Source organism: Bufo gargarizans, chromosome 3, assembly GCF_014858855.1.
Source record: "Bufo gargarizans isolate SCDJY-AF-19 chromosome 3, ASM1485885v1, whole genome shotgun sequence".
In the NCBI taxonomy this organism is placed as follows: Eukaryota; Metazoa; Chordata; class Amphibia; order Anura; family Bufonidae; genus Bufo; species Bufo gargarizans.
The window spans coordinates 190,580,574-190,868,931 of record NC_058082.1 but is presented as its reverse complement, the minus strand read 5'-3'; the positions used below and the strand labels follow the sequence as shown (position 1 = coordinate 190,868,931).

Genomic DNA, 288,358 nt, shown 5'->3' with positions numbered 1-288,358 from the left:
TCTCTGAGAGTCTGAGAAAAGGACACATACGACCCTCGAAGTCACCTGTTGCCGCTGGTTTTTTTCTTTGTTAAGAAAAAAGATGGTTCTTTAAGACCTTGTCTGGATTTCAGGGAGCTGAACAGTATCACAATTCGTGACCCTTATCCGCTTCCTCTGATCCCGGACCTGTTTAACCAGATTGTTGGGGCTAAAGTTTTTTCCAAATTAGATCTAAGAGGGGCATACAACCTGGTCAGGGTCAGAGAAGGAGACGAATGGAGGACGGCCTTCAATACCCCTGAGGGCCATTTTGAGAATTTGGTTATGCCTTTTGGTTTGATGAATGCTCCAGCCGTCTTTCAGCATTTTGTGAACAGCATTTTTTATAATTTAATGGGGAAATTTGTATTAGTGTATTTGGATGACATTTTGATTTTTTTCTCCTGATTTCAAAACTCATAAGGAACACTTACGTCAGGTCTTGCTCATCCTGCGGGAGAATAAATTGTACGCGAAACTGGAAAAATGTGTGTTTGCGGTTCCAGAAATTCAATTTCTGGGGTTTCTTCTCTCCGCTTCTGGTTTTCGCATGGACCCCGAGAAGGTCCGCGCTGTGCTTGAGTAGGAGCTTCCTGAAAATCAGAAGGCGCTGATGCGTTTTTTGGGCTTTGCCAATTATTACAGGAAGTTTATTTTGAATTATTCCTCTGTTGTTAAACCACTCACTGATATGACTAGAAAGGGGGTAGATTTTTCTTCCTGGTCGGTAGAGGCGCGTAAGGCCTTTTCTAATATCAAGGAGAGTTTTGCTTCCGCTCCCATCTTGGTACAACCTGATATTTCTCTACCCTTCATAGTTGAGGTTGATGCTTCTGAGGTGGGTGTGGGTGCGGTCTTGTCTCAAGTTTCCTCTCCTGCCAAATGGCGACTGTGTGCCTTTTTCTCGAAGAAACTCTCCTCCGCAGAGAGAAATTACGATGTGGGAGATAGGGAGTTGTTGGCCATCAAGTTGGCTTTTGAGGAATGGCTAGAGGGAGCCAGACACCCTATTACCGTGTTTACTGACCATAAAAATCTAGCCTACTTGGAGTCAGCCAAGCGTATGAACCCGAGACAGGCCAGATGGTCTTTGTTCTTTTCAAGGTTTAATTTTGTTGTCATGTTCCGCCCTGGGGTTAAGAATGTGAAGGCAGATGCCCTGTCACATTGTCTTCCGGGAGGTGGGAATTTTGAAGACCCGGGTCCCATTTTGGCTGAAGGTGTGGTGGTCTCTGCTCTTTTTCCTGAATTGGAGGCAGAGGTGCAGGCAGCCCAGTCAGAGGCTCCTGATCTTTGTCCTCCTGGGAGGTTGTTTGTGCCTCTCGCTTTAAGACACAAGATTTTTAAGGAACACCACAATACGGTCCTTGCTGGGCACCCGGGGGCAAGAGCCACACTGGATCTCATCGCTCGGAGATTCTGGTGGCCAGCGCTTCGTAAGTCGGCTGAGGGTTTTGTGGCAGCCAGCGAGACCTGCGCTCGTGCCAAAGTCCCTCATTCACGGCCATCAGGTCCTCTCCTTCCCTTACCCATTCCTTCCCGTCCTTGGACACATCTGTCCATGGACTTCATTACGGACCTGCCTCGTTCCTCGGGGAAGACTGTGATTCTGGTGGTGGTGGACCGTTTTAGCAAAATGGTGCATTTCATCCCTTTTCCTGGCTTGCCCAATGCTAAGACGCTGGCGCAGGCATTTATTGATCACATTGTCAAATTGCATGGTATTCCTTCAGACATAGTCTCTGATAGGGGCACGCAGTTTGTTTCCAGATTCTGGAAGGCTTTCTGTTCTCGCTTGGGGGTTTGGTTGTCATTCTCTTCTGCTTTCCACCCGCAGTCGAATGGCCAGACAGAGCGCGTCAATCAGAATCTGGAGACATATCTGCGCTGTTTTGTGGCGGAGAATCAGGAGGATTGGTGTTCTTTTTTGTCCCTTGCTGAGTTTTCTTTAAATAACCGTTGTCAGGAGTCCTCTGATAAATCACCATTTTTTGGTGCATATGGGTTTCATCCGCAGTTTGGGACATTCTCGGGAGAGGGGTCTTTTGGTTTACCTGATGAGGACAGATTCTCCTCGTCTTTGTCATCTATTTGGCAAAAGATTCAGGATAATCTAAAGAGCATGAGTGAGAGAAATAAGCGTCTGGCGGATAAGAGACGTGTGCCTGGTCCGGACCTGAATGTTGGTGATCTGGTGTGATTGTCTACTAAGAATATCAAATTGAAGGTTCCCTCCTGGAAGTTGGGTCCTAAGTTTATTGGGCCTTACAAAATCTTGTCTGTCATCAATCCTGTTGCCTACCATCTTGATCTTCCTCAGACTTGGAAGATCCATAATGTTTTTCATAAGTCCTTATTAAAACCTTATGTCCAACCCATTGTACCCTCGTCTTTGCCTCCTCCTCCGATTATGGTTGATGGTAATCTTGAATTTCAGGTCTCTAGGATTGTGGATTCTCGTGTTGTCCGCGGTTCTCTCCAGTACCTTGTTTATTGGGAGGGTTATGGTCCTGAGGAGAGGATGTGGGTCCCAGTGACGGACATTAAGGCCACTCGTCTCATCAGGGCTTTCCATAGGTCCTATCCTGAGAAGGTGGGCTCTGAGTGTCCGGAGTCCACTCGTAGAAGGAGGGGTACTGTCACCACCAGACATCTGAGAAGCTCTGACAGATGCCTTTCAGAACCTCCTCCTTGAGCTTCCTTTGTTTTGCTTTCAGTTCCTCATCTCGTTAGCCTCTCTCAGCTGTCATGTAGTTGTACTGATTGCATACCTTTAAATCCCTCCCCATAGTGAATCAGTTTGCGGTTTATATTACTTCCTGGAGTGTGTGTGCATGCTGATCCTACTTCTCAGTCTTCTACAAGATAAGTGTTGTGCATTCATTTGTGTTTTTCTGTTTGCTGGATCCCAGGTGACCCGGACTCCCTCCGTATCTAGTGTAGGGAGCCGGTGGTCGTGTCCCCTCGCTATTATAGGGTGTTCAGGTGTTATACAGTCGAGGTACGAGGATATGCGATCATCTACCATTGGGATTTTCGCATAGGCTGAGCAGTAAAGGAGAGAGCCAGGTCTGATGCAGGGGTCTCCCTTTTTGTTCCTTTGTTTTGGATCCAGTGAGTCGTATATTCATTTTGTGTTGTCTTTCCTGTACACCTTCCGTGACTTTAAATCACAAATTAACCAAATTATAACATATTTAGTGTTGGTGTTAAAACACCGTAATTAGCCTAAAAAATGTTAGAAAGTCTGAGGCCAAGGTCCTCTGGATTGGTCATTTTAGTGGAGTAGCAAAAATGTTTTATGTCAACCTTTGATAGTGGTTAAGATATTATAACAATGCAGTGAACAACTGAAATATTTAATGGACTCAATTTATATGTGTATGATATGCATTGTAGCACAGACTCAGCCTTTTTGAGGGAATGTGGTAACATCTGGGATCGTTTGAAAAAGCGAGGCTACCCACATTGGATGTTACACGGGGGTCTAAAAATAGCGAAAAATAAATCTAGAACAGATCTACTAGGACTCACAACTAATTATAACCAAAAAAGATCTTTTAACAGATATAATTATCCTCTACAGGATAGAAAGAAAAAAGATGACTCTGGTGATACATGTAGTTTGTCTGCAAAAGTTCGGACAAATGAATTTATACCAACACTAGTCCTAACTTATAGCAGACAATTTCCTGAAATTAAGAAAGTTATCCAAAAATGTATTCCAATCCTGTATGAGGATAAAATTCTGAGAGAAGTCCTACAAAACGGATGCCGTATATAATATATATTGGCTGCACAAGCAGAAAATTTAAAGATAGATTACGGGAGCATTTAAATTATATCTGTAATCCATCAGCAACAGGTATAATCAAATGCGGCCAAACACTTTATAAATGTGCATGGGCGTAGTGTAGACAATCTCAGTACATTTGCTTTTGAAAGAGTGACACTACCAAAAAGGGGTGGAAACCTAAAACAAAAAAATTCTCCTCAGAGAGGCATTTTGGATCTGGAGATTGAGCACAAGATATCCTTTGGGGCTCAATCTCAAAAGGGAACTAATGTATTTATATTGAAAGGGATTTGCAGCATATGTCCGGTTTTGCTATTGTTTTTAGCCCAACATATATACTAATATATGTTCATTTTAATTTTAAAGGTTTATCATCCTCTTCCCTTTTGCAATGGTTTGTTCTCTCCTCACTAAAATACCATCATAAAAACAATACCAAAACTAGTAGGTTCTGGCGCTAGAACTGAAGCCGCATGTGCGTCTGACGATATTCACATCATCTGATCATGCAGTGGGTTTTGCAGGGGGATGAGAATTCATTCTCTCCTGTCTGCATACCCCTGCATATCAGATGAACAAGAAATATTTAAACATCATAGGCTGAACTAGAGCGCTGATGTGGACACACATGCGGTTTTGGTCGTTTGTATTTGTTGGTTTGTACTTTTTAAAAAAAAGCCTTGGGTATAAATGGTTCATGTCCTAGAAATGAAAAAATGATGATATGAATAATATATAGGACTTTATACAACAACTTATTATATGTCAGAAAAATATGGATAATCTGTATATCAGTCTATACAGTCTAATAACTCGTCCGTGATGTACATGTACAAAATGGATAAATATACAGAACTACATAAAGGGATTTTTTCCTTTTTAAAATAATATATGCTGGCCAATGATAATTGCAAATCTATCTTATTGTTATAACAATCTTATTGCTATACTAGATTGACCAAAGAAATTGGGAATACAAAGGCCAAATCTTTGGAAATAAAAACTCAAATGAGATGGAATTGGTAATGACATCTGACCAGCCTATATAGTTATAGTTAGGTATATGTTAATTTTTAATCTAAATTTTTTAATATATATAATTGGGTGTTTTTACACCTATCAAATCATCCATTACATGATATGGTGCACCACGGACTTGTTATATGGATCAGGTACTGAATGTATTATGTCTGATAAATGCAGTCCCCCTTTTTTTCAGTCTAAAGATTGACCCCGGCTCACACAATGCGTTTTCCAAGCATAAGGAAGAAAATCAAATACTCTAATATATTGGATGAACGAAAGAGAGGAGAAAAATTAAAAGAACAATGTATGGAACCAAACCAAGATGTGACACACATGTGATAAAAATGGGACAATACAATACGATAAAATTCTTACTTTCGTGCGCTGACTGTGATCCGGAGATTTTGTATCTATTTGTATCTCTGTCTTTTGAATATTAGATCTATTTATTCATGACTCATATGGAATCAGAATAGAATCTTATGTTAAATATGTCTGGAGAGACGACCTACAGAGGATTTTATATCAGTTTGTTTTATTTATGTATATATTACTTTTTTCATGGAATACTATAGGGATTTGGATTGTTAACATGTGATTGGGTTTACACAGGTGTCTCCCATGGGCCCAGCTGATTCTGCTGCCGGCCCTGTTCCACTATGCCCCTCCCTTACTAGGAGGGGATAGTGGCGGGCGGATAGTATTTGAGGCTTGGAGCATGGGAGACACCTAGGATCATGACTAAGAACTCAATAGTTCGAAACGCGTAGATCCGGGGTACCGGGGACCACCAGTGTTTGTCTTCGATTGCTGTATACACCTGAATTTTCTGTGGTGTTAATAAAGACCGGGATTTTCATACTATCCACTGCGGTGCTGGAGCATTTTTTCCTATCTTCTTCCGCTTACAAGGGACTGGCTTGAGTCCGCCCCGTGCACCGCCGTGCAGGACGATGAGGTGAGCTGGCTACAACCTTTCTCTATAATGCATTGTGGTTGTAAGTTGCTGATGTTTCTTCTTTTGTGTTAATAAAAGAGTTAAAAAAATTATTCAATTTTAAAGGTAACCAAGGTATATTGATGCAGCATTTGTTTATAAATGGGAACTGAATGGATAATGAAAATAACTGGTTAGACATCAATTACGATCAAGTGGGATAAAGTAATAGAAATGGACAATGTTTCTACTTCACTTTTTAAAACTGTTGGTCACTTCTGGCACCCACTAATACTGGCCCACATTTACTGAGACTGGCATTTTTATGCCAATCTCAGTAAAGGAAGTAGTTGTGGTGTTTTAATGTATTAAAAGGTTCACACCTCAATAAATTTGGAATATTAACTGCCCTAACCATGAGGTATAGATTTGTTTCATAATTTTGCAAAATATATGTGGACTAAACTACTTTTCCTTTGGAGATCACATCCACTTTTCTTAACTCTTGTCAAATCTGGTAAACATCAGCAAATGTCACCAATTTTACCAGTAAAATATTGAATGCCATACCCTGCAACATTTTTTAAACAGGTTAAAGGAGTTATCCTGCAAAAATGATTTATCACCTAATCATACAATATAAATAACAGATCGAGTGGGGTCTGACTACTGGGACCCCCTGTGATACTGAGAACGAGGAGGCAACAAGTCTAGCTTCTTTATGGAGCAGTAGTATACATGTTAGTCCACCACCCATTTATTTATTTTATACAAATATAGACAGTACTCAGTCAGTCCCATAGTTCATGTTGAGGCTACTCTTAATTGCTGTAGAATGCTGCCCAAAGAAAGAGCTGCATGAAGCTATAAAGCTGAACTGGAATCCTAGTATTGACATAATGGATAAAAACATTGTTGTTTTTTTTTGCCTTAAATCCAGTTAACATGTAACTTAAAATGGTTGTACTACCGTAATAACTTGTCCCTTATCCACTCTAAAGGAAATAAGTGTCTGATCACTGGAGGTCTAACCACTGAGTACCCACAGATCACAGGAATTAAGTGTCATGAGTGACAACTGGTCCATACCTTCCAATGACTCCAGGACTTCATGCCTGTGATCAGTGGTAGGTTCCAGCAGTCGGACCTCCAGAGTTCAGATATTCAGCCTCTATCCTGCGGATAGGTGATACATTCTTATAGTGGGACTATCCAGTTAATCAACCTTAACAAATCAAACTGTGAGTGAGATCAACACATTTGGGTGTCCTGAAAACCTTACCAAACCAATTGTCTTTTCTAAAAAAGAGGACTGAACAAATATCACTATAAAAAAGAAAAACATTTTTAGCAGTTTTTTAGGCAACAAACACTTCCCACTTTTATATTTTTGTATTCATATCATATGATACACTCGATTTGCAGATCGATTCATAAATTTATCCAAAAGCAAGTATATCTACTTGGGCTAAGTGAATGTCTTATATCCTGTCTTGTGAAACCAGGAGAGACATAAAGAAATTTTGTGCACAGATCTTTAACTTAATGTTTGTATTTCTACTAGAATACACAAAGAGGTATCTTCCAGAGGAGCAGAACCATCTCATTAGTACCACTTATTGGAAGTGGCTCCCTATAAGTCAATGTTTGACTTTTCAATAAGCCTTAGAACACTACTAAAGAAAACTCCCAAGCCACATACTATATCCAGGTCAATTGCATTCATTTTTTTTTTTTATCAATATTCTGCCTAGTGTCAGAAAGCTTGGTCTCAGTTGCAGGGCATGGGTCCTCTCAGTATAATTGACCAAAACACATAGCTAAAAATATTCAAGAATGGCAAAACATTGGGCTAGAGTGGGCCAGAACACCTGTGGACAGGTGCAGAAGTCTCATTGAGAGTTACAGAAATCACTTGATTGCAGTGATTGCCTCATAAGGTTGTGCAACAAAATATGAAGTTAAGGGTACCATCATTTTTGTCCAGGCCAGTTTCAATAGTTGTTTTTTTAAAAAATTCTGTTGAACCACAATTCAAAAGAAATGTCTGATTTTTATTTGCAAATTTTTAGTACATTTTTATTTATTATTATTTTTGTCAGTTTCAAGTTATTTCAGTGACCATTGTGGGCTTTTCATTCTTTAATGGAAGAGTACTGACAATTTTGCTTGGTGTATTGAAAATTCAATTTATGTTTTCTTGGTCCTCTCATTATTCCCTTCACCATGCTCCTGCATAAAATGTGATCACAACCCACTTTTCTTCATAATAGTCCTGGTTTATGAGTATAATGTTGTGCTTATACAACTACCACAACTACTGTGACACACAGCAGTTTCAAACAGCAGAGACCTGCGGCTAATTACCACAACCAGCGATAATGCTGAATTAAAGGCTTTAGATGCCATGATCAAGTGAGATCATGGAATCTAAATGTGCAAAAAACCCTGCGGCCAATGGGGATGCTGGTAATTGATTTGAATGGTCTCAGCCTCGCTGAAGAGACAGAGACCATTCAAACTGCAATTCTTATTTTGGCCACCAGATGAGCAATTCTCAATTCTCAATTATAAGTACAGTTTAAAAATACATGATTGTTAAATTTAAAAAAATTGATTTTGTAGGCTCATATTTGAGCTTCAAAATCATTACCGGTACAATTATCATTTTTTTTACTGCAAAAAAAACTATAAAAGTTCAAATCACCTCCCCCCCCCCCCCCCCCTCTATATAATAAAAAAATAAATACCTAAATGACAAAAAGTATAAACATTATGGGTATCACTGTGACCAAAAACACCTGTACTATTAAAATATAAAAATATTTTTCCAATATAGCGAATGGCGTAATGGGAAAAAGGGTAAAAATGGCCAATTTGTTTTATTGCTTGTGATAAAAAAAACTCATACACACTCCAAAATGGTATCAATAAAAACTACAGATTGTCCCACAAAAAATGAGCCCCCACACAGCTCAGTAGATATAACTATAAAAAAAAGTTATGGTGGTCAGAATATGGTGATGTAAAAAAAAGGTTTACATTTATTTTTACACTATTTATACATAAAAACCCTATACATAAGTGGTATCGTTATAATCATACTGACCCAGAGAATAAAGGGCATGCATCCATTTTTCCACAAACGGAACACTGTGCGAACAAAACCCGTAAAACGGTGGAGGAATAGCATTTTGTTTTCCAATTCCACCCCATTTGGGATTGTTTTACCGCTTCCGTCATAATTAATGGTGGCATTAGAAAGTATAACTTGTCCTGCAAAAAATAAGCCCTGATACAGCTATGTGAACGGAAATATAAAAAAGTTATGTCTCAAGGAAGATAGGGAAGAAAAATACAAATGCAAAAATGAAAAAACCTCCGGTATCCTAAGGGTTAAGTTGTGAAAAACTTACATATACCACAATCATAAACATCAAAAGCCTGTGCTCTAAAGAAAACTGGAACAGAGGCCATGTAATATATGGTCATCATCTATATATGGGTTAAAAATGTATACTGTACATAGCAAACTGCTTCCATGTTACCAAAATCTATTTTTTCTGAGAGCATAAAACATACTTTTTTTTTTTAAGTATAAAGGAATAATTAATACACACAATCACCTTCATGTAACTTTGTAGCAGTGATTCAAATTCAATTTTGCAACTAAAATGTGTGCTCTACCGAAGTTCTTATACAAATAAAATAGTCTGCAAAAAACTATAAGATATGAGTTCATCCATACCACATGTGTCTATATTCAGTACTGCATGCATTAAAGAAATACAAAAACTACAGGAAGGCACCAACCAACTTTTGCATTCAAATATTGGCGATTATGTAGTATATAATATCTATCCCTGTACACAAACTGTAACTCTAATTAAAAATGAAACATTTATAAACCTAATACAATGCATTAACTAAGGCCACTTTTAGACAGGTATAAAATGGGTACTTTATTACTTGCGTATTATGGACAGATTAGCTGAATATCTTGTAGTTCATCGGAGAATGAGAGCCCCATAACACTGGTTCTAATGAACCATGGAAGTTCCATGCCTTGAACCCATGATATGGGTACAAAAAGCCCCTGTATTACACCTGTGTGAAAAGTAGCTGAATACAGTTGTTTTTTGGTTTTTTTAAACCTATGGTAATTGAAAATTATTGTTTATGGCAGAAGTCAATGAGAAAAAATGAGAAGAATGATTAGATGAGCAAGCACCCATCTTCATATTTTTTTGGCAAAAAATAAAGCAAGTATACTTGATAATTGACGAGTGAAGGGAGTAGATAACATGCACAGAAGTCCCTTATGACATGTACTGTTACACAGGCAGAGGCAGTCTGGTATGTCCCCCATTACCCCCTCTCCTCCTCTGCTGGCTGATATCTCTGCCAGCTGAAAGGTGAGGGCTGCTTTCTTCTGGCATATCTTTGGCTATAAAACAAGACATTCTCAGTTTTAAAACAAGAGCAAGGGTGCCAGGCTAGCCACGATAAATCATGAGTTAGAGAACTTAGAATGCAGGTATATGCAGCTTTTACTGAATCCTTTCTAAGGACGACCCTGGTCTTGTTTTAAAGCTGAGATTGTTACACAGTCATCCGTACCAAAGACATATGAGATACGTCCTTGGCTACCGAAGTCCCACCGTCCAAGGACATATGCTAATGTGAATATGCTAATTTGGTATTTGGTACAATAATGGCATCAGGCATTGGCAAAACAGTGAAGGTAGGGCAGGCACCATAAAGGTATGGAGCTTGGGTGCAATGAAAGCAAAATAACTCAGGAACACATAACTCAGCCTTGGATCAATAAAAGAAAAACAGTGCTTTAATCAGGTGAACCACATCTATTTGTCAGATTGTTGGTGAAAGACTTCCTTTTATTAAAGATCTGAACTATACAAAGTGTGACTGAATTAATACACAGAAACTTTCATAAAACTTCAGTCTCATTGGTGGTTTAGCATGCTGCTTTGCCTCCTACATTATTTTATACTGCAACTCTTTTTGCTCACATTGGCTGCTGTACATGCAGTGAAAGCCTTGTGAAAGTATTCACCCCACTTGTTGTTTTCCCTGTTTTGCTGCATTAGATCCTGGAATTAAAATAAATTTTAATTTAGATTGACAACATACTCCTGCTTCTTACAGTGGACTGAAAAAAAAAATTTGTTTAAGAGTCTTGAGTAGAAATATACATGTTCTTTAAGGTGTATACAACACTACTAAGCAAGCAACATGAAGACCAAAGGGCTCTCTAAACAGTTCAAAGACAAAGTTGTGGAGGAGTATAAATCAGGGTTGAACTTTGAAGATACCACAGAGCACCATTAAAACTATTATAACAAAATGGAAAGAACTACATACATGACAACTACATACATGACAAGGGAAGACTGCCCATCAAAACTCACAGACAGGGCATTAATTAGAAATGCACCAAAGACACCAATGATAACACTGAAGGAGTTATGGAGATGGAATTATTTGTCCATAGGACCTCTATAAGTTGTGCACTCCACAGAGTAGGGCTTTCTGGAAGAGTGGCCAAAAGAAAAAGCCATTGCTTACAAAAGAAAGCAATGGCACAAAATCAGCAAAAGAAAAGACACTTAGGGTTCGCCAAACACCATGTGTCAGACTCTCTAAGGGAATCTAGATGAAGGTTCTCTAGTCATCCCCAAATGTTTTGGTCACCATGGGAAACACCATTCATGGCACAAAATCAGCACTTCCGATCACCTCAAGAAAACCATTCCCACAATGAAACATAGAGAAGCATGATGGTGACAGCCTGGTGATAATGCTTTTCATTGACAGGGGCTAGAAAACTAGTCAGGATTGAAGTAATGATGGAAGGCATTAAATGCAAGGTAATTCTTGAGGAAAACCTGTTTGTCTGCCAGAGATTTGAGACTGAGATGGAGGTTCAATTTCCAAGAGGACAGTGACCTTAAACATACTATAGTACTTAAAGGGGTTTTCTCACTTCAGCAAATGGCATTTATCATGTAGACAAAGTTAATACAAGGTACTTACTAATGTATTGTGATTGTCCATATTGTCTTCTTTGCTGTCTTGATTCATTCTTCCATTACAATATAAATGACTTGTTTCCAAGGGTTACAACCACCCTGTAATCCAGCAGCTGTGGTTATGCCTGCACTAGAGGAAAAAGCACCAGCCTATGCATGTTCCCACATTCTCGGCCACCTTTTTCGTATAGTTTGTGAGCACAGCCACCTCTGCTGGATTCCACAAATGCAACAAAAAATAAAAAATACTAAGAGGGGGTAAATACTTTTTAAAGGCACTGTAAGCACAAGCCCAACTCAAGATTATTTCCAGCAAAGCCAGTGTATATGAACAGAGTAAAATCACAAGCAGGGGAGCCAAACAACCAGTGAGATAAAGATGATTATCAGGTAATGTAAGTACAGTACTTTCTATGCTTATTTTATATACTAAGAATATAGAACCTCTGTAACGGTAAGCCTAGAATTTCACTTTAAATCTCCAACATTTCCTCAGGTGCCATAAATTGGGGAACCTACCACCTGGATACTGAGAAAGCCAATGCACCACAAGATGTTTTAAAAGACTGGTTGAAAATCTAATGAGATGGAGTATGGTGCTTTGATGAAAACAGACATACCAGACTACCAACCCGTTGCATATTGCAATATACAAACTACTTTGACCATAATACTTCCAATCATTCACTTCCCAAACTGTGAAAAAAAAGAAATATTAACATATGAAGCTGTCTATAGCAACTGTAGCTTGAAAAGGTTGTAGGTCGTGCCGATTGTGGTATTTTTGTGACATTTGGTGATCCTTGCCACTTTTCAAAGAGGTCTATGTTTAAGGGCTAAAAGTGAGATTAGACCTGGATTACGGCTCATTTACTTTGTTTTACTTCTGCAAAAGTCGCAACTCCATATTAGACAACTCTCTGGTGTACTTTACAACATATTCAATAGGTGCACATTGCACTCATGCTACATATCTTATTAAGGTGCACCATTTCATGAATTTGGCACAGCCACACAAAGCAAAGTTAGACTTAAAACTGACACAAAAACAACCGCAAATGATCAATGTCTCCATTATTTCCTATATACAATATGTTGCCTAACGAACACAGAAGCATTATCATTTATGTGGCCTAGCATTTTACTCAAACTGCCTGATAATATTGCGTTTAGCATAGAATTGAATATGCATTCAAAATTTAAAGGACACAAATAATCCATTATACTTTATGCAAAAGAAAAGATTTCTATAAACATAATTCACCAGCTTTCTTTTCTCATCTTGCACAATTCATTTATATAACCATGTGACTGTTTCCTGTATTATTTCCCAACCAAATATTAAACTCATTTCAACTACATATAACTATATCTAACAACCCAATAATACTAGGGAATTAATAAGTGGGGCATAAAACGAACAAAAAAAATGGGCAACAATGTTTGTGATATTTGAAGACTCAATAAAGTAATGTTTTCAGGTGTCAATAACTACCACAATTTAGGGAGACAAGGGTGTTATAGCATGATTGATCCACATAGGTTACAAGTTCAATGGAGCCTTAGTATTGCTCTTTTTTTTACTTTTGCTGTTTAATAATAATCAAAAAAGCAATCTAAACAAAAGTTCTTAACCAAAGTGGACAATCATCTTGGTCTAATCTCTTGTGTTACATATAAAAGACAGAAACATTTTGTAAAACAGTTTTCAAAATGAATTGCAACAAATGTAATAAACAGACATTAATACATTATAATGTGAAGAGCACTGAATACATTCTCAAATACCAAGTAGGCATTTATCTGTGTACAGACAGCGTGCAACAGATCACTGGCAACACAACTACAATCACATTGTAATCCATAATGTTGATCGTAAGCGTCACTCCTGAATTGACTAAGGTATTATCCATAGAACAACAAGATCAGCATGTGTCTTTTCCACATGAGCAAAATATTTTAATGGCTTGCAAAAAACCATTAACATTTATCCTGGTCGGTTCTGTTAACTGAACACAGTAATTGCATCACCATCTCAACAAAGTTAAGGCACTTAGGAAAACTTGGATTACAATACATAGCCAACATTACTTCAACCATCATTTATTATTATATATTTTTTATGTAACACGTAGCATTTCAGCATTGTAGCCAATCATACAATATATATTAATACCATTGATTACAAAATATGCTTTGGTATGTACTTGAAATGAAAAGAAAGGAGGCACTTCAACTACATAATGCATATTCTCTCATATAAGGTATAGGCAAGCAAACACTGAACAGTACTTCATCAGTGTTGGGACCGTGTACTCTGACCCTTAAATAGTTCCACAACAGAATTCAGCAGCTTGGCCAAAGATCAGTTAAAGGGGTATTCCTGTAATTTTCAGTTATCCACTATACATCGGATAGGGAATAACTTAGATCGGTGATGTCCTAAGGCTGGGACCACCACCAATCACAAGAATGGTGGCCCTGTAGCCTGCAGGACTCCCAAAATGAATGATATCTCCAGAAGTCCCTTGACTGAAGTGGTACTGTGCATGCTCAACTTGCCACTCTGTTCATTTCAGAGGGCACCAGGGGTGCCACCATTCCTGCGGATACGGGATAACTTGAAATAACTGGAATACTTTTTTAACCATGATACTTAAAAAGTTGCCCTGAAAATACACATTGCTGAATGGATTGACTGCATTAACAGTCATAATAGATAGCTGGATAGATGGATAGATAGATAGATAGATAGATAGATAGATAGATAGATAGATAGATAGATAGATAGATAGATAGATATGAACTAGGTATTAAATAAATAGATGTGAGCTAGATAGATAGATACTTACATAAATATATGTATATAAACATGGTAGATTTGTAGGCTAGTCTAGACATAGAGACGGGTATAAATGATTTAACTTACCAATAGGTCGCCCATTGTATATCCTATAAATCCAAAGCTCTGCCATGTGGTAGGTTGTTATGTTGTATTTCCCCAGGATCAATTACAGTAGAAGTAAAGTAATATTCTCCAGTTTGTTATCTGGATTGCTCCTCCATGCGCTCTTCTGTCCAGTGGTTTGCAGGGAGCACTGTGCTCTCAAGCTGTTCTCCTACAGAAGAAGCATGTCGCATCAGCCCATTTCCAGCAGCTGGCAGTAGTCCTTCCACACACAGTGAGGAGCACAGCTTGAGATCTTCACTAATTAACCAAATATTGTACGGCTACAACACATCAACAACTAAACCCCAAGCTTCTACTAGAAGAAAAGTACAATTTCATCAGGAAAGAGAAAGCCCATGTAGGATTGTTCTAGCAGAGCGCCTTCCTCCAGTTCTTCACTGTACCACAATGCCATAGGACTGGCTTTTTACCCTGTTGAAAGAACATGAATATATTATTATCCGCACAATAGAGCAGGTTATTGTTTATGAATTACCAGCCTTCCCCGCAACAAAGGCTATTTTCATAAGAAAACTCAATTTCATTTCAGCTCCAATTTGATTACTAGCTAAAGAAAAGAAGTCTGTGCAGAAACCTCAAAGGATTTTTATTCATACTGTTCAATGGGCTTTATTGCTTCCTTTTCAAACCTGACGCAGGAAGCACTTGGAGTAAAAAACACTGACAAAAAATATTGCTCTCCTATTTTGTACCATAACAGAACTGAAGAGGGCCAATGATTTTTCAGTCATTCTCCACTGTACTTCAGAACAGTAAAGGCTGGAATTAATGATAGGCCCGTTACAGGAGCCAAGCTTAGATTTCACAATGCATGTCAAATCTAAATGATCACTATACATTGAAAAGAACCAAAAGGGCCTGCAGCTGATTGATTCATGGCTTTGAAAAGAAAGACAGGTCTGAGGAGTTTATTGCACCACAATTTACTGGGAATTATCATAAAAAATGACTGTCAGTGGCTCAATATCACAGTGGCATGCCTCCAAAATAACACTCCGAGCTGCAGCCAAGGTTAATGTATCACAGGTGCTTCAGGACTTGGTTAACATAACTTCTATTAAGTGATATCATTCCAGATTTTCATTCCCTACTAATATAAATAATACAGATTTTGGTGCCCATATGCTAAGATGTAACCCTCCGACTCTGAAACCCCAAAACTGAATATTTTTTAATCTGGGGTTCTACTGTCTAAGTAGGAGTTCCAGATAAAATAAAATAAAAACATACACAGTGGTGATTCACAAATCAAGTCAGCCTGCTATCAATGTACAGTCAATTCTGCACAATTTCTGTTTTCTGTACCACCTGCTCAATAATGCCTAATTCACATACATTTCATACCATGGGTAAAGAGGTCGCCCCATGATAAAATGTTCCTTTATTCTTTCAGATCACAAAAGACATAGCGGGTCAATTATTAAGACCGGTGTCTCAATACCCCGTCGCACTAGCGGTGGCTGTGCCTAAGTTATGTAGAGGCGTTGGCCTCTACATAACTTCGGCGTATCCACCGCCTGTCTAAATATACACATGCCACCTCCCTTGCTGGCGTAGATTGAGACCATTTTCTATGCCTAAAACAGGCTGCCCTCGCCACACCCCCTTTTTAAACCTGGTGTCAGCAGGGAAAAGTCACAGATTGCAGTGCAGTTAACCTTTACGCCAGATATATACGGCATAAATTGGCATATATCTGATAATAAATGACCCCCATAATTTTAACAATTAAAATAATTTAAATGTTCTTGTGTTTAAAATTGCTGTTACACACTAGTTACAGCTCCACCTATTGTTCTTTTGATTCCCTTCTCAGAATGTCTAACTTATGTTTGTTCATATATTCGCTGGACTAAAGAATAGTTGCAATAATGCCCCATCCTTGTACTAATGGATGTACTGACGGGGAATCAATAGACCAAGGAGCACCATAATAAGCATGTAACTGCAAGAGCTAGACACATGGGCCTTCTTTTCATTGATTTAATTTAAAACATTATTTTATGTTTGATCTAAAGCTCTGTTCACATTGTAAGCCAATGGAGTCTGTCAGGGATCAGTGATGGCCATTCATAATGCAATCCATGATTTAGATTCGAGCAAAGACGAACAATCATTAATAATTAACAATATTTAATCATGGGACAATCTTTATAATTCTGAAGGCTACAGGACTAAAAACTGGTTTCAGTCCTGAGAAGATGGTGAGGAGAAGACTATTAATTATGAGCATAGGTAGACAACCTTTAAATTACAATCTCCTGCAAGGCTAGGTTCACACAGTGTATTTCTCATCTGGCTAGCACCTAAGTTTCTGCTGCAGTTTTGCTTTAGGAGCATGCCGAATCCACTCATGGCTTCAGACCCATTCAATGGGGCTAATACACATGCAGGCAGCAGATCCTCACAGAAACTGTGCCATGAAAGGATGCTGTTTATTGTCAGATTCGGGAAATTACGTAATTAATTCACATGGATGGTAGTACGCCTTCCCATTGGCGACAAAATCCACTTATCAACGAGGGCTTACATCTGTGACAGATCCTGAGCAGTTTGGCAATGTGGATGTTTTAGTCCACAGACTTTAATTCAAAGTTCAACCTAAGGGATTGGAGTAAAGCACCAACTGTTAAAATGGTTTTTCACTCTCTAGATATTGATGACCTATCCTCAGGATAGATTATCAATTTTAGATTGGTGGGAGCCAACACCCCAACCAATCGGCTGTTTTGGACAGCTACTGGCTGACTCCGTCCACTGTATTATCTCCAATGCTGGGGGCTGCCAAAACAGCTGATTATAGAGGTGCCAGGTGTTGGACCCCTATTGAAATTATATTGATGACCTATTCTGAGAAAAAGTCATCACTATCTAGGGAGACTTTAATATCGCAGTCTTATGGGGAGTACTGTTTTGTGTCTTCACCCAGTTTGGAGAAAACATTGCAAGCTTACACTGTGTATACAGATGAGCGAATCGAAGCTGATGAAGTGAAATTTGATCCGAATTTAGGGAAAAATTAGATTTGCAATTAATGCGAATTTCCTCATGCTTCGTGGTAACGAATCACAATTTTTCCTAAAATGGCAGCTAAAATGGTGGCTACACGTGTGAGGACATAAAGCAAGGAACTCTGGTAAGGTAGGATGATCCATAATGCCATGCATGCAGCCAATCAGCAGCCAGCCAGCCTTGTGATGTCACAGCCCTATAAATATGGCAGACATTTTCCAGTATTCAGCGTGCAGGGAGAGACATCAGAAGGCGCTAGGGACAGTGCTAGAAAAGCAATTTACAAGTGCAGGGAAAGATTATTTGGGGATCCAAATAGCTATTATACAGCTGTGTCATTCCAGCAATTTGTTCTTGGGCTGCAAGTGCGATGTTGAAAAGCCTTTAGTGGGGGGAAAAATTTCACCAGTTATATGTGGTGAAAGCGTTTGGTGGCGTATTTCATTACAAAAAGAAAAATATATTCTCAGTTTACTTCTGCAGCTATATGTGGTAAAAGCGTTTAGTGGTGTATTTTATTACAAAAAGAAAAATATATACACAGTTCCCTTCTGCAGTTATACAGTCCTGATCAAAAGTTTAAGACCACTTGAAAAATGGCAAAATCATATTTTACATTGTTGGATCTTAACAAGGTTCCAAGTAGAGCTTCAACATGCAACAAGAAGAAATGAGAGTGAGACAAAACATTTTTTGAGCATTCAATTAATTGAAAATAACGATTAAACTGAAACAGGCTGTTTTTCAGCTGATCAAAATTTTAGGATCACATGCCTTTAAAAGGCCAAATCTGTGCAAAGATGTGGATTCATTGTCATTTTCTGTCAGGTAGTCACACGTTGGCAAAAAAAACCTCCCTTTTTATCGTGGTCGGGTTGTTGAACTGCATAAGCAGGGTCTCTCACAGCGCGCCATTGCTGCTGAGGTGGGACGCAGTAAGACAGTCATTTGGAATTTCTTAAATGATCCTGAGGGTTATGGAACAAAAAAAGTGGAAGACCCAAAAGAATTTCATCAGTACATGTCCTTTACAGCCCACTGGGTGAATGTGGTTCCTGCACAGCCACACCAGCAACTTGGCCAGGTCATGCCGATTCCGTCTCCACGTTGTCACGTCGTTGGTCCTGCGACAATGTCCGCCTCTGCCTCCTCATCCTCCACCATGTCCTCAGCCTCCACTGCAGGGACAAGTCCCAGTGCCCCTCCAGCATACCACATGTGCAGGGCACAGCGGTGTCACGCTGTTCTGCACCTTGTTTCCCTAGGTCAACGGAGTCACGCGGGGGAGGAACTGCTCCGTGTCCTTCATCAAGAAAATAGAATCCTGGTTTCTCCCTGACAACTCAAAATCGTAACCATGGTGACCAACAACGGGAAGAACATTGTGTCATTGCTGCATCAAGGAGGGCTGAGCCATGCGCCCTGCATGGCACACGTGTTCAATCTGTTTGTCAAGCGGTTCCTGAAGTCTTCCACCCATCTGCAAGACATCCTAAAATGGCCAGGAAACTTTGCATGCACTTCAGTCACTTGTACACCGCAAAGCACACTCTCCTTTAGCTGCAGCGGCAGAATGGCATCCCCCAACATAGGCTGATATGCGATGTTTCCACCCGTTGGAATTCCACCCTCCATATATTGGACCGACTATACGAACAAAGAAAGGCCATCAATGATTTCTAGATGATACAAGCAGATAGGAGTACTCCCCTGTGTAACTTCGATGTCAGCCAGTGGCAGACACCTGCCGTTTGCTCAGGCCCTTTGACGAGGCCAAGTTATTTGTCAATCGCCAGGACTACGGGATGAACAATGTCCTTCCACTGCTTCATGTCCTGGAACAGATGGTGGTAACCATGGCTGGTCAGGGGACAGGAGACATGGCACCTAGATCTCACAGGCACATGAGCCCTGTGGGGGCTGAACTGGAAGATGGGGAGGAGGACATTGGAGCATAGGAAATGTGTAGCGAAATGGGTGGTTTTTCTACTCAGCTGACAGGAGAGGAGGAGCAGGAGCAGCCAGAAGAGCTACATGGCGATAAGGAAGACAAGACAGAGGACCCAGACACACCGTGGCAGTATGCAGTGGAGATGGAGGCAGGGAGTCCCTCCAAGTCATTAGCACAAATGGCCCGATGCATGCTCAGTTGCTCGCGTAGTGACAGACGAATTCTCACCATTCGGCAGAGGGATGACTTTTGGCTCTTCACCTTGTTGGACCCTCGCTACTGGTCCAAAATGGGGGCCTGTTTTACACCCACTAAGAGGCAAGACAAACTGAACTACTACAGAGACATCCTATGTAGTCAGTTGGCCGCTGCCTATCTGCAACATCGTACATCCTCTCGCAGGTCTGACCGGGGGGGCCCTCTGTGCTCACATTCCACTGCCATCGCTGCTGGGGAGGGGTGGGGTGGCAGGAGCAGTATCAGCTCTATCAGCAGCAGCCTGAGTCTACAGTCGCTAATGAGTAGCTTTCTTCACCCGCATAGTGAAGAAACTACTCACCAGCAGCAGGTAGACCTGGAGCAAGACCTGAAGCAGCAGGTGATGGCATAGTTGGACAGCACCCTGCCAATCCACACTAAAGATCCGCTGGACTACTGGGCAGCCAAACTGTATTTGTGGCCACAACTAGCAGTTTGTCCTTGAAAAGCTGTCCTGCCCGGCCAGTAGTATGGCATCAGAGCGGGTGTTTAGTGCGGCGGGGCCATAGTTACCCCAAGGAGAACTCGCATATCCACCCAAAATGTGGTGAGACTGACCTTTGTCATGATGAATCAGGTGTGGACCAGCCAGGATTTTCACCCACCAATGCCTGATGCATCTGATTAGATCATCTATGCCGCCTCACCAAAAACTTGAAAAAGAGACTGTTTTTTTCTGGCTATTTGCCCCAGCTACTACTCTGATACTGCCACCCACCTGATGCCACACATCAGATGCCAAGTGCTCCTTCTTTCACCCACCTTCATCAGCGGGTACTGGTATTGCCACCCACCGCCCCACTCTGTCACCGGGTCACTTTGTGGTCTCCTGATAATGCTGCTGCCATCTCTACACTATGTCACCTTGACACTCTGTGGTCTCCTGATGCTCCTGCCATCTCCACACTATGTCACCTTGCCACTCTATGGTATCCTAATGCTGCTGCTGCCATCTCCATACTGTCACCTTGCCACTCGGTGGTATCCTGATGCTGCTGCCATATCCACACTATGCCACCTTGCCACTCTGTGGAATCCTGATGCTGCTGCTGCCCTCTCCACACTATGTCACCTTTCCACTCTGTGGTATCCTGATGCTGCTGCTGCCATATCCACACTATGTCACCTTGCCACTCGGTGGTATCCTGATGCTGCTGCCATCTCCATACTATGTCACCTTGCCATTCTGTGGTATCCTCCAGATGCTGCTGCTGTCATCACCTCCAGACTCGGTCATTGTGCCACTCTGTAGCCTCCTGATGCTGCTGCTACTGCTGCCGCCACCTCCACACTCTGTCATTGGGCCACTCTGTGGTCTCTTCATGCTGCCACCACCTCCAGACTAGGTCACCTTGCCACTCGGTGGCCTCCTCATACTGCCGTCACCTCCAGACTCTGTTATTGTGCCACTCGGTGGCCTTCTCCTGATGCTGCCAACTCCACACTCTGTCATTGGGCCACTCTGTGGTCTCCTCATGCTACCACCACCTCCAGACTAGGTCACTTTGCCACTCGGTAGCCTCATCATACTGCCGTCACCTCCAGGCTCAGTCATTGTGCCACTCGGTGGCCTTCTAATGATGCTGCCAACTCCAGACTCTGCCATTGGGCCACTCTGTGGTCTCCTCATGCTGCCGCCACCTCCAGACTCAGTCATTGTGCCACTCGGTGGCCTCCTCATACTGCTGCCAACTCCAGACTGTGTCATTGTGCCACTCGGTGGCCTTCTCCCGATGCTGCTAACTCCAGACTCTTTCATTGTGTCACTCGGGGGCCTTCTCCTTTTGATGCCAACTCCAGACTGTGTCATTGTGCCACTCGTGGCCTTCTCCTGATGCTGCCAACTCCAGACTGTCTCATTGTGCCACTTGGTGGCCTTCTCATGATGCTGCTAACTCCAGACTTTGTTATTGTGCCACTAGGTGGCCTCCTCATACTGCTGCCACCTCCAGACTCTGTCATTGTGCCACTCAGTGGCCTTCTCCTAATGCTGCTAACTCCAGACAATTTTTTTTTTGGGCACAAGTTAGCATAAAATGTTTTTTTTTTTTTTCTCTTACAAAATCATTTTCTGCTAACTTGTGCCCCCCAAAAAATATTCTAGGAACTCGCCATGCCCCTTACGGAATACCTTGGGGTGTCTTATTTCCAAAATGGGGTCACATGTGGGGTATTTATACTGCCCTGGTATTTTAGGGGCCCTAAAGCGTGAAAAGAAGTCTGGAATGCCTAAAAATGCCCTCCTAAAAGGTACTCATTGGAATTTGGGCCCCTTTGCGCACCTAGGCTGCAAAAAAGTGTCACACATGTGGTATCACCGTACTCAGGATAAGTAGGGCAATGTGTTTTGGGGTGTATTTTTACATATATCCATACTGTGTGTGAGAAATATCTCTGTAAAATGACAACTTTGTATAAAAAAAATGGGAAAAGTTGTCTTTTACAGAGATATTTATCTCACCCAGCATGGGTATATGTAAAAATACACCCCAAAACACATTGCCCTACTTCTTCTGAGTACGGCAATACCACATGTGTGACACTTTTTTGCAGCCTAGGTGCGCAAAGGGGCCCAAATTCTAAAGAGCACCTTTAGGATTTCACAGGGCATTTTTTACGCATTTGGATTCCAAACTACTTCTCACGCTTTAGGTCCCCTAAAATGCCCAGGCAGTATAAATACCCCACAACTTGTGACAAAAAATAAAAGCTTCCATGAACTCACTATGCCCATCAGCGAATACCTTAGGGTATCTTCTTTCTGAAATGGGGTAATTTGTGGAGTGTTTCTACTGTCTGGGCATTGTAGAACCTCAGGAAACATGACAGATGCTCAGAAAGTCAAAGTGTGTAAATTCACATTTTTGCACCATAGTTTGTAAACGCTATAACTTTTACCCAAACCAATAAATATACACTTATTGCATTTTTTTAAATCAAAGACATGTAGAACAATAAATTTAGAGAAAAATGTATATAGAAATGTAGTTTTAATTGAAAAATTTTACAACAGTAAGTGAAAAATGTCTTTTTTTTGCAAAAATTTCAGTCAATTTCGATTAATATAAAAAAAAGCAAAAACGGCAGCAGCAATGAAATACCACCAAATGAAAGCTCTATTAGTGGGAAGAAAAGGAGGCAAAATTCATTTGGGTGGTAAGTTGTATGACTGAGCAATAAACCGTGAAAGTATTGTAGTGCAGAATTGTAAAAAGTGGTCTGGTCATTAAGGGGGTTTAAGCTAGGGGGGCTGAAGTGGTTAAAAACTGGCGAGGGCCCCACTCCTACCCCCTCCTATCTTCCCCCCCCCCCCCCCCTCTATCTCCCTCTCCTTCCCTCATTCTCCCTGTTTGTATGTAATTGGTTTATATTATTTATTAATCGCCCTGAATCGTACCTTAGGATGACGCAAGGGAATAGGAGGGCGGGCATAGGCAGAGGCTGGGACGGGGGAGCAATGAAAAAAGGCAGGGCAGCCTGGGCACCAACACAGTGAACGCCGCCCCTGGGCACTTGCAAGTGCTCATTTGCATATCAATCAAAGTTAATTTTTTCCAGCTTCTGCAAGTCTAAAGACAAAGACAAAGGCACCATTGCATTCATGTATAGGTGTGCTATAGGGCAATGTAAGCACTCTATATGGCCATATGGAGGTGACAGACTCCCTTTAAGCACTCCCGCTTTGTCTAAAACACATGAGAACATTGCGCAAAATATGAAGCGTGTGATGCTAGCTGCGAGTACCACTTACATATCCTTAATCAGGGCGATTAATAAATAATATAAACCAATTACATACAAACAGGGAGAATGAGGGAAGGAGAGGGACATAGAGGGGGGGATAGGAGGGGGTAGGAGTGGGGCCCTCGCCGGATATAAGTGAGAGAAATGAACATGTGGAGTCACTGTGGGCAGAAATACATGAGGACAAAAACAATAATAAAATACTGATATGAGTTTGTTATAAGTCACCTAATATATCAGAGTCCACAGAAAATCTACTACTAAAAGAGATGAGGCAGCAAATCATAATTAGGTCGTTATTATGGGGGAATTCAACTACCCAGATATAGACTGGGAAACTGAAACCTGTAGATCTCATAAGGGAAACTGGTTCTTGGCAATAACCAAAGACAATTACCTTTCGCAACTGGTTCCAGACCCGACTAGAGGGATGGCCATACTGGACTTAGTACTAACCAATAGACCCGACAGAGCAACAGATGAGCAGGTTGGGGACACCTGGGAAATAGTGATCATAAAATAATAACCTTCCAATTGTCATTCAAAAGAGTGTTTCTTCGGGGAGGAACAAAAATACCAAACTTTAAAAAATCTAAGTTTGGCCTAACTACCTGGGACAAAATGGGATATTTTTAAAAGCATCCTAAACTCTAATTGTTAGAGGTACATACCTTATGGGAATAAAAGGGTGAGGAACAAGAAAAAAAAAACTATGTAGCTAAATAGAAATGTAAAGGAAGCAAAGAACAAAAAGAAAGCATTTAAGCACTAAAACAGGAGGGTAGTGAGGAAGCATTGAAAAAAAGCTGAATATGTAAAAGACAAATAAAAGCAGCAAAACTGGAGACAGTTTTCATTGCCAAAGATCATAAAAATAAGGGTTTATTTAGAGGAGATCTAATAACTATGTATAAATATTTCAGGGGTCAGTACAGAGATCTCTCCCATAATCTATTTACGTATATCCAAGACTGTGACTATAATGAAGGGGCATCATCTGCCTCTAGAGGAAAGAAGGTTTTCTACACAAACATAGAAGAGGATTATTTACGGTAAGAGCATTGAGACTATAGAACTCTCTGCCTTAAGAAGTGGTGATGGGTAATTCACTAAAAGAGTTCAAGAGGGGCCCGGATGTATTTCTGGAGTGTAATATTACAAGTTACAGTAATTCTATTTCTGGAGAGGTAGTTGATCCAGGGAGTTTATTCAGAATGGAGTTGGGAAGGAATTTTTTACCTAAAATCTCACAGGTTTTTTTTTTACCTTATTCTGGATCAACTTGCAGGATAACAGGTCAAATTGGATGGACAGATTTTCCAAAATATGTTGCTATGTTGTCTAGAGAAGGGTAAAAAAAAAATCTGCTCCACTGAAAATTCCCAAGAGCACAGTGGCCTCAATAATTATTAAACAGAAGAAGCTTAGAACAACACCAAACAAAGTAATCAGGGAAAAAAGGTACAGGGGGGGGGGGGGGGGGTTGGTGACCAATAACCCAATGTTCACTCTGGTTAAGTTTCAAAGATCCTGTGTATAGATGGGAGAAAATTTCAGATTACTCATCACTGCAGCATTCCACCTATTTAGGCTTTATGGCAAAGTGGCTAGAAAGAAGCCTTTCTTCAGTAAAAGCTACATTAACATTTGGGGAAAAAAGCACCTAAAGGACTCTCAGATTGTGAGAAACAAGATTCTCTGGTCTGATGAAACCAAGATTGAACTTTTTGGCTTCAACTTTAAGGCTGGTTCCACACCTGCATTAAAGCTATCTGGCAGGTTGTCCTGGCATAGGAACAGCTTGCTGGAGTTCACTATATCCAGCCTAGCCAGATACTGCCGTTCAACAGCAGACACTATTAACTATAATAGGACCCAGTGGGCATCTGGTTAATTTCTAGCATATGACCCTGGTTTTGGCACGTATTGGTATTTGTCCAGCCAAAACCTGGCGTTCATGCTGGAAACTGGCCGAATGCCCACAAGATTCCATTATACTCAATGCGGTCGATCAGCACTGAAAAGCATTGACAGCATAATCTATCTAGGCCAGATATGGTGAACTTCAGCAGGCTGCCAGCACTGCCCAATACCATCCCTACAGGGAAGCAAGGTGGTGGCAACATCATGCAATGGGGGTGTTTAATGTGCATGGAACATGGAAACTAGTCAGAGTTGAGGGAAAACTGGATGGAGAATAGAACAGAGATATTCTTAACGAAAACCTGATCAAGAGTGCTCTGGACCTCAAACGGGGCAAAAGATTTACCTTCCAACAATACATTGACTCTAACCACATAGCCAGGACAACACAAGAGTGGCATAGTGAAAACTTTGTAAATGTCCTCGAGTGGTCAATCCAGAGCCCTGACTTGAATTTAATGAAATATCACTGGAGAGACCTGAAAATGGTTGTCTACTGATGGTCCCCATTAGTGATGAGCGAGCACCAAAGTATTCGGGTGCTCGGCCGAGCATAATGGAAGTCAATGGGAGACAACCAGGCAGCCCCTGCTCGGAAAAGAGAAGAGGGTGTCTGGTTCATAAAAAAAGGTTAGAAATTGATGGAAAACCCCATCAATATGGTTTGGAAACAGAATTAAGAGGATAGCTGGATGCGTCTTAGACTCCTATTATGTACGACATACAATAGACAACCACACAAAGGCTGTATGCCAAAAAATGAATATATAGCAATATAGCGAATATTATGTAATAATTATGTAGTAAGTCAGTGATAATATCTGGGGTTTCCATCAATTTCTAACTTTTTTTTATGAACCACACATCCTCTTCTCTTCCGAGCAGGGGGTGTCTGGGGTTCTTCCATTGTATTAAATTGTATTCGAGCACCTAAATTATTCGGCCAAGCACTCGGATCTGCCGAGCATAGTGAAGCTCGAGTTGAACAGCAGTTCGGCCGAGCATGCTCGCTCATCACTAGTCCCCGTCCAACCTGACAGAGCTTGAGAGGATCTGCAGAGAAAATCCCCAAATCTAGTTGTGCAAACCTTGTGGCCAGGGCGTAACTAGAAGTGACTGGGCCCCACAGCAAATATTTGTAAGGGCCCCCTCAGCGCGCTTCGCATCTCCCTCCTCCTGTGTAAACCCCACTCCTTTGGCACAGTGTAGCGGTATACTGTATATTGTGTGGCACAGTGTAGCGATATACTGTATATTGTGTGGCACAGTGTAGAGGTATATTGTGAGGCACAGTGTAGAGGTATACTGTATATTGTGAGGCATAGTGTAGAGGTATACTGTATATTGTGTGGCACAGTGTAGAGGTATATTGTGAGGCACAGTGTAGAGGTATACTGTATATTGTGTGGCACAGTGTAGCGGTATACTGTATATTGTGTGGCACAGTGTAGCGGTATACTGTATATTGTGGGGCACAGTGTAGAGGTATACTGTATATTGTGTGGCACAGTGTAGCGGTATACTGTATATTGTGTGGCACAGTGTAGCGGTATACTGTATATTGTGTGGCACAGTGTAGAGGTATATTGTGAGGCACAGTGTAGAGGTATACTGTATATTGTGAGGCATAGTGTAGAGGTATACTGTATATTGTGTGGCACAGTGTAGAGGTATATTGTGAGGCACAGTGTAGAGGTATACTGTATATTGTGTGGCACAGTGTAGCGGTATACTGTATAGTGTGGGGCACAGTGTAGAGGTATACTGTATATTGTGTGGCACAGTGTAGCGGTATACTGTATATTGTGGGGCACAGTATAGCAGTATACTGTACATTGTGGGGCACAATATAGAGGTATACTGTACATTGTGGGGCACAGTGTAGGCTATATGTGTATAACATAAACATATTTCATATGAACACTTACAATTTCTTGGCTTGGCCCTTGGGGATCTCGGACACCACTTCCACACTTGGGCCGGGGGCTCGGCGGAGCTGATGTTGTGTTTTATCCTAATGAGAAAGATTTCATAATAAGGATTTGGAGAAGGGGCAGAGGGGTCACAGAGCAGGGAGAGGCTGGTGCTGCTACTAGGGGGTCATACCATGGGGGAGTAATAAAGCCCACCATAATGCCCACCCAGTTGTAATAATTCTCCTTATAATGTGACAGTGCAAAAATACCCCCTTGTAATGCCCCCAGTTGAGCTAATGTCCCCATAGTGCCCCCATAATGTGCCAGTATAAAATACCCCTATATAGTGCCCCCAGTAAATTCCCCCATAGTGCTCCTCTCCCCCTTCCTGCTAGTGCCCCCCATAATGTACCAGTATAAAATGCCCCATATATAGTGCCCCAGTAGATGCCCCTCAGTGTCCGGCCTCTGATAGGCTGCCGGCCTAGTGTCCCCCATAATGCCCCCCAATAATGTGCCAGTAAGTGTCCCCATAGATGCCCCCCCATCATGTGCCAGTATCAAGTGCCTCTCCCCCACATGTCCCAGTATTATAGTGCTATCTCCCCCCATGTGCCAGTATCAAGTGCCTCTCTCCTTCCCACCCCCCATGTGCCAGTATCATAGTGCCAAACCCCCCCATGTGCCAGTATCAAGTGCCTCTCTCTTCCCCCCATGTCCCATTATCATAGTGCCATCTCCCCCCCAAAAAAGTGCCAGTATTAAGTGCCTCTCCCCCCCATGTGCCAGTATCATAGTGCCAACCCCCCCCCCCACATGCCAGTATCATAGTGCCAACCCCCCCCTCCACATGCCAGTATCAAGTGCCTCTCTCCTCCCCCCCATGTCCCAGTATCATAGTGCCATCTCCTCCCCCCCCCCACACAAAAAAAGTGCCAATATCAAGTGCCTCTCTCCCTCCCCCTCCCCATGTGCCAGTATCAGGTTCCTCTCTTCCCCCCCATGTGCCAGTATCAAGTGCCAACCCCCCCTCTCCCCTCCAGGTGCCAGTATCAGGTGCCTCTCCCCCCCCCATGTCCCAGTATCATAGTGCCATCTCCCCCCCCCCACAAAAAAGTGCCAGTATCAAGTGCCTCTCTCCCTCCCCCCCCCACCCCATATGCCAGTATCAGGTGCCAACCCCTCTCCCCCCCATGTGCCAGTATCAGGTGCCAACCCCCCTCCCCCCAGGTGCCAGTATCAGGTGCCACTCTCCCTCCCCCCATATGCCAGTATCAGGTGCCACTCTCCCTCCCCCCCCATATGCCAGTATCAGGTGCCAACCCCTCTCCCCCCCATGTGCCAGTATCAGGTGCCTCTTCCCCCCCCCATGTGCCAGTATCAGGTGCCAACCCCCCTCCCCCCCAGGTGCCAGTATCAGGTGCCAACCCCCCTCCCTCCATGTGCCAGTATCAGGTGCCACTGCCAGTATCAGGTGCCTCCCGCTCCCCCATGGCAGTAACAGTCGGGTATTAAAAAAAATAATAATAAACACTTCTACTTACCTCCATGTCAGCGATGCGATGCAGCCTCTTCCTGTGTCCCGCCCTGTATGTCCTTATATGGAGTCAGTGCTTGTATTTGAGAAAAGATTCTGCTGGGATTCGAACCCACGACCTTCTGCTTCAGAGGCAAAGCAGCTAACCACTAGACCATACCAGCTGCCTTGCGGCTGACTGAAAAAATATGAGACTTCTACTGTTATAGCTGGCTAAGTGTACATCTTTACACATGACAGCTGCTCATATATAGAGATATAGCAGAGCTGAATGTGCTGAGACAGCTGTCATATACAGATATAGCAGTATCTCAGATATATCTCTATATGACAGCTGTTCCAGCACACTCAGCTCTGCTATATCTCTATATATGATAGCTGCCCCAGCAAACCCAGCTCTGCTACATCTATGCATATGACAGCTGCCCAAACACACCCAGCACTGCTATATCTCTATATGACAGCTGTCCCAGCACACTTAGCTCTGCTATATCTTTAGATATGATAGCTGCTCCAGCACACCCAGCTCTGCTACATCTATATCTCTAAGTATTGCTATACAGTAGATAGATATATAGAGATATAGCAGAGCTGAGTGTGCTGGGGCAGCTGTCATGTGTATAGATGTAGCAGAGCTGGCTGTGTTTCGGCAGCTGTCATGTGTATAGATGTAGTAGAGCTGGGTTTGCTGGGGCAGTTGTCATATATAGAGATATAGTAGAGCTGAGTGTGCTGGTGCAGCTGTCATGTGTATAGATGTAGCAGAGCTGGGTGTGTTTGGGCATCTGTCATGTATAGATGTAGTAGAGCTGGGTTTGCTGGGGCAGCTGTCATATATAGAGATATAGCAGAGCTGAGTGTGCTGGGACAGCTGTCATATAGAGATATAGCAGTGCTGGTGTGTTGGGGCAGCTGTCATGTGTATAGATGTAGCAGAGCTGGCTGTGTTTCGGCAGCTGTCATGTGTATAGATGTAGTAGAGCTGGGTTTGCTGGGGCAGCTGTCATATATAGAGATATAGCAGAGCTGAGTGTGCTGGGACAGTTGTCATATAGAGATATAGCAGTGCTGGGTGTGTTGGGGGCAGCTGTCATGTGTATAGATGTAGCAGAGCTGACTGTGTTTCGGCAGCTGTCATGTGTATAGATGTAGTAGAGCTGGGTTTGCTGGGGCAGCTGTCATATATAGAGATATAGCAGAGCTGAGTGTGCAGGGACAGCTGTCATATACAGATATAGCAGTGCTAGGTGTGTTTGGGCAGCTGTCATGTGTATAGATGTAGTTTTTTTTTTCCAATCAGGTGTAATGCAGCATTTATGGCTGTGAGGGTAAATGCTTTGCCACTGATAGAATGGAGGTTGTGGGTTCGAATCCCAGACCAGGAGACTTTAGCAGACAGTAAGATTAGATCACACTAGCGGCTGCTGTGAAGGGGCCCTGAACACGATATTTAAGTAACTTGAAAATAAACTGTCACACGCTGCTGGGGCGCCGGGCCCCGAAGCAGCTGCTTCCCCGGTAGTTACGCCACTGCTTGTGGCATCATACTCTAGAAGACTGGAGGGTATTATTGCTGCCAACTATGTACTGAGTAAAGGGTCTGAATACTTTTGTTAAATCAAGATTTTAGTTTTTCCTTTTCAATAAATTAGCAATGATTTAAAACATTCTGTTTTCACTTTCTTAGGCCTCTTTCACACGACCGTTTTTTTTTTCCGTTTTGCGGGCCGTTTTTTGCGGTCCGTATACGGTCCGTATACGGAACCATTCATTTCAATGGTTCCGCAAAAAAAACGGAATGTACTCCGTGTGCATTCCGTTTCCGTATTTCCGTTTTTCCGTTCCGTTTAAAGATAGAACATGTCCTATATTTGGCCGCAAATCACGTTCCGTGGCTCCATTAAAGTCTATGGGTCCGCAAAAAAACGGAATGCATACGGAAATGCATCCGTATGTCTTCCGTATCCGTTCCGTTTTTTGCGGAACCATCTATTGAAAATGTTATGCCCAGCCCAATTTTTTATATGAAATTACTGTATACTGTATTTGCCATACGGAAAAACGGAACGGAACAACGGAACGGAAACGGAACCACAACGGAAGCAAAAAACGGAACAACGGATCCGTGAAAAACGGACCGCAAAACACTGAAATGGACATACTGTCGTGTGAAAGAGGCCTTATTATGAGGTATTGAGTGCAGAATGATGGGGGGGAAAGTTGAACATTTTATTTTAGCACAAAGCTACAACCTAACAAAATGTAAAAAAAAGTAAAAGGGTCTGAAGACTTTCTGAATGCATTGTATTCCTAGTCTGAGCTTATTGTTTTTATATTATTTTTATTTAGCGTATTATCTTTTTATTGTGTAAGCCCCCTACAAGGCAGTTCATAAATATATTGAAATAATTGCATCTGAATACTGACCTACGTGTATGTGCTAACAGTGACCCATTCTGAATAAATAACAACCATATTCTTTCTATTTTGTAGGCAGCTATTTGTCCATTAACCCGTAGGATACCAGCCCCGTAGCTGTACGGCTCTGGGAACCGGGTTTAAAATACCAGCGCCATAGAGCTACGCACTGGGTTCACCTGATCCCTGAGCGAAATAGCTCGGTGACCGGGTGATGATGGCTGCTCAGAACGGCAGGCAGCCATCTTCCTAAGGGGCAGAGGGATGTTTATCCACCCCGCTGCAACATGGATCGCTGCAATTGGCCGATTTCTGCAGACCGGCCAATCGCAGCTCCGGATGATTTTTCATTTATCCAGGAAGCTGCAGGGGGGTGGAACACGGTTTGTACAGGGACGACTGGTGCTGAATTGGTCAGCACCAGTTTCCCCTGGGTCAAGCAGGGGACACCATTGTTTGGTGTCCCCTGCCAGCGCTGCTATTGGCTGGAACAACGCTCCAGCCAATGGCAGCGCTACAGCTGCACAGGAAAGGGCAGATCCTCCCTGCATGCAGCCATTCTAGCTGGTGACTGCATGCAGAATTGACCTGTGCCTCTCTGTACTGTATCTGACCTGCTGGGCTTTGTGGTTCCACATCACTGCGCTTTTACTGAGATTTTACCTGCTGAAAGAAGAAGAAAGAAAATAAGAAGAACATCTGGAACTGCTGCAGTGATTTTTTTCCCATTTGCATCAGTTCCAGATCCCTAAACCACCCTCCGTCCCTGGAGTGTTTTGTTTTGTTTGTTTTTTCTGTGAAAAAAGACCTGCAGTTAGTAGTAGGTAGTTAGTTTTATATATATAAATCAATTTCAGTTAGTGTTAGTTTAGTGTCATTTTGCATGAACGCAGCATCTGCATGCATGCATTTTAAAACCACTGAGCACCGATCAGTAGTGTCCATTACTGATCGCGTCTGCTCATTTTTTTTTCCTTTTCTCCTTCTCCCTTTTTTCTCCTAAATTTAATTTCCAATTTATTACAAGCTCCTTCACGTGTGAAAGCACCTCATACACACCCCACTCTAAATAAAGTTTTACATATTTCACACGTTACACCTCAATAAAATAAAAATGGCCCATCCATCCCAACGAGTTTACTCAGCTGAAGAGGCATATGCCATGCTTTCCTCTGATACTGAGTCGGCCAGTGAGGGAGAAGAGGATGCCACTTTCCTCTACTCCTCTACCCCCCTCATCATCATCATCCGGTGATAAAGGGGACCCTCTAGAAGGTGCCCCAGGGGAGCAGCAGAGACAGACCCCTAGAGTGACCCCATATGGACCCCACCCCCTGAGGATTATCAGCCCCAAATTCCTGAGTTTGTGGGCAGCTCAGGAATTCAGATAGATTGTTCAGAATTCACAGAAATTGAATTTTTTTTAAATCTTTTTCTCTGAAGATTTTATAAATTTGATGGTAACCCAAACAAATTTCTACGCCCCGCAATTTATTTCCCAGAACCCCACAACACCATATGCTAGACCCCAAGGTTGGACTTCAGTAAATGCAGCAGAGATTATGACCTTTTGGGGGCTCTTGCTGCATATGGGCTTAGTGGAAAAAACAAAAAGGATTAATCAGTATTGGAGTGCGGATGTCTTGTACCACACTCTAATTTACAGTAATGCCTTGGCCCGTAATCGATTCCAAGCAAAACTGAAATTTTTGCATTACAACAATAATGCACAGTGACCACCCTAGAATGACCCTGCATTTGACCATATGTTCAAAATTAGGCCCATCCTTGACCACTTCAACTTCAATTCTCAGAAGTGTACACCCCAGAACAAAATGTCTGTGTAGACGAATCCCTATTACTTTTCAAAGGGAGGGTAAGATTCTGCTAGTAGGTGCCCAGCAAGTGGGCAAGGTACGGCATAAAAATGTATAAAGTCTCTGAGAGTAGCTCTGGATACACTCACAAGTTCTGGGTTTACGAAGGAAGGGACACCCAGATTGAACCCCCAGAATGCCCCCCTGTCCTAGAAGTTAGTGGGAAGATAGTGTGGGACTTACTGCACCCACTGCTGGATAAGGCTTACCATCTCTACGTGAATAATTAATATACCAGTCTACCACTGTTCCAGTCCCTAGCTTCCAGAGGTACTGTGGCATGAGGAACAGTAGACAAAATTCAGAGAGGCCTCCCTAGATCCCTGGTAGGGCAACCACTAAGAAAAGGAGAAAGCCGTGCTCTCCTCAATCAGAACACGTTGGTTAAGTACAAGGACAAGAGGGATGTCCTTTTACTGACCACCATTCACAGTAACACCAGATGCCCTGCCGCTGTATGAGGTACCACAACCACTGTCCCCAAGCCAGACTGCATCCTGGACTACAATAAACACATCGGGGGGTTGATCTTTCAGATCAAATTCTGAAGCCCTACAATGCCACACGAAAAACAAAAGTGTGGTACAAAAAGCTGTCCGTACACATTGTACAGATTGTACTGTACAATGCGTTTGTACTATTTAGATCTAGAGGCCATCCAAAAACATTCCTACAATTTCAAGAGTTGGTGATAAAGGCCCTAATTTTTTCAAACCAAGCAATGAAGGGTCCCAGTACTTCTGTAAGTTACCCTGCCCGAGTTGTACGAGGGCAAAATTTCCCTGGTGAAGTCACCCAAACAGCGAGAAAGGGAAGGATCCAAAAAAGATGCAGGGTGTGTTCCAAAAGGGGGATAAGGAAAGACACCATTCACCATTGCCAAACCTGCCCTGAAAAACCTGGCCTGTGCATCAAGGATTGTTTCAGAATCTATCACTCATCCATGGAATAATTTCATCCTTGATGTACCCTGTAATTTTAAAACCTTATAACTGATTTTGTCCACAGAGCTTACATATCCACTTTTCACCAACCATTACATTTCTGTAATACACCTGTTTGGTCAAAGGTGCCCTTTCCCCCACTTAAAATGTTCGTACAGTGGGGCTCTTTCCAAAATGGGGTCACTTCTTGGGGTTTTTAATTTCCTGAGTGGGGAGAAAATGGGGAACACATACTGGGGTGCATTTTCTCCTTTAACCACTTGTGAAAGTGAAAAATTGGGGTCTGCTAGTAATTTATCATTTTCACAAATGTGTGCTTTGAAATCCTTTAACAAGTGTTTCTGCCTTCTGTGAGACACCTGTTTGCTGAAAAGTACCCTTTCCACCGCTTAAAATGTTCGGACAGGGGTGCTCTTTCCAAAATGGGGTCACTTCTTGGGGTTTTAAATTTCTGGTGACCTCAGGAATTTTTTAACATGCGACATGGCACCTAAAATCCATGTCTATTTATTCAGGCCTGCCAAATCCATATTTTGCGGTTTGCCTCTACAGCCCTGCTTTGCGCCCATACAGCAGGGTACAAGCACATATGGGGTGTTTCCTGAATGGGGAGAAAATGGGGGACACAAACTGGGGTGCATTTTCTGCTTTAACCCTTTGTGAAAGTAAAAATTGGAGTCTGCTAGTAATTTTTCATTTTCACAAATATGTGCTTTGAAATCCTTTAACAAGTTTTTCTGCCTTCTGTGAGATACCTGTTTGCTGAAAAGTACCCTTTCCACCACTTAAAATGTTCATACGGGGGTGCTCTTTCCAAAATGGGGTCACTTATTGTTTTTTTTAATTTCTTGGGACCTCAGGAATTATTATAATGCGACATGTCACCTAAAATCAATGTCCACCAATTCAGGCCTGCCAGCAAAATACATATTTAGCTATTTGCCTGGTGTGCACCCATACAGCAGGGTACAAGCACATATGGGGTGTTTCCTGAATGGGGAGAAAATGGGGAACACATACTGGGGTGCATTTTCTCCTTTAACCCTTTGTGAAAGTAAAAATTGGGGTCTGCTAGAAATTTTTCATTTTCACAAATATGTGCTTCTGCCTTCTGTGAGACACCTGTTTGCTGAAAAGTACCCTTTCCACCACATAAAATGTTCGTACAGGGGTGCTCTGTCCAAAATGGTGTCACTTCTTGGGGTTTTTAATTTCTGGGGACCTCAAGAATTTTTTTACATGCGACATGGCACCTAAAATCCATGTCTGTTTATTCAAGCCTGCAAAATCCATATTTTGCACTATGCTTCTAGAGCCCTGCTATGCGCCCATACGGCAGGCTACAAGCACATATGGGGTGTTGCCGTATTCAGGGGGAAATGGGTAACAAAATGTGGGGTGCATTTTGTCCTGTTACCCCTTGTGAAAGTGAAAAATGTGGGTGTAAAGAAACTTTTGCTGGAAAAAATTGTAATTTTTTATTTTCACAGCCAATCATTTCCTAATTTCCGATGGGTCAAAGTGCTCACTACACACCTTGAAATACTCCTTGAGGGGTCTAGTTTCCAGAATGGGGTCACTTTTTGTGGGTTTCCACTGTAGGGGTACCTCAGGGTGTCTTTAAATACAAAATGGCACATAAAAACCATTCTAGCAAAATCTGCCTCCAAAATCCATATGGCGCTGCTTTCCTTATGAACACTACTGGCACATGCCCATAGAGCAGTTTACCGCCACATATGGGGTATTTCTGTAAACTGCAGAATCAGTGTAATACATATTGAGGTTTATTTTGCTGTGTTGCAAGAAAAAAATGATTAACATAAAAAATCTACCAAAAAAGTGAAATTTAGAAATGTAACCTCCATTTTCATTTCATTCTTGTGGAACACATCAAGGGTTAACAAAATTTGTAACATCAGTTTTGAATAATTTGAGGGGTGTAGTTTCTAAAATAGGGTCAATTATGGGGGGTTTCCATTACATAGGCCCATCAAAATCACTTTATAACTGAATTGGTGCTTAAAAAAATGGTTTTGGAAATTTTGGTGAAAATGTGAAAATTGCTTCTAAAATTGAAAGCCTTCTAACGTCCTAAAAAATAAAATGACATTTACAAAAGGATGCCAACATAAAGTAGACATATGGGGAATGTTGATTGATAACTATTTTATGAGGTATTACTATCTTTTAAAAGTAGAGAAATAAAAATTTTGAAAATTGTGAATTTTTCCCAATTTTTTGTAAATTTGGGATTTTTTCATAAATAAAGGTGTAATATATTGACTCAAATTTATGTCTGTCATAAAGTACAATGTGTCACAAAAAAACAATCTCAGAACGGCTTGGATAAGTAAATGTGTTCCAAAGTTATTAGAACATAAAGTGCCGCATGTCAGATTTGCAAAAATCGGCCTGGGATTTAAGGTGAAAAGTGGCTTGGTACTAAAAGGGTTAACCAACTATTTCTGCAAGTCTTATTGTGTGTTTTTTTTTATTTTATGTATTAACCTGGGGATACGTGGACACTTTTAGTGGCAGATCATTACTGTCTACTGACAATTACAGTCCAGAACAGAAATTGCATTTTATTTCTTAATACGCTTCCTGCCACTGTACAAATAAAATATAATCCTAATAAAATGACAATAAAACATAATAGCACAAGGTAATGCACCTAGTAAATTATAGTGTGTCATAAATAATGTCATTTCTATGTTGCATTGGAATAAAATAAGCCAGGATCAAATAAGCCTGAAGTTTTAATAGACCTGAGAAGTCCATAGTAGGATGAAAAAAAAGCCAGTGTAGATGAATATCGCTTCACAGAGTCCACATATATTTCTGTCCATTTTCCAACCATTCAGAACAATATTAATCTAAATTGGCATATGTCAATAACTGGTGTCAGAAAGGAGTTCCTTGGGCCTACTGGAGAGAATAATTTTGAGGGCCCACCATCAGTCTATAGAGAACACACGCATATCCCCTTTCTAATTTTATAGCATTAGAAATAGACAGTAGGCAAAGTGATTGACTGTAAAATCAACTCAAAGTTGAATAGTTTACCGCTGGACTATAGAAGCCCTAGTGTAAGGGGTACATTGTTATATGAGAGTCTTGGTCTATCAGAGGATCCTCTGGTACTGTGGTGGGCTAATTTAACACTGTAAAGGGCCAATTGGTGGTGGCCTTTGTTTTTGTGGTGCTGTTCTGGTGGGTTGGTGGGACCCAGTGCCGTGGGTGGCATTGTCAGACAGCAGGGTTGCTGTTTTGACTCCTGGGTCCCGCCACCTACCAGGGCAGTTGCGCTTTGTCAAAGCACTGCGCTGCGCCTTTTTGTCAGAGTAAGTCCCACTCAAAGAGGCGACCTTGGCGTGGTGAGTGGGCTTATGCCTTTTGATCAAAATGTACACTAATGCCTCTGGTACAGCATGCAGTATGGGGGGCTGTACACTTTAATATAGTGCTGATAAGCGAGTTAGATCAAAGCATAGCACTGTGGATGTGCGATCCGGTTCTGTTCTCCCCCCCCCATGGTACTGTAAAGGGCCAATTGATCTTATTAAAATGTGTTTCATCTGCCAGAAAAGTGATTTGATCTTATATGAATAAAACAAGTCTACCAATCTCTATGATTTCATACTTAATATTAAAACAATGATTACAATTAAAGCGTCAAATGCAGGGTATGAGAATGACAAATATTTGTCACCCACCAATTTGTTTGTTTTACTTTGCATTAGGTGCTTTCATTGTAATGACTGATTTAATATTATGTGTGAAATAAAGTCTATATTTCCGTTTGGCTCCGCATCGTCAGGTGGACATCAATACGCTGCAAGCAGCGTTTTGGTGTCGGCCTCCAGAGCAGAATGGAGGCTGAACGGAGGCAAACTGATGCATTCTGAGCGGATCCTTATTCATTCAGAAAGCATTGGGGCTAAACTGATCCATTTTGGGCCGCTTGTGAGAGCCCTGAAACGGATGTCACAAGCGGACCCAGAAACACCAGTGTGAAAGTAGCCTAAGTCTGATTGGTCAAAAGTTTTAGTTGTAACAATACACAGTTATCAATGGTATTTATAAGCACTTTATCGAACACTAACATGACAGTTCCTTAATTATCCAGTAGTCACTTCTTGTAGACCAGTACAAGTGCCAGCCTTTGGTCTGAAGCATACAAAAGAATAACACATTAAAGTACACATTTTATAATATAGGATAAGTTTTCAAACATTTGTGTATTCATGGACTAGAACTTGACTTTGAGCAAATAACCAACCAGTCTTCTGACAGATTGGCAAAATATTACTGAAAATAAAGATAATATGAATCATCTCATGTATTATCTGCTATTTTCATTGCATTATCAAATTCTATAATGCAATACAGAGAACGCTTAATTCACTGTACCTAGTAGCACATAAGATATCTGTCCATATCAAACACACCTGCATAGTTCATAACCTGAAGCTGGTCATAGATATTAGATGTTTGTCAGCCAACCATCAAACCATGTTTGAAGTCAACCACCTCTCACATTTACACCAACAGATTATCTGACCAATAGTTGGTGTGTATAACAAAAGATCTGTGTGTAGGCGGCCATCTGACCATTGCCTGGTCAGAAAATCTGTCAGATAATCTGGTGGTGTAAATTTACCCTAATTGGGTAGATGGATGGAGGAGATAAGGACTGAGCAGTTGGATTTCAACATGAGTTATCCTTTTAGGCTAGGTCTACAAGACGACATTTGTCACGCGACATTCGAGATGGATTTTTCTGCGACTGTTGCGTCGCAGTCGCAGCATGTTGCATGTTACAGTGCGACACCATAGACTGCCATTATAAAAATTGTCACGCGACATTGGTGCAACAAAATGTTGCGCGACAAATGTTGCGCCCTATCTGTCGTGCAACTTTTTGTCGTGCAACAAATGTCGTCGTGTAGACTTAGCCTAATTCTCCGGGAGATAATCCACCACCAGAGGTGTCAACCAGCAGCTTACACCCCTATAGAGACAAGCAGGCATGTGGAGCAGTCAAAGTGATATCTTTGGCCAAATGCTAATGGGTATCTCTCTAGCTATCTCAAATGTACTGCTAACGTTTGTGTCTTTAAATAAGTGAATAAGTGATAATGTAAGGGTACTTTTACACTTGCGAGAGAGGATTCCGGCAGGCATTTCTGTCGCCGGAACTGCCTGCCGGATCCGTCAAAACGTATGCAAACTGATGCCATTTGTCAGACAGATCAGGATCCTGATCCATATGACAAATGCATTAAAATGCCGGATCTGTCTCTTCGGTGTCATCCGGAAAAACGGATCCAGCATTAATTTTTTTTCACATTTTTTGCAGTCTGAGCATGCGCATACCGCAATGCCGGATCTGTTTTGCCAGAACACTCGGGGCATGATCCGGCATTAATGCATTTCAATGGCATTCCAGCAAGTGTTCTGGAATTTTGTACGGAGATAAAACCGTAGCATGCTGCGGTATTATCTATGTCCTGATAAGTCATAAAGACTTCCCGATGCATCCTGAACAGATTACTCTCCATTCAGAAGGCATTAGGATAAAACTGATCATCAGTTCTTTTCCTGTATTGAGCCCCTAGGACGGAACTCAATGCCGGAAAAGAATAACGCTAGTGCGAACGTACCCTTAAGCCAGTGACTTTACTAATACATTCTCAAGGTTGTTTGTCCAGTGCCCCAGGAACTATCATCCTGTTTAATTATATCTTCATCTTCCTACTTTACTAGTTCTCCATGTCTCTTCAGAGTTTATTAAACACCATATACCAAGCACCATACTCATCTGAGTGAAAAACATAGCTCTGCATACAAAGGATTTTTATAACAGGTCTGATTGAGTAAATTGAAAACCCACCTTTTCAGGAAAGCCTACCATCTGCAATGAGCACGTTGCCACCACGCAGCCTATCCCCTCAGCTACTGTGTTACTGTGTTCTCCCCTTCCCTGATAGATTGTAAGCTCTTGAGGGCAGGGTCCTCTACCCCTCTGTACCAGTCTGTTAATAGTTTCTTGTTTACAGTGTTTTTTATTTTTGTGTAACCCCAGTTGGATGGACAGCGCCATGGAACTAATAGCGCTTTAAAATAAGTAATAATAATGATTGATGGTTTAAGACTTTTCTAGCTTTAGAAATGCTACTAACTAAAATCAAGAAATTCAGTTTTCACTATATTTTCTTAGCATGAGCAGGAAGCTTCCAGGTCTCATAAAAAGTCTCCCAAAAATTTAAAAAGGGGGAGTCTGAGTGACAATATCAACCTGTTATTTTAAATTTTTTGCTGCAGATCATGAAGGTTAAAGGGGTTTTCTCACTTCAGCAAATAGCATTTATCATGTAGAGGAAGTTAATACGAGGCACTTACTAATGTATTATGATTGTCCATATTGTCTCCTTTGCTGGCTGGATTCATTTTTCAGTCACATTATACCCTGCTCATTTCCATGGTTATGACCACCCTGCAATCCAGCAGTGGTGACTGTGCTTGAAGACTATAGGCTGGCCGGGACCATAGGCGTGTGCATAGACATGCATTTGCAGCCGCTCCCGTCTCTGCCTCCTCATATCTGCTCTGCTGTGGTGGTCGTAACCCCTGGAAACAAGTAAGTGCCTTGTAATAACTTGATAAATGCCATTTGCTGAAGGGAAACAATCCCTTTAACATTCATGATCTGCAGCAAAACGGGAGACGTGTACCCAAGAATAGCAGATGTTGGTAACCTCACTCAAACCCCCCTACTTACCCAATGAAGAAGAAAAGACAACCCCTTTAAGAAAAAAACACATGAAAATGGAGGCACATTGTGGCTGTTATCTATCATGGCTGGTATGTATTGTAGTAGGTTCACATGACAGAAAAGTGAAGCTACGGGGTAAAGAAGGCAAATGTGTATAAGTATACTTTTTCAATCTCCCATTGTAGGCAATGAAAGAAGTGATGATGCATTTTCAATAGAAATATGTTCATTTTACTGCAAACTTAATGATACCCCCTTTTTGTGAACCAAGAATAATGGAGAAACTTGTGTCACATCTCTGATAGTATAGTTCAGCATTAGATACATTCATCTGAGCGGTACATACCTGTATTCTTTCATTTAGTTAAGATTATATTCATTTGCTTAACAACTGGTTTTCCTCTGCTCCGCAATATTATTAATATGCGCTGTTGATTAAAGAGTTATTCAATTACCCGCGGAGTCATATTACTTTTCTGAAAGCATTTATCACCATGTTGATCTTAATTTTAAATATAAGTCAGACAATCATTTCTGCCTCCTATGTTCTTTGTGTTTATTCAAGAATATTTAACAGTAGACAAAGGGTGACTTATTCATTATTCATCCCAAACAAGGCAAGTGTGGCAATCTGAAAAGCCTGACATTTGAGCTTTTTGCCAACACTAGCAAAATGATATCCTTCCTATTGTAAATCAATGAAGTAGAATCATTCTGTACAATAGAAATAAATTGCCTTGTCACTTTAATAAGGCCACCTTATATACAACCTTCAACCAATGCCATTGTGCAGAGAAAGGGTGCATCCTCTTCTACAGCTGCTTTAGATCTCAGTTGGCTTGCCAATTAAATGTCTACCTCTTCCCCTTCAGTTCCTTTTTGTTGAGCGCCACATGTCAGAATGTCACTGGCTTTACTTACTTCTATACATGCATCAGAGTGGATTAAGTCACCTTAAAGGGGTTTTTCAGGATTACATTTTGATGGTCATCACATCTGATCAGTAGGAGTCCAGTAACTACGCCAATCAGCTATTCTGCAGTAGTTTCGCTGCCTTAAGATAGCACCAGAAGTCATGGACAGAGCTGGTAACTGCAGCACTGCTCCCACTGAGCTGCAATACCAAGCACAGACGCTATACAATGTACGGTGCTGTGCATCATGAGCAGGAAGAAGGCCATGGTGCTCACAGATGTCCCAGTGCGTTCTCAAACAGCTGAGTGGTGGGGCACCCAGATGTCGTACTCTCCACCCATCAGATACTGGTGGATAGGTCATAAGTATCAAAATCTTGGAAAACCCCTTTAAGACAAAATAGCAACATATCGTCCAATATTTAACATGGTCAATTGGTCATATCGGCACAGCTTGGCATAAACTTCGACGGCCAATTGTCAGATTTGGCACTCTCTCTGTTACAGGATGGACCTTATGCATAAAACTGTTAGATCAAAAAGCGTCTGTTATACATAGCAACCAATAAAAATATGTTGGAAATAGTACAATTGGAATCTGATTGGCTGCAAGAGGCAATACTGACATTTATTGTTAGAACATTGTTTTATTCACAAGGTGTAATGTGAAGCAGCTGGGCCTGAATGCAAAAATGTGTGACTGGCCCCCACCTACCATGTGCTGTTTATAGTATTAGTACTATATATTGATAGTATAGTACTCCTCACTGAAGCATAATTGCCTTCACTATCTCCTTCATTTTGTCTGTGTGAGTAGAAATTAAATCAGGCATTTATTGTACAGCCAATAGAACACCATGGGACCTGTGGGGGCAAAGACCCCTTACTCTAATTTATGCTGAGTTCCAAATCATCATTGCCCATGGATTTAGTAATGGGTACCCATCTGGAGCACTGATTGACCGACACTCACTGATCAAACAAGTCTCTGTTTATTCAAACAAAATGCATATCATATTATACTGTCTTGGCAGTCATGACCATATTTGTACATATATGTGCTTATAGAAACAGAAAATGTAAATGTCAATTAACCGCAGACGCATACAATTCAGAATACAGGAAATAAGTTTTATAGCTAGCAGTTTCCATCTATCGAAAATAGCAAAGGTGGGGGCTAAGTTACTTCCTGCAGAGACTTTTGCATGTCAAAGATTCGGAGCTATTAACTTCAAAGAGGTCATACAATGTAAAATGGCTGCTGCAGACACCAAGATGGAGTCTCATCCCTCAGAGACAACCTCTGTACATGTATGTCTACAGTCTTTTCATATGCAATTACTGGGCTGAGGACTTGGTCTTGGTGAGTTAGCTCTTCTGATGATGAGATGTAATCAGTACCAATAAATGATTACCCAATATGTTAAGAAAATTCCAGTGCTGGTGATACAGCTGACACATTGTACATCTAAAGCTGGCATTACACCTTCAATATCTGACGGTCGGTCGCACACTTGTTCAGCCAGCCAAAAAGATGTTCCTTTTAACTCCGGACAGTGGACAGGATAAAGCCTCTGGAGGCCGGACATCTGCCAGAACAAAAGTATTGGATGATGAAATTTCCTCTTACATAATATGTCAGGGTAGAGGCTCCACATACACAGTAGTTAGTCAGCCCTCACAATAGCAACAGGTTCAGCCAACTATAAACAAATGTGTATGGGTGCCTCTAAGGTTCGTCCGACAATCTTGTGGATGAAGGGGAGCTCCCGACTCTCCCCTGACAGATGATGACGGAAAGAGAAAGATCAAGGGAAATTAAGAAAAAGAAGCCTTCTCATGGGCGCTGTCTGCCCAAGAAACCTTCAACTTCGTGGTCTTGGTATATCCATTTATTTGTGTAAAATAGCAACACTTTTCAGGTTTGGACCAGCCCCTTACTCATGCATCACATGATGAACGTTTGTTTGTCCGACAGCTATTGAATGTGTATGCTTTAGAACAGTGGTCCTCAACTCCAGTCCTCAGGGGCCACCTGCCAGTCATGTTTTCAGGGTTTTCTTAGTATAATTAGTGTACACCCATCAGGATTTACCACAGGTATTCATTCTGTGGGATACTCCTAAATCCTGACTGGCAAGTGGGCCCTGAGTACTGGAGTTGGGGAACCCTGCTTTAGACAACTCATCAACCATCTTTAGGCATTTCACTGTCTACTGTTTATTTTTAAAGGGAATAAAACATACATAACGCATTTATACCTACATAAATGTATAATAAAATTATAGGCCACACATTAGTATTTCATTCAGTTGCAAGTCTTCCGCTTGCATTTATTTGGATTTATAATTTGTATGTAGTTGTACACCTAGAGCCTTTAAATATTGGAAGCGGCATTTTATTTACTCCTTTCCTTGGTAACTAGTGAGCAGAGGAGTTATGGACTTGAGCACTGCTTTGCTGGGAATCCAAACCCGCTTTAGATAATCAGGGCCGCCATCAGGGGGGTACAGCCGATACCCCAGTAAGGGGCCCGGACCCGGAGGCGGCCCGGCCAGTTCCAATTTTTTATTTTATTTTTTCTCCCATTTGTCAGTGACTTGAACTTTATTGCGTCGCTAGAGGGGGGCAATTGATTATTCCTTGCCCTCCCCCCGCTGATTCCCGTATACCTGGTATACCGGCTGCATTCCGCTTTAAAAGGCTCTGAGCCGCTGCGAAGAGGAACGCAGCTTGCCAGGTGACATCAGACGCTTCCCGCTGTCTGCTACCTCACGCCGTGACGCCGCCTTTAGATTAGCGCGCCTCCGCCTGCCTGCCACTGCCAGACAGTCAATTCTGGTTTGCAGGCTTGCAGCCAGGCGCGGCGGCGGGAACTTCTGTTCTGGGAGTGGGACTGGAAAGAATTGTGGAAGCCTGCCCAGCTGTCCTAGTGCTCTCGCCCAGGGGCGTAGCGTGGGGGGGCCAGGGGGGCCGTTGCCCCGGGCGCCAAACTGCAGGGGGGGGCGCTCCGGCGCCGGCTGAAAGTTTATATTGTACGTTTTTTTCAGGACGCGCAATGGCCAGAGTTAGAGTCTGAGGCAGAGAGCTGTTTAGTGCGTGCGCCCGCCCGGCCCTGATGATTCATTTGTGCGGTCGTGGCGGGCGCAGTGTGCACTACTGTGTTGGTTAGTTAACTGTTAACAACTAGACTAATTAACATACATGGTTGGCGCCGCCTCCTGCTCCTAGTGGCAATCATTAGGCTGGCCGCTGGCCTGGCTCCCTCCGGCTCCGCCCACTTTCCAGGCGGGAAACACAGTGCGGAGCGCGGGAGCCAGAGCCAGCAGAAGATTGCCAGGAGCAGGAGGCGGCGCCGCGGCAGAAGACCGAGTCCAGTAGTCAGTGTGCACTGTGTCACTTCAGACTCCAGACAGAGAACTGTTGAGTCAGAGTACTGACCAGGCCCTGAGTCTGAGTGAGCCCTGAGCCAGTGAGCCGCGCTAGAAGAGTGCAGAGTGACAGAGTCCAGTCCAGACTGAGACTACTACAGAGCAGAGGTAGAAAGGGAGTTAGTGGCACTAGTAGTGATTAAGTTGGGTGGCCATGTCAGATGTCACAATGATGACCTCCCTCCCTCCCTGTCCCTGAGTCTGTGTGTGGGGGATGGTCGCTCAGCTAGTGGGTTTACAGTGTGCACCACTGTCTGAGCCAGACTGAGCATGCAATAATAATGGTAATAAATCAATGAGTGAAGTGCCAGATCTCTGCCAGGCCAAATAGGTGGCGTGGCAGTCTGGCATTCATGGTTCTGATGTGGCAGGATAACTGTAGAGAGGCACTGAGACAGTACTGCCTCTGGGATGCCATCTGCCCATCTCTATACCAGGCCTACGCTGGAGCTGGGCTGCTATGGACAGCAGAGATGGGCGGAAGATGGCATCCTAGAGTCACTACCGTCTCTGGTCACCCTTCACCAGCACCCTGACTGCCACCTGCTTGACCTGCCTGGCTCTCATGGCACTTCACTGCCTCGTGCTTGGCTATCAGCGCTGAGTGACTCAGTCACACTGCAACATTGACTGAGTCACTCAGTGCTGATAGCCGAGCACCAGGCAGTAAAGTGCCATGAGAGCCAGGCCAAGCAGGACCGTGGCAGTCAGGGTGCTGGTGAAGGATGACCAGAGAGACAGTACTGCCCAGAGGATGCCATCTGCCCATCTCTGCTGTCCATATACCAGGTCTACCAGCATTAGCCCTTGATATACCACCTGCCCGCCTGGTCACCCCACCTAACACTCAGGGAGACAAGTGACTCAGACTGTTAGGTGTGGGGTGACCAGGCGGCAGGGGAGGACTGGCAGCCTTAGTCCTGGGGGGCAAATCTAGTCAAGTGGCCCATTTTTAGCCCCGCCCATCATTAAAAGCCCCTCCTACATATAATAGGCCACTCCCAACACACACTGTACAGCTGACATTCTATAGTTGCGGCCTGTCTCTACACATCATACGGAGAGGGGAGGCCGTCCTGGCTGCACTGCCTGCTTATATAACAAGCTACAGCCAGGAAGCTCCTCCGCTCTCCTCCCTACCCTGATCCTGCTCAAGGCCTGTGGTTCCCCCCACCATCTGTCACCCGCCCGTGGCCTGCTGCCCCCTTTCGTCATCCTCACCCAGTTCTGAATCCTCCTTCTGCAAATGGCAGGAGGAGGAGCCGGAGCATCTCCTCTCCTACATAGCGCCACATACCTCTTACATCCCGTGATGTCACCTTTGTTGTAGACGTTCTCTTTCCTCATCTTCTCCATTCAGACCAGACCGCCATGATGATTCTTCTGCCATCTCCCTTCTCTGCAGAGATTGAGAAACAGACATTAGTTTCCTGCCACCCCCAATACTATACTGCAGAAACAGTCCCCCTGGAAATACAAACTACCACACAGATAGTGCCCCCAATACTGTACCCGCTATGCCCCCAATACTATACTGCAGAAACAGTCCGCCTGGAAATACTACTACCACACAGATAGTGCCCCCTTAAACAATTATTGGCACACAGTGCTCTAAAAAAATAACTGCGCCCAGACACTAATAGTATAAAGATAATGTCCCCCAAAAATAATTGTGCTAAGCTGATACTATGCCAGGGTGCCCCCAAAGTAACAGTGCTCCCCAAAATCCCACCAATAGAAATAATTCTCTGCCAGAGCACACTTAGTAGTAATAATGCCCCTATAGTGCCCTAGTAATCATGTTCTTCATAGCCCCTAGTAGTAGTAAAGCTCCCCATAATACCCCCTAGTAGTACTAATTTTCCCTATAATATGACAGTACATGAAATACCCCGCTTAGTGCCCGCAGTTGAGCTAATGTCCCCATAATGTATGCCAGTATAAAATACCCCTATATAGTGCCCCAGTAAATGCCCTCATACTGCTCCTCTCCCCCTTCCCCATAGTGTCCCCATAATATGCCAGTAAAAAAATGCCCCTTAGTGCCCCCAGCAGATGCCCCTATAGCTCTCCTCTCCCCCACAATGTACCAGTAAAAAAATGCCCCTTCTTAGTGCCACCATATGCCCCAATAGTTCTCCACTCCCCCATAGTGCCTTCCATAATGTGCCAGTAAAAAATGCCCCCTTAGTGCCACCAAATGCCATAGTGCCGCCCATAATGTTCCAATACAAAAGGCCCCTTTAGAGCCCCCACTTCCCCATAGTACCCCCAAATAATGCCCCTATAGTAGCACCAGATGCCCCATAGTGCTGCTATCCCCTATAGTGCCCCCCAGAATGTGCCAATAATAAAAAAAAAGCCCCTTTAGAGCCCCCAGTTACCCCCATAGTGCTCCTCTCCCCCATGGTGCCCCCCCATAATGTGCCAGTAAGAAATGCCCCCACAGTGCCAGCTCCTCCAATAGTGCCAGCCCTCCCCTCATAGTGCCAGCCCTCCCCCCATAGTGCCAGCCCCTATATAATGCCAGCTCCCCCCCATAGTGCCAGCTCCCCCCCCATAGTGCCAGCCCCCTTATAGTGTCAGCTCCCCCTATAGTCCCCCCCATAGTGCCAGCTCCCCCTATAGTCCCCCCCATAGTGCCAGCTCCCCCTATAGTCCTGCCCCATAGTGCCAGCTCCCCCTATAGTCCCCCCCATAGTGCCAGCTCCCCCTATAGTCCCCCCCATAGTGCCAGCTCCCCCTATAGTCCCCTCCATAGTGCCAGCTCCCCCTATAGTCCCCCCCCCATAGTGCCAGCTCCCCCTATAGTCCCCCCCCCATAGTGCCAGCTCCCCCTATAGTCCCCCCCATAGTGCCAGCTCCCCCTATAGTCCCCCCCATAGTGCCAGCTCCCCTTATAGTCCCCCCCATAGTGCCAGCTCCCCCTATAGTCCCCCCATAGTGCCAGCTCCCCCTATAGTGCCAGCTCCCCCATAGTGCCCCCCCCATAGTGCCAGCTCCCCCTATAGTCCTGCCCCATAGTGCCAGCTCCCCCTATAGTCCCCCCCATAGTGCCAGCTCCCCCTATAGTCCCCCCCATAGTGCCAGCTCCCCCTATAGTCCCCTCCATAGTGCCAGCTCCCCCTATAGTTCCCCCCCCCATAGTGCCAGCTCCCCCTATAGTCCCCCCCCCATAGTGCCAGCTCCCCCTATAGTCCCCCCCATAGTGCCAGCTCCCCCTATAGTCCCCCCCATAGTGCCAGCTCCCCTTATAGTCCCCCCCATAGTGCCAGCTCCCCCTATAGTCCCCCCATAGTGCCAGCTCCCCCTATAGTGCCAGCTCCCCCTATAGTGCCCCCCCATAGTGCCAGCTCCCCCTATAGTCCTGCCCCATAGTGCCAGCTCCCCCTATAGTCCCCCCCATAGTGCCAGCTCCCCCTATAGTCCCCCCATAGTGCCAGCTCCCCCTATAGTCCCCTCCATAGTGCCAGCTCCCCCTATAGTTCCCCCCCCATAGTGCCAGCTCCCCCTATAGTCCCCCCCCATAGTGCCAGCTCCCCCTATAGTCCCCCCCCATAGTGCCAGCTCCCCCTATAGTCCCCCCCCATAGTGCCAGCTCCCCTTATAGTCCCCCCCATAGTGCCAGCTCCCCCTATAGTCCCCCCATAGTGCCAGCTCCCCCTATAGTGCCAGCTCCCCCATAGTGCCCCCATAGTGCCAGCTCCCCCTATAGTGCCCTCATAGTGCCAGCTCCCCCTATAGTGCCCCCATAGTGCCAGCTCCCCCTATAGTGCCCCCATAGTGCCAGCTCCCCCTATAGTGCCCCCATAGTGCCAGCTCCCCCTATAGTGCCCCCATAGTGCCAGCTCCCCCTATAGTGCCCCTATAGTGCCAGCTCCCCCTATAGTGCCCCCCATAGTGCCAGATCTCCCCCCCATAGTGCCAGATCCCCCCCATAGGGCCAGATCTCCCCCCATAGTGCCAGATCTCCCCCCCATAGTGCCAGATCTCCCCCCATAGTGCCAGATCTCCCCCCCCCCATAGTGCCAGATCTCCCCCCCCCATAAGGCCAGATCTCCCCCCCATAGTGCCAGATCTCCCCCCCCATAGTGCCAGATCTCCCCCCCCATAGTGCCAGATCTCCCCCCCCCATAGTGCCAGATCTCCCCCCCCCATAGTGCCAGATCTCCCCCCCCCATAGTGCCAGATCTCCCCCCCATAGTGCCAGATCTCCCCCCCATAGTGCCAGATCTCCCCCCCCCCATAGTGCCAGATCTCCCCCCCATAGTGCCAGCCCCCCGCAAAGAAGAAGAAAAAAAAAATACTTACCTCCATCAGCAGCGATGCAAGCCTCTTCTGGCCTGTGTCCCTGCTGTGTGTGTGTGCGCTGCCGGCTCAGGCGTCGCGATGATAATGACGTCATCGCGCTGCCTGAGCCGGCCTCTGATAGGCTGCAGGCATTAGTGCCTGTGGCCTATCAGAAGAACAGGGGAGGGACACGCCTCTCCCTCCCCTGCCCCACAGGACGGCCGCAATTACATTCAGGGCCGCGCCGCCTGTGGTGATCGGCGGTGCGGCCCTGAAGAATAAAAAAAAAAAAAAAAAAAAAATAAATTTTTTTTTTTAGACGGGCGGCCCAGTGGCCGTTTATTTAGGGCGGCCTGGGGGGCAATTGCCTCCCTGCCCCCCGGCCCAGCCCGCCCCTGCCAGGCGGTATTTGAAGGGGTAATACTGGTAGGCCTGGTATATGGACAGGAGAGATGGGCAGATGGCATCCTCTGGGGGTTGTATCTTACATGGGACTGTATGCTGGAGGAGCTGAAGGGAGAGTGATGTATTTTACATGGGACTGTTTGCAAGAAGGACTAAAGGCAGGGGGAGTGTTGTATCTTACACGGGACTGTATGCTGGAGGGGCTGAAGGGGGCCATAATTATTGCTATAATACTACAGAGGTGGTCATTATAATAATAATACATTATATATTATAATTATACAGAGAGCATTATACTTATAGGCACTACAGGAGAAAGGGAGGTCTGTTATCTGAGGATGATAGTAAAGTGAGGAATCTAAAACATTTTCTGCGAAACTTTTCAGAGACGAGACGCGGCTGAAAGAAGGTGTCATGATGGTCCTATCTCCGAATGAGGACGTTGAGGAAAGTCTACATGACAGGAGATGTCACTGGATGTAACAGGTATGGTGCTGTATTCTCCTGTATATTTCATAGCAATGTATGTAATGTCCATCCAAATATCTGTTTCACGGTAGGGTAGGGGGTATATAGAATTTGTCCCACACTGCCTCAGCCTGGCCCCAGACTTCAGGTCGCACTGTGTGTGTTCTGAATTCTGAGGCCTCACACCCATCTACTACATTATCTGTTCTCAGAGTTATCACTGTGTTATCTGTGGTGTTACATAGGACTGCAGGTGACATCTATTACATTATTTTGAAAAAAAAAGAAAAAAAAGGGCGTGGTCACAGGTTGAGGGGCGCAATACTTGGCTTGCCCCGGGTGCTGGCTACCCACGCTACGCCACTGCTCTCGCCCCACTTAGCCAGCCCAGGAAGGAGTCAGTGCCGGCTCCATGCTCCAGCCTCCACTCCATCACACGCATGTTGGACCACTTGGACGGACCCCAATGATTCATTAAGGTCCATTAGGTTATTACTTGTTTCCATAAGGGGCTGGGTGGGCTTGCAAGGGAGGGGTTAATAACAATAAGTGATGGAGGATCATGGCCCTGTGGGATAATGTTGTGTGGTCTTTGCTCGGGGGTAAAATGCAAAGCTGTTTTCTGGATTATTCCACAGGGCCATGATCCTCCATCACTTATTGTTATTAACCCCTCCCTTGCCAGCCCACCCAGCCCCATTTAGCTGTGTGTTCTGCTTTGAAAAAAAAAAAATGTTTAGGCCATGAAGGGGTTAATTAAGTGTTGGAGGGGGTGGGGGTGTTAATATTGTGCATATTGTGTTTGGTGTCTATTTAACAAGTTTGAACAGTTGGGTTTGAGAGTGGTTGAGTGTCATCCACAGATCCTCCATAAAAGTGTCATCCACAGATCCCCCATAACAGTGTGTCATCCACAGATCCCCTATAACAGTGTGTCATCCACAGATCCCCTATAACAGTGTGTCATCCACAGATCCCCCATAACAGTGTGTCATCCACAGATCTCCCATAACAGTGTGTCATCCACAGATCTCCCATAACAGTGTGTCATCCACAGATCCCCCATAACAGTGTGTCATCCACAGATCTCCCATAACAGTGTGTCATCCACAGATCTCCCATAACAGTGTGTCATCCACAGATCCCCATAACAGTGCGTCATCCACAGATCCCCATAACAGTGTGTCATCCACAGGTCCCCCATAACAGTGTGTCATCCACAGGTCCCCCATAACAGTGCGTCATCCACAGATCCCCCATAACAGTGTGTCATCCACAGATCCCCTATAACAGTGTGTCATCCACAGATCTACCATAACAGTGTGTCATCCACAGATCCCCATAACAGTGTGTCATCCACAGATCCCCATAATAGTGTGTCATCCACAGATCCTCCATAACAGTGTGTCATCCACAGATCTCCCATAACAGTGTGTCATCCACAGATCTCCCATAACAGTGTGTCATCCACAGGTCCCCCATAACAGTAAGTCCTCCACAGATCCTCCATAACAGTGCGTCACCCACAGATCCCCTATAACAGTGTGTCATCCACAGATCCCCCATAACACTGCGCCTGCGCACTGAAGAAGAGAAAGAAAGGAGGGGAAAGAATCCGCAAAAGCAAGCAGAGGACGGCACAGCAGACGACTGAATAGCTTCTTTTGTAAGTAATTGCTTTATTATAAATGCAGTTTAATGTCTGTTTTTGTCTTTAATTATATTCTGGCTTTTGCTTAAAGGGACAGCAAAAAAGTTTTTTTTTTAGTTATGTATGATGCTTTTTGATAATAAATAAATGTAAATGTAGTGGTGCTATAATGTGGCATCCCTGCATAGTGCCCCCCACCTTTTTCACTGTGGTATCTTATGTGCCCTCCCTATATATTGTTCCTAGAGTCGCTACTGACCTGACTGACTGATTGCAATTTGTACTCAGTGCAGTCAATCGATCAGTCACACTCACTCACACTGACATCATACACTTTCATGCAGCACCCCGTCATATCTCTGGGTCCGGCGGCCGCTGCCACTTTAAAACAGCAGTGGCCGCCGGGAGGTACGTCCACTGTGCTATGACGTCCCTCGTTACCTGTAGTTGTAAAAAAATAATGAAATTGGGGGTGGGTCCTTGGGGGTGGAGCGGGGCCGGGAGGCAGAGTCAGGACAGATTCTAAAGGGGCGGGGTAGGAGGGAGGGCCCAGGCCTTGAGCTGTGTAAGGGGCCCCAACATTTCTGATGGCAGCCCTGTAGATAATTATTCCCATATTGTGTATATTTAAGCCATACAGCACCTAGAAACACAGTGCAACACCGCATAAATATTGTATACAGCATCAAATAAATCAGGGCAACCCATGGAATTCCTATAAACCCAGGTTGATAATAATTGCCTACCTATGAAAGTTTATAAGTAATGGTAATATTGCTGGTTGTTTAGAGTAAACAAAGAGTTACGTACATAGATGTTTAGGTTGAAAGAAAGACACAGGTCTGCTAAATCCAAGTTATAATCCTACTGAGCAGATACAGAGGAAGACCAAACCCCAATGAGATAGTCACCAATTACCCCATATTAGAGGAAAAGTTCTTTCCCAACTCCAAATATGGCATTCAGATTAAATCGCTATACAAATGTCCCTTCAGCAGAAATATAGTACCCACAGTTTGTCATATTATTACTTTTATGAAAGGTATCTAAGCCCCTTTTAGCGTAATCTCATTTATCTTACATAATGCCAACATCCCTGGTGGTCTAGGTTACAAAGGTTTAAGTTCTAACATCCCAGTTAGTCTAGGGTGTTCAAGGCTTTCATTTCAACATTCCTAGAAGTCTAGAGCAGAGAACAGATTAATGTGATATCCCTGGTGTTCCCTAAAGTTTACCCCTCTTGGCTCCAGTTTCATAGCTGTGACAGGAAGATACACCCTCTCCGGGGATAGAGAATGCACGGTTGTCTCAAGGACTGGGCAGAACAGGTGAGCACCCTCCTGAATCAGAAGGCAGGCTGAGGAAGCCATTGCCACTGAACCTTAAGTCCACAGGTTTTAAAGATGCTGTTCATAAGAGATGCTATTATCACCTACAGATATTAATGTAGATATTTAGATGATCAGTTTGCTAGCAAATTTTTCTGTTAACCCCATGCTCATACCATTGAGGTCTGTGCTGCAGGCTGCCATTAAGAAGACCTGTTCTGCTTCCCAGGCTAAAATTTCGGTGAGGATGCTAAAACCATTGGATCCTACTGTACTGGATCTTGCACTGTAGACAGTAGTCTCGCAGTCAGAACAAGATGCTGGTCTAGTTAAGTGCAGTCTGCAGCACAGACTTCGCCACCTCATTAAAGGAAAACTTATCTTGGTATTATTCAAACACCTAGGATAAAATGGCTGCTTTAAAGGGAACCTGTCATCAACTTTATCCTGACCTCACTGAGGGCAGCATAAAATAGTGACAGAAATGCTGTTTTCAGCGGTGTGTCACTCATGAGCTAAAAGTAAGTGTTTGCTGAGAACCAGCATCATAATCATTGTAGCACAGGCCTTGAAAAGAGTCACATCTACCTGAGAAGAGTCCTGGTTATTCCTAATCTCCTGCCCTCTCACCCACCTGCTGATGGTTGGCAGTTCTCTCCTAGAGAGAAAGGGAGAAAACTAGGTAGAAGACTGTCAGTCATCAGCAGATGGGCGGGAGAGCAGGAGATCATGAATAACCAGGACTCTTCTCAGGTGGCTGGGGCTCTTTTCCAGGCCCAGTCTGCAATGATTGTGATGTTGGTTCTCGGCAACCACTTACTATTAACTTTTAAATGACCGACCACTGAAATCAACTCACCTGTCTCTACTTTATGCTGCCGTTAGTATGGGCAGCACAAAGTTTATGACAGGTTCCCTTTAAGGGAACCAGGAAACAATAGACTAAGTTAAGTTGTGTAACAAGGATGTAATACAACATCTAGTTCTACAGAACACTGATGGCCTCTCACAATACACATACATACACTGTCTGAGCTCTAGTTTATACAGTTTTTTTTTTCTCCTTTTGTATACCTTCTGTGATATTTTAATACCAATATTGTAGTTGCTCGGCATGTTTCCTCAAAGGGAATTTACCTGGATCCCCTGTTGTTACTAAGAAGGTGACAATTTATGTTTATTTTCGCTTTCTGTTGACTAAAATTAAGAGGAAATTGCCTAAATCCAAATCTAAGTGAGATACTTTTAACAGAAAATTGTTACAGAAATTTCTGTAAAGATTAATGTGACCACATGTACAATATAGCGGGCTGGGAAAGTTAAATTTCATCAAGCAAACGGAAATAAAATATATCTATCAATTATTTTCTTCAACTGTTTCATAGCCAGGGAGTAACTAAAGTCTGTTTGTAAGAAGGTTGAAAATAGCCTTGTCCATCTTATAAAAAAAAGTTGTATTCTTTACAGTTAAATTGATTTTCTGAGGTCTTTTTTGGGATGACAGGTCCGCTGTTTAGGTCATCGGTATCTGATTGGTGGAGGTCTTCCACCTGGGACCCCCACCAATGTTTAGGAAGGCACCGGCGCTGGCAATTGTGCTGCTGCCTTCTCCCTACTCACCAAGCAGTGCCGTTCCTTTGAAAGCGGCTGTGCTTGGTATCATAACTCAGCCTAGGCCACGTGACCAATAAACGTGACGTCACATGTCAAAGGGAAGGCCACAGTGCTACTACAAGAGCCAATGCCTTCTTAAACAGCTGATCGGCCAGGGTCCCAGGTTTTTAACCAGCACGATCAGATACTGATGACTTATCCAGAGAATAGGATATCAGTAAAATATCTCAGAAAACCCTTTGAAACCAGTTTCTATAGGTGTTGCACTTCACCTAAGTTGAACTGTTGCACTGTTATGTGACTGCTGTGAATATGCCAGCTTTGTATTACCGTATATGATTATGATTGTAATTATATCTTCCAACACTTTAGTGTGCCATGTAACCAGCAACACAGACTTCAGTTTGCCAGAAAATCTTTCTGGCTTATTCACCATGTGTCCATGATACTTTTTAGCTCAACACTGAGCCATTCTCAAACTTGAAAAAGTCTCAGTGTTGATCTGAAACGTCGTCTGGACACATGTAATGAATAAACCAGGAGGATTTTCTTGCAAAATGAAGTCGGTTTGCTGTTGCTCTTACTAACTTGCTGTAAATTGATGTGTGCTGAGATCATAGGTAGCCTGTTATGGTTGTCATATATAGCAACTTGGGCAGCAAGTTGATGGACGCTGTGTACTGCGTATTGGGTAAAACTCACTGTTGGTTGGGAGAAATGCACCGTAACTGTAGGAGCAACCCTTTGTACAATGGAGGCAGTGAAGGGTTAACTGCCTGGTTGTGCAGCAGGACCTATCTGAGTCTGAGGTCAACAAGAGTGTCACAAAGGATTTAGTATTCTTGCTAACCAGAGGTTATATGGAGGGGTGGACTGGACATAGACGCACTTGACATAGGTGACTGGGGACTGTGTGGGGGACATTACTGGGGGCAGTGTAGGGGGTATTCCTTTGGGTCAGTAGGGGGAATGTTACTGGGGCAGTGAGGGGGACATTAGTGAGGCATGGTGGAGGTCATTACTGGAGCAGTGGGGGACATAGCTGGGGCAATGTGGGGGACATTACTGAGGACACCAAGGGGGGGCATTTCTGGAGGTCTTAGGGGACATTACTGGGAGCACTGTGGGGGCATTATTATTACTGGAGGCAGGCTCAGACTGGCCCACCGGGGAGGTGATGGATTTAGGAGGCGAGCATTTCTATTTTATTTTAACACATATTTTGGGCCATATTTTTATTTATTTATTTTTGCACCTGAACAAACCCTTTAAGGATAGGGAATGTCAAAAGGTACATACAGTGTTGTCCCACCATAACAACAGCTATGTTGTCTGCTGTCCGCATCCATATTTACGTTTCGTGGCCCAACAAAAAGGATAGCACATTTCCTATTCTTGTTCGCAATTGTGGACAAGAATAGGCATTTCTATCATAGGTTTGGCCATTCCGTTCCACAAAATGCGGAAGGCACACAGCCTGGATCTGTATTTTGCGGATATTGCGGACCTCAAAACAGATACGGCCGTTTGAATGAGCCCTTAGTGTGTATGTGTTAGTGTGTGTGTCTTAGCTTATTTGTGTGTGTGTATCTGTGTCAACATCTGCTTATTCTGTATATAGGAGATAGCACCAATATCCTAAATACCTGGATATAATAGTGTGTATGTGTCTGAGGGGCCACAAGGCTTTGAATAGCCTGAAGTTTGGGGGACCTAGCGACGCCTAGAGAACAAGGGTTGCTCGGCCAGAGTCAGGAGGACTACTGGGCCACACTCCCCCCAAAAGATACTGGAATTGCCACAGCCTGGAGGCTGCTGTATTGATGTTGGCTGAGAGGTGCTGGGGAAGGTTGATACCAGCACAGAGTGTTGTTCAAACAGAAAGGCGCATCCTCAATCTCCCTGCTCCAAAAAACTTTAAAAGACATGCCACATAAGGAGGGTGGTGCAGATGCTAAACTGGTCTGAACCTGCACTGAAGCAGCCATGAAGAAACAACCAGAAATGGTTCTGCACCAGTGATGGCCACTTGGTTCCCCCATTGATGTGACACAGCGGGTGCGCAGATATACTTTCCAAGTTTAGGGGGTCCATCCCATTAGAAATGGGTCAGACAGGTTGTGTGTTTTGCACTTGCCAAATACTCTGCGGTAGTATTCCAAATCTGCACAAAAGTGCCTTTTCTGGACCCCGCACCCTGTGAACAGGTGCCCTAACCTGTTGATCTGCATGGTTCCACACTTCACTAATAAATGAAGCATCATGGCTGCTGCCAGGGAGGTAATCAGCCAGGGCCCATTGTGATGTCATCATCCAAGAATTTAGAGGGGATCTAATATGATCCTCTTAGTGTTTCATCTACTGAAATTTTGATGCAGGCTGCCTTGCTGATTTTCTGAGGCTGACACTTTCCGATGAATAATGAATAACAGCAGAATCCAGTAAGGAAAAACCCTGGCCTCTGTGCACAATTGCTTGCAGCTGCACTGGAGAGCTTGGTTGGGTTCTGCTCTCGCATTTCTGGAGAAGGTAGGGTAGGTGCACATGTGCTGAGGAAGTTAGGTACCAGAAAAGTATATTGATCAAATAGACAGATGTATTCTCAATCTCCCAGCTCGAAAAATTATTAAAAGGTATTATAGTGCAGATGCCAATAAGCAACAACCAGAAATAGCTCTGCACCAGTGTTGGCTCTTCCATTGATGCAACAGCAGGTGCACAGGTTTGCTTTCAAAGTTCAGAGGGCCATCCCATCAGAAACAAGTAATGCAGCTTGTGTGTTCTGGCCTTGCTAAAATACGCTGAAGCTTTTGGACCACGGCCCACCACTTGAAAATATGCACCTTGACCGACATAGGCACATAAATATACCCTCACCTATTGATATACATGGTTCCTCACCTGACTGAAGAATGAAGCGTAATAGCTCCTTCCAGGAAGGTATTCATCCAGGGCTCATTGTGATGTCATTGGGACACGCTCATGGAAATTTTCTAGAGGGCTGTTATACTGATTTTGTGAGTCTGCCACTTTGACTTGCAGTTGGACAGACCTGTCAATCCAAAGAATGAGCACTTCCGTTAATAGTTTGTGTTGCAACAGTCGAATTCAGGAAAAAAAAAAACCTGGCCTCTGTGCACAATTGCTTTCAGCTGTACTGGAGCACTTGGTTGGGTCCTGCGCTTGCATTCCTGGACTAGGTAGGGCCGGTGCACAGGTTCTGGGGAAGTTAGATACCAGAAGAGTGCCTTGATTGAACAGACAGTCTCCCAGCTTCAAAAATCCTTAAAGGTATGATATCCCATGTAAGGGATCTGAACCTGCACTGCAGCAGCCAAGAAGAAACAACCAGAAACAGCTTTGCAATGATGTAGGCCACTTGGCTCATCCCTTGATGCAACAGCGGGTGCGCAGGTTTACTTTCAAAGTTCCGAAGGCCATCCCATCAGAAATGGGTAATGCGGCCCGTGAGTTCTGTGCTTGCTAAAATACGCTGAAACAATAATACAATCTGCACAAAAGCACCGTTTTGGACCACACCCTGTCTTTTGAAAACACACACCTTAGCCGACACACAAAAAAATTCACCCTCACCTTATGATGTGCAGTTTTCCTTTACACCAGTTTTTATAAATCTCCCTCCATAGCTTCTGCCAGACCAGTATTCAGCCAGGGTTCATTGTGATGTCATCGTCCATGAATGATGAGGAGCTCCATTGTGACACGCTCAGTGTTCCCTCTATGGAAATTGTGATCGGGACTGCTATACTGATTTTGTGAGGCTGCCACTTTGATTTGCAGTTGGACAGACCTGTCGGTTCAATTAATTAGCGCTGTCAAGAATGGTCTAGGTTACAACTAGAGATGAGCGAATTTCATATTTTGAAATTCATTCACGCTTCGTTTGGTGGTAAAAGCAGAATTGCGTTATGGATTCCCTTACCACAGACCATAACACAATTCTATAATGGAATGCCTTTAGAGGCATTCCGTTATTCATTCCATCATAATAGAAGTCTATGAGCTGCACAACGGATCTGTCCTGTTTTAGTTATGCAGGGGAGTCCTCTCCTGCATAACGGAAACGGGAATGATCCGTTATGCAGGCCACAGACTTCTATTATGACGGAATGAATAACTGAATGCCTCTAAAGGCATTCCGTTATGCATTCCGTCATAGAGTTGTATTATGGTCCGTGGTAACGGAATCCATAACGCAATTCTGCTTTTACCACCAAACGAAGCGTGAACGAATTTCATAACAAGAAATTCGCTCATCTTTAGTTACAACAGAAGAAGTCAGTAAGGAAGTAACGTAGTCACGATTGCTTGCCGCTGCAGTGGAGCTCTGGGCTGGATCCTGCTCTCGGAATCCAGGACCACGTAAGTCAGGATGCATGAAATCAATAATACACTTTATTTGCAAAATTCATATAGGAGGAGGCAAATTTCCTGCACTTGTACTTTATTCAGGATCTCATTTTGTTGGATTAGTATGAATTATTGCCATTGTGTCCTCTTCCGGTTGATGCCGCCATTTCCCTGCACTTGTTTTTAATACGTGTATTTTACCTATATAAATTTTTCAAATAAAGTGTATTATTTATTTAATGCGGTCTGGCAGTCCTCTCATATGTATTATATTGTTTTTTTTGCCATAGGCATGTGCTTTCTTGAGCAATATATGGTAGTCGATTAGTATGAGATATTTTTCTCATCTTTTGCTTTTTATTTTTGGTTTGCACATAGGTTTATTTTTGGTTTGCACATAGGTTTATTTTTGGTTTGCACATAGGTTTATTTTTGGTTTGCACATAGGTCAGGGGCAGAAGTGCTGGGGAAGTCTGATTGCGGCACAGAACATTGATTAAACAGAAAGGGCCAGAGGGGGAGAATGCACACACCCTAAAGGCAGCATGACAGAGGCCTGGCCAGCAAGTAGCAGGCCGCAACCTATGGCCAGATCAACCGTGAAGAAGGGGAGGGGGAAGCAGAACCACACCGCCATGAACCAGAGTGTTGGAGCAGGTGAAAAGAGCAGTGGTGGCTACAAGCCGCTACTGTAATAAAGATGTGGCTGTATATTTTTGCAAAAAAAATCCACTTTTGTCTCATCTGTCCATAGAACATCCCAGCAGAATTGTGCAATACATACTGTGGGTGGTAAGTGCATTCACCAGAACTGACCCTATCTGGGTTAGGTATATTTACACAACACACAAATAAGCCCAAAGGGCTAAATACCAACTTGACCCAGAAAATAATATCTCAATAAAATATAACTTTTAATCATCACTGTTTAAAACCTGATTATGTGAGACTAAGGGGACTTTCACACTAGCGTTATTCTTTTCCGGCATTGAGTTACATCCTAGGGGTTCAATACTGATCAGTTTTATCCTAATGCCTTCTGAATGGAGCGCAATCCGTTCAGGATGCATCAGGATGTCTTCAGTTCAGTCACTCTTATGTTTTTTGGCCGGAGAAAATTACGCAGCATGCTGCAGTATTTTCTCTGTCCAAAATTCCGGAACACTTGCAGGAATGCCGGATCCGGCATTAATTTCCATTGAAATGCATGAATGCCTTATCCAGCCCCAAGTGTTTCGGTAAAAAGGATCCGTTCTTTCCGTCCGCGCATGTGCAGACTATTAAATTTGTGAAAATAAATAAATACTGGATCCGTTTTTCCAGATGACAACCGGAAAGATGGATCTGGTATTGCAATGCATTTGTGAGACGGATCCGCATCCAGATCCGTCTCACAAATGCATCCATTTGCGTCCAGATTGCCGGCCGGCAGGCAGTTCCAGCGACTGAATCCTCTGCCGCAAGTGTGAAAGTACCCTTACAATAAGGTATTAAAAATAAACTGTTCCCTGGTATACACATGTTTTATTTACCCTTACAGGGGTGTGCACTTTCCCTGCTGGGGTCAACAACTTGCTAATAACATATCCCTCGTTTCCAGTTGTCTCACTGGTTGCTGTATTAGACTGAATCTACCTCTTAGTTATGTTCTAATCCAGATTGTTGGTGGAAGTGGGTTTAAGAAACACCTCGGTCAGGATGCAACCACCAGAATCCACGGAGATCCTTAGGTCCAAAAAGGTCAACATATGGTCATCTATTTCTGAGGGAAACTTCATACCTATGTCATACTGGTTTAGAAGCATAACAAAATCATTGAAAAGTGCAGTGTTGCCATCCCAAAATATTAAAACATCATCTATATACCTACCCCAAAATAAGATGTGACTAGTGAATGTTTGAAATTGTTCAGAGAATACTAAAGTGTTCTCCCACCACCCCAAAAACAAACTAGCACAGTTACTCCTCATTTACTCCTCATCGCGGTACCGTTTATTTGTAAATAATAGTGACCATTAAAAAAAAAAAAATTTGTGAGTTTATAAAAATCATAAAAGTGTGGGAACAAATTCATTGTGTGGGTGAAATTGTGTGCCTTTTGTGGATAAGAATGAAGAAGTCGCCAAAATCCCCAAATCATGTCCGATATTTGTATACTATATAACGCTTCCATGTCTAAACTGACCAATTTAGTGTTGGCTGTGACCAGGATTTCCTGGAGTCTGGTGACTAAAGATGGCAAACTGGGGACAAACGGAGATATAAACTCATCTACATATTGACCAATATTTTCTGTGAGGCTGTTATTGCCAGAAAGAATCGGTCTACCAGGGATCGGTCATCTTTGTTTATGCACCTTTGGAATAGCATACAACGTTGCAATCGTGGAATACGAATTGAAGAGATATTTGAATTCATCTTTGGAAATTAAACGATCATCTTTGGCTTTGGTAAGTATCTTTTTGAGGTCCAAAAGAAACCTTCTGCGGGCTTTCCGTTTCTATTGTAGTGTGCCCCCCACTCCACTCTTTTTAAAACCCTAAATATAGCCTCAGCCATCTTGGATTCTGCCATTTTCCAGTGTTCTTAGTGCAGGGAGAGACATCAGCAGGCAATAGGGACAGTGTTAGGAAATACTTCATTGTGCTAAAAAAAGATTTGCAAGTGCAGGGAAGGGTTGTTCAAGGTATAGGGAAAGGATAGAGAGGAATCATTCCACAGTATTTATGTAGAGCAGGGTTCAGTAGGGGAGTTTACAGCCTGGGTAATAGGAACAATCCTATTACACCTTGCTGCACTGACTGGGGACCTAAATTGCCATTATACAGCTCTGTAATTCCAGCAAACCTTTCTTGTTATTGGGGTGTTACAGCCATTAACAGGGTTTATTATAAGGAAATATTTCTAAGTATTATTTGCCCTTGTGCGGTGCAGTTATATGTTCTAAAGCATTTCTTGGCTTGTATTAGTGGGAAAAAAAGGGCTTATTAGCCGTTGTGTGGTGAAGTGCGAAAATTACAGCCCTTTTTGTTGTGTATTAGTGGCAAAAGTAAAATATATTTGCCGTTCAGTGGTGTAGTTATATATTCCACAGCCTTTTGTGGTGTGGATTACTGACCAAATGCTGACCGAGTGCCGGAAGGGCAAAATAGTCAGTGACGTCAACACAAACTTCCTGCTGACACCCTCTCCCCTCTGTCCGGGGGCTCTACTTGTATAAGCGTTTAATAGAACAGGTTCTGTAGACATCTATGTGGAATCAGCTGATGACAGTGTAAAAGGAGTGCTCTTCTTCTTGGCGCTAATATCGACCTGTAAGGCTGAGGTCATACTTGAGTTATTTGGTCAGTTTTGCCCCCGGGACTGCCCAAATAAGTGAAGGGGTGCATGGTGCATGTCTGTGGTGGGAAATTCCTTTTCGGTCAGTATAATACCTATGATTACGACTCATTTTCATTTAGTGTTGTGATTTATTTACATATTATCTGTGTACTCAGCCTGGTGAACCTCTGTTTGCCATTTAATAGTCTTTGTGGAGATTCCACTATATGGTTTTGATGTATCTAGCCCCGCTATTTATCAATTGTACACTGGTATTACTATGGATGTATGTAGTCTGGGAATTTATTAGGCACTTTATTTGGCTGTAGTTACCAAATCTCACAGCACTTTTTGAGCCAGCTGTATATTTTGCACTGAACAGTGTATTTACTGACCATTTGCATTAGCACTTTATTATTCTGCTAAGAGTCATGTACCATCAGTCATTTGTGTTTTAATATTTTAATTGTTGTGAATTGTCATTTATGTGAAGTGATATATTTTTTGATATGCACATGGTGTTGATATAGTTTTTTACATGGAGACTCGTATATTTTTTGTAGGCTTTTGTAGTTGACTGATATACGTGTCGTTTAGTATATAACTCTTTTTGGGAATTTTTTATTATTTTTTTCATGTTTTTTAGTTTCCACACTGGAGACCTATTTTCTCATAGGCTGTAACTGTCATGGAACCATGAACCAGACGTACAACAAGAGATAAGTGGAAAATAAGAAGGTTTTATTGAAGAGCAAGCCGTAGCAAAGTCCGAACGGATGGCTAAACCGAAGCAGGGTCTTGCGGAGACAGAGGTCAGGAACCAGAAGGGTAGTCAGACGAAGCCAGGAACAGGAACCAACGGGGTAGTCAGACGAAGCCGGAATCAGGAACCAACGGGGTAGTCAGACGAAGCCGGAATCAGGAACCAACGGGGTAGTCAGACGAGGCCAGGATCAGGAACCAGAAGCAGCAGCAGTCTTGGAAGCATGTGAACACAGGAGGACCAAGCAAGGAACTGAAGCCACAGACCTCCTATATATATGAGCTAGGCATCCAGCTCCTCCCAGTGGGAAGGAGGAGCCGCAGGGTGGGAGGCTACAAGAAAACCCAGAAACCAAGATGGCCGCCAGCACATGTCAAACGAAGGGAACAGCAAGGAGGTAAGACCATGACAGTACCTCCCCCTCAAGGGCCCCTCCTCCGCGGAGTACGGAACGGTTTCTGAGGGAAGCGTGCGTGGAAGGCTCGGAGCAAGACAGGAGCATGGACATCTGCGGAGGGAACCCAGGAACGCTCCTCTGGACCATAACCACGCCAATGGACCAAAAACTGCACCCGGCCGCGGACCAGGCGTGAGTCCAGGATATTGCTCACCTCATACTCCTCACGATTGCCCACTTGGACCGGACGAGGCCGAGGAATCGAGGAAGTGAAACGATTACACACCAGTGGCTTCAACAGGGAGACATGAAACACGTTGGAGATCCGCATGCCAGGAGGAAGCGCAAGGGCATAGGCTACCGGGTTTACCCTGCGAAGCACTCGGAAGGGACCAACAAAGCGAGGCGCCAGCTTGGGAGTGGGCACTCGAAGGTTGAGGTTGCGGGTGGACAACCATACGCGGTCTCCGACCTGGTAGGAAGGAGCGGGCGCTCGTCTGCGATCAGCCTGGAGTTTCTGGCGCTGCGCAGAGACCTCAAGGGACCTCTGGATCTGTACCCAAGAAGCACGTAGGACGGAAAGGTGATCCTCCACAGCCGGAATATCCTGGGGAGAGAATACCTCCGGTAACACGGCAGGTTGGAACCCATAATTGGCCATGAAGGGAGACGTCCCAGAGGAAGAGTTCACCGCCGTGTTCCTGGCAAACTCAGCCCAAGGCAGGAGGTCAACCCAATTGTCTTGGTGATCGGAGACATAGCAACGAAGGAATTGCTCCAAGGCCTGATTGGATCGTTCTGCGGCCCCATTGGACTGAGGGTGGTAGGCCGAGGAGAAAGAGAGATGAATCCCCAACTGGGAGCAAAAGGCGCGCCAGAACCTGGACACAAACTGACTCCCCCGATCCGACACAATCTCCTTGGGCAAACCGTGCAACCGGAAGACCTCCCTGGCAAAAATCGAGGCCAACTCTTGTGCAGAGGGTAACTTCTTGAGAGGAACACAGTGGCACATTTTGGAAAACCGATCCACAATCATGAGAATGACCGTATGGCCTCGGGATGCAGGGAGGTCCACAATGAAATCCATCCCCAGGTGTGACCATGGACGCTCCCCGGTGGCTATGGGTTGCAAAAGGCCCAACGGAAGGTGCCGAGGGGACTTACTCTGGGCACAAACGGAGCATGCCGCTACATATGCGGCGATGTCGGAACGTAGAGAAGGCCACCAGAACAGACGTGAAACCGCCCAGGACAGCTGATTCTTTCCAGGGTGCCCCGCGGCCTTGGAGTTATGGTAGGTTCGCAACAACCGAGTGCGCAACTCCTCAGGCACAAAACATCTGCCGTTGGGTCTCCCAGAGGGAGCACCAGATTGAGCCGCCAAAATCTGCTCACCCAGAGGAGAAGTCAGGCTGGTGCGAATAGCGGCCAGGATCTGATTCGGGGGTATGACCGTAGTCGGAATCGACTCCTCCCCGGACAGCTCGGAGTACTGCCGTGATAAGGCATCCGCTCTGATGTTCTTGGAGCCGGGTAGGTAGGAGACCACGTAATTAAAACGTGACAAGAACAGAGCCCATCTGGCCTGACGTGGTGTCAATCTCTTGGCCTCAGAGAGGTAGGTCAGATTCTTGTGGTCCGTCAGGATGAGAACCGGAACCACCGAGCCCTCGAGCAAGTGCCTCCATTCTTTAAGGGCCTGCACGATGGCCAATAACTCCCTGTCACCAATCTGATAGTTGCACTCCGCAGAAGACAGTTTCCGGGAGTAAAACCCACAAGGAAGCAGAGGACCCTCTGGTGTTCTACGCTGAGACAGGAGGGCGCCTACTCCCGTCTCAGACGCGTCCACCTCGAGGACAAAAGGCAACCCAGGGTTGGGATGCGACAGAATCGGAGCCGACACAAAGGCGGACTTTAGAGCCTCAAAAGCTCGGATGGCCTCGAGCGGCCAGACCTGAGGATTACTGCCCTTCCTGGTCAGATCCGTGAGAGGCTTGGCTAGCATGGAAAAGTCCCTGATGAACTTCCGATAATAATTGGCGAAGCCCAAAAAGCGCTGCAGGGCACGAAGCCCACTGGGCTGGGGCCACTGTAAGACAGCCGAAACCCTCTCAGGATCCATGGAGAACCCCTCAGCGGAAATGATGTAACCTAAGAAGGTTACCTGGGATCGGTGAAATTCGCATTTCTCAAGCTTACCGAACAGCTTGTTCTCTCGTAAGCGTTGCAACACTCGTCTGACATCCAGAATGTGGGCCTCCATGGATGCAGAATATACCAAGATGTCATCCAAATAGACCACCACACACTGCTGCAACAGGTCACGGAAAACATCGTTGATGAATTCCTGGAAGACTGCGGGCGCATTGCACAACCCAAAGGGCATAACCAAGGATTCATAATGACCGGTCCTGGTGTCAAACGCGGTCTTCCACTCATCGCCCGCCTTGATCCTTACCAGGTTATATGCCGCCCTCAGGTCGAGTTTGGTAAAGACCGTGGCCCCTTTGAGGCGATCGAACAGCTCGGAAATCAAGGTTATCGGGTAAGCGTTCTTGATCGTGATGCGATTGAGACCCCTGTAATCGATGCAAGGCCTCAACTCGCCGCCCTTCTTTTTCACAAAGAAAAATCCAGCCCCTGCCGGGGACGAGGATTTGCGAATGTGTCCGCGTGAAAGCGCCTCCCTCACGTACTCCTCCATGGCCTCATTCTCCGCTACCGACAGTGGATAGACTTTGCCACGAGGAGGAACGGCACCGGATTGTAACTCTATGGCACAATCGTATGGGCGGTGCGGAGGTAGGGCAACCGCGCGCACCTTATCGAATACATCCCGGTACTCTTCGTATTCAGGAGGCAACAGAGAGTCCGAGGAAGTACACAGCAACTTGACAGGCCCATGGATGCAACTAGCCCCACACTGCGGTGACCACGAGAGGATCTCGACCGATCTCCAATCGAAAGTCGGATTATGCTTCTGGAGCCAGGGGTACCCCAAGACCACCGAGTAGTGTGGAGACGAAATAACCTGGAGACAGACCGACTCTCTGTGAACGGCACCAATGACCATCCCCACTGGAAGGGTCTCATGAGTCACGTGTGGCGGCAGAAGGGGTCTGCTGTCTATCGCCTCAAGAGCCAGTGGGGAACCTCGAGGCTGCAGAGGAATGGAATTGGCGGCAACGAACACTCTATCAATGAACAAACCACCAGCACCAGAGTCCACCAACGCCTGGGTCGTCACCGAGCCCCCGACCCAGGAGAGGACAACCGTGATCAGTGGTTTGTCAACACGGGAAACCGGGGACGAGGAGACTCCACCCAAGATCTGCCCCCGACAGGACCTCAGGTGCGAGCGTTCTCCCGGACGGTTCGGACATGCCAACCGAAAATGCCCACCGAGACCACAGTACATGCATCGGCCCTCGCGTCTCCGGAGTACCCTCTCTCCCTCAGACAGGCGAGCAAACCCCCGCTGCATGGGTTCACCCCCAGACAAGTCATCCCCAGGAGGCGTGGGAGGAGAGGGAGGCACGGGTGGGACAGCAAACGTAGGCGCCAATCTGTTAGGAGACCTCCGCAGGCTCTCCTTAAAGGAAGGTCTCTCCCTGAGTCTGGTGTCAATCAAAATCAGGAAAGAAATAAGAGACTCGAGCTCCACTGGTAGGTCCTTAGCTGCAACCTCATCCTTCAAGGCATCCGAGAGACCATGAGAGAAAGCAGCGACCAGAGCCTCATTATTCCAGCCCACCTCTGCTGCCAGGGTACGAAACTCAATGGCGTATTCAGCTACGGATCGTGAACCCTGTCTGATGGACATAAGGAGCTTCGCAGCAGAGGCAGCACGAGCCGGCACATCGAATACCTTCCGAAGAGAAGCAACAAAACCGGAAAACTCGGCAACCACCGGATTGTTGTTCTCCCATAAAGGGCTGGCCCAGGCCAAGGCCTTGTCCGAGAGCAGCGAGATCAAGAAGCCCACCCTTGATCTCTCAGTAGGAAAGGCATGTGGCAGCAACTCGAAGTAAATGCCCACCTGGTTAAGGAAACCTCGGCACTGAGTTGGCTCTCCCCCAAAGCGCTGTGGAAGGGGGGCAGAACCGGTCATACCCTGAAACACCACAGGCGCAGCAACAGGTGTCAGGGTAGACTCTGGCGCAACAACCGGAGCGGCAGTAGGAGCGGGCCCAGGAGCGACAACCGACCCATCGGCAACGGAAGCTAAATGAGCTGTGCGTTCAAGCAGGGTTTGCAACGCCACAGCGAACCGACCCAACAGGTGATCCTGCTGATCAAGTCTGGCAACCAGCGTAGGTAGCGAGGGTGGCCCAGTACCGTCAGAATTCATGGCTTGGTCCTAATGTCATGGAACCATGAACCAGACGTACAACAAGAGATAAGTGGAAAATAAGAAGGTTTTATTGAAGAGCAAGCCGTAGCAAAGTCCGAACGGATGGCTAAACCGAAGCAGGGTCTTGCGGAGACAGAGGTCAGGAACCAGAAGGGTAGTCAGACGAAGCCAGGAACAGGAACCAACGGGGTAGTCAGACGAAGCCGGAATCAGGAACCAACGGGGTAGTCAGACGAAGCCGGAATCAGGAACCAACGGGGTAGTCAGACGAGGCCAGGATCAGGAACCAGAAGCAGCAGCAGTCTTGGAAGCATGTGAACACAGGAGGACCAAGCAAGGAACTGAAGCCACAGACCTCCTATATATATGAGCTAGGCATCCAGCTCCTCCCAGTGGGAAGGAGGAGCCGCAGGGTGGGAGGCTACAAGAAAACCCAGAAACCAAGATGGCCGCCAGCACATGTCAAACGAAGGGAACAGCAAGGAGGTAAGACCATGACAGTAACCCTAAAGTGGTCTGTGGCCTATGAGGATGTCAGACTGGATATGGCACAATGGCTCCTGAGCTTCGCAGCAGTTTTTAATTTCATCTACATTGAGGATTCGGATAAAGTTGAAAGCGGCACTTGGCCCAATTTACGTGGGACTCGGTGACTGACCTGTTGATCACAGTTGATGGGCTACTCACCCCTGGTGTAAAGTGTCAAGTCTCTTAACACACTCAAGTATGTTCAATTTCTTTTTTTTTTGTTTTACTGTTCAGGAGATTTAACTAAATTAATAGACTTGTTCATGTACGTTTTTTCTTTCAATGTGAATAGATTGAAAATAAAATAATGGAAGGAAAACTCATATACTATAACTGGAAATCAAATACTGGAATATCAGAATGATTACTTTATTTAGTATGGTTGACAGTTTCAGTCGCTTATTCAGTTCTTTTCCTTGTGCAGTAATCCTGTGTACAAGAAAAGAAGAAAATTACAGTCTGATCTTCTGCCATATAAACTTTCATTAAAGCAACACAGTTTATACAGCCAGGCCCTGTCAATCAAAGTGCAGAGGGTGCCACAGTTTCAGAGAGAGCTGAGCCTCTGGGAGTAAAGGCAACGCCTCCAGTGCGCCTAGGGGCTCATTTGCATATATTAAAACATCATTCTTCCCAGCAATGAGGGCAACACAGATGCCTTCAGCTGCCAAGCACACATGCAACAGGTCAGCCAGTTTTATGGGTACAAATCTGCTGACAGATGCACTTTAAAACAAGAGGAATGAGGGCCCTGCTCACAAGAATTTACAATCTACAGTTGCAAGAAAAAGTATGTGAACCCTTTGGAATGATATGGATTTCTGCACAAATTGGTCATAAAATGTGATCTGATCTTCATCTAAGTCACAACAATAGACAATCACAGTCTGCTTAAACTAATAACACACAAAGAATTAAATGTTACCATATTTTTATTGAACACACCATGTAAACATTCACAGTGCAGGTGGAAAAAGTATGTGAACCCTTGGATTTAAAGTATAACTGTCATCTTTTTTATTTTTTTTGAGTATTGGATTGTGGTGATTAATATCACCTTGGTGGCCCTATTTCAACTTTTCACTGTGTATTCAATTACCCCTTAATTCCACATTTTTGTTCCCTGTACTGCCTACTTTTACCTGTGCTTAAAATAGGGTTGCTAGGCAGGGTCCGTCTATGTGTTGAAGGGCGGAGGACGCAGAAGCACGCAGCGTGCAAGGTCAGATTACAGACAGCCAGGGACTGTAAGTAAATGATTAAAGCCAGGTCCTCCCCAGCAGCTGATAACAGTGCCTGGGCTGTGTGCACTTCTCCCCGTCCCTACACTTGGCAGACGCTTCCTCACTCAGCACAGCTGGAGAATGCAGAGTTGGTGCAGCGCAGACCAGGGAAGGGAGATCTGCCGTCTGCTCAGTGTATAAATGAAAGCAACATGTGGTAAGAGGACCCCTTTGTGCTACAGGAGATTAACCCTTGGGGGGGGGGGGGCTCTGGTTACTGACACTTTTGGGGGGCTATTGTTACTGGCTAGTGAGGGCAGGCGGGATTAGCCTCAGGGTGAGTGGCGGGCATCTTAACTGAATAGTGAAATTGCAGTTTTATGCAGACTGGTTGCTAAGGGCTGAATCTTATTAAATATGGGGTAAGTCAGTCTAATAGTAACTGATCCTGGAATATCATGTTATTAGTAACTACATATATGAAAATTGAACTTAGGGTCTAAGTTTGACAGTTATCCTTTAATAACTGGTTGAACCTCCTTTGACAGCAATAACTTCAACCAAACGTTTCCTGTAGTTGCAGATCAGACATGCACAACGGTCAGGAGTAATTGGTGTCTGGTGTGAATCGCTTTCTTGAGGTCATGCCACAGCATCTCAATCGGGTTGAGGTCAGGACTCTGACTGGGCCACTCCAGAAGGCGTATTTTCTTCTGTTTAAAGGGAACCTGTCACCGGGATTTTGTGTATAGAGCTGAGGACATGGGTTGCTAGATGGCCGCTAGCACATCCGCAATACTCAGTCCCCATAGCTCTGTGTGCTTTTATTGTGTAAAAAAAAAAAATTTGATACATATGCAAATTAACCTGAGATGAGTCCTATCCCTGACTCATCTCACGTACAGGACTCGTCTCAGGCTAATTTGCATATGTATAAAATCAGGTTTTTTTTACACAATAAAAGCACACAGAGCTATGGGGACTGGGTATTGCTGATGTGCTAGCGGCCATCTAGCAACCCATGTCCTCAGCTCTATACACAAAATCCCGGTGACAGGTTCCCTTTAAGCCATTCTGTTGTTGATTTACTTCTATGCTTTGGGTCGATGTCCTGTTGCAAAACCCATCTTCTGTTGAGCTTCAGCTGGTGGACAGATGGCCTTAAGTTCTCCTGCAAAATGTCTTGATAAACTTGGGAATTCATTTTTCCTTCGATGATAGCAATCCGTCCAGGCCCTGACGCAGCAAAGCAGCCCCAAACCATGATGCCCCCACCACCATACTTCACAGGTGAGGTTTTGATGTTGGTGTGCTGTGCCTCTTTTTCTCCACACATAGTGTTGCGTGTTTCTTCCACACAACTCAACTTTGGTTTCATCTGTCCACAGAATATTTTGCCAGTACTGCTGTGGAACATCCAGGTGCTCTTGTGCAAACTGTAAACGTGCAGCAATGATTTTTTTGGACAGCAGTGGCTTCATCTGTGGTATCCTCCCATGAAATCCATTCTTGTTTAGTGTTTTACGTATCGTAGATTCGCTAACAGGGATGTTAGCATATTGCAGAGACTTTTGTAAGTCTTTAGCTGACACTCTAGGATTCTTCTTCACCTCATTGAGCAGTCTGCGCTGTGCTCTTGCAGTCATCTTTACAGGACAGCCACTCCTAGGGAGAGTAGCAGCAGTTCTGAACTTTCTCCATTTATAGACAATTTGTCTTACCGTGGACTGATGAACAGTAAGGCTTTTGGAGATACTTTTATAACCCTTTCCAGCTTTATGCAAGTCAACAATTCTTAATCGTAGGTCTTCTGAGAACTCTTTTGTGTGAGGCATCATTCACATCAGGCAATGCTTCTTGTAAAAAGCAAACCCAGAACTGGTGTGTGTTTTTTATAGGGCAGGGCAGCTGTAACCAACACCTCCAATTTCATCTCATTGATTGGACTCCAGTTGGCTGACACCTCACTCCAATTAGCTCTTGGAGATGTCATTAGTCTAGGGGTTAACATACTTTTTCCACCTGCACTGTGAATGTTTACATGGTGTGTACAATAAAAACATGGTAACATTTAATTCTTTGTGTGTTATTAGTTTAAGCAGACTGTGATTGTCTATTGTTGTGACTTAGATGAAGATCAGATCACATTTTATGGCCAATTTGTGCAGAAATCCATATAATTCCAAAGGGTTCACATACTTTTTTCTTGCAACTGTATAAGGAGACAAGGATGACATAAATGGTACAATGTTTTGTACAATGATACGACCATCTTAATAAAATTGGGGATTAGGCATAAAGCTGTATGAGCCAGTCACCAGCCAATATCTGTGGTTCTGAGTGCATGGGGTTTGATGATGGATCAGGTTTATAAAAATGATGTTGAAGGGTGGTGAATGGAGATAAGTTAGATGTGTTTTTAGGGAACGCTTAAACTGTGGATTTTAGGAATTAACCTAATAATTTAGAGTAGGGAATTCCAGAGAAATGGTGCTGCTCAAGATAAGTCTTGAAGACGGGAGTGAAAGGTTCATATTATGGTGGATGTTAGTCTTTGATCATTGCATATCATAGGGCATGGGTAGGGTAAGTAGACAGAGATGATGGAGGAGATGTAGGGGTGCAGCACTGTGGAGAGATTTGTGGGTAAGAACGAGCAGTTTAAATTAAATTCTACACTGTACGGGCAACCAGTGCAATGACTGGCACAGGGTGGAGGCATTTGAGTAGCGATTAGACAGATACATTAGCCTAACTAATGTATTAAGGATAGATTGGAGGGGGAAAGTTTAGTGAAGGGGAGACAAATTAGTAATGAGTTATAGTAATCAAAGACAGGAATTGATCAGGGCTTCTACAGTAAGAAAGGGGCATTTTCTAGAGTTGTTTTTGAGATGTAGGTGGCATGATCGGGCAAGTGATTGAATATAGGGGTGAAGGAAAGATCAGTATCAAACATAACACAGAGAAAGCGGGTGTTCTGCCCAGGAGTTATGGTAGTGATTGACACTGACAGGGAGATATTGCGTATAGGTAGGATAGTAGATGGTGAAAATACAAGTAGTTCAGTTTTTGAAAGGTTTAGTTTAAGGCGGAGAGAAGACATGATGTTGGAGACAGCAGACAGACAATCACTGATGTTTTGTAGTAATGCAGGGGTGAGGTCACGGGATGAGGTATATAGTTTGGTGTTGTTAGCATAGAGATGGTACTGAAAACCAAATCTACTCATAGTCTATCCGATAGGTGCTGTGTAATGAGAAAAAAGGAGAGGACCTAGGACAGAACCCTTAAGAATCCCAACATCAACAGGAAGAGATGAAGAAGTACAGCCAGCAAATCATACGCTGAAAGAGTGGTCATCCTTAAAACCAATAGTTTGGAGTATACTGAGGAGGAGTTGGTGGTCTACAGTGTCAAATGCTACAGAGAAATCCAGAAGTAACATCATTCTCCTGGAGCAACATCATTATTGTTAGGCTACATTCACACCTGCGTTAGATCCGTATCCGTCTGGTATCTGCCCAGATGGATCCACACCTATAATGCAAACGCTTGTATCTGTTCAGAACGGATCCGTTTGCATTACCATGAACAAAAAGAAAAAAACGGATCCGTTTTGACTTACACTGAAAGTCAATGGGAGGCGGATCAGTTTTCACCATATTGTGTCAGTGAAAACGGATCCGTCCCCATTGACTTACATTGTAAGTCAGGACGGATCCGTTTGGCTCCGCATCGTCAGGCGGACATCAAAACGCTGCAAGCAGCGTTTTGGTCTCCGCTTCCAGAGCGGAATGGAGGCTGAACGGAAGCAAACTGATGCATTCTGAACGGATCCTTATCCATTCAGAATGCATTGGGGCTAAACTGATCCGTTTTGGGCCGCTTGTGAGAGCCTTGAAACGGATCTCACAATCGGACCCAGAAACGCCAGTGTGAAAGTAGCCTTATTGCTGCAATTATTGTTGCATAGATTGTTTTATATTGCCCTGTTGGGAGGTGTTCTCATAGTTTTAAGACCTATGAAGTGAGGGTGAGTACATTTACAGAGGAGCAGAAGAAAAGAGGCTACACAAATCATCTGTTGTCCTGTTTGTATCCGCTACACTGTCCAGATAATAGTGGAGTGAAGAAATAAAGTTTATATTTTAGAAGTGGTGAGTGCTGCGGACTTCTTTCTATGTAAAGCTGTTTCAAGTACTTCAGTCGGCATGCTGAGTATTTAATCGCTGCTGGAGGTTTCCCTAATATAGAATAAATTGTGACCGTCTGAGAGCTGGTGAGCTGTTCTGTGGTTTATTGAAAGTAGAAGAGATGCTCATGAGTACCAAACAAATTAACATAGTAGTGGCGTAACTACCGCCCTAGCAGCCGCTGCCCACACCAGCAGGGGGCCCGGGTGCTAGGCTTTTCTAATGGCTGATAACAGAGGGAACAAGAAAGAGAGCTCCAAACCCAACAACAGTAACTACCGACCAGGATTTGCTACACTTCAAGAGCTGAAGGACCTGTGATGATATCACCACCCATCTGATTAACTCAGCAGTGGAGAGAAGTGGTGGTGAAGGATGTGTATTGACATTACTGCCATGTGAGCAGTGCAAGAGGAGATAGGGTCCAGCTGTGTGAAGAAGACCTGGGATGATGTCATGTGACATGAGGGGAGCTTTGTATGGAGGAAAAGTGGAGAAGAGATGGATTCAATGTAAGACAGAGAAATTCTGGGAGTTGTAGTTCTCTCATCTTATACCATCTCTCTGTAATGTCCTCTATTACATAATAACAGCATGAGCATGCTGGGAGTTGTAGTTCTCTCTCCCTATACCTTCTCATTCTGTATGAAGAATACTTTTCTCAAGATGCACCTTCATCAGTCATGGGATGTGTATAAACTAATGAGAAAATGTTCTCATTTTGCATAGAAGAGGGCCGTTCTGAGTTCTTACCTGTTTTACCAGTGTTCTCTTCTGTAACGTTGACATCATCAAGCTTTTCTTCCACCTTCGATGTATTGTCAGTTACAACAACAGCTAATATAGAAAATAAAAGCATGCTAAAACTTATATTTCACAGAAAAATTTAAAATCTACATTTTCTAATCATGCAAAACAATTATGAAAGTCATGAAAGAGGTACTCTCACTCCAATCTAATGTCTCTGGGATCCACACCTATTTGTAGAAAAAAGGTCCACCAAGCCTGTCCCAGTAGAGGCTGGCGGCCACATCCATCCTATAATTATGGAAAAAGCAGAGCTTTCTGTGTGTTTTCGTGTTTCCGTAATTCACATAGAAGTGAGTAAGTGTTACTGAAACAGTGTGGCATAGCGAGCTTGGCAATTTCTGTAATCTCAGCCACATGCAAAGAAAAAAAATTGGGGTTTAGTCAGCACATCCCAGTGCACAGGTGCACGCAGCTATGGCTGAAAGTGCAAAAGCAAAAAAAAAAAACAATGCAACAGCAATCAAGCTATACTCACTATAGAAAGAATTTTCTATGGTCAGTATGGCACTATTGTATTGCCTTTATTATTTGTGTTTGCAGAGTGCTGTTGTATTGTTTGTTTTTGCTTTTGCAATCTCAGCCATATACATGATGGATCCAATGGGCAGCAATGTAGAGAAATTCAGTCAATGGTGTTTTTTTTTTAGTAGTTAGGCAGCATACATAGCGATGTTTCTACCCTCAGGACTTTATTATTTCTCTACATTGCTGTTTCTACTGGGATTCTGAGCCAAGACCCCTCACCCCGTGCACCGCATTGCCCTGGATGCATACCAGGTGACTATGGATTTATCCTACTAAGGGGCTTGGAGTACTGCTTATCTTTCTTTTGGATCAAATGGGCAGCCACTTTCTGGACAGGGTTGGAGGACTGCCATTCTCTAGATAGGTGCAGATTCCAGAGGTAGGACCATCAACAGGCATTTTTGGCATATCCTGTAAAACGTGCAAAATATGTCTACGTTGAAGGAGTTATCCCATGATTAATGTAAAAAATAAAATAAAAACTGATATAGCACATGACGATCCCTTCTAACAAAACTAGAACCAGCCCTATAACTCCCATGGATCCAGAATTCTCCCCTTTCATTTATATTTCAAGCTGGCAGCTCAGGAGGTGTGTCCTTTCTACTGAAGTTGGTGCAAGTTGAAGAAAGGATGGAACTGAGCATGAGCGTCCACCTCAGTGAAGTGGACAGAGGAATGTAAACAGCAGGTGGTGATATACAGAAAGATTTCACTGAATAACTATGTGACTATACTAAAATTTTTATTACATACACTTACAAAAGTATTCAGATTCAGGTGCTGGTTTGAAAACTGTAGAATATTTTTTTGTTGGATCAACTACTTTAAAGTAATGATGCCACAGGAGTACAACTAACCAGTGAAACAACCTTTCTGTTGAATTATGAAAAAATATGAACATTCCGTACAGTATGCATACTTGCAAGGTAAGGCCACTGTACAACCAAGACTGTTCTGTATCCTTACCTGTTTCACAAGTGTTCTCTTCTGTACCTTCGACATCATCCTGATTTGTTTCTATCTCGGATGTACTATCAGTTCCAACAACAGCTAATATATAAAATATATGAAAACATATATATTGTTGTAAAATGAAAAGGCAAAAATCCAGATTTTCTACTGAAAAACAATTGATAAAAAGTAATTAAGAAACTATGGGATATACTTTAAAGTATTAATCCCAAACCAGTAAAACAAGCATGGTTACACAAAGCATCTGTAGACAGGTAAGGCCACACGTAGAGGCCCATGCTTGCTACCAATCAGGAGATAGCAGCAGCCAAAGCAGCCCCCTCTTCCACTTCTACCTGAGCCCAGCTCAGGCAGGACAGTTAAAGACTGTGTACCCCTACACAGGAAAAAAAAAAATATATGATTGCATTGTACTAATTTGGGGCTAAAAATCCTTTTTTTCATTTGGTCTTTATTAAAAATATTGAGTCCTTCTATTATAAAGGGTTAATTGTTTGTCTAGCTGTGTGAATCGTACTTTTTACTTTTTTTTAGTGCCGGTCATCTAATAACTATTATCTGTAATTTACTAAGAGAAATAAACACTTATTTAAACCACATTCTCATCAGTAAGATAAGAACTGAGCTATAATGAGTGTTTATAATGTCAGAGAGCAGAGATAAAGAGCCCGTCAGATTAGCTGGCTGACGGAGCAGAGAGAAAATTCAGATTCCTCTATTGGAGCATCTCAGCCATGTACAGAAAATAGGACTCCATATTTGTAATTAAAAAAAGCTATCTAGCTTAAAATGAGTACAATGCAATAATAATGAAAAAATTCTCCCCAAAAGTGTACATAGCCTTTAAGTACTTTTCCCACAGCCCAAGCTGAGCTCGGGCAAAACAGTTAGGTGGTTAAACCAGTCTGACATGCATTTTTACACAGTAATTTTTAGCAACAATGGCTGGATCTAAAACTCTACTATTTGCATATTAGTTTTATAGCTGTAAAGCATAAAAGATCTGGTTCACCCAGCACAGAATAAAATAGCATACCAATATATTTAGTTTTTTATAGCTGTGAAACTAAGATGCTAATTTAGGATATCCACCCATTCTTAGGCCTCATGCACATGACTATATTTCTGGTCCACGTCCTGTCCAAATTTTTTGGGGGTTCAGAAGTGGACCCATTAATTTCTATGGAGCCACAAAAAATATGGACTGCAGACAGATGACATCAATTATACAACATTGTTAGATTAGTTATAACTCTGTATGCCATTTGCTATTAGATAAATGTCTTTAAGATAAATGTCTTTTAGATAAAATACTTTTTTAGATGTTGTCATTGTCATTATGTAGTGTCCCACTAGGTAGGGGTGGGCACTACACAAGGGTCAATTGGTGTGCGCGTTACTCCTACTCACAAGGAACAGAAATGTTATATTTAATTGTGCATTTAATGTATGTTCTAATGTGTTTTTATATGCCATGTTCCCCTGTATGATGCAATAGCAGGCCTAGTTGGGTGTAGTTAGACATCCCAGACACTAGAGAGAGATAGGGAGCCCCTAGTATAAATGTCCAGGCCTAGACAGGGAGAGTTAGTGCAGAGTCAGGAGTCTGAGAAGACAGAAGTTAGAGGGCCTCCTCCTGACATGCAGCTTGATAGCCCTGGCTGCTAGCTATGACCAGGAGGCTAGTGAGGAGACCTAGCCTGCCTGAAGCCAAGAGAGCCTTAGTTAGCTCTGAAGTCACCCCAGTAGAAGGACAGAACCTCCTGGGAGAAACCCACAGTCATTCACCGGACAAGTAAGGACATCACAGGGAAAGATAAGTAACCCTGATGGGCAGATGCAGTAGAAAGTAAAGCAAGGATTTAATTAATACCAGAGGAAGATATAGTTACCAAGGATTTAAGCCACCATTTAGGCATCCGGGCCTTGGGATAGAAAGCCAGACAGGAGTTCTAGAAGGAACAGTGTACGCTGTTTCTGAGGAAAGGTACAACCTGATTCTGAGTGCATTGTGGATTTACCCTCTGAGTATCTTGCATTATCAATACCTGCCATCTTGTGAATAAGCCTACTTGTGAAGCTGTGATTTAAGAGACTGTGTACCACCTGCATGTACAAAGTTGGACTGTTTAGTAAAGCAACGTTTGGTTCACTATACTACCTGTGTACCTCAATTATTCCAACTATCAACCGGTGTGCCACCGTCAAAGGCACTGGCGTCACAAATCCAAAAGGGACCTTGCCCCAGGCACTCAAAATACCCGTAACATCCAGGGCACCTCATCCACCATCAGGCCTGGTCCCTACATACAGAGTGTGCCCCAGAGGAACCGTGTCTACCTCTCCTTCACTGCCACGCGCCTGCCCAGGGTTCTCCAATACAGTGAGCAACCCTCGATTGCCCATAACCGTGACCTCACTTCGCTATACCCTGCAGGTCTGGCGTGCTGCAATTACTACCTCTTGGGGTAAGGCATTAAATAGTTTGGCTACTCTAACTGCAAATAATCCTTTCCTGTATTGATGTCTAAATTGGCTGTGCTACGCATACCGTATTATAAATGTCCATAGTTTTGTGTGAAGTCTGCAGAAAGAATAAATCATGTAATCAAAGGTGTTGTTTTGTATTCAACACACATATATTAATGCATGTAAATGAAATCACCTAGCCTCTCAATACATTCCATTCCTTTAACAATTTAGTCGCCTACCTTTGAACTATCTCCAGCTATCCTACTGTCAGGGCCGTTGCAACCATAAGGCAGACCAAGCGGCTGCCTTAGGGAGCATCCTGGGGGAGGGCGGAAAAATGTGACATGGAGGGGGAGAAATGTGACATGGAGGGCTGATGTAACATAGGGGGGTGATTTGACATGGAGGGGGAGAAATGTGACATTGGGGGGCATGATGGCTTACATGGGGGCTAATTGCTGACATGGGGGGGCTGATGTCTGACATGGGGGTCTGATCTGAGGTCTGATTAACATTGGGGGTCTGATTGGGGCTTTGAGCTGAGTTCTGATTAACATTGGGGTCTGATTGCTGGTCTGACCTGAGGTGTAATGGAAAATATTTTTTTCTTATTATCCTCCTCTAAAACCATGGTGCGTCTTAGAGGGCGAAAAATACGGTCCTCACACCAGCGATTGTCTGAAGCAGAGAGAAGATACCAGGACCACACAGAAGAGAAGCCAGCTGCTGCAGGTGAGCTGCGAGGGGGGCGCCAAAATGTAGCTTCGCTTGTGTTGGCAAAAATCCTTGCACCGGCCCTGCCTACTGTAGATCCTCTTTATGATATGAACCCCAAAAATAAATCCTGTACTGAATAAAGGCATACGATCACAATTTCAAGTACAAAATTCTGTTTGGGGTACAACAAGTTCTTTGAAAATTCACAACCAGTGATGGTCAGTTCGCAGTGTTCGCCGACGAACACATGCAATCTGCCATCTTCACTCACAAGTCCGGCGATGCAGAGGTAAGTCCTTACCTGTGCCTGTGCCGCGAGCCGGTCTGAAACACATGCGGTCACCGGGAGCAGGCAGTTTCGAGAAATTATCTAAAAATATTTGCCCATATAGATCACTGTTTCATTTGGTTGTTGAAAATTAACGCGGAGGAAAAATTTTTGTCAATAGTTTTACAAAGCAAAATCTCTATAGGGGCCTTTTATTAATCTGAAATCTGCCTAAATTATGCGTATTTCTGGTGCAGATGGTGGCGCAACGCTCAGTTGCACCGCTATATGCGACTTTTCCCTGCTCACGCCAAGTCTAAATATGTGGCCGTTGCATGTGCAGGGAAAGAGACTGTCCGGCAGGCATTTATCATTTTCCATGCCTATTTTAGGAGTAGAAAATGGTCTAACTGTAAGACAGCTTGGAAGCTGTCTTACAGTTAGAACTGGCGCTGGATGCTGTTGTGCAAGTGTAAGTGTAAACAGTTATATCTACTTATTTTAGTTTTAATGGGTATTCAATGCCTTTAAGGGCAATGTTGATTTATATTCACTGTTTTGTATGAAGTTTCATGTAGGCCAAAGTAATTCCATGAGAAAATTACTGTGCCGTTCAAAAGCTAGTGTTATTGTAACAATATATTATACATTTAGAAAGTTAGAAGATACACTGCACCTGCAGATTCTGAGGCTTCATTGTTTTTCCTATCTGAACATGAATTCCACAGTGTGAGAATGGTCTAGATGTTCCTCAAAGTATATATTCATGTATCAATGTTTGTCCCTCAGCCCTGAGACAAGGCCTCTAGATGTCAGAGGTGTGAAGTAGTGAAAATATTAGGCATGTATGAGTTAACCCTTAATGGTATGATGCTTATTGCTTATACAACAGTGCCACCTAGATATAAGCGGTTAATACTACATCAGTAGCAAAAGTGCATTCTGGGTGGTATTATGACGTCATGCTCCTTATCAATGCACACACCCATCCAACAATGATTGGAAAGTTCCAAACTTGGAGGGCGTGTTCATCTGATAAGTTTTGGGTTAAGAAACCAGTTACCAGAAAGAAAAAAAAAAGGGAGAAAAAGAGAAAGAGAAAACAAACATTTGGATTATAGATATCGGGAGAATCATTTGGATTATCGGAAAAACTCTTGGGAGCTGGCTGCCCCAAGACTCTGCACATCACTTGGCCCTTGGGTAATGTATATTTTTGTTTTATGTAGTATTAATCTAAATTAATTGGCTTGATACTTAGCCAGATACCCGTTCATTTGCGGACGTGTTACGTTAGTTGCTACATCAGTATTTTCTCTGATTTCAGTTACGATGCATATAACTGAAACAAGGGGATAATATTGGAGAAACTTTTTGTTGGGAATCTTTGAATTCCCTAGTTTGATATCAAGCAAATAATTTATAAGTTTTGTTGCAATACTACCATTATCTGAAAGATTGGTCATTATTTTTGGGCGGAGCAAGGGCTCGTATCTGTCATCTTCTTGATTGAGTTTTCCGCATAATCCATTGATTGTATATCTCTCACAAATTTAAAGCTCTATTGCATCATATTCTTGTGTTGGTTGAGTAGTGTTTTGTTGGTATCATATAATGGTGAATTCTGGGTACTGCATATCATTGTATATTACTGAAATTTGTGTTGATTAATTTTTGATTGTATTTTAAACTATTGTATAATAAACCATTTATATTTTTGCATAGACGCTTGTACCCTGTTTTACTGATTGCACAAAATAATCAGGTTCTCGATTGAACTCTTTGAGATGTTTATGTCCATCTCACGGGTCAATATAGTTTGCATAATTTTTCTTTTGACCCGATAATTTTTTTTATATTTATATAAAGCATTTGCTTTATATACCCGACAATGCGCCAAAGTTATGGAGAGGCCTGCGCCTCGTGATAACTCCAGCAGATCCTCCGCCAGCTATGGGGCTTTATTAAGACCAGCGTCTAAAACGTTGGTCTTAATAAATGTGCCCCTATGTCTTTAGTGTTGTGGCTCAGTGGTCTACCTAGAACATTGGTTAATAGAGGAGACCATTCATTCAGGATCTACATTTATTACCTATCTTTTTCTGCCATGCCTATGCATTAAATGTGCAGTTAACTGTGTCAAACCAGTGCAAACAACAATTTTACCTAGAACAGGGAGAAATTGTCAATCCACTTCCACGAAAAAAAACAAAATTGGAGCGTTTCACTAATAACAAACACTAGATACTAGAATCTGGATTGAGAAACATCAATAAATGTTACTACAATTTCTAGGGCTGCCTACAAAAAACCTAGAATTGTTTTACTAGTTTGATTTCTGGATTCATCCCCATCACTGCAGTTCTAGATCTGCAAAATGATCATCATTTTTTAGCATTTCTTTTTTCAAAATTCCATTACTTTGAAGGTTTGAGTTTTCTTCATCTCTTACCTGTTTCATTATATTCTTCCACCTGACTAGTACCAGTGTGCTCTTCTTGTTCTTGAGGTATACCATTGATATCTATGAAAATATATTTGCATATATATTTAAAGGGAATAAAAGAGAATTAAAGGGAGTGTTTCATGTGTCTGCTCTTTTTTAAAATGTTGTCATTGTATCTACCATTACTACCTCTTGGGTAGGGTGTTCCATATTTTGACTGCTCTGATAGTAACCCTGTACCTGTAACCATGTGCTAAAAGACTGTCAGTGCTGGGTTAAGGCTACTTTCACACTTGCGGCAGAGTGATCCGGCAAGCAGTTCCGTAAAAATGTATGCCAACTTATGGCATTTGTAAGACTGATCAGTATCATCCGGAAAAACGGATCTGGCATTTATTTTTATTTTCCCCTTTTTTCTTTGGTCTGCGCATGCGCAGACTGGAAGGACAGATCCGGCAATCAGGTATTTTAAATGCACTAATACAGATGCTTCTCTCTGGGGCGTGGCCTGAGCGCAACATGGACGGACGTGTTTAGCTGAGCTCCGTCTCTGAAGCCCTGACTTTGTCATCATCCTGAACCTACCGACCGCAATCATATCATCCACGGAGGAGAGGAGATCGGGACGTTCCCGTAAAGCAGGGATGGCACGCAATAAGGTGCAGTCGGCGACCGAAATGCTCAGAGAGTTTGCCAGGTCTGATCCCCAAGATGGCGCCAGCTCTGGACCGCGTGTACAAGCGGTTCCCTCTCGGAGTGCATCTCCTGCTCCTAGTGAGGACGATACACCAGACGCTGAACCCTCACTCAAGCAAGTGACCGATCAGTTACTCCAGGCGATAGCTACTTGCCACTCTTCTCTGTCTGGGAAGATTGAGGAGGTGAAGATAGATATCGGCCTCCTGAGACATGACATGCAGAACATGCGTGATCGTATTGCGGAGGTGGAGAATCGTGTATCCACGGTAGAAGATCAGCTGAACCCATTACCAGCTCGTTTAACCAAATTGGAGAAAAAGGTGGATTATTGGCAGCAAAAATGTGACGACTACGAAAATTGTTTGCGTTGCAACAATTTGCGCATAGTGGGACTCCCTGAACGTGCGGAGGGTAATAACCCATGCGATTTTGTGGCAACATGGCTGCGAGCCACCTTCCCTGATGCCGTCTTCTCCACTGCCTTTATTATAGAGAGAGCGCATAGGGTGCCTGCTAGACCTCTGACGCCTGGAGCACCACTGCGGCCATTGTTGGCGCGTCTCCTGACATCGGCGGATCGTGACCACATTCTGAAGTTGGCTCGCCGCAAGCAGGAGAATGCAACGATTATGCTCTTTCCGGACTTCTCCGCAGAGCGACGTTTACGGTGATCAAGAGGCGCCTCCGTGACCTAAATATTCCGTATTCTATGGTCTACCCAGACAGGCTACGGGTAGTGGATGGGGACTCCATTAAGTTCTTCAACAATCCTGCTGAAGCCGCGGCCTGGTTAGATGGACAACCGCGCCCTGCAAGACCACAGAGATGAACACTCTATGCTCCTTTTCGGTGCTATCACTTGCTCAGGTTTTTCTTATGCATCGCTTATGTGCCTTACCCATTTTATAGTATAATACTATTCCTGTTAGAGTTTTCCACCACTTGATATGTGGTCCCTTTGCTATGGAGGAGAGGTGGTGTGATTGTTGGTACAAGATTGAGGGACCTTCCCCTCAGATAGTTGTGCTTATATAATGCAAAGTTGGGGCGCAAGCTCCTTTCCTTCTTTATCTACTTACAGTGCAAAAGGTTAAGTTAACCAGTAGCACACCCGTATACTATTGTGCCACACAGGATTTACTGCCGAACATCTCACTGCATACTCGCAATGCCCTGGATGTTTGGCGCTAGATCCATTTCTAGGATGTCCTTTCTGGAACTAATGTTTATTGTTTGTTTTTCACTTGTTCTTAGCTACTTTCACATGCTCATCTATGTACCATCATACTGTGTGAATGATCTGCAGGGATATGGAATATATTTATTTCACCACGTCACAATGGCAGAAATACGGTTGATGTCTTGGAATGTCAGGGGCCTTGGGAGTGTTAGGAAGCGTACTATGGTGTTTTCAGCGATCGGGAGGTTTAATCCCCATATTTTGTGCTTACAAGAGACCCATCTACTCCATGATAAGACTAGGAGATTGTGTAGACCATGGGTCCAATGGTCTAGTCACTCATGCTACTCCAACTTAGACAGAGGAGTGTCTCTCATGGTTCATAAATCTCTAAGGTGGGAGGTAGAGAGACTACAGGTAGACAGTGCGGGAAGGTTCATTTTTGTAGCAGCATACATTAACTGCGTGTTATATTGGGAATTTATGTTCCTCCCCCCTCTTCCCTCCAAGTGATACACCAAGCGATATGTTTTGCTGCCTCATTTCCCACAGCGAGGGTGATCTGTATGGGGGACCTCAACATGACCCTCAACATCCCCAGCTGGATAGATTTCAAGGGGTGGGACAATCCCAGGACATGTCTTAGACAGAGTCACCCCTGTCCAGATTGATGGCGGAAGTGGGGTGGGAGGACTTGTGGCGCCTTAAGCACCCAGATGTTAGGGCCTACTCGTGCCAGTCAGCGAGTCATCATTCCTTGTCCCGCATTGACTATGTCTTTGGTAGCTCCACAGTGAGTTCACTCTCCTATCAGGTGGAGTATGGTGCTAGAGGGGTATCAGACCATAGCCCTATCCTGTTGTCCCTACTAATGTCCGCTAGGGGTGTGGGCCGTTCCATGAGGGTGCATCCCTTCTGGCTTACACTGTTTCCGCCCTCAGACCGTATCTCGGACCAATTATCTATGTTTTTGTCTGACCATGCCGCTTATACAGATAGGTCAATAGTATGGGAGACGTTGAAGGCCTATCTGAGAGGGTGTCTGAGATCGTCTATTTCGTTTATTAAACGGAATTCCAGCCAAACAAGAAAAAGACTTGGCTGAGGAATGCGCTGAGAAGGAGAGGCTGTATGTTGCGGACCCAACATCTCAGAATAGGGAGGAGTGGCTACAAGTTGGGAGGTGTTACCTTACGTTGTTACAGGAAAAGGCTCAGCGCAAAATGTTTTTCACTAAACAATCTTTTTTTGAATTGGGCAATCAGTCTAGTACGTTGCTGGCGCATATCGTTCACCAGAACCAAGCGTCTCCTGCTATCCTGCGTATTAGAGATGGGGAGGGCACTATAGTTGTGGAACCAGAGGCTATTGCTTTCGGGAATTCTATCAAGATCTGTATGAGGCTCGTGCTGATTATACTACAGAGTCGGTTAATACTTACCTGCAGGAGTTAGATTTTCCCAACCTTTCGCAGGAGCTAGCTCATTCTTTGGAAGGTCCAATATCCGAACGAGAGATAGTGGACGCCATCAAATCCTTAGCGAGAGGAAAATCCCCTGGCCCAGATGGGCTACCATTAGAAATATACTCTAGATATGCTGATCAGCTAGTAAGTCCCTTATTGCAGATGTACCATGACTCCTTCTCAAAGGGTGTCCTACCGCCTTCATTGTATGAGGCTACTGGATCATATACACCCATATCACTATTGAATTTAGACTACAAGATCTTGACTAAGATTCTGGCACAGAGGCTGAATGGGGTCATAGGGAATCTTATACACCTGGATCAGTCTGGTTTCTTGCCTGGTAGATCTACGACAGATAATATTCGTAGGGTACAGGTTGTCACACAGATTGGCCTTCAATGGAAAAAGCATTGGGACCTTGCTTCTTTAGACACAGCTAAGGCCTTCGATTCAGTGGAATGGCCCTACTTACTGGCAACTCTGGAATGTTTTGGGATAGGTCCCGCATTTATTAAATGGATTTCAGTGCTGTATAAACACCCCTAGGCTGGTATTCTGGTGAACGGTATGTGCTCTGCAAACTTTGATTTGAGTCGTGGGACCAGACAGGGATGCCCCTTGTCGCCATTATTATTCACCTTAGCGATTGAGCCTTTAGCTATTCGAATCAGATCTGATGAGCTATACCGGGGAATATATATAGGAGATCAAGAGGACACAGTGGGACTATACGCGGACGATATGATACTGTTCATGTCAGAGGTGGAATGTACACTGCCTCGAGCTACTCATCTCATTGAAACATTTAGTCGGTTTTCTGGTCTCAAGATTAACTGGACTAAATCTGTTCTATTTCCGCTGTACTCCTTACTCTCATCCTCTCTGAACACAGAGTTACCTATAGTGTCTGAGTTCAAGTATCTGGGAATTCATATTACCAAAGACGCAGCATCTTTCCACTCCCTCAACATACAGCCTCTCTTGAATTATAGTGCAGACAAATTCAGGGTTTGGAGTGGGCTCCCCCTGTCAGTCTCGGGGCAAATTAATTTGATTAAACTGATTATTTTGCCTAAGTGGTTATATGTTTTAGAGCATGCTCCCTTCATAGTGGCTAAAAAAATATTTCAACGTTTTAGATCTCTTCTTTCTCCATTCATATGGGTCAATAATAGACGTAAATTGTCCCATGACGTGCTGTGCAGACCTAGGGGTGAAGGTGGTATGTCCCTGCCTGATCTATATCTGTATTATCTGTCGGGGCAGTTGAGACAGTTAAAGTCATGGATCTCCTCGGACGGTACTCTACTTAGAGCGGAAAAGCAGTTAGCGGTGTTCTTAGATATCCCATCATTGTGGCCAGTGCTGGAACAACCAAAACTGTTTGGCCAACTGCTTCTGCCCGTACACAAGCTAGCTGTCCAAGTTTGGGAGGCTGGCAAGAAACTGCATTCTCACACAGGACTGACACCTGAGGTGCCTTTATGGGATAATCTTATGTTTCCTTCTCTTCGCACAGGGATAGATGGGCGGTTCTGGGGGAATCATGGGATTGGTGTTCTGGGAGACTTATATTCCAGCAATGAATTTAACTCCTTTGAGCAACTGAAGGAACGCCATGATCTCCCTAGAACATCCTTTTTCAAATATCTCCAGGTACGGCATGCAATGAGCACCCACTTTGGAAATACTGTAGTATCTATCTCTGATTATCCACTGATCGGCGTCATACGCTCCCAAGGCCCCAAGGGATTCATCTCTGCTCTCTATACCCACCTGCTGAGTACTAAAATGCATGGTGCCCCCCTCTTGGTATTATCTAAATGGGAAACACTGATGCCAGGTATTACTAATGAGGAAATTATTGATATATTGGAATCCTCTGTATTGGTTTCCCCATCTATCAATAATAAATTTATTCAGCTATGTATTGTTCACCAAAGTTATCTATCACCCATGCGGCTACAAAGGATAGGCAAGTTGACACACTCTGATGTGACGCAGAAGGGGCACATTTTTGGCACCCTATATGGGAATGCCCATACATACAAACCTTCTGGTCTGGAATTGTAAGTTTCATTAATACACTCACGCATCCTTCGGTGGCATTGACTCCGCAGGTATGTCTATTTGGTATATTGGATGAGGAAGTATACCCCCATCATTGCAGAATTTTCTTGAGAGAAACACAATTCCTTGCACGAAAGGCTATTGCGATTCGCTGGATGGAAGATAGACGACCTTCTATTAACCAATGGAAAGTGCTTGTGAACAATGTGGTGTCCTATGAGAATATTGTATTTAAGAACCGGGGTTGCCCTCAGAAGTTCAAAAAGGTGTGGGGGTCTTGGTGTTCATCCATGCATACGATGTATTCAGCTCCTAGATTTTCAGACAACCTTAATGCAGTGTTAAGGTAAAATGCTTATGTTCATACCACAATCACATGTCCTGCCCGTCATGATTGTTCTGTACATGCATTACAACTGTGAAATGTAGCTTTGTTGCAACTGTTGTTAGTATGAATATGGTGATGTTCTTGCTTTACTTTGCATTTGAATGTCTCATTGACCTTCATGTATACCAATGTCACCTGTACTTTTCTAATGATTCGTTCAATAAAATGAGTTAAAAAAAAATGCACTAATACATTCCTATGGAAAAAAAATGCTGAATACGGCATTCATGCAAGTCTTCAGTTTTTTTGGCCGGAGATAAAACCGTAGGATACTACGGTTTTATCTCTGTCCTGATCAGTCAAAAAGACTGAACTGAAGACATCCTGAACGGATTGCTCTCCAATCAGAATGCATGGGGACTAAACTGATCAGTTCTTTTCCGGTATTGAGCCCCTAGGACAGAACTCTATGCCGGAAAAGAAAAACGCAAGTGTGAAAGTACCCTTAGCAAGGTTCCGGGTGTGGACTTGTATTTGCTACAGGTGGCTGAAGTGCTTCATATTATACACGAATTCTGTACTATGCCGTACCCACAGAATCATTTGCGTACAGGAGACCCATAGTCAGCCTGAAACTCTCAGCATCATAAACCCTTACGATGCAATGAGATCAGATACGGTCAGCCAAGCCATCGCCAGTCCAAAAAATGCAGCTATCACATGGGCCATTTTTTTCCGATCCACATTCACCCATGTGAAATTAGCCTAATGGATATTTGCTGCTCATTTTGGAAACATGGTATGGGCAAGAGATGCTCTGTTTTTCCCTCACCTTTTTCAGCTGGATTTTCTTTCTCCCCATTCATATCAGCTAGCTTTTTCTTTTGCCTTCTGTACTCGTACACCCTATGTAAAGGAGAGGTATTAAATATATGTGTAGATAGCTAGCTAGATAGATAGATAGATAGATCAAACCAAATAATCAGATTTAAAAAAAATATGCGTTACTTTATCATTTAAGGAAGGACATGACATATGTATCGTTTTCTGGTACTTACAAAAATCCTAGAACTCCCCAAAACAAGATTAGTAGTATAAGAATCAAGCTGTAAAATGCTTTTAAGTAACCTAAAAAGGGAAATATGTATCAGAACCAGGAAAAACTTGGAGTCTTTTTGTCAGGGTAAACTTAGCAAATTGGATGTTGAAATGAACTATTATAATTACATTACCATAATTAAGAAAAAACCTAATCTTTGAGATGTATGATGAGGGTTCTCACTCATATTCAAGTTGAGGATCACAGTGTAGATATACTGTACATTGACCCAGGACTTATACCCATTTCAAACAGGAAGGCCCTACAACCCTTGATAGAAGTATTGTCTCACCACAATATAACCACTGGATGCATTTTTAAGACATATATTCATTGATTAATTAAACTCTCCCTTAAACTCCTACATACCGTCAGGTCCATAAATATTGGGACATCGACACATATTGGGATCTCGGCGAAACAAGAAGTAGATGGGCGGTCAGAGGGAAAGAATGGGCGGGAGGAAGTGACGATAAGGCTAAGCTAGCTGGGCACCTACGATGGTAACGCCGCCCCTGGTCACTTGCTAGCCATCATTTGCATATGCTACTAAGTTGTTTTTTGCCGGTTTTATAAGTCCAGGATTGCTCATAAAGGTAACGTTTTTATTAACTGTAAGGCTGCTAGAAAGCTATGGGATGGGTTAAAAAGGTGAAACTTTGATGACAGACTCCCTTTAAGGAAAATTAGTGGAATGTTATGCAATGGCCAAGTCAATCACCTGACCTGAATCCGATTGAGCATGCATTTCACTTGCTGAAGACAAAACTGAAGGGAACATGCCCCAAGAACAAGCAGGAACTGAAGACAGTTGCAGTAGAGGCCTGGCAGAGCATTGCCAGGGATGAAACCCAGCGTCTGGTGATGTCTATGCATTCCAGACTTCAGGCTGTAATTGTACTGCAAAGGATTTGTAACCAAGTATTAAAAAGTGAAAGTTTGATTTATGATTATTCTGTCCCATTACTTTTGGTCCCTTAACAAGTGGGAGGCACATATGCAAACTGTTGTAATTCCTGTACCGTTCACCTGATTTGGATGTAAATACCCTCAAATTAAAGCTGACGGTCTGCAGTTAAAGCATATCTTGTTTGTTTCATTTCAAATCCATTGTGGTGGTGTATAGAGCCAGAAATGTTAGAATTGTGTCCATGTCCCAATATTTATGGACCTGGCTGTATATGTTCTCATCTTTGAGCTTCCATTTGGCATAAAAGTGCCAAATGCCATCCAACAATGCCATTCTGGGAGCAGGCAATGGGGACTTTTACGTTCCACAAAGTGTGTCACCTCTTTACCTGGAACAGTCTTTTTATAGCAGGTGTCCATGAAGAAACAGCAGTCTTGCAGGACGCATCCTATTCTTGTCTTGTTGGCATCGCAGGGTTCGTTTAGAGGCTGCTCACAGACTAACAAGGAAACCATAATAACACATACTAATACGAGTATAATATATAAGAATCTATTTCTGAAATATAAGTTATGAATAACTTATGTTGCCAAATATCCTGAATTAGCCCATATACTTAACTGTACTGTATTTTGTTGATGGTAACACATATCCTTTTTTTCTAATCAGTTTTTATTTTCTTATTGTAGATTTTATTCTATTTCCTGAACATAATTATAAGGGCGGCCATCTTGCCTGAGCTGTTTTTCACAGCACTTAGAAAGTTTTAAGAAAATTGCTTTACGGCAGCCACATGGGCCATAGACCCAATGGTCAGGAGCTGACTCATTGACTTCTATGGGAGAGTTTTCTAGGCATTCTCTGTGACCTGTGCAGAGGACATTGTAGAAGAACAACCAATATTAGCAAAACACCAATAACTTAATATGTGTGGCAATATGCAATATCTCACCTAAAACCGAAACACACACATATAATATAAATTCATTCTTTAGTGTTTAAAAAATATACATATACATAAGATACATATAATGGCAGCAATGCAGGACAATACTGTGACAAGAATGAATCCCCCCCTAAACTCCCACTGTCAGCATTTCAGCGTCTGAAAACCTGTGCAAAATCTATGCATCATCACTGTACACGACAGGTGTTAAATAAATGCCGATTGCACATAGTGTATTATGCTATTGCAAGAACGGTTATCTCACTAACATAATGCAAATGCTCCCAGTTATTAGCTTGTACTAAACATCACTCATGTGTACAACTAATCCCTAGGATAAAAAGTAAGGCAGTGCCGCATTAAACAATTGTGCAAAGTAGCATAACAGGACAAATATAGACCAGGAGTCAGAAAGGGATACCAACTCCGATGTGCGTTTCGCCTCGCTTCCTCTTGGGGGTGTATCCCTCCACTCAAAAACGATGCTATATATACCCACACTAATAGGGCTAAATCCCAATGGTGACGCCTCTGATAGTAGTCACCTGTGATCTGTAAATTGACCTGAGATCCAGGCTCCGAGAGGAAGCGAGGCGAAACGCACGTCGGAGTTGGTATCCCTTTCTGACTCCTGGTCTGTATTTGTCCCGTTATGCTACTTTGCACAATTGTTTAATGTGGCACTGCCTTACTTTTTATTTTGGGGATTAGTTGTACACATATGAGTGATGTTTAGTACAGTCGTGGCCAAAAGTTTTGAGAATGACACAAATCTTAGTTTTCACAAAGTTTGCTGCTAAACTGCTTTTAGATCTTTGTTTCAGTTGTTTCTGTGATGTAGTGAAATATAATTACACGCACTTCATACGTTTCAAAGGCATTTATCGACAATTACATGACATTTATGCAAAGAGTCAGTATTTGCAGTGTTGGCCCTTCCTTTTCAGGACCTCTGCAATTCGACTGGGCATGCTCTCAATCAACTTCTGAGCCAATTCCTGACTGATAGCAACCCATTCTTTCATAATCACTTCTTGGAGTTTGTCAGAATTAGTGGGTTTTTGTTTGTCCACCCGCCTCTTGAGGATTGACCACAAGTTCTCAATGGGATTAAGATCTGGGGAGTTTCCAGGCCATTGACCCAAAATGTCAATGTTTTGGTCCCCGAGCCACTTAGTTATCACTTTTGCCTTATGGTGCTCCATCGTGATGGAAAATGCATTGTTCTTCGCCAAAGTGTTCTTGGATTGTTGGAAGAAGTTGCTGTTGGAGGGTGTTTTGGTACCATTCTTTATTCATGGCTGTGTTTTTAGGCAAAATTGTGAGTGAGCCCACTCCCTTGGATGAGAAGCAACCCCACACATGAATGGTCTCAGGATGCTTTACTGTTGGCATGACACAGGACTGATCGTAGCGCTCACCTTTTCTACTCCGGACAAGACTTTTTCCTGATGCCCCAAACAATCGGAAAGAGGCTTCATCGGAGAATATGACTTTGCCCCAGTCCTCAGCAGTCCATTCACCATATTTTCTGCAGAAGATCAATCTGTCCCTGATGTTTTTTTTTTGGAGAGAAGTGGCTTCTTTGCTGCCCTTCTTGACACCAGGCCATCTTCCAAAAGTATTTGCCTCACTGTGCGTGCAGATGCGCTCACACCTGCCTGCTGCCATTCCTGAGCAAGCTCTGCACTGGTGGCACTCCGATCCCGCAGCTGAATCCTCTTTAGGAGACGATCCTGGCGCTTGCTGGACTTTCTTGGACACCCTGAAGCCTTCTTAACAAGAATTGAACCTCTTTCCTTGAAGTTCTTGATGATCCTATAAATTGTTGATTGAGGTGCAATCTTAGTAGCCACAATATCCTTGCCTGTGAAGCCATTTTTATGCAACGCAATGATGGCTGCACGCGTTTCTTTGCAGGTCACCATGGTTAACAATGGAAGAACAATGATTTCAAGCATCACCCTCCTTTTAACAGGTCAAGTCTGCCATTTTAACCCAATCAGCCTGACATAATGATCTCCAGCCTTGTGCTCGTCAACATTCTCACCTGAGTTAACAAGACGATTAGTGAAATGATCTCAGCAGATCCTTTAATGACAGCAATGAAATGCAGTGGAAAGTTTTTTTTGGGATTAGGTTAATTTTCATGGCAAAGAAGGACTATGCAATTCATCTGATAACTCTTCATAACATTCTGGAGTATATGCAAATTGCTATTATAAAAACTTAAGCAGCAACTTTTCCAATTTCCAATATTGATGTAATTCTCAAAACTTTTGGCCACGACTGTACAAGCTAATAACCAGGAGCATTTGCATTATGTTAGTGAGAGAACCGCTGTTGCAATAGCATAATACACTATGTGCAATCTGCATTTATTTAACACCTGTCGTGTACAGTGATGATGCATAGATTTTGCACAGGTTTTCAGACGCTGAAATGCTGACAGTGGGAGTTTGGGTGGGGGGGGGGGGGGATTCATTCTTGTCACAGTATTGTCCTGCATTGCTGCCATTATATGTATCTTGTCATATATTATGTATTTATATTTTTTAAACAATAAAGAATGAATTTATATGTGTGTGTTTAGATTTTTGGTGGGACATTGTAGAATGAAGAAGTAGGTAGACTGGGATTATCATCTATTCTGAATGGTGGATATCTATCTAAAGCAAAAAATCTGGCAGCACTACGTCCAAAAAGGGTGCACGCCCGAAGGGACTAGACTATAGCCCAATACACAATGTAGCAAAAAGGCAGCTCTCCAAAATCAGTAAAAAAAAATGAAGAAAATGCTTTTATTCACACATGTGGATACGCGATGTTTCAGCTCAATGCTCAGCCGAAACGTTGCATATCCACATGGGTGAATAACAGCATTTTCTTGATTTTTTTACTAATTTTGGAGAGCTGCCTTTTTGCTACTTTATCTATCTATCTATATCTATCTGATCTCTCATTCTAATCCTGCCAGTGATGATAATGATGAAAAGTGATCTGTATGGACGAAGAAGTGATGGCTATTATTAGGCTTAGTGTGAAAACTGCAGGGTTTTAGTATTAATATAGATAATGGCATGGAATGCTAAAAGTTACATCAAGTTTAAAAAAAATATATATGTTTAACAGAAAAAGCTGATTTAAACAATAGGTCATTTATTTTCTGATGGTACTTTCCCTTGCGAATTGTGAAGAGAAAAGTATATAGCTAAGTATCCCGTCTAGCAGAGCTAGTCAAACACATTAAAGTGGCAACACAAGAAGGCAGGTCAAATGGTCCAAGTGCCGTTGAGAACACATTTGTATTAGTGCAGTAATTCTGTGACACAGAAAAATGAATCATTCTTCATCTAGAATGACACCTATTCTGCCTGATAATATTATTGCTTATCTTGTATTGAAGCTTCTCATATAGATAGAATTTGCAGTAACTTTAACACAGTTCTCCTCCAAATGAAAGAAAAGTGTCTCCTAAAGATGAGTGCCATGAAAGTCAACGCCCAACCACCCGACTTCATCTTGTAGCTGCTGTGAATGGAGAATGCTTCATGCACCTATTGGACATTTATGGTTTATTCTGTGGATATGCAATAAATCTCAAAATGGAAATAACCCTTTGTAGAAGGTTTGGGGCTATTTCTTCTCATAGAGAAGGGGTCTAGTTCTGCATTGTTCTTGTAGAGATCCAGTCGGTTGGAATTCTTTTGGGCGATGCTCCCTGGGAAAGGGTGTGCAAAATAGCACCCCTCCAGAAGGAAGAAAAGCAGATCATGTCTCCATGGGTATATATTTACATGTGGGGAGATTTTTGTTGAATACTTTCCATACATGTGAATGGGGTTGTTGAAGCAGCAATGACAAAGATTGTTCAAGCCCCTTTCAGAGTAATTGGACAGTCTCAGAAATGTCTGCAATATCTCAGATTTTTATCTGAACATCCTTGTCCTTTTACCAAGTAGTGATGTTTTTCTTGACCATTTTAGCATATTTTATAGCATATTTATTTAAAGTGGTAATGTACCTTCGGTAAACTTTTGATATGTCATCGTATATATCAAAAGTTTTGATTGCTGCTGGTCTAAGCACTGAAAACCCCCCTCTATTGATATCTAGAATAAAGGGAGAAAGACAATCGCTAAGCGAACACTTCTCTTTCTTCAATCTGGCGATCAGTGGGGTCTCAGACCCACACCAATCTAAACTTTTGATATGTCCCTATGAAAATACAGTGGCACTCTAAGGCTCGAGTAACCTTATAATGTTTGAGCTGTAGCATGACGCAAGGCACAAGTTGCACTTTCTGCATGATTGTAGAGATCAGGTATCCAGATAAGTATGCCTGAACATATGATATGTAAACATACCTCTCAATGGGTCAAACAATCCTCTTCTGAATAAGTGGTTTAAATTTGGATTCAATTTGCTCATATTGAATACATGGTGTTTTTCTGCAAAATGACAAACTCTACATTAGATTTTACTGCTATTATTTACATTCTCAACTAATGCAAGAAAAAAGTGGAGGAGTTGCCACAACAAACAATAAAGGAACCTTTAGTATATGCTTATATACTGAGAGACCTGTCAATCAAGCAGAGCAAAAAGGGCAGAAGCTGGAGGCGAGACACTCAGTGGACACTTCTCCCCTTGTTCATCTCCAAGGGCATCTGTCAGCAGATTTGTACCTATGACACTGGCTGACCTGTTGGATGTACACTGAGCAGGTGAAGGCATCTGTGTTGGTCCCATATTCATATGTGCCCACATTGCTGAGAAAAATGGCATTTTAATAAATGCAAATGAGCGGCTAGGAGCAACGAGGGCGTTACCGTTAAACACACAGGCTATGCTCTGTCTGCAACTGCCACGCCCTCTTCACTTTGATTGACAGGACGAGGAGTAATGACATTTTCACTGCCTGGCCCTGTCAAAGTGCAGAGGGTGCGGCAGAGAGAGCAGAGCCTCTAGGTGTAAATGCAATGCTCCCATTGCTCCTAGTGGCTCATTTAAATATATTAAAACATCATTTTTTGTCAGCAATGCGGGCACATATGATCATGGGGCCAACACAGATTCCTTCAGCTGCCAAGCGCACATGTTACAGGTCAGCCAGTTTCATAGGTAAAATCTGCTGACAGATGTCCTTTAAGCATAGAGGAAATTTATGAACACTCACATTTCTTTGCCAGTTTAAGGCTCCATTCACACATCCGTTATTTGGTTCCGCATTTTGAGGAACGGAATTGCGGACCCATTAATTCCTATGGGGAAGCACGATGTGCTGCCTGGACAAGGATTTGCGGGTCCGCACTTCCGTTCCGCAAAAAAAAAAAAGAACATGTCCTATTCTTGTCCGCAATTGCTGACAAGAACAAGCATATTCTATTAGTGCCAGCAATGTGCAGTCCGCAAAATTCGGAACGCACATTGCCACTTTCCGTGTTTTGTGGATCCGTTGATCCGCAAAACACGTTGCGGACGTGTGAATGGAGCCTTAAACTGATGGGACTTGGAGTGCAACATGCCAAATCTATAAAAAGAGGTGCATCACTGTCTGCGGGACAGAAATTTAATATACGTCTTTGATGTGCATGCGTAGATTTGCATCAGTTTCTAATGCAGGTGATCTGTTCTGAGAAAAACCCGCACACTTTTCTTGCCACTTGTGAAAACGGGTTAGAGACTTATGGCTAGGCTACAAATGTCGCCGTGTAGCCCAAGCCTAAAAAGTCACAAACTGTGTCACAAATATTGCATGCTCCAAAATTTGCTACTTTTTTACGCTATAAAACTGCCACAAATGGCTTAATAAATTCTCCTACATTCACTGCAGTCATTCACTATAAAACATACTTCTTTGTAATCAGAGCCCATGTTTAGGGCAGCATGAACTGGACAGGGATACTTTGGTTGTAGTCAGTTATTCCCAGTTATTAGATTGGTGGGGGATCAAGTTCTCATCTTATTTTAGTTGCGAAACGCAAAGTACATTTGCGCCTGCGCGAGTTTTCTGGCCGCCGACAGGAAGAAGGACGGGGCATTTCTAGAAGGTAGACTATGAAGTGGGGAGGGGGTGGAACCGTTTGCCGGGGCTGTGGGAGGTTATTTAAGGATCAGGAGGCGTTCTTGGGCACTGCTTTACTGGGCACCGGAGAAGGAAAAAAACGCCCCTCTGGGCACCTTGGAGCCTCATTAGCATAACATAAAAAGCGCTTTTATATCAAAAGGACAAAACGAAATAAAGTAAGAAGAAGACTGCTGGAAATAAGGTACTTTAGTGAACATAGCGATGGTGCCAGCTTAAAATGGTAAAAGCAGGTGACAGATTTCCTTTAAACCTAAGACAGCTTTGCTCTTTTTTTCCATCGATTCCAAAGAAATTTGCACATCTTATTTATTACATAATTGCAGCAGCTCACAAATTAATACCCACATACTAGAAACCCAGGCACAACCCTTCCATTATACACTGGCTAAATGAAGTAGACCAATTGGCAAGATTCAAGCTGTCACACTGGGAATCATGCTCCCATCAAGTCTACTGTACACAGAAATTTGGTCTGCCTAGACATCTCATGGAACACAACTTTACATTACGTGTATCTCCTATAACCCACTATTCAATCAACCACCCGGTTCTTGCTAGTACACGGTTATCACGCACAAGATCTGAATTTAATAAAGACCTACCCATATTAAAGGGGTTCTCCAGGAATGATTTCAAATGACCACCAAGCAACCTGTCCTAGCATTTCAGGAGGACTGGTTGCTTCCATGTACAGAGACCACACTGGGCCTCACTATACTTCTCTAAACTAGATGGTAATGAGTAATTATGTGACCCTGCCTATGATATGCCATCATGGCTGAGCAGCCTGACAGGAAAGGTCAGCAATGTGTAGTATATGCAAGTGCCAGAGTGTAGTGTGCAGTGAGGCTCCAATCCTTCACCCTCCTAGACAGCTCTTATTACTGGTGGCCATTTTACATCATTCCCGGAGAACCGCTTTAAGGACAGCAAATTCCCTCTCTCTCCTTCTTTGTTTCCTCATTTTACATTCCTCCCTCTTTTTTAACTGGTTTACTGTTTTATTAGAGACCTCTTTGGTGATAAAATACAAATGCTAATTTCTTACAAGATACCTTAAGAGCTTTACATACATGTTTAACCATTGGAACCTTTCTTTACTGACAATATCACCATTAAATACAATACTTGTATTAACTTTTCTTGTTATAAAACTAATAAATTTAAAAGGAAGGAAGTTGACTACACTGGTTTTACAGTATCGGATGCCGTCCTATCTAGGCCACTGCCATAAACTCATTTGATATCTGCTTAGCAAGCTCAAGGCCTGTCTTCATTGGGTCTTATTATGAAAAGTGGTAATGATATACTACAATAGGCTTTAGTATCAAAGGTACTCATGTTAAATAGCATTATTTTTCTAATGAAGGTTTGAAGAAATGATCCTCACACCTTATAATCTGAATGTGTAGTCCTGTACATGTCTATTCACTCACGAGCAGGAAGCGTGTACTAAACTTGATATCGCATAGGACAGTAATTCTTGGTCTCAGGCTCCTACTTTACTATTGAAAAGTCATCTTGATAACGGTCTCTTATAGTATGTCCGTTTTTGGGTACACACATTGCCTCACCTAATCTACTGTAATCAATGAGCGCTTATTAGGAATGAAGACAGGGTCCTGTTTGATCTCGACACTGGTGAAGGATGCAACTGCCGGACCGCCACTGAAATGATGTCTGTGACAAGTCCATTGGAAACTATTGAAACCTCTGTAACTATTACATCCCCTTTAACGCAAACATCTTTTCAATAGCTTTTATGAGCAAGTCATAATCAGATAAAACTGGAAATACCTTTGTAACAGAGTGGTTTAGTCTTTTTTTCCTATTAACCACCGATGTAGAAATTTAAACTGACACCAAGCAGACGGCAGTTTGAATTTTCCATGTCTCCAGTCCTTGTAATGTGGCCTGTATGCACTGGTATGTCCTGTGCCGTTTGTAGATGATTGGAGCCTGGCTTTAGATGGCAGATACAAAAGTTTGCAGACAATAGGATGTCAAACTATTTTCTAATTTACATCTATTTAAAATTTTGCCCGCAGACCTTTATTATATCCATGCATTTGCGGCTCCTAAAAAAAAAAAAAAAAATGGTATAGTCCATTTTAATTCTCTAAATGCATTTGTAGGAGAGGAAGATAGGACTAAACATGGCGTCAGTCATGCGAGTTAGCTTCCAGGTAAAGGGGTTCTCCGGGAATTATGAAAATACTTAAATATTACTTTGTTATAAATTACTTTGTTATAAATATATTCCCAAATACCTTTTATTAGTTATAATGGCTCGTTTTGTCTGGGGAGCAATCACTAGGAGAAAAAAAAAATTTGCATCGTCTTTTCCAAAGACCCATAACTTTTTATATTTTTTCTTTATATGGAGTTGTGTGAGGGCTTGATTTTTGGGGGACGACTTTTATTTGTATCATTTTGGAGCAAATGGCGCTTTTCGATCGCGTGTTATTACGCTTTTTTGGTGGCAACTAAGTATAAATGAGCAATTGTCTTTTTACAGAGTTCACCATAGGGGATAATTTACATGATATTTATGTAGTCCGAGTCTTTACGGACGCGGCAATGTCAAACATATGGGAAGGAGTTTTTTTTTCAGTTTTTTTAATTGAAAAGCGTATTTTCAATGGAAAAAAAAGCCTTTTTTTTTAGGGGATTTTTTTTATCCAATAAAAGTTTTTTTTACCACTTAATAATCGCACACTAAATTTTATCAACATCACTTAGAGACAGGCAGCCATTTACAAATCATTACAGAAGGCACATAATGACAGTTACTGTAATAACTAGCCCCAAAAATAATGATTCCACCACTAGTCCTATTTACTTATCACATGAATGTGTCCCGTGTGCAGACCCAGCACGTGTGTGTCATGTAACACCGCTTACTGAATGTCGGGGTGTAAAGTTTGTCATATGACATCCAGTTAAGCAATGGATGCATTACATAGGACTGATACGCGGGCTATACCATTCCTCTGCAAATAGGGGTCAACTGTCTAATCAGAGTGCAGAGTGATCCAGCAAGCAGTTCCGTCGCTGGCAAAACGTATGCCAACTGATGGCATAAGTAAGACTGATCAGGATCCTGATCAGTCTTAAAAATGCCTGATCAGTCAGAAAAATGCATTGAAATACCAGATCAGTCTTTCCGGTGTCACCCGGCAAAACGGATCCGGCTTTTATTTATTTCACCTTTATTTCGGTCTGTGCATGCGCAGACCAGAAGGACGGATCCAGCATTCCGGTATTTTGAATGCCGGATGTGGCACTAATACATACCTATGGAAAACAATTCCGGATCCGGCATTCAGGCAAGTCTTCATTTTTTTTTTTTGACGGAGATAAAACCTTAGCATGCTGTGATTTTATCTTTTGCCTGATCAGTAAAAATTACTGAACTGAAGACATCCTGAACGGATTGCTCTCCATTCAGAATGCATGGGGATATACCTCCGGCATGGAGCCCTTTTGACGAAACTCCGTGCCGGAAAAGAAAAACGCTAGTGTGAAAGTACCCTGAGAAAAGTTTGTATGCATAATTTTAAATACATGTACAGTACAGACCAAAAGTTTGGACACACCTTCTCATTCAAAGAATTTTCTTTATTTTCAGGACTATGAAAATTGTAGATTCACACTGAAGGCATCAAAACTATGAATTAACACATGTGGAATTATATACATAACAAAAAAGTGTGAAACAACTGAAAAAATGTAATATTCTAGGTCTTTTTGCGTTGATTACTGCTTTGCACACTCTTGGCATTCTCTTGATGAGCTTCAAGAGGTAGTCACCCGAAATGGTTTTCACTTCACAGGTGTGCCCTGTCAGGTTTAATAAGTGGGATTTCTTGCCTTATAAATGGGGTTGGGGCCATCAGTTGTGTTGTGGAGAAGTCATGTGGATACACAGCTGATAGTCCTAGCAGCAGACACATCTCTAGAACAACTGTTAAGAGGAGACTGTGTGAATCAGGCCTTAATGGTAGAATATCTGCTAGGAAACCACTGCTAAGGACAGGCAACAAGCAGAAGAGACTTGTTTGGGCTAAAGAACACAAGGAATGGACATTAGACCAGTGGAAATCTGTGCTTTGGTCTGATGAGTCCAAATTTGAGATCTTTGGTTTCAACCACCGTGTCTTTGTGCGACGCAGAAAAGGTGATCGGATGGACTCTACATGCCTGGTTCCCACCGTGAAGCATGGAGGAGGAGGTGTGATGGTGCTTTGCTGGTGACACTGTTGGGGATTTATTCAAAATTGAAGGCATACTGAACCAGCATGGCTACCACAGCAGCTTGCTATTCCATCCGGTTTGCGTTTAGTTGGACCATAATTTATTTTTCAACAGGACAATGACCCCAAACACACCTCCAGGGTGTGTAAGGGCTATTTGACCATGAAGGAGAGTGATGGGGTGCTGCGCCAGATGACCTGGCCTCCACAGTCACCGGACCTGAACCTAATCGAGATGGTTTGGGGTGAGCTGGACCGCAGAGTGAAGGCAAAAAGGGCCAACAAGTGCTAAGCATCTCTGGGAACTCCTTCAAGACTGTTGGAAGACCATTTCAGGTGACTACCTCTTGAAGCTCATCAAAAGAATGCCAAGATTGTGCAAAGCAGTAATCAAAGCAAAAGGACCTAGAATATGACTTTTTCAGTTGTTTCACACTTTTTTGTTATGTACAGTACAGACCAAAAGTTTGGACACACCTTCTCAAAGAGTTTTCTTTATTTTCATGACTATGAAAATTGTAGATTCACACTGAAGGCATCAAAACTATGAATTAACACATGTGGAATTATATACATAACAAAAAAGTGTGAAACAACTGAAAATATGTCATATTCTAGGTTCTTCAAAGTAGCCACCTTTTGCTTTGATTACTGCTTTGCACACTCTTGGCATTCTCTTGATGAGCTTCAAGAGGTAGTCACCTGAAATGGTCTTCCAACAGTCTTGAAGGAGTTCCCAGAGATGCTTAGCACTTGTTGGCCCTTTTGCCTTCACTCTGCGGTCCAGCTCACCCCAAACCATCTTGATTGGGTTCAGGTCTTGTGACTGTGGAGGCCAAGTCATCTGGTGCAGCACCCCATCACTCTCCTTAATGGTCAAATAGCCCTTACACAGCCTGGAGGTGTGTTTGGGGTCATTGTCCTGTTGAAAAATAAATGATGGTCCAACTAAACGCAAACCGGATGGAAGAGCATGCCGCTGCAAGCTGCTGTGGTAGCCATGCTGGTTCAGTATGCCTTCAATTTTGAATAAATCCCCAACAGTGTCACCAGCAAAGCACCCCCACACCATCACACCTCCTCCTCCATGCTTCACGGTGGGAACCAGGCATGTAGAGTCCATCCGTTCACCTTTTCTGAGTCGCACAAAGACACGGTGGTTGGAACCAAAGATCTCAAATTTGGACTCATCAGACCAAAGCACAGATTTTCACTGGTCTAATGTCCATTTCTTGTGTTCTTTAGCCCAAACAAGTCTCTTCTGCTTGTTGCCTGTCCTTAGCAGTGGTTTCCTAGCAGATATTCTACCATGAAGGCCTGATTCACACAGTCTCCTCTTAACAGTTGTTCTAGAGATGTGTCTGCTGCTAGAACTCTGTGTGGCATAGACCTGGTCTCTAATCTGAGCTGCTGTTAACCTGCGATTTCTGAGGCCGGTGACTCGGATGAACTAATCCTCCGCAGCAGAGGTGACTCTTGGTCTTCCTTTCCTGGGGCGGTCCGCATTTGAGCCAGTTTCTTTGTAGCACTTGATGGTTTTTGTGACTGCACTTGGGGACACTTTCAAAGTTTGCCCAATTTTTCGGATTGACTGACCTTCATTTCTTAAAGTAATGATGGCCACTCGTTTTTCTTTACTTAGCTGCTTTTTTCTTGCCATAATACAAATTCTAACAGTCTATTCAGTAGGACTATCAGATGTGTATCCACCTGACTTCTCCACAACGCAACTGATGGTCCCAACCCCATTTATAAGGCAAGAAATCCCACTTATTAAACCTGACAGGGCACACCTGTGAAGTGAAAACCATTTCAGGTGACTACCTCTCGAAGCTCATCAAGAGAATGCCAAGAGTGTGCAAAGCAGTAATCAAAGCAAAAGGTGGCTGCTTTGAACAACCTAGAATATGACATATTTTCAGTTGTTTCACACTTTTTTGTTATGTATATAATTCCACATGTGTTAATTCATAGTTTTGATGCCTTCAGTGTGAATCTACAATTTTCATAGTCATGAAAATAAAGAAAACTCTTTGAATGAGAAGGTGTGTCCAAACTTTTGGTCTGTACTGTATATTAGAAGATTGTATGATTTCCTATTACATAAACAAATACTGGTAAATAAAAATAAAAATAAATTAAAAAACTGGAATACCCCTATAAAAGCTTTGCGCACCATCAGGGCAATTTTTTCTCTGTTGTAAAAATACAAAGTCATGATGGTAGAAAAACCTTTTCACAATACAGGTTTCCTTTTTCAAAAGAAAATTGTGCATATGGTTTACACCTCAAGGCCCAGATTTACTACAGTGCCTGAACCTGTACATAAAGTGCCGCCAATTTGCACAACAAGGGCTTCTCAGATTTTTTTATACTCACTTGAAAAGTGGAAGGGCTTAGCAGGAAGAGATATGGCTAAAGTAGGAAGGGGCATGCAACATTTTGCACCAAAAAGTCTCAAAGTAAGCCGACCAATAGTTGGTATAGAGTCAGAGAAAAGTGTGATCCCTGCACCAGAGGTATCCTCCGGCCTGAGACCCTGTGATAAATGTGGTGCAGGTCTAGACAGCCTGTCTAAGTTTACACCATCTACAAGATTAGTAATCCTGCTTTACACCTAGCAAACAAACCAAGTGTAAAAGCGAAAAAAAAAGGGACTGAAACCATGTACATTGTCTGAGTGTAGAAAATGATGGACATCGGTGCAACTTACGGTTTCCTACAATATTCTTCATAGTCATAGACATAGTCAAAGGCAACATTTTTATATATTTTAAACCAGCTTTTTGAATCCCTGCTTTCTTGAGATTATGAACCGATTCATAAAAAAGACAATAATAATGAAATGACACAGATTTTATTTTATACAGAACATATTTGTATACAGCAATGGAATACAAATCAGGTAGTGGTCAGTAGGGAGCATTATGAAGCCTGTGAGCACTCTCCCCACAGTAAAAGACACGCAGTACAGGAAGCACGTCACATATCGTTGGCAATCTACATTGCACTTAATGAAGCGATTTGTGTATTGTACCCAACTTATGAAGCAGAATTTTGATTGCGCAAATGTGAATAATATAAGCAAAGATGATCTCTAAGGGTGGATGGGTACAGGAATGTAATACATTCATTCCATTTCCTACATGGCAGGTAAAAGGACTCCCATTTGTAAAAATCACATAGACCCACAAACCATGCTAATATAGCCCAAAAACTATGGCTTAAAATCCTTAACATGCCACCGACATACAAAAGACTAGTCGAATTCAGATCTCCTAGTATCAAATAATATACACAGAAATAGAAAAGGTTTATAAATCTGAGCGGATAGGATCAGGTCTCTGAGGGCTAGCTGCATATACTATGATAAACAGATGGTGTTCTCCTTTAGAAAACATAGTATAGAAATCTTTAGGTTAGCACTACGTGAGAGATCATTTGTAAGTGTTTTGCAAACTACAAGACAACCTGGAGTGCTACGCCAATGACATAGCTGAAATTCTGGGAAGACGCAAAACCGCTGGCCATCATGTTACCCACCAATGTAACATCACTGGTGAACTGAAAAATTGTATCTGAACTGAAGGATGCACCTAATTTATGAGGAGGTGCACTACGCGACCGCAAAACTTTGAAAGGGACCATGCTTCCTGTACTATTCACAGTGCTAGTTCCAACGCCGGAGTGGGGGTGTGGAGTGTTCACGCTCATCACTTGGCCATTAACAAGCTATCCTTGGTATATGGTAGCCTTTATAATACACTGTGACAATGTTTTCCCCTACATCAGATTCCTTTACCGTGTCTGGTGTTAACATTCCATATTCACCAGAATGGAGACCACTAGTGTAAAGGCCCATTTACATTTGCCAATGATCAGGCAAAAAAAATGTTAATTCCAGATCATTGTCCCATGTAAACATGCTCAGCGATCAGCTGATAAACGAGCAAAGGCCGCTTTGTCATTGATTGCATAAGTTATGTATAAAACAGGGGATGTGCTAATGGCAATTTCTAAACTGTATGGGAATTCCTTTACCCCCATACGGTACAATGATTGCCCCATTTAAAGGTAATCTGTCAGCAGATTTGTACCTATGACACTGGCTGGCCTGTTGTATGTGCTCTTGGCAGCTGAAGGCATCTGTGTTGGTCCCGTGTTCATATGTGTCCACCTTGCTGAGAAAAATTATGTTTTAATAAATGCAAATAAGATCCTAGGAGCAACGGGGCATTGCAGTTACACCTAGAGGCTCCAAGTTTCTGCAACTGGCGCGCCCAATGCACTTAGATCGATAGGGCTATAAAAACATTATCACATCTGGCCCCGTCTATCACAGTGGAGAGGGTCTGGCAGCTGCAGAGAAGGCAAAGCCTCTACATTTAAAACGGCAACGCCCCCATTCCTCCTAGAAGGTTTCATAGGTACAAATCTGCTGACCGATGCCCTTTAAACATACTAAATGAGCACAGGTTACCTGCCCATGTACTCAGCCGCTAAACTCTGTGCAGGTGCTTAAACAGTGAAGTGTACTGGGAGATTCAAACTGAATTATGAATGCAGCTCTGGATTATAATACAAGATCTCTAAAGGATTTACAAATCCGCTCACTTTCTTATGTACGTAGATTTTATCATTAAGCATGGTGTTCACTGGTAAATGTATGGTTCATAGAGCCTGTTCTAGCCAACTGATTTTGCGGTTCCATGCTTTTTCCATGGTTTCAAGCATATCTGATGCTCCTCTTTAACAGGTGTCTAACAAATGAAAGTTGCGTTTAGAATTGATATCAGCAACTAATTTCATTTTTATTCCACTACGGTTTTAATTTCTGCTGTTTTGGTCCAATGAAAGAGTTGTTACTTATATTTTTATCATGCAACTTTCTCATTGATAGCAAAAAAAAAAAAAAAAAAAAAAAAAAAAGACGCATGCATTCTATAATTCAGAAAACACTCTGAAATACAAGCGATGATTATATTCCCTGAAATAGTCTTAATCACAACTTTACTACAGACCTCACCAACAAATAGGTATCTTCTCCACTGGATGACTTATTTCAAAAGCTGCATCTAATACGTACCTGGATAGAAATACCTGAGAAACACAAGTTCTCAAATACCGCAAATATGGAACATTTGGACTCCTAGCTGCATAGTTCAGGGATGGGCAAACAGCGGCTCTCCAGCTGTTGTAAAACTACAACTCCCAGTAGGCCCAGTCTGCCTACAGAAAGGCATGATGGGATTGGTAGTTTTACAACAGCTGGAGAGCCGCAGTTTGCCCATCCCTGGCATAGTTCATTGGTGGAAGTGCCAATGTAATAAAAACTTTCCTGGCATGAACAGTTTAAAAACTACTTTAAAGAAAACCCTGAATTCCTCAAAGTACAGACACTAGCAGTTCAGCAGACTCCAATTATGAAATTATGGATTTCACCTACTGTCAGAAAGAAAGGTACAGTATTTTTCGGACTATAAGACCTGACTATAGATCACAACCAGGTTTGAAATAACTGAAAATAAAATAAAAATCCAATTGATTAAAACTTCCCTGGTGTTCTTAAGGAGCGGGCATTTTACACTGGGATGATAATCGGCTGAATGAGCGCTCATAACACTACTGGTTTCGACCACTGCCCTGTGTAAACATGGCATTTGTAGGCTGATCACATAAAAATCCCTGTTGTCAGCAGCCCATCTCCCGATGCAAACTAGAGGATGAACAATTTGGCCATCCCCATACAGTCTGCAGTGTAAACGGTGATAATCTACTTGTAATATGGTTTATTGGCATTCATTTTAGTGCTAAAATCCATCCATGTGAAAGGACTCACATGGTTAAGATCCTGTTATACAGTATAAGTATACAAATGATACACTGAATAGCTTTTCATACATATCATCCTTACTCCCCTTCAAGTCTTAAAGGGGTTTTCTGGGCTCCTGACATTAATGATCTATCCTCAGGAGATGTCCTCAATAGCCAATCAGTCCAACACCCTACAACCCCAGGATAGGTCATCAATAGCAGAAGTCTGGAAACTCCCTTTACATACAGTTGCAGCTAGTCACAATTTTCTGACCTTCTGGCATCATAAACCACCGTCTATGACCATCATTCCCCAGGATGATAATGTTCTAACATGCTGCTGGGTTACTCTGAGTGGCTGAGACTACCGACGAGGAAAAGACATTACTGCACTCAGCAAATCAGCTCTTCTTTACCATAAGTCACTCTCACTAACCTGTAGAACTGAGTGCTATAATAGATCTTCCTTTGTAGCAGTCTAAGCGGCACGGAGTAAAACACAGCAGCATCTAAACCATTGCTGGTCACAATGGCCTCCTTCACATATAAGCCCCTTCCTCCCTCTGTTTTGTGAGTGTTGTAAACTCCATGCCTCACTGCTTCAGCACCAATAACAGCCCAAACACAGAACCGATCGGCGAGAAGTCAGTACAGGCAGGGGGAGTGGAGTGCAGAGCAGTCTGGAGCTTGCGAGTAGGGATGAGCAAATTGACTTCGGATGAAACACCCAAAGTCGATTCGCATAAAACTTCGTTCCAATACTGTACGGAGCAGTCGCGTAATAACTTCATAAATTAGTTTGTACTGTAAGGCCTCATGCACACGACAGTGAATAATGGCCGTGTGACGGCCGTCTAAGTAACAGAATGTTAATGCAAATGAAAGTCTATGGGGCTATTTACATGGCCATTCTTTTAACGGCCAGTGAATAGCATCAGTCCAAAAATAGGACATGTCCTTCTTTTGGCCATTTCCACGGCCAGACGGACCCCATTGAAATCACGGCCGAATGAAAGGAGTGCACCGTCTAAAGGCCATCAAACATTGGTACCCTTTATCTATATGGCCTTTTAGGGGGTTAAAAAACAAAACAACCCCACCTCATCCACTTGCTTGCGCTGCGACAGTCTCTTCTCTCTTCCTTGTGAAGGACCTGCGTTATGAGTGGTTATGTAACCACGTGGGAGCGCTCAGTGACGTGTCAAACCCCCCCCCCCGGGCAGGTTCCATTCTGTGAAGAGAGAAGAGACTGCTGCAGCGCGAGGGAGTGGATAAGGAGAGGTTGTTTTTGTAAAATAAAAATAAAAAATGCGGTGGGCCATTATTTAAATCATGGGGGACATCATTTAAGATGGGGTCCTAGATTGGGGTCATTAAAAAAATAATTTCTATACTATGGGGGACATTATTTAAGATGGGGCTTACATTGGTGGCATTATTAAAGCTGGGAGCAGCAAAAAATAAATAATAACTTTCATCAGAGACCTTAACCAATTTCCGAATTCAGTCTGACAGAATGCCAGTATTAAAATTCCTAACTGACTATTCTCCAAAGAGAATTGGCCAAATCACATTCTGAATGTCACCATCATTATGTCTCACAATGGACCGCATATTTCAAATTCTTTCGGGCTTGGGTGCTGCCTTTTCCAGTGCGAACTGAAGCTACACTTTGCTATGATTAGTCAAGGGGAAGGGGAGAAGGGGATGCGATTGGTCTAAGCCCTCAGCCAGGAGAATTAGTCAATGACATTTACAGTTTTACTGCTATTGTACAAATAAACAAGTCTATATTACAAAATCTAACAATTCTCTATATGGCTTTGAATGTACTGATCTTATTGTCAGAGGACACTGAGCAGCATTACTGCCTTCAAAGTTGGTCGCATATGGAACAGGTACTAGAAAATACAAAAGTAGTTCAGATTTTATGTCCTGAGCATATACTAAGCTTAAAGTCTTATAAAATGATCTCTTCATTAGACAATTAATATAGCATCTTTTTCATCAAGACAGACAGAGCCATTACAGGACAATGGAGTGGAATGGAGAGGCAGACATGCACGTGTATCTGGAGCTCCACACAAACGGGGAGCATGATCGGTGGGGGTCCCAGCAATACGACCACCGTCGATCAGACACTTATTCCCTATCCAGTGAATAGGGGATAAGATGTCTTAATGGGACAACCTCCTTAAGCTTTCCAATCTAAGTAGTAGGTAAGCAATGGATTATTTAGTAGCACTGCCAACTAAAGCTACTCATACATGTACATATAAGATAAACATAGGCCAAAATGGCCTACAAATGTTTAGAAAGTATATGCCTAAGATCTTCCTGATGGCCAAAAACTGTTGCCTGATAGTGTTGGGCGAACTTGTGGTTTTAAGTTCGGCGCACAAGGTTCGGGTTATCTAAGTATTCCGTTATGGATTCCGCTACAACGGAACATAACTTATTTATTTGAATAGGCACAATGTACTGTTTAATTTCTCCTGTGGGGGCACTGCAGGAAACTGAACACTTCCAGGTTTCTACATAGTTTACAGCCGGTTGCTAAGGGTTCCTGCAACTGTGATGAGCTTATTGTCAAGAAACCCTTCTTATTAGAAGGGATTGTCCATAACAGACTCTTTTAACCGAGTTTTAGGCAAATAGCACTTCTTCGCAGTGTAATGAAAAATTCTTCAAATTTCTAACTTGGTATATTAAGATCTCTACTTGACGTCAATGGAGACATATATTAACATGTAGCGAATGGAAAACAGTTCTGACCTCGTTGAATCAGTTTAGTCTTGCAATCCATTTTTCTCCGTTTTTTTCCCTGTCCACCAAGAGTTTCATAGCAACCATCTGTGAAAAAGGACCACATGCAGATGGTGTACATGTGCTGCCCACTGCTTTCATGGACTCACTGAATTCAATGGGCGAGCCTAGCATGAAAATCAAACCAAAATAGTGCATGCTGAGATTTTCTTTACATGGACCGATTTTCAGTGAAGAATACTGGAAATGCTAATTGGCCTATTGGCTTTAATGTGTAAGTCTGTGTCCCGTCTGTTCTACACTTGTACAGCTTGGGGGGTGGGAGAAATCGCTCATCTGAATGAGACCTTAGAAGAGAACTTGGATATAATTAATAGGCCATTCACTTCTGTGACCAAGACTAGGTCAGGGGAGCATTTTAGGATCAAGATGTTAACAGAAACATTTCCTTTCATTAACAGGATGCAGAGGTCTTGAAAAAATGAGGATCTGGTGCGCAAAGCAAATTAGAAGTTTGAGTAACTTTTCATCATACGGTGATGGATCATGTATATAATACAAGACAAACCTTTTATATTTTAGAACATGGCTCTAAGTAAAGCAAATTGTCTTAAACAGGTTGTTTTATCGCGCATTTGGACAAAACTTAAGCATTCGCTGCTTTACGGTTTTTTTTTGGTCATGCATCATTTTCACATTATTGAGTTGCTACATTGGTTATAAGGCAATCCGCAATTCAGCTGAAATTAAAGTCAGTTCATATCCAATATTTAATTGGTTGCAGTGAAAAAAGGTAAAATGCATACGCTTTTCCATAAAGTCATCAGTAAAGAAAGATTTTATATGTATATATAGAAAGTTAAACAGTAAAAATTGAAAGAAAAAAAATGCATGTAGATATATACATCTTTAAATGCCCCCCATGTCACGTTAGAAGAGAAACAATATAATAAATATATATATATCTGTATAAACACAGGTGGCAAACTGTTAGTGAATAGTTTAACATTGAAAAGGTTTTTGTTTCTCTTGCTTGGTTTAGGCCGATATAAAACACTCTAGTTTGCTCAAATGAACATAAATAACGCAATTAAATTATTTTAACACATGGCCGACTCTCTCAAGCATGTAAATGGCACACAGCCAGTAATTTTTTTCTCTCCCCTCAATGCGTAGGTAGGCAGTTTTAAAATATGTACAAGTGACCAGTATTTAGATCCAGAAAAAAAAAAAAAAAAAAAAAAGTATAAAGAGGTTTTAGTGCCCTTCACATATGCATTCAAAACGCTATATACATATCTATATACCAGCTGGAAAAAAATCCTGGTTAAAAAAAAAAAAAAAAAAAAAGTAATCAGACTCTTAGCAACTGCTCCTTCTGCAAAATGAGGTAATTAACATGTGAAGTCAGAAGGGCATCCAATTGGTATTGTTCAGATCTCTAAACTTCACATTTGCAACTGCTGAAAGATGTGTCTGCAGGCAGGCAGCAACGTATGGATTCAATACAGTACAACTGAGAGTCTCATTACAATCCAGTTAAATCTCATCTAGCAGTGCTTCGGTTTTCACAAAGACACAAACAAAACACAAGGTCCAAGTGTTTGATCCCTTGAGCAGAATAAGGAAGACTCTGGACGCACTGTTATAAATTGGTTTCATCCCAAGAAGGATCATTCATGTTCTTGAGGACTTTCCTAATGAGCTTCTCAAGTTCCTTACGTGCTCTTTGTTCTTCTTCTAAAGATTTCTTCATCTTTTTACTATCCTGATGACGACAGTGTAAGTGCAAGTTAGAAAAACATTTTAAAAAAATTGAATTTTACTATGGAAAAACGATACTGTAGTTCTTTTTTTTTATATGACATGCCAGAGGCCAACACCTAAAATTAAAGTGAACTTTAAAGGGGTTCTCCTAGATTTTGATACCTCAGCATAGGTCATCAGTATCTGATCAGTAGGGGTCCGACACCAGGGACCCCGCCGATCAGCTGTTTGAGAAGGCACCGGCGCTCCTGTGATCACCGCTGCCTTCTTGCAGCTTACCAAACACAGCGTCATACATTATATAGCAGCTGTGCTTAAACAAACAGAATACAAGAGCACTCTGCAAACACAAATAATAAAGTAAATACATAGTGCCATACTCACTATAGAAAATGTAGCATTAGCATTAGTACATTTTCTATGGTACTATTGCATTTACTTTATTGTATTTGTTTTCATGCTTTCAGCCATGGCGACGTGCACCTGAGCATTGGGATGTGCTGACTAAAGCCTCATGTACACGACCGTTGTTGTGGTCTACATCAGAGTCAAATTTTTTGCGGCTCGGGTGCGGACCTATTCACTTCAATGAGGCCGCAAAAGATGTGGACAGCACTCCGTGTGCTGTCTGCATCCGTTGGTCTGTTCCGTGGCCCTGCAAAAAAAATATATAGCATGTCCTATTCCTGGCCGTTTTGCGGACAAGAATAGGCATTTCTACAATGGGCCGCCTGTTCCTGTTCCGCAAATAGCGAAAGGTACACGACAGTTCCGTTTTTTGCGGATCCGCGGGCCCCAAAGAAAAACGGAACGGTCGTGTGCATGAGACCTAACCCCTATTTTTTTTTTCTTTGCAGTGGCTGCGCTTGGTATCGTGCTCAGTCCCATTCACTTCTTTGGGGCTGAGCACGATACCAAGCACAGCCGCTACAGGACATGGTGCTCACAGGAGCGCTGGTGCTTTCTCAAACTGCTGATTGGCAGGGGTCCTGGGTGTCAGACCCCCTACCGATCAGATACTGATGACCTTTCCTGAGGACAGATCATCAGTATCAAACTATATATATATCTATATCTATCTCCATTCATACAAATCTTTTCATCTCATCAAGAGTTCTCCAGAAGTGGAAACAGAGGCTCTGCGCTTGCGCCACTATTTGAAGCAGCTGCACAAGTGTGAGATTCTCAGGACTGGGCAGGATATCCAGGCATGTCAATTAAGAGGGGGAGGGTGGGACACAAACTCAGTAGAGAGACTCTCGCAGGTAAAGAACTGATAAGACAAATCGAGTCACTCTTCTCTATAGAGAGCCTATCCTTAGGGCAAGTCATTAATATTAGATGGGTAGGGGTCCAACTCCTGAAAATCCATCTGATCAGTTGACCACAGGGGCCACGATGATCAGGAACATGGGCCACAACTTAACAGCTCTGTACATTTATGAGCATAAAACAGACTTAAGGAGTTGGCTACTAGTCACATATGTGTATGTAAGATGACTATATGGCACCGACTAATATACTGTAGCTTTTGGTGAGATTCTGTGCAGTATGCTGTATTTCATAAGCCATGCACTTGTTAGGAAAATCATCTGTGCTGTCCGCATAGAGGTCCTATCCATAAAATGGCTGCTGAAGGAGGGTCATGTCATCAGCCATTTTATAGACAAGACTACTGTGTGGATAGCGCAAAAGATTTGGCAAACAAGGGGGCATACCTTATGAAATATCGAATTGACAGAACCTTTTAGTAATTGGCTTCTTACATTTATAAATACTTCTAAAACCATTCAAAGGGGTTGTATAGTGCTACAATATTGATCACCTATCCTTAGAAAAGTTTATCTATATTAGATCGGTTGGGGTCTATCTTCCTATTGATCCGCTGTCTGCTTCTGCTTCAAAAAGACATGCTTGTCGAGCTGGCACATTGTAATTACAACTGCTTGTCTCATTCATGTGAAAAGGACGAGCAGTTGTAATCGCACTGTGCCGCCAATGCAAAAAAAGACAGCACAAGGTAATTTTGAAGCGGAAGCAACCGCTTTAAGTTTATGCCATCTATAGGATTACTAAATCTGACCCATTAGACCTCTGTCCCAGCAGACTATCTAATGTGTATGGGGCCTCCCAGGCACTGATGTCAGGGTAGATGAGGATCTATCACGTTTGATTTCAACTGCCCGTTCCTTTTGTTCTCAGGAGACAAGCCACTTCAGTGGCCTTCTCTCCTCATTTCATGATCGGAAGGAGACAGCTGTTGGCCGAAAGAGCATTCAGCCGACAGTTATCTCAGATGTACAGCCAACTTTAGAAAGAAAAGCAATAGTACAAACACAGGTATATTATCTCTACACTGCAACAGAGGGTTTTCTGGGGCTTAGATATTCATAACCCATCTCTTAGATAGGTCATCAATATCAAATCCATGGAGGTCCAACACCCCAATCAAATAGCTGCAGCTGCATCTGTACAGTGAATGGAGATAGAAGCATTCGGTGGAGCCGAGATGCATTACTACAGCAAGGCCACTAAACAGTGGACTGAGCCTTCTGCTTCCGACAATGTCCACTGTATAGTCCCCGATCCTGGCTGCTGATCGATGAAGGTACCGCTACACTGCAACATGTGTCGCGTAACATTTCATGTTATGTATTTCAATGCAATATGCTGTCACTGCGACACAACAGTATCAGAAAATCGTTGGATATTTCTGTGACTGTCAAGTCCCAGTTGCAGCATGTCTCACAACCACACCATTGAAATATATTATATGAGTTGTGACCATACCCTTTTGTTTCGCACAGTAGCCATACCCTGATAGTGCTGGACCCCCACTGATATGAGACTAATGACCTTTTCAGAGGATAGGTCATCAATATCTAAGTGCCAGAAAAAAAACTTTAATATAGTCTCTAAGAAAAAGAAAAGTTGTAAAAATTATGTTGAGTCTGTATACAGAAATACCATGGATTGCTGAATGTCATTTATTTTGTACTAAAGAACACTGATCAAAGTATACAGACCTGCTTTAGCTCTTGGACCTCATCTTTCAATGCATAAACCGTATCAACAAGACTCCTAAAAGGAAATAAAAAGGATCAGTGCTTAAAAAAAAAGCTGAGGTTTGGCAAAAAAGTGCAATAAAAAAGTTAAAACCATTACAAAAGGGCTATCGCTGATGGAGAAATGCCTACTCTGTACAATGTCACAAGCCTAATCCACATGATATTCAACTAGGAATGTTCTTAGAAAGAGGGTCACAAGAAAAGCTAAAAGATGCCCAAACACCCTGACTGCTAGCTGAGAAAGATATTCTTCCTGACGTTCCCCATAACACATGGATGCTTGACTCAGTATGCATGTTTTCTCAAAGCGGAAAGGGGAGGTGGCTTATATTTCTTGAGAACAAAAAGATAAGAGCACTGAAATTCAACATGCCTGATCCTTATTTCCTCTATCATCATCTTTTCAGGAAGAAATTCACCACTGCACATGTAACATGGTTGTCTGGCCCAGCCGACTTTACTTGGGGGCCCCTTTACATTAGCAACCTTACACATGGTACTTTGTATCCACTGCCACATATTCTAATAATACGCAGCCAATAACATATACTCACTTTTCCTCTATAACAGTCTGGCCATTGCTTCTGGTTTCTTCTACAATAATTTTCTCCTCTTCGGGAAGTAAAACCTGAGGAGCAGATTCTTTGCGTGAACCTGAATGCAGCAAGAGGAAGAAGAGTTAAAAAGAGCTCAAAACATTCATATTTTATGCTAAACATCTACGTTTCAAGCTCAAATGGTGTTCCACAGGTTCAAAAGTGAAAACTATAACTATGAAGCCTATTGATTGATATAATGCAAAAGCAAGATATCTATATTACCTTATAGGCAGAGGAAAAGAACAGAGAGTGCGTAAAGAATTCCGAACATTTCATGGAGGTTTTCAGAGGTATACACAATGTAGTGGTAAGGCTGTGAAGCCCCATTGTACATAACACATTATGAAAAAATGCAACATCAGGGACTAGATTGCACACTGTACATACTATTACAACATAGATACAATGAAAACTTACCTAAAAACAGGCAATAAGAAAAGGGAACACATTAAAACAAATCATTACAGGTAGAACATTCATTGACAAGGAGAAGCATATTATACAGGGCACACATGAAGCAGGAGGACGTAGTATAACCTATTCAGTGCTGGATAGCACAGCTTGAGAAGGAGCTTTTTGTTAGTGTTTAAAAAAAAAAAATCCATAAAAACATTGAAGCTGAATGTCTTGTGTTTCTCCCCCCCCCCCCCCCAAAAAAAATCTGCCTTTATTATCTAAAGGCTGTAACTCAACCTTGAATACAGAGTCACATGATCTACACAAAAGCAACAGCAGACATCTCCGAGAAGACAATAACCTCTTATAAACTTCCATATGCACCTACTGCAGCACATCCATTCAAAGGTATGTCTGCTGGCTTGTGCGGAAATCAAATTAGTAGACAAGAATTGCAAAGCAGCTGCACTTCAAAGGGTTTTGGACACCATTCCAGCAATTATTTTTATTATTGACTTGCATGTATTTTGTGTAAGAAAATAAAAAGCACGCTTAGGGGGCTTAATTAAACATTCTGCTTTCCTTTGGCGTCTACGACTGACATGTATATACACCCCACAGGCACCTGCAGAAAACCATTTCTGTGATATATCCATAAGACTGGCTGTCTGACAGCTTGAGTTCCAGCTCCTCTCTCTCCTCTCCTGAACAGTCTTCTTGATTCGGGCATCAATCATCTAAGATCGTTTAGGAGAGGTAAGAAAGGTGCTGAAGACCAGAGAGGTCATACAGCCAGTCTGACGAATGTATCCAGAATTACTTTCTGCAGCTCACTGTGTAGTGTGTATACATGTTAGCTGTAAAAGCCTAATGAGAAGGGCAAAGGGTTTACTCTCTGTAAAGCCGGCCATGTCCAGAGATTTTCCACATGCCCATTGACTGAAGTGGGTGAGTGAACCTGCAGCAGGCCACACCAAAGCTGTTCTATTTGCCCTTGCCATAAAACAAATTACAAACAATTAAAAAATTAAAAATAAATTCTGCAAAGGTGTCTACAGCTTTAAAGGCTATGTATACCTTCAGGAGGCAAATTATTTTTACAATTGCATTTTACTCATTTTAGACAGTCTTTTTTTTAGTTGCTTTTTATAAAAAAAAAAAAATAAAATAAAAATTATTTATATATATATATATATATATATATATATATATATATATACATACATATATATACATATATATACATATATACAGTATATATAAATAATCATAAATTTGTCAAAGGGTTAACTTCTGCCTAGTTCTGAGAATCCTACTGTCATCTAATAAATCTTATCTCTAAATTACTAATGGCTCAAAAACACTTATTTAAGCCACATGAGGGTTTATAATATCAGAGATCAGGAGCCATCAGCTGGGCTGCCTGACAGAACAGAGTAAAAACACAGAGCATGCTACTAGAGAATTTTTCATTAAAACCAACCCAAAAAATAATTTGGAGCTCAAAATGAGTACAATGCAGTAACAAAAAATGCCCCCAGAAAGGTGTTCATAGGCTTTAAATGAAAGGCAAAAATCGTATAGTATCTTGTACTGTTGGTAAAAGAAGCATGGAGAAGAAACAAACTAAAACAGTATGGAACCATCAAAAGCTTTGGGGAGCTGCATGGAATATCAACATACTGTAGTAAATGAAATGCTTACTGAAAAAATAAAAATAAAATAGCACTATTGTTATAGTGACTTTAAGCACAATCAAAGGAAGGAAAAGATCTAAGTAGTTGAACACCCCCAGCCCACTCCACATGTAATGTACAGAACACAACTATACAAACATTTGGGACTTTTACAATAAGCACTGGTGGGCAATGAAGAGAACTTTATTTCCCAATATGTGTTCAATGTAGCAGTGTGATATAGATTCTTTCACAATAAGTTAGAGAACTTTTTACAGAAATGTGGTCAAAGTGTGTTGCATCTGCCAAGTCTACTTGACAGCACATGGTCCCTTAGGATTATCAACATTTTATTTGTTTGTCCAAGACCACACCAATCGGCTCTCCAAGCCTGAACCTATGCATTGTAAACCATCAGCACACAGATTTGTGTGTGGATCATAAAAAGGAGAGAAACTATTTATTAAAGGGGTTGTCCGGGTACTGAGCTGAACCCGGACATACCCATATTTTCACCCAGGCAGCCCCCCTGACAAGAGCATGGGAGCCAGGCGGAGGCTTCTGACCAGCAGTGAGCCCAGTGACATCACCGGCACTGATCGGCAGGCTTTAGCGCTGACCTAGACTGTAAAACGGCTAGGGCAGCGCTAAAGCCAGCCCATCAGAGCCAGTGACGTCACTGAATACACTGCTAGGCGGAAGCCTCCGTCTGGCAGTGTGTTATTGCAAATAAAAAAGCCCTTGCCCTGCGCGATCTTGCGCAGGGCAAGGGAGAGCATTGGAGCTTAAAATGCTCCTGTCAGGGGTGCTGCCTGGGTGAAAATATGGGTATGTCCGGGTTCAGCTCTGAACCCGGACAAACCATTTAAAGACACATAACTGCTTCTTATCTTTTTTTTAATACACTCCTGGTTTTGACTTCAAAAACTGCATAAACAACCTGAACAAAACTTCATATGTGAATTTACACTAAATGTTCCTATGGTAATGCTGTGATTTCCACTGGGTAAACTTATACAGTGGTCGCTCAAGTTACAATATTCATTGGTTCCAGGACAACTATTGTATGTTGAAACCATTAACTTGAATAATCGGTTCCAAAGCCCCAAAATGTCATCCAAGAAGAGAGAAAATAAAGATAAGCAGATAACTAAGACAGATAAAGCAAGTCCTTCCATATAACAGTCGGGAATATCTGCTAGCTTGCAACTAATACAGCCATTTTACCAGAGAAGTGTCCTTGATTGGTTGGATCTGAGTCACTGTATGTTGAGTAGTGTTGAACGAACTTGTGTTTCAAGTTCGGCATACAAGGTTCGGGTTATCAAAGAATTCCGTTATGGATTCTGTTACCACGGACCATAAGTTATGGTCTGTGGTAGCGGAATCCATAATGGAATTCTTAGATAACCCGAACCTTGTACGCCAAACTTGAAACACAAGTTCACTTATCCCTAATGTTGAGTCTGGTTTCAACTTACGATGGGTCAGAAAAGATCATTGTATATTGAAAATATTGTATCCTGAGGCCATTGTATCTTGAGGGAGCACTGAATTTACCATGAAGACATCATCGTGCTATTTAGTTTTCCGGGCTATGATATTTTATGGTATTTTTATATGAATGAAGCAAGTTTTATATCTCGTAAGTACAATAAAAGTAATTAATTGTATTAAAAGCACGGTGAGCACTATCAGCATTTCTCTTTCCAGGACCTTTTTGCTGAAGTGAGAAGAGATATCGAAACACTCGGCATTGAGGAAAAAGTTTTTAACATTCTGGATCTGAAGTACCCTGTGGGCTACAGGAATACCGTGTAATCGCACAGACATATAAGGTTACTTTCACACTCGCGTTTGGTGTGGATCCGTCATGGATCTGCACAGATAATAAAACCGCATGCATCCGTTCAGAACGAAATCAGTTTGTATTATCTTTAACATTGCCAAAACGGATCCATCTTTAACACCATTGAAAGTCAATAGGGGACAGATCTTTTTTCTATTGTGCCATATTGTGTCAGTGAAAACGGATCCGTCCCCATTGACTTACATTGTGTGTCAGGACGGATCCGTCTGCCTCCGCATAGTCAGGCAGTGTTTTAGTGTCCTCCTCCAGAGCGGAATGCAGACTGATCGGAGGCAAACTGATGCATTCTGAGCGGATCCTTATTCATTCAGAATACATTAGGGCAAAACTGATCCGTTTTGGACCGCTTGTGATAGCCCTGACGTATCTCACAAACGGAAAAAATGCCAGTGTGAAAGTAGCCTAAGAGGAAGGACGTTTGTGGGATTATACATCGCATGCAAGTACTAACTAACCATAATTAAAACTGCGCGGAACTACTCTATCTTTTAGTTTTCCGGCACTGTAATGACGATCATGTTATCATAACTGATGAATATTGATTATTAAAGATTAACTGAGGTTTAAAGAGGACCTTTCATCGGTCCAAACATTGTGAACTAAGTATCATGATCTGTACAGCGGCGCCCCGGGATCTCACTGCATTTACTATTATGCCTGGGCGCCGCTCCGTTCTCCTGCTATGCCCTCCAGTATGTTCGGGGACTTGGTTGTAGTAGGAGGAGACTGCCCTTGTTCTCCTGGGCGTCTCCTTCTCCTAGGCTGTAGCGGTGGCCAATCGCAGCGCAGAGTTTACAGCCTGGGAGAAAAAAACTCAGAGTCTGTGAGCGCTGCGTTGCGATTGGCTAGCGCTACAGCCTGGGAGAAGACGACGCCCAGGAGAACAAGGGCAGACTCCGCCTACTATAACCAAGTCCCCGAACATACTGGAGGGCATAGCAGGAGAACGGAGCGGCGCCCAGGGATAATAGTAAGTGCAGTGAGATCCCTGGGCACCGCTGTATATATCATGATACTTAGTTCACAATGTTTGGACCGATGAAAGGTCCTCTTTAACTACATTGGTTGTAGAAACTGGAAGAGTAGGATGAATACCATGGTATTAGGTCAGTGCGCCTGAATTCCTTCTGCTGTGTCCATCATATCAAGTTTAAAAAAAAGTCACTGTTGAAGGCACGGACTAGCAAAGGCAAAATTTATTTCAACTGTACATAACAAATGCATTCTCTCCGACTTTGCTTTTTTAAATTTTTTTGAGAAAGCAAATACTTCAATGTCATACTGAACCACAATGTATATTTATACTGTACAATACAACATTCAGAAATCTGTATTTTAGTTTGTAGTCTTAAGAAGGCAATGTCCACCAGACATGGCTTTTCTCTTCTGTAGATGAGATGCACAGGGAATTTCTCACACCACTGAACACTGGATAATGTGCTTGGCCGCAGACACATAAACACTGAACATAGAGATGGGCACTATATAATGGTGAGAAATACAGTGCGACAGTTCATGTCATTGAGGTGGAAAGGACATTCACTAACCTCTAGATTTGGATCCAATGCCCTTGTTCATCATATATAGTTATGTACATGGATATATGTATATTTATATATGTATATATGTTACAGAATTGCATAAACAAAGTGTTCACGTGACTCACAAAAATAGAAACATTGACTATTTTGAAATAATTGTTATTTTACGTTATTGACGAAAAAAAAAAAAAAGGAAAAAAAACACTTCAGAACAGTTTAGAATACTTGATAATGCATTGATAATGGCAGAGAGGATAAAGGATGAGTTGAATCGGATACATATTCTTCAGGTACTTAAAAACAAAGCTGTTTAGACCTGAAATAAAGTTATTTTTTCAAAGCTCCATATCGAGCCAACAATGCACACAATGGTTGCCATGGCTATATCATGGGACATTTTATTTTATGCCTAAACAGCTCTATTGAGAGAATAAAGAAAAAAAGAACAGAAATACTCTTATAAAACAACGAAAACATAACTCAAATGTACCTTTTGACTCTGTTCACATCTGTGCTGCAAGCCTCTAATGGGGAATCCGTAGAGGGTTTGCTAACTTTATTCAAAATAGCATTTCATGCTGGTCTCCAAACAATGGACACCTTGATGGTCCACATTATTGGCCAATAGGACCTCCGATGAGAAATCTACACCATGGCTTTCATTATAAAACAAAGCCATAACACAGATATGAACAGAGTTTACATGGGCACCCTGTCCATACACCTAGGGCTACGACAGCATGGCAGAATTTGAGGCAGTAAAGTCCGTAGGGCATCTGTGGTGGCAGTAAAGTGATGGATATGGCTCTTTGTCATTTTTGGTTTTGTGCATCTGTTACAGAACAGAAACATAGGAATTTTAGAGCATTTGTGAACCTTCGTTATCTGCTGACCGAACTGGCTGACCCCTTCTCCCATCCCTATATGCAGACTTGACTTGGCTGAGAATTTGTGTGTTTGCATAAGGGAGAGGAGAAGAGGGTGCTGCCAGACATCTCCGGCAGTGCCTTAAATCCCATAAGAATAAAAGATCAGTCATGTTGAAATCGAAAACACCTGAAACCTCTTTCTGCCGTCAGGGGTAAGGGCCCCTTTACATTGCTCAATTGAGCAGAAGATTGCCAGGAAGGAAATGTTCCTTCCTGACAATCGCCTGTTCGTCAGTGAAGGAGACAGCTGCATTTACATGCAGCGATCTCCTCCACAGTATGGGAAGAAATGATCTCTAATGCCATTGCTCGTCCACATACAGAATCATGGTTTGCTGGCAGCAGAGTGCTTTAAACAGGATGATCTATTGCTATAAAGTGATGATTTAGGTGACCGCACATACCATCCTATTACCTGATGAAGAAACGACACCTTTACACTGGCAGATTATCATTAACGAGCATTCCTACAAACGCTTGTTAGCGCTAATCTGCCCGATGTTCAGGCAGTGTAAAGGGGCCTTCAGTCGGAACACCACCATACACATTAGGTGGTCAGATGATGTTCCTATAATATGTATGGCCTCCTTTAGGGTGGAATCTCCGTGCCCTTCCAGTTGTTTTCATGGCAGTCAGTCTGTTTTTTTTTGGGCCACAGCCAGGAGTGGATTCAAAAAGAATTGGAAATACACTCACTGACAAAAATACATCATTACATTTGATTCCAATAACTCCTTCATGGTGCATTATTTTTTCTCAATAAATGTACAAAAGGAAGTATTTATAGGTCTCCATTTATGGATTTGGCTAAAAAAAAAAAAAAATGCTTGTGCATTTAGAGTATAATTCTACAGGCAATTTTAAAAGTTGCATTTGATTCTCCTCCAGATCAGAGGTCTGGTTGACATTTTCAATGTGCTCTTTCAATCAAGAAAAAAAGCTAAGTGAATAAGGTTACAAAAAATACTACTCACATGCCATAGTAATATACTCTGCAGTACCTGAGGCATACTGGTTTATAACCACAGCAGGTATCAATAGGTCACATTTTAGTCTCAGTCAAGACTTGACCACAAGTTAGTGGTTTTTAAGGCTGAAGATGAAGGTTTCTATAGAAGCAGTTGCTAAAACTAATTGCGGTATTTGAAATAAAAGCCCCAACTTTAGTGTTTTATTGTGGCAGCCTTGCCAAGATGTTGCCACTGTAACAACGTGTAAAATCCCTGAGGAAGACAATGAGGACAGGGAGACCTCAGGCATGGTTATCTGGAAAACATATGGAAATGGCTCTTCTCCGAAAAGAAGAAAGCAGTCTCAATTGTGCAGTTTACATAAGTGGTTTTTTTTTTTTTTGTTAGGCAACTGTCTTCCTTCACAAGTCATCTTGGTCAAGAAGGTTAACAAATATCATCCATACAGTATGGACATTTTCTGAAAGGAAATTGTGAATTACATGGTACCTATTTATATGGCAGAAACCTTGGAAGAGAACTATATGTATATTTGTCACCAAGCTAGATTAAATAATTTTTTTTAACTAATCCAAGTGTATCTGAAATCTAACATTTAGGCAAGTTTCACAGAGGAGGGACCTGCACCTATCAGACATTTATGGCATATGGTGCCATAAGAGTTTGAGATGGGAAAAGCAGTTTGAAGAGGACTTGTCAGCTCTCCTGAGCTGTCCCCCATGAAACAACAATTTTAGTTATTTCTTGGTATCTCATGGGCCATACAAGTATTTGTTAAACCAGACATCAAAGGTGATTGGCATGGGTTTATAATGCTTAATACTGTGTGAAGATCTGATACCACAAGGTATAGGCAAACACCATGCATCTGGAAAGGAGTAGGAGCCCATTAAATATACTATATATCATATACAGAGAGGAACAGAAGTATTTGAACACCCTGCGATTTTGCAAGTTCTCCCACTTAGAAATCATGGAGGGGTCTGAAATACACATTGTAGGTGCGTTCCCACTCAGACAGAATTATTATTTTTTTAAATCAGGAAATCACATTGTATGATTTTTAAAGAATGTATTTGTCTTGCACTGCTGAACATAAGTATTTGAACACCTGAGAAAATCGGTGTTAATATTTGGTACAGAAGCCTCGGTTTGCAATTAGAGGTCAAACGTTTCCTGTAGTTCCTGACCAGGTTTTCACACACTGCAACAGGGATTTTGGCCCACTCCTCCACACAGATCTCCTCTAGATCTGTCAGGTTTCGGGGCTGTCGCTGAGCAACACAGAGTTTCAGCTCCCTCCAAAAATGTTTTATTGGATTTAGGTCTGGAGACTGGCTAGGCCACTCCAGAACCTTGATCAGCTTCTTACGAAGCCACTCCTTGGTTATCCTGGCTGTGTGCTTTGGGTCGTTGTCATGTTGGAAGACCCATCCACGAACCATCTTCAATGCTCTGACTGAGGGAAGAAGGTTGTTCCTCAAAATCTCACAATAAATGGCCCAATTCATCCTCTCCCTAAAGGGAACCTGTCAGCAGGATTTTGTGTATAGAGCAGTGGACATGGGCTGCTAGATGGCCGCTAGCATATCTGCAATACCCAATCCCCATAGCTCTGTGTGTTTTTTTTGTGTGGAGAAAAATCCAAATTTGATACATATGCAAAGTAACCACAGAAGAGTCCTGTCCCCGAGATGAGTCATGGACAGGACTCATCTCAAGTTAATTTGCATATGTATCAAATCAGTTTTTTTACACAATAAAAGCACACAGAGCTATGGGGACTGGGTATCGTGGATGTGCTAGCGGCCATCTAGCAACCCATGTCCTCAGCTCTATACACAAAATCCCGGTGACAGGTTCCCTTTAATACAGTGCAGTCGTCCTGTCCCCTTTGCAGAAAAGAACCCCAAAAGCATGAGGTTAACACCCCCATGCTTCAAAGTAGGGATGGTATTCTTGGGATGCAATTCATCCTTCTTTTTCCTCCAAACATGACAAGTGAAGTTTAGACCAAATAGTTCTACTTTGGTCTCCTCTGACCACATGACTTTCTCCCATGCCTCCTCTGGATCAGCCAGATGGTCATTGGCAAACTTTAGACGGGCCTGGACATGTGACGACTTGAGCAGGGAACCCTTCCGTGCAATGCATGATTTGAAACCATGATGGCGTAGTGTTCTACCGACAGTGACCTTTGAAACTGGGGTCCCAGATTCTTCATGTCATTGACCAGCTCCTCCCTTGTAGTTCTGGGCTGATTCCTCACCTTTCTTATCATCAGTGATACCCCACGAGGTGAGATCTTGCATGGAGCCCCAGTCCGAGGGAGACTGGCAGTCGTCTTTAGCCTCTTCCATTTTCTAACAATTGCTCCAACAGTTGATCTATTTTCACCAAGCTGCTTGGTAATTGTCCCGTAGCCCTTTCCAGCTTTGTGGAGGTCCACAATTTTGTCTCTGGTGTCTTTTGACAGATCTTTGGCCCATGGTAGTAGTTGGCGTCTGACGGACTGACTGACTGGGGTGGACAGGTGTCTTTAAAGAGCTCAGACAGGTGATACCAAGTTAGATTAATGAGTGGAGTAGAGGTGGACTTTTTAAAAGGCACAGTAACAGGTCTTTGAGAGCCAGAATTCTGTTTCTCAGGTGTTCAAATACTTATGTTCAGCAGTGCAAGACAAATAAATTCTTTAAAAAATCATACAATGTGATTTCCTAATTTTTATTTATTTATTCTGTCTCTGAGTGGGAACGCACCTACAATGCGAGTTTCAGACCCCTCCATGATTTCTAAGTGGGAGAACTTGCAAAATCGCAGGGTGTTCAAATACTTCTGTTCCCCACTGTAAATACAGCTTATTGAAGAGTGTGATGTTAACTGACTGCATTTTTAAATACTTACAAGCCTCATGAACATAATTCTCCACACAGTTAGTTACTTGTGGACCTGACCTCTCATAAGATCATTCTCTAGACAAAGACTGAGAATATTTATAGAGCAGACGAGAAATCACAGGTGCCTGATGCAGCTCAGCATGGTGGTTCAGGCAAAGGAGGCATTATGTGACAATGGCGTTATCACCTACCTGGTTTATAGGAAATTAGTGGACTAATAATTTAACTGTCAGGAAAAGGCGTGGAGAAAATCTCCACACCGATCCAATTAAAAGGTGCTACAAAAAGACATTTGCCAAGACATTTTTAGGCTGACAAAAGAAGAGTGGCTCATTAAATGGCACATTATACAGCTGGGGTGCACAACCGGGGGCCACATACGGCCATGCACACCATTCTGTGCTGCCCCCAACCATCTGTTAGCAGACATGTATGTTTATGTCTTGAGGCTGTTCACATGTATCTTTCATGTATTTCTCCCATGAGATGGGAGTACTATAAGTATAACTAGACATTTAAAATATATACTGTATGTTCAATATGCCATAAATACAGTATTTCAGTTAGTAATACCTCTAAGTTTTAATTTCAGACCTTGAAATTGGTTCAGGCTGACAATGTGGCCCCCAACCAAAAAAGGTTGTGCACCCCTGTTATACTGTGTACAGATTGCCAAATTAAATACCCTCATCAGCCTCAAGGGTGATGTGTCATTCTTCCACACATGACCAATGAGGCCACCGTTTGCCTGCAGTGTTCTCATACCCAAGAACCACCACATACGAGAACAACCCACTACTTTTGATCCGATGGGAGCTGCAGCACTGGAACAAAGGGTGTTTTAAAAGATGAGTGGGTGATATTTTTTCACCCAGTCCTGCGGTTGTCATTTATACCTTTAAGTGTTGATAATGCCATTGGGTGTGGGGCAAAAATAATTCTAATATGCTTTGTAAACGAGATTATGTGGGGGCGCAATTTCAGAACTTGTGGAAATCACATTCGTGTTAAAAGTCGTATATACAGAACACTAAAACAATACAAATAAGGAAAAATGGTGCACTCCTTAAGAGCCATTGATTAGGATTTGCTATGGAACGTCCATTTTTGCAACTATTTAAAATTCTGCAAGAATTTTGGTAACAAGGATATTATTAATCAGGACTGCGCAAAATTAAAGTTTTATGTACTGAACAATCAAAAAAAATTGCAAGGGTGCACAAAGCCTTTAAGAGAAGACTAAATGTTGAAATAAGGAATGCAAGGGAACAGTAGATAATGTTGCCCATTCTGTCGGTCTACAGGATTTTTTTTTCACGCTCCTAAAAAACCCTTACAAAAATCCTGCAGCACAAACAGCAGTAAATTTCCTGCTGCTTTGTCCCATTTTCAGCGAGAGGCCTTACAAACGGAGGGTGGGCTAAATATTTGTGTACTACTGCAGAGAGAGCAGAAGAGGTAGGTTTCTGCTGCAGTTATCTTACAGCCAGACATAGGACAGTGAGGAGGGGGTAATGGTTGACAGTAGAAGTCAACATGTAGCTACATTGCCATCTTTTACTGATACTCCAATCTCATCAGGAGCTAGATCCACAAATTCTGCTGGCTGCTTGTTTAATGGGTTCTGCAGTATTTTTTAAACTGATGATCTATCCTCTGGACACCCGGGTCCTCTGCCGATCAGCTGTTTGAGAAGGCAGCTACGCTGGCAGTAGTGCCGCGGCCTTCTCACTGTTTACTGCAGGCCCAGTGATGTCACGACTAGTATCACTGGCCTGGGCGGGGCTAAGCTCTATTCACTTGAATGGAGATTAGCCCCGCCCAGGCAATTGATACTAGTCGTGATGTCACTGGGCCCGCTGCCTTGTCAAACAGCTGATCGGCAGGGGTACCGGGTGTCGGACCCCTGCCAATCAGATGCTGATGATCTATCCAAAGGATAGATCATCAGTAAAAAAAAAAAACTGCAGAACCCCTTTAACTCTTGGGCTGCTAAAGTGACAATTCACTGCAGTTTCTTGCCGTATCAGCATCAGTACAGAAAATCCTAGCTACTGTGAATTCAAGGAGTTGTACAGTAGGATATAACTACATGAGACAGGTGTATTGCCTAGTGTAAAGACTACATTTTCTACTTACCGTAACTACAGCAGGAATATCGGACTGGTACTAGAAAATAGGGAACCGCATCAAATATTGCCTTGAACTATCAAGGTGTGCTATTCCAAATATGTTTCTCCTATAAGAAGCCAGCCAACAACACCGAAGTGTTGTAGACTGAACTGCATATCACATCATAGAAAAGAGCCCAAAAATAAGTTGGCCAATTCCCCACAGCATTTCTCAAAATGCTATATACAGTCCCAGACTCCATACAATCATACATGGCTGTATAGTGTCCCCCAGCCGTCACCTGTCATGCTGCACATGGTGGTGCTGCATCCTTTGGCTGTTCCTGGGTACCTGTAATTCTATGCAGGCGCTGAAAAGCAAGTGGATGCGTCTAATGAATGCACAGATACAGGGAATTGCTGCCTATGTCTGCGTATGCACCGGATTGATCCACTTGCTGTCCGGCGCCTGCACAGAATTACAGGTACAGAGGAATAGCCAAAGGAAGTGTCGGCACCGTCTTGCAGCCCGTGGACACGAAGAATGACAAGCAAGTATGTTTTCTCCACTGACATCAGGGCAGCTGGGGGCCTTCATTAGGACAACTGGGGGGACAGTATACAGTCAGGTATTCATGACTGTACATGGCATTTTGGGAAATGCCATGGGAAATTGGCCGACCCCTTTAATCATGAGTTATGGTATTAAAGGGGAGACAATGCACTGCATTTCACACTATACGGAGTGTATGCATATAAAGCCATTCACAGGTCCTACTAATTCTTGTATGTACCAGAAGTTCTCACCATTTGTAGCTCGGTCAAATACAACAAGTGGCATTGAGCCGCATTAAGAAATTTCAGTGTTAAAAATGTTAAGTGGCAGTGGTGTTGCGCAAGGTACAGTTTAATAGCGCTTGCTTTAGCGCGAAATGCCCGTTAAATATATGAACCTAACCCAGGAGCTGGCTCCCGTGACATACTTGCTAGGCTGGCGCCAACTGAACCTGGTGTCACTGGTGCACAACAGTAGCTGGCAACATCTAAGAAGTCACATGAAAGGGGCCAGAGAGCACCGATAGGTAACACTGATCTGTACAGTAGGAAGAATAAATTCTGTAATATAGATGAGTAGCAGCTTCTGTATGATACTATATGGAAAAAAATATTCCACCCCATCACATTTCATATCGATAGAATATGCCATAAACGTACAAGGTGGGAAGGCCTCTTTGATAACGTTATATGTATGATGAACAATAAAGTAATAGCCTTAAGAACATAACACAAAAGAAAATAATTTAAATACTGTAAAATACATACAGGCACATTAAAATAGAACACAAACAAACAGTGACCATAGCAAATGCTGGCAAGTTGGGCATCGAGTTCTTCAATTACCATCAAGTTTCATGTGCTACATTGCCTTCCACATGTGGGTTGTGCAAATGCCCTTTCTGCCAGTCATGTGCTATGCTGCAGAGACTTCCCTCACAGCTATCTCACTTCAATAACTAACTTAAGAGTTATTTCTATACAAAATTATATATTCACAAAGTTCCTCACAAATCTGTTTCAGATTAAATTACAAAAAAAAAAACACATAAAATTATCACTTTAAAAGAAACATCAAAGACAGAATACTGCCAAAGTTTAAAAAAAAAAATCCTCACAATCTCTTACATAAAACTAAGCTAGGAACTTACTGCAAGCATTTCAAGAATGTGAGGTATATTACCAATATACATTTCACCTTCATGAATAGTTGGTTTTTTTCCACCCCCGGCAAACTACCTCAATTCTTATAATAATCACATTAAAGACAGAGAACACAAGTAAACATCTAAGAAAAAGTAGGTTGTGGTACAAGCATTTTGTTAAGAAAAAAAGTTTAGAAGTGCATTAGTTCTGGTGAGAGATATATGAGCAACAGCTCTTACGAGAAGTAGACCCCATTCTGTAACTATGGGCTGTCCATATACTGTCATAGTCAGAGTCTTCGGAGAGGTCTGAAGGCTCCAAACGTGAAAGACTACTGCGACGACCCAAGGAGTCTAGACTTGATTGGTCATCATCAGCCAAGACGTGATTATGCATCAGGTCAGTGCCTTGCCATGCTAAGGATGATGTATGAAATGAAATGGCAATGGTGGGAGGCAAAGATGGAAGGAATGAACAAAGGGAGGAGAAGGAAAAGAACAGGAAAAGCCACAACCAAAATCATAACATGAAACAAAACAAAAAGCAAAAAAAGGGTGATGGGAAGAGAGGGAAAAAAAAATATTGTTAAAAAGGAGACCAAAGCTTTGCAGATTTCATTAGTTACTCGTTCAAGAGATAAGACTGTTCAGCCAAAAGTAGATACAACTACTGTTAGGTGCATCTGCATCTAGCGGGCCTACAGTAACTACTTATGAAATGCATTCTGTCTAGGGACCGGTCTACTGGACTGCAAGGATTTAAAGCACAATACAGTGATGGATAGAACAAATTAGAAATGGCACAGGGTTATAAAAGAGAGCAGAAGATCGATCAACAAAGTGTTAAGGTGTTCAAAAAGGATTCTAGTGTATTAACGTGTCCATTTAGATTTTATACCCTTAACTGGTTGACTTAATTACAGAAATTTTAAAGGGTATTCACATAACATTAAGAGTGGTGGGGGCCTGACTACTGGGACCTTTGTTGGTCTGAAGCACAAAGGAACACAGTGCCAACTGGCATTTCTCCAGCACAGAGGAACTCACTGGCAACGCAATAAACCTCCATTCAAGTCAACAGAACTGTGTAGTTCCCGACACAATGCATAGCGGGGGAAACCATAGAAGATGCTACAGCACTTAAAAGGGTAGCCCAGACATACTTTCTTGCAAATGCATGTTGGGTAGTTCCCCTCTGACCATTGCGTGGTTGCCTCAGCAACAGTCTCCGCATGCTCAAGGTCAGATCGGGTACGAAAGTCTGACTGGATAACCCCTTCACTCAAGGATCAGTGTGAGTACATGGTGTAGCATTCCCATTGATCAGTAAGTGATAGCATACCATAATGATATGCCAGTACTTTTCTTAAGTAGAACCCTTTTTTGTGCTTGATCGTATACCTATGTTGTGGATCTAGCGTCATCATTGACATAGGACACAGTAACTAAGTAGGTTTAGCGATAGCATAGCTAACTCCAATGTATAGGCAAATCTCTAAAAAATATTTCTGTATTGTGGGTTAAAAAGTGAGATATAGGTCAGTGCACACTACATGGGGGAAAAAGTTATTTCGTATACAACTACTGTGTAACCATATCAGAGGCAATGTAACAGGCTGGAAGAAATAATTAAGCCGTTAAGGAAGGTGCAGAGGCATAACACATGAAGATAGATAGCAAAATGGAAAGGCTTGATATAAACATGATTGCTTTAGATTTGGCCTTGATAAAATTGTTTCAGAAAAAATTATATATCATCTGCAAAGCATATGGGAAAAGCTGCTTGGTTGTGATATATAAGCAAATCAGCAGGAAATAGTAACAGAAAAGAGAGTTTTCTGTTAACTGCAAAGTCATGAAGAACGTGGCTGGAAATCTGTTGATCCTTAAGACAGATATCCCTGCTTACCTGCTGCATAACAGTACAGAAAAGCAAACACATCCAACCTACCAGCCATGAAAAATAAAAACATGCCTTTAAAATACTGACTGAAGAATGTAGGGCTATAATTTACCACGGCGGTAGCAAAGAAAAATCACAGAGAAGATTAGTAGACTACTAGTCAGCGGCTACCTCGCATGCTGTGAGAGCATTTAAAGGGTAATACAGCTGTAACTAGTCTAATGCTGAAAATCTAACAGGTTGTGTTCACACATTTGGTCATACCACATTTTCGACAAAGCTGCGTAAAATATGTGATTACACTTACCGGTAATCTTTTTTTCCCTGAGCCTATGACCGCACCCTTGGATAGTGTCTGCCCCCTCCTCAGGACAGGAAACAGAAACCACAACCACTTTAAAAAGAGGGACCAACCCACTACATGCCAGTACTATTACAAGAACTAAGGATACACAAACATCTTATAACAATAACAACTTTGCTATACACTTATTTATAATTTTTTTAAATATATTTATTTTTATTAGGAAAGGGAATTAAGTGAGTGCCGTCATAGGCTCAAGGAAAAAAGATTACCGGTAAGTGTAAACACATATTTCCCCCCTCACCTATGACAGCACCCTTGGATCTATAGGCAAGATTAGATTAGGGCAGGACAACTGCCTGAAGGACTTTTCGTCCAAATACTAGACCCTCATTAGAGAGTTACTGAAGCCTGTAATGTTTGAAAAACGTGCGAGGAGAACTCCAGGTGGCAGCTCTACAAATTTGGGCCCCAAATCCCGTAGGCGGGAGAACTCCCTTGGAGGAATACACTAAATGAATAGCCTGTTTTATCCACCTGGCTATAGTCTGGGAGGAAGCGGCCAAACCCCTTCTCTTGCCCTGAAAGAGAGGAAGATCTCCAAGGTTGAGTGATCTCTAGGTACTGTAATATAGACACCTCCTAACATCTAGACAGTGGAATTCTGACTCCTTCCTATTTTTTGAAGAGGCACAGAATGAAGGCAAGATGATGTCCTGAGAACAATGATAGGAAGAAGACACCTTTGGTAAAAATGAAGGATTTGGCGAAATTATCACTCGAGCCTCCAAAATATTTGAGATTTCGGCCTTTTCTATTGAAAAGCCGTATTTACTCACTCTCCTAGCTGATTTTTAGTGTTATAGCCTTTATGGAGATCTCCTTAATGGGTTCAAAGGGATCTGACGTAAGGGCAGAAAGTACCAGATTTAGATCCCATGGTGGAATTTTTACTCTATGGACTGGAACTTTTAAACTGCCGTTATAAATCTTTTTATCCAAGGGTGCTCAGCCAGCTTGAACTCAAAAAGAGCACTTAAGGCCAAAATCTGTACCTTTAAAGTACTAGGCCGAAGCTTCCTCCTCCAGCCTTCTTGTAGAAAATCTAACACTATAGGTAAACCTGGTGCTTCAAGTACATTTATCGGTTTACTTGCGAATATACAAAAGGCCCTCCAAACACGCAAGTAGATCTTGGACGTGACTCTCTTGCGACTTGCCAATAGTGTTGACTACCTCCTTCGATAAACCTTTCTTCCTTAAAATCTGCCTTTCAAAAGCCAGGCAGTCAAATGAAGATTCTCTACCTCTGGGTGAAGGATGGCACCCTGGAAAACTGGAAGAACCCAAGGGGAGGCAACTGACATTCTGCAGAGCCAGGAAAACCAAACCCTCCACTCCTCCTTTATATTCTTTAGGACTCTTGGCAATAACTTCAATTGCGGAAATGCATAAAGGAGTCCCTCTCTCCAGGATTGAGCTAGAGCATCCACAGCTGTTTGATGCTCTTCTGGAAAAAGAGAGAAGAACCTCTTTACCTTCCTGTTGACCCTGGTGGCAAAGAGGTCTATCACTGGAAGACCCCATAAGGCAACTATCTTGCTGAATATCTGCTGGTTTAAAGACCATTCTCCTTGACAAAGATGACGGCGACTTAAGAAGTCTGCTACATTGTCCCTTTCTCTCAGATGTACTGCAGAAATTGACAAAAAAAGAGAATCCTCTGCCAGACAAAAAAAAAAAATCTTTTGACGGAGGGACATTAGAATCAGGGATCTGGTACCTCCCTGTCTGTTGATGTACGGTATGCCACGGCAGTCATGTTGTCTGAATACATTTTTACATTCCTTATTATTTGAAGACTCTCCTTCAAGGCTATCCAGATGGTGATTAGCTCCCTGAAATTGTGAGATTGGGACTGAATCTCTTGATCCCATGATGCCTGAAGAAGGAGAGATTCTATATGGGCCCCCCAACCGTAAGGACCTGCATCTGTGATCAGGAGTAAGACATCTTGTCTCTGCCATGGAACTCCCCCCTGCAGGTTCGATAGATTAATCCACCACTCCAGCGAGGAGAGTGTCTGGGGTGATAAACGAATCTCTGAGTCCGGAGACAAAGGCCTCCTGTCCCAGACTTCCAGAATCTGCAGTTAGAGGGTTCTCGAGTGGAAATGGGCCCACTCCACCCCCGGAATGGCAGCTGTCAGGAGCCCCCAAACTGACATGGCTTCTCTTAGGGAAACAGACTGATGAGAAAACAGGTACTGAGCTCTGGATCTGATCAAACAGGCTTTGTGAAGGGGAAGTAGGCACATCTGTGACATGGAGTCTAGGATCATCCCTAGAAAGGTGCACACCTGACTTGGAATTAAACTGGACTTTTCTATGTTTAGATCCCACCCTAACTTGTCCAATACTTCCCTGATCAAATCTGCTCCTCTAGCTGCGTGAATGTCAGAGAGAAGGAGAAAGTCATCCAGATATGGAATAACTACTAAATCCTTTTCTCTCAAATGGGCCATCATCTCTGCTATAATCTTTGTAAATACCCTGTGGGCCTGCGACAACCCAAAGAGGAGCGCCCGAAATTACACATGTAGGATCCTGTCCGCCAACTGAATTGCTATCCTTAGGTACTTTGATGACTGTGATGTATAGGGACATGGTAGTAGGCATCCCTGAGATCTAGGGACGCCATAAAACAGTTTGGAAACAGATTTAAAATCACTGACTTGATTGTTTCCATATGAACTCTTTCGTACACTAGATACTGGTTCAGAAGTTTAAAATGTATTAATGTACAGTAGGAGCCGTCGGCTTTTTTTTTTTTTTTTTTTTTTTTTTTTACAAAAAAGAGAGTTGACTAAAACCCTTTTGTTCTTTCTTGTACTGGGACTTCCAACAGAACATTCTTTTCTAATAGGGAAGATGCCTCTGAAACTATGGCCGCCTTTTTCTGGTGGCAAAAAAAAAGGCGGCCATCTCTAAGGATGGAGATTATCCATGGGCTGTTTGATATCTCTTGCCAATGTTCTGCGAAGTGAGAAAGCCGACCTCCCACCGGGGCACTGGCATCATTATGGCTGCTTTTTTGAGGCCTCTGCTCCGGAAAAAAGATATCCTTTGGACCTTCTGGTAGTACCTGAAGTTTGCCCAGACACCTCCTTTCTCCTATAACTACCCCTATTAGGCTGAGAACGGAAAGGTTTTTTAGGAGGTTACCGACTAGTGGAAGGGAACCCTTTCTTTCTGTTTGAGGACTTCTCAAGCAAATCGTCCAAGAAAGGCCCAAACTTCAAATTCACCCTGACATGGAATGGCGCATAGTTTGGCCTTGGAGGTATAATCTCACTTCCAATCCTTCAACCAAAGGGCTCTACGTGCTGAGTTAGATAGGGCGGAAGCTCTAGCAGAAAATTTTAACGAGTCAGCCAACGCCAGGAAATCAATGGCATAAAAAATAGTGGGAAAAGAAGAAAGCAGTTGCTCTCTAGGGGTTCCCTCCTTTATATGATTCTCTAAATCCTTCACCCACATTTTTAGGGATCTAGCCACAGAAGTGTCCGCAATGGCAGGTCTAAAAGCTCCCGCTGTAGCTTCCCAGCTCTTTTTTAAAATAAATTTCCGCCCTTCTATCCATGGGATCCTTTAGGGAACCTGTGTCTTCAAAGGGAAGAGCCGCTTTCTTGGAAATTTTGGCAACTGGGGCACCCAGTTTTCGGGCCCTATCCCAACAAGCATATACTTCCTCATCAAATGGGTATTTATGTTTAATGGAAGAGGGAATGATTTTTTTTTTTATCTGGCTTACTCCATTCCCTATTGATAACAGCAGCAATATTTTCATGCACATCAAAGCCCTTCATCTTTCTTGGACCCAGGCCTTCAAACATGGAGTCTCGTACAGATTGTCTAACCCCATGGTGGCTCTGACATTGTTGAGCAGAGAGCTAATATTCTCGGCCTGAAAAAGCGGTCTTCCCGCTACATGATCAAAGGATACATCGGATGACAGTCTTTCTCCAATCCTGACAGTAATTCTTGATTGCTGGAGGGGGAACAGGGGCGGCTGCAGAGGTGCTGGGGCGACCCTCCAAGAGGCTGTTAACCGACTCCTTCACTGACTCCTTAACTTCATACCGGATCATCTGTTTTAGACTGGTCATGAGAGACTGGGCCTCATCATCTAATAACTTGCTTACACAGGCTTGACAGATAGGCTTCCCCCAGCCAGAGGGTAACTTTTTCTTACACATAGCACACCCTCCATCTTTAGATCTGCAGACCCTTCTATTCACCACTCTTACCCCACCATAGTACTGAAGATTCATTGGTGGTTTCAGTGGGATCTGCGCGCCGTGTCTGCTCCATGGTCACACACTGTAGCAGCAGAAATGGAGAAACAGACTGCTAGCTTCCTCTCCCACTAGCAATATGAGCTGGCTGTACTTAAACTCTGCCGGGCGCACGCCAGCTCCCCCCACTTCCGGTCTGCAGCATCACGCTTCCTCCTACTGCCGAAACCGGAAGTGCGTCAAACGCTGGCAGCCGAACATGCAAACCTCCCGAACCGAGAAGGGACCAGAGCGGGAGGAAGAGCCAGAGGTTCAGGCTCTGCAGCGGCTCCCTCATAAAACTTACGCCGCCGGGTAGGCCCTCCTCATAATTCTATAAACGGGGCGCCCGCAACTCTCTTGCTCATCGTGGCTGTGCTATCCAACCCTGTCCCTTAGGACAGGAAACAGAACTGGCGTGTAGGGGGTTGGTCCCTCCTTTTAAAGTGGTTGTGGTTCCTGTTTCCTGTCCTGAGTGCTGTCATAGGTGAGGGGGGGGGGGGAAATGGTAATACCACAATGTATGAACATAGTGTTACATGGTTTCAGTAGTAGAAATGGACCAAATTTTTCACTTTGCAGAAAAACGTTGCATCAAAATATAAACTAATCACTGCTATAAAATCTGACAAAAAAAAATCTAAAATAGCCCAAAAAAGTATAACCCTTAAGAGAGGAGTTTAGTTGGCACTTACTCATTTATATTCCTAACAATGGCAACAGGCATTATAGTTAAACAAAAAAAAAAAACACAAAAAAAAAACAAACAGCACCTTGTGCTTAGAAAAATTATATATAGGCACTCCAACAAGTATACTTACAGTTATTCATCTTCATTCAGTGGACAGTAACAAATACAACAAACCAATAGGAACATTCAGTAATTGGCATTTACAAAAATAACAAAAAAAAAAACAAACAAAAAAAGCTTTAAATCAAGATAACAAAATTACAACAAAACGGTACATGACAGAAAAAACAGCACTTACTGGAATTTAATGTTTGACGCGTTTTGGCACTTGTACAGTAGGCCTCAATAACTTTTAAAATCTGTGCATCTTCTTCTAGTGCTGCTGTGCCTGAAAAATAAAAAAAATATATGTTTTAAAGAGAAATGTAACATTGGTTTAGAGTAAAATTAGTTCTATGGGTAACTGCCTTGTCCAAGACAGTTGTGCTTAAAAGAATCATCAGCTTGGTTCGCACATCTTTAGGGCAATCCTCCTCCAAAACAGAAAATAAGCATTAACATGTATTACTATGCATTCCATGACTAATAACCAATTTATATGCCGGGGTATACATGTAATACCGCCTGCCAATAATAATAAGAAAAAAATTCAACTAGTAAAAATCATGTGTCAGCTTTTTCCCAAAACATACTTTTTCTCAGTGCAAACTCTTCATCTGATGGTTTTCTTTCTGGCTTGCGCTTGGGAAGTAATTTTTTCATAGTTTTGGGGCTCTTACTAAGATCCTGTTAACCAAAAATATAAAAATTTGGTTACTCGCAAGAAAGTGAATTTATTAAAGACTAACAATCCCATTCAATAGACATTAACTTTTCTGGTAAACACACAAAGGAAAAAACTCATAAAACTGGTGTCTGTGTTTGTCAGTAGATTGCGGTAATTTGACAGAAGGTTGAAGTTTTAGGTCCATGATTGTGGAACTAAAGTGGCGGCCAGAATCTTAAATAATGGTAAGAGGCATGGAAAGGTATTAAATCTAATAAAAGTTATACTCCCTGTTCTAAACCTCCTGTCATCTTTTTAACTGCTGCAATGACACCCTGTATACCACATGTGACTGCTGCGGCCAATAATTGGCCTCAGCTGTATATGGCATGGGATCTCGGAGGTAGGCTGCAGTGGCGTTGTGTGGTTTGCAGGCGCATCATGGCTGCAGTCATGTAAACAAACCCCAGCCATAAGGATCAGAGAGGTGGTGTTGAAACGGAGGAGGTTTTGATCGGTGAGAATACTGTAAATTATTTTAATATCTTCCCTGTCTTATCTTTTTTTAATCTCTGCCAACCTCTGTAACTGGAATATTAACCCTTTAAAACATAAAGATAACCTGTCAATTCTCCTGACTTGTCTGTTTTAGCAAATACTTGTATTCCCTATGAAATAAGTATTTGGGATCATCTTTTCTTTCATCTGATTTGTGCTGTTATTTTATTATTCCTCCTGCAAGTTTATTAATTAACTTATTAAAAAAAGCAAGTCAAAGGGGTGTGTGTCCTTGCCAGCACTGATTGAGAGATTACGTAAAGACCCGTCCCCTTGTGAATTTACTCATAAATCTCAGGGAGAAATAAAAGAGGAAAGGCACAATGCAGAATTCTAAGAAAATGTCTCCAGAATTAATATATTATAAAGCGGAGAATAAGATTATTGAATAAACCCTAAATGTCAGAGGAGTTGACAGGTCCTCCCCTTCTGGCTTAGTGAATCCCTCTCCAGTGATATGCCGTCGTGACCAATTCAAGAGTTGGCTAAAGGAAGAAAGTGTGAGAACCCAACTTATGCTGCAGCAATCCCTTTCCAAGCAGAGACTGCATATTTACAAGTGATGGCTTCACACAGCTTACTGAGCACAACGCTGTCAATTGTACAGTATAGCAGCTTTTTTTTTGGTATTGCAGCCCAGGCACATTCACTTCAATGGGATTGAGCTGCACCTAGGTCATGTGACCGATGAATGAGACTGGCCTAGGAAGAGGCTGCAGCGATCACCTGAGCACTGCAATCTCTTCAAACAGCTGATTGGCAGGGATAGGCCATCAATATCAAAACCCTTTTAAAGGCCATACATAAAACATATTAATAGGTCTGTCTCATGCGTTCTTAGGCAAGTGAAGACTCCAAGTGGTAGACGAGCACAAAAGGTAGTGTGTCTAATATGGAACAAATACATTAAATTACAGCTATTTAGGAATAAAGGCAGGAGACATGTGGAGTGAGGATCCTAAAGGGGAGGGGACTTGACACCTTTTGTTTACCATATATGGAAAACAATTTGTCATAGAGGGAACAGACCACTAATAAGGTGCTAAAGCATAGTGTGCAGATCTGCTCTACATGCCATGCTAAGAGGACACAGAGGGGCCTACCCCTTACCTTAAGAATACAAGACATCCTCTAATAAAGAGTGAAAAAAAAGCAAAAACAAAGTAATGAGCAATATGCTGGCCAGGCAGAATTAAAAGCAGTTCCTGAAAGGAAATGTTCTTTATATCACATATTTGACTTGCATTCAATCATGATGAATTATCTGAATATCTAAAAGAGCTTATAAAAAAGGTCGATGTTTACAATGGACTCACTAAAACATAAAAAAGGTGCCATGTCCTTACAGTACAAACTCAACATTTCCTTTACCTCTTTGTAACACAGTGCTGCAGAAGGTCGAAGAGGAGGAGCAGGACGCAAGCAACTCAAGCTCCATGGCTTTGACGTTTTAGGTGGCTCTAATGGGCTCCAATTGATGCTGTGTGGTGCCCCGTGGTGTGAAAGGTGCGGTAGTGTGTGATATGCAGGTGTGTGAGGTGCTGGCTTGCAGTCCGAATGCTTGCTTGAAGGCGTCACCGGGTGTGAAGGAAGCTGGAGACAAAATAAAACATATATTATATGCCACCAACAATGTTAAGGCCGTTTACCACAGGAATGTTCTCGAAGGCAAAAACATTGCTATAGGCAACAAAGGCAGTTTTTATTTTAGACAATATTAATAAATCTGCCACAGACAATCACAGCACAGTTTTCATTTTACCAGATCAGTTTAAAAAATGAAACCTTAGCTCTGATTAGTTGCCTACAATAAAAAAAAGGCCCTTCTTCTACGGAAATTATTTAGTTGACAATTTGCTTGTACAGATGTTTAAAAGGATTCTCCGGGAATGATTTAAAACGGCCACCAGCAACACATTGCTCTACAATAGATGGTAATGATGTGATCCTGCCTATAATAGGCCATAATTGCTGAGCAGCCTGACAGGAAAACTCTCCAACATGTAGTATATGCATAAGGCAGAGCATACTGTGGAGTAAGGACCCACCTCCTCACCCCCATTGGCAGCTCTGCAAGTGGAGGCAATAAGTCCTGCTCAATTTCTAGGACAGGCTACTGATGGAGGGGGTGTGGGGCCTCATTACACAACGCATTGCTCTACAATAGATAGTAATGATGTGATCCTGCCTATAATATGCCACACTGGCTGAGCAGCCTGACAGGAAAACTCTTCAACATGTAGTATATGCAAGTGCCAGAGTGTAGTGTATAGAGAGGGCTCACCCCCCTAGGCAGATCTGCAAGTGGAGGCAACCAATCCTGCTCATATTCTAGGACAGGTTGCAGGCAGCCATTTTAAATCATTTCCGGAGAAGCCCTTTAATCCACTGGTATTTTATGATATTTCTTAAGATTTCACACTTATTTACTGAATCCATCACGTCACAATAACGTCTACATTAAATAATAAGCTCCAATCAGCTTCACACTATGAAATGCATTCACCGTCAGAACTTTAACTATTATGAAAATCAACTTTTATTGACAGGATATGTAAATGTAACCTTTACCTATGAATTAACATTCTTTTCAGACAATAATGTAAAATGTTGACGTTTGGCCAGAAATGTATTAACTGAAGGAAAATAAAAGTATTTGTAAAGCTGTGGAATGCAATTCAAGGAAACCACAAGCCGCACTTTTTGCAGGGAATATTAATTTAAAGCTCATAGAATTCATCCAAAATAACACTAGCAGGACTATAATGCTTTGTTTAAGCAGAAACTAGATACAGCATGTGGAAATTATTAAACAGTTTAAAAAGGCAACCTGCTTGCAAATTGGATGGTTAGAATCATAGAATCAGAAGTTTGCCTTAAAAACGAGATTTTTGTATAACTTACCAGTAAAATCTCTTTCTCGCTCTTTCCTTGGGGGACACAGAAGACCTTGGGGTATAGCTCATCTCCATAGGAGGCGTGACACTAAGTGAAAGCTGTTAAGCCCCTCCTCCATCAGCTATACCCTCAGCCTGGAGAGTGAGACTGCCAGTTGCGTGTCCAAGCAGTGAGAAAAGGCAAAGTCCAACAAGGAACCAACAAGCCAACTACCCAACGGGTAACAAAAACTCGGAAACTGTACAGAGAAAAACAATGAATGGGTGGGTGCTGTGTCCCCCAAGGAAAGAGCGAGAAAGAGATTTTACTGGTAAGTTATACAAAAATCTCGTTTTCTCGCCCAGTTTCCTTGGGGGACACAGAAGACCTTGGGACGTTCAAAAGCAGTCCAAAAGGGGGAGGGACCACAGCACCAAGGTGAAGCACCCGAAAGGCATCAATGAACCGCCGCCCGCAAACCCAGGCGGGGCAGGCAGCATCTGCCAAAGTCAGAGTATGCACCCTGTAGAACTTGTCAAGGCGTGCAAGGTAGACCCGTGGCCGCCTTGCCCAAATGCATGGCCGAAGCCCAATGCCTCCGGCCCAGGAGGCACCGACCGCTCTGGTGAAATGAACGGTGACACCAAGACAGAATCCTGCCCTAGGTGCGGAAACCTCAGCAATAGCCAATCTGAGCAAGCGGAGGACAACCACCCTGGAGTCCGTCAACCCTATGCACAGACCTCCTGGAAACCCAAGAGGCCGAACATCTACAAGAGTCGGAGATCTCCAAGTAAAAAAAAAAAAAAAAAACGGCAAGGCCCAAACAACGTCCAAATAGGTGAGGTGTTGAAGCGAAAGGCAAACACCACCTTCAGAAGGAAGGAAGGAAGGAACGAAGAAAAACGGGATGTAGAACAGCCCTGTCCTGGAAAAGACAGAAGGCTCGTAACAAAAAAAGGGCCATTCCGGCACCCATCAGAGACACGACTGATACAGAAACCAACTGTACCGGACAGAAGGGGTAGAGAGAACCTCTGTAACGGCCCCAAGGACAAGATTGGAGCGCCGAGAGCTCAGTATATAGTCCCAGGGCGGTACCGAAGGACAGTACAGAGGAACCAAAGAGCCACTCCGAGGAAGAAGGTCTTGGCAGGCCCAGAGGGCCGGGAACGCTGGAAGAGGAAGAACAGCGCCGACACTTGACACCCCAAGTAAACGACAGAACCATGGGGAGAGAAATTCAGAGTGGGGAATGCACAGCTTCCCACAGAACCCCATACAAAAAACCCTAAGCCTTACGACAGATCCTGGACGAAACACAGCCAGGAGTGGACAGTAGCGAACCCGCTGGAGTCGCCTGGCAAGCGGGCGAAAACCCAATGTGATCAGGCGCAGACCAGTAACACGGGCAGAAGGGTCGACAAAACTAGCCCCGTCGGCCCTCGAACAACGTTGTCCCGTATCCACCCGAGTGGGGGAGCAGAGGACAGATGGAAAGAACCCAAAGGATCCGCCAGATACCAGGAGAAGACAGGCAAAAGTCCATGCTGATGTAACCACGTTGTACAGCCCCGGTGTGGGAGATCAAAGGACAATCTGGATCGAAAAAGGTAGTCCCCCCAAGTTATCAAGAAGGCAAGTCTACAGCAGGACCATGCAATCTGCACTCAGCGGGAGGACAGCACGCGGTAGACTCGGTAAATAGGCACACAGCTAATACAGCCAGTGTGAACCAGGGAGACAGCACGAGGCCAAAAGGAACACCGGAACCATCCACATGAACAACCATGCTCTCCCCAGAGGGGAGGACAGTGAAAGAACAGCCTCTGAAGTCCGGCGGGAAGCCACATCGGAGTGATCCGTACCGAGCGGGAGCCAAACAAAGCCGGCGAGATAAGGCAGTGGAGACAGAGGCCGGCATAACACCCTCCAACCGAAAGGAGGAGGGGTGGGCAACAGGGAAGCCATAGGCCAGCTGAAAAGCAGAACCCGCTACACTGAGAGACGCCCGGTCCACCGCCTCGCAGAAGGCGAATACCTTGGAGAACCCAAGGCGGAGGTCCTCCGGACCTGGGTAATCGAGCACCCAAGAGAAGTTGGGTGACCTTCCAGAGAATAGCAGCCCGAACCTGGCAGCAGATCAGACAGAAGCGCAGAGGCGCCAAGAGGAAGGACGCATACCACACTGCATCCGAAGAGGAGGAAATTGCAGCAGGCAAGGGAATCGCAGTCCTGCACGAGCCAACGAAGAATTCGAGAGGCGCTGCAGACAACAGCACTCTCGAGCATGTGACCACTAGCGCAGGGGAACAATGCCGCGGGAGGACGAATGGGTACGTATCTAGGGACCACGAACACACCCCGGGCGGAAGGGCCACGAAAGGAATGAGTACCACCCAGCTAGGTGCAGTAGCGAACAAGTAGAGCCCGTCTACTTATAAAAAAGGTATATACCTTGAATACATTGGGCATTCATCTGCTGTTTGTTGGACACCACCTCAGGCCCACACAGTTGGACCGAATGAGCTCTTTAGAGAATAGTGCAAGGCTTGCTGGAAGCACCATATCCCAAGAGAAAAAAGTACATCTCAGGATAAAGGGGGGCATACGGACGAGTAGCCCCGTAAGCAGTGAGAAGGCCAACCCACCTATGGGAGGAGAAGGCATACACGGCCCAAACAACGGATAGAGCGCACAAGAAAGTCCGCCCACTGCAAAAAATAGTCACTCAGCGAAGAATCAGCCAGAGTCCAACCGTAACAATGGAAGTGCAAAGTGCAACCCGAAAGGTAGTCATGCACAAGACTAGTACGGCATGCGATGGAACGCAAACAGTCCGCCCAGAAAAGGGGGAAAATGTACCTGGCAACCACTGCAGAGGCCTGCCCAAAAAAAGGGGGGGATGCCAAGGCCAGTACCTACTCCGGAAAGGTAGGGCATACCATACTCCGCCCAGAAGGGGGCCATGACCATGGCCGCACATATCCAGCAGAACGCAGGAAGGTCCACTTTAGTGAAAGGGGGCATGCACAGGTTATTCTATCATTAAGTGATTGTGCAAAAATCCACCCAACACCGAATGTCGTGAGAGTGCACCACTCCGCCAATGAAGGGGGACGTGTACCAGTCCAGCACAGCATAAACAAGGACAGCCGTGGATCGTGTGAGCGTGCAAAATGCCGCCCATGGAATAATGGGGGGTCATGCACAAGACCAGCACCGTATCCAATGGAAGTGCCAGCATTCCACCCAAGTTAGAGGGCATGCTCATGACCGGCAACACATCCAGTGAGTGCAGTATTCCGCCCAGAAATGGGGGTCATGCACATGGCCAGCCACGCATCCAGTGAGAGCGCCGCCATGGATGAGAGTGCACGTATGTCGCCTGAGGAAAGGAGACATGTCCATGGCCGGCAGCGAATCCAGTGAGAGTGCGGCACACCGCCCACGGAAGGGGGGGGGGGGTGGTCATGCAGATGGCCTGCAACGGATCCAGTGAGAGTGCAGTGTACCTATGAAAGGGGTTCACGCACACGGCCGGCACCGTATCCGGTGAAAATGCAGTATTCCGCCTATGGAAGGTTTCATGCACATGGCCGGCAGCGAATCCAGTGTTCCGCCTATGGAAGGGGAACGTGCACATGGCCGGCACCGTAACCGGGGAAAGTGCAGTATACCTCCTTATCCGGGGAGAGTGCAGTATACCTCTCATGGAAGGGGTTCATGCACATGGCCAGCACCGTATCCGGTAAGAGTGCAATATTCCACCTATGGAAGGGTTCATGCACATAGCCGGAAGCGAATCCAGTGAGTGCAGCGTCCCGCCTGTGGAAGGGGGTCGTGCATATGGCCAACACAGCATCCGGCGAGAGTGCAGCAGTCCGCCTAGAAAAGGGGGATCATGCACGAGGCCAGGCCGCAGCCAGGGAGAGTGCAGTATTCCGCCTAGGAAGGAGGGTCATGCACCTGCAGCCACCAGAACTGGAGTGGGTGACGAAGTCTGGTCAGAAAAAAATAAAAAATCTGCATGCACTTGGCCAGCGCCGAATCCCGGGAGAGGGCAAGAAAAAACGCCTGGGAGGCGCCGCGGCCGGGGAACACGACACACCGCCTAAGAGAGGGGGGCATGCATACAGACAGCAGTACTGAATGATGAGGCTGCCGCGTCCTGCGCAGCCCACAAGTCCAGTTATTTAAAACAAAATAATAGTATTTTTTTTTTTTTTTTATTATTATTTTTATTATCATTATTATTTATTTATTAATATTACAGCCTCCCTGAGGCAGAAAGGGGGCCACCATACAGGGGCACAGGCCCTCAGGAGCCGGCCAGTACCCAAAGGGTTAACAGGCATCTGGCCTGGGGGCGGCGCAGCGAACCCCTGGGGGTGGGGGAACCTCCAGGCGGGAAGAATCCGCGCCTGGAGAGTTCCCGCCCCCCCCCAGAGGCCAGAATGTTGCGGCCTAGTAGGCCGTGAAGCCGGGGCCTAAATTTTAGCGTCGCCCGGCTGACCGGGGCCGCAAGTATTTAAAGTATCGGCCGGGCCTAAGCCGGCCGCGGGAGCCCCCGTACCGGTCGCGGGTGCCCAACCCGAGCGCCGGAAGTGCGCAGCAGGCCGCGAAGCCTGAACAAACTATGCAGCGCCCCGGCCGGCCGGAATGCACCGACGGCCGGCCGGGACCTGTTGGAACACAGCGCTATCCAATGCCGGCTGCGGGAGCTCACCCGGCAGCCGGGAGAATCAGGGACCCGAGAGGAGCGTGGAGGTGCGGCCCAGTAGGCCGCGATGTCTGGGCCCAAAGTTGCGGCGTCCGGCCAACCGGACGGATGGTCGGCCGGCCTAGTTAGAGCATAGTGCGCACATGCAATGCAGACCGCGGGTGCCCACCCCGCGGCCCGGAAGAGTCAGGGGCCCGAGGAAGGAGCACTGGATGGTGCGGGCCAGCAGGCCGCGAAGCCTGGACTAAATTTTGGCGGCGCCCAGGATTACCCATGCCGTCAGGAGCGGCAGCAGGTCCTGAGCAGCGCACCGGTAAGCGCCCCCTCTTTGCGCGCGTCCTGCACCAGTGGTATGATCTATGGCGGGGAAGAGAGGGAGCAGATTGCCGCCTTGCGGCACCCCAGAGACCACCCTAGGTCCAGCAGGGCCACCCTATAGCCACTCTGCTATAAGAGACAAACATTTTAAATCTGTCTTTGGTAAAGCAATGGGTAATGCCTAAACCTTGCACCTCTCCGCTCTCGGATAGGCTACCAGTATCAGTCACGCAGGAGACCGGGGAGGGAGGGGACGTAGGGCTGGAGAAGCCACTCTCTCACCACAGATGTCTTCACCCTCGGTCCGTTCCAGCAGGGTCGCCCCTTCAGCTACTGGCACCGTAGTGGCAGGACGCTGGAAGAGGGGCTTGGCGTGCGGGCGACCCTTGCGCTGGCGGGATGCAGGGGAGCTGGGCTGCCCTGGTCCACCTTGCCTTCTGTGGGGGAGGCAGCAGTGCGGATGACCGGCACTGGCGCAGCTCAACCCCGGGAGAAACAGAGAGGTCTAGTGCGTCTCTGTTGTCCCGTATTCTGGAACAAAAAGAAAAGAAAAAGTAAAAATCAAAAATTTTAAAACAACAAAGGAGAAAACAGCCCTGCAGTAGCAGGGAGTGTCTTGCCTCCTTGGACACTAAGCAAAAAACTGGCAGTCTCACTCTCCAGGCTGAGGGTATAGCTGATGGAGGAGGGGCTTAACAGCTTTCACTTAGTGTCACGCCTCCTATGGAGATGAGCTATACCCCAAGGTCTTCTGTGTCCCCCAAGGAAACTGGGCGAGAAATGGGAAATTGTGACCAGCAAAGACAGGTCTGCTATAATCTTGCGGGTGGTAATCTGGTATAACTGGTATCTGTCAGTAGTGATAGTGCACTCTCTCAGTGCGCACCATGTTCCCTCAGCAGCACAGGGGAGAAGGAAGCAGTCCCTCCCTACCCCCCTATGCTGCCGCAGCCACCATTGAGAGGAGAGAAGGGGAGGGACTGTGGCCACTGTGCCACCAATGAAAATAATTAACGTTTAATACAGATACAGGAGGCGGGTACCGGCGGCAGAATCACATAGCTGGCACCAGGCCTCTATGACAGGGAGCTGCGATCAGCGACAGGTAAACCCTCTGATCGCAGCTCCCCATCATAGAGGCCAGCCTCCTGTATCTGTATTAAACATTAATTATCTTCATTGGTGGCGCAGTGGCAGTTCCAATTGGAGCCGCAGCAGTGTAATTGCGGGGATCCGATCGGTTACCATGGGAGCCAGGACGCTACTGAAGTGTGCACAAAGCCCAGGGCAGCAGGGAGAGTGTAAAGTCCTATTCACCCTAATAGAGCCCCTAAGAGGAAAATAGTTATTAAATAAAAAGCAAATAAAACAAAAAAAAACAAACAAAATATTAAGTATAAATCACCCCCTTTCCCGATTTTACATATAAAATATATAAACAATAAACATATTACATATCGCCACGTCTGAAAAGTCCAAACTATAAAAATAAATAAAAACTGCGTGATGCACCATTTTTTTTTGTCACCTTGTCCCCCCCAAAAATAGGATAGGACTGTTTAATTATGGGCCGGACGTTCCATAAAATGCTGAATGCACGCAGCTTTTTGGGGGTTTTATTTTTTCCGTGTGGTATCGAAATCGAATCAAAATTTTGGTATCGTGACCACCCTAGAAGGGAATGCTCCAAAATGCATTCTGTTCAGTTTGGTTGTGTTCCAATACTGGAGAGCAAACCGCCGCAAACCGCGATTTTCTATCCGGCATAGGATGTGGAGCAAAACGTATCCGGCACCATTAACTTGCATTGTGTGTCATGCCGGATCCATTTTCTCAGACACAATAGAAAACGGATATGGCACCCATTGAGTTTTAACGGTGTTCATGCTGGATATTTAAAAGATAATACAACCAGATCTGTTCATACCGGATGCAGCCGGTTGTATTATAAAAAACGAAAGCGTTTTTGCTGATCCCTGCCTGATCAAGCAAAAATGCAAGTGTGAAAGTAGCCTTACCTAGCTCCAGGCATGTTAAAATTCTAAATGCTTGATCATTCTTTTCCCCCCCTGTCAGGGAGAACTGGAACATCTCCATACACGTTAGATGGCCGTCCAGTCTCACCACAATCAGAGAACATTCATCTAATGTGTATGAGCCCTTTTAGAACATATAAAACAGGCATTTTAACCGGACCCAGCAGGTGATCATGACAGCGGTCCCTTACTCGCTGCTTGTCCAACACATTAGAAGCAGATCTGTTCATTATATGCAGCATTACATGACCTTAGCACAACAGGACATTAACCTATGTACCAAAGTGATCAAAGGTTCCAAAAGGTTACTCTTACTTGTTATCCTGTCTGTGATGATAAACACGGCAACCAGAAGAATACATACATATAAAATGTAGCACATGGGTAAAAAAACCATGTAATAAAAGCACATCATTGAGAGTATTCAGAATTATAGACACTGATCTGACACATTTTGTTGTAACGTGATGATTCACACCAGGTAATGGAGATCACTGCAGGTGATAAAAAAATAAAAAATAAAAAAATATTGCAGCTGGAAAGTTACTATTACACAGCTCTGAGTGTACTAGTACCCTTTATATGGCCTGCGTGCGGGAGCGTGGAAGAAATGTATAATGCTGTGCATCTCTACCCAACCTCAACTGTAATGATTTGTACTGATGGAATTATAGGAGTACAATTCATTCCAGTTGAGGTCAGGCAGAGACACAAGGCATTGTAAATCATTATAATGATGTGCGGTAAGGTTAAAGGAGCAGAATTCGCGCTCCCAATCGAAGCATGTTTTGTGCAGTGAACACACTCGGATGAAACTGGTCTATCAGTAGTTTATCTTTTTAGATGGGGTGCGTACAAATCTAAACCTATATTTCTTACAGTGTGACAGGGCACAGAGTGAGGCTTTATTGTAGGGGTGGTCATAGAGGTGAACTTGGTCTGTTTATGGAGATGGTCGACCCATTCACGTAGATCTTGTTGGTTATTACATGACACAGTTATCCGTTCAATCATGTTACCTAGACAGAAGATGAAAAAACATAACGTTAGCAGGCTCAGTTATGTAAAATACAAGAACGGACAAACGTGGAATATCGTATACATACACAAGGGGTTCGTCAGGATTAACATTTTGATGACCTATCTTCAGGATAGATCATCAATATAAGATCGGTGGGGGTCTGACTTCTGGGACCCCTGCCAATCAGCAGTATAAGGACGACGCAGCGCTCCGTCCTCTTCCTAGGTCAGGTGACGTTACGTTCATCAGTCATATGGCCTAGGTGCAGCTCAGCCTCATTCAAGTGAAACAAAATCCTTACCACATTGTTCTGTACATAGCGGCGATGTGCCTAACAAAATAGTATAGTATGATATACCACAAGCATCTGCTGAGGTTTAGATTTTCTTATGTCAGGTTTCCATTGTTCCCATGTGTAATACCGTGCATTTTTTTACATGGCAAAAGAGAAAAATAAGAAGCAAAAAAACAGGAAAGTCTTGGAAGGGGGTCCAAAAGGATGGACTGCCTAACCCTCAGGGTATATTACACATTGATTTTCTGTGGATTTGCATGTGGGATATCTGCAGTGTAATACAGTACCAGATAAGTAGAGATGATTTTCAAACTCCTATGTACACTGTGAGGATATTTTATGCACACAAATTGACCTCCGGTGCAGATTTTGAAATCCGCAGCATGTCCAGAACAGATTTTACCCTTTGCACTGCAAATGGTGAGACCTATGGCACATCTGCGTCAGAATCTGCAAGTATCACATGCAGATTTTGGGGCAGATTTCACACGGAAACGTCGCGAGAACCACATGAACTACAATGCCGTGTGAAAATATACCCTTAAAGGGGTTGTCCGCTTTTTTAAAAAAAATATATTGATGACTTATCCTCAGGATAGGTCATCAATATTAGATCAGTAGTGTGCCTACTGCCAGCACCCCCACGGTCAACTGTTTGAAGAGACTGGAATTGTAGATACATAGATCGAAATAAAGAAAATTCAGGATATACTCCGTATTTCCACACAACTATATATCAATCTGCCCAGCTCCACCAGATCAGACACAGATTTATTTTAACATAACAGACAATTTTTTTCTCAACTGCATAGGTAAAGTTAAGGCTACTTTCACACTCACGTTTTGGACGGATCCATCATGAATCTGCAAAAATGGATCTGTTACAATAATACAACCGCATGCATCCGTCATGAACGGATCCGTTTGTATTATCTGTAACATAGCCAAGACGGTTCCATCGTGAACTCCATTTAAAGTCAATGGGAGACTGATCCGTTTTCTATTGTGCCAGAAAACGGATCCGTCCCCATTGACTTACATTGTTTGTCAGGATGGATCCGTTTGGCTCAGTTTCGTCAAGAGGACAGCAAAACGCTGCAGGCAGCGTTTTGGTGTCCGCCTCCAGAGCGGAATAGAGACTGATCGGAGGCAAACTGGTACATTCTGAGCGGATCCTTTTCCATTCAGAATGCATTAGGGCAAAACTGAACGGATCTCACCAATGGAAAGCCAAAACGCCAGTGTGAAAGTAGCCTTAAATGTGAGGATATTCAAGTTTACCCGAAATTTCATAGGCATTCTTGTGATTTTCATTGTCTTCTAGCTTTGTAATGCAAGTTCCAGTAAGCGGAAGTTTCCCCTGAGAAAAATAAATAAAAAAAGACAATAGTGATAAAGTGTGAGCGCACTGTGCATAACATGAATGGGATTTTAAATGACAGCAATTTCCAAGTATAAAATTCAGACCATTCTAGGAATGGGGTTGGCAGCATGGAAGACCCTTCGATCTCCTCTACAGAACTCCAAGCACTGGCCATGCACTATTTCACAGAAAACTGAATCCAAAGCCTATTTGCTGAATGCCCAATAAACCCTGGGAAAAGAGACTGAGTGGTCCAGTCTCACACATTGAACATATAGGGCTGTGCACAGAAGCGGGCAAGAAGATTCTGGTCTTAAAGTGCCACTTGAGATAGGGGAAAGCATTTCGAAGCGAAACCCGGGTCGGGTGTATGCAATTTTATACTGCTTGTATTCTATTCACTTTTGCGAGTATAATAAATACGGTTATTCCGTTTATGTGATGGTATTTCACTATTGTGGTTATCCTTTGGTGTCTGACAGAGGCGAATGAGTGGAGACTCTGCTGTTTTCTGGGGTCTTTTGCTTCACTATATCCACGGATTATTGGAAGGAGTCTAAAGTGGTGTTTTTCCTGCATTCTGGAGCAGCGCGGTCCAACTGGAAAAACGCCCTAAGTTTTGATCAGTGAAGGTCTCAGACACACCGACCAATCTCCAGAATGAGGCAAGAGAAGAGCTCACGCTCTCCTCAGGGGCAGGCTCAGGAGAAAGTCTAGGAGCCCGTCCTGATTCAGTCTCCTGCATCAGGGGGAGAGGGCACTTCTCTCCTTGTACTAGTGTTCGTGGGGGTTTCAGCACCTGTGGAAATGTCAGGATTAGGGATTCCGCTAATTCTAACGGCATCTAAAAGGAAATTCTTGAGATAACCCGAACCTTGTAAACACAAGTTCGCTCAACACTAGTCGGGATGGAACAAGTTATACAAATTCTATGGGGCTGCTGCAGATAGAGTGCTGTATTTTGCTATATTCGGCAATCCCATAGAGATGAATGGAGCAAGGGTGCAAATGGTCTAGCAGGGCTCCATTCAAACAAGGGGCAAGGGTTCAATGATTGATGGAGGTCCCAGTGATGAAACCCTCACAGATCTAACAGTTACTCCTCTGTGGATAGAGGATAATTTGTTCTAATTGGAATACCTCTTTAAATTGAAAAAGGAACAACAGAACAGGAGGTAGCAAATAAATCAGATTATATATATATACCAATGGATTTACCTGATAAATAAAGCCACTCATCCTTGGACTGGCAGAAAGCATTAATAATGCATTGGGAAAGAGCAGCAGATATCTCTCATTCTTTTCCTTTGGAGAAGAAAGCACATTGACCATGAATATAACATCACAACAGGTGTCAGCAGTAAGATACACAACAGGCTACTACTAATTCAACGGGTTATTAAAGGGAGTCTGTCACCACATTTCAGCATATTAGACCGATCAAATAGGGTTATATGATCCACCCAGAACGCCCGCTACGATTTGGACCGCACAGCCGCAGTGGAAAAGGACAGGGGAGGGGAGTAAACGGGCGGGCAGAGGCGCACTGAGGGCAGGGTTATGAGCCGTTTAGGAGGTGCCGCCTGGGGCTCCGAGATTTGAGAGACCGCCCTGGGCTCATAACATAATCTTATAAGGGTCTATTCACACGTCCGTTTTTTCTTTCCTGATCTGTTCCGTTTTTTGCTGAACAGATCTGGACCAGATCTGGACCCATTCATTTTCAATGGGTCCTGAAAAAAAATCAGACATTGTGCTGTCCGTTTTTTTTCCAGGACCCATTGAAAATGAATGGGTCCAGATCTGTTCAGCAAAAAACGGAACAGATCAGGAAAGAAAAAACGGACGTGTGAATAGACCCTAAGTTCATTTTCGGCAAAAAGAAAAGTCCGTTTTCTACAACAAAGGTACCGTTTTTAAGTTCTGGGTGGATCATATAACCCTATTTGATCGGTCTAATATGCTGAAATGTGGTGACAGACTCCCTTTAAAGCAATTTATCTTATGACCCTCGAAAGCGCTTAGCTATCTAGGGTACTTTCACACTTGCGTTGTTGGATTCCGGCAGGCAGTTCCATCGCCGGAACTGCCTGCCAGATCCGGAAATCCGTATGCAAAGGATAGCATTTGTAGACTGATCTGGGTGCGGTTCAGTCTCACAAATGCATTGCAATACCGGATCAGTCTCTTTGGTGTCATCCGGAAATACGGATCCACTATTTATTTTATTCTGCGCATAGGCAAACCAGAAAACTTGGCACCAGATCCGGCATTAATGCATTTCAACAGAATTTTGTCCGGAGAAAAGCATGCTGCAGTATTTTCTCTGGCCAAAAACCATAAGAGTGACTGAACAGAAGACATCCTGATGCATCCTGAACGGATTGCTCTCCATTCAGAATGCATTAGGATAAAACTGATCAGTTTTTTTCCCTGTATTTAGCCCGCTAGTGTGAAAGTACCCTTACCTATGCACTTGAACTCCATTCCAGCACAGCGTCTATTCACCGCTGCTTCCAGTAAGCTGTGGACCAGAAGTGTGACATTCATCCATTGTCACGTGCGTCACTGCAGCCATTCACTGAGGCCAGTGACTGTCTGCAGCAATGCACGTGACCACAGATGGGACTTCATAGTACCAATTCACAGGGACTGGAAGTAGCAGGGGCGCTCCCTTCGGAACTGGAACAGAGTGCCAGTGAATAGTAAGTGGCTTTTTTATTCTTTATGCTAAGCACTTTTGGGGGCCGGATAACCGCTTTAATATGCGCCTTCATCAAACACCTTTCATGGGCTACAATACAGGTTTACAGTATTTAATAAAAAGAGCCAGAAGCGCTGTCAGCGTGCTCTTTAGCTTTCATCGGCTGCGCTCTGCTTTTCAAGCGTATGGGGTAAGGATGCTTCTGAAGGATTTCATACTCCATACACGCAAAAAAACAAAGCTAATGAAAGCCAAAGTGGCAGAGTAAAGGTTTCAAAGGTTTAGTTGACCTTTATACCATATTGCAGTCCATTTCCATAAACACTTGTGTGTCACAGGATCCTCCCCTAGCAGCAATGCTTCAATGAAAAATATATTGTCTATAACACAAACCAATTATTTCACTTTATAAAAATAATAAAACCAGGAGAAGATAAGTGCATGGAAATTTGCTCCACTGGTCCTAACAGACTGAAGACTTGCGGTAATATTTTCCTCCATGAGAAGTACCTTAATGTTATGATGACAGTGGTCAAGCGGCTAGTATGAGGAGTTATACTGTAGATGCAACAATACAAAAACAACATTTGGAAAACAGAGAACTTGTCACTTTGAATATGGTGTCTGAGCTGAACACAGCATGCTAGAGAGCAGGTTATAGTTTTATGGGGAAAAATTCCGTATAAATTGTAATTTACACATTTATATCTGTGCTCCCTCTGGGCTTTGACGTGAAGGAGACGGTCCTATCCGTGATTGACAGCCTGCCCTCTAGGACTGTGTATACAGAGATACCCGTCAATCACTGATAGGACCGCCTCCTGGACTTCAAAGCCCAGAACGAGCAGGAAATCAAATGAATGAAATATAAGTTTTACTAAATCTTTTACCACAAAACTATATATCAGTGTGCTCAGCTCCTCCTGCTCTATAACACGCTGCCTGCAGATTATTTAGCATCTTTATGGTGACAGGTTCCCATTAAACATGGAAAGACATTTTGATCACTGCAGATCTACCGAAATGTATGACCCTCCAACAAGCAGGATAGTGAAAAACACTGAATGCTGGTTATCTTGTAGCAAACCCGAGTAAGACCAGCTGAACACGTGGGACGCCCACAAGCAAAGAGGTGAGACGTCACACATCCAATTCTCAGAAGAACAACAGTCAAGAAGTCAAGCCCTTATCCAAATGATCCGGGATGAAAAGCACTTGCCTCACTTCCCGCACACTGTATCATTACTTGGGACATATATATAACTGAACCCAGTGTCTTAATGTCGTCGCCTTCCCAGCCACGGATGGCCTCATTTAGAATCTGCAATTCCAATTCCTTTCGTTTTCTCACTTCTTGACATTGAGCCTACAAACAAAATACAAAATTGAAAAAAACATTTTTGATTAGATTTTAATGGCAACAACCATATATTTTTACGTGAGAAACATAATCCATGTTGCACTTCAGGCTTGAGCACCAAGAGGTTTCTGAATTATAGGATCCATTTTAACCAAACTCTATTGCTTCCCATAGCAGTGCTCATCGTAGGAGTGTTTCCATCCTCCTGTGTCACTGTGACTGAAGAGTCCACCTGGGGTTTTGTCTGGACTATTTCCTAAAATAAATCTCAGTACATTAAGGCTGGGTTCACACCTGAGCGTATTCAATAAGCGCTGTTTACAAGCGTTTTAATATGGTGTTTTTGAGGCGTATTTTGGGGCGTTTTTGTATTCTGGAAACGCGCGTTTTTGCTATTGACCACAGAGGCGTACAATGAAAAACAGAGGTGTTACGCGCGACAATACGCCTCAAAGAACCTCCTGTACTTCTTGGGGCGTAGGGCGTTTTACAGCGCGTTCGTACGCGCTGCAAAACGCTCAGGTGAGAACCATGCCCATAGGGAAACATTGGTTTTTGCCTGTTGAGCGTTTTAAAGCGCGTAGGAACGTGCTGTAAAACGCTCAGGTGTGAAACTAGCCTTAAAGGGGTTGTCCAGGTTCAGAGCTGAACCTGGACATCCCTCCATTTTCACCCCGGCAGCCCCCCTGACATGAGCATCGGAGCAGTTCATGCTCCGATGCTCTCCTTTGCCCTGCGCTAAATCGCGCAGGGCAAAGGCATTTTTCTGAGTTCCGGTGACATACCGGGCTCTCTATGGGGCTGACAGGCAGCCCGGTGACGTCACCGGCACTGATGGGCGGGATTTGGCTCTGCCCTAGCCAGTAAAACGGCTAGGGCAGAGCTAAAGCCCGCCCCTCAGAGCCGGTGACGTCACCGAACACACTGCTGGGCGGAAGTTACCGCCCGGCAGTGTGTTATTGAAAACACAAGAGCCTGTGCCCTGCGCGATCTAGCGCAGGGCACGGGAGCGCATCGGAGCATGAGATGCTCCGATGCTAGGCTCAGGGGGGCTGCCGGGGTGAAAATAAGGGTATGTCCGGGTTCAGCTCTGAACCCAGACAACCCCTTTAATGGATGCCCCCCAAAGTGGCATCCGTAACAGATCAGCACCCATGTAAAAAAAAATAAAAAAGCACACATACATAAAAGAAGGTCTTAAAAACATGATTACCGAAAGGTTCTTGAAAGCAGTCATGGACTTCTGGATATCTGGCCTATCTGGATGATAGTCCTGTAAAAACAAACAATCTGCTAAAAGAAAGCGCATATATTTTTTGCCTTATGTACTGTATAGAATAGTGCTGCATGTCAAAGAGTAACAGAAAGTTAAGGCTACCTGCACAGCTGTCATGCTGAAATTCCACACAATTCTGTGCGTTTTCGCACCAAATCTGGACAAAAGCTGCACGTGTTACTTGCTGTTCTTTGGTGCGGATTTGACAAGATTTAGCTGCAGATCTCACCCTTGCATTGAAAAGGGTGAAATCTGCACTAAAGGAGCACAGAAAGAATTGACAAGCTGCGGATTTCAAATTTCCGCATGGACTGATAAAGCAAAGTGTACATGAGAATCTCATACACTTTGCCGTATTAAGCTGTGTTTTTTTCACATGAGAATCCATGCGGAAAAACAGTGAGTGATCCGCACCTGCTGGTCCTATCTGTATGTAGGAGCACAGTAACGCGTCATCCACAGTGATTGATCTGCCGCAGCAGGAAACTGTAGTCCCTGTTGTGATATCAGCATGGCTAAAAGATCACTGCGACAGGAAACTATTTGTCTTCGTAGTTACGTGACACTGAGATGACACATCACTATGGCCCAGTGTGAACACCGGTAAAGATAACGGAAAGGGTTTCGGTCACCAGAATTAACCCTATTAAACTAGCTGACATTAGCACATGGCTAATGTCAGCTGAACCCAACTAGCCTATTCCTACTTTTATCTATGCCCCCGTTACTGTAGAGATATAACTTTTATAATATGCTAATTAGGCTCTAGCTGCAGGGAGGGCGTTGTTCCTACCTTTGGCCACACCCTGCTACACTAGATTGATAGGGCCAGGCAGCCTTCACCTTCAACTGCCGGCCCTGGGCGCTGGGGAAATCTCGCACCATTAAGTGCAGGCCCAGTGAGGAAGCCGGCAAGCGCCCTTCACTCACTGCGCCAAATACTGAACGGGACGGCGCAGGATTTACGCGGTAGATAGGGCTGGCAGTAGGAGACCAACGCTGCCTGGCCCTGTCAATCTAGTGTAGCAGGGAGTGGCCAGAGGTGGGAGAACGGAGCCTCTAGGAGCAGAGGTAATGCGCGCCCCCCCAAGGGGGGGGGGGCCCCTTGCGCCTAGAGGCTAATTAGCATATTACAAGTTATATTTTTGCACTAACGGGGGCATAGATAAAAGTAGGAATAGGCTAGTTAGGTTTAGCTGACATTAGCACATCGCTAATGTCAGCTAGTTTAATAGGGTTAATTCTGGTGACAGAAAGCCTTAAAACAAAGCCTGCAAATCACAGCTCTAGAAATGATCAAAACCCATCACAATTCTTGCTATAAATGTCAGGACTCCAAATAGACAACTTGTTTCCCCATACCTTAACAGAAACCAACCTTACTGTATTTATATGGATATGGGTAACTTGATATCAACATTTTTGCAATTTGCTTTAATTAAAAATTCTTAACCATTTATTTTCTGCAGCTTGTATGTGTTCTCATACATTGCAGGCTGCTCAGTCTCATTCAGAGAAGTTCTGTCAGATGACCTCTATGAAGGATCTTTTAATCTTACATAAAAAGAGATGTCAGCTTAAAGGTCATGTACACCTTTGGAGGCAGTTTTTGTTTATGATTGCATTGTACTCCTTCTGTCACAAAGCGTTAACAGTTTTTCTAACTGTGTGACTGGTACTTTCACTTTGTGCTGGTCATCTAATGACCCTTATTAACGCACACCAGCCAAATGCTAGGTCTGTCATCACCACCGAAGAATAGATAACTTAGACATGAAAGTCTATAGCTTATTTAATCACTTGGCTGCACAGTACATCCCTTACTTGTATTCATAGACAGGGAAAAGCCTCATTTACACGCCAGTGTTCGGTCAGTGAGCAAAAACCAGGAGTAGAGCTACACAGGTATAAGGCTACATACACAGGACCGTACGTGTTTTGCGGTCCGCAAATTGCGTATCCGAAAAAATAAAAATAAAAGAATGATATCCGTATGCCATCTGTTTTTTTGGGCAGATCCATTGTAACAATGCCTAAAACGGACAAGAATAGGACATCTTCTATTTTATTCTATTTTTTTGCGGTGCTACGGAACAGACATACTGATGCAGACTGCACACGGTGTGCTGTCCGCATTGTTTGCGGACCCATTGAAATGAATGGGTCTGCATCCTATCAGCAAAAAAAAACAAACAAAAAAAAACGGAATGGACACTGAAACAAACAACATTTGTGTGCATGTAGCCTAAGGCCTCAAGCACACGACCGTATTTTGTTTCCTTGTCCGTTCCGTTTTTTTATGTTGATAGGATGCAAAAAATGTGGACAGCACGCCGTGAGCTGTCGGCATCAGTATGTCCGTTCCGTAGCCCCGCCAAAAAAATAGTGTATGTCCTATATTTTTCTAGTTTGCAGACAAGGATAGGCATTATTACAAAGGATCCGCAAAAAGAAAAACAGATGCCGTACGGACGTCATCCTTTTTTTTTTTTGGGGCGGATCGCAAAACACATATGGTCGTGTGCATGAGGCCTAAGGGAAAGATCTGTACCTGTTCTGTGTCAAGACCCACTCCTGACGTGTGAATGAGGCTTAAGCATGGTGCATCCCAGATGCGGTCAAAAGCCTACAGTCTGTTCCATTTCCAAATAAATTGTTAACAACTGTGCAGTTTTAGGCAAACTGCAGGTCTGTAAGCAATGAGCAACCCAATAACACATTATGCATTTGCAAACTACACGGACTTCGGGCTTTTGGACGGTGACTCGGCCGTACGGTGGGACAATTTACAGACTTTCTGCAAAGTGCCCAGAAATAGCAATATGTTCACTTGTGGAGCCTAGACCCCTCCTCAAACATCCTGCTTTGTACACACTGCATTTAAAAGTGTTGTCTCATGTCAGTAAATGGCATTTTTTGTGCACAGAAAGTGAATACCACACACTAATGTATTGTGAGTCTCCGTATTGCCTCCTTTGCTGGCTTGATTCATTTTTCCATCACATTATACATTTCTCGTTTCCATGGTTATGACCACCCTGAAATCAAGCAGCAGTGGCCGTGCTTGCACATTACATGAAAAAGTACCACCATACGCGCACTCCCACAATCCTGGTCACCAAAGAGGCCGGCGCCTTTTCCTACAGTGTACAAGCACAACCACCGCTGCTGGATTTCAGGGTGGTCATAACCCCCGGATATGAGCAATTTATAATGGGATAGAAAAATTAATCAAGCCAGCAAAGGAAGCAATATGGACAATTCACAATGCATTAGTAAGCGCCTTGTATTAACTCATTCTACATGATAAATGCCATTTGCTGAAGTTAGACAACCCCATTAAATAGCTTTACCCAATACAACAATCATTTTTACAACTATTAATATTAAAGAATAGACCGTGACTACAAGTAGTTAAATCACATTCTGGCAGAAGCATGCTCACAGCCTTCATCATCCCGTGACACCTCTCGCAATGGCTCTGAATGAACACGCGGGCTCAGCGTCACAGGGACTTCTGCCCAAACCAACAGCCAATATAAATAAACCAAGAAAGGTGTGAGCAATTCCAGGGATTTTCAGAAAAAAATTTGGAAACTGTTTATTATATCTGGACTCTTGCGAGGTGTGCTAAACCATGAAGAGTTATTTAACCTCTTAAGGACATAGGGCGTACAGGTACGCCCTTGTGCCCTGGTACTTAAGGACACAGGGCGTACATGTACGCCCTGTGTATTTCTGATCACTGCCGTGCGGCTGGCAGTGATCGGAACCCGGTGCCTGCTCAAATCATTGAGCAGGCACCTAGGCTAAATGCGCGGGGGGGTCCCGTGACCCCCCCATGTCGGCGATCGCGGCAAACCGCAGGTCAATTCAGACCTGCGGTTTGCTGCGATTTCTGCAGTTTCTGATCCCCGCGGTCCCTGACCGCGGGGATCAGAAACTTTAGGATTCCAAAAATGTTCCTGCATCCCTCCCCCCTGCACCCCTAAGTTATTTGAGCACGGTGGGAGGTGCAGGGGGAGGGTTGCGGGCGGTGCGGGAGGCGGGCGGTGCGGTAGGCGGGATCGCGATCCCCCGCCCGCCTCCCCTTGAATAATCGTTGGTTTCGAGTGGGTATACCAGGGTGCCAGCACATTGCTGGCACCTGGTATAAACGGCTGACATCTGTGCTGCGATGTCAGCCGTTTAACCCTTTCCATACCGCGGTCCGTACGGACCGCTGTATGGAAAAGGTTAACAGCGCAGGGAGCTCCCTCCCTCTCCCATCGGGGGGCTGCTGTGCCTTTGCAGCCCCCCGAATGGAGAGGGAGAGAGCTCCCAGGCAGCCCCCCCAGAGCCCCGTCCTTACCCTTCCCCGTCTGCGCAGTTCTGACCATAACTGAGCAGACGGGGAAGGTTCCCATGGCAACAGGACGCCTCTCAGGCGTCCTGCTGTCCATGGTGCTGAACAGATCTGTGCTGAAAGGCATAGATCTGTTCAGACAAAGTGTAAAATACAGTAAAGTACTATATATTGTACTGTACTGTATTATACAGACATCAGACCCACTGGATCTTCAAGAACCAAGTGGGTCTGGGTCAAAAAGAAAGTGAAAAAAAGTGAAAATAAAGTAAAAAATCAAAAAACACATTTATCACTGATTAAAAATAAAAAAAATTAAATTCCCTACACATGTTTGGTATCGCCGCGTCCGTAACGACCTGATCTATAAAACGGTCATGTTACTTTACCCAAACGGTGAACGCCATAAAAATAAAAAATTAAAAACTATGATGAAATTGAAATTTTGCCCACCTTACTTCCCAAAAAAGTTAATAAAAGTGATCAAAAAAGTTGTATGTACTCCAAAATTGTAACAATCAAACCGTCATCTCATCCCGCAAAAATCATACCCTACCCAAGATAATCGCCCCAAAACTGAAAAAACTATGGCTCTTAGACTATGGAAACACTAAAACATGATTTTTTTTGTTTCAAAAATGAAATCATTGTGTAAAACTTACATAAATAAAAAAAAGTATACGTATTAGGTATCGCCGCGTCCGTATCGACCGGCTCTATAAAAATATCACATGATCTAACCCCTCAGGTGACCACCGTAAAAAAAAAAAAAAAAAAAAAAAAACGGTGTAAAAAAAGCAATTTTTTGTCATCTTACTTCACAAAAAGTGTAACAGCAAGCGATCAAAAAGTCATATGCACCCCAAAATAGTGCCAATAAAACCGTAATCTCATCCCGCAAAAAATGAGACCCTACTTGAGATAATCGCCCAAAAACTGAAAAAACTATGGCTCTTAGACTATGGAGACACTAAAACTTTTTTTTGTTTTAAAAATTAATTCATATATGTAAAACTTACATAAATAAAAAAATTTGTATACATATTAGGTATCGCCGCATCCGTGACAACCTGCTCTATAAAATTACCACATGATCTAACCGGTCAGATGAATGTTGTAAATAACAAAAAAAAAAAAACGGTGCCAAAAAAGCTATTTCTTGTTACCTTGCCGCACAAAAAGTGTAATATAGAGCAACCAAAAATCATATGTACCCTAAACTAGTACCAACAAAACTGCCACCTTATCCCGTAGTTTCTAAAATGGGGTCACTTTTTTGGAGTTTCTACTCTAGGGGTGCATCAGGGGGGCTTCAAATGGGACATGGTGTCAATAAAACCAGTCCAGCAAAATCTGCCTTCCAAAAAACGTATGGCATTCCTTTCCTTCTGCGCCCTGCCGTGTGCCCGTACAGCAGTTTACGACCACATATGGGGTGTTTCTGTAAACTACAGAATCAGGGCCATAAATAATGAGTTTTGTTTTGCTGTTAACCCTTGCTTTGTAACTGGAAAAAAAATATTAAAATGGAAAATCTGCCAAAAAAGTGAAATTTTGAAATTGTATCTCTATTTTCCATTAAATCTTGTGCAACACCTAAAGGGTTAACAAACTTTGTAAAATCAGTTTTGAATACCTTGAGGGGTGTAGTTTCTTAGATGGGGTCACTTTTATGGAGTTTCTACTCTAGGGTTGCATCAGGGGGCTTCAAATGGGACATGGTGTAAAAAAAACAGTCCAGCAAAATCTGCCTTCCAAAAACCGTATGGCATTCCTTTCCTTCTGCGCCCTGCCGTGTGCCCGTACAGCAGTTTACGACCACATATGGGGTGTTTCTGTAAACTACAGAATCAGGGCCATAAATAATGAGTTTTGTTTTGCTGTTAACCCTTGCTTTGTAACTGGAAAAAAAATATTAAAATGGAAAATCTGCCAAAAAAGTGAAATTTTGAAATTGTATCTCTATTTTCCATTAAATCTTGTGCAACACCTAAAGGGTTAACAAACTTTGTAAAATCAGTTTTGAATACCTTGAGGGGTGTAGTTTCTTAGATGGGGTCACTTTTATGGAGTTTCTACTCTAGGGGTGCATCAGGGGGCTTCAAATGGGACATGGTGTCAAAAAAACAGTCCAGCAAAACCTGCCTTCCAAAAACCATATGGCGCACCTTTCACTCTACGCCCCGCTGTGTGGCCGTACAGTAGTTTACGGCCACATATAGGGTGTTTCTGTAAACGGCAGAGTCAGGGCAATAAAGATACAGTCTTGTTTGGCTGTTAACCCTTGCTTTGTTAGTGGAAAAAATGGGTTAAAATGGAAAATTAGCCAAAAAAATGAAATTCTCAAATTTCATCCCCATTTGCCAATAACTCTTGTGCAACACCTAAAGGGTTAACGAAGTTTGTAAAATCAGTTTTGAATACCTTGAGGGGTGTAGTTTATAGAATGGGGGCATTTTTGGGTGGTTTCTATTATGTAAGCCTCGCAAAGTGACTTCAGAGCTGTAGTGGTCCCTAAAAATTTGGTTTTTGTAAATTTCCGAAAAATTTCAAGATTTGCTTCTAAACTTCTAAGCCTTGTAACATCCCCAAAAAATAAAATATAATTCCCAAAATAATTCAAACATGAAGTAGACATATGGGGAATGTAAAGGCATCACAATTTTTAGGGGTATTACTATGTATTACAAAAGTAGAGAAACTGAAACTTTGAAATTTACAAATTTTTCCAAATTTTTGTTAAATTAGGTATTTTTTGGTGCAAAAAAAATTTTTTTTTTTACTTCATTTTACCAGTGTCATGAAGTACAATATGTGACAAAAAAACAATCTCAGAACGGCCTGGATAAGTCAAAGCGTTTTAAAGTTATCAGCACTTAAAGTGACTCTGGTCAGATTTGCAAAAAATGGCCTGGTCCTAAGGTGTAAAAAGGCTGTGTCCTTAAGGGGTTAACCACAGAGCATATTCAAACAAAAATGTATACATTTAACCCTGTCATGCCATCATCTTTACGGTTTTAATTTAAAAAAAAAAAAAAAAGTAAAATCCCATTTAATTGCAGGCAGGTTGTCAAATTTCTGAGACATTCTTCTCCAGGGAGACCCAGGCAGATAATTATGTGTACAATGGAAAAAGGTTCACCTTAAAGGCTATGGACCGTTGCACCAACATTTTTATTGTTCATTTGCTAATTGAATGCAAAATTAACCAAATTTCTAAATCAAGGTAAGCACTAAGATAGGTCATCAAGGTGACCATAGAAGCCATGCATATTGTGTATTTCTGTATGAAATCCACACAATGGACCATGTACCGTAAAAATAACTGTATTGCATGCTCTTTAATGAGCACACCAAAAGATACACAGCTGATAGTCCTACTGAATAGACTGTTAGAATTTGTATTATGGCAAGAAAAAAGCAGCTAAGTAAAGAAAAACGAGTGGCCATCATTACTTTAAGAAATGAAGGTCAGTCAGTCTGAAAAATTGGGAAAACTTTGAAAGTGTCCCCAAGTGCAGTCACAAAAACCATCAAGCGCTACAAAGAAACTGGCTCACATGCGGACCGCCCCAGGAAAGGAAGACCAAGAGTCACCTCTGCTGCGGAGGATAAGTTCATCCGAGTCACCAGCCTCAGAAATCGCAGGTTAACAGCAGCTCAGATTAGAGACCAGGTCAATGCCACACAGAGTTCTAGCAGCAGACACATCTCTAGAACAACTGTTAAGAGGAGACTGTGTGAATCAGGCCTTCATGGTAGAATATCTGCTAGGAAACCACTACTAAGGACAGGCAACAAGCAGAAGAGACTTGTTTGGGCTAAAGAACACAAGGAATGGACATTAGACCAGTGGAAATCTGTGCTTTGGTCTGATGAGTCCAAATTTGAGATCTTTGGTTCCAACCACCGTGTCTATGTGTGATGCAGAAAAGGTGAACGGTTGGACTCTACATGCCTGGTTCCCACCATAAAGCATGGAGGAGGTGGTGTGGGGGTGCTTTGCTGGTGACACTGTTGGGGATTTATTCAAAACTGAAGGCATACTGAACCAGAATGGCTACCACAGCATGGCATGCTATTCCATCCGGTTTGCGTTTAGTTGGACCATCATTTACTTTTCAACAGGACAATAACCCCAAAACACACCTCCAGGCTGTGTAAGGGCTATTTGACCATGAAGGAGAGTGATGGGGTGCTGCGCCAGATGACCTGGCCTCCACAGTCACCGGACCTGAACCCAATCAAGATGGTTTGGGGTGAGCTGGACCGCAGAATGTAGGCAAAAGGGCCAACAAGTGCTAAGCATCTCTGGGAACTCCTTCAAGACTGTTGGAAGACCATTTCAGGTGACTACCTCTTGAAGCTCATCAAGAAAATGCCAAGAGTGAGCAAAGCAGTAATCAAAGCAAAAGGTGGCTACTTTGAAGAACCTAGAATATGACATTTTCAGTTGTTTCACACTTTTTTGTTATGTATATAATTCCACATGTGTTCATTCATAGATTTGATGCCTTCAGTGTGAATCTACAATTTTCATAGTCATTAAAATAAAGAAAACTCTTTGATGAGAAGGTGTGTCCAAACTTTTGATTTGTACTATATATATATCTATATATCTATCTATATATAATTTCTTCTTTTTTTCTTCTGACTTTGAATTTATATTTTAAATAGCAAATGCTTTAAATGCCATAAGATTAGTCTCTCATTGACGTACTGTATGTAGGTGAGATTTCTGTAAGCCAGTCTCACATGACCATGCTCCTGGAGAACCTCATCTCATTTTATATAGTGAACATAGTATTGGTCCATATATTCAATGTTTGGGGAGTGCTGTTGCATCAAGTTTGCTTTTACATCTCCTTCCTGTGGGACGTCTTGTACACTAAACATGAGGCTAACTCACCTCTACCTTATTTACAGGACAGGCATCACATGCCTCTTATGTCCCACAGTTCATTGATTCTCCTCTCTCCCAGTCTCTAGAAGGATTGGGTTTCACACGCTGGGTAGCAGATTGTGCACGGAGCAACGGAACAGCAGAGCTGTTGTTTGTGAAGACAGTGAATTATTACAGCACTACCTACAGAGGGATTGTCTGGGATGGAAACTGTAGTTCTTTACATGGTGATCCACCCACAGTATGCCCTAGCAGCATCAAAACAAAGCTGCTATACAGAGCTGGACAAGATAATAAAAGTGAAACATAACTACTCCTGAACTCTAGTAGTTTATCCTGGTAAGCATTCATCACAAGGTATTTTTCCATATTTTTATTAATTTTGAAAAACACTCTAAAAGAATAAGTAAATGACAAACATTGCTAATTTTCTATGCTCTATACAGTAATTATATTAAAAGGTAAAATGATTCCTTTAAGATTGTATATCTCTGCTTCATGTGCTGCATCCATATTTATGGTTCTGGATTTTTAAAAAAGAAGCACCGTTCAATTCTTTATTGTGTTAAAACCTACCATTCAAATGATTATTACTTGGTGATGTAAGAAACACAGAGCCTGGCAGCAATAAGACGTTCCATACCTCCATGTGTCGTTCCAGCTCTTTTAGCAGTGTTGGGTACTTGTCCAGACGCATGAATGGTTTACTTAGGCCTGTTGTTAGCACAAGAATGCCAGGGCTGTTGGCACCTTTCATTTCCATGAATTCTCCAAGCTCTTCACTGTGGCAGAGGAGCAGAAGAGACTACATTTTAATTTTTTGTTAGCTTAAAATTCAATTCAATAGTTGCCAAAGTTAGTGCTATCACTTAAAGAGGACCTATCACCACAAAACGAGTGCAATCTACAGGCAGCATGTTCTAGGAAGGAGGAGCTGAGCAGACTGATATATAGATTTGTGGGAAAAGATTCAGTAAAATTTATACATTTAAGTAATTTATTTTTATGTAATTTATACATTTAAGTCTCTGCTCTTTCTGACTTCATTGTTCATGTGGGAAGTGTTAGCAGTGTTAGAGTATACACAGAGATAGCTGTCAGTCACTGACATCTCCCCGTGAACAATGAAATCAGGATGAACAGAGACTTAGGCCTCATGCACACGACCGTTGTTTGGGTCTGCATCCGAGCCGCCGTTTTGGCGGCTCGGATGCGGACCTATTCACTTCAATGGGGCCGCAAAAGATGCGGACAGCACTCCGTGTGCTGTCCGCATCCGTGGCTCCGCTAAAAAAATATAACATGCCCTATTCTTGTCCGTGCTTTGCGGACAAGAATAGGCATTTATATTGCTGGCGCCCGTTCCGTATATTGCGGAAGGCAACACGGGCGGCTTCCGTGGTTTACGGACCGCAAAAGACGACACGGCCGTGTGCATGAGGCCTAAAATGTACAAAATGACAAGTCTTACAGAATCTTTTCCCACAAAACTATATATCAACCTGCTCTATTAACATGCTGCCTGCAGATTGATTTGCATTTCAAGGAGATAGGTCCTCTTTAAATGGAATCTGTCATCAGTTTTGATCATGCTAAACTGCTAACACTGTAGATAGGCACTGGGAAGAGCATACCTTTTTGGAGATTTTATGATCAAGAGTAGTGAGAATATGAAGTTTTATTCTGCCCCTGCAAGTGCACTGGAGGCAGAGCTTCACTGTGAAGTGCTCCTCTGCACTGAGCTTCTTCATAGCCTGTCACCTCTGCTTTGAGTGACTGCTGAAGCATCCAACCAGGAGACCTCTAGAGCAGTCACAGAGGACAGGGGATATAAAGCAGCTCAATGACTAGAGGAGAGGACATTTCACAATGAAGTGCACTTAAGCAGGAGACTCAAACATATGACAGTCCCACTGTTTCAGCACTGCAGCTCTTGTGCCTGCCGGACAGAAGTGTTGACGTTCAGGTTCCATTGACCACTGCAGCAAATCACTTGCCTCAATGGTTAAGTGTGCATGAATGGCATGGGACTACAGAGACCTCCATTGTAATTCATTTTTCATTTTGGACTATCACTTCCCAGTCTTCATAATTTGTGTTTCCTCATGTTTAACTTGTAGGATGGAGGGGGAGCATGAACACAATAACCGCACATTGATGGACTTGCATTCATAGCATCGCAAGGCTGCACTGACATAACAGCTACTACTTGTATAGCCCTTGTATATGCCTGTGCAGAATAGTGACCCTATGGATGCAGCAGTCACATGTCGGCTGCACGGACATAAAAGCTACTACTTGTACAGCCCTTGTATATGCCTGTGCAGAATAGTGACCCTATGGATGCACCGACATAACAGCTACTACTTGTATAGCCCTTGTATATGCCTGTGCAGAATAGTGACCCTATGGATGCAGCAGTCACATGTCGGCTGCACGTCGCCGGAACTGCCTGCCAGATCCGGAAATCCGGACGCAAATGGAAGCATTTGTCAGATGGATTCAGGTGCGGATCCATCTGACAAATGCATTGAAATACCGGATCAGTCTGCGCAGACCGGAAGAACGGACCCATCAATGCGGCAACTTTAAGGACAGATCCTGCACTAACACATTTTATGGAAATTAATGCCGGATCCGGCATTCGGCAAGTGTTTAGGGTTTTTGGCCGGAGAGAAAAATGCAGCATGGACTGCTCCATGGTGATGTACCATGTGATGAGCGCCGTGACGTTACCAAAAGGTCCTTTTCCTCCCAGGTCATCAAAGAAGAAAGAAAGAAGAGAAGCCGGGCTGCACAAACAAGTGGATGAGATGAGTTTTTTTTTTGTTTTTTTAACCCCTCCATCACTATTTTACTAAGCATTCAGTATTAAGAATGCTATTATTTTCCCTTATAACCATGTTAATAAAATCTACACAACACCTAACCCAAACCCAAACTTCTGTGAAGAAGTCCTGGTTCGGGTCTGGGTCCCAAACATTCTGATTTTTCTCAAGCACGTGCAAAACATATTAAAACGCTTTGCTCTGGCGCGGAAAAATCGTGCATTTTCCCGCGACACACCTGCATCCTATCCAGCCCTCGCACACGACGCCCGTGTGAAAGAGGCTTTAGACAAATTTACTATTCTGGCACACAGAGCTTTATAAATATAAAGTATTCTCAATCCGGGGCCTGATTTATGCTATAATTCCGTCTGTGCACCAAAAATTTCTACATGTGCCAAAAAAGTGTCTAGTCCAAGTTTACGCCACCTATAAGTTGCTAGTAGTTTACTTAAAAAATGAGCCAAAATTTTGTTGCACAAAGGCGTATTTAGGCCAAACCCCCTTGTCAAATAAGGCATAAAATGGTAAGAAAAGAGTCTAAACCAGTTAGTATATGTGATGCAAAGCATGCATGCCATTTTTTGGCGTAAAATGTGCTAAAAACTGGCACATTTTCAATAGAAAATCTGCCCAACTGTGTTTAAAAAAATTAAATAACCCTTTCTGATAGAAGTGTCTCTGTAAACTAAACCTTTAACATATATATTAGCAACAGGCATATAAATGTAAATAAAATAAAGACTGGAACCAACGCCTTTTAACCCTACCCACCTCTGCCCATGGATACGAGTATTGAAAAAAAGTATTCAATAAACATAATAAAAAGCACAATGCAACATGTGGAAGGATGAAAAGAAACTAGGAGTAGCTGAATGGCGTAATTCTAGATTCCCCGGCGCTTCACTTTACCACAGTGCTTCTGTTATCTGTGAAAAGAGGCAGCAAAATGATAACAATCCTCTGATCCCAGCTGCACTAAACAGGACAAAACATTCTTTCATGAGGTTTGTCTGAATACTTGTAAGCCCTGCACAGACCATCTCCTCTGCGCTCCACTTACATGCACTGCAACCTACAGATATACAATAGAAACACAAACACCCAGTGGACAGTAACCCACCTACGAGGGAGGAACAAGACAGCACTAAAGAGCAAATGCCATCTCCATGCCATCCCTCTCTAACCAGAACCAAGTGTTCATTAAGCCTTCAGAACCAATATATACTTTCCAGCAATGGACCTTGTAGAGACCAAGCTTACATAATAGCGTAAAATGTGAGCCTAAGAGCCACTCTCAGTCAATTTCTTCTGCTTTAACAAAGATAAAAACATATTAAAGTGACTGCAAAATTCCACAAAAGCAAAAATATATTTAGTGGTCTTCTATTCTTAACAAAAAAGCCCCTCCCCACAAAAATGCACACGACTTCCAGTATCACACCCCAGACACTCATGGATCTCCTACCTCCATTTCCCAACACCCAGTCAATGGTGCTCACCATAACCAGGAGCCTGCAGTAGACCGTGAGGTCGGTATGGACTGCTGCAGTGCAAGAAAAACTAGAATTCACACTTTTCAGTCTTTCCTGACTGACTAAATAGAAACCTATAACCTCGGTATTCTCAAAGACTAAAATCTGCATAGTGCTCAGACGTCTACAACATTTAAGAGAAATTTCTAGTTCATAAAAAGAGGGATCTTCACGAAAATCTGCTGAAGAAGGAACCTCAAACAAACTAGAGTCATTTATCTGAAAGACCAGGTTTCTAAGAGACTTACAGTTCAGAGGATGATTTCTGCCTGAAGTAGATGGAGCAGGAACTTTCCGCACTGACGGGCCTTAAGATGGCACACAGGCACCGCATTGTACCAAGAGCACTAGCGCGCTGCGGTGCAACAGACTAGAAGCTGTATGCCTTATGTCCTGATCGGAGGCTGGGGCTCCTTTCTCTGTCCGCTCGGATGGGAGGATGACATCACCTCCCCAGCATACAGCCAAGCTAGGGGAAGGCAGTGTGCAAGAGACAAAGAATTCTGTGCCTGGGTTATCCATGCTCCAGTTACTCTGCAGATCCACTGAGCTTTCACCAGTCACACTTATGCTGAGCAAACATAGCTTGCACTTAAGCGTATTATCTGCTTCACTACTTCACTCAAGAAAGATAACTTCTTTTAGATGCTTTGCACCGCTATCGCTGGAATAGAAAACCAGGCTCCAACGCATCGTCATGGGTCAACCAAAAGTAAAAAGGTTCCTTAGCTTAAGACTACAAGATCTGGCATAACGGATGAAGCAGAAACCCCACGTAGAGAAAAAGTTACCCCTGGAGACCATTCACCAAGATTTATTGCCTGAACGGTAATGTGCCATTCCCATGGGTGAAGCCATTTTCATCAAACGTGAACCAACACTACAACTTCATAGCCTGAATTTTATGGATTTATTTTTTACTTAAAAGGGTAATGCACCCTTTAAGTAGAAAAATAAATCCATAAAACACATGCAGCAGAAAATCCGCAAATTTACAGCTGTTTGCCGGTAGTGCTAGGAGTCAGACCCGGGGTGATCAATTCACCACCCCAGAGGGTGCATTTTTTTCTGGGAACCCTGGTGGGAATTTATCACTAGGGGGAATGTTTGAAGTCAGTGTTGCTCGAGTCTGCGTTGGCGTACTTCATGCCACATGTGGTTTGATAAAATGTTTTTTTTTTTTTTTTTTTATCAGATCATTTTTATTTATTATATATATTCACTTTCCAATATACAAAATGTGTGGTTTGATAAATAGGTCTTATCCTTAGGGCCCATGTACACAGTAATGGCCGGATGAGAGCCTGCCACTATTTTTTATTTTTTTTTCTATCCTAGAACATGTTCTTTTCTTTTTTTGCAGGGCCACGGAACGGACTTGGGCCTCTTTTACACGAGCGTGACGGATTAGGTCCGGATGTGTTCAGGGTACGTTCAGTGAAACTCGCACCATTTTGCAAGCACGTTCAGTCAGTTTTGTCTGCGATTTCGTTCAGTTTTTTCCGCGCGGGTGCAATGCGTTTTGATGCGTTTTTCTGGCGCGTGATAAAAAACTGAAGGTTTACAAACAACTCTTAGCAACCATGAGTGAAAAACGCATTGCATCCGCACTTGCTTCCGGATGCAATGAGTTTTTCACTGAAGCCCCATTCACTTCTATGGGGCCATCGCTGCATGGAAAACGCAGAATATAGAGCATGCTGCGATTTTCACGCAACGCACAAGTGATGCGTGAAAATCACCGCTCATCTGAACAGCCCCATTGAAGTGAATGGGTCCAGATTCAGTGCGGTTGCAATGCATTCACCTCACGCATTATTCCCGCCCGTGTGAAAGAGGCCTTATAATTGCGGACAGCACATCAAGATAAATGGGTCCATGGTAGTGGAATCCATAACGGAATTCTTAACCTGAACCCAAACCTTGTACGCCGAATTTGAAACACAATTTCGCTCAACCCTACAAATAAACCCCAAAAGTCGCAAAAGCCACATTTTGCAACTTTATGAAGCCAGAATTCTGGAGTGAAGCCATGATAAATCAGGGCTCCTGTGTTTATTGAAATCACTTTAGAAGATGGCCCCAGACATTTGATATCTGCTGTAGTTCTACTGTTCCCCCCCCTCCCTTGCTGAGGACAAGAGACTGACGTTTAATACTCAAAAACTGCAAATACTACAAGCCCTTGTTGGTTAGTTCTGTGGACTGAGCATGCTCGGCCTGTGCAAGTGAAGATAGTGAGAAAGGGGTCTGTTATAGGACAACAGTGATGTCCTATGGCACGTGCTCAACCTGGGAAGATAAACTGTTTAGTCTGGATAACTTATTATATATATATATATGCAAACATTGTTTATTTCACAAACGGAATACAATGAGCCAGGTCTATGATCCTGGGAATATCCCTTTAAGGAAAGACAGGCATAAGTATCATGCTCAGTCCACAGCACCATTTATTTTAAGTGTTGCAGTCACAAGTGTTTGTGTTCTCATAAAGGTCATAGCTACATATATGCCAGCATACCTATATACAGTGACAGTAACAGTATACCCATACTACCCATCTAAAGAAAACAGTCTGAACCGATCTATAGCTGAGCAGCATGGGGATATTTACTAAGACTGACGTTCTAAATGCCGCTCTAAATCTACCTCCCAATGGCCCAGGATGCTCCAGGTCGGCGCACCAGAACTGGAATCTACACCAGCAAGGAAGCTGGTGTAGATTTCAGGTATAATCCTCATCAGGCATAGCGTATAATAAAGGTCCTGGGCTGTCCACCCCCACACTGCCCCACCCAATCTTAGCGAAAGTGGCGAACACAGCTGAAAACTCCCAAAAAGTTATGCACCAAATTGTGCGACTTTCTGGGGATGGTAAATGCACCCATACAGGGGATGGTAAATGCACCCTCCGGCTCTGTACAGACTGAAATATCAGCATGCATGTGTAAACCGCAAAAGTATTGTGTAGTGTGAGGAATTATACAAAAATCTGCATTTCATTAAAGAAACCTTATTTCTATAAATCCTAAAAGCTCCTTCAAATAACAGAAAGCTTCAAAGTAAGCATCTACAGTCTTATGTACTTGCACCTTTTAGTTTTTTGGGGCTTTGACAGAGCAAGTATGCATACCTGTGCTGGGTAAGGACATTGACCGCTGAAGGATGGTTCGCACAATACGCCATATATAAACTCTTCATTTGATTCATTAGGCTCATGAAACAACCTCCAACTCTTTGTTGTCCTTCTGGCAATCTAATGAAGAAAGAGTCACAAGAAGTACAGACAAAAAATAAACTTCAGAAGAATCCGACATGCAATCAATGAGATCGGCTCATGTTCTAAAGACATTCTCCTACGACATGTTAGTACTGAGACTAGTGAAGATCAGATCTTGTGAACTCGTTTTAAGCTTTGTCCAATATGGAAGTGGTCAGGTGTGCAGTCACTCAGCTAAGTGAATAGGAGGTCATTCCATTTCAAAAACAGCACTGCAATGAAAGTTTCCACACACTACAAAAAAGTGATAGTCCCCTCATGGATCCTCCGACCACATCTTTCCTACTTTCTGACATGAAAATGTGACTGCTCAGCTGAGCGGAGACCGGTGGGAAACACCAAAACGGGAGTGACAGGGGATAGGTGAGGTGAGCATGACTTCTTTTACATTTTTAAAAGGTTTTCCGAGATTTTATTTACTGATGACCTACCCTTTGCATAGAGCATCAGTATCCGATCGGTGGGAGCACCGTCGATCAACTGTTTTGGGAAGGCAGTGGAGCTCCTGTGAGTGTCGCGGCCTTCACACACATGCTCCTGCCTCACATTATATCGGCCATGTAAAAAAAGATAGACTTGCTAATTGATATATTGGAGAGGCTTTATCATAACTGGTGTAAAGTAGAACTGGCTTAGTTGCCCATAGCAACCAATCAGATTTCAGCTATTCATTTTACAAAGGAGCTCTCTGATTGGTTACTATGGACAAGTAAGCCAGTTTTCATTTCCATCAGTTTTGATAAACCTCCCCCATTGAGTGGAGACTCGTGATGTTAATATGTGTATCCAAAAAACACCTGTCAGTGGAAATGTTCTTTGGTCATCCATTATAAGCTGCAGAAGATAATTTGTTGCAGTCATTTCAAGGATTTCATGGTCAGGTCACGCATAAAATGATTACAGTACAGCCATCCCCCGATTATCCCCAACGTAACACAAGAAAATAAGGACAAGTCATTCTTTTATTTCAAAGTATGTGGGAACATGAAACCAGGGATATTCATAGGTGCAGGCATATGGCACAAGCATGGTGTCTACTACTGCTCTGACTGTAGGCAATGGTGCAAACCCATCGTGAAGAAGCTACACGTCACTACTGCAGAACAGGGATAAAGATTATATATATATATATATATATTTATTTTTATAATTTAAGTTGTCTAGTTTGTCTGTTAAAATGTATGCTGTATGTGATACAAGTTTCCCACAAATAATCAACCCTGCTGTGGAACAGGTGGATGACATTCAAACAGTCGGTGCTAAAACTTTTTAAATTCTGAAATGTAATTTCTATTAGAAGGTTACGGACACCTCCAGATGCATTTTTGTTATTTCACTGTACATACTGGTATTTTGGGCTTATAAAAATAAAATAAGGGTTAGTGAACAAGCTGTCAAACAGCTCCTCAGTTGGCTTTTGTGGTGAAGGGAGGGGACAGAGCAGCCTGCAGAGAAAGGGAAAAGATGCAGGCTACAAAGGGCAACCAGTTAATTATTTTTATATATTATTGGAAAATTTTAGCCCCAAATAAGTGCAATAGAAATGCATTCAGAGGTGTCTGTATCCCTAGTAAATTGCTAAAATGACAATTATGGATCTTATCCACGGATCTAAATTAAAGGTAGGTTCACACTGCCGCAATCCGATTTGCAGTATCTCTTGAGGTTCAAAAGTTATCAGCACAGAAAGCACCAGGGACGACATATTGAACACGTCAAATAGCTGCGTATCACAGGGAACGTTCCCAGTTGTTGTTGCAACTTTCTCTGCTGATAACTTTTGAACCACAAGAGATACTGCAAATCTGACTGCGGTAATCAATTTCGGAGAAAATTCTGATATGCTACATGACCACCTTTCCTTGATCCAATATGGCAGCTTTCAAGATGGCGGCCATGGTCCAGACATAGCCTAAAACAGGAAGTGGGGGCGTTGGACCTCCGCTGACCAGATTGTTATGGCCTATACAGACAAAATTATAAAATGCATCCAAACGTGTAGTAGAGCGATACTTTACAGCAGACCTGGAAACCAAATGTTTGCTATTGCATCACTTACTTTGTACAATCCTCCAATGACTGAACCAACAGCTGTTGAAAAGCACAGATCTCCTCCAGGTTCCCCATTAAATAAGAAACGCTAGTGGGGCTCAGCCTGAAAGAAAAATAATTAGATTGTCAGACAGCACAAATACAGATCAAGGCTATTGTTAATTCTCCTAATTAGTAGTGATGGGTATAACATAACGCATCACAAAGTCCAAAATAACTTATATAAGTGTGAGAGGTCAAATACAGTCAAAGTAAGCAAAGTCCCAAGGATTTCAGATATGATACAGCCATACAGAACGTCACCAAATTGTTCTGCATCTCCACCAGGCTATACTGGAGAGTGAGTGAGCATGCGCAGTGTCTTCTCCTGTAATAGACCTTTTTTTTCTGGAAACCAGAGGTGTTTTAAACCAGTGCAGCACAATACTGGGGAGCCAGAGCTTTCTGTTGCTGGGGAAAGCCACAGCAACCAGACATTGTAAAATAAAATGGAGGCCGATTAGATATAATACGTGGGAAGAGTCCGCTAGAACAAGAGCGACTGTTTGTTAGTGGCTAAGCCCCCCCATGACGTCTATACTTCATAACACAACATGGGGTAGTCCTAATAGAATGGGGGGGGAGACTTTAAAATGGTTTTAAAATTTGAACAAAAGACAAAGGGGTACAGAATAAATGCAATCTTACTTTTCGCTTGATTGTAAATGACGAAGGTAATTGGATAATAAATTCTGGATCTCCTTGAAGTATTCATTTTCTGTTTCTAAAATATTTTGTAGCACCTGCAAAATAAAGAGGTGTCACTTTAATAGCCCTTCATAATGACTGTGTGTCAAAGCTAGCAGCAATAAATAATTAGGAGCAGCGCAACAGCCAAAGACTCCTGATCCATAGGAGTCATAACGATAAAAGTCCACAAAAAAGGGCAGCATCTCCAATCCAACAGGCTTTATTCACACGTGGTGCACAGAACAGTACAAGAGGTCCACAAACAGCAGCGTTTCGGCTACATAGTAGCCTTTTTCAAGCTATTTTTGAAGTGTCAGGCAGGAGTATATAAAGCACGCTTAGACCCACCTCCCATATCAATCTACCAATAACACGATCTATTGCAACATATCACCTGTGTTAATTAAAACCACCAATGGACATTATACCCATCATAGATGCCATCACCTTTCACCAATCAGTGATATGCCCATTACCTCTGTAAGGATGGCTGCAGCTAGTCACGAGATACATTGTACTTATTACTGTATATGAATATAGAGGATTGCATGGCTTCAGCAAATGTAAAACACACACCCAATTTTCTAATAGCAATAACCTTTTCATTTAAATTGGCAAATCTAATAATGTTATGATACTTCTAAGCACTACCAAAATATAAGCAGGGCATCATCACTCGATTCCTACAAATCACCAAATCATAACTAGCCACATGGCTATGGAATTTATGTGACATGTGTCATTTACTGCGTATTACTTCTAAGGGTCCATTCACACGTCTGCAATTCTGTTCCGCATTCATTTCTATGGGGCCACCTTTCCGGGTCCGCAATTCAGTTACCGAAAAAAATAGAACATGTCCTATTCTTGTCCGCAATTGTAGAAAAGATTAGGGATTTTCTATTAAGTTCCGGCGATGTGTGGTCCACAAAATGCGGAACGCACATTGCCGGTGTCCGTGTTTTGCGGATCCACAAAACACACACACAACGTGTGAATGGACCCTTAATTCATGTACGGACTTAGAAAGCGAAGTATTTTGGGACGTAGGTTGGTTGAATCAAAACTTTATTTTGTACTTGCCATTTACATAAATTAATTCACAAATAAACTCTGCATAGCGAGTCTGTGACGCTAAAAGGTTTCCCAGTACTTTTTTTTTATCGTCAGTACAGGCCAACAATATCTGACTGGTGGGGATGCGACCAATTATCCGTGTCGGACTGGGGTTTCTTGGGCACACCAGAGGAAACAGTTTTTGGGGCCCAACCTGGTTATTGATCATCTCTAATAGATAAAAAATAAAAATAAACAGAAGGACATAGACCCTAGTGGTAAGTGACTATCTCCAAAAGCCAGCATCTAATGGAGCTTTTTGAGGCCCACTAAAGGCTCCTCTAGTACTCTGGTGGGCCAGGGTCACCCTGCCATAACATATGCATGATGTAGACTATTAGGCTAATTCTTTACAGCCTACAGATTGACAAATAATAAGGCAGACATATCTACAGGCAGAAAATATAAAATGGAGCAAGTCTATGCACCAAGGCTTTCAGCATCCATTTGTGCCAATGTCTGATGGGATAACATGGACAGAAAGCCTTGATGTTTCATTCTGAGACTGTTCATTTGCAGTCAATGCTCCTATTCATTTCTAGCTGCACTGAAAGGAAGAAGGACATTTTTGTTGAATTTTGCAAGTTCATTCACTGCCCGGGACCTAATTGACCTTCACAGTAAATTGGCTGCATTCTACCATACCCGCGTCTCTCAGACATGCCACAAAGCAGTTGGCCATAGCAAAGTTGACACGGGCGACTAGGCTGAAATTCAGAGTATGAGCCGTGGAAAGAATGGATGGGAAAGGAGCGCTTGTTTAATCAAGTAAGAATCCCCCCTTAAAAATTAAAGACAATCTAATATATAAATATATAATCAGGGAAACGAACAACAAAAAAAAAATGGTTAAAAAAATATATAAAAAAAAATTAATGAAAAAGAGAAATAGATCATAATGCCACAAACCTAAAGCACAAACTTTACCCAACAAGCATAGTAGCAGTGCATTGTATATAGTAAACTACACAATGTAATCAGTGGTAGTGCAAGTCACCTCTCCTGCACCTCTCTTCAGCCAGGTCCCTCTGCGTGGGCTGCAAGTACTGTGAAAGCTCATTGAAGACCCCATGACACAGCAACGGCGTTTTCTTTAGCCTCCCCATCCCACTGACGCTCTGGAGGAACTGACGAGCAGTGAAACAGAGCCTTGCTGTTGAAGCGCAGGATAAACAGTCCATGCCAAGGGAGCTATGAATGGTGAAGACATCACAGTGTACAAAGGGGAGGGGGATTCTCTGGACAAGTCACAGTATTTTCACGGAGAACTTCAGCAAACAGGAAAGACAGCAGCGGAAAAGAAGTCCTTTCATAGTCATATCAGCCTCCTAGAGAAAGTCTCCCTCATAGTTCACTGCAGAGTCCACATGGCCAATGAGCTAGGCTAGTGATGGCTAACCTTGGCACTCCAGCTGTGGTAAAACTACAACTCCCAAGAGGCCCCCTTGCTTGGCTGCTCTCAGAACTCTATAGAAATAAATGGAGCATGCTGGGAGTCGTAGTTTCACCACAGCTGGAGTGCCAAGGTTAGCCATCACTGAGCTAGGCTCTCCGAAGTCATCTACATACTGATACTATAAGAGCATATGAATGCATCTATCTAGATATGCAAGCAAGTCTGATTTTAAGCTGGCAATATTTTTCATCATTATTTGTAAGTCAAAACCAGGAGTGGGTCCAAAACACAGAAGAGGCACAAATATTTGTATTACCGTTTACCTTTTCTCAGTAGATGCCACTCCTGGTTTTGGATTACAAATACTGACCCAATACTGACAATGTGAAAAAGGCCAAAACGAAAGTCAGCTAAAACCAGGGCAGGATTGACCGAGGGTCTTATGTGTATCCCACCTATATGGGAGGACTCTCATCATTCCCTGACAGCAGATATGGGGGAAGTCATGCCTGGTCAACTGTTCCAAAGGAACCTGGCAGCAGCTTATTTCTCTTTCCACTGAAAAGCAGACACCTAGCCAAGCTTATATGTTTATCATGAATTGGCAGAAGAAGGTTTGCGTCAATAGTTCTATCATGTGTACGGCCGGCTCTATAGACTGGCATCTTCCACCACCGAACGGTGAATTTCACAGGACCAGCAAAAAAAAGGGCCCAGAGAACTTTCAGCCGTTCATTAAACTACTTTTTATGGACTATTAGCCTTAAGTACCGAGGCCATTTTCAATTTTTTTTCCTCCCCAATTCCAATAGCCATAACTTTTTTAATTTTCCATTCATATAGTGGAATAAGTTGTATGTTTTAGGGAAAATGCACATGATCAGGATTGCGTGCTGATTTTCTGCGCGAAAAATCTGCACCATAAGTTATGTAAACTGTATTCTATGAGTGCACAGATTTTGTCCTACGGTGGGGGATTTTGAAATCTGCAGCATGTCAATTTATTTTATTTTTCCTGTTCGGATTTTCTCCATTCACTTCAATGGGGACAGTAAAATCTGCACCAATTGATGCTGATTGACCACATGGATTATCCGTGCATAAAACCTGAACATGTACGTTTTCCCCTTAAGAGCAATCTTCACACTGAGTAATAGCTTCCAGCAATTGTAAAATCGCTCGATTCTTGCTGATCCTGATCTTTCAATATGCTTAAAGAGGACCTTTCACCGCTCCTCAGATTCCTGTTTTAATAGCTTCACACATTCCCCATGTAATAACAATTCTGGAGCATCTATTCTTTTGTCTCTATGTTGTGCTATTCCTTTATTATTTCTACCAGAAGTTATGGATTAATTGCTACTAGCCTTCAGTAAGGGTACAGACGGGAGGTAACCAGTTGGGGGTGTGTACCTGCAGACTGACAATGGCAGCACTGATTGGATAGAGTCTGACTGTGCAGGGACACACCTCCAACTGGTTACCGCCCCTCTGTACCCTTACTGCAGACTGCCAGCAATTCATTCATAACTTCTAGTAGAAATAATACAGGAATGGCACAACATACAGACATAAGAATAGATGCTCCATAATTGTTAGTACATGGGGAATGCATGTAGCTATTAAAACAGGCATGTCAGGAGTGGTGAACGGTCCTCTTTAAAAATGCTCATTCATCAAGCACATATCTGAGCGCATAATAAGTCGTCACAATACAGGTAAAGGACCTTTGATGACGTCACTCCGGTCATCACATGGTCTTTTACCATGGTGAATCACCATGGCAAAAGATCATGTGACATACCATGTGATGACCGGAGTGACGTCATCAAAGGTCCTTTACCTGTATTTAATGCTCACCACAGGTCCTATTCAACAAAGGAGACACAAGGAGATGCCGGGCTACGCGATCAAGTGGACTAAGGGGAGTTAAATTATTATATTTTTTTTTTTAACCCCTCCAGCGCTGTTTTACTATGCATTCTGTATTCAGAATGCTATTATTTTCCCTTATAACCATGTTATAAGGGAAAATAATAATGATCGGGTCTCCATCCCGATAGTCTCCTAGCAACCGTGCGTGAAAATCGCACTGCATCCGCACTTGCTTGCAGATGCTATGCGATTTTCACGCACCCCATTCACTTCTATGGGGCCTGCGTCGCGTGAAAATCGGACAATATAGAGCATGCTGCGATTTTCACTCAACGCATAAGTGATGCGTGAAAATCACCGCTCATGTGCACAGCCCCATAGAAATGAATGGGTCAGGATTCAGTGCGGGTGCAATGCATTCACCGCACGCATCGCACCTGCACGGAAAACTCACCCGTGTGAAAGGGGCCTTAATCTTAAGATAGAGTTGAGACAAAGGGGGTCATTTATTATTAGATATAAAGGGGATTTGCGGCGAATCTGCGACTTTTCCCAGCTCACGTCAGATCTAAAAAAGGTGCATGGGCAGGGAAGGGGCCGGCCCGCCTCATCTCATCATTTTCTACACCGGTTTTAGGCCTAAAAATGTATCTAAATCTACGTCAGCAAGGGAGCTGGTGTAGATTTAGGCCAGCAGTAGATACGCCTAAGTTATGCAGAAGCCGGCGCCTCTACTTAGGCGCATCATGTGCCAGCGCAAGGGGTATTAAGACCAGCATCTAAAAGCTGGTCTTAATAAATAACCCCAATAGTCTTTGAACCACAGGGAGAAAAAAAAAAAAAAACATTTCACACCACAAGAGGGCAGCATTGTCATAAAGACTGTGTTGCACTATTACAGGGATGGCCAACCTGCGGCTCTCCAGCTGTTGCAAAACTACAACTCCCAGCATGCAAAGACGGTCGTGTGCATATATAGCCTTAGGCTCATAGGGTTACCATTCCAATACAACAGCACAGCAAGCAGCCATTCTTGAAGCCGATCAAAACAACTGCGAACCCAGTGTGAAAACCACGACCCAAACATTTCTCCAGAGTAAAATGTAGAAGGTGGCGATCAGCTGTTCGAAAAGGCAGCTGTGCTTGGCGAGCTGTGAGAAGGCCGCTGTGCTCACCGAAGCGTCGCTACCTTCTCAAGACAGCTGATCAGCGGGGGTCCCAGACGTTAGATCCCCACCGGTCTGATACTGATGACCTATGCTGAGGATAGGTCAGCAGTATAAAAATCTCACAAAACCCTTTTAAATGTGCTTCAGGCTACAATCACTAACATATTTTCAGTCCGATCCGTTTTTTTTTTTTGCGTGTTGCACAAAGACCCAATCATTTCTATGGGGCTTTATAGATTATGTTCATGTGCTGTCTGCAAATTATAGAACATGTCCTATTCTTGTCTGTTTTGCAGACAAGAATAGGCATTTTAACAATGGGGCCCGCAAAACGTGCAGGACGCACACAGACCGCGATCTGTGGACCTCAAAACAGATATGGTCGTGCAAATGTAGCTTTAGTGTAGCCATCAACCTATGGCTTCATGCACATGGCAGTGCCTATATGTCAGTCAGCAAAATTCTGAAACTTTCTGTGTGCATTACACCCATAAATAGTAAAATATATTTTCGTCTGCAATATGGAGGAAAAAAAGGACCTGCTCTATTTGTGAAACGGTCAAAACGATCTGCAGAAAACAAGGATGTCTGAATGGACCCATAGAAACAAATGTGTCGGGTGTGCCTCTGCAAACATGCGGAGAGCAAACTGTTAAAAAATACGGTCGAGGGCACGAGGTCTTAGCTTGTTCCAGAGGAGGGTGAAATTGGCTTTCATCACTTGCAGAAAAAGGTATAATCACACTTGCTATGACAGAAGAGGCATTTCTAACCAGCAAAGAAGTACAAAACTTCCAGACAGGGCTGATTTTCCAGTGTGGACGCTGCCGCGACTTATGGTCCGTGGTAGCAGAATCCATACCGGAATTCTTAGATAACCCGAACCTTGTACTCCGAACTTGAAAACAGAAGTTTGCTTGTCCCCAATTACATTTTGCTACAGATTTTCCAAGTATTTCACTCACTGCTTTGCAAAGGGCAATATCTGCATCGCAGGTCAATTTCCACATCGTGTGGATGAGATTTTGTAAAATCTCGTCCACTTTAATAGTACTGTAATACACAGCGTATTTTCTGCCCACAATTCCGTGACAATCTAGAGCATATCTGCCATGTGTGAACGCACCCTAATAATCATCCGTATCTGTAGAGCACACTCACCACATTGTAGTAGCTTTTGTTGATTGCAGAAGTCTCAAACCCTTTCGGGGGGCTTTTCAGTGTTGTAGACTTGGGAGATACTGGTTTTTCTAATGGACAAGAAAAAAAAATTAAAATATAATGCGGTATCAACCTTACATGGGAATACATAGGTATGTCACGGGGGTCTCTGGTGTCTTATTTCACTACTATTCAGCACGTCATCATTTAATAATTAATACCCCATTAATAAATCTATAACCCATTGCATAAACTAGTTCCAGAAACACTAATCAGAATGATAAAAGCTCCTGCTTAATATTAGGTAGGTCCCCCTTGAGCCATCTAAACAGCTCTGAAAAGCTGAGGCACGGACCCTACAAGACCTCTGAAGGTGTCCTGTACGACCTCATAAGTCCATGTCCGAATAATTGGAACATGTCAAGTCAGAGCTTGTCATCCACAGGTTCAATCTGAGGCTTGTCTCTGCGTTTCTTCACTGTTGTTGATCTGTTTTTTGCATCCGCAAAACAAACAAACAAAAAATCTCTCTTTTACAGCTTTTTAACCATTTTCCTATTCAACGGATCAGTGAAAAACAGACAGAAGACGGATACCATCTGTGTTCTGCTGATGGGTTTCATGGACCTCTAGGGGTATGTTTGGTCCACTAAATGGACCTAAGTAATACATGTCTCTGGTTTACGTACGGAGCCACAGAAAGAAAACTCAAGGGTGAGTGGGGTAAAATGGAGAGCACGCGTCTGTCATTCCGGGACACGAGAAGAAGCCCAAAATTGCAAAGTGGATCTGATATGCTGAATGGGCGATACCAGTGAGGACTGCTGACAGCTTGTAAACAGAGACCACCTGGGGACAGCCGAAGCATCCGCACTAAATCAGCGGGGGATTGACGAGGCGAGTACTGTTTTCTTTTCATTATATTTTACAGCATTTGCTGCTCCTCTTTCCCCTCCCCAACTCCCACAGCTACACACAAAACCTTTCTAATTTGTGAACAGTATATTGGAGAGGCACTGCTTACATGATATAAACTGTAGTGAAGGCAATTTTCTTACCAGAAAATTACCAGCTGTGTCAGCGGTCTGCTATTTTCGGCGCTGCGCATGTGTGGCGCGCCCTCTTTTACTTTGCAGGCTCCGTTCTAAAGATAGGTGTGGGTCCCACACCTATCAGACAGTGGGGGCATATCCTAGCCATATGTCCGCAATGTCTGAGGTAAGACGATCCCTTTAACTAGGTGATATTTTTCCTATATGGACCACAAGCTAATTATAAGATGAAGTTGACCCATTTTAATGGATATCTTGGGCAGTGCCTTGAAATCCTTCTCTAAAGAATTTGCTTAGAATTGTTCCTACGTGTACAAACATGGAGACCAGGCCTAACAATTAGAAGAGAGGTCTCAGACATAATGAGAGAAACACAGGAGATGCATACCAGAAGACTTGATTTCTCGGACATAGTTGCTCGGGAACCATCCCGTCTTGCCACTATGTGTCCCTTCCCACCAGCCGCCGTCTTCCAGCCGTGTAACATGGATTATATCACCCTTACAGAAAGACAGTTCATCTTCATTGGTTTGCTGAAAATTAAACTTTGCCCTCACCACAATGTGATGGTTGCTGTTATCGGTCATGTCCTAAAATGAAAGGGTAAAGTAATCAGCAAAAAACTAATTTATTTTCATTAAATGCAATGTCCCCTTTCCCACCGCTCTTGTTCTACTGACAAAAACCATATAAAGATTTCAGCTCTGAAATAATTGTGACTGTAGCTCTGGATTACAAGACCGGCTGTAACTCGGGATCCATTTGTGGTGGGGGATCCTGCTTTGCAGGTTCTGTGTGATGGGATTAGATAGCTGTCAAAACAAAGAACACTTTTGCAAAACTTTATAGACCCCTTTCATGACAATGGGATCTGTTGAGCACCAGTGATGTCTGCCTTGTAACGGATCCAGCGAGCATCATGGCTCCTGTTGTGAAAGGAAGCTACAAACACAAATGTGAACCTTAAAGGGGTTCTGCAGTTTGTTTTAACGGATGATCTATACTCTGGATAGATCAGCACCTGACCGGCAGGGGGTCCGATATCGGGGACCCCTGCCGATCAGCCGTTTGAGAAGGCAGCACCGTGGCCTTCTCGCCGTTTACCGCTGGCCCAGTAACGTCACGACTAGTATCAACTGTCTGGGCGGGGCTAAGCTCCATTCAAGTGAACAGAGTTTAGCTCCACCCCGGCCAGTGATACTAGTCGTGACGTCACTGGGCAAGCGGTAAACGGTGAGAAGGCCGCGGCGCTGCTGGAGTAGCGCTGCCTTTCTCAAACAGCTGATCGGCAGGCGTCCCCCGCCGGTCAGGTGCTGATGATCTATCCAGAGGATAGATCATCAGTTAAAACAAACTGCAGAACCCCTTTAAGGCACGATAGGCCATCATTATCAGACTGGTGGGGGTCCGACTCCCACCACCCAGACCTTCAGCTGTTTAAAGAGGAGATGGCGCTGGTGCTAGCAATGGTTCCTCTTTAAGATTACACAGCACATCGGCCAGCAGGCGCAGTAGAATTACAAATGGTCGTCCCATTCACTACAAGCAAGAAGATGCGCAGTTTAATCTTGAAGAGGATGCAGCGCCAGAACCAGAATATTGCCTCCTCTTCAAACAGCTGCTTGTCGAGGATGGAGGAAGTTGGAACCCTGAGGATAGGTCATTCATATGTACCGGCAGCTATCCGACACTAACAAATGCTCCCCCATATGCCGGGCCCCTCACACAGATTCTATTTACCTGGCCCCCTGCGCAGCTCCTGGTCCCCGCACCGCCGCTGCTTCTCCCCGTGCACGGATGCAAACATCCGGTGTCAGGGGGAGCATTCAAAGGCAGTCAGTGACAAGGACGAGCCTGCATAGTATCGCTGGTGACACTAGGGATGCTCGTCCCCATCACCGCCTGCCCCCTCGACACCGGATGTTTTCATCCACGCATGGGGAGAAGCAGCGGCGGTGCGGGAAGCAGGAGCGGCGCAGGGAGCCAGGTCAGAAGAATCAGTTTAGTCTATATTCTGGTGCAGAATGTCTGATAAAGATGCCTCGCATCAGTTCGTAGAAAAGTCGTGTGACAAATACATTTGCCACTAAATCTATAGGATTATCTCATGCCTGCCCCGTTTATATACAGATAATCCAGAAACAGTTTATGGAGAACATACTCACTGTGGGCATAATGTGTAACATACAGACATCTGAAGAACGCTACAAGCAATGACCCTGCGAGTTAATGAACCTGGAATCTTAGGACACCAAGTTATTTGTGCCCAGTCTCTAAAAGTAGGTATGATGCCAAGATACACAAAGCCAAGTGAAACATTTACTGAAAGAACATGAAGTAAGTGATTTCATGAGGCTGTGTTAGACAGCATACCCAAGCTGGGCACAGTAGAAATATTCTCAGACGCCCCTTATGTTCCGGAGCCTAGGTCATGCAAATACAATGTGACAAAAACAACTCACCAGGCTTCGATATTGACCCTGCAATAATTTTGAGGAGCGGCTGAGTACAGACTGGGACCCAAGGGAATCAAAAGACTTAATCCGGTGTGAAGATGGACGGACACACACAGAGTCGCTTCCCAAGCCAATATCTGGAGATATAGGAACGCATAAAGTTACATCCAGAAAGAAGCTAATATTTTACACATACAATATATACGTCTGATCAGAATAAAAGCCGTCAGATACTCATCACCGATACCTATTCCCTATCTACAAGATCGGTGATGAGTATCTGACAGGCGACTCTTGGAACCCCCCAACTGATCCAAAGACATATGTATGGAGCGGTAGGAGGCCTTGCGGCAACACGCCATTGCAAACTACAGCCTCTTTCGTACAGGATAACGAAACCCCAGTTCTCGGGATCAGTGGAGGACTCAGCAGATGGACCCCTACCGATCAGATACTAATCCCCTATCTTGTGGACAGGGGGTAAGTTAAAATGCTTTGCACAACCCCTTTAAGGGGGTAAATGTTTATGCACATATTGACAGCTGATTGTGACAGGAGATATTCTTGTTAAGGGTCCATTCAGACGTCCGTGGTGTTTTACAGTCCGCAAAACATTGACGCCGCACATCACCGGCACTTAATGGAGGATTCCTATTCTTGTCCGCAGCCACATCTTTTCCGGCTCCTTTCAAAATTAATGGGTCTGCACCGTTCCGCATAATTGCGGATCGGATCCAGGCCCATTCTACGGACGTCTGAATGGACCCCAACAAGTACAGTGATCTCTCAGGAATGATACAATGGCCTCAGGATACAATATTTTCAACATACAGTGGTCTTCTCTGGCCCATCGTGAGCTGAAACCAGACTCAACATACAATGCCTCCGACTCAGATCCAACCAATCAAGGACACTTCTCTGGTTAGTCTACTTTCACACTGGCATTTTGGCTTTCCGTTTGCGAGGTCCGTTCAGGGTTCTCACAAGCGGTCCAAAATGGATCAGTTAGCATTCTAATGCATTCTAATTGGATAAGGATCCGCTCAGACTACATCAGTTTACCCCAGTACGGTCTCTATTCCGCTCTGGAGACGGACACCAAAACGCTGTGCAGCATTATGGTGTCCGTCTGATGAAACTGAGCCAAACGGATCCGTTCTGAGACACAATGTAAGTCAATGGGGACAGATCCGTTTTCTATGAGACAATCTGGCACAATAGAAAACAGATCCGTCCTCTATTGACTTTCAATGGTGTTTAAGACGCATCAGTCTTGGCTATGTTACAGATAATCTGAACGGATGCAGACGGTTGTATTATCTGAACGGATCCGTCTGTGCAGATGCATGACGGAGCCGCACCAAACGCAAGTGTGAAAGTAGTCTAAAATAGCTGTATTAGTTGCTAGTCCTGGATGTTATATGTAAGGCCATGTCTTATCCGTCTTAGTTATCTGCTTATCGTTCTTAAATTTTCATTTTCTCTTAGGCTACTTTCTGCAAAAACGCTTCAGTTACAATAATACAACTGCATGCATCTGTCATGAACGGATCCGGTTGTATTAGGTCTTCTATAGCCATGAAGGATCCGTCTTGAACACCAAGTCAATGGGAGACGGATCTGTTTTCTATAGTGCCAGATTGTGTCAGAGAAAACGAATACAGCGAGCCAATTGGTGGTCCACCAGGACCTAAATACGTCTTTGGATCATGTACTGTTTTTATTATCTAAAACTTTACTTTTATTCATTAACTTTTTATAAAAAGGAGGAATTTTCTCCCTCATCACACTATATATACTTAGACACTACATAGACATTTAAAAATATCAGCGGTGAGGGCTACTCTATCTTGTTAATTTCATATGTCCTTATAGTGCCCTACTACCGTTGTCGCCACAGTAATTCGTGGCCTGTGTATACTTGTGACAGTAAATCTATTTACCCTTGCAGAGCTATATGGTCACTTGGTTCATTACTGACATTGCCGCTGTTATTTCTACCTTTTTATTTAAGGCTATACTTCATTGCCACCTGTACCTCTATGCATTCACTATTATTACAGATCACCCTCCCTACTAATGTCTTAAAACTAACACTCATGCACACTGCATCCCGACATGTTTCGGTGGATAACCAGCGTCTTTAGGGGATAATGCAGGAAAACGAAAAACGAATATGTCCCCATTGACTTACAGTGTATGCATGGAAGGATCAGTTTGGCTCCGCTTCGTCAGGCGGACGGCAAAATGCTGCAAGCAGCGTTTTTGTGTCTGCCTCCAGAGCGGTATGGAGACTGATCGGAGGCAAACTAAGGCATTCTGAGCGGATTCTTTTCCATTCAGAATGCATTAGGGCAAAACTGATCCGTTTTGAACCGCTTGTGAGAGCCCTGAACGGATCTCGCAAACGGAAAGCCAAAACAAGAGTGTGAAAGCAGCCTTATGTTGAATGACATTATGAGGCTTTGGAACAGATTAGGCCTCATGCACACGGCCGTTGTGTGTTTTGCGGTCCGCAAACCGCGGATCCGCAAAAACACAGATGGCGTCTGTGTGCGTTGCACAATTTTGCGGAACAGCACGGACAGGGTCCATTCAGACGTCCGTGGTGTTTTACAGTCCGCAAAACATTGACGCCGCACATCACCGGCACTTAATGGAGGATTCCTATTCTTGTCCGCAGCCACATCTTTTCCGGCTCCTTTCAAAATTAATGGGTCTGCACCGTTCCGCATAATTGCGGATCGGATCCAGGCCCATTCTACGGACGTCTGAATGGACCCCAACAAGTACAGTGATCTCTCAGGAATGATACAATGGCCTCAGGATACAATATTTTCAACATACAGTGGTCTTCTCTGGCCCATCGTGAGCTGAAACCAGACTCAACATACAATGCCTCCGACTCAGATCCAACCAATCAAGGACACTTCTCTGGTTAGTCTACTTTCACACTGGCATTTTGGCTTTCCGTTTGCGAGGTCCGTTCAGGGTTCTCACAAGCGGTCCAAAATGGATCAGTTAGCATTCTAATGCATTCTAATTGGATAAGGATCCGCTCAGACTACATCAGTTTACCCCAGTACGGTCTCTATTCCGCTCTGGAGACGGACACCAAAACGCTGTGCAGCATTATGGTGTCCGTCTGATGAAACTGAGCCAAACGGATCCGTTCTGAGACACAATGTAAGTCAATGGGGACAGATCCGTTTTCTATGAGACAATCTGGCACAATAGAAAACAGATCCGTCCTCTATTGACTTTCAATGGTGTTTAAGACGCATCAGTCTTGGCTATGTTACAGATAATCTGAACGGATGCAGACGGTTGTATTATCTGAACGGATCCGTCTGTGCAGATGCATGACGGAGCCGCACCAAACGCAAGTGTGAAAGTAGTCTAAAATAGCTGTATTAGTTGCTAGTCCTGGATGTTATATGTAAGGCCATGTCTTATCCGTCTTAGTTATCTGCTTATCGTTCTTAAATTTTCATTTTCTCTTAGGCTACTTTCTGCAAAAACGCTTCAGTTACAATAATACAACTGCATGCATCTGTCATGAACGGATCCGGTTGTATTAGGTCTTCTATAGCCATGAAGGATCCGTCTTGAACACCAAGTCAATGGGAGACGGATCTGTTTTCTATAGTGCCAGATTGTGTCAGAGAAAACGAATACAGCGAGCCAATTGGTGGTCCACCAGGACCTAAATACGTCTTTGGATCATGTACTGTTTTTATTATCTAAAACTTTACTTTTATTCATTAACTTTTTATAAAAAGGAGGAATTTTCTCCCTCATCACACTATATATACTTAGACACTACATAGACATTTAAAAATATCAGCGGTGAGGGCTACTCTATCTTGTTAATTTCATATGTCCTTATAGTGCCCTACTACCGTTGTCGCCACAGTAATTCGTGGCCTGTGTATACTTGTGACAGTAAATCTATTTACCCTTGCAGAGCTATATGGTCACTTGGTTCATTACTGACATTGCCGCTGTTATTTCTACCTTTTTATTTAAGGCTATACTTCATTGCCACCTGTACCTCTATGCATTCACTATTATTACAGATCACCCTCCCTACTAATGTCTTAAAACTAACACTCATGCACACTGCATCCCGACATGTTTCGGTGGATAACCAGCGTCTTTAGGGGATAATGCAGGAAAACGAAAAACGAATATGTCCCCATTGACTTACAGTGTATGCATGGAAGGATCAGTTTGGCTCCGCTTCGTCAGGCGGACGGCAAAATGCTGCAAGCAGCGTTTTAGTGTCTGCCTCCAGAGCGGTATGGAGACTGATCGGAGGCAAACTAAGGCATTCTGAGCGGATTCTTTTCCATTCAGAATGCATTAGGGCAAAACTGATCCGTTTTGAACCGCTTGTGAGAGCCCTGAACGGATCTCGCAAACGGAAAGCCAAAACAAGAGTGTGAAAGCAGCCTTATGTTGAATGACATTATGAGGCTTTGGAACAGATTAGGCCTCATGCACACGGCCGTTGTGTGTTTTGCGGTCCGCAAACCGCGGATCCGCAAAAACACAGATGGCGTCTGTGTGCGTTGCACAATTTTGCGGAACAGCACGGACAGCCTTTAAAAAACTGCCTATTCTTGTCCGCAAAGCGCAGACAAGAATAGGACAGGTTATATTTTTTTTGCGGGCCACGGAACGGAGCAACGTATGCGGACAGCACACAGAGTGCTGTCTGCATCTTTTGCGGCCCCATTGAAACTGCGGCTCGGATGCGGACCAAAACAACGGCCATGTGCATGAGGCATAACTCAAGTTACAATGGTTTCAACATACAATGGTTGTCCTGGAACCAATTAATATTGTAACTTGAGGGACCACTGTACTAGCCTAGACCTGTTCACACAGTATCACTCTTAACACCTCAATGGTCCTAACCTTTGCCTCATTAAAAAACACTATGGGGGAGATTTATCAAACTGATGTAAAGTAGAACTGGCTTAGTTTCCCATAGCAACCAATCAGATTCCACCTTTCATTTTTCACAGCTCCCTTGGAAAATGAAAGGTGGAGTCTGATTGGTTGCTATGCTAAGCCAGTTCTACTTTACATCAGTTTGATAAATCTCCCCCTTATGTGCCCACACCGATACCCCATTCCCAGTCACTTTCGTTACCTACAAAACCAGGAGGTGGCTCGGTCTCCTGGCGGCTGAGGCCAATCAAAGGCCTCACGGGGGGTACATCTGCTTGAATGGCACATCAGCGATTTAAGGCTGGGGCTATGGTAATCTTCATTGCTCCATCAAAGATAGCTGTGTAGTGGTGCAGCCATCGAACTGACTGAAGTCGCAGTGCCACAACTGCAACCCCAGAATTGAAAAAAAAAAAAAAAAAGTCCAACCATGCATGTTTTTTGCGATTCTTGGGTCATGGTAACCTGCTAGGTTTGCTGCAAGCCCATTCTGTTCAACTGCGGTACAGCAACTTTTGGTTGTGCGATGGGTGTTGCGGGTAAGATCATCATGTAGACCTAGCCAAAACTCTGTGTATGGAACTGCACCAAGTTGCTTGAATACGTGCTAAAAATCACAAACATCAAGCAAACCTAGTCTAAAGGCGCTGCCAAACATTGGTTTTGGCTTTTGACTGCCGCAAAAACCTAAGTCAAAAGTGGAGCCAAAACCTTCCTGATGGATCCACTTCTGACTCTGGCTTAAAAAAACGTGATCACAAGCTGCCATGAAGATCTTCGAGTGACAAGTGTACCAGCGCTTTGAAGCGTTACAAGGGGCTCTGCACCGGATCCCAATTGACTGTAAATAGGTCCAGCGGTCATCCGGCCGACAGCAGACATTTGTGCTGGATCAGCTTGCCTAAAGCCTGTACAAGGCGACGGTTGTAATTTCCTCTATGTACGGTATCACTCCATCATGCACTTTCATTTAAAAGGAGCAATACAACGGGCAGTAGACCATCAGTCGAGTGTTTCCTCTGAACTAATGGAAACCGATTAAGGTATTGCATGTTTGTCTAGATTTCAAGACATCTTAGGGTATGAGGAATTTGGATATTTAAGGTGGCAATAAAATGACCACCCTTAGGGTCCATTCACACGTCCGTAGAATGGGTCCGCATCTGTTCAGTGGTGCGGACCCATTCATTCTCTATGGGGCAGGAATGGATGCGGACAGCACACAGTGTGCTGTCTGCATCTGCATTTTCAGAGCGCGCCCCCGATCTTCCGGTCCGCGGCTCCGGAAAAAAATAGACCATGTCCTATTCTTGTCCGCGGACAAGAATAGGCAGTTCTATGGGGGTGCGGGCCGGGTGTATTGCAGATCCGCAATACACTATGGACGTGTGAATGGACCCTCACTCTACACATACATGTGTTGCAGCCTCATTACGGGTGGCTGAATTAACAATCCATGTTTAACAAAGACCTTTCTTTGTGAAAGATCTGCAGTGCTGGGGATGATGCTGGCCATTTCTCTCAGGAAGACGCGATGAACAGGATGTCCGTTTTCCACCACTGCCCTGACTTGCATACTCATTGTTCGCTGCCGGCTGCTAGAAGAGGAAGCAGCTGGGAGACGACAAAGCAGGGCGGCCGAGTGGAGACAATCGGGAACAAATATAGAGCACATACACTAGGCACAGGCTTCAACTAGGTAGAGAGAAAGCAGGAAAGCAGTATGTGATCTGTCCCCAGTGATAGGTACAATGTACTACACCAGACTGGCATGCAGAATCGCTGTACGCCTCTGCATCCGATACGCACATTTTACAAACAACAACATAGCATAAAGCCGACACCAGAATATAATATAGAGTTTCCAAATCACAATTCGGAGCATTGATTTAAGATAGAACCTATGATGTAACGCACAGACCTCTACCAGGCATCCCATTCATTACAATTAGGGGGAGGGGTGGCAGGTGCCAGAAACCTCCACCACCAGTCATTCCATGGGAGAACAGACGTTACGAAGATTCTGAAATCCAATACAGTCTGTTCTTCTGGAGCAAAAATGACTGATAGGACGTCCTGACTGTACGTAGACAAAGAGCGCTTTTGGCATGCATATGGCAGTAGGCACTGGCACACCATTTCCCTTCTCACTGCACTGAAAAGAATGGCTGCCTCTGCTTTTCAAAAGTTCCTTTTTATGATTTGCAATATTTCTTCACACATTGGGGTCAGCCATTTTATATCAACTAGGAATCATAATGTCGATTGCATGGCACTTAGGGCTCATGCACATGAACTTATTCTTTTTTCTGAATCTGATCCGCATTTTGTGCGGGTCGGATGCGGACCCATTCACTTCAATGGGGTAGTCTAATGTCCACATCCGTATGTCCTTTCCATGGCACCCACACAAAAAAATAAAAATAGAACATGTCCTATTCTTGTCTGTTTTATGGACAAGGACAGGACCGTTCTATAGAGGCAGGACGTTCCGTGAAATGGTGAACACACATGTCCAGTATCCATGTTTTGCGAATGGAGCCATCACTAATGCATCCTTATTTCATCTTCTGGAACGTTAATTAATCAAGCACCCCCTTGCATTTGGCCAGCCCACTGTCCCAATTCGATAGTGCTCTTATCCATAAGGTGGCTGCAGATCATGGGGCTGTAACTAAACATGTCATCCAGCGCACTGTGTCTTAATGGAGTAGGCATGAAGAAGTGTTCAGACACCAAGCGCTATATAAATCGACATTAGGTTCTATAGGTATACAGCGGAAACAAACAGATCAGTAAAGTCAGAAAATTAAACCTAGATTCACATTATTTTCTGTGATTTGTTCTAATAAATCTGTCTAAAATCTGTGCAAAAATGGAGCTTGAGATCCCTTGTTTACTGGAAAGAACTGATTAACAAATCTATCCCAATATTTTAAAATGAAAGATTTTTCAGGATGTACAACGCTGACTGTCAACTGATTAAAGGAAGCCCTGTCCCTACAGATTTTGTGCCCAGTCCCATTCATGTCAGCAGTCAACTGAAGTTGTTTGCCCAAGTACAGGCCGTCACTATCAAACTGCAGGAAAATAAACCGCGCTAATGCTGCAGGTAAAATATGCTCCAGTTACTTGTCCCCAATATGAACAATGGAAAATACTGGGAAATTCAATTTGGCACAAGCTGGTTTTGCACGCAAGTTTTCAACTTCTCTCAATTTTACGCCACTCTTGTCACTTAAAAAATATATATATATATATATATATATATATAATTATAATCTATCTATCTATATATATATATATATATATAATTATAATCTATCTATCTATATATATATATATATATATATATATATATATATATATATATATATATATATATATATATATATATATATATTATATCATATCATATCTCTCTTAGTGAGAGGGGCGGGGAACCTGCAGCCAGATAAGATTTACTATAATTATTCCATAAATCTATAACTGTTCATAGACAATGTAGATTTGCTTTTGTGGAGCATGGACAGCAAAAACCACGCGGCAACCTGCGCCTTTCATAGGAGTTAAAATTGCTTGGGTCATGCAGTCACCTAAGTCATCTTTCGCCGGCAGCAGGTTGTGCGATCTAAACAGCATCCGCTGCCGGTAAACAATTATTCTGTACGTTTCTTCCTGAAGGCAGTAGCTCTGAAAAACTTTCCTTTATCCCCTGCCGGCGCGATATTCTAGTCATGCTTCAAGTCAAAGTAACCGAGCCCCGTTCCCTGCCTCTTCGCCTGTGACTGACAGCCGGCAGATCGGCAAAGCCAGCTGAACACTCGTGCATAAGCGTCATCAGTCACAGCAAAGGGGCAGGGAAGGGGGCTCGGTTACTTTGACGAAGCATGACTAGAATATCCCGCCGGCAAGGGATAAAGGAATGTTTTCAGAGCTCCCGCATCTGCCTTCAGGAAGAAAATGATCATCAAACGCTGCTGACTACTCAGGTACTGCTGGCGGGTTCAGATGGGTTTTGAAAGTGACAGGTTCCCTTTAAATTCAAAAATCTCCTCCACAGTATGCGGAGGAGCGATCGCTCACGCCATCACTCACCCCCATACAGAATAATTGTTTACCGGCAGCATATGCTGTTTAGACTGCACAATCTGCCGCCGGCGAACGATGACTTAGGTGACTGCATGAAACAGGACATTCCCCAATGAACATGCGTTTCACTCATTCATCGGGTAATCGGTAGATTATTGCTAACTATGAGTGCTTGCTAGCGATGATCTGCCCGGGCAGTGTAACAGGGCCTTTGGTTAAGCCACCACTTGGGCCACAGAGGATGACCCTGTATTGACTGAATTAGAGCTTCATACTTATAAGTGCAATGCTCTTCTGTGGCCATCTTTAAATCTAGGCCCATCAGGAGAACAATAGAGTTGTCATACTATTATCTCAATTCTACACCTATTTGCATGAGGATTACCCTGTGAATAAATGTACACCTAACAGTAGTAGGACGACAATGGATTACCTATCTATTTAGGAGGCTTAATATCGTTTGTTGCCTACTACAGAACTCAAATTTTTTTATTTAAATTTATAAAAGGCATAGTACTGCCTAAATGAAAAAGAAAAACAGCCTAAGATTTTTTATTTATTTATATTTTTTAAATCCCCCATCGTAATGGAAATCTCCCTTTAAACATGGCAGTAAAACCAAGCTCTAGCAGTACACACATACCTGCTGTGACTTTATTAAGAAGGACTAAGGAATTCAGCACCTTGTTGAAGTTCTGCCCTTGATACAGGTCATTGGCCTCGAATGTCTGAAAGACAAAACGCATACAAAATGCTAATACCTCTGCAACCATATAAAACATGCATTCTGCCCCAGGTCATTTGGGAACATTCTGCTTTCTAAATGACATTAAGAGGCCTCAAATAAATAAATAAAAATATATATAAGAAACCTTGAAATCAAAGAAATTTCAAAAACCAAAAACTACAAATCAACTCACGCAATATATACATCATGGTTGTGATTTATCAATACGGTAGAGAAGTTGTGCATAGCAACCAATTAGATTACTTCTTCCATTCCCAAAGGGGTCTGAAATAAAGAGCTGGAATCTGAATGGTCGCTCTGGACAATTCCCCCATTTAATAACCAAAAACATAAAAAAAAGTTCATAGCTGTAAATACTGTATAAACATTAAGCAGATATCAGTACACAGTATAAGAAAAGTAAAACTATGAAGATAAATGTGACAACCTTCATTGTGGAAGATCTTATAGAAGACGACGTTGACCAAGTCTTGTCCAGCAATATAATGAACAACAGGATATTCCAGCCTTTTTCTAGGCTTCCTGTTCCATGGACAGTCATACAGAGATTAGTTAACTGGAAACGGTATGATTGGAGGATACAGGCTACCCCTGCTCTGTGGGAACTGGCCCCTCCAGCTCATGGAAACAATAGCAAACTAATAGGCAACCTATACTGTAAGCCTTTCTTCTTAAATAGTGCTTTCATTTCCCCACCGAGAAAATAGGAAATCTGCTAAAAACAGAGCAGATGACCGGGACTGAGTTGTACCTGTGTTACAGGAAAAACCCACAAATGGGAAGCGGTGGAAGAATTCAGTTGTCACACAATTGCCGGAACGTAGAGGAGCAATGATCAACGGTCCCTCAAGAATCAAGAACAGCACCAACAACTACATAACGTCGCCCTGGTTCAGTGGATAACCCCGTTTAGGCCAGAGCTCCACATTGACTTTTGGTCACAGTAAAACAGAATTTTGTGGCAACTGCAAGAACTTTAACTTTGCTGATGATCGGTTCAGTGAAAGACCATGGACACCTTTGTGAACGTTGTTTTAAAAAGTATTATTGCATTGTATCAATTTTTACAGTAAAACCCATTCCAACATATCTTGATTAACCCCTTAGTGACCAGCCTGTCTTGGGCCTCAGCAACCCAGCAATTTTTTCCATCGTCACATTTCAAGGACTATAACCTTCTTTATTTTTCCGTTGATGTAGCCGGATGAGGGCTTGTTTTTTGCAAGTTTTTAATGGCACTTTTGGGGTATAACTTACTGATTAACTGTTAATTCTTTGAGGCCACAAGGTGGGCATAGGGTTGGGCGATATACCGGTATCACGATATACCGCGGTATTAAAAAAACGGCGATATGGCGATATCGCAGTTTCCTAAATACCGCGGTATTTTGTGACGTCAGCGCACATTGTGCGCTGACCTCTTCTAAACGTGCGTCCGCCCGCCCACCCCTCCCTGCACCTTGCACCTTGCATCTTGCATAGCGCTGGGTAATTACTTCCTCTCGCTCCTGGCCTGCCTCCTTCTTGCTCCGCCTCCCTTAGTCAAGTCTCCACCCACCATCTGACGTCGTCATCCACCAGTGCCGGCTCTGTGTGTGGCGAACTGGCGATCCCCTGTGTGAGTACTGGTGTCTCTGGAGAGACTTTTTCTGCGGCTGTCTCACTAGTGTGTGCTCTGTCTGATGACGAAATTATAAACCTACTACTTCCTGCAGCGGCCGCCCCGACTCTCCCTCCTCCTCGCTCCCATAAGACCTTATTATAACGCTCCTTGTGGCCCCCCATACAGTGTAACGCCTCCTTGTGGCCCCCCAAACAGTGTAACGCCTCCTTGTGGCCCCCCATACAGTGTAACGCCTCCTTGTGGCCCCCCATACAGTGTAACGCCTCCTTGTGGCCCCCCCATACAGTGTAACGCCTCCTTGTGGCCCCCCCCATACAGTGTAACGCCTCCTTGTGGCCCCCCCCATACAGTGTAACGCCTCCTTGTGGCCCCCCCCCATACAGTGTAACGCCTCCTTGTGGCCCCCCCCCATACAGTGTAACGCCTCCTTGTGGCCCCCCCCATACAGTGTAACGCCTCCTTGTGGCCCCCCCCCCATACAGTGTAACGCCTCCTTGTGGCCCCCCCCATACAGTGTAACGCCTCCTTGTGGCCCCCCCCATACAGTGTAACGCCTCCTTGTGGCCGCCCCCATACAGTGTAACGCCTCCTTGTGGCCGCCCCCATACAGTGTAACGCCTCCTTGTGGCCGCCCCCATACAGTGTAACGCCTCCTTGTGGCCGCCCCCATACAGTGTAACGTCTTGTGTTTTTTTCTCTTTTAAACGGGCATTTATCGCGATATATATCGTTATCGCGATAACTTTTTTAATATCGTTATCGTCTGAATATTTTTGATAATGTCCAACCCTAGGTGGGCATAACTACTGTTAGGGGACACAATGTGGGCATAAGGGGAAATGCCCTAAATTACCCTGTTACACATTGGGATGGCTCAGAGCCAGCACAGCGCCCCCTGCTGGGGATTTCACAGGGGCAGTTACCATCCCTCCCTTATGCGATTATTCTTTTTGCTCTATCACCACAGCGACGTTGTTTCAGATCCAACAGACATCACACCAACATGCCAGCGACATCTTGGATGAGGTAGGATGAGTTGGCTCTTTCATTTATTGCAAGGTGTATTGGTACAGCCGTGTACCCTATGGTAGATTGTATTAGTTGGGACTGGGTAAGTATAGTTCTGCATTGGGCAGGGTTGGAGGAGTTGCTTAGTGTAAAACAATTTGCCGCCGCAGCTGAACTTTTCCCTTTTTAGGTAAATTTAAGTAGCAAGTGTGTGTATGGGGGGGGCATGATGCTAAATTCATGCCCTGGGTGCAGGAAAGCCTATCTAAAACACTGGCGGAGGTTTTTATTTTTTCAATTTTTCCCCATTGAAAAGCTTTTTTTTCAATGGAAAAGGGTGTAATTTTAAGATTTTTTTAAACATTTACTAGTTCCACAAGTTGACAATGACAGGTGATCTTCTGATTGTTTCTATAATACACTATACTGCTGATGCAGTATGGGGTATTATACTGTCAGTACTATGCTGACAGGCACTATCAGGCTGCGCCAGTGGGGTACACTGAAGGCAAAGCTGGGGGCCTTCATTAGGTGCTAGGCTGCCATACTAAGATCTCATTAACTGTGGGGCTGTTACCTGAGAGAGGGAGTACCCTCCCGAAAATAACTTTATATAAAAATTTTATTTTTATCTGTTATATAAGAAACATGTACAAAATCAGAGCATCCAAAGATCCATATTACATAAATCAACAATATAATAACATTTTACCCCAAATACCCACCCCCCACCGTTTGGAGAGAGAGGGAGAGGAAAAAAAAAAAAAAAAAAAAAAACACATCCGGCCCTAGTGCAACCATTTTTTCCATATTTTATCAGTTTTTCCTGCTCTCTCAGATACCCGTTCCAATTTAATCAAATTAGTAACTGCTTCTTGCCACTGTCCCACTAACTAACTTTAATGCTGCAGTCACTATTGACTATGGCATCTAAGAGGCTAAACAGCCCCAATTTATAAACTGGATGAAAAGACCAGAATAAAATTGGTCCAGGAGGATGCCAAGAGGCCGACAGGAATATTAAAGCAGATGTAGGAAATTCTGGCAAGTATTTGTTGTGTACTCCATGTAACAAAATTCTCACATATTCCTTATATGTCTGGGGTCTGCAGTAGAGTGGCAAGACAAAAGCCTTTTCTTACAAAGAAAAACATCAAAAGCCCAGCTATGTTTTACCAAAACTTACATCGTCTGCCAAAGGCATGTGGGAAAATGTGCTACGGTCTGATGATACCAAGGCTGAAATTTTGGGCCGCAATTCCAAAAGGTACATTTGACACAAAGCTAACACTGCGCACCACCAAAAGATCAACATGCCCACAGTGAAGCATCAGAGGCTGCATTATGTTTTGAGGCAGTTTTTCTGCAGCTGGAACTAGGGTTTTAGTCAAGGTGGAGGGAATTATGAATTTTGTGCACAAAACCTTCAGGCGGCTGCTAAAAAGACGAAGATGAATTTCAAGTTTAACCACTTCAACCCCGCTAGCTAAAACCCCCTTCATGACCAGGCCACTTTTTACACTTCGGCACTACACTACTTTCACCGTTTATCGCTCGGTCATGCAACTTACCACCCAAATGAATTTTACCTCCTTTTCTTCTCACTAATAGAGCTTTCATTTGGTGGTATTTTATTGCTGCTGACATTTTTACTTTTTTTGTTATTAATCAAAATGTAACGATTTTTTTGCAGAAAAAAAATTACATTTTTCACTTTCAGCTGTAAAATTTTGCAAAAAAAACGACATCCATATATAAATGTTTCGCTAAATTTATTGTTCTACATGTCTTTGATAAAAAAAAAATGTTTGGGCAAAAAAAAAATGGTTTGGGTAAAAGTTATAGCGTTTACAAACTATGGTACAAAAATGTGAATTTCCGCTTTTTGAAGCAGCTCTGACTTTCTGAGCACCTGTCATGTTTCCTGAGGTTCTACAATGCCCAGACAGTACAAACACCCCACAAATGACCCCATTTCGGAAAGTAGACACCCTAAGGTATTCGCTGATGGGCATAGTGAGTTCATAGAACTATTTATCTTTTGTCACAAGTTAGCGGAAAATGATGATTTTTATTTTAATTTTTTTTTTCTTACAAAGTCTCATATTCCACTAACTTGCGACAAAAAATAAAAAATTCTAGGAACTCGCCATGCCCCTCACCGAATACCTTGGGGTGTCTTCTTTCCAAAATGGGGTCACTTGTGGGGTAGTTATATTGCCCTGGCAATTTAGGGGCCCAAATGTGTGAGAAGAACTTTGCAATCAAAATGTGTAAAAAATGGCCTGCGAAATCCGAAAGGTGCACTTTGGAATATGTGCCCCTTTGCCCACCTTGGCTGCAAAAAAGTGTCACACATCTGGTATCGCCGTACTCAGGAGAAGTTGGGGAATGTGTTTTGGGGTGTCATTTTACATATACCCATGCTGGGTGAGAGAAATATCTTGCCAAAAGACAACTTTTCCAATTTTTTTAGACAAAGTTGGCATTTGACCAAGATATTTTTCTCACCCAGCATGGATTGGGTATATGTAAAATGACACCCCAAAACACATTCCCCAACTTCTCCTGAGTACGGCGATACCAGATGTGTGACACTTTTTTGCAGCCAAGGTGGGCAAAGAGGCACATATTCCAAAGTGCACCTTTCGGATTTCGCAGGCCATTTTTTACACATTTTGATTGCAAAGTTCTTCTCACACATTTGGGCCCCTAAATTGCCAGGGCAGTATAACTACACCACAAGTGACCCCATTTTGGAAAGAAGACACCCCAAGGTATTCCGTGAGGGGCATGGCGATTTCCTAGAATTTTTTATTTTTTGTCGCAAGTTAGTGGAATATGAGACTTTGTAAGGAAAAAAGAAAAAAAAAAGAAAAATCATCATTTTCCGCTAACTTGTGACAAAAAATAAAAAATTCTAGGAACTCGCCGTGCCCCTCGCGGAATACCTTGGGGTGTCTTCTTTCCAAAATGGGGTCACTTGTGGCGTAGTTATACTGCCCTGGCAATTTAGGGGCCCAAATGTGTGAGAAGTACCTTGCAATCCAAATCTGTAAAAAATGGCCTGCGAAATCCGAAAGGTGCACTTTGGAATGTGTGCCCCTTTGCCCACCTTGGCTGCAAAAAAGTGTCACACATCTGGTATCGCCGTACTCAGGAGAAGTTGGGGAATGTGTTTTGGCGTGTCATTTTACATATACCCATGCTGGGTGAGAGAAATATCTTTTCCCATTTTTTTATACAAAGTTGGCATTTGACCAAGATATTTTTCTCACCCAGCATGGGTATATGTAAAATGACACCCCAAAACACATTGCCCAACTTCTCCTGAGTACGGCGATACCAGATGTGTGACACTTTTTTTGCAGCCTAGATGCGCAAAGGTGCCCAAATTCCTTTTAGGAGGGCATTTTTAGACATTTGGATCCCAGACTTCTTCTCACACTTTCGGGCCCCTAAAAAGCCAGGGCAGTATAAATACCCCACATGTGACCCCACTTTGGAAAGAAGACACCCCCAGGTATTCAATGAGGGGCATGGCGAGTTCATAGAATTTTTTTTTTTGCATAAGTTAGCGGAAATTGATTTTTTTTAGTTTTTTTCTCACAAAGTCTCACATTCCACTAACTTAGGACAAAAATTTCAATCTTTCATGGACTCAATATGCCCCTCACGGAATACCTTGGGGTGTCTTCTTTCCGAAATGGGGTCACATGTGGGGTATTTATACTGCCCTGGCATTTTAGGGGCCCTAAAGCGTGAGAAGAAGTCTGGAATATAAAGGTCTAAAAATGTTTACGCATTTGGATTCCGTGAGGGGTATGCTGAGTTCATGCGAGATTTAATTTTTTGACACAAGTTAGTAGAATATGAGACTTTGTAAGAAGAAACAAACAAAAAAATATATATATTTCCGCTAACTTGGGCCAAAAAAATGTCTGAATGGAGCCTTACAGGGGGGGTGATCAATGACAGGGGGGTGATCAATGACAGGGGGTGATCACCCATATAGACTCCCTGATCACCCCCCTGTCATTGATCACCCCCTGTAAGGCTCCATTCAGACGTCCGTATGATTTTTACGGATCCATGGATACATGGATCGGATCCGCAAAACACATGCGGACGTCTGAATGGAGCCTTACAGGGGGGTGATCAAAGACAGGGGGGTGATCAGGGAGTGTATATGGGTGATCACCCCCCTGTAAGGCTCCATTCAGACGTCTGTATGATTTTTACGGATCCATGGATCGGATCCGCAAAACACATGCGGACGTCTGAATGGAGCCTTACAGGGGGATGATCAATGACAGGGGGTGATCAGGGAGTGTATATGGGTGATCACCCCCCTGTAAGGCTCCATTCAGACGTCCATATGATTTTTACGGATCCATGGATCGGATCCGCAAAACACATGCGGACGTCTGAATGGAGCCTTACAGGGGGGTGATCAATGACAGGGGGTGATCAGGGAGTGTATATGGGTGATCACCCCCCTGTCATTGATCACCCCCCTGTAAGGCTCCATTCAGATGTCCGAATGATTTTTACGGATCCATGGATACATGGATCGGATCCGCAAAACACATGCGGACGTCTGAATGGAGCCTTACAGGGGGGTGATCAATGACAGGGGGTGATCAGGGAGTGTATATGGGTGATCACCCGCCTGTCATTGATCACCCCCTTGTAAGGCTCCATTCAGACGTCGGCATGTGTTTTGCGGATCCGATCCATGTATCCGTGGATCCGTAAAAATCATATGGACGTCTGAACGGAGCCTGACAGGGGGGTGATCAATGACAGGGGGGTGATCAGGGAGTTTATATGGGGTGATCATGGGTGATCAGGGGTTCATAAGGGGTTAATAAGTGACGGGGGGGGACCACCAGAGGACCAGGTAGCAGGTATATTAGACGCTGTTATCAAAACAGCGTCTAATATACCTGTTAGGGGTTAAAAAAAAAATCAGATCTCCAGCCTGCCAGCGAGCGATCGCCGCTGGCAGGCTGGAGATCCACTCGCTTACCTTCTGTTCCTGTGTGCGCGCGCTCACGGGAAATCTCGGCCCTCGCGAGATGACGCGTATATGCGTCACTCTGCGCAGGGCTGCCGCCTCCGGACCGCACATCTGTGTTAGGCGGTCCGGAGGCGGTTAAAAGGGGTCCTCTGGGAATTAAGAAAATGAAAATACTTAAATATTACTTTATTTTAAATACAGTGAACAAAAACAAACGCAACACTTTCGGTTTTGCTCCAATTTTGCATGAGCTGAACTCAAAGATGCGACGGAGATGTGTTGCTTTGCATGAGGCAAATGGTGGCCACACCAGATACTGACCAGTAAGGCAAAACTGTGCACATTTCAAAGTGGCCTTTTATTGTTGGCAGTCTAAGGAACACCTGTGCAATATTCATGCTGTCTAATCAGCACCTTGATATGCCACACCTGTCAGGTGGGATGGATTATCTCGGCAAAGGAGAAGTGCTCACTAAGGCCTCATGCACACGACCGTTGTTTGCATCCGTGGCCGTTGTGCGGTTTTCCGGGGTTTTTTCGCGGACCCATTGACTTTCAATGGGTCCGTGGAAAAATCGGAAAATGCACCGTTTTGCAGCTGAGACCGTGATCCGTGTATCCTGTCCGTCAAAAAAATATGACCTGTCCTATTTTTTTGATGGACAACGGTTCACGGACCCATTCAAGTGTGCGCCCCCCCCGCCCCGCCCCCCCTCTATTGTAATAATAACATTGGTGGCACAGTGTGTGCCCCCCCCCCCTCCTCCCTCTATTGTATTAATACGTTGGTGGCACAGTGTGTGGCCTCCCCCGGCCCCCCCCCCCCCCTCCCTCTATTGCATTAATAACATTGGTGGCGAGTGTGCGGTCTCCCCTCTCTCCCCCCGATCATTGGTGGCAGCGGAGTTCCGATCAGAGTCCCAGTTTAATAGCTGGGGCTCCGATCGGTAACCATGGCAACCAGGACGCTACTGCAGTCCTGGTTGCCATGGTTACTTAGCAATAGTAGAAGCATCATACTTACCTGCTGGCTGCTGCGATGTCTGTGTCCGGCCGGGAGCTCCTCCTACTGGTAAGTGACAGTTCATTTAGCAATGCGCCGCACAGACCTGTCACTTACCAGTATGAGGAGCTCCCGGCCGGACACAGACATCGCAGCAGCCAGCAGATAAGTATGATGCTTCTACTATTGCTAAGTAACCATGGCAACCAGGACTGCAGTAGCGTCCTGGTTGCCATGGTTACCGATCGGAGCCCCTGACGGGTTAATTGTGCTGATCACGGCCCCCTGTAAGAGATCGGGTGCTGCCAGGCAGCAGTGGGCAGTCATGTACACAGTTTGTAGTATATTCTAACTAGAAGCGTCCCCATCACCATGGAAACGCCTCTGTGTTAGAATATACTGTCGATATGAGTTTTCACTATGTAACTCATATCCGACAGTATATTCTAACATAGAGGCGTTCCCATGGTGATGGGGACGCTTCAAGTTAAAATATACCATCGGATTGGAGAAAACTCCGATCCGATGGTATAAAAGGGACTCCAGACTTTACATTGAAAGTCAATGGGGACGGATCCGTTTGCAATTGCACCATATCGTGTCAACGTCAAACGGATCCGTCCCCATTGACTTGCATTGTAATTCAGGACGGATCCGTTTGGCTCCGCACGGCCAGGCGGACACCAAAACAACTTTTTTTTCATGTCCGTGGATCCTCCAAAAATCAAGGAAGACCCACGGACGAAAAAACGGTCACGGATCACGGACCAACAGAACCCTGTTTTGCGGACAGTGAAAAAATACTGTCGCGTGCATGAGGCCTAACAGATTTAGACAGATTTGCGAACAATATTTGAGAGCAATGGGTCTTTTGTGTATGTAGAAAATGTTGTAGATCTTTGAGTTCAGCTCATGCAAAATGGGAGCAAAACTGAAAGTGTTGCATTTATATTTTTGTTCAGTGTATATTCGCAAATACCTTACATTAGTTATAATTGCTGATTTTGTCTGGGGATCAAACATTAGGAGGAATAAACCGGCCGCCATCCTATTAGTACACACAAAACCTGTCCTAATCACACAGGACGACAAGTTACTTCACAACGCTGGGGTAAAGAGCTGCCTCCTCCTCCTCTCCTACTTGTCAGGGATTATTATCCAGAATACAGCTGAGAAGATAATATTAAACTGTATTCAGGATAATAATTCCTGACAAGCAGAGCAGAGAGGAGGATGAGGCAGCTCTTTAGCTCAGTGTTGGGAAGTAACTTGTCCTCCTGTGTGATTAGGACAGGTTTTGTGTGTACCAACAGGACAGTGGCCATTTTATTTCTCCTAATGATTGCTCCCCAGACAAAACGAGCCATTATACGGTAACTAATGAAAGGTATTTAGGAATATATTTATAATAAAGTAAAATTTATTATAATTTGACATATTTGGAAAGCTTGATTGCCAAGTCAAGATGTAACATGCTGATAGACTCCTACCCAAAAGGCTGAATGCTTCATTAATTCAAATGGTACTTCAACAAAGTATTAGGGCTCTTATTTTTTGTCAGTGTTCGTTCCATTATTTTTGCGGCCCATATGCGGAACCAGTCATTTCAATGAGGCCGGGAATTTTTTATTTATTTTTTTAAATGACCCTGTGTGCATTTTATGACCGTATGTCAGTTTCGCAGAAAAATTTAACATGTCCTATTCTTGTTGGTTTTGCGGACAAAGACTGACACTGTTACAATGGATCAGCAAGAAAACTGATGCAACACGGATGTCTTCTTTTTTTTGCGGATCTGTGTTTTGTAGACTGCAATATACATACGGTTGTGTGAATGAGCCCTAGATCTGATTTTTTTTTTTTTTTTTTTTTTTACATAACAAAAAAAACAGGTGTGTGAAGACTTTATATCCACTGTATGTGAAAAGGTGCTGGCTGCAGAGAAAACACAGTGCAACATTTTTAATAATGATCTCTTGGAAAATTGGCTTCAACCTCAGGTTTTTTTTTTCCCTCTCTCTGCATCAACGTGCAGGATAACAGGCTTAACTGGATGGACAGATGTCTTTTCTAGGCCTTACAAACTAGGTTAATAAGTTACCTGTATACGGAATCATTATTTTAAATGGGTCCCCAAAAAAAAAAAAAAAAAAGTAAGTTATGTGTGCATTCCATTTCCGTATGTCCGTATTTCCGTTCCGCAAAAAATAGAACATGTCCTATTATTGTTCGCATTACGGACAAGGACAGTACTGTTCTATTATGGGCCAGCTGTTCCGTTAAGCAAAATACGGAATGCACACTGAAATCATCCGTAATTTTTTTTGCAGATCCGTTTTTTCCAGACCGCAAAATACATACAGTCGTGTGCATGAGGCCTTATACTGACCGTAAGATTCTGTAGAAGTAAGGTCATGCAGTGACACACTGGTATTTCTGTGAGAACACAGTGAGTAACATTCATGGTGACTGCTCTATTCATCCGCAATGTGAAAGAATTTAGCATAATGCAGCAGCTATTTTCTTGTGAAACTCTTGTATACCAGTGATTGTACGTGAATAAGAAGCCGTCTTATATGCAGGAGCGTTGCAGATACTTGTCTGACTGCTGAAGTTTAAGGCTACTTTCACACTAGCGTTTTTACTGGATCTGGAAGGGTCCAGCAAAAACGCTTCCGTTACCGATAATACAACCATCTGCATCTGTTTGAACGGATCCAGTTGTATTATCTTTAACCCAAACACTGCAAATCTGACCAGTGTCTCTTTAATGTGTGAATAACTTTAAAATGCTTTTACTTATCCAGGCCATTCTGAGATTGTTTTTTTCGTCACATGTTGTACTTCATGACATTGGTAAAATGGAGTCAAACAAAAATCTTTATTTATAAAAAAAAATAAAAAATACCAAATTTACAAATTTCTTTTTCTCTACTTTTATCATAGATAGAAATACTTCCAAAAATAGTTATTATTTTACATTCCCCATATGTCTTCTTTATGTTTGGATCATTTTGGGAATGATATTTTATTTTTTGGGGACGTTCCAAGGCTTAGAAGTTTAGAAGCAAATCTTGAAATTTTTCTTAAATTTTCAAAAACCCACTTTTTAAAAGGACCAGTTTAGGTCTGAAGTCACTTTGTGAGGCTTACATAATAGAAACCACCCAAAAAAAAAAAAAAGACCCCAAAAAAAACTACACCCCTCAAGGTATTCAAAACTGATTTTACAAACTTTGTTAACCCTTTAGGTGTTCCACAAGAGTTATTGGCAAATGGAGATGAAATTTAAGAATTAAAATTTTGGGGCAAATTTTCCATTTTAATCAATTTTTTTCAGTAACAAAGCAAGGGTTAACAGCCAAACAAAACCCAATATTTATTGCCCCCATTTGAAGCCCTCCTGATGCACCCTTAGAGTAGAAACCCCATAAAAGTGACCCCATTTTGGAAACTACGGGATAAGGTGGCAGTTTTGTTGGGGCTATTTTTAATGATTTTTGGTTGCTCTATATTACATTTTTGTGAGGCAAGGTTACCAAAAATAGAAATTCTGAAATTTCATCTCCATTTGCCATAAACTGTTGAGGAACACCTAAAGGGTTAATAAAGTTTGTAAAATCAGTTTTGAATACCTTGAGGGGTGTAGTTTATTCTCTAGGGGTGCATCAGGGGTTCTTCAAATGGGACATGGTGCCAAAAAAAAAAAAAAAGCCATCAAAATCTGCCTTCCAGAAACCATACGGCGTTCCTTTCCTTCTGCGCCCCCATAAGTGGTCGTAAACTGCAGAATCAGGGTAATAAATATTAAGTTTTGTTTGGCTGTTTACCCTTGCTTTCTTACTGGAAAAAACGGTTTAAAAAAGGAAAATTTGCCCAAAAAATTGCAGTTTTGGCACAGTTTTTATTTTATTTTTTTGACAGTGTTCATCTGAGGGGTTAGGGCATGGGGTATTTTTATAGAGCATATTGTTACGGATGCGGTGATACCTAATATGTCTACTGGTACTCTTTTTTTATTTAGGTTTATTATCCCTTTTATAAACAAAAACAAACAAAAAAAAAACATTTTAGTATCTCCATAGTCTAAGAGTCATTTTTTATTTTTTAGCCGATTATCTTAGGTAGGGGTTCTTTTTTTGCGGGATGAGAGGACAGTTTTATTGGCACTATTTGGGGGGGGGGGGCATGTGACTTTTTGATCGCTTGCTATTACACCATTTGTGATGTAAGGTGACAAAAATAAATACATTTTTGCACTGTTTTTATTTTATTTTTTTGACAGTGTTTATCTGAGGGGTTAGGTCATGGGGTATTTTTATAAAGCAGATTCTTACAGATGCGGCGATACCTAATAGGTCTACTTTTTTATTTTAGTTTTACAAAATATATTTTTGGAAAAAAAAAATATATTTTTGTTTTAGTGTCTCAAGTCTGAGAACCAGAGTTGTTTTTTTCGGATTGTCAGTGGCTAAATGGAATTAAAATTGGGGAAGGGGATTATAAATTTAGTACTCCATGAAGTGTGGTACTCCCTGAAGCAACCAATAATGCAGAGGACTGTCACAGTGAGTGGTGGTGTCCTTCCGTATCCCCCTCCTGTGACACACCTTTTTTGGGTCCGTCCCTTCTTTCCAATGTGGGGGACCACACCTGGAAAGTGTTGGCCTGAGACGATCCGGGCGCTTCGAGTTCCCGAGATACTCCGGTCAGAAAAGATCAGGGCCTTGAGGACTGCCTCATAGAACCAGAGGATTTTCTCTGTGTTGCCAGCGCTCCGGGACAGCACAAAAGAGTTGTACAAGGCAACTTGTACCAAGTAGAACGCAACTCTTTTGTACAATGCCCCGGTTTCGCGCATGGCATTATATGGCTTGAGGACTTGATCAGAGAGATCAACTCCTCCCATATACCGATTGTAGTCAACAAAACAATCAGGCTTGAAGACCGTTGCCGCGGTACCTCGCACAGGGGTGATGCCGTTACTTTGAATTGTGGACAGTATAAGGACATCCCTCTTGTCCTTATATCTGACCAGCAACAGGTTTCCACTGGTAAGGGCACGGGTCTCACCCCTGGGGATAGGTACCTGGAGGGGGTGGGTAGGGGAGGCGCGTTGATTTTTCTGCACGGTCCCACAAGCGGACGTGGGTCTGGCGGCGAGGGACTGGAACAAGGGGATACTAGTATAAAAGTTATCCACGTACAGGTGGTAATCCTTATCTAGCAGTGGGTGCATAAGGTCCCACACAAGTTTCCCGCTAACACCCAGAGTGGGGGGACATTCTGGGGGTTCAATATGGGAATCTCGCCCCTCGTATACACAAAACTTGTAAGTGTACCCTGAGGTACTCTCACAAAGTTTGTACAGCTTTACGCCATACCTCGCCCACTTAGCGGGAAGATACTGGTGTAAAAAGAGTCTCCCCTTTAAAGCAATGAGAGACTCATCAATCGCAACCTCCCTTTCATAGGCCTCCAAAATGTTGGCCCTAAAGTGATCGATGATCGGCCTGATTTTGTACAGGTGGTCATAGGCAGGATCACCTTGGGGGGGGGGGTGGGGGCGCATTTCCGGATGGCCTCAAATCGGGTACGTGTCATGGCCGTAATGTAAAGTGTGGTCTGGTAGAAGACATCCCCACTCCAGTAATGCCTGACACTGGGTTTTTTGACTAGGCCCATGTGCAGCACGAGGCCCCAAAATGCCCTCATCTCGGCTGCACTGACCGGAGTCCAGCCCCCGGCCCTAGCCAAAAAGGAGCCCGGGTGTTGAGCAATAAACTGTTGGGCGAACAAGTTTGTTTGCTCCACAATCAGATTCACAAAGTGGTCACTGAAAAAAAAGACTGAAATAGTCATATTCAGTGAAGCCCACTGTGGGAATCTGGATTCCTGGTTGGCCAACAAAATCAGGAATCACAGGCTCAAAATGCTCTAGGGAACACCATGCAAGTTCACCGGTAGGGGGGCTCCGATGGACTTAACTAGTGGGTTGGAAAACTAGTACGAGCCCCAGAGGTTCTCGTACTAGTGTGGGCCACAGGGTCCCTAGCATGGCTGTCCCCTTGCTCTGCCTGGCAGCGTCTCCGCCGCCTTGGGGGCTCATCTTCATTGCTAGATGAGGAGGACACGGATGATAAAAGGAAAGTGGGGTCATCCTCGTCCTCACTGGGGCTCTCAGAGTCCCAGGCAAGCTGGGCGTATGCCTCCTCGGCCGAGAACATCCAGCGAGCCATAGGGTAAATGTGTGTGTAAATCTTTATTTAGTGTGCATGTGTGTGGGGGAACGGGTGTTCGTGGACTTTGCCTTAAAACTAACAGAAAAATAAATTTAAAAAAAGGCAAAAAAAAGTGGAAAAAGGAAAAAAAAATAAAAAATTTAAACTCGCTGATTAGCCATCCGAAGCGGATCAGCAATAGGGTGTGCAATGCGCCAACATTGGCCGGACGCTAAGAGTGCCGGCCACAGTCAATGTACACAGAAAAAAAAAAAAAAAAAAAAAGAATAAAATGCTTGCGCCCCAAAAAATGTGTGGGGGGGGCATGGGGAACAAGTTGCAGCACCCCTGGGGGGTCTAGGGTCACACAGCTGTGCTGTGGACACCCGATTAGGGTGATGAAACAGTTAAATAAATTTTAGTTTCACTAAACTTTCCCTGCCTAACCTGTCCCTAAATACCTTTTAGTGCCAGATGGCACTATGGAGGGTCAGAAGGGGGTGCTGGGCACAGATGGGGGTGCTGGCTCTGGAGATCCGATTGCAGGCTTCTCTCTCCCAGACACAGAAAGACCCCTCCCTGCACATTGTCCCAGGGTGCCTGCTGAATGATTTAGGCAGGCCCCCAGTTCCACCGGTGATCGGAATTACACATATTGGGCAGACTAGATGGGCCAAATGGTTCTCATCACCCGACACATACTTTGTTTCTATGACGGTACGTAATGTGTCCCCGAGAGGTTAACATTGCCAAAACGGATCCGTCATTAACTCCATTGAAAGTCAATGGGGGATGGAACTGTTTTCTATTGTGGCAGATTGTGCCGTTTTGCTCCGCATCTCAGGACGGAAAGCAATCTACAACATGTTGCGGTTTGCTTTCCGGTATGAGAACGGAATGCATTTTGGAGCATTCTGTTCTAGCTCTATTGACAAAGAATGGGGACAAAACTGAAGAAAACTCAGATCCGATGGTATATTCTAAACCTAAGGTGTTTACATGATTATGGGGACGCACCTCTGACAGGGCGCTGCCATCCATAGCACCTGAGGGGGTTAATTGCATGGACGGCAGCTCCCTGTCAGAGGTCGGGTGCCAGGAATATTAAAATCATTGGTGGCAGCGGCAGTTCCGATAGTGTAATGTTGGGGCTCCGATCGGTTACCATGGCAACCAGGACGCTACTGTAGTCCTGTCTGCCATGGTCAGTTACTCAGCAGCATTATACTTACATGCGCTATGGTCTTCTTGTAACTCACAGGTCTGTGCGGCGCATTGCTATAAGCATAAGCAATGCGCCACACAGACCTGTGAGGTACAACCGATCAGAGCCCCAACATTACACTCCTGGGACTCCGATCAGAACTGTCGCTGCCACCAATGATGGGGGAGGGTTGCACTGCCCACCAATGATTTTGATACCGGGAAGGGGGGGGGGTGCTTGGTTTGCACTGCCCACCAATGATTTTAATACTGGGGGGGGGTGGGGGCGCACTGCCCACCAATGCAAACATTGTAGAAACATTCCCAGCACCCAACCTCGGACAGGGAGCTGCTGTCCGAGCAATTAACCCCTCAGGTGCCGCAGATGGCAGTGCCCTGTCAGAGGTGCGTCCCCATCACCATGGGAACGCCTCTGGTTTAGAATACACCATCGGATCTGAGTTTTCTCCTATCAGATGGTATATTTTAACTAAAAGCGTCCCCATCACCATGGGAATGCCTTTGTGTTAGAATATACCATCGGATCGTGAAAACTCAGATCTGAAAAAGCTGACAGTATTATTTTCCGTTATAACGGAAAATAATAAAGTAAAGTTCGGGTCCCCATTGACTTTAATGGGGTCCGGGGTCAAGTTCAGGTCAAGTTCGGATCCCGAACCCGAACTTTGACCTGAAGTTTGGCCGAACCCAGCAAACCCGAACTTCACCGGGTTCGCTCAACACTAGCGGTGACCAAGCAGTGGGTGTAGAGCAGTGACGCAGCCGCGGTGACAGAGCGTTGGTTGGGGGAGGGGGGGGGGTTGCGTGGTGTAGTGACAACGTGGGGAAGAAATAAATGACAGAGCTGGAGGGGTGGAACAATGAAAGGTTCCATCACGTCTACGGCTCGGGGGAAAGAGCAGTAACAGAGCAGTTACAGAGCCAGGGGCATTGATAGAACTCTCAACTCTGCCAGCATCCCTCAGAGGACCCCCTTTCGGCAGGTGTTGTCAAACTGGGAAGGTGAGGGGGTCCTTTCCATGCCACATCAGCAGCTAATTTGCCTAAACCACCTAGATTGGTACGGGTAGTAATGTGCTAAGAGCAAGAGTGTGCACTAAACTAATTGCTGTGATCACATTAAGGCCTCGTTCACACCAGGCAGTGCGTTCCGGCCCGATTGTGTCCAGAATGCACTGCACCGCATTGCGGCCGGCTAACTATATTGTGGGGCAGGAGGGGGCGTAGTGGTCTGTTTAAGTGATTGGCACCATAACCATGCCCAATGGTTGCAATGTGATTGGCTGCACAGGCTCGCAAGGCACATTATGCCTGCGGCCCAGTCCAAACAAAATGATGCAAGCAGCATTTTGACTGGACCTCAGGCATAATTGTGCCTTGCGATCTCGTGCATCCGATCACCTGCGGCTGTGGCTACGGTGCCATTCACTTCAATGGATCGTCACGCCCCCTCCTGCCCTACAACATAGTGAGCCGGCCGCGATGTAGTGCATTCTGGACAGAATCATCTGGTGTGAACGAGGACTAAACTTAGAGAGTCATTTCACACCACAAAGACTGGAACGCAAGCCACCTCCCTGCATGAGGAAGCGTGGCGGTGCATTGAAATATGGTTTTGATTTAAAATAATTTTTGTATCAGGACAAGTAGTTTGTCATGAGGGACAAGAAGATCGAGCACCCGCTTTAGTCCTTCGACAAGTAGTTTTTTTTGTTTATTTCCACACCCCTGCTAAGGGCTTGTTCACACGAACATGTGATGCCCGTTGCCGTATTGCGGACTGCATTTGCGGATCCGCAATACACGGTCGCTGTTCTGTGGACATTCCGCATCACGGATGCGGAACCATTCATTTTAATTGGTTCGCAAATCCGGAGACGCAGAACAGAACACTACGGAGTGCTTTCTGGGCTTCCATACCACAAAAATATAGAGCAAATTCTATCTTTTTGCGGAATGGAAGGATCGTGGACCCATTCAAGTGAATGGGTCTGCGATCCCCATGCGCCTGCCCCACGGACGGTGCCCGTGCATTGCGGTCCACAGCAGGGGCACGGGCTTCACGTGTTAGTGTGAACGAGCCCTAATATGTTTTAAGTAGATCATCTACAGCAGGGATCAGCAACCTCCAGCACTCCAGCTGTTCTGAAACTACAACTCCCAGAATCCTCCTTTCACTTCTATGAGTGTTACAAGAACAGCTGAATAGGTGTGCGAGCTGGGAGTTGTAGTTTCACAGCAGCTGGAGTGCCGAAGGTTGCTGATCCCTGATCCACAGTTTTAGTTGCTACACACGTTTTGTGACAGATGTGACTGAAGCCAAAATCTGCCCTGGTGAATTATTTTTTGGGTCACTCTTGGGTATAATACTTGGAAAGCCGTTTATGCCAAATCACAGGTAAACACCCCATAAAGTGAAGCCTGGCCCATAGCACAGACCCGGGCAGAATTCAATCTATGAATCATCAGCAATGTATGCTGTAGTGTTGAAGGACAGGTCATGAAGAGAACATTGCTCTGAAATCTCTAGTGTCTGGCCACCTTAAAGGGGGTTTCCAGGATTATGATGGTTTTTAACATATATGGTTTTGTAGAGGTTTACCTCAGCTACATCTTGCCCATGCTTTTTCTTTTCAAATCTGGAGTCTCCTGATCCATTGTCTCCATGTAATCAAATCTCTCTGGTTGGTTACATCCTGTATATAGCATTTCCTGTTGCTGTATCCAACCAAACCCATGATGCACTTCTCTCTTCACTGCCACAAATCCAGCACCGCCCCTCGTTTATAGCTCCTCCCACCCCGTTACATAGACACTCCCCTATCACTGCAGCTGCTTTCCCACGCTCATGAACATGACATCATCAGAAATAAGAGAGCCACGTGGACATGGTCATGTGACCACAGCCTATAAAAGGAGATAGGAGCAGTAAAGGTAAAAGAAATACATTACAAAATTACAGCTACCTTAATAAATGATTATTTTAAAGGATGTTGATGCAAACCAGAAAACCCTTTTAAACTTTTTGAAACTAAAAGACCTGCCACCACAAAACGCAGTGCAATCTGGAGACAGCATGCTACAGACCAGATTGATATATAGTTTTATGGGAAAAGAGTCAGTGAAACGTGTAATTTATACATCTATAGCTGCTTTTTCTGAACTTAAAGGGAGTCCGTCAGCAACTTTACATGTCTCAAACTGCTGACACTGCAAGCGGCCAGGCCCCCGGCGTTACTGGTCGATAACTTTTCCCCCTGTTTATCTGGTAGCTGTCCAGTGGCAAAAAGCCACGTATGTGCAGTCCGTTCATTGAGACCACTGCCCACGGTGGGTATTGTACAGCACATGCCCGGGCCCAGCGGCGATGTGATACTGGGCTGGTTACCAGCTAAACATAGGGAGAAGTTATCGACCACTAATGCCGGGGGCCTGGGTACTTGCTATTCTAATTTGCATATACCAATCATTCTTTTTTGGAGCTTTACAGATGTAGAAAAGCCTAAGAAAGGTGCCGTTTGTTTTATGTAAGTGTGTCCTACAGTGCAGTGTCAGCAGTTTGAGACATGTAACGTTGCTGTGTCCAGAGAGGACCCCATCACCATTGGAAAAGTAGCCAGGGGGGATGGGAATCTGCAGGTACGTTCTATACATCATGTATAGCCTAAGGCAGGGCTTGACAAATTTCCTTGGAATCTAGGAGCCAGCTAAAAAAGTTAGGAGCCAGGCAGAGCCGCGTCATAAAGCCCCTAGTAGGTGCCCCCATAGTGCTTCCCCCCCCCCCCCCACACACTTTTCCATAGAGCCCCCCAATAATGCTGTATACCATGTTACATTAACCACCGTTCCGTCCCCGGACCCTATTGACTATAATGGGGACGGGGGTGGAGCTCCGGCGCAGCACGGCAGTTCGCGGTGAGAGGCCACCGGACTAAAAAGTTGGACATGCAGTACTTTTAGTCCGGCGGCCTTTCACCATGCACTACCGTGCTGTGTCGGAGCTCCGCCCCCATTATAGTCAATGGGGACGGAGCGGTGGTCCGGCGAAACAGCGGAAGGACGGATCCGACAAGGTGAACAGCCTGCCGGATCCGTCCTGCCGCAAGTGTGAAAGTATCCTTAGTTATATAGCTACTGAATGAGACAGAAGAAGGGATGCGTTTAAAGGGAACCTGTCACCGGGATTTTGTTTATAGAGCTGAGGACATGGGTTGCTAGATGGCCGCTAGCACATCCGCAATATCCAGTCCCCATAGCTCTGTGTGCTTTTATTGTGTAAAAAAAAAAACTATTTGATACATACGCAAATTACCCCGAGATGAGTCCTGTCCCTGAGATGAGTCAAGGACAGGACTCATCTCAGGTTAATTTGCATATCTATCAAATCGTTTTTTTTACACAATAAAAGCACACAGAGCTATGGGGACTGGGTATTGCGGCTGTGCTAGCGGCCATTTAGCAACCCATGTCCTCAGCTCTATACACAAAATCCCGGTGACAGGTTCCCTTTAACATATATATCTACTTGAGAAGCCAATTTGATCCTAAAGGGTTAATTCAACCTGTAATCTAAACTCTGTCCTGTCACTTCTCTTATCTCTCTGCTCATGTCCCTTAATTATCACTGCTGCAACAAAAGCATCAGCCTCAGTGTAAACTGTTCTAGAGTCTGACTCACGGTTCTTCTAACTCAAAGAATCGAATGAGTCACTAACTTAGGGCTCTTTCACACCTGAGTTATTGTCTTCCGGCATAGAGTTCCGTCGCCGGGGCTCTATGCCGGAAGAATCCTGATCAGTTTTATCCTAATGCATTCTGAATGGAGTGAAATCCGTTCAGGATGCATCAGGATGTCTTCAGTTCCGGAACGGAACGTTTTTTGGCCGGAGAAAATACCGCAGCATGCTGTGCTTTTTGCTCCGGCCAAAAATCCTGAAGACTTGCCGCAAGGCCGGATCCGGAATGTATGCCCACTGAAAGGCATTGATCCGGACTTAAGCTAAACGTCGTTTCGGCGCATTGCCGGATCCGATGTTTAGCTTTTTCTGAATGGTTACCATGGCTGCCGGGACGCTAAAGTCCTGGCAGCCATGGTAAAGTGTAGTGGGGAGCGGGGGAGCAGCATACTTACCGTCCGTGCGGCTCCCGGGGCGCTCCAGAGTGACGTCAGGGCGCCCCACGCGCATGGGTGACGTGATCGCATGGCACGTCATCCATGCGCATGGGGCGCTCTGACGTCATTCTGAAGCGCCCCGGGAGCCGCACGGACTGTAAGTATGCTGCTCCCCCGCTCCCCGCTCCTACTATGGCAACCAGGACTTTAATCCTGGCTGCCATAGTAACACTGAACACATTTTGAAGATGAAGCAGTCTTCAAATGCTTTCAGTACACTTGCGTTTTTCCGGATCCGGCGTGTAATTCCGGCAAGTGGAGTACACGCCGGATCCGGACAACGCAAGTGTGAAAGAGGCCTAAGGCTACTTTCACACTTGCGCTTGATCGGATCCGTTCTGAACGGATCCGATCATATTAATGCAGACGGAGGCTCCGTTCAGTACGGATCCGTCTGCATTAATAACTTAGAAAATTTTCTAAGTGTGCAAGATGCCTGAGCGGATCCGTTCAGACTTTCAATGTAAAGTCAATGGGGGACGGATCCGCTTGAAGATTGAGCCATATGGTGACATCTTCAAGCGGATCCGTTCCCATTGACTTACATTGTAAGTCTGAACGGATCCGCTCGCCTCCGCACGGCCAGGCGGACAGCTGTCCGCCTGTCCGTGCGGAGGCGAGCGGAGCGGAGGCTGAACGCCGCCAGACTGATGCAGTCTGAGCGGATCCACTCCATTCAGACTGCATCAGGGCTGGACGGAGGCGTTCGGGTCCGCTCGTGAGCTTCTTTAAACGGAGCTCACGAGCGGACCGACGAGCGCAAGTGTGAAAGGAGCCTAAGTCGGATCTTTAGATTCTTTTAACCTGAGACTCATTCGATTCTTTCTTGTACTTGTGTCAGTGACTCAGACTCAGAGCTGCTAGTGCTTGCCTTGCCTCAGCTCTGATTGGTTGGTGGGCGGGGAGGGGAGGGGCTGGCAGAAACAGCTTCCACTCTAGGATCAGATTACACTCCTCCCGAGTCCCTCCCCTCCCTGCTGCCAGCGGCTCTGCTATTGTGTGCTGTGACGGAGCCGTTTCAAACAGTGCTGCCTCCAGACAGAAAGGCGCTCCGCACCCATCGCCCGGGCACCTTTGAAAACGGGGCTGACAAATACCCAAGCGCCAGAACTAAATTCCTGGTCGCCATGGCGACCTGGGATTTGTCGAGCCCTGGCCTAAGGCTCCATTAACATGGCTGTGGTGCTGCTGTGCCCATTGCAAACCGTGGGCACTGGCCATGTGAACTCCACCATGTGGTAGGGACTTCGACTTCAATGAGTCCATGATCTGCAAGGTCTGAGAAAAGATATGTCCTATCTCTTGCAGGGCGGAGGCACGGAGACGGAAGCATGCGAAAAAGAGTTTACATGGCCCATGCCTGCATTTTGCAGACCAGCAGTATGTGGTCTACAACACAGGGACAGCGGCACCACTGCCATGTGAATAGGGCAGGCAGGACAGCTTTTTCTTGAGCTGGAATACCCCTATAAAATATAGTAAAGCTACAAAAAGTCTAGATGTAGCTCCTGCCTTAAAGGGGTTGGCCACTTTCTGGCTACTTGTGACCAATGCGTATGTAAGATCACTTTATGGCACTTACTAATATAGCCTTTGCTGATATTTTGCGCAGTTTGTTATATTTCGTAAGATATGTCCTCTTGTTGGTCAAATCTTCTGTGCTGTCCACACAGAGATCCTGTCCATAAGATGGCCGCCGATGGAGGGTCATGTGACCAAACACATCGCTTCAGATGGTAGCTGTGGTGTATTTGAGTGGTGGAGATATATGGAGGGGATTTGCCCAGTCACATGACCCTCCATCCATAGCCATTTTGTGGACAACACTACTGTGACGACAGCACAGGGGGCTTGGTAACCAAGTGGGCATAGGTTATGAAATATTGAAAGGCTATATTAGTAAGTGCCACATGGTCATCTTAGGCTACTTTCACACGAGCGTTCTGCTGTCCGCTCGTGAGCTCCGTTTGAAGGAGCTCACGAGCGGAGCAGAACGCTTCCGTCCAGCCCTGATGCAGTCTGAATGGATGCGGATCCGCTCACACTGCATCAGTCTGGCGGCGTTCAGCCTCCGCTCCGCTCGCCTCCGCACGGCCAGGCGGAAACCTGAACGCTGCTTGCAGCGTTCAGCTGTCCGCCTGGCCGTGCGGATCCGTCCAGACTTACAATGTACGTCAATGGGAACGGATCCGCTTGAAGATGACACCATATGGCTCAATCTTCAAGCGGATCCGTCCCCCATTGACTTTACATTGAAAGTCTGAACGGATCCGCTCAGGCTACTTTCGCACTTAGAAATTTTTCTAAGTTATTAATGCAGACGGATCCGTACTGAACGGAGCCTCCATCTGCATTAATATGATCGGATCCGTTCAGAATGGATCCGATCAAGCGCAAGTGTGAAAGTAGCCTTACAAACACCCAGAAAGTGTGCAGTCCATTTAAGAGGAGGCAATTGGCACTCATTATTCCAACACTTTGGAGCATAAAGAAGAGTCACTCATTTCACACCAGCCCATGGGGGTTGACAGATTTGATTAGCATGCCCTAACATTCACAAATTATTGAAATCACCGCAGCAGAGTTTCTGGTTGGAGAATTTCCCATTCTCTCCACCTTACCTTCAGGGCACAGCCACACAGTCAGGTTTCCTGATGCAGTTTTGGAAGCCAAAACCAGCAGTGAAAAAAAAAAAAAAATTCTCTTCTTTTATGATCCACTCCTATTTTGGCTTCCAAAACTGGAACAAAAACCTGAATATGTGGCCGTACCCTCAAAGCTACTAGTAAAACAAATTTCTCCCCAGTTAACCTCTTCAAGCCCAGAGTCAAGGTAGATCACACATACATGGACAAACCCATTACCAGCAGACACTTGTAACACTTTCTGCACCTTTAGATTGTTCTGCTTTCTGCAAACAAATCAGAAAACTAAAGAGTATCTTATCCCCATAGTATTCACAACACTAATGATATCATGAAGCACCTAGTTTTTAGATCTGACAAATTCACCTACCTAAAATGTGGGCTATAATTGAAATTCCAGGCCTTACACTTATTATAGGAGGTCAGGGGGCTGCAGGCAGTTTGCAGTTGGGGTGGGAGACAGATAAAACATCTGCCCCATAAAAGAATTTAGATGCAATACGAAATGGTCTTCTGCCCAGGGCCCCTTCTTATCAGACATAACAGGGGGCCACTAAAAAGAGCCACTCTTAGGCCTGTATTACACCACCAGATTATCTGACCAATGTCTGTCCAATTAGAACAATAGTTGGTGTATGTAACAAAAGATCTGTGTGTAAACGGCCATGTGACCAATGACTGGTCAGAAATCTGTCAGATAATCTGTAAGGCCCCTTTCACACGGTTGAGTTTTCCGCGCGAGTGCAATGTGTGAGTTGAACGCATTGCACCCGCACTGAATCCCGACCCGTTCATTTCTATGGGGCTGTTCACATGAGCGGTGATTTTCACGCATTACTTGTGTGTTGCGTGAAAATCGCAGCATGCTCTATTTTGTACGTTTTTCACGTAACGCAGGCCCCATAGAAGTGAATGGGGTTGCGTGAAAATCGCAAGCATCCGCAAGCAAGTGCGGATGCGGTGCGATTTTTACGCACTGTTGCTAGGAGACGATCGGGATGGAGAACTGATCATTATTATTTTCCCTTATAACATGGTTATAAGGGAAAATAATAGCATTCTGAATACAGAATGCATAGTAAAATAGCGCTGGAGGGGTTAAAAAATTATTTAACTCACCTTAATCCCCTTGATCGCGCAGCCGGCATCTCTTCCGTCTTCTTTCTTTGCTTTGTGCAGGAACAGGACCTGTGGTGACGTCACTCCGGTCATCACATGATCTTTTACCATGGTGATGGATCATGTGATAGACCATGTGATGACCAGAGTGACGTCACCACAGGTCCTGTTCCTGCACAAAGAAAGAAGACAGAAGAGATGCCGGCTGCGCGATCAAGTGGATTAAGTTGAGTTACATTTATTTATTTTTTTAACCCCTCCAGCGCTATTGTACTATGCATTGTGTATTCAGAATGCTATTAATTTCCCCTTATAACCATGTCTACAGAACACCGATCCCAAGCCCGAACTTCTGTGAAGAAGTTCGGGTACCAAACATGACGATTTTTCTCACGCGCGTGCAAAACGCATTACAATGTTTTGCACTCGTGCGGAAAAATCGCCCATGTTCCCGCAACGCACCCGCACCTTTTCCCGCAACGCCCGTCTGAAAAAGGCCTTAGGGTACTTTCACACTTGCGTTTTTCTTTTCCGGCACTGTTCCGTCCTAGGGGCTCAATACGGGAAAAGAACTGATCAGTTTTATCCCCATGTATTCTGAATGGAGAGCAATCTGTTCAGGATGCATCAGGATGTCTTCAGTCTTTATGACTTATCAGGACAGAGATAATACCGCAGCATGCTACGGTTTTATCTCCGGCCCAAAAATCTGAAGACTTGCCTGAATGCCGGATCCGGTATTTTTTCCATAGGAATTGCTGCATTGACGGATCCGGTCATGCGCAGACCTTTAAAAATGTGAAAAAAATTAATACCGGATCCGTTTTGCCGGATGACATGGAAAAACGGATCCGGTATTGCAATGCATTTTTCTGACTGATCAGGCATTTTTCTGACTGATCAGGATCCTGATAAGTCTGAAAAATGCCTGATCGGTCCGAAAAAAAGACATGAGTTTGCATACACTTTGCCTGATCAGGCAGTTCAGGCAACGGACCTGCCTGCCGGAATCAAACAACGCAAGTGTGAAAGTACCCTTAGTGTAATACAGGCCTTACTTACGAGGACAGCCAACTGATTTTCTTGAGGGTCATGTGATCACTGAAGAAGTGAAAAAAATGGGTAGCACTCCGCAGCTAGTGGGGCTGTCTCTACAGATTATCGGTTGGAAGGAAAAGCACTACCAAAAAGAATAAATAAAAATCAGACAGTTACTAAAGTGTTTTTTTGTTTGGCATCAACATCTTTAAATCATCTGTAATTATGAAATGCATTTCTTTTACCTTTATTGCTCCTATCTCCCATTCTATGCTGTGGTCACATGACCATGTCCATTCAGATCTTTCTTATGTCCATACAGGGGCAGTAATAGGGGAGTGTCTAAGTAACTAGCTAGGTGGGAGGAGCTACAAACTAGCTGGGCACGGTTAGGGGCGGTGCTAGAGGTGTGGCAGGCATAGGAGAAGTGCATCATGGGTTTGGTTGGAGATAACAACAGGAAGTGCTACATACAGGGTGGAAACAAACCAGACCGATTCTTTTATGTGGTAAAAGGGGTCAGAAGAGTCCAAAATGAATAAAAAGTATGGTAAAGATGTTCATGAAGTAAGCAACTGTATGAGATTATCTGTTAAAAATCCCTGAAAAAAAATCACAGCCGAATCATTTTATGCAGTGCAGGTTCTCCCCTGTAGAACTAAGGCTAGTTTCATACTAGCAGCAGGCGAGTCCGGCAGGCTGTTCCGGCGGGTGAACAGCCTGTCGGATCCGTCCTGCCGCTAGTTCACATGTGCCGCCGGACTTCCGCTTCGTCCCCATTGACTATAATGGGGGCGGGTGTGGAGTTCCGGCGGCAGCACAGCAGCGCACGGCGAGAGGCAGCCAGACTAACAGTACTGCATGTCGTACTTTTAGTCCAGCTGCCTCTCGCCGTGCGCTGCTGTGCTGCCGCCGGAACTCCACACTCGCCCCCATTATAGTGAATGGGGACGAAGCGGCAGTCCAGGGGCACACGTGAACTAGCGGCAGGACGGATCCGACAGGCTGTTCACCCGCCGGAACAGCCTGCCGGACTCGCCTGCTGCTAGTATGAAACTAGCCTTAGTTCTACAGGGGAGAACCTGCACTGCATAAAATGATGTGGCAGGACGGAGTCTTTGAGGATTTTACCACAGTTTTTTTACACGTGAATGTACCCTAAAAAAGCCTTACAAGATCGACTATAGACATTTTCTGAACCAAGACCGTTTCTGAGACTGTGAAATGGACAGACGGATCCTGACAGGGCATGGAGTGCTGACCGCATTTTTTACGACCTATTGAAATGAATTGGGTCCACATCTGATCCACAAAAAATGTAGTTCGGATGTGGACCAAAAATACAGTCAAGTGAATGGAGCCTAACGTGAAACTAACCTTAAGAAATGTATCTCCAGTTTTTTTTCATGCCGGCCCCATACTGGAGTGAAACTAATTACCGTGGTTCACTACACCTACCGTCCCGGCCACTGTTCAGAACTGGAGTGCAAGATGTAAAATTGCTAAATGTTGTAAAATAATTTGGGGGCAAATAAACCCAAAAAGTTGCTAAACCCTATTTTATGACTTTTTAAAACCAGAATTCTGGAGTGCATGGCTTAATAAATCCCCCTACGTGTCTGTTGTAGGGGTACAGAGCAAAGACAGGGGCTTACATTAGAAGTGCCTTTAGCATTCAGGCCAAGGTTTAAAGGGGTATTCCCATCTCAGACAATGGGAGCATAGCGCTAGGATATGCCCCCAATGTCTGATAGGTGCGGAGGCCCGAAAGTTGAGGAGGGCACACTGCGTGTATGCAGCCGCCCTCCATTCATTTCTATGGGGCCATCAAAAATAGCCGAGTGCAGGCTCAGCTATTACCATCGGACCGTAGAAATGAACGGAAGCGGTGGCCACACAAGCGCGGTGCGCTCCCGGTCAGTACTGTGGGGAGAGAGTTTGGTGGTGGCCAGACCCTGTGAAACCCAGGGTCCTCTGGCCACCACCTTTCCTGCTTCGTTCTCGGTGTAGGTGCGGGTCCCACCTCTGGCAATCCTATCACAGAAGTACCATGTCAGAGTAAGACTGTGCAGAGGGGATTGAGGAGCATAGCGGCAGCCAGCTTGTGGCGGGGAAAGCAGTGGAGATGCTGACAGCACCCAGCCGTAGGCAGAGCTGGGGCTACTCCTTTACCTTTGCTTTATAAAGACGAATTAACTAGAAGCATATTTTGACTTTTTTGCAGGATTGTTTTTTCTGACACAGTATTATCACACATGGAAGACTAATAAATACACACACACACACACATAGAAAATTCCCTTAAAGGGGTTGTCCAATTTGAAAGTCTTTGGGCCAAAGTGCAGATAGGCTGATAAAGGACAACATCTGCATGGAGTTTGTATGCTCTCCCTGTGCTTGTGTGGGTTTCCTCCGGGTACTCCGGTTTCCTCCCACACTCCAAAGGCATATAATTATAGGAAACATTGGGGGCAGCAAGTGATGTCTGTACAGCGTATAAGGGCTCATTCACATGTATGAATGGGTCCGCAGCCGTAGTTTCGTTTCGCGGCCCCGTAAAAAATATACAGCATGTCCTATTCTTTTCCGCAATCGCAGACAAGAATTGGTATTTTCAATATAGCCGGCCCAGTGAATGCACACGGCCTGTATACATGTTTTGCAGTCTTGAGAATGTACAATAAAACATTAAATGTCTGTCACGTAAATGACACTAATATAACTCAGAACAACGTGACCGCATTATAACCCTACCGCTATGTCATCTGGGGGATTATACCATGTCCGGGAAAAGCACTTGTATTCCTATAAAAAAGGAAAGAAAAGTGCCCAGGTCAGCGGGCTTTTTATTTTTTTTTAAAGCGCCCAAGCCCACTGCCCTTCCTCGACATCTGCTCCTCCCCTAACCATCCAAATGTCGCACACACCTTGCGCTGCACTTCCGGGGCCTGTGCACTACATTCCCTTTTCTGGGCTATTGCCTCAGGGTTATGTTTCTGCTGATCTTCACAAGCGTACACTGAGGCGCCTGCGCAGAACACTCTCTTAGGACAATAGCTCAGACTCTAGAAGCGCAGCACAGGGTGAGTTAACTAGATTTGGAGCTGTATCGCCGTGACATCAGGGGAGGGGAGCAGAAAGTGTGTGGCGGGCTCGGACACTTCTCGCCCAGCTGGGCACTCAGGAGCCCTTTTCGTAGGAATAAAAGAACTTTTCCTGGACATGGAATAAACACCTCCATGATATAAAGATATGGTTATAATGCTTTTACATCGTTCTGATGGCCATCGCTGGTAGTTCTATCAGTACAGACTCTTAAAAGGGTATTTTGATCTGGACATTAATGTCAAATTGATAGGATATGGCATAAATGTTCACTGTGAATTGGGCAGAAGCTGCGCATGCGTGTCTCTCCACTGAGCACACTGACTGGGACCGGCTATTTTCACAGGCCCCATAACTGTAAATGGAGAAAGCCACGCATGCGCAGAGTCCTCTCCATTAACAACTGCATCCTTTTCCTGAGAAAGAGGTAGGACCAGCACCTATCCGACATTTATAGCATATCCTATAGCTACGCCATAAATGTCCAGAAGGGACAACCCCTTTAAACTCACCTTCCTGAACCCCATCCGATTCCAGCACTACTGCTCCATCCTCTCGGCCAGACTAGGCTGTAACTACGATGTACTGAATACAGTGGTGACGTCCTGTATACCGCTGCAGCCCGTCACTGGCCTCAGTGGTCGCATGCAGTACACCACTGAGGCCAGTGACTGGCTGCAGCAGTATACAGAACATCACTGCTGCAGCAAAACCATTATATCACGGCAGCGCTGGAAGGGAGAGAACTCTGGAGGGTGGGGGTCATTTTTTTATTTTATTTTATCAGCCACCTTACAGTTTGGCACCAAAAACGTTCAGCTCGGACAATAATCCAGCCCAGATTGGCAGTGAAATCTCACAAGATCAGAAGCAACCTTTGACAAGACTCCAGCAGCGGACATTATACCGGCATGCCAAGATGCCCATACACTGCACATTTATGCCCTGGCCGGACCACAACTCTCAGCATGACATTTGTGTTGAGGACTCTGCCAGCATTATATTCCCAGTAAAAACACAGCCACCCCAGTGAACCTCATCATAAAAGAATGGTTTCCACTGGGCACAGCTGGCACTGGCACAAAGCATTGTTTCAGCATCTAACAAGCAGCAGGCAGTCCAGTAATCCGGAACCTGTGATCACTCACACACTCACACACACACACACACACACACTCACCTCCAGATTGAAGTGGCTGCAGCCCTTCAGGAACTCCCTGATGTTGCCCAGGCACTCGGCCTCGGTGCGCGGCTCCGGGTACACCTGCGGGCAGAGACAGACAGCGGGTCACTGACGTTAGCCGGGCGGCAGCACGTGACGTGCACGGAGGCTCCTACCTACTACCACTATGTGTCTGCTGTCCTCAAACCACCAGGAAGCGAATCCCAGCTCAGGAAATGACGTGCGGCGCAGGGAAGACGGCTGGGACCCGCTGGAGAACCCCCGGCGTTAACCCCGTCACTGCCAGTCACGTGACCAGCCCAGGTCTGGGACCGAGTCTCCTCAGACATATGCAGGACGCCTACAAAAGGAACAAAGGAGCCCCCGACACACAGCTGGCCATGAATCCTCCTGTCAGGACAGGGACACTGTGTACACTTTGCGGTCTGTGTGACCGACCCAATGGGGTAGATTTATCAAACTGGTGTAACAGTAGAACTGGTTTAGTTGCCCATAGCAACCAACCAGATTGCACCTTTCTTTATTCCAAAGCAGCTGTGAAAAACGACAGGTGGGATCCAATTTCGATAAATCTACCTCATTGACTTCAGTCTGTGATCCGCATTTTGTGGAAGGGACTTACAGATCCGAAAAGCAAGCGTCCGTATGTCCGTTCTGCATCTTCTATGTTTCATAGCAAATACAAAGTCAATGGGTTCCCAAAAAGTGCTAATGCAACACAAACGGCGTCCTATTTTACGGACCGCAATATGCATACGGCCGTGTGCACGAAGCCTTACTTACGTGAGATTTGTATACAAATTGTGCACGATATATCAAGAGGGCTGTGTTCACACTGCTTCTGTGGTTTGCAGTATACACCGGGCTGTCTTAAGACCTACAGTGGATACAAAAAGTCTACACACCTCAAAATGTCAGGTTTCTGCGATGTAAAAAAATGAGACAAAGATAAACCATTTCAGAACTTTTTCCACCTTTAATGTGACCTATAAACTGTACCACTCAATTGAAAAACAAACTGAAATCTTTTAGGTGGAGGGAAGAAAACTAAAATAATGTGGTTGCATAAGTGTGCACACCCTCTTATAACTGGGGATGTAGCTGTGTTCAGAATTAAGCAATCACATTCAAAACCATGTTATATAGGAGTCAGCATACACCTGCCATCAGTTAAAGTGCCTCTGATTAACCCCAAATAAAGTTCAGCTGCTCTAGTTGGTCTTTCCTGAAAGTTTCTTAGTCGCATCCCACAGCAAAAGCCATGGTCCACAGAGAGCTTCCAAAGCATCAGAGGGATCTCATTGTTAACAGGTATCAGTCAGGAGAAGGGTACAAAAGAATTTCCAAGGCATTAGATATACCATGGAACATAGTGAAGACGGTCATCATCAAGTGGAGAAAATATGGCACAACAGTGACATTACCAAGACCTGGACGTCCCTCCAAAATTGATGAAAAGACAAGAAGAAAACTGGTCTGGGAGGCTACCAAGAGGCCTACAGCAACATTAAAGGAGCTGCAGGAATATCTGGCAAGTACTGGCTGTGTGGTACAGGTGACAACAATCTCCCATATTCTTCATATGTCTGGGCAATGGGGTAAAGTGGCAAGACAAAAGCCTTTTCTTAGGAAGAAAAACATCCACGTTTTGCAAAAACACATCTGAAGTCTCCCAAAAGCATGTGGGAAAAGGTGTTATGGTCTGATGAAACCAAGGTTGAACTTTTTGGCCTTAATTACAAAAGATATGTTTGGCGCAAAAACACTGCACATCATCAAAATAACACCATACCCACAGTGAAGCATGGTGGTGGCAGCATCATGCCAAGGGGCTGGTTTTCTTCAGCTGGAACTGGGGCCTTAGTTAAAGAGGACCTTTCACTAGAATAAAACATCTAAACTAACTATATAGACATGTAGAGCGGCGCCCAGGGATCCCCCTGCACTTACTGTTATACCTGGGCGCCGCTCCGTTCTCCTGGTATAGCCTCCGGTATCTTCATATGTTAGGCTCCACCCAGGGGAACCTGCCGGTGTAGCATTATACTACCCTACCAGCTTTACACCGGGACACTGCGCATGCGCAGGAGAACCTCAGTAGGGAAATATTACGGCCCAGTGCGCAAGCGCGGCTAACTCCGGCCAGATCGTCAAAACTCAGGAACGCCTCCTCACGTCCTTAACAGTGCGACGGGAAGTCAGGAGGTAGGGAAATCTCACGAAGTAGGGTAATGTAACGCTACACCGGCGTCTCATTCTCCCATGCTGTAGTGCTGGCCAATCGCAGAGCTCAGCTCAAAGCCTGAGAGAAAAAAAAAAACCCTCTCAGGCTATGAGCTGAGCGCTGCGATTGGCCAGCACTACAGCATGGGAGAATGAGACGCCGGAAGGTTCCCCTGGGCGCCACTCTCCATGTCTGTATAGTTTTATTCTAATGAAAGGTCCTCTTTAAAGGGACACTGACAGGCCCAATAACCATAATTAGCTGTACATATCCATGCACAGGTCTTCTAATGTGCATTAAAAACATAAGTATCCCCCCTGTCCACATTATGAATACAGTAAACTCATGTTTTATAACCTGAAGTAATCGCTTTTCTTTCTGCCCAAGGGGCGGGGTTTCAGCTTCTCTTGCGCCCAGCCAGCATCAGCCCAACCACCGTTTTTGAAGCGCCGCCCAGCTCATTAATATTCACTTCGCTGGGCAGCTTCTGCTGTCCCCCGACAGCAACCATTATATATGTGTGTGTGTGTATATATATATATATATATATATATATATATATATATATATATATATATATATATATATATATATATATAAAATATATATTTTTTTTTTTCTTCTTCTCTCCACCTAAAAGATTTTAGTTTGTTTTTCAATTGAGTGGTACAGTTTATAGGTCAAATTAAAGGTGGAAAAAGTTCTGAAATGATTAATTTGTGTTTTTTTTTTTTTTTTTTTTTTTTTTTTTACATCACAGAAACCTGACATTTTAACAGGGGTGTGTAGACTTTTTATATCCACTGTATATGCAAACGTGTCCCTTCCAAGGGAGCACCCTTCAGTATACATTCAGAGAGTATGTGATCCACAGGATCGGGGACAGGTGCCGGATCGACCAGTGGACCACACGCCCTGTTTCTCATGATCACTCATCCCCCTATGTTGTAGGACTACGCCTACCGGTCCCCAACGTTTTCTGTGACCACTGCAGCCAATGTGAACAGTGTGTGACTGATGTGACCCTGGCTGCAGTGGCCATGTGCTAGTACTGCAATGGAAACGGGGAAAGGCTGATGGAAGGTTTAGTGCCCATTCACATGTAGTTTTATGGCACAGATTCTAAACTAAAAAGCACCTGTTTTGACCATAAATTCCGTCCTCCTTTTTGAAAAACAAGGTTTCACCACAGCTGCCCAGGGGCTTTTTGGCGCGGACTCCACGCCAAAATCAGCCTGCAAAATAACACTGGCCCGGATTCACTAATGTATCTGCGACAAAAGCAGGTTTATAAAAAGTGGGCCAAACTGGTGCTTCTAGGGTTTTTACACTTTTTCCCAACATGCTCGAGAAAGTGGGCAGAGTATATGTATAGTAGGACAACCCCCTTTAGAGGTGTGGCCCTATTGAAAACCCTTATTCCCCCCTTCCCCCATGTACAAGATATGGTATAAGGGTACTTTTACACTTGCATTGTTGGATTCCAGCAGGTAGCTCCGTCGCCGGAACTGCCTACCGGATCCGGCAATCTGTGTGCAAACAGATACCATTTGTAGGCGGATCCATCTCACAAACACATTGCAATAGCAGATCCGTCTCTCCGGTTGTCATCCGGAAAAACTGATCCGGTATTAATTTTTTTCACATTTTTAAAGGTCTGCGCAGACTGCAAAACCGTATCCGTTTTTCCGGAACACTTGGGGCCGGATCCGGCATTAATGTATTTCAATGGAAAATAATGCCAATAATAGCAACTGATCCGGAATTTTGGACACAGAAAATACGATATTTCCTCTGTCCAAAAACCGTACAGTGACATCCTGATGCGTACTGAACAGATTGCTCTCCATTCAGAATGCATTAGGATAAAACTGATCAGTTATATTCCGGTCTAGAGCCCCTAGGACAGAACTCAATACCGGAAAAGTTTAACGCGTGTGAAAGTACCCTAAGTGATCGGCTGGGGCCCTTGCTGATCATAAGAAATAGAGCGTGGCCTAAGATGCGCCCAAATTTCAACTCAATTCTGGCATAAAAATCTGTCTCGGAGTAAAGCCTCATTCACACATCCATGTCTTTGCTTAAATCCATGAAAAGGTGGTCAGTGATTTATCCGTGAAGGGTCCGCGTGTCTTTTTTGCTGTCAGTGTTTCAGTCACTACACAGCTGAAAAATTATTTTCAAAGCATGTCTTCCTAACGATCAAAACGCGGATAGCATTCGTGGTTTTCGTGACCCATAGACTATAATAGGCGTGACTGACAAAATAAAGCATGCATCCATGCGAAAAACATGGACCCGTAGACCATAGAAAAAAACTGATGTGCGAATACACACATTAAAATGAATGGGTACGTGTGCTGTCCGTGGAGAACACGTATGTGGAACTGACGTGTGAATGAGGCTTAAGTCAACCAATAATTAGTATTGAGTCAGTAATAAGGGGGTCATTTATTATCCTGAAATATACCTATATTAGGCATATTTCTGGCGCAGATTGCGGCGCAAAGGTTAGTTGCGCTGTAATCTGCAGCTTTTCCATGCCACACCCACTTTTTTAGACCTAGTAGACCTGTCCCATTCATTTCCTAAGCCTGTTTTAGGCGTAGATGGTCTAAATGTAAGACAGTTAGGAAGCTGTCTTATATTTAGACTGGCACTGGATACGCCAAAGTTATGGAAAGGCCTGTGCCTCTTCATAACTTTGGCGGATCCAGCACCAAATATAGGGGTTATTAAGTCTGGCGTCTAACACACCATGACCCCCTAAGGCCCCTTTCACACGAGCAAGTTTCCCGCACAGGTGCAATGCGTGAGGTGAACGCATTGCGCCCGCACAGAATCCAGACCCATTCATTTCAATGGGTCTGTGTACATGTGCATTGGTTTTCACACATCACTTGTGCGTTGCGTGAAAATCGCAGCATGTTCTATATTCAGCGATTTTTCACGCAACGATGGCCCCATAGAAGTGAATGGGGTTGCGTTTTTCACGGCTAGTTGCTAAGAGATGTTGTTTGTAAACATTCAGTTTTTTTTATCACGCGCATGAAAAACGCATCAAAACGCATTGCACCCGCGCGATAACTGAACGCGATCTCAAACAAAACTGAATGACTGTATGCAAAAATCGCGCAGTTTTCACTGAACGCATCCAGACATGTTCCGGACACGCTCGTCTTGGGCCCCTTTCACACAGGCGAGTATTCCACATGGATGAACGCATTGCACCCGCACTGAATCCTGACCCATTCATTTCTATGGGGCTGTTCACATGAGCGGTGATTTTCACGCATCACTTATGCGTTGCGAGAAAATCACAGCATGCTCCTCTTTGTGCGTTTTTCACGTAACGCAGGCCCCGTAGAAATGAATGGGGGTGCGTGAAAATCGCAAGCAAGTGCGGATGCGGTGCGATTTTCACACACGGTTGCTAGGAGACGATCGGGATGGAGACCCGATCATTATTATTTTCCCTTATAACATGGTTATAAGGGAAATAATAGCATTCTGAATACAGAATGCATAGTAAAATAGCGCTGGAGGGGTTAAAAAAATAAATAATTTAACTCTTAGTCCACTTGATCGCGCAGCCGGCATCTCTTCTGTCTTCATCTTAGCTGTGTGGAGGAACAGGACCTGTGGTGACGTCACTCCGGTCATCACATGATCCATCACCATGGTAAAAGATCATGTGATGACCGGCGTGATGTCACCACAGGTCCTGTTCCTGCACACAGCACAGAAGAGATGCCGGCTGCGCGATCAAGTGGACTAAGGGGAGTTAAATTTTATTTTATTTTTTTAACCCCTCTAGCGCTATTGTACTATGCATTCTGTATTCAGAATGCTATTATTTTCCCTTATAACCATGTTATAAGGGGAAATAATACAATCTACAGAACACCGATCCCAAGCCCGAACTTTCTGTGAATAAGTTCGGGTTTGGGTACCAAACATGCGTGAGTTTTCGCACGCGAGTTCAAAACGCATTACAATGTTTTGCACTCGCGTGGAAAAATTGTGCGTGTTCCCGCAAAGCACCCACACATTTTCCCGCAACGCCCGTGTGACAGAGGCCTAAGTGTCTATCCCTGCTCCAGAGGTATCCTCCAGCCTACGCCTCTGTGATAAATCAGGTGCATGTCTACATAGCCTGTCTAAGCTTATACCATCTATAGGATTAGTAAATCCTAGTAAAACTGCATCAAAAACTGCCACAGAAAGCTGTTTTATATTAGCTGTACAATATACATTTTTATTGTGCTAGTGCCCAGCATCATACTATAATAACATAGCACACAGTAATGTCACAGCACATGGATAATAAACCCACCATCATACTATAATAATATATAGCACACAGTAATGTCACAGCACATGGATAATAAACCTACCATCATACTATAATATATAATACACAGTAATGTCACAGCACATGGATAATAATCCCACCATCATACTATAATAATATATAGCACCCAGTAATGTCACAGCACATGGATAATAATCCCACCATCATACTATAATAATATATAGCACACAGTAATGTCACAGCACATGGATAATAAACCCACCATCATACTATAATAATATATAGCACACAGTAATGTCACAACACATGGATAATAATCCCACCATCATACTATAATAATATATAGCACCCAGTAATGTCACAGCACATGGATAATAATCCCACCATCATACTATAATAATATATAGCACACAGTAATGTCACAGCACATGGATAATAAACCCACCATCATACTATAATAATATATAGCACACAGTAATGTCACAACACATGGATAATAATCCCACCATCATACTATAATAATATATAGCACCCAGTAATGTCACAGCACATGGATAATAATCCCACCATCATACTATAATACTATATAGCACACAGTAATGTCACAGCATATGGAATAAATGTCTATTTATATTGAATCGGTTGTAACTGAAGGGACACTGGAGCTCACTGCACCAGATGGAGGACAGGAGTAACAGGATCCTTACTGGGTTTGTGTGATAAACTCTCCCCACGGTACAGTCATCCTCCATTTTGCACAATTGTTCTATGGATTACGATCTTCAGAATTTTACTGCAGACCAGATACAACGATTACAGTCAATTCTGCTTTTTTCAATAGCCAACCAGAAATACCTGCTTTCCATACGAGCCAAAGGGGTCTTCTGAAATACTAGCTACCAGGGTGGCTAAAAATCAATGATTTAAAAAAAAAAAAATAATAATAATTTTTTATTTAAATCAGATTTTTTAATATTAAATGCTTTTTGAGGAAAATCTATTACCATCCAAAGGTTATTTCACTATGAAATAAAGATTACTTTTTTTTAATTATGTAGAATAAGGCTGTATATGTTTAATTTTTTTGTTAAATTCCATTAATCCATTCACAATGTCATGCTCTTCCAGAGGTTTTTGTAAGATTACTGGGTAGTTTCTCTGCCTACAAGATATTATCACAGATGCTTGGTTTAATTTTGGAGTTCTCAAAACTGATTTTCTAACATGAAAAGAGTTGAGAAAAAGATCTTTAATCCTAACTTCTACAAACCTATAAATACAGAATCAACCCCTTCAGTGCTAAGTTTAAAGTTCAGTGAATAGAATATAAACAATATTTTTCTGATTGTTTGGCGTGGAATAGATCTGCACAAGAAGAAAGTGAAACTAAGTGTAAGGAGGAAAAGGGCAAGCAGACAAGGAGTACTACAAAATGAAAGTGAAACTTTCTGAGCACAGTACTGCACAGCCACAGACAGACAAGTCTTTGGATCTTTTTGTGTGTATGACCTGAGGTTTATCACATTTGAGAAATCGTTTGGGTCCCGATAAAGCAGGAAAGCTTCTTTTTCTTTTCCAGATTATGAACAAAGAAGATGAAGATGACGAGTGAGCTACAGAGGACATTATTAAGCTTTTCTTGTGTAGTCTGGGCTGACAGTCTTTCTTAAAATATATATATTTTCTTTAGCCAAATTAGTTAACAAACATGGATGTTTAAGCAAATAACATGCTGTAATGTTATGGTTTCAGTTGAATAAATCCTATTTAAATTTGTTTATTATTAAGGTAATTATTATTTCCCCCCTCGCCTATGACAGCACCCATGGATAGCATCCGCCCCCTTCCTCAGGACATGAAGCACAGCCTCTTCAAAAGGGAGGTACAACCCCCCATCATGCCAGTTCTGTTTCCTGTCCTAAGGGACGGGGTGGAATGCACAGCATGAAGAGACGGAGCTGCGGGAGCCCCTTGTTTTTTTTTTTTACCCGTGGGAGGAGGACCTACCCGAGCGGCGTAAGCCTTCTTTGGAAGCCGCTGCTGAAGCCTGGACCTCTGGACTCCCCCTCGTTCCGGTCACTCTCCCGTCGGGGCTGCCCTGCGTGTCCCCAGCACGGCGAACCTCTGCGGCCGTGGCGTATGTTCGGCTGCGGTCTGGCGGGTGCGCGGCACCGTCACTTCCGGGTAGGTCAGGCCGGCGCTGACGTCATTAGTCGGTGCCGGATCCTGGCCTCCGGTTTCAGCAGTGGGAGGAGGCGTGGCCTTGGGCCAGAAGGGGAGGGGGCCGGTTCGAGTCCGGCGAGTTCAAATCCAGCCAGCTCTCACTGCAGGCTGGTGTTTTGGCCTGCAGTGACCTCCATAGACGAAAGCCAGTGGCAGAAAATGGAGCCCACACAGCGCGCAGAACCCACTGAAACCACCAACGAATCCTTGGTACCGGTGGGGGCAAGAGGGGTGAATGCCCTGCCTTTTCCACTTATTTCAGTATCCTGATGGGAGTCTTTGTTTATTTTGTGTGTTTAGACTTCCAAAGAGAAGGGGGTCAAGGTCCAAGGAGCGGGGCTGCGCTATTTGCAAGAGAAAGCTACCGTCCGGTTGGGGTAAACCTGCCTGCCAGACCTGCGTGGGCAAATTATTGGAGGATGAGGTCCCTTCTCTCTTATCAAGCCTAAAAAAGATTATGAAGGATGAGGTTATAGAATCAGTGAAGGAGTCCTTGAGAAATCTGCTTGAAGATCGCCCTTGCACTTCCGCTGCTGTCTCTATTCCCGCTTCAAGTGATCAGGAGTTGTTATCGGGATTAGAGGAGGAGGGAGAACTTCCGTCCTCGGATCACTCCCAGGACGAGCAACTGGCAGGGAGACCTCTGTTCCTCCCAGAGAACATTAATTCCCTAGCGGGATCGTCAGGGCAACTATGGGGCTTGATGATCAAGCAGAACCACAGTCCATGAGGGATTCCATGTTTGAGGGCCTTGGTCCTAGGAGGCTGAAGTGTTTTGATGTACATGAAAACATAACTTCGGTAATTAAGAATGAATGGAGTAGGCCGGATAGAACATTTTTCGTGCCTTCTGCCTTAAAAAGGAAGTATCCCTTCGAGGACAAAGCCTCAGCTGATTGGGATAGAGCCCCGAAACTAGATGCTCCAGTAGCGAAAATCTCTAAGAGAGCAGCCCTTCCGTTTGAAGACTCGGGAACTCTTAAAGATGCAATGGACAGAAGAGCAGAGGTCTATTTAAAAAAGAACTGGGAGGCGACGGCTGGCTCTTTCAGGCCCGCTATAGCCGCCACTTCTGTTGCCAGGTCTTTAAAAGGTCTGGATGAAAGAGATGGAAGAGCAAATAAAGAAGCGCCCATGGAACAATTGCTCCTCGTCATTTCCAACTCTGTATAGTGCCATTGATTTTTTTTTAGCAGATTCCTCAGTGGACTCCCTGAGGCTGTCAGCGAGAGCCGCAGCTCTTTCAAATTCCGCCCGCAGAGCGATTTGGTTAAAGGATTGGAAAGGAGATGCAGGTTCAAAGGCGAAATTGTGTGCTATTCCCTGTCAGGGGGAATTTCTCTTCGGGCCCACGTTAGACGATCTGCTGGAAAAGGCTTCTGACAGAAAAAAGGGTTTCCCCTCTATACATCAGCAGCCTCCTAAGAAGCCTTTCGTTCTCAGACATCCAGATTTAACTTCAAGAGAAGAGAAACTCCCAGACAGTCTGGTAATGCGGCCAGAAGGAACAAAGGTTTTCTTTTTTCAGGTGGAGAGGCCTCTAAAAAGCCTCCGCAATGACGCCAGATCCCCGGTTGGAGGTTGTCTCTCCCTCTTCTCAGAGCAATGGCAGAAGATCTCGAACAGCCCCTGGATTCTTTCAATCATTTCAGAGGGCTATTGCCTGAACTTCCTAAGAACTCCTCCAGAAAGGTTCGTTTTGACGGACTATCGCTCCAGCCCAGAGAAGCTAGAAGCATTACGTCTGGAGATTTCGGATTTGCTGAAGAAAAGGGTCCTGCAGGAGGTTCCAGCTCAAGAGAGGGAGACAGGCTATTATTCAACACTTTTCCTTGTAAAGAAGCCAAATGGCACCTTCCGTACCATAATAAATCTGAAGCTGCTCAACAAATACCTGGTGTGCGAGAGATTTCGTATGGAGACTATCAGTTCTATAGTCCCAAATTTATTCCCGGGCTGCTACATGGCGACCCTGGATCTCAGGGACGCTTATTACCACGTTCCAATCCATCCCAGTCACCAGAGGTACCTAAGAGTAGCAGTTCAGTTCCCGGACAGACTCCTACATGTACAGTTTCGGGCCCTGCCGTTTGGGTTGTCTCAGGCACCCAGGCTTTTCACAAAGATTGTAGCAGAGATGATGGCTCATCTGAGGGAGAAGGATCCGATTGTCATTCCCTATCTAGACGATTTCCTCCTTCTCTCTCTCTCTCTCTCTCGGGAACCAGGCCAGTTAATCGATCAGATTTGCTGGTTCAGGGAGGTGCTGGTGAAGTTGGGTTGGGAGTTAAATCTCCAGAAATCCAATCTTGTGCCAAGCCAGATATGCACCTTTCTGGGGCTACTCCTGGACTCCCAGAAACAAATGTGTTTTCTTCCAACACAGAAAATATCTCTGCTAGTCTCCAGGGTTCAGGACATTGTAGCTCGCCACTCCATCTCTCTAAGAGAAGCTATGTCAGTTCTAGGCCCAATGACTGCAGCAATCCCAGGGTTGAATGGGCCCACTTCCACTCGAGGTCACTTCAGTTGCAGATCCTGGGGGTTTGGGACAAAGATCCCCAATCCTTGGATTCTCTTTTCCCTTTCAACTCAAACGTTAAAAGATCTAGAATGGTGGACGGTGCCTTCCAACCTTCAAAAAGGAGTCCCTTGGTCAAGGAAGGATCCCCTTTCTCTGACTACAGATGCAAGCCCTTGGGGTTGGGGAGCTCACACAGATTCTCTACTTCTGCAGGGACAGTGGAATCAGGAGATAGTTCCCAAATCTCACAACTTCAAGGAACTTCTAGCGATCCTCATGGCCTTGAAAAAGAGCCTCCACCTCTTAAAAGGCAGAAATATTTTGATCTACTCAGACAACACGACGGCAGTAGCTCATATCAATCGTCAGGGGGGGACCAGATCTCCAGACCTAATGTCTCTCACCAAAGAGATTTTCGAGCTAGCGGAGGGTTTCCTTCCATCGATCAGGGCAGTACACTTAAAGGGGAATGGTCCCTGAATCAACGGGTCTTCAACGACATTGTGGCTCTTTGGGGTCTCCCGGTGGTAGATCTCTTTGCCACAAGGGAAAACAGAAAAGTTAAAAGATTCTTCTCTCTATCCCCCATTAGAGCAGCCCACGGCGGTGGACGCATTGGCCCAATCATGGAGAGTAGGCCTCCTGTACGCCTTCCCTCCTATAAAGCTACTCCCGAGAGTCCTGAAGAAGATTCGGGAGAAGGCCCTAGTAATTACTATAGCCCCCTTTTGGCCCAGGAGGGTCTGGTTTTCCTGGCTAAGGAGGATGTCAGTAGCAGATCCCTGGGTACTTCCTGTCTTCCCGGGGCTACTATTGCAGGGGCCAATATTTCATCCACAGTTAGAGCCTGCACTTGACAGCTTGGCTGTTGAGAGGCAGATCATAGAAATGAAGGGTCTTTCTGGGGAAGTGATAAACACCCTTTTGTCCAGTAGGAAAGCTGTTACTTCTAAGATCTATTTGAGGGTTTGGAGGGCCTTCCTTAGATTTGCAAATAAGCCAGTTAATGTCTTGGAACCCCTGGAGTTGCCTCTAGTCCTTAGCTTCCTCCAGGAAGGCTGGAATAAGAAACTGAGGCCTAGTACTTTAAAGGTCCATATCTCTGCCTTGAGTGCTCTCTGAGTATAAGTTAGCAGACCACCCCTGGATTAAAAGATTTGTCGTTGCAATTTCAAGACTTGCTCCCGTCCAGAAGTCGAGTCCCGTCTCCCCCCCCCCCCCCGGGATTTAAATCTAGTCTTGTCTGCCTTAACCAGGGATCCCTTTGAGCCCATCAAGGATATCCCAATAAAGATCTTAACCTATAAATTAGTTTTCTTGCTAGCCGTTACTTCAGCTAGAAGAGTGAGCGAGATATCGGCCTTCTCAATCGAGAGACCGTATCTTAATATTTTAGAAGATAGGGTTATTTTATCTCCTGACCCTGCCTTCCTTCCAAAGGTTTCATCATCCTTTTCACCGGTCACCAGATATAGTTTTACCTTCCTTCTGTTCCTCACCCAAGAATCAGAAGGAGAGGGAATTCCATTGCCTCAATATTAGGTGTCTAATTCAATACCTTTCTGCCCCTCAGGACTGGAGGTCGTCCTCTAAGCTTGTGGTTTCCTTTCAGGGACAGAAGAAGGGCTCCCCTGCTTCCTCTCAGTCCATTGCCAGATATATAAAACAAGCTATTTATCTTGCATATTCCTCTGAAGGGGTTCCTCCTCCTGCCGAGTTTGGAGCACACTCATCGAGAGCGGTGTCTACATCCTGGGCAGAAAGAGCTTCCGCTTCTATTGACCAGATTTGCAGAGCTGCTACGTGGAGTTCTTCTCATACCTTCTTTAAACACTATAGACTGCAGCTTCCTTCACAGGAAGGTTTAGGGTTTGGGCGTAAAGTCCTCCAAGCAGTTGTCCCACCCTAGATTATCTCGCCTAGATATCCATGGGTGCTGTCATAGGCGAGGGGGGAAATATGGGATTACACTTACCGGTAATCGTTTTTCCTTGAGCCTATGACCGCACCCGCCTAATTCCCTCCCCCCAAAAAAATAATTTTTATATATATAATTATGAGAGATAAGTGTGTGTTTGTGTATATACTTCTATATACACACCGATATAAGCGTTTGTTCTGTTGTAGATTTGTTGTGGTGTAGTCTGGTTTTTGTCTCCTTAGTTCTTGGAATAGGATTGGCATGATGGGGGTTGTATCTCCCTTTTGAAGAGGCTGTGCTTCCTGTTTCCTGTCCTGAGGAAGGGGCGGATGCTATCCATGGGTGCTGTCATAGGCTCAAGGAAAAACTATTACCGGTAAGTGTAATCCCATATCTTTCTCCTTCCTAAGTACAACAGGAAAACTGTCCAAATATGAATCCTTATGTAAAAAACTATGATTTAAATCAAGCCTTACTGACTAGTGATTTAAATCAAATCCACCCTGCTAGCTACTAACCAACTGTGTCTATTTAAGGCTTGGTGCACACGTGCGCTCCGTAGCCGTATTGCGCAATACATGGGCACCACTTCGTTTGCATTCCGCATCACGGATGTGGACCCATTCACTTCAATGGAGATCCGGAGATGCGGAACAGAAGCACGGAACGGAACCCTACAGAAGCACTAAGGAGTGCTTCCGTCGGGTTTCGTCCCGTACTTCCGTTCCACAAAAAGATAGAACATGTCCTACCTTTTTGCGGAACGGCCTGATCACGGACCCATTAAAGTGAATAGGTCCGCGATCCGCTGCGGCTGCCCCATGGTGGGTGTTCGTGCATTGCGGGCCGCAGCACGGCCACGGGACGCACACGTTCGTGTGCAAGAGGCCTAAAGGGGTTTTCCGGGATTTTTATGCTGATGACTAGTGTTGAGCGACTAGTATTAGAATGGGCTTCCGATGAGCCGAAGTTAGTTATTCACGAAGTTGTGCATGACTTCGTTGAATAACTTTGGTAATTGATTTTTACAGTGGAAAACTAATTTAAGGGCTCATGCACCCGACCGTGTGCTGGCCGGACCCATCCTGTGGACCGCAAATTGCAGTCCGTAATGCACAGGCACTGACCGTGGAGCAGCCGCATGCGGATCGTAGACCCATTCACTTGAATGGGGTCCGCAATCCGCATCAGACAGTCCGCGCCAGAAAAAAGAAGTGCATGCATTGCTTTTTTGCGGTGCAGAGGCACAGACAGAAAACCAACGGAAGCACTCCGTAGTGCTTCCGATCAGTGCCTCCTTTCCGCACCGCACCTCCTGGATTGCATTCACTTGAATGGGTCTGCATCCGTGATGCGGGGTGCACACGGCTGGTGCCAGTGTATTGCGGACCCGCTGTATGCGGGCCACAATACGGAAACTGCCATGTGCATGAGTCCTAAATCTTTAAACCGAACTCTGCTTCGGTTCCTACTAGTACCTCGGAACTGAATCCGAGTTCAGTTTCAAGTTTTAAAGTGGTTTTCCAGTATAAAAATCAATTACTGAAGTTATGCAACAAAGTCACGCGCAACTTCGTGAATAACTAACTTCGGCTCATCGGAGCCCATACATTCTAATACTGTACGGAGATAGATCTCCGTACAGTATTATTCCGAAGTTTTTGGATGAAGCATCTGAAGCTTGCTTTGCTCAACACTACTGATGGCCTATCCTCTGGATAAGTCATCAGTATCTGATCGGTGCGGGTCCGACACCCGGGACCCCTGCAGATCAGCTGTTTAAAGGAAATGCAACATTCGTACCAGCGCTGACTGAAGCGCTGAGCAGGTTTAATTATAACTCCGCCGTCCCCTTCACTCCAATAGGACGGCTCCTTCCTATTCAAGTGAAGCCGTCCCACTGAAGTAAATGGGGCGGCGGAGTTATAATTAAACCTGCTCACAGCTGCATTTTCGATGGCGAGCAGGCCTCATGCACACGAACTTTGTTTTGGTCCGCATCTGAGCCGCAGTTTTTGCAGCTTGGATGCGGATCCATTCACTCCGTGTGCTGTCCGCATCCGTTGCTCCGTTCCGTGGTCCCCAAAAAATTTAACCTGTCCAATTCTTGTCCGTTTTGCGGACAAGAATAGGAAGTTATATTAATGGCTGTCCATGCCGTTCCGCAAATTGCGGAGCACACACGGACGCATTCCGTGATTTGCGGACCGCAAAACACACAACGGTCGTGTGCATGAGGCCTTAGGCCAGGTCTACACGACTACGTATGTCGCGTGACAATTTTTATAATGGCAGTCTATGGTGTCGCACTGCAACATGCAGTTGCATTCAAGATGGATTTTTCTGCGACAGTCGCAGCATGTCGCATGTTGCAGTGCGACACAATAGACTGCCATTATAAAAATTGTCACGCGACATTGGTGCAACAAAATGTCGCGCGACAAATGTTGCAGTGTAGTTGTGCCCTATCTGTTGCGCAACAAATGTCGTCGTGTAGACCTAGCCTTAATGTGTGGATTCGCACATCAGTGGTTTTCCTGAGGATAGGTCATCAGTATCAAAATCCCAGAAAACCCTTTTAACATTCCTAGAAGCTCGCCCCGTTAGGGTGCTGCCACACGTTCAGGTTTTCTGATGAAGTTTTTAAAGCCAAAATCAGGTACGGATCATAGAATTTGAAAAAGTATTACGGACATATATTACTTATTGGCATTTTGTAATCCACTCCTGGTTTTGGCTTCAAACACTGCATAAAAAAACCTGAACGTGCGGCAGCACCCTTAGCATCCCTGATTGACATCTTACGTCATTCTGTTGGTGCCAGATGGTCGACATAATTCTGTCTCCAGATCTGCACGGGATGCATCATGGTTGGGTTGAACATCCATCTGCCTTGGAGCAGATGTAACCAGGACTGCTAGCAAAATGTCTACAGATTCTTATTAGTAATCCCTGGTTAATGTCGTAAAATGCTGAGGTTCCGATTATTAACTGGGGGAGAATTATAACAAATCATAGGACGTAGCCCCAGGGTGACATGGCAACTTTGGTCACGCAACACATGATTGTGGTCATGTGGAGCTACCCTACATGTGACGTGGATCTCCTGGATTTGAGTGCAGACTGCTGGTGACTTGAGTACATAGATCAGTTCCACGCCTCTTTCACACATCAGTGAATCACAGACATGTGGTGTCCGTGTTCTCCATGGTCAGCACGCGTACCCCATTGAATTTAAAGGGGTTATCTGCTTTTTTATATTAAAAACCTATCCTCAGGTTAGGTCCTCAATATGAGATCGGCGGGGGTCCGACTCCCGCAACCCCCACCGATTAGCAGCATTCATGCGAGCGCTGTGGTCTCTTCAATATTTACCTGCTCGCCGTTGACAGCGAAGGAGCAAGCAGGTGTAATTACACGTAAGACGTCCTATTTACTCCAATGGGACGGCTCCTTCCTATTCAATAGAAGCCGTCCCATTGAAGTGAATGAGTACGGCAGAAATGTAATTAAACCTGAGAAGAGAAGAAGAGAAGGCAGTCCTGAGGATAGGTCATCAGTATAAAAAGCGAACAACCCCTTTAATGTATGGATTCACACATCAGTGGTTTTCCACGTATCGTGGGACCATGGTCACACCACGCAAGCATGCCCTATTTTTGTCTGTGATTACAGCTCCCTCATGCACATGAAAATCCATGGGTCAGTGAAAACCACGGGCACAACACAGATGAAATCTGTGCTTGGTCCATGGTTTTTACGGACCATTGGCAGGAGATGGTCTGGCTATGGAATCCAGATGACACATATAGAGCGAAAAATGGACACGGACCAAACACACATGAACATCTACACACTCATGAACCACTGACCATCTGGTCGCAGATGTCATTACGGACAGGGATGTGTGAAAGAGGTAAGTATCACACATATCTCATACATGGGCATTACTACCGCTAAGAGGGCCCATTTCCACTCAGCCATAAGGTGCAGTTAGTGATGATATATATATATATATATATATATATATATATATATATATATATATATATATATATATATATATATATATATATATATATATATTTAATATGGAGCCTCATAGTTGCTTCTGCTATTTGCGTTATCCCGTCTGTGCGGCATTACTTTTTGCATTTCCTGCGCTGTGACATCACTACATTATTCCTGTACATCACATAAGCATTATCTGCATACATTTGGCATCACTTTTTCTAATTCCAGTGTTGTAACATCACTGAGTAGATTATCCCTTTACTATGTGTAGGAAGGCGCAAGGGGCCGTCATTGATGGAAGGTATGCATCGCCAAGATTCCTGGCCTCTGTGAGGTAAGAGCCGGTAGTTTTAAGTGTCAGCGGCAGCTAATGCTGACTGACACTGTTTGTTGTTCGTGTTGCTGTAAAGCCGATCCAGACCGGCTCTTACTGGGAGTAGCCAAAGTGCTGGGTGGGTAGCTGCTCCCCACCCTCCAGGCCGGGTCTTCATTGGCCTATATAAAACCCAGCCAGCAGTTTTAGCTGGTTGTGGATTATCCTCCACCTGACAGTAAAGTGCTGTCAGTCTCTCTGTTTTTTGGAACTGAGAACTTGTGCCGTGCTAAAGGGCTGAGAGACGCCTGCTGTGGACTGCGGGTGGAAAAACTGCTGGCCAGGTGAAGGTTTTTGTTCTGTCGACTTTTTATGGTGTGAACCAACACCAAGACTGCAAACCGTTACTTTTTGTTTTTCCCTTTGTGTGGATAAAAGACTGAACTGTTTAAGTTAAAGACTTTGTGGTTGCCTCTGTACTGCATCTGCTAGCCTTTCTACCAGAGCAAATCCCCACAAATGACATCCCTTTGTGTATAATGCCAATGTCGTGACATCACTGTGTGCACATTATTCCACTATTATTATACAATTGTGTACATTATCCCTTTACTATGACATCACTAGTGGTGTTCTTCAATGGTATTGAGTTCCATCCTAGGGGCTCAATACCGGACAAAAGCGCTCGTTTTATCCTGATGCATTCTAAATGGAGAGCAATCTGTTCAGGATGTCTTCAGTTTAATCCCTCTTACGGTATTTGGCTGGAGAAAATACCGCAGCATGCTGTGGAATTTTCTCCGGCCAAAATTCTGGAACCCTTGCCGGAATACCGGATCCGGCATTAATGCCGGATCTGGTACCAAGTGTTCCAGAAAACCGGATCTGGTTTCCCGGTCTTCGCATGCGCAGACCTTTAGAAATGCGGAAAAAAAAATAAATACCGAATCCATTTTTCCAGATGACACCAGAGAGACGGATCCAGAATTTCAATGCATTTGTCAGACTGATCCGTCTACAAATGATATCCGTTTGCATATGGATTTCTGGATCTGGCAGGCATTTCAGGCAATGGAACCGCCTGCCGGATCCTCACAACGCAAGTGTGAAAGTACCATTATGCCAATGTTGTGACATCACTGTGTGCACATTATAACACTTATTATATCACTGTGTACATTATCCTGTATTACGGCATCAATGTTTTTAACATCTCTGTACTGTAAATGTTGAGAAAAGTAATCATGGTAGAATGGGGCCCCACTCCAAGTTTTGTTATGGGGCCTATGGTTACTTGTTAGGTCCCAGATCTCAAACAATTTTTAGTAGTAAAATTTGATGTCACGTGTACTCCTTGCCTTATAGCAGGCATCCTCAAACTGCGGCCCTCCAGCTGTTGTAAAACTACAACTCCCACAATGCCCTACAGTAAGCTGATACCTGTAGGCTGTTTGGGCATGCTGGGAGTTGTAGTTTTGCAACAGCTGGAGGGCCGCAGTTTGAGGATGCCTGCCTTAAAGGGTAACTGTCACACTGACCGCATGTTATAGATCAGGAGGAACTGAGAAGATTGTGCTTTGGCGTCCAGTGGTTGGTCCTAGTCAGTGATTGACAGCTCCCTCTACGTTCATGTGCAGTGTACCCACTGCAAGTGTTAATGCGATTGCACTTTGTGTCATATACTATATGTAGAGAGAGCAGTGGGTCCCTAGCTACTGTTGCTAGGCAGGGCTGGCACAAGCGCCAGACTGAAGTCCCTTTGGTCCACCAGAGGAAATGATTGAGTGCCCACTCTGTTTGTTTATATAGGGCCTTAAGGGCCCCGTTTTAGTAAGGTCCATTATTGTCAAATCTTGGGCCCACCAGAAGATCCTCTGGTGGGCCAGTCCGAATCTGGCTGGCCCCACCCCATCCATGAGCTGTGGATGTGTAAACAGCTAAGGCGCAGAGCTGTGCAAAAGGGACAGCATATGTGCCAGCCCTTCCCCATTATACTAGGGGCTCATGCACACAACCATTGTTGGCAGCTGCCTGTATTGCGACCCACAAACAGCGGGTTTGCAATATACCAGCCGTTTGTGCACCGCATCACAGATGCGGATCCATTCACTTGAATGGGTCCGCAATCCGGAAAGTGCGGTGCAGAACGGAGGCACGGAAACGCACCATAGTGTTTAGAACTTGTTCTAATTTTTTTGGCGGTCTGGACAGATCACGGACTCATTCAAGTTGATTGGGTCTACATCCGTCAGCGCCAGCCACATGGACTGTGCCCATACACGGGGACTGCAATTCGCTGTTCCCAATTCATGGACGGGCGCCCCACATTTGTGTGCATGAGTGCTACGGCCTTATTCACACATCATCTTTCAGTCAGTATTTCCTATCGGTGATTGTGACCCAAAACTAGGCGCGGGTCAGAAACGGAGAACAAGTGCTAATCTTTCCCTTACACCTTGTGTCTTTGGGGGCTGCACTCCTGGTTTTGGCTCACAATCACTGATGGAAATCACTGACCTGTGAATAACTGCCAACTTTATCGAAAACACACTGCTTTACCAACCCACCAGCAGGACCCCGGCCTTGCACTTACACCAAGGGCACCTCCACTACCATCAGAGAGAGGGCCCCAAAGTCTGAGTGTGCCCCGAAGGAAGAAAGGGTGTGCCCTCGTATCACTGCACAGCCCACGGAGCACCGGAGTGAAAGCTGTCACTATGATTATGACTACCCCCACCCTCTCCACCGCGCCTGCGGCCCGCTGCACATGCTCATACAGGGGAGGCTATTAATCCTGAGACCACCCACTGGACGTGTAAACATACAAAGAGCAGGGATTTTAATGAATAGAATGACCAGTTCAGTTTGATGATGTGACTGACACCTCGCACATGATGCTATATTCTGCACGGACATCCTGTCCTCTGCGATAGCTGCGTTTAGTGATCCTGGCAGAAGCCATGGTGACTGATACTGACGTGGCTTCAGAATAGCCCTTCTAGTGCCAGTATAGGGCACCAGCGGCCTGATATGCTCATTACACATCTGCAGAGTGTGGGCATAGCTGGTGACGGGAGAAGCTAGGAGCTACAGGGTAATGGAGGGCAGGTCAGTATTTTTTTATTTATTTTTTATATTATATATATTTGTACCCCACCATTTATATTACTCATCAATATTGCTGATGCACTATAGTGGTTACTATTACTACAGAGAATATTCTGATTTAGAGATTCACTAACTAACATTGATGGAGCATTTACTCCAGGTTATACTTGTAGGAGTGCCCCCTCATTGCCACCTGCACAACTACTTGTGACATGTTGGGTACCCCAGTGACCAAAATGAGGCTGAATTTTCATTCATTTTCAAGTAAAGTATTCTAAAACTGAACCCGTTACCATGGAAGGGCAGTGTCACCTGCAGGCAGCATGCTATAGAGCAGGAGGAGCTGAGCAGACTGATGTATAATTTTGTGGGAAAAGATTCCGTAAAACTTGTATTTCATTCATCTATATTCCTGCTCATTCTGAGCTTTGATGTCCAGGAGACGGTCCTATCAGTGATTGACAGCTATATCTGTAGACACAGTCCTAGAGGGCAGGCTGTCAATCACCGATAGGACCGACTCCTTGACTGCAAAGCCCAGAATGTGCTGGAAATTTAAGGGAATCAGTCCCCATGATTTTAGGCTATTATTTGCTGTACTACATGATTAGTATTGCAGATAATAATTTCATATTGCTATTTTTTATTTTCCTACTATCCCCCTGTGTCCCTCCGCTGGAAACTCTCAAAAGTGTGCTAAAATACATAACCGGTGTCAGTAGGAAAGTAAAAAATAGTACTCCTTATCTGCAGTACTATTCATGTAGTACTGCAAATAACAGTCTAAGATCCGGGTGACAGATTCTGTTTAAATGAAAAAGTTAAACTGAATTTTTTTCGACCAAACCATATATCCTTCTCCTCAGCATCTCCTGCTCTATAACATGCTGAATGGCATAGTGTTGGCGCCAAGCACATGGATTTCTTTAAGCCCAACTCAAATGAATGGAACTAATTTTCAGTTGCAGAAATGTCTGCAACTGATATTAATAGCGACCCCCAACTGGGCAATGGTCCCTAGCCTGACATGGTGCACGGGCCCTAAACTGAGTAAAGGGGTAGTTAGACAACCGGGTCAAAACCCGAGAGTCATATCACAGAACCAAAGGAGAGACAACACACAGTGTTAAATAACAAGCAGGATCAACACCAGGAGATAACGTCAGAAGCAAAGTCAGCAGACAGAGGTGAGGTCACACATACAGAATCCAGACAGCATGCAACAAGGCTTGTGAGGCAGTAAAGCCAATCCTAGGCAACTATGGCCAGTAGTTGCCCGTTTAAATACCCCACCAACAGGAAGCGCATGATGCTGGGCATCCCCGCTCCTTGATAGGCCGATCAGCCCCTCTGCCTGCTGGGCTTGTCAGTGAATGGTCTGACTGACAAAGTTACACAAGATCTGACCCCCCCCCCCTCTCTGACATGCTCTCCACTGTGACCCGAAGAGCACAACGTCAGGTCATAGTGTGTGTCCCCACATACTACGTTCTCACACTGCGTGCATCAGGATGTAGTGGAGAGTGAGCTGGAGCTGCAAAGTAGCAATAGTGCCCGATCAGGTAAAGAGATCTGAGCATGGGGTGGAGAGTGAGCCGGCCTGACAGCTTCCCGGCTCCACAGCTAGAGCTGCACTTGAAGAAGCAAAGAGCCGCATGCGGCTCAAGAGCCACAAGTTGGCCACCCCTGCTCTATCCTGTCAAACTCAGAGTGGTGGACGGCAACAGAGGGGTCTTCTTTACTTCCCCTGGAGAAGTCTCCAAATGGATGGTCCTATGGCGAAGATCGCAGAGATGCTGAGGCTTCTGGCACATCTAGAGACTGGTCACCTGACGTCAAAATCAGCGGACTGGTTTACTTTCATTTGAGATACATGTTAATTGTAGTTTCTCCAAAACTCTTTGCCTTATTCTCGCTAATGATATAGGGCCTTGTTATATACCGGTACATGCAACTAAGTAAAATGAACACATTAGTTCTGTGGCTGACATCATAGGCGGGGGCATCCCGGATTTACTGGCCTACAGTCTGAAATAAGAAATTATTACAGATCTAACACTCTGACAACACAACGTTGGGGAACACAGATTGTTTGCAATTCTAGTTTTTCAGGTTTTACAATAATTATGTTCTATTTGTTACTTACTGTTACTCTTGTAGCAATGTCGCATGCTAATTCATCCACTGCATTTGCCTTCACTTCTGATCACCTATACCTGCCTCCTGAGTCTATGGCTCAGCTAAAAATACTATCATGGAAACTTAGGGGTTTGGGGACACCACAAAAGAGATCTATGGTGCTTGCTTTTATCAGACACTAATCCACAGATTTTGTGTCTTCAAGAAACGCATCTTATCACTAACACCTCGTGTATTAAAGAAACCTTGGGTTTAATGGGCCGCGCACTCATATCGCACCTCTTCTAACAAGGAGTATCCCTGTTAGTACACAAACAATTGCGCTAGGAGGTAAAAGACTTGGTCATTGACCATGTACAATATACATTAATAGGGATGGATAACCCACCCCCAGGCTCTATACTTGGCTGCTACATTCGCAGCCATTTATCCACAAGTTGGAGTAATCTGCATGGGAGATCTAAACATGACGTTAGACCCCTCTCTCGACCGCTTTCTGGGCTATGTGGTCCCAATAAACACAGGGACTCCCTCACAACTTAATAGGTTTCTGATTGAATTTAGATGGTTGAACCTCTGGAGAGCGAAATACCCCACAGACGAGGAATAATCCTGCCACATTGGCGGACATAACTCCTTAACCCGAATAGACTATATATTAGGTAACGAGTTAGTGATGTTAAATCTACGTGCGGTAACATACCTACCCAGAGGGATATCGGACCACTCGCCAATACTGGGCACTCTGATGCGGGGCACACATTGAATAATACATCCATTCTGTCTGAACCTCTTGGGATCAGCAGATGGAATCCCTTACCAGCTACGACAGTTTCTTGAAATACACGCAAACTAACCTAACCTAGCACTGGTGTGGGACACCTTAAAGGGAACCTGTCACCTGGATTTTGTGTATAGGGCTGAGGACATGGGTTGCTAGATGGCCGCTAGCACATCCGCAATACCCAGTCCCCATAGCTCTGTGTGCTTTTATTGTGTAAAAAAAAACTATTTGATACATATGCAAATTAACCTGAGATGAGTCCTGTCCCTGACTCATCTCAGGTAAATTTGCATATGTATCAAATCAGTTTTTTTACACAATAAAAGCACACAGAGCTATGGGGACTGGATATTGCAGATGTGCTAGCGGCCATCTAGCAACCCATGTCCTCGGCTCTATACGCAAAATCCCGGTGACAGGTTCCCTTTAAAGGCATTTCTTCGAGGGTCCTTACACTACACTACAGCATATCCTTTTTATAATAACAAAAAGACACCAAACGTTCAGAGGTGGAGCTGGAATCCCAGTGTACTACACTATAACAACAATATATTAATCACCGACAAACCCTAACAGAAACGCGTGGCTCCACGCAGGAAGACAATGTTTAGCGACACTTGAGGAAAAGGCTGATAGGAAATTATTCTTCATAAAATCAATCAGCTAAACCACTGGCTCAATTAGACCGTCATAACTCGCCCTCCTCAAAGATTTTAGCAGTTAGAGACCCCGCAGGACAACTGCACAACACGCAAGAGGCGATTCTCCACACCTTTACACACTTCTAACAAGATCTATACAGATCTAGCATAACAGCAACTGAAGCTGAGATAGCTGTATATTTAGAGGGCATATCCCTACCTACCCTTACTACAACACAACATACCCAAATTACACAAGCAATATCAGATCTTAATAACGAGAAATCTCCCAGCCCAGACAGTCTCCCCAAAGAAGTGTATGCTAAATATATGGAGGTTCTAGCTCCTCAATTGTTATCCACCCTCCAATTCTCCTTGGAAGGAGGTAACCTGCCTGAAACTTTTATGGAAGCCACTATTATATTGTTACTCAAACCTGATAAGTATCCCTTAGACGGTGGCTCATATAGACCCATAGCACTACTAAATGTAGACTACAAAATATTGACAAGAATTCTGGCCATTCGTCTAAATCGGGTAATCCTATCATTGGTACATCCAGACCACACATGCCAGGGAAATCCACTACTTAGAATATCAGGACGGTTCAGGTAGTTACTCAGGTGGGGTTCTCCTTAAATGAGGATTGGGCCCTGGCTTCCCTAGACTCTGCCAATGCATTTGATTCAATAGAATAGGCCTATCTGATTAACCGCCTGAAAAGGTTTGGCCCACAATTTCTCAAATGGATTACTATACTATACAGCAGCCTGGTCAGTAGGCTATTGATAAGTGGAGGGCTATCCGTAAGCTTTCCTCTTCATAGAGGTACGAGACAGGGCTGCCCCCTGTCACCGGTCTTATTTGCACTGGCAGTTGAGTCTCTGGCAATTAGGGTGAGGAGCAGCAGCAATATTAGGCTACTTTCACACTAGCGGTCGATCGGATCCGTTCTGAACGGATCCGCTCATATTAATGCAGACGGTGGCTCTGTTCAGAACGGATCCGTCTGCATTATATTGGCAAAAAATGGCTAAGTGTGAAATTAGCCTTTTACATTGAAAGGCAATGGGGGACGGATCCGTTTGAAGATTGAGCCATATTGTGGCATCTTCAAACGGATCCGTCCCCATTGACTTACATTGTAAGTCTGGACGGATCCGCACGCCTCCGCACGGCCAGGCGGACACCCGAACGCTGCAAGCAGCGTTCAGGTGTCCGCCTGCTGAGCGGAGGCTGAACGCCGCCAGACTGATGCAGTCTGAGCGGATCCGCATCCATTCAGACTGCATCAGGGCTGGACGGAAGCGTTCGGGTCCGCTCGTGAGCCCCTTCAAACGGAGCTCACGAGCAGACAGCCGAACGCTAGTGTGAAACTAGCCTAACCGGGGTGACCATGGGAGACAGAAGCCCGTATAGGACTATATGCAGATGACCTGATTCTATATTTATCGTCACCTGACATTTCCCTTAAAGGTGCAGTGGATTTAATAAATGAATTTGGGGAGTTTTCGGGCCTGCGAATAAACTGGGAGAAATCAGTCTACATGCCTCTAGGCAAGACAGGTTGGACAGGTCCCTCACATGTGGAAAGACTAAAGGTGGTTGATGCCTTCAAATATCTAGGGGTAAATATTACTAAAAAGATATTCCCAGGTCCTGTCTCTCAATATTTACCCCTTTAAAAAGGACCATATATGGAACAAGCTCCAAAACTGGAAAACATTACCCATCTCGGTGGCAGGATGTATCAATCTCATTAAAATGATTAAACTTCCCAAGGTGTTATACGCCCTCCAAAACTCAGAAGTGCCTATACTTAAATTGATATTTAGGGAAATAGACTCCTTGACTAGAGTTTTTATATGGGGAAGATCATGGGCTAAACTAAGTTTAGATACATTAAAAAGGCCAAAAACAGAAGGTGGTATGGCTTTACCAGATTACTATATATATTATTTAGCAGGTCAGCTGAGGTTTATTAGAACCTGGTATACTGCGGAGGACCTACCCACTTCAGAGTACTTCCTGAACTGTTATTCATTATGGTCAGTCCTGAAGATGCCTCCTAAATTCCAGAAACCGCTGCATAGGCTGGCAGTGGCACAAACTATCTGGAGAGAAGCGAAAATACTGACCCAGTACACGGGGGTCGTCTCAGATATACCTTTATGGGCCAATCAATCGCTGCCACAGGTACAAGTAGTCATGGGGGCTGAAAGATGGCAGGCGGCAGAGGTTAAGACTCTTGGAGATATATATACAATAAGGGAGTACTGATGACATTTGAAGCACTGTCTCAGAAGTAAAATATTCCTCATACTTACTACTTTTCATGCCTACAACTTAGGTTGGCCATACATGCCATAATCCCGAGCCCCAATACCACGATCTTGAAATACCCACTACTAGGGGTTGTTAAAACCCAGGGTCCCAGAGGACTAGTGTCAGCAATTTATTCCCATTTAGTGCAAACTAAGGTCAAGAACGGCCCTCTCAGGGTAATGGATAAGAATGATACCCACACTCGCAGAAGAATCCATAACAGATTTATTGGAATCGCATTTACAGGTATCGCCAGCAGTTAATAACAAATAACAAAATAATACAACTGTACATTATTCATCAAACATATTAACGCCAACTAGGCTCTACAGAATGGGCAGAGCATCATCGACTGCATGCCCACGATGTGGGGAACTAGACGCAGACTTCTGGCACATGATATGGCGTTGCAGCCCAATAGCGACACTCTGGAGGGAGGTGACTGCTTTTCTCTCCAATTGGTGCCTGCTCCCCTGAGATTTGCCTGCTGGGACTTATAAACGAAGATAACTGGGATCACTACATGACAATATTTTTGAGAGTAGTAATGGCACATAAATATATTGCCCTGAGATGGTGTGACCCCAGTACACCGACCCTATCCATGTGGAAATTACCGTACAAATAAATCGAATTATACCATATTTAGTACCTCAAAAATTTGAAAAGGTCTGGAGCCTCTGGTCGCCACTGTCGGCAGCCCAAGGATCCTTGGATCAGTCGGTTTAGTGGAGTCACAGAAATGTTCTGTACAAACTTATACAAAAGATAGGGAATTGTACAGCAATGCAGTGGATGATTGAAATACATACACGAAATGGACCCGTTATATCTGTTTGTACTATGATATGAATTATGCAACACTATTGTGAGATATTGATGTTCTTTCTTATATGTCAATAAAAGAGTAAAAATAAAAAATAAACTGTTTGCCATGCTAAGTGCAAACAGCAAGGAAGTTATAGGCCAAGTACACCTTTTGGGGGCCTTTTTTTATTATTACATGTTACTCATTTTCAGATAAACATAATTAAAAATTTGTCTTTATTAAAAATGTGTTGTTTTTTTTTTGGGGGGGGGGGGGGGTTCCCTCTACATAGCTGATATGCTCTAGTAGCACCCCTTGGATTGTCTGTCTTTTTTCTGTCAGACCAGGAGCAGACAGACTCCTTATCTCTGCTCTCCCACATTATAAACACTCATTATAGCTCAGCTCTTATCTTACTGATAGCAATGTGGCTAAAATAAGTGTCTACGACTTCTCAGTAGTTTTAGAGATAAGGGTTATTATATGACCAAACAAAGTGAAAGTACCAGTCACACAACTAGAAAAACAGTTAACCCTTTTTGACAGAACAGCTCAATATTTTTAATAAAGGCCAATTGAAAAAATGATTTTTAGCCAATAACTAGTAACATGCAATCATAAAAATAAATTGCCTCTAAATGTGTACATAGCCTTTAACCCCTTAAGGACCGAGGACGTACCGGTACGCCCTATTTCCCGAGTCCTTAAGGACCGAGGACGTACCGGTACGTCCTGACTTAAAATCTGCATTCCGGCGCCGCAGGGGTTAATCGGAACGGGACGCCGGCTGAAATCATTCAGCCGGCATCCCGTAACAACGCAGGGGGGGGTCATTGGACCCCCCCGTATCGGCGATCGCAGAAAACCGCAGGTCAATTCAGACCTGCGGTTTTCTGCGTTTCCGGTCCATTCGGGTGTCCTGTGACCCGATGAACCGGAAAAAGACTGCGATCGGTGGCGTAATTTTACACCACCAATCGCAGTCCGAGGATTTGCAGAGGCGGAGCTGGCCCTGGTGCTGAACGCCGCTGTCCAGGGTGCTGATTGGTGCAGGGGAGAGAGGCGCGAGATTCAAACTTCCTGCGCTCCTCTCTCCCCTCCTCTTCCTGTCCAGCACCCTGACCGTGCAGCATCGTCCAGCACCAGCTCCTGTGTCCCCCTAAATCGGCATCCATCACCCTCCTGCACCCATCGCCACCCAGGTAGGTTAGGGTCAGTGAGGGAGAGGCACCGTTAGGCAGGGAAAGAAGGGAAAAGTTAGAAAAAAAAAAAAAAAAAAAAAAGCACATTTATTCCAAACTTTTTTTTTCAACTTTCAGACCCCAGACCCCCCCTGCCACTTGCCCCCCCCCGCATCCCCCCCACCACCAGCCCCCCCCCACCCACCAGCCCCCCCCCTTCACCCACCAACCCCCTCCCCCCACCACCAGACCCTTCCCCCACCACCACATTTTTTTTTTTTCTGCGTGCGCTGACTGGCCGGCACTTTTTAGCGTCCGTCCACTGTTAGCGCATCGCCCGCCCCACCACCCCACCGACCGCTGATCAGCGTTGAACCGCAGATCAGCAAGTTTGAACTTTTTTTTTTTTTTTTTTTTCCTAACACTTGCCCATTTTTTTTGCCTGGACTTTTTAGTACGTGAACACCCGTGCCCCCACACACACGCACATAGAATAAAGGTTTACACGCACGCACATACACACGCACACACACACACCCATGGCCCGCCGGGTGTTCTCAGCCGAGGAGGCATATGCCCAGATTGCCTCCGACTCTGAGAGCCCCAGTGAGGATGAGGATGACCCCACGTTCCTTTTGTCATCCGCATCCTCCTCATCATCATCGGATGACGATGAGCCACCAAGGCAGCGGAGACGCCGCCAGGCGGAGCCAGGGGCCACACATGCTAGGGATCCTGTGGCCCACCCTAGTACGAGCCGCCCTGGGGTTCGTACTGGTTTCCCGGCCCACCAAATAAGTTCACCGGAGCCCCCTGCCGATGAACTTAGCTGGTGTCCCCCAGTGGACTTTGAGCCTGAGATTCCGGATTTCGCTGGCAATCCTGGAATCCAGATTCCCACAGTGGGGTTTACTGAAATAGACTTTTTTAGTTTTTTTTTCAGTAACCCGCTGGTGAATTTGATGGTGGAGCAGACGAATCTGTACGCCCAACAGTTCGTCGCTCAAAACCCAGGCTCAGTTTTGGCTAGACCCGGTGGCTGGACGCCGGTCAGTGCAGCCGAGATGAGGACATTTTGGGGCCTCGTGCTGCATATGGGTCTAGTCCAAAAACCCAGTGTCAGGCAATACTGGAGTGGGGACGTCCTATACCAGACCCCACTGTACAGTATGGTCATGACACGTCACCGGTTTGAGGCCATCCGGAAATGTCTGCATTATTCCGATAATGCAGCATGTCCCCCCCGAGGTGATCCTGCCTATGACCGGCTGTACAAGATACGGCCGGTCATCGATCACTTTGGGGCCACATTTCAGCAGGCCTACGTACCTGGAAGGGAGGTCGCGGTTGATGAGTCTCTCGTTGCGTTCAAGGGGAGACTCAGTTTCCGCCAATACATTCCCACAAAGCGGGCGAGGTATGGCGTGAAGCTATACAAAATTTGTGAGAGTACCTCAGGGTACACTTACAAATTTCGTGTGTACGAGGGGCGAGATTCCCGGATTCAACCACCAGAATGTCCCCCCACTCTGGGTGTTACCGGGAAACTCGTGTGGGACCTTATGTACCCACTGCTGGATAAGGGTTACCACTTGTACGTGGACAACTTTTATACCAGCATTCCCTTGTTCAGGTCCCTTGCCGCCAGATCCACGTTCGCTTGTGGGACCGTGCGGAAAAATCAACGCGGCCCCCCTGCCTACCCCCTCCAGGTACCTATCCCCAGGGGTGAGACCCGTGCACTTACCAGTGGAAACCTGTTGCTGGTCAGGTATAAGGACAAGAGGGATGTCCTTATGCTGTCCACAATCCACGGTAACAGCACCACCCCAGTCCCTGTGCGAGGTACCGCGGCAACGGTCCTCAAGCCCGATTGTATCGTCGACTACAATCGGTATATGGGAGGAGTTGATCTCTCTGATCAAGTCCTCACGCCATATAACGCCATGCGCAAAACCCGGGCATGGTACAAAAAAGTTGCGGTCTACATGGTGCAGGTTGCCATGTACAACTCTTTTGTACTATCCCGAAGCGCTGGCAGCACAGGGACATTCCTCCAATTCTATGAGGCAGTCCTCAAAGACCTGATCTTTTCGGACCGGGAAAGAGCAGGCCGGAGTACCTCGGGAACTGGAGGCGCCCGGATCGTCCCTGGCCAACACTTTCCAGGTGTGGTCCCCCATACTGGAAAGAAGGGACGAACCCAAAAAAAGTGCAGAGTGTGTCACAAGAGGGGGATACGGAAGGACACCACAACTCAATGTGACACGTGCCCCGATCATCCGGGCCTCTGCATTATCGATTGCTTCAGGGAGTATCACACTTCCATGGAGTACTAAATTTTTATAATCCCCAACAGTTCACTAGAGAACATAAAACACTATGGCTCTCAGACTTTGGAGACACGAAAACAATTTTTCTTTCCCCAAAAAATATTAGTTTTAGTGCAGGCATCCTCAAACTGCGGCCCTCCAGATGTTGTAAAACTATAACTCCCAGCATGCCCAGACAACCTACAGCCATCATCAGGGCATGGTGGGAATTGTAGTTTTACAACATCTGGAGGGCCGCAGTTTTAGGATGCCTGCTTAGTGTCTCTAAAGTCTGAGAGCCATACATATTGGGCATCGTCGCGTGCGTAAAAGTCGTCGCTATAAAAATAACTTTTTACCAAACGCCTCGGATGAACGGTGTTAAAAATATAAAATAAAAACGGTGCCAAAACACCTATTTTTGGGCAAAATTTAAATTTAAATCCATTTTGCCGGTAATAAAGCAAGGGTTAACAGCCAAACAAAACTAAACATTTATTGCCCCAATTCTGTAGTTTGCAGAAACACCCCATATGTGGTCGTAAATGGCTATATAGCCGCACGGCAGGGCATAGAACGAAGGGAACTCCATACGGTTTCTGGAAGGCAGATTTTGATGGACAGTTTTTTTTTTTTACACCATGTCCCATTAGAAGCCCCCCCTGATGTAGCCTAGACTAGAAACTCCAAAAAAGTGACCCCATCTAAGAAACTACACCCCTCAAGGTATTCAAAAATTACTTTACAAACTATGTTAACCCTTTAGGTGTTCCACAAAACTAAATAGCGAATGTAGAAACAATTTTAGAATTAAATTTTTTGTTACATTGCCTCAAAAAAGAGTAATATAGAGCAACCAAAAATCTAATTTACCCCAAAAATTGTCCCAAAACAACAACCACCTTATCCCGTAGTTTCCTAGATGGGGTCACTTTTATGGAGTTTCTACTCTAGGGGTGCATCAGGGGGCTTGAAAGGGTACATGGTGTAAATAAACCAGTCCAGCAAAATCTGCCTTCCAAAAACCGTATGGCGTTCCCCTTCTTCTATGTCCTGCCGTTTAGCCAAACAGTAGTTTACGACCACATATGGGGTGTTTTTGCAAACTACAGAATCAGGGCAACCCATTTTGAGTGTTGTTTGACAGTTAACCCTTGTTTTACTCCTGGAAAAAATTGATTATATTGGAAAATTTTCCAAAAAATAGAAATTTCAAAATTGTTTCTCCATCTGCCATTAACTCTTGTGGAACACCTAAAGGGTTAACAAAGTTTGTAAACCCAGTTTTGAATACCTTGAGGGGTGTACTTTCTTAGATGGAGTCACTTTTTTGAAATTTCTATTCTAGGGGTGCAACAGGGGGCTTCAAATGGGACATGGTATAAACAAAACCAGTCCTGCAAAATCTGCCTTCCAAAACCCATATGGTGTTCCCCTCCTTCTATGTGCTACCGTTCGGCCAAACAGTAGTTTACGACCACATATGGGGTGTTTTTGCAAACTACAGAATCAGGGCAACCCATTTTGAGTGTTGTTTGGCAGTTAACCCTTGTTTTACTCCTGGAAAAAATTGATTATATTGGAAAATTTTCCAAAAAATAGAAATTTCAAAATTGTTTCTCCATCTGCCATTAACTCTTGTGGAACACCTAAAGGGTTAACAAAGTTTGTAAACCCAGTTTTGAATACCTTGAGGGGTGTACTTTCTTAGATGGAGTCACTTTTTTGAAATTTCTATTCTAGGGGTGCAACAGGGGGCTTCAAATGGGACATGGTATAAACAAAACCAGTCCTGCAAAATCTGCCTTCCAAAACCCATATGGTGTTCCCCTCCTTCTATGTGCTACCGTTCGGCCAAACAGTAGTTTACGACCACATATGGGGTGTTTTTGCAAACTACAGAATCAGGGCAACCCATTTTGAGTGTTGTTTGGCAGTTAACCCTTGTTTTACTCCTGGAAAAAATTGATTATATTGGAAAATTTTCCAAAAAATAGAAATTTCAAAATTGTTTCTCCATCTGCCATTAACTCTTGTGGAACACCTAAAGGGTTAACAAAGTTTGTAAACCCAGTTTTGAATACCTTGAGGGGTGTACTTTCTTAGATGGAGTCACTTTTTTGAAATTTCTATTCTAGGGGTGCAACAGGGGGCTTCAAATGGGATATGGTATAAACAAAACCAGTCCTGCAAAATCTGCCTTCCAAAACCCATATGGTGTTCCCCTCCTTCTATGTGCTACCGTTCGGCCAAACAGTAGTTTACGACCACATATGGGGTGTTTTTGCAAACTACAGAATCAGGGCAACCCATTTTGAGTGTTGTTTGGCAGTTAACCCTTGTTTTACTCCTGGAAAAAATTGATTATATTGGAAAATTTTCCAAAAAATAGAAATTTCAAAATTGTTTCTCCATCTGCCATTAACTCTTGTGGAACACCTAAAGGGTTAACAAAGTTTGTAAACCCAGTTTTGAATACCTTGAGGGGTGTACTTTCTTAGATGGAGTCACTTTTTTGAAATTTCTATTCTAGGGGTGCAACAGGGGGCTTCAAATGGGACATGGTATAAACAAAACCAGTCCTGCAAAATCTGCCTTCCAAAACCCATATGGTGTTCCCCTCCTTCTATGTGCTACCGTTCGGCCAAACAGTAGTTTACGACCACATATGGGGTGTTTCTGCAAACTACAGAATCAGGGCAACCCATTTTGAGTGTTGTTTGGCAGTTAACCCTTGTTTTACTCCTGGAAAAAATTGATTATATTGGAAAATTTTCCAAAAAATAGAAATTTCTAAATTGTTTCTCCATCTGCCATCAACTCTTGTGGAAGACCTAAAGGGTTAATAAAGTTTGAAAAAACAGTTTTGAATACCTTGAGGGGTGTAGTTTCTAGAATGGGGTCATTTTTGGGAGGTTTCTATTATCTAAGCCTCACAATATGACTGCAAACCTGAACTGGTCCATAAAAAGTGGGATTTTGAAGATTTCTCAAAAATTTCAAATTTTGCTTCTAAACTTCTAAGCATTGTAACATCCCCAAAAAATAAAATATCATTCCCAAAACAATTCAAACATGAAGTAGACATATGGGGAATGTAAAGTCATCACAATTTTTGGGGGTATTACTATGTATTACAGAAGTAGAGAAACTGAAACTTTGAAATTTGCTAATTTTTCAAAATTTTTGGTAAAAAATTTATTTTTTTATGCAAAAAAATTAACTTTTTTGACCCAATTTTAGCAGTGTCATGAAGTACAATATGTGACGAAAAAACAATCTCAGAACGGCCTGGGTAAGTCGAAGCGTTTTAAAGTTATGAGCACTTAAAGTGACACTGGTCAGATTTGCAAAAAATGGCCTGGTCCTTAAGGTGAAAATGAGCCTGGTCCTTAAGGGGTTAAAGAGCCAGGACAGGATATATGGAACAAACAAAAAGAAAAAGTGCCAGCTGACATACTATATCCACCTGTCAGATTAGAGGGACTAGGCTGCCCTTGCCTCTTGACCTATTATAGAGCTACTATCCCAGATCAGTTAAAAAGCTGGTGGATTAATGACCCTACAAAGAGATGGGTACAAAAGGAAGCCTGCTTGTTACGAACCCCTTCTCTGCAGCACGTACTCTGGCAAGGAGTCCTAGTCTAAAAGAAGTCCCCACGCTCTCCCTCGTTGACTAGCCAAGCGGGATTATCGCTATGGAATAAATGCCCATTCATACCCAGAGTCCTCCCATTTAGTAGTGTAGATGCTCCATTATCTGCTTTTACAGTCTGTTTACCGGATACCAATTTTACGCATTGGGAATCTAGGGGAATACTGTCGGTGGCCCATGGGACACTTAACAATAACCTACTCTCATTTTTGGAATTAAGACACCGATTCCAGATACCCTGGGAAGACAAACTACAAACTTCTACAAATATCTTCAGCTTCGACATCTATTGTCATCCCTGAATACTACACAAAGACATTATCTACCTCATATACAACCTACTTTCAAAATCCTCTTGTGTTTACAAAAGGCATCTCTATGGCATGCTAGGAGTTACAATCTTCCGTCACCCTAAAAAAAATCCCATTTCAAGTAAAATGGGAAAGGGATCTTAACAAAACTTTTACACCAGCCCAATGGTCCATTTGTGTTTTCACGGAGCTCTAGCACGTCACATTGTGTTAGCCACTTAGAAGCATCAAGGAAACTACTTTATAGATGGTGCTATACCCCTTACAGGTTGTCTCTTATATACCCCTCTGCGTCAAGCCTTTGTTGGCAATGCTTATCAGCCACGGGCACCCTTATGGATATTTGGTGGCAATGCCCTACCAGAAGTCTGTTCTGGTCTCAGATCTCATCCCTACTCTAATCTGTAGTAGCATTTGTGATCCCTCACGGGCCAGAGGTAGCCTTACAATCTATGGGCCTAGATAAGCTACAATTAGAAGATATAATAATTCTGTCTCACATTTTAACTGTGACAAGAGTTGCAATAGCTAAAAGATGGGAAAGTAGAGAACTTCCAACCATCTCGGAAATTGTGGCTAAAGTGCACTACAACTATACTATGGAATTACTAATTGCCATAAAATTAAACCAGTTGCCCAGATGTAGCACAAGATGGAATAAGTGGTCTGCGTTTATAAATGACAACTATCCCTTCCTGCCAAAACCACAACTATAAGAAGTGTCAAGATAGGATTTGAACCTGGTGTGGCACTAATTTGTTGCTTTGTTTTTGCTTTTATTTCTAGTTTGTGTTTTCATTGTATACTTTTGTATAATCTATTGTATAACCCTTCGGGCTCTACTCTGCCACCTCAATGTACAACTGCGATATGACATTGTGATAAACTATGCTGTTCATTTCTCAATAAAACAAAATTGGAAAAAAAAACACCCGTTTTATGGAAAAAGTAAAAAAATATAGAATATTCACATATAGGTTGTTGATCGGTGCTAAAAAAAAAAATCATGGATGTGTCCCTTTAAATTGAATCTGTTTCACTCCCCACAAGAATTCAGTATTGAGCCTAGCCTAAAGACTAACGATACCTAAAAAAAAAAAAAAAAAGTAACAATATTTTCTTCATAGCTGGCCAAAAATGCAAGATATCTATAGGCTAGGCCAGCCAGTTCAATGGGTAGTGCCAGCAATCTAACTTCTATGATGAATGAGATTACATTGTCTACAGGTCCCGCCAAAACTGGCTAGTATATACCAACTAGTATAGCATGTCTATGGTCACTATAAGGGTACTTTCACACTTGCGGCAGGACGGATCCGACAGGCTGTTCACCCTGTCGGATCCGTCCTTCCCCTACTTCGCCGTGCCGCCGGACTGCCACTCCGTCCCCATTGACTATAATGGGGACGGGTCGGAGCTGCGGCTCAGTTCGCGGTCAGAGGCTGCCGGACTAAAGTCGGACATGCAGGACTTTTAGTCCGACGGCCTCTCACCGTGCACTGCTGTGCTGCGCCGGAGCTCTGCCCTCGTTCCCATTAAAGTCAATGGGGACGGAGCGGCGATCCGGTGAAATAACGGCAGGATGGATCCGACAGGGTGAACAGCCTGTCGGATCCGTCCTGCCGCAAGTGTGAAAGTAGCCTAACGCCTGCATTGGATTATGGCTACCAAAAAAGCAAACAAACAATACTAGCACCCTATAGATAACACAAGCAATGAAATACCGGTAATTCCTACATGAGCTTTTTCAAGCTCCACAGGAGCATTATGCAGCTGCTCATAGACAACAATAAAGAGGGAATGCAAAGGTCTTTCAGCCAGCGTGACATTGCCCTTGGCTAAGTTTTAATCAAATCCAGTCAATATTATGTGTATGTAGATGCACACACGAATAAATAACCAATTATTTATTTTATTTTGTAGTACAAATGTATCACCGTGATGACTCCTTTCCAGACATATTGTATGACTGCCAAACTGTCTAATATGGTATAACTAGTGTCAATAATAATGTGAATCACATGAAAATCGCTGGCCTATATTAAAGGGGTTTCCTGGTTAACACAAAAAAAGAAATAAACACCAGCGTTCAACCTTACTGCATTATATAAGTCAGATGATTAAGTTCTGAGTGCATTTTGACTCCTCCAGTGTAATTGTGATCTGTGACCCGCACCCTGTGCAAGACTCATGGGGAGTGTCTGTAGCATCAGGTCTGTGATTCTAGATCAGGCATCCTCAAACTGCGGCCCTCCAGCTGTTGTAAAACTACAACTCCCACAATGCCCTTCTGTAGGCTGTTTGGGCATGCTGGGAGTTGTAGTTTTGCAACAGCTGGAGGGCCGCAGTTTGAGGATGCCTGTTCTAGATCGAGTAAATCACAGATCTAAGTGGGCCGGAAGGCTCATTAGTATTCACTTCAATAAATCCTAATGAAGCTGGGTCGGATATGGGTACCAGCATATGGGTACTAAGGAAATTATTTAACAGGCGTTTTTCACTATTTGAATCCCTGACCTTCTGTATGGCAGGCAGAAGAGCTTCCATTACACTACAGACCTGCTGTGTTGGAAGAACTGCATTTTCTGTGTTTTTAAAAAAAAAAAAAAAAAAAAAAGCTATTTTCTTCACAGGCACCACAAGCAACACTAAATAGTGTATTACTGGACTTCAGGGAAAGTCGGTTATGGACTGGTAAATATGGTTCCATTATTTTGCAGATTGCCATGATTTTCGTGCCTGCAATGTGAAGGCTCAGTTCATCCAGATATGTTCAGTGAAGGCTTAGGTAGGATCTACTTTGCCCCGGTCAAATATTTGTTTGTTACTCCCCACCCCCGTTCTGAAGCATTAGGTAATGGCCACATGTAGCATTGACTAAGATGCTGCTGCAATGTGACCATAAACCGTGCTGACATTTAGTTTACCGGCAAGAAAAAATTGTCAGTTGGGGTCCATTCACACGTCCGTTGTTTCTTTCCTGATCCGTTCCATTTTTTGCGGAACAGATCTGGACCAGTTGCGTACCCATTCATTTTCAATGGGTCCTGAAAAAAAAATCTGACAGCACAATGTCCGATTTATTTTTTTCAGGACCCATTGAAAATGAATGGGTACGCAACTGGTCCAGATCTGTTCCGCAAAAAACGGAACAGATCAGGAAAAAAACAACGGACGTGTGAATGGACCCTAACAATCAGTTTAAAAACCAACATCTGTGTGACGCCCATGTTGCATCGGAATGCACGCGGAGACATTTCTGTTTTTTTGCGTACCCCACTGAAATGAATAGTTATGCATACCGGCCACATAAAAAGTATAACGGACATAGACAAAAAATACTTTCGTGTGCATATCTCCCTGCTTCAATCTTAACAGCAACTGGGGCACCTGACCCATTAAATGCCCACTAGCTGCCCGCTGTCTTCACCTGGATTTAGGTGGGAGACCAACTGGGCCAATGAAAACTCATAATTGAGATTCTTTAGTTATCCATTATTAGTTACACATAACCAATTCTATTCAGGAATAAGGCAGCACAGGCTCATCTCTACGGAGGGGGGTATATTTGGTTCTTAGAACATTAAGCATACCTTTGGCCAAACTTGTAAAAACTTGTTCATGTGGGCACAGCCCCTTCCTGCCTTCCCCAACTGTTATTTGTAACGAACTCCTAGACACAAACCCTGCCCTATCAATGTAAAGGTAGACAAGCCCTGCCTGACGTTTTATAATTCAGGGCCTGACTAGCAAGAACACAGTAAAGCCCAGGCTACCAAATGCTCCATTCCAAAATGTAAAAAGTAAGGCCTCTTTCAGACGGGCGTTGCGGGAAAAGGTGCGGGTGCGTTCTGGGAACACGAACGATTTTTCTGCGCGAGTGCAAAACATTGTAATGTGTTTTGCACGTGCGTGAGAAAAATCGGCATGTTTGGTACCCTGAACTTCTTCACAGAAGTTCAGGCTTGGTATCGGGGTTCTGTAGATTGTATTATTTCCCCTTATAACATGGTTATAAGGGAAAATAATAGCATTCTGAATACAGAATGCATAGTACAATAGGGCTGGAGGGGTTAAAAAAATAAATAAAAATTGAACTCACCTTAGTCCACTTGATCGCGCAGCCGGCTTCTCTTCTGTGCTGTGTGGAGGAACAGGACCTGTGGTGACGTCACTCCGGTCATCACATGATCCATCACCATGGTAAAAGATCATGTGATGACCGGCGTGATGTCACCACAGGTCCTGTTCCTGCACACAGCACAGAAGAGATGCCGGCTGCGCGATCAACTGGATTAAGGTGAGTTAAATTTTAATTTTTAACCCCTCCAGCGCTGTTTTACTATGCATTCTGTATTCAGAATGCTATTATTTTTCCTTATAACCATGTTATAAGGGAAAATAATAATGATCGGGTCTCCATCCTGATCGTCTCCTAGCAACCTTGCGTGAAAATCGGACCGCATACGCATTTGCTTGCGGATGCTTGCGATTTTCACGCAACCCCATATATTTCTATGGGGCCTGCGTTACGTGAAAAACGCACAAAATAGAGCTTGCTGCAATCTTCACGCAATGCACAAGTAATGCATGAAAATCACCGCTCATGTGAACAGCTCCATAGAAATGAATGGGTCGGTATTCAGTACGTGTGCAATGCGTTCAATCCGTGCGGAATACTCGCCCGTGTGAAAGGGGCCTAAGTGTGCTTTCACCCTTGCGGCAGGACGGATCCGATAGGCTGTTCACCCTGTTGGATCCGTCCTTCCGCTATTTCGCCGTGCTGCTGCTCCTTCCCCATTGACTATAATGGGGACGGAGCGGCGCTCCGGCGCAATACGGCAGTTCGCGGTCAGAGGCCGCCGGACTAAAGTCAGACATGCAGGACTTTTAGTCCGGCGGCCTTTCGCCGTGCACTGCCGTACTGCGCGAATCGCCGCCCCCGTCCCCATTATAGTCCATGGGGACAGAGCAGTGGTCCGGCGGCACGGCGAAATAGCGTAAGGACGACAACCCCTTTTATAAGGCTCGGGGGAGGTGACATGTAAGTTCAGAGAAAAGTGCAGGACATGGAGCCGCTGCGGGAAATATTTCTGGCGCATTTTGTCACATCATTTTGACTGGTTAGGACTAATACAATACTAAATGAGCCCGTGTTATGCGATCTGTTCGCCGCGTCCTGTAAAACGCACAGAAAAATAGGAAATCCGTGTGAACAATCCACAATCTGAGTTGGAAGAAAACCGGAAAGGCGGCAGAATAAAAGCCTACAACGTGGTCCGTCGTGCAGACAAGACGCAGTCGCCCCATCACCCTATTAGACGGTAGTGGTGGGCTGCCACCAGCACCATGTGGCACAAGCCCTGGGTGCAGTGTGCCTCTCCACCAGTAGGAGCCTCTGAGAGGATCTCACACTGACAAAGAGCACAGCTGTCACTGGGAGCATGGGCAGCTAATATTTCACTACTACCCCTAGCATTGCCATGGCCACATGATGGAGGAGGGGGGTGGTGGCCTAGAGGCTGTACACACACACACACACATGCAGGGCTCTGTGACAATGACCCCAGCATGTGGCCCCCCTTGTGCCCTCCTCCATCTCCGGCGGATTAACCCCCGCAGTGCCGGCTTACCTTGTCTATGGTGCCCGGCAGCAGCCGCTCCAGCAGCCTGCACAGCACCACCCCGTCCTTCAGGGAGGCCTGCAGGAAGCCCTCCGGGTCGGAGATGGTCTTCTTGGGGGACTCCAGCACCCCGAGGGTTATCAGCCATGTAACGGTCTGCTCTGCTGAATTCATGGCTCACGGAGGACACGGCCTGAGACTGCAGCAGCGAGGGGGGCAGGGGCGGCCAATGCAGCGCCCCCCGAATACAGCCCCTTCCCCCCTTTTCCGAGGAGATCCGCCGGCGATTTCCCTCCGCTCACATTGAAGCCCGGGCTGCGGCCGCTGATCCCTCCTTTCCTGGGTAGATGCGGATGATGACGCCTCGATGCTGTAGGAAATGCAGCAGGTCCGCTCCCTCTCCCCTCCCCCTCCTATTCCTGGCTCTCCCTCGCAGCCCCCCTTCCTGTCATGGCACACACAACCGGCAGAGGAGAGCACTGGGCACTCCCTGGCAGCACTGCCATTACTAGTGCACCTCTTTACACACCAGGTGCCACAATATGACTGACAGTGGAGGGGGAGAGATTTATTAGGGTGAGGCCACGCATTTCAGGTGATGTATTTCAATGTCACCGCGACAAATACAACCTGGATGGATTTTTGTGACTGTCATGTCGCTGTGCGACACCATTGAAGTACATTACATAAAATGTTGCGCCGCTTTCTTTTGTCGTGCAGCATGTCACCATGTAGATATGCCCTTAAGGCCTCACGCACACGACCTGTAAGTTTTTTCCGGTCCGCAAACTGCAGATCCGTAAAAAATGGAAGCCTCCCGTGTGCCTTCAGCAATTTACAGAATGGGCGGCCCATTGTAGAAATGCAATAGGACATGTTCTATTTTTAATTTTTTCTTGCGGGGCAACGGATGCGGACAGCACACAGAGTGCTGTCTGCATCTTTTGCGGCCCCATTGAAATGAAAAGGTCCTCATCCGAGCCGCACAAACGGCGGCTCGGATGAGGACCCAAACAATGGCCGTGTGCATGAGGCCTAAGACCGGCATTGTGTACAAAAATAATAATTTGTCCTGCGCTGTCGTAACGTGAGCCAAAATTATTAGGAGGCACACACCTCTTAATATTTTTGGTGCATGTCGGGTCGCCCGTGTGCCAGAACCAAAATCTGCTCTATTCAGCAACTGGAGTAGAGGTATACTCAATCTTCTCCTTGGTCCTTTAGGTGTCCCCCCACTAAGGATCTGTTCCTGGCTTTGGCTTTAAAAACTGCATTAAAAAAGTAGATGTGAAATCCCAGGCTTAGGGCGCATTCAGACAAACGTAAGGGCTCTGTGCCCATGTTCCGGACTGCATTCACTTGAATGGGTCTGCGATCCGCATGGTACGGTGAAGGCCCACTTCCATGGGCTATCAGGTCCGTGCTTCTGCACCACAACCACTAGGACATGTTGTCCTATCTTTTGCCATATTTTGTGGATTGTGGACCCATTCAAGTCAGTGGGTTCGCACCATAATACGGGATTCACACGGCCGTCGCCCATGCATTGCAGACCACTATTTGCAGTCTGCAACACAGGCACGACAACCATACGGTCGTGTGAATAAGCCCTTCGTTTTAAACAATCATGTATTTCTAAAATCACATTTTATTTGGGAGGGGGGGTGGAGGGAATTGTTTATAGAGATTATCTGGGGGGTTTATCATTCTTGTCCCCGTGGATGTGTAATATGATGTATGTATAGATGATGTCATTGCCTTTCCAGAACCATGATGTACTCCCCGGTCTGAATAAGTGGCCACTGCGATCCGTAGTACCGGCCACTTATTTAGACCGGGGAGCGCACCACAGTCCCAAGAAGGCGATGACATCATCTATTCATACATGATATTACACAACCACGGGGGCAAGATTTAAGAACAAAATGGATAACCCCTTTAAAGGGAGTCCGTCAGATGCCTTGATCATGCTAAAGTGTTGACAGCACTAAGCAGGGGCTGCAGATAGCAGGACATACATGGGGGTAGTTAAAATATGAAGGTTTAAGAATTAAGGGTAGAGCTTCTCTACTCTCTCCATTGAGCTGTTTCACAGGCCCAACCCTCCATCCCCCCCATCCCCGACTCCTGTGTGGACTGAGAACAGAGGAGGGGCTATGAAGCAGCTCAATGCAGAGAGGCCTCACCCCCTGGGCACTTGGAGGAGCAGAATCTAGAAGAATATCTTCTATCCTAAGGATAGGCCATCAATATGTAAATCCCAGAGAACCCATTTAAGACATTTTTCTAAGTAAAAAGTAATAAGGAGGGAGGAGAGGTAAAGAGCTAATATTATGAGAAAAATACATATTTTACTGATATGATATATTACAAAGTTTCCAGTGGTTGCTTGTGCTATTTATTTCTGCAAAGCTGTGTGGAAATTTAGTGACCATTTAACTATTCTGTTGGGGTCTCAGTTCACAGACACCCAACTGAAATGACTAAATGGCTTGTTTGGTCTACAACTATCACCGGTGACGTCACCATAAAGATCACTGTTTGAATTCAACACGCCAAAAGCATGTTTTCCTCGATAGTAATCATTGGCAAATAGTTAAGATATCCCCCTATACAAACTAGATTAGCATCAGGATCTGCCTAAATCAACTAATACAGTCTTCCCCAATCTGTGGATTGGGAGCTACATGTGGCTCTTGGGTCCCTCCTATGTGGCCCTCCAACTGCCTGAAGCTCTAAAATCTGCATACCTGTGGTACCACTAATATTACTACAACTTGCTAGGGTTAGATCATAGAAACTTAGAATGTGTCGGCAGATCAGAACCATTTGGCCCATCTAGTCTGCCCAATATACTGAATACTATGGATAGCCCCTGGCCCTATCTTATATGAAGGATGGCCTTATGCCTATCCCATGCATGCTTAAACTCCTCCACTGTATTTGCAGCTACCACTTCTGCAGGAAGGCTATTCCATGCATCCACTACTCTCTCAGTAAAGTAATACTTCCTGATATTACTTTTAAACCTTTGCTCCTCTAATTTAAAACTATGTCCTCTTGTAGCAGTTTTTCTTCTATTCTCTCCTCTTTTACCTTGTTGATTCCCTTTATGTATTTAAAAGTTTCTATCATATCCCCTCTGTCTCGTCTTTCTTCCAAGCTATAAATGTTAAGGTCCTTTAATCTTTCCTGGTAAGTTTTATCCTGCGATCCATGTACCAGTTTAGTAGCTCTTCTCTGAACTCTCTCCAAAGTATCAATATCCTTCTGGAGATATGGTCTCCAGTACTGAGCCCAATACTCCAAATGAGGTCTCACTAGTGCTCTGTAGAGCGGCATGAGCACCTCCCTCTTTCTACTAGTAATGCCTCTCCCTATACACCCAAGCATTCTGCTAGCATTTCCTGCTGCTCTATGACATTGTCTGCCTACCTTTAAGTCTTCTGAAATAATGATCCCTAAATCCCTTTCCTCAGATACTGAGGTTAGGACTGTATCACAGATTTTATATTCTGCTCTTGGGTTTTTACGTCCCAGGTGCATTATCTTGCACTTATCAACATTAAATTTTAGTTGCCAGATTTTTGACCATTCCTCTAGTTTTCCTAAGTCCTTTTCCATTTGGTGTATCCCTCCAGGAACATCAACCCTGTTACAAATCTTTGTGTCATCAGCAAAAAGACACACCTTACCATGGAGGCCTTCTGCAATTTCACTGATAAAGATATTAAACAATATGGGTCCCAGAACAGATCCCTGAGGTACCCCTCTGGTAACAAGACCATGGTCTGAATATACTCCATTGACTACAACCCTCTGTTGTCTGCTTCTCAGCCACTTGCATAATCCATTCAACAATATGGGAGTCCAAGCACAAATACTGCAATTTATTGATAAGCCTTCTGTGTGGGACAGTATCGAAAGAAGTATGGTTTCCATTAATTTCCCCACTATTGATGTCAGGCTTACTGGCCTATAGTTGCCCGACAGTTAACACCTGGGTAAGAGCCATATCAATATGACAAATATTTCAATGGATTTTCCAGGCAGCTAAAATATTGGGCTAAAAAATGAAAAATTATCCACCCTCCCTCACCAATCGCCCACTGCTGCCACTCTGATGCTGCTCTGGTTTCTTCTGCTCTCCACTTACTGGTGTTCTGCCTAAATTCACAATGTCAAACAACATGAGTATATTTCCCATATCTAGAGGTGGTTATAGCCCCCAAGTCCAGTTAATGATACTGTCCCATAACGATGTGGCTCAGTGGTTAGCACTGGGGTCCTAGGTTCAAAACCAACCACGGACAACATCTGCATGGAGTTTGTATGTTCTCCCCATGTTTGCGTGGGTTTCCTCCCACACTCCAAAGACATACTGATGGGGAACTTAGATTTTGAGCCCCATTGGGGACAAAGTGATGCTAATGTCTGTAAAGCGCTGTGGAATATAGTAGCGCTATATAAGTGCATAAAATAAATAAAGCACCATGTTGTTACTGTCATGTGTGATTATGCTTTTACTACTTGTCTGTACTACACACTGCCACAATAAGGATTATGGACCCCCGCACTGCTTGGCACCAGTAGTAACCATTGAGCCACGTGTGTGTGTACACCAGTGCTAACCACTAAGTCCCGTGTGTGTGCACCAGTGTGCTATCCACTGAGCCATGTGTGTGTTAGATACATTTTTTGTTTATATACTATAGAAATATGAATTGTATATACAAATTGTTAATTTATTTGACTGATCCATCCAACATATTCAACAACAAAAAAGTACACAGTTGCTGTATCTTTTTGCCTTATTTTTCTTCAGCCACTGATTTAAATTGTAAAATAAAATATACATTAACATATACATAGTCTTTTAATGCTGAAAGGCATAGTAGTCATTTTTCAGGTATCCAGAAGCAAACCTGTAATGTAGAGTAGAACACAAGACGTGCATATGTGTACAACAGATTCCTACACCTCTCTTATAGTCTGTCTATAGTCATTAGTATACGTCTGTATATATTTTTATGGTATACACATGTCTACATGTGACATATGTCAAAAAGTGTCGCAGAGCCTTATTTATTTTTGGTATATATGTCTAACAAAATGTCAAAACTGCAAACTGAAAAAATAAAGCGCCCTCTTGTGGGGAAAAACACTAAGGCTCAAAATAAAAACTGAATCAATTCAGAAAAATGATTTATTCATCTCCTGGTTACAACACACAGTAAGGGTCCATTCACACTTCCGTAGAAAGGGTCCGCATCCATATCGCAATTCTGCGGAACGGGTGCGGACACATTCATCATTCATTCTCAATGGGGACGGAAAGGATGCGGACAGCACACATTGTGCTGTCCGCATCCGCATTTCCGGTCCACGGCTTCGTACTTCCGGACCGCAATAGCGGACAAGAATGGGCATTTCTATAGGGGTGCCGGCCCGGTGTATTGCAGATCCGCAATATACTACGGACGTGTGAATGGACCCCAAGACTGTATAATGTTGGAGCACATTCCATCAATCATTTGCCTACTGAAATATAACATCTATAGGAGTATTCCCATGTTTTTCACAACCACCTCTGTCCATATGCTCTTAGGATGTATGGATGTCAGAGAGTCACCTGCTTAGACACCTCAATATTAGCCAGAGGGGAGAGCGGCTACATGATATTACATTTCCATTAAAGCAGCAGCTGCATGAGAACAGCCTGTCTGACCAGACTTCCACTAGCAACTGCCCTCCGCGGGTGCTGGGAACCCCTGATCAGCTAATCATCGTGGCGGCTCCATTATGGAAGGTTTTCTCTGTGATGACACAGCTTCTTTAACACAGTGGCCAGGTATCCTATAGTAGAAATTCAAAAACATTATTTTTTCACATTTTCCGACACAGAGTTGCAAAGATCCTAGGACATGCTGGGACAGATTTACTAATCCTATAGATGGGGTAAACTCAGACTGTCTAGACTCTAGATGTGCACCACATTGATCTCAGTAGCCCTTGTTGTCTGATACTGTGCATATGGTTCATGGCAAGACACATTTGTCTAACTTTATATCCACTATTAGTTGGCTCATTTTGAGACAGAATTGTATGCCAATATTGTGGCAGGATTTTGGACCTAACTGTTACAAATTAGGCCATCACCTTTCCTCAAAGCCACCCCCTTTTCCTTTCAGGGGTCATTGGGTGATAGTATCTTTTGGCCAGAAACCCAAATGATCATTTGTGGGTAGCACATCAACTTGTGTAAACAGCAATCTTCTTCCCAGAAACAAGGAATCTGGGAGCAGGCGATCACAATGGTAATCACTTATCCCCATACAGATGAGATGGTTGCTGCATGTATATGCAGATCTCCTCTATAGGCCTCATGCACACGACCGTTGTGTGCATCCGTGGCCGTTGTGCCGTTTTCCGTTTTTTTTTCGCGGACCCATTGACTTTCAATGGGTCCGTGGAAAAATCGGAAAATGCACCGTTTGGCAGCCGAGACCGTGATCCGTGTTTCCTGTCCGTCAAAAAAATACCTGTCCTATTTTTTTGACGGACAACGGTTCACTGACCCATTCAAGTCAATGGGTCCGTGAAAGAACACGGATGCACACAAGATTGCCATCCGTGTCCGTGATCCGTGGCCGTAGGTTACTTTCATACAGACGGATCCGAAGATCCGTCTGCATAAAAGCTTTTTCAGAGGTGAGTTTTCACTTCGTGAAAACTCAGATCCGACAGCAGTATATTCTAACACAGAGGCGTTCCCATGGTGATGGGGACGCTTCAGGTTAGAATATACTGAAAAACTGTGTACATGACTGCCCGGCAGACCCCCCCTGTTTTTAACTCATTGGTGGCCAGTGCGGCTGCCCCCCCTCCCTCCCCTGTAGTTAACTCATTGGTGGCCAGTGGGCCCCCCCTCCCTCCCCTGTAGTTAACTTGTTGGTAGCCAGCCCCCCCCCTCCCTCCCCTGTAGTTAACTCATTGGTGGCCAGTGGGCCCCTCCCTCCCCTGTAGTTAACTTGTTGGTAGCCAGCCCCCCCCCCTCCCCTGTAGTTAACTCATTGGTGTCCAGTGGGCCCCCCCTCCCTCCGCTGTAGATAACGCGTTGGTGGCCAGTGGGCCCTCTCCCCTCCCTCCCCCTCCTAATTAAAATCGCCCCCCATATCATTGGTGGCAGTGGAGAGTACCGATCGGAGTCCCAGGGTAATCGCTGGGGCTCCGATCGGTAACCATGGCAACCGGGAAGCTACTGCAGTCCCGGTTGCCATGGTTACTTAGCAATTTGTAGAAGCTTCATACTTACCTGCGAGCAGCGATGTCTGTGACCGGCCGGGAGCTCCTCCTACTGGTAAGTGACAGGTCTGTGCTATAGGCAATGCGCCTATAATGAGTGTTTAGTAGGTAAGAGATAAGGAGTCCGTCAGGTGAGTAGGCTGACGGAACAGAGTGAAAATTCAGATCCTGCTACTAGAGCATCCCAACCATGTACAGAGAAAATGGCTCCACATTTTTAATAAAGACCAACAAAATAAAAAAAATGTATTAGCTGAAAATGAGTACAATGCAATAATAAAAAAAAAATTGACCCCAAAGGTGCACATAGCCTTCAATTCCCATTAATTGCCTATGAATCAGCCTGTGTAAAAGGAACATTTTCCAGCTTCTTCTATAGCCGTAACAAAGGAAGTTATAATTTACAAATAAACTGATTGAACTGTAAATTGTATACTTTACACTGCCCGATGATTGGGCACATTATCGCTATAAAGCAGTTGTACGAACGCTTCTTAGTGATAATCTGCTAGTGTAAAGATCCCGAGCACAATGGAAGTCAATGGGAGAATGCGAGCATTAAACCAGGCACCCCCTGCTCTGAAGAGGGGAGGGTGTCTGGTTCACATGAAAAGGTCTGGAAACACCACAAGAAATTGATGGAAACACCACTGAAATGGTTCGGGAACAGCATGGGGGATGTCTGGCTGCATCTTGGTTGGTGCTGGGAACGATGTCCGAGTAGTATGCCAATTTTACAGACTGCCAATAATACGCACAAAACCGAAGATAAAATCGACTTTAGATGAAAAATTGTTAGGAAACATTTACTTGTATATAAAGTGCAAGTGCTGCCAAAAATTACAAGGAAGAGGTACTCCGATACAACCTGTATATCACATAAAGGAGGGCTTCATTCACATTGTGGTACAATTGTTCAGGTAGTGGGACTCCTAAACTCATAAAGCCTATGCACTAAGTGAAAGGGCTGCCATAAATTACAAGGAATCAGCACTCCAATACACCCTTTATTACACATAAAGGAGGGCATCATACACAGCCTTGAAAAATTATGATTGATGGCCTGCTGGTGCCCCTCAAAAACATTAGGAGCAAGGGCCTGCTGGTGACCCTCTAAAACATTAGGGGCAAGGGCCTGCTGCTGATCTGGCCATCTAAAACATTAGGGGTGAGGGTCTGCTTCTGAGCTGACCCTCTAAAACATTAGGGGTGAGTACCTGCTGCTGATCTGACCATCTAAAACATTAGGAGCAAGGGCCTGCTGGTGACCCTCAAAAACATTATAGTTAAGGGCCTGATGGTAACCCTCTAAAACATTAGGAGCGAGGGCAGCCTAATAAGCATGTTGATATGATGGAGGAGGAGGAGGACGAGAAAAGATTGAACCATATACCCTTTTTAGTGGTGGAAGGGGTGCATGGGAATACAGTGTATTCAATACACCATAAAAGCCACATTTAGAGTGTCTTTATGTTCAGCCGCTTTCCTCTGGTGGAGTAGAAAAGTCAGGGGCAATCCAGGCCTTGTTCATTTGTATAAGAGTCAACCAGTCAGCATTTTCAATTGACACGAGGATGCACTTATCAGTTATTATGCCCACAGAAGCAGTAAATACGCGCTCTGTGCAGGCCAGCACCTCCAAGGCGTAGAGCGCCAGTTCGTGCCACGTCTTCATCTTGGACACCCAATAGTTGTAAAGCACAGAGGGATCACTGAGGACGCTGACACGATCTGCTACGTACTCCTTCACCATCTTCCAAAACTGTTCCCTCCTTGTGACAATAGGCCTTGCATCAGGGTGAGGGTGCTGGTGGGGTGTCATGAAACTGTCCCAGGATTTGGAGAGTGTTGCCCTGCCTCTGTTGGAACTGCTGTGTGTTCCCCTCCCCTCCTCTGTTGGCCAAGGAACTATGTACTCTGCAGCAAGCGTTGTCAGCTGGAAATTTTTGTAGCCATTTTTTCACAAGGACCTTCTGGTATTGCACCATTTTGCTTGTCCTCTCCACCACAGGAATGAGAGATGAGAAGTTCTCTTTGTAGCGGGGGTCGAGAGAGGGTGAACAACCAGTAATCGGTGTTGGTCAAAATGCATACAACGTGAGGGTCACGGGAAAGGCAGCCTAACATAAAGTCAGCCATGTGTGCCAGAGTCCCAACATACAAGACTTCGCTGTCCTCATCAGGAAGAAGACTATCTCCTCATCCTCTTCTACCCATCCACACAGAACAGATGGAATAAAACTTCCATGGGTACTACCCTCTGTATTGGAGGAAACCACCTCCTGCTCGTCCTCCTCATCATCCGATTTGCACTGAGAAGACGAACTGAAGGTGGTCTGGCTATTACCCTGTGTACTGTCTTCTCCCATTTCGACCTCTTCCACATACAAAGCGGTCAGACATCAATGACCACTCGTCGCTTTTGAAGAGCAGAAGCTGACTGGAAAGGCGACGACCATGTTGCAGCTGGTATTCCACTTCTGCCCTCTGTTGCTCACAAAGCCTGGCCAACATGTGGAATGTGGAGTTCCAGTGCGTGCTCACGTCCCACAACAGTCGGTGAGCTGTCAATGACTTGCTGAAATGGGCACACACTGTCCCGGTCCCTCCTGTGACAGCGGTGAGAATATCGGATAGACTTGCTGCACATAAGGCTATCTGCCAGGTCTCTCTGTTTTCCTCTTTGTATGTTGTTGTTTGACAGGATATAACCTCTCCTCAGGTTCTGCTTATTATCAGTCATGAGCCTCTATTTAGGTCCGCCTCACACTGCTGACCATGGGGTTGATATTTCCTCTTGGAGTTGCTAGAGCTTGTTTGTCTTGGATCTGCTGCTTCTCCATTCATCTAAAAGCTAAGTACAAGTTGCCTGTTCAGTTTGTTGTTCTCTGGTGTGTTTTGGTTCTAGGCCTCAGGTAGATGCGGGTTTCTTCATCTGGGAAGGAACCAGCTGTCTTGTCTCCTGCTTCCTATCCTAAGGCTCGTCAGTTTTAGCAGGGCATAGGTATCCGGTGTATGAACATTTCCACAATCAGGATCTGCTCATACTGGCAGGAGTTAGGGAAAGGCCTAGGGATTACTAGGATGTCACCACCCCTCTTCCTTAGCTTTTGAGGCCTAGACTGTTGTCTATTTCTTTTGTGTGTTTGGGTATTTTCCCCTAACCCACTACCCGTGACACACACGCAGCGCACCTTCACCAGTAGCTCAGGCAAATTGGGGTAGGTTTTGAGAAACCGCTGAACCACTAGGTTGAACACGTGGGCTACGCATGGTATGTGTGTGAGCTTGCCGAGCTCCAAAGCCGCCACCAAGTTACAGTTATTATCAGACACACCATGCCTTGTTTTAGGTTGAGTAGCGAGAGCCACAGCTCAGTCTGGTCCCTTATCCCCTGCCACAGCTCTATGGCGGTGTGCTGTTTGTCACCTAAGAATTTGCGCTTTTGTTCAAAGGCCTAGGGTAAAGACATCTGCACGCTGCGCTGGGACACAGAAGTGGATGTGCTAGCTGATTGGTGCTTGCGAAGGTCCAGGTCCATGGCGGGAGGCATCCGGGCCTGCGTCTTGGACAGAAATTGGCCAGCACGTAACACAGGGGAAGAAGAGGCGGTGGTGTGACCCGCAGACACTGGTTGTGGACCCAGGCGTTCGGCCCACATATTAGGGTGCTTTGATGCCATGTGGCGGATCATGCTGGTGGTGGTGAGGTTGCTAGTGTTCACGCCCCTGCTCATTTTGGTACGGCACAGGTTGCAAATGACAATTCTTTTATCGTCCACATTTTCCTAAAAAAAAAAAGTGACAGGCAAGGGAGATTGCTGCAAGGGGGTGCTCTGGGGAACAGCTGCGGGACTGTTTGGTGTGGCCTGCCTTCTCCCTTTTCCCACCCCACTGCCTCTTCCAACCTGTTGCGGTGCTGCGGATCCCTCCCCTTCTGTACTGCTGTCCTTGATCGGCTTGCTACCTTCCCAGGTTGGCTCAGTGACTTCATCGTCCAGCACGTCCTCTTCCACTTCCTCACTCTGGTCATCCTCCTGACTTGTTGACCTAAGAACAACCTCAGTTATTGACAACTGTGTTTCATCCTCATCATGAACCTCTTGAGACACTAATTGCGGTTGACTTATTGGCAACTGTGTATCATCATCATCCACCTCGTAAAACACTAATTGCCGTTCCCCACCATCCTCTTCTTCTGACTGTGGATGCTGCAGAGTTTGGGAATCGGGGTACAAGATCTCCTCATGTCCCTCTTCATGCAGGCTTGGCGAGAGGCCCAAAATTAAGGAATGGCGATGAAAACAGCTCCTCGGAATATCCGTGTGGGATCACTTGTTTGCCAAGACGCTCCATGGTGGGTGGAAGGAGTATCAGGGTGAGGATTCTGTTGACCAGACTCCTGGCTACTGAGACTGGACTTTGTGGAAGACAGGATGGTGCTTAACTGACTAGAAGCATTATCTGCTGCAATCCAACCGACCATCTGGTCGCACTGGTCTGACTTCGAGAGTGGTGTCCTGCGCCACCCTGCAAACTGGGACATGAAGCTAGGTATCGTGGATGAGTGTGTTTTTTTTTTTTGTGCTCTGGCAGCAGGCACAGTTTCACTGCGCCCAGGGCCACGGCCTCTGCGTGCACCATCAGCAGCACAGCCACTTCCCCATCCCTTACTGCTCGCCTTGCGCATAATAAATGGTATATATGCTTGCAAGTATGTCACACGTACAGTAGCGCAGGTTTTGTAATTGTATGCGCAAATAAAGTACACAGAATGTCACAGATATTTTTAGGATGTGCACACGTTAAACAGGAGGTATAGCGCACGTAATGTCGCTGTCACCACTGCCTAATAAAAAATTACACTAAATTAATGTCACTGATATTTAGGTTGTACAAACGTTATACAGGAGGTATAGCGCAAGTAAAGTCGCTGTCACAAGCGGTGAAAAAAATTACACTGAATGTCACTGTTATTTCGAATGCGCTAATGTTATACTGGAGATGTAGCACAGGTAATGTCGCTGCCACCAGCAGCAAAAAAATTACATTGAATGTCACTGATATTTCGGATACACAAACATTATACAGGAGATGTAGATCAGGTGATGTAACTGTCCGCAGAGGACACCGTCTACAGAAAAAGTACACTGTATGTGTCAGATATTTTTAGGCTGGGCACACGTTACACAGGAGATGTAGCACAGATAATGTCGCTGTCTGCAGCAGCCAAACAATTGCACGCTATTTAGCGCAGGTTGCGCTAAAAATATATATTGATGCCACACACAATAGTCCTTAAAAGGACTTTTGGGTCTCTAACAAGTTTTAGCAATTTAGCGCAGGTTGCATTTAAAATATATACAGTATTGCTGCCACACACAACAATAGTCCTTTAAAAGGACTTTTGGGTGTGTAACAAGTATAAAAGCTAAAATATTCCTATTTCACTCCCTACACTATCTCTCCCTTCTGCTCTCCAGCTCTCCCTGACTAAGACTGAGCCGAACACATGTATTCGGGTGCTATATAGCACCTGATGACTCGTTTCAGCCAGCCAATCACTGTAATGCCAGTAGCCAACATGGCTACGGCATTACAGTGAATGGCAGTACTTACCTGCAAGTGTAACAGCCAACAAACGTGCGGGGAGGAGACTCGAGCATCGAGCTCGAGCACACGCGGTATTCGGCCGAACACAGTGATGTGCCGAGCATCGTGATGCTCGAGTAAAATTAGTGTTCGGGAGAGCATGCTCTCCCAACACTAGTGCCAATGATTACAGGCAGGTTGTTCATCGGGTAATAGGATCATTGGTGTGGTCACCTAAATCATTGCTTGCTAGCAGCAGATCATGCTGTCTAAATAGCACTCTACTGCTGGCACACAATGCGATGCAATGGAATTAGCAATCACTACTTCCCATACTGTGGAGGAGATCACTGGATGTAAACTCAGCTTTCTCCTCCACCTCATGAACAAATGTTTTCTTCTCACCTCTTCCTCTTGTTGGAATAATCAACTTGTCTGTTGCTTTGTTATTTATAACTGTTTGTACATAACCCCTGAATTGTAAGGCGCTGCGGAATATGTTGGCGCTATATAAATAAATATTATTATTATTATTCTCACCAATCGCTTGCTACAGTACATCAGACCATTTAACGGGGACTTTAATCAGTACTTGGCAAGATAAGTTTGAACAGGTTTATTTAAAGGGGTTGTCCATCAGGCGTTTTTATGTCTTCCTTGCCAATCTCTTAAAAGGGACTTGGTGTGGTGTAGGCAGACCTTCGGCCCCAGCAGATTTATCATCATTTACGCCAGTTTTCAGAAGTTAGCATAGATTTCATCGTAGGTGCATGGGCTACAAGAGGATGCTCTTACATTATACGAGGCTAGAAAATGGCATCTTGATAAATCTCCCCCATAAAAAACTACTGTAAGAAGAAGGACACTTGGTCCTTTGAGATGTCTCTTACTGGTACACTGGCTAGATCTTGTCAGCACACTAAATAGCTGGATCTTATTAGAACACTGACTGGCTCTTATGGGGACATGGGTACTCGCTTTTATGGGTACACTGAAGCTGGCACTTATTGGGGCACTATAGCTTCATTATGGAAACAATGTAATTATCTTTTATGTGGGCATTGATTTCTTTTTGTCCTCCATTGAAAACAGTGGGAGGCACACACCACGCAACTACAGCCGGACTTATGGCACAGTCTTTGCCAAAATTCCAGCGGCATAAATCAATGTCCCCTTAGAGAGGATCTGTCAAATATTTATTTTTTTCCAAATACTGGTATTCCCCATAATATAACAATTCTGGATCATCTATTCTTAAAACTGTGCTTTGTGCCATTCTTCTATTATTCCTCTTGAGCCCCATTCCACTTGTGAGGCAGTGACATTGTCAATGTGTGCAAGGACATAACACCCAGTTGTAAGAAAAGATGCTCCAGAAATGGGGCACATATCTGGGCATAACTACTGTGAAGGGGCACATCTCAGCATAAGTACTGTGAAGGGAGCACATGTGGGCATAACTACCGTGAAGGGAGCACATGTGGGCATAACTACTATGTGGTGACACAAAGGGGGAATAATTACTATGTGGGGGCATTAAGGTGACTGGGTGGGATTGGGTGTGTATAGTTATGTTTTGGGTGGAGTTTGAGGCATGGCCTAGCATGAAAAAAATTGCCGTGGCGCAGTAAACACGCTGAACTCTTTCTGCTTTTCAAAAGTTGGAAAATATGCTCATGGCACCCCCACCGATCAGCTCAGCTGTTTGAAGAGGCAGTAGTGCTCGTGTGAGCGCTGCTCCCTCTTCAAAATTACCTGCACATCCTATCCTTCGTAAGAGGCGGAGCAGTGTATTATGTCAAGTGAATGGGACTAGCAGTTGTAATTCTGTAAGAGGCAGCCCTGAATCAACCAGCAGCATTTCCAGCACTTATATCTATGCAGACTGTCATGTTTCCCTCCGGCCACCAGAGGCCACTGTGACTAAATGGGAACCTGAGTTGTGCTGGCCAGAGGCTAAGAAAGAGTTAAGAAGGTTTTTTCCCGGGCTGTTCTAGAAGTTGCTGGGGCCTTGCTGAGATAACAGGGAGAGATGGACTGCTGAGAGATAACCGTAAAAGACCGGAGCAGCAGGAGGCTATATTAGCTGAGTTTTTCCTGACAGCTGTGGAGCTGCACACAGAGGACTGTACCGTGTGTTCCAGAGGAGTGGGACTGTGTGTTAGAGACCAGTACAAGCCGGATCCTTCCAGCCAGAGCTGGAACTAGGTGCAGATCTGCATCTGCTGTGACCAGAGAGAGAAAGACAGCCAAGCAAGCGACCGAACCTGGATCCAGACTGCATCTTATTGTACCCAGAAGAATCTGCAGAACTGTGAGTGGCCCCGGTGCTTTCCTGTGATAGGTTATAGAGTCAGGGACTTAGTCAGTGCGCTGTAGAAGCGTCCCCTGGGTAGCAGGGCTAGATAGGAAATTGGTAGTGAGAGTAGCTTGCAAGTTGACTGCTTACTGTTTAGCTCATTCTGTGTATATGCAAAACTCCACTGCCATTGTTGTTGATTTATGTTCACCTGTTCATACCATTCCTGTCTTTGACCCATTGTGCCTCTGGTGCGGTGGTACTGTATGGTTACTCAGGTTTTCTGGCAGTTTCATTTTGCTCCTTAATAAAGCTGGTTTTTGCTTCAGTCTCCTTGTCTGCTGTACTGTACTTGAATCCTGCTTTGTGGTCTCTCCCTCCTCTGACCGCTACAATTACACTGTGTCACACACACAGGGGTAGGGAAGTGACCACTGTGCTCAACCCACACCCCCGTCCCTGCCTACTTTCCTCGCAAGTCCTAGTGACAAGGGACAACTGGTAGACAAGCACTCAGCTAGGATAAGTGCAGGGAAGACGGACAATACAAACACCAGAGAAGTCAAACACAAGAGAGCAGCAAGTTACCAGAGGAGCAAGCGGAGGATCGTCAGGAAGAAGCCGAAGTCAAAACCAGGAGGGAATGCCAAGACCAAGGGACAGACAGGTAGTATCAACACGAGCAGGAGCCAAACAAACCAGGAAAGTAATCGCACGAAGGACCTTAATAACAGGCAATCTGTGGCCAGCATATTGCCTGTTTTAAATAGGCTAGTGGAGTCATGTGAGTTCCAATACAGCTGAGTGAGCCCCAGTGTGGTTACCACGGGAACGGGCGACGCCAGGCGCGCCTCAGTCGTCACTGCCTCCTGGAACCACGCACAGAGCGCATCGCGACACACTGCCCGGCCACTGCAAGAACACAGCATCCAGGTCATTTTGAAAAGGAAGCAGCTCTTGCCCAAGTGCTGCTACATCTTCAAACAGCTTATCGGAGGGAGGGGTTGGGTGCCAGCAGTCAAATGTAGTCAAAATGGCATTTAAAAAGGTGGAGGACAAATCTATATATGTATGCATATGTGTGCATATGCATTCCCAGGGTTCTGGTACTCGCCAAGTAACATATGAGCCAAGAGTGACGATGTTAGGACTCAATGAGGGGTATTCATCAAGCGATTTACGCCACTATTCCACTATACTATTAGGGGCAGGGTTTAATAAGAACCTATCATAGCCTGACAGATTTACTATAACTTATTACAGCTCATTCGATTTGAGGTTCTGGCACACGGAGGGCCAGAGATGCACCTAATTTATTAGGCTCATCTCACTCCAGTGCACAGATCAAGACTGGCGTATTGGAATGCCAGTCTTGATAAATGTCCCTCAATGTGCTGATTTATATAGAATAGTGAATAGCACAATAGTAACCACATCCTCAGAATAAAGAGATTTTACTCTTGGAATTTTATGCTCAATGTTGTTCCATTCTGGAATTGCAGTTTCATTCTGATCTAGAGTTCTAAGCTAAACAATCACACAACAGTGGCCTTCTGGCAATAGAAAAATGAATATATATATAGCGGCATTCCGCAGGCTTTAAGTACGGGCTGTGTCACCCATATGCAGTCATTGTAAGGTTTTGAGTAGAGGACCCTAGAAGACTCCTGCTCCTCATTGTATGAGCAGCGTGCAGCATGGCCTCTGTCCAATCGGACATCACTGTATATATTATTCTTTTTTAGTTTATAGCAGAGGAGTAACTAGAAGGTCCTGGGCCCAAGTGCAAAATCCATACATAAAGCTGGGTGATACTCTCCAGCTCAGCAGTGTTCACCTTTTTGTAACACACATACACTATGACATTTAAGAACATATTAGTAATGTAAGCAGAAGCTGTTCTCGTCATCCGATCTGTCCAGACGTCATGTTTCCTGAAATAAAACCTCAGGTACAATTCAGACTAGGGTTTGTAAGATATGGGATGGTCTATCTATATACAAGAATAGAAGACTTTCAGATGATACATTATGATTGTGCAGTATGACAGGAGAACAGCAGTTCTGAAAAGAAACCTGATGCAATAGAGAGGTGCTGTCAAGCAGGCCGGGAGAGGCGCGATATAGGCAGGGGCGGATTGGCCATAAAACTTAAAGGGAAATTTCCTGATAGGCCGATGCCCAAGGGGCCGCCAAAGCCCAGGTGTACAATACAATAACGATGTCAGAATCTGAAACTCATGTATCCCACCAGTGAACACACATGAACTCTGAATTTAATTGCTGTGGACCCCATCTCCTCTCCTTAGCCCCCTGCTCCATAATCAGAGGCAACTGGAGGAGGAGAGAAAATAGCATTTATTGTTGTCCACCACAGGAGGACAGTATCATGCTGCACTGTGGTATTTGGTTCTGCTGGGATGGTATTTTGCACTAAGGTGGTGCCCTGCCTTATATCAATTTGCCCCCCCCCCCTCCACAACATGGGACCGCTTTTTTTTTTCCAGGGCCACTTTAAGTTCTCAGTCCAACCCTGGATATAGCTCTCTATAGACTACTGGACACTTTTCCTTGCGAGGGAGACATATGGGAAGCCCTCAATGACAAGGCTGGAATCGTGCCTCCACTTTCTCATTCTGTGTGGCTGCTGTATAGTTGCCCCCTCCCTCAGGGTGGACTTCCTCACTTAGGCTACTTTCACACTAGCGTTCGTTGGTCCGCTCGTGAGCTCCGTTTGAAGGGGCTCACGAGCGGACCCGAACGCCTCCGTCCAGCCCTGATGCAGTCTGAATGGATGCGGATCCACTCAGACTGCATCAGTCTGGCGGCGTTCAGCCTCCGCTCCGCTCGCCTCCGCACGGACAGGTGTGCGGATCCGTTCAGACTTACAATGTAAGTCATTGGGAACGGATCCGCTTGAAGATGTCACCATATGGCTCAATCTTCAAGCGGATCCGTCCCCCATTGACTTTACATTGAAAGTCTGAACGGATCCGCGCAGGCTACTTGCGCACTTGCAAAAATTTTTAAAGTTATTAATGCAGACGGATCCGTACTGAACGGAGCCTCCGTCTGCATTAATATGATCGGATCCGTTCAGAACGGATCCGATCAAGCGCAAGTGTGAAAGTAGCCTTAAGTGGGGAGACAAAACACTCTCACCTCACTTACTATTGGTCAGTCCGACGATCGAGCCCCCAAATGAGATGGGGCCTTGGGCAATCTGCCTCTCTATATTACCTGACGTGCGGAGCATGCTAGTTGTTGCTTCCTGATAGGCCTAAATTGGCAAAACATGGAGGGATGGAGATTAGGTCCTGTAGCGCCAGGGTTTGTCAGGTCAGGGCTTGGGTACAAGGACTGGTTGGGGTCACCGTTCTCATGGCGAGTGCTCCGCTATGCCAGTGTTAAGGCATGCACACTAGCAAGAGGCAAGAGACTAGACCCCAACCAGCAAACTACCCCACCTAGACCTGGTTTTTAAGCATATTCAATAAACTTTGCATATGCTTCATTTATCCTATATGATGAAGTTGTATCCATTCCAGACCCAGTAAAACATTTATTTAGGGTACCCCCCCAAAAATCTGATCCTGAGGTAATCTTATGATACAATCACCCAATTCCCTCATGTGAGCAGGACTCTCACCATCTGCAAGGTGTGGAACACTTTCAATAGGGAGAGTAGTAAAATGTAACTTTTCTGGATTTACATGAAAGCAGAAATTTAATTTTGAAATGACCTTATTCTAATACCATGCAATCATATACGCAATTTTGCAGTAACATTTCATTTATATTTAGCAAATAGCTTCAATACAACTTTCCAAATTCCCATGTATTTCCCAGAAAAAGGAGATGGTTATTATGACTCATAAGCTCTAGGTCCTGTATACTATTTTCAGCTTTACTGCTGACGTATTGTCACTTATTAGTCGACTAGCAAGCCGTTAAATGCACAGGAAATAACTTAGCACAGTTTGTTCTCCTGTAGATAGTTCAGCATCTATTTTGGATTTAATTCAAAATGTTCAGAACCTAATAGAAATACTCAATCATGGGCATGCTCAGCATGAGGCATCCAGGAAATGTTCATTTTTATTTTGTGTGTTTTACTGTTTCAGTAACTGTTTTAGGGGTGCCAAGCAGATGACACCGGAGCATTGAGAACGTCATGTGTGCTTTAATTACATAGAATAATTATAGAACTATTCCAATTCTTTTATTTTGAATGAAACAGGTCCACAATGAGACATTTTCCTAGCATATCAACTGTTAGGCCTTTTTCACACGGGCGAGATTTCCGCGCGGGTGCAATGTGTGAGGTGAACGCATTGCACCCGCACTGAATCCTGACCCGTTCACTTCTATGGGGCTGTGTACATGAGCTGTGATTTTCACGCATCACTTGTGCGTTGCGTGAAAATCGCAGCATGTTCTATATTCTGCGTTTTTCACGCTCTGTAACCCCCCTAGAAGTGTATGGGGCTGCGTGAAAATTGCAAGCATCCGCAAGCAAGTGCGGATTCGGTGTGATTCTCACGCATGGGTGCTAGGAGATGATTGGGATGGGGACCCAATCATTATTATTTTCCCTTATAACATGGTTATAAGGGAAAATAATAGCATTCTTAATACAGAATGCTTAGTAAAATAGGGATGGAGGGGTTAAAAAATAAAAATTTGACTAACCTCATCCACTTGATCGCGCAGCCCGGCTTCTCTTCTGTCTTCTTCTTTGCTGTGCAGGAGGAAAAGGACCTGTGGTGATGTCACTGCGCTCAAAAAACGGACCTCTGAATGGAGCCTTACAGGGGGGTGATCAATCACAGGGGGGTGATCAATCACAGGGGGGTGATCAATCACAGGGGGTGATCAGGGAGTCTATATGGGGTGATCACACCCCTGTCATTGATCACCCCCCTGTAAGGCTCCATTTAGAAAAAAAATTGGGCACAAGTTAGCGGAAATTGATATATATATATATTTTTTTCTTACAAAGTCTCATATTCCACTAACTTGTGTCAAAAAATAAAATCTCACATGAACTCACCATACCCCTCACAGAATCCAAATGCGTAAACATTTTTAGACATTTATATTCTAGACTTCTTCTCACGCTTTAGGGCCCCTAAAATGCCAGGGCAGTATAAATACCCCACATGTGACCCCATTTCGGAAAGAAGACACCCCAAGGTATTCCGTGAGGGGCATACTGAGTCCATGAAAGATTAAAATTTTTGTCCCAAGTTAGTGGATTGGGAGACTTTGTGAGAAAAAACAAAAAAATAATCAATTTCTGCTAACTTGTGCAAAAAAAAAAATTTCTATGAACTCGCCATGCCCCTCATTGAATACCTTGGGGTGTCTTCTTTCCAAAATGGGGTCACATGTGGGGTATTTATACTGCCCTTGCTTTTTAGGGGCCCTAAAGCGTGAGAAGAAGTCTGGGATCCAAATGTCTAAAAATGCCCTCCTAAAAGGAATTTGGGCCCCTTTGCGCATCTAGGCTGCAAAAAAGTGTCACACCTGTGGTATCGCCGTACTCAGGAGAAGTTGGGGAATGTGTTTTGGGGTGTCATTTTACATATACCCATGCTGGGTGAGATAAATATCTTGGTCAAATGCCAGCTTTGTATAAAAAAAAATGGGAAAAGTTGTCTTTTGCCAAGATATTTTTCTCACCCAGCATGGGTATATGTAAAAATACACCCCAAAACACATTGCCCTACTTCTCCTGAGTACGGCAATACCACATGTGTGACACTTTTTTGCAGCCTAGGTGGGCAAATGGGCCCACATTCCAAAGAGCACCTTTTGGATTTCACAGGGCATTTTTTACCGATTTTGATTTCAAACTACTTCTCACGCATTTGGGCCCCTAAAATGCCAGGGCAGTATAACTACCCCACAATTGACCCCATTTTGGAAAGAAGACACCCCAAGGTATTCCGTGAGGGGCATGGCGAGTTCCTAGAATTTTTTTATTTTTGTCACAAGTTAGCGGAAAATTATGATTTATTTTTTATTTTATTTTTTCTTACAAAGTCTCATATTCCACTAACTTGTGACAAAAAATAAAAACTTTCATGAACTCACTATGCCCATCACGAAATACCTTGGGGTGTCTTCTTTCCAAAATGGGGTCTCTTGTGGGGTAGTTATACTGCCCTGGCATTTTAGGGGCCCAAATGCGTGAGAAGTAGTTTGAAATCAAAATGTGTAAAAAATGGCCTGTGAAATCCGAAAGGTGCTCTTTGGAATGTGGGCCCCTTTGCCCACCTAGGCTGCAAAAAAGTGTCACACATGTGGTATAGCCGTACTCAGGAGAAGTTGGGGAATGTGTTTTGGGGTGT

The 288,358-nt window shown here is 44.0% G+C and overlaps 1 protein-coding gene across 5 annotated transcripts; it reads right to left on the bottom strand.

Moving 5' to 3' along the window:
* Positions 1-111,017: 111,017 nt before the first annotated feature.
* Positions 111,018-267,196, bottom strand: ARHGEF7 (Rho guanine nucleotide exchange factor 7). Of its 5 annotated transcripts, XM_044284880.1 has the most exons (22): positions 266,818-267,196; positions 226,384-226,467; positions 195,916-196,000; positions 186,228-186,358; positions 184,154-184,355; positions 182,714-182,802; positions 175,955-176,049; positions 175,275-175,370; positions 173,069-173,191; positions 166,213-166,351; positions 156,259-156,318; positions 154,905-155,051; positions 152,200-152,286; positions 150,900-150,978; positions 149,182-149,321; positions 139,720-139,941; positions 137,717-137,810; positions 137,323-137,412; positions 130,031-130,207; positions 115,655-115,754; positions 115,059-115,113; positions 111,018-112,033 (listed from the first exon to the last, which is right to left on the bottom strand). In XM_044284880.1, the coding sequence occupies exons 1-22, from the start codon at positions 266,980-266,982 to the stop codon at positions 111,911-111,913; spliced, it is 2,583 nt and encodes an 860-aa protein (XP_044140815.1). In that variant the 5' UTR covers positions 266,983-267,196; the 3' UTR covers positions 111,018-111,910. The 5 variants fall into 5 exon arrangements, with proteins under 5 accessions (XP_044140815.1, XP_044140811.1, XP_044140812.1 ...); XM_044284876.1 differs by lacking the exon at positions 130,031-130,207; XM_044284877.1 differs by lacking the exons at positions 130,031-130,207; positions 226,384-226,467; positions 266,818-267,196 and adding an exon at positions 196,448-196,487.
* Between the last annotated feature and the right edge of the window lie 21,162 nt (positions 267,197-288,358).

Bases quoted from the DNA above. Each gene is read 5' to 3' on its own strand.
- ARHGEF7 (XM_044284880.1), bottom strand. From the start codon at position 266,982: ATGAATTCAGCAGAGCAGACCGTTACATGGCTGATAACCCTCGGGGTG. The intron at 186,359-195,915 runs GTATGTGTGTAC...CTATATCTCCAG, and splicing joins TCTTAATAAAGTCACAGCAG to ATATTGGCTTGGGAAGCGAC. The intron at 112,034-115,058 runs GTCTGTATACTT...TGTCGTCATCAG, and splicing joins AGGTCCAAGAGCTAAAGCAG to GATAGTAAAAAGATGAAGAA.